The sequence below is a fragment of the Pogoniulus pusillus genome, chromosome 24 (genome assembly GCF_015220805.1).
Source record: "Pogoniulus pusillus isolate bPogPus1 chromosome 24, bPogPus1.pri, whole genome shotgun sequence".
In the NCBI taxonomy this organism is placed as follows: Eukaryota; Metazoa; Chordata; class Aves; order Piciformes; family Lybiidae; genus Pogoniulus; species Pogoniulus pusillus.
This window is the reverse complement of record NC_087287.1, coordinates 15,088,548-15,314,018: the sequence shown is the minus strand read 5'-3', so window position 1 is coordinate 15,314,018 and position 225,471 is coordinate 15,088,548. Positions and strand designations below refer to the sequence as shown.

The 225,471-nt window shown below is 41.4% G+C and overlaps 2 protein-coding genes across 7 annotated transcripts; both read right to left on the bottom strand.

Moving 5' to 3' along the window:
- Positions 1–24,999: 24,999 nt before the first annotated feature.
- On the bottom strand, positions 25,000–88,953 carry PARVA (parvin alpha). The gene is made up of 14 exons (XM_064163768.1): positions 88,818–88,953; positions 50,361–50,450; positions 50,191–50,261; positions 49,026–49,128; positions 46,938–47,078; positions 45,009–45,124; positions 38,290–38,348; positions 37,254–37,273; positions 35,870–35,931; positions 35,129–35,197; positions 33,465–33,566; positions 32,651–32,723; positions 29,168–29,420; positions 25,000–26,054 (listed from the first exon to the last, which is right to left on the bottom strand). Exons 1-13 carry the CDS (start codon positions 88,951–88,953, stop codon positions 29,344–29,346), a joined length of 1,119 nt encoding a protein of 372 aa, XP_064019838.1. The 3' UTR covers positions 25,000–26,054; positions 29,168–29,343.
- Positions 88,954–93,853: 4,900 nt separating this feature from the next.
- MICAL2 (microtubule associated monooxygenase, calponin and LIM domain containing 2) lies at positions 93,854–211,891 on the bottom strand. 6 transcript variants are annotated; one of them, XM_064163761.1, is made up of 35 exons: positions 211,859–211,890; positions 190,272–190,629; positions 172,910–173,117; positions 172,137–172,253; positions 170,738–170,839; positions 168,567–168,722; positions 166,886–166,986; positions 165,077–165,334; positions 164,160–164,275; positions 162,815–162,941; positions 162,555–162,645; positions 162,312–162,459; positions 160,276–160,475; positions 159,682–159,794; positions 155,413–155,484; positions 154,657–154,806; positions 153,429–153,530; positions 151,674–151,892; positions 151,344–151,445; positions 150,506–150,637; positions 146,553–146,660; positions 144,493–144,679; positions 143,030–143,118; positions 142,571–142,670; positions 123,568–123,760; positions 120,290–120,459; positions 118,937–119,011; positions 115,586–115,683; positions 112,375–113,707; positions 107,490–107,584; positions 105,417–105,509; positions 103,606–103,699; positions 99,154–99,253; positions 97,907–97,980; positions 96,918–97,002 (listed from the first exon to the last, which is right to left on the bottom strand). In XM_064163761.1, exons 2-34 carry the CDS (start codon positions 190,533–190,535, stop codon positions 97,920–97,922), a joined length of 5,574 nt encoding a protein of 1,857 aa, XP_064019831.1. In that variant the 5' UTR covers positions 190,536–190,629; positions 211,859–211,890; the 3' UTR covers positions 96,918–97,002; positions 97,907–97,919. The 6 variants fall into 6 exon arrangements, with proteins under 6 accessions (XP_064019830.1, XP_064019831.1, XP_064019832.1 ...); XM_064163760.1 differs by lacking the exons at positions 97,907–97,980; positions 99,154–99,253 and having other exon boundaries at positions 93,854–97,002; positions 211,859–211,891; XM_064163762.1 differs by lacking the exons at positions 96,918–97,002; positions 97,907–97,980; positions 99,154–99,253; ... (3 more) ...; positions 112,375–113,707; positions 115,586–115,683 and adding an exon at positions 115,744–116,116 and having other exon boundaries at positions 211,859–211,885.
- Between the last annotated feature and the right edge of the window lie 13,580 nt (positions 211,892–225,471).

Sequence of the window (225,471 nt, the reverse complement as noted above, 5' to 3'; positions counted from 1 at the left end):
AAAGCAGATTCTATATATGAAACACAATCCAGTCTCCCATTTCTACTGCTTCCTAGTTTTTAATCTCATAAACTGCAGTCTCCCTCTCCCAGCTGTTTTATCTTCACCTGTTCTTTCTGCCTCATCAATTTCTTTTCTTCTTCAGGTTTCCTTTTCTCCATCTTTATCCCCCAGCTTTAACTTTCTTTTCAGTCTTCCTGCCTTCCTTCTATAGTTACAGATACTGTAACTTTCCTTTCTCTCACCTTTTCTAAGTCTTTTTTCCCCGTCTCTCTCCCTGAAGCCTTTTTATTGGTGTTTGTCTCTTGAATCTCATTCTTTGTCTCTCTCAAATATATTTTCCCATATTCCCCATTTGTCTCCTTCCTAGCTGAAATAAGCATTTGTCCCCAGGAAATGCCTGTCTGGGCTTGTCTCAGTGCCCCTTTATTTTTTTCAGCTTTTGCAACTCCCAGCACACCTGTGTGCCTGAAAAAGCTATTCATCAATAAACACAGGGCAGGTGGTTCACTAGAGAAAGTTCTCTGTGTGTGCAAGTGCCTCCAATGTGCTTTCCTCCTTCATCCACTGCACCCTCAAAGAAGCCTATCATCACATGAAGACAGTGGCTGGAATAACAGGCTGCTCGGTACTGATGTTGCCTTTCCTCATCCTCACTTTTGCTCAGAGGTTGACAGTAAAGGGAATTAGGGAGCCTAACAGACAGCCATAGTTCCTGTTCCTCTTTGCTATGCCAAGTACAGAGCACATAAATGTTTTCAGTCCAACCACCCAAAACTATGGTGTTTTTAAGGCTCCAAGAGATGAAAGTGTACTCAAAGGCAGGCACAGGGTTGACAGGATTTCTAGTTTACTCTAGGAATAAGTAAACTCTCATCTGCCTGGAGAATCCTGACACAGGACAAGAAGGTGCACTTGGCAAATTCTAGGTGCAGAGCCCATTTTGGACTTGGAATGAACCTCGAACCTCGCCAATGCTCAGAAACAGCATTTTGGTTACAAACACTGACAGACTTCTAAAACTTTGTGTTTGGATTGCAGCTCAGATTAGGAAAACTGCAAACCTCAGGAAATGCCTAAAAGCAGTACACAGATTAGGGCTACAGTGTGCAGAGAATTAAATACCCAAATCGATGTGTTGTTGAACACACCAACAAAAATACTACAGGGAAACTGTAATGTAATGGAACAGAGCTCTCCATGCTACAAATCTAGCTGTTGAGCTTTATAAAGCAGCAGACAGCATAAAATATGAAAACAACTAACAGCTTAGTAATGAATTACAATAATTGAGTCAAGAGGAAGCCAGGATGTGAACTATGGCCTCAGAGCCTAACTGAGTTAAAATAGCAGAGAGAGTGGAAATATATAATTTCAGACAATTCTGATTGTTTATTTCTATAGCTGAACTGAGAGCTTTTTAAAACTACACAACCAGAGTCCAGGGCTGTGTATTTCTCCCATTGATGCAATCACTAGCATCAAAATGGTGTGGCTCTTGTCCTGCTTTAGAGCAAATAATATAAGCACAGCAGCTATTCCTTCTACCGATAGCAATAATTCTTAGCACCACTGATTGAAATAAATTGCTGTGAAAACCACTTGAGTGGTTGGGCTTTTTTTAAAAAAAAATATTTTGCACTGCAAATTTTGTTTTGCTACCATCATTTTCTGCCATGTTAAAAAGAGAAATAATTTCCCATTCAAATTCCCAAAGAATGTCTTTTTCTTTGCTTTATCAACATTTCAGGTTTCTGAGCATTTCTCAGCCTGCATAATGTGCAGATGCCATATTTTGTTCTTTCCCTCCACTTTGGCCCAGATTTTAAATGGTATTTAGATTCTGGAAATTTGGTGTAGGCATTTTTAATCATCTTCAGTACCTAAGTGCCCCATTTATATCAACATTTTTATGTGGGTAACTATTGTAGGAAATCTCAGTATTTATCTAGACACTGAATAACAATAGCAACAGCAATAGCAGCAAGAATAACATCAGTAATAAAAATAATAGTAATTATAAAAGACACCTTAGTGTTTATTTGATCTACCTAAGTATGATTAGAGCCTTCCTTTGGATCATGCTCAAAATCTACATCCAAGAAATATTTGAAAGCATTTACAAGCAGCATCTGCTGTGAGATGTGTTGCACAAGGCCATTCACAAGCATTCATTCAGCTCACCAAAATGACTCTACAGGTGACTTCTACAGGGAGAAGTGGGGTCCAGACTTTCTTCTTCCCAAAATGAGTAATTTCTGACTAGGCCTTTTCCAGTATCACAGTATCATCAGGGTTGGAAGAGACCTCACAGATCATCAAGTCCAACCCTTCACCACAGAGCCCAAGGCTAGACCATGGCACCAAGTGCCACGTCCAACCCTGCCTTGAAGTGCCCCAGGGACGGCGACTCCACCACCTCCCCGGGCAGCCCATTCCAGTGTCCAATGACTCTCTCAGTGAAGAACTTTCTCCTCACCTCAAGCCAGTCACTGAGGACACACAAAGGCCACTGCTGGGGCCAGTTTGTCCCAGCACAGCTCTGTGCAGCCCATTTGGCTCAACAGCTGTGTTGTATCCTCTCGCAGGCAGGCCTTGCCTCTGTCCCCTGTAACGATGCCACTTCCACACTAGCCTGTGGATACTTTGCCATCACCATAAAGGCAAGGGGTCCCACAGACCCAGCTCCCTGCTAGGCCAGCAGCACACACAGGACTCATGACACCATAACATGTGAAATGGAAGATATATCACTGTAGGAAGTGGCAAGTGATAGCAACTCCTGCAATGAGACAAATTCCACTTTCACAACTAACTTTGCTGACACTGCAAAAAGTGTAAGTCAGTGCAGGATCTGTTTCTAAACAGGGACTATCTGTTTATAAACAGTTTCAGGCATGAGCAGGCACTCATGGGGTGCCATGGAGCTCCTGGCAAAAGCAGAGCTGTGTTTCCTGCTGAGGCTCCTCAGCCTCAGGTCAGAAGTGCAAAGTCCACTTTCCCTGTCATGCCAAGGGCAGCATAAAAAGGCTACCCTGGCTGCTGCTTCACCTAATCCCTGGAAAATCACATGCTAAGGGAGAACTTGCCAGATATTGGGAAAGGCTACCAAAACCAGTGAACCACAAGTGACAGTAGCTAAAGTGAAAACAAACGGTGCCAGACAAGGAAGAATTATTTAACATTCTTTATCCATACAAAGTCCAAAACATCATGGGAAGCTCTGATAAATACGAAACCAAACTTCATCTGAAGTGGAAGGCATACTTGATGTATGCCAAGGCAGGTAGAACACACTGCACACTGAACAAACAGCCAGAATATAGTTACCCTCATTTTACATAGATTTTTCCATTTGTCCATTCATAATGCAAGTAGAATGAGACATTGTAAATAAAATTGGGAGAAAAGCAAAGTAAGAAAGTCTGAGCTCTGCAGAGGTGTTAAGGGTGATGCCACTAAGAAAGGAAAAAATTCAGAAGAGATACACCCTCTTGTTATGCTCTCTTCTATATCATCTGCTCAATGAGACCTGCAAAAAGGAGATTTTTTTTCCAGCCATCTGCAAAGTTCAAGGTTTGCTGAGGACAGAACTGGGGAGCTAAGAGAGCACAGCACTATTTTTGAGGCAAATCAAACCTAGCAGGATTCAGTCTTACTACTTTTGAAGGGAGGAAAGGGGAGAGGAGAGTCAAAGGAAAGGAACTCTTAGAAGAATATTGTTATTTCCTGTTAAACTTGACTGTTTGGATGTTCAAATGAGCACAGAGAAAATATAAAGTGAGTTAGTGCATTCCTTACTGCAACTAATCCTTGAAGGCCAGGTTTACATGGCTTTTCAGTAGGAAAATTATGAACAGTAATTTGCAGTTGGTTGGGTAATGAAAGAAGAAAAAATTACCCAAAGCTGCTGGGAAATCATAATAGTGTATGGGTATGTAGTTAGATGGACTCAGTTCACAGGCATGAGAGCTACTGGATCAGATTTCTGGAATGGCCATTACAGAATTTGTAGTAGTAAAGATCACCATGTAAATCCCGACCTTTCCTCATCTTTCCCAGGGGAAACCACAATTACTTTTCATCTGGCTTGTGTAGACAGTTTTGGAAACAGGAAAAGGAAAAGCCATTTGAAGATGTAGGAGCCTCTGAGGGTAGCTGCTGCTCTAGTCTGTCAGAACAGGATCCACACATTGAATTTTAACATCAGATTGTCTCCTCTCTCACTGCTTTTATTCTGTCATGTTCCAGTAATGACAAGCAGTGACTGAACTGACAGTGTTACTTACTTGAAATTAGAACAGCTGTTTGATGCTCTTAAAATTCAGAGCTTTTCAGCTTTGCAAGCTCCAGTGGATGGACTGGCTACTGTGAAGCTTAATCCCAATTGCAAATGCTCTCTTTGTTCTGTCTTGTCTGCTCATATGCTTATGATGTGTTACATCTCATAGAGAGCCAGGCAGGACACATTGCCAGTGCTTGAAGTGGTCCATGTAAATGGAGGACTGCCTCAAACAGATTTTCTGCAGGAAGAGCAATGGCTTCCAAAGGTAGGGGAATAGCTGTACAGTCTTAATGAGCAAGTTTTGGCAGAAGGAAGACACGGAAGATTCACAAGTCATGAAAGTCAGTAAGTGTTCACAGGTCAGGGCTGTGTGCCACACAGCACACAGGGCAAAGTCTGCCCTGCCCACAGTGGGCATCACAGTTAAGTGGGACACCTAAGGAGCTGTGAGTCACAGGTCTTGCAAATGGTCATTAAATAGTTGGGTAGAAGTGTGTCAAACAATGAAATGATGTAACGGACAAATGCTTATCACAGACATAGAAAATCCTGACCTCATTTCACATATGACTTCATCTCAGGTGACCTCACAAGTGCAGTTGTGCTACCACCTGCACGGCCTTGTATATTTTATGTGCTTCTTTTACCCTCTAGATCCTGAAGAAATCAGTTAATTTATTTTTTCCAATCAGTCCCAGATGGATGATGTCTGTCAGCATTTCCTGATTTACATAACATCTATAATTTTGAAAGTACTTTATAAACACTAAGCAGTTGATCCTCACACCACCTCTGTGTCCTAAGCATTAGTATTTTCTTTCTACCAACTGGAAATTGTTAATGAGAAGTCAAAGCACACAGTAGGTAAAGTAATAGTTGAGTTCAGTACCATCCAATTTTTAACAGCTCTTTACACCTCTAGCACATCACATTTTCCTAATGCAAGCACATCTACCACACTGCCCTATGGTAGTTCTTTTTTATTTCTTATTTACATATAAAAATCCTCTTCCCAGCCCTGTTAGTTCTTGCCAGTTTTGAGTCTCTGGTATAGTTAAAGAGCCAAGCTCACAACTGACACACAAACTGACTTCTAAAATACTCTAAAAACAAATGAGCACAGCTTTTGTGCTTTAAGATACTGCATCCTGTATGTCTGTCAGGTACAATCAATAGTTTCAAAATTTCATCTTTTTAACTTATTCACTTACTATGAGGTCACAGAGTCATCTAAATTCCTTGCGGGTATAGAACTGAAGTTTAGGCCCCAGATGAGCTTCGATGAATTTTTAAAGTATGCAATTAAATGGCTTGTAAAATAGAGGTATTTAATAACTGACATCAGTAACTGTTGGAAAGAACTGAAACTCACAATGGCTGCAGCAGAGGATTCAGCAATATTAAACTCCTTCCAAGCACATACGGAGGGAAGTAGTTTGATTTATTAATAATAATGGCCTTACATAGTTACAGGCAGTCACTTCTAACTGCTGTAGGCAAGTAAAGAAGAGACTAGCAGTCAGACAAAATTAGAAGCCTCTAACCCCTTCTTTGGGCAGTGTTTCCTCATCTAATGTCCATGCTAACAAAGAGTAGAGGTACATGGCACTGAGCTCTGCTCATACACACCTGCCAGCCTCTCAGCAAAGAGATGCTCTATGAGCTCTTCTCTCATTTGAGTTTTCCTACCCTCCCTCTTTCCCTCCCTCCCTTCCTTGTCCCTTTTGCAATAAAATAATTAAAGGTTGCAAGTGGGCCAGAGGGAATGAGAAATCTAAAGCCAGTTGGAAGAGCCAGCTGCTCAGAAGTATTCACTGACTTTACATTTTATATCAGTAGGCTACACATGCATGCTCCTTCTGAACATGCATTACAGCAAAACAATGGGGAAAATAAACTGGAGTGGGATCAAGTTGTTTCAGTAACATACCAGCTATTAACTTCCTACATGTATAAAACATTGTCCATCCCTTCTTTTCCACTTAGTGGCTGCTCATTCCGTATAGCGGAGCCATTACAGTGTGGAAAGGAATGACTGGGTCACATGTGTTTTGCTGCTTCTGGGGCACCACTATTAATGACAAATGGCTTATGTTATTGGTGAGGAGGAGAGTTAAACTATTAAAAAACTAATTTATGTCTCTTCCTCCACTGTGTGACTCAAACCAGTTTTGCAATCTGTTACAGGTTAACTAGCCAGGGTTAGGCAGGGTGGGGCCAGTAGCAGATTGCAAAACTGGTTTATTCAATCTACAGAGCAAGAAAACGTCCTTAAAAATAGGTATTCTAGAAGAAGACCAGATATCTTGCTGTCAATTATGGCACATCATACAACAAAACAGATTTTCAGGCCCCTTAGCTTTTGCTGCTGCATTGAGTGAGCCACTGCACGCAAGTCACGTGCAAGCGGAGGCCACCCAGGATCGTGCTGCAGCTGAAGAACGTGCCTTTCAGCTTGAGGCTACACTCAGAGGCACACCTTCACCTGCAGCCTCTCTCCTCCATAACTGTGTGTGCCAAGTGCAGCTGGTTAATAGATCACAGATCAGACCGACCAGCTGCTCCCAGCATATGGGGTCATGGAGGAGGGGAAGCTGCAGGGCTGCTCTGCAAATGTGTGAGATGCAGGTCTGGAGCTGTCTGGAGATCAACAGGTGATTTCAAGCAGGATTAAAAATGGAAAAGAGCTGTACTGTTTTCATCAAAAGAGAGAGGGAATGCAATCTGTTGCCTCTTGCAAAGTTTTGCTCTTTTTGAGCGGGTAGGCAGAAATGCAGATGATGAGAACTGTAGGCATGCTTTGTGGGGTATCTTGTACAGCCTCCTCTGGGCATGGGATACACCACAGGAGGCAGTCATATAGGTGTATCTGAAAGCTTTCCTTCAGTGTTAAACCGAGGAAGACACAACACACAAAGCATGGGAAAAAAACTATTAAATTACATCAAAAGTCTATTGTATACACATTAAAATGTGGCAGATGGTTTCAGGATCTTGCACTCTCTCTTGTTATCAATGTAGTGCTTTTTATTGCTTCCAGACAATTCGAATTCTGGCATTACATTAACACTATCTGAGAAGATATGAAGTATATGTTCTGCTCTTCTTTAAGCTGCCAGTACCATTGTTATCCTACGGTTGTTTTCCTACTCTACAAGCACAGAGAGATCATCAGAAATGGAGAGCCTTGCCTTCACATACATTAGTAGACCTTTCACATCACTCCAGCAATATGAAAAGGGTCCTAAAGTTTAAGTTAAACTTTATATGAAACTCACTTTAGTAATCCATTACATTGTGATGGCAGTGCAAATTCATCCCTATTATAACTGTAACACAGTCATGTTCTGTATCTCTGCTTTGTTATGTTGCATTGTAATGGTGAGACACCAGAACAGACCCACTGGGAAGCCAGAAGAGCTTCTTTCTTATGTTTTCAAAAGAGACAATTTCTTTGTGCATCAGTTAGTGTGGCCTGGTTCTACCCCCAGAACATTACTCTGTGTTTTTGCAAAGGCTATCAGTTTACCTACTCTAGTAGTGAAAATCAAAAACTACATTCCTGAAATTGGCCCATTTCCTAACAACATAGCAAAGAAAAGCAAACAGAAAAGGTATCACACCTAATTTAGTTAAGATTATTTCTTTTGTATTTGCTACAGTGTAAAAACATACTCCCTTCTTGCTCCCCAAAACTGTCCAGCACAGCTGAATTGTGAAATGTGATTCTAAGGACATACAATGTTTTCAGAATGTAGTTAAAACTTTCTCCTTTCACCTACAAAATCCTCAAGACTGCTTCAAATCTTGCTTTAACTAGATGGAAGACTTTTTTTTTTCTCTAAAGATGTCAATTTTTAACTGAGCTGTTACCCTGTTTTTCTGCAGAGCACCCATAGTTGTTTCACAGCAACAGTTGTTGGGAAGGGACCTTCATGATGCCTCTCAGTGGAACTCGATTTAACAGCTACAACATGAAACTAAATTCAGCCTTCATGTCAAGTGTTAATCCACAGCTCTCCCATTCCTTCTCCATGGAAGTGGCCACTTTCAAACCAGAGGTGTTCAAATTTCCTCATGCTGCCTCACAGGAGAGGCATGAGAATGCTATTACTGCATCCTACAGTGAAGCAGAGAGAGGCAAGCAAGCAATATGGCTGGGTAACAAGAGTCTCACAAACCCACTTGTCAGAGTAACCAGCCCATGTGGTGTCTTGGGTTGCTGTGGCTAGGCTACTAGTGGTACTCAAAGAAAGTCTGTCATGCCTTGCAATATCAGGCACCTCTACACTACCAGTGCAGCCCTGCTTGCATGTTTCAGTGCTGAAGAACAAACTTGAGTTTGCACATGCATTAGAGCCAGCCTTCTGTTGTGCTCATTCGTGCTAGAGACAACAGTCCCAAAGGAATAGGACTAGAGCTAGCATTTCCCTTCCCTGCAGCCACTGAAGCAGCCCTAGGAGAGAGCTGTGGTCTGGATGAGGGGAGTAATGAGGTTCTGCAGTCCATAATTCTGCACTGTGCACTTCCTCCCTAAGGAGTCGCACGGCTGGTTTATTGAAATCACACACAAATAGGTCTCAGTGCATTTAAGTGGTTGATACTAGGAAAAACTCAGCCTCACTCTGAAACATACTGGTGGAACCTGCAGAAACACGGGCTTCACTCCTGGTTTTGTGACCTGTTGGAAGCGCTGACTTCAAACAAATCTTTAACCCTTTTGCATTTCAGTTCCCCTCAGCTGTACAAGAGGGATGCTGAGCCCCTGCTACACCACTGCAATATGCTGCCATGGGCTTAGCACATTCTGGGAGCAAGAGTGGCCAAGCCTGTCCTTCTGCTGACCTCCAAAATCTGTTCCCTATGTAACTGCAGAGCTTCAGCTTCAATGGCAGCCAATGCAAGACCATGGCCAGCACTCTATTCACTAATGTCTTTTTACTGTCGTTTTGTTAATGCTTGAGAGAAATCTCCTAAAATTTGATGTTGTAAAAAACAATACAAACATTTAATACTAGAAGAAAGTTACTTTGATACAAAGGGCCAAGTTGGCACAACTACGAGTGTAGTGTCACAATGCAAAACTACTAACGCTCCTTCCACTCACTGAGAGGCTTAGGCTACTCTGGCCAGGCCTCCCAACACCTGCTCACCACACACCTTCCAGGATAAATCTTCAGTAGACCCTTCTTCCACTCTCCACTGAAGCTACTTCTGTAGCCTTAAAAGTGTCTCTGGGCTGCACAGCTCAACTCCACTTCAGAAACTGATGAAGCAAAAGACATTTTACTCTTTGCCATGGCTTCATGCTCTGGACCACAAGAAAACCTTGCAGTGACATGGCTGTCCCCACCCTATGTCCATGTCATAACCATATGATGTAAGCAATTTTGTAAACTGAGATCCTGAGTTTTAAACTTGCTCTTCAGGCCAGTCATTAGATTTGGTCTGAGATGATCTTTTACAGTTTGCAGCACTAAGAAAGTTAGCTTTTTCTGGAGCAATTCTATTTGCATTTCAGAAACTTCTGAATAAGTATTGAGAAACAAACACAAATATTAGTTACAATTCTTGTGACTCGTCTGGAGGGCAGGACAGCTGTATGGGCTGCATAGCATATAATTTTTAGAGTTAGAAATATATAGCCATCTGTTCAGCTTGTAACATGTGTTAATAGGTATCTCAAATTTCAATTCAAGAAATAACCATCTTAATAAATAACCTAACAACAGGAGACTTGGGTTAACTAATGGAGACCTAGCCACAGTAGTACTCCATCTGTTCCAGTTAGTCATCACAGAAACATGCAGGTACAAAATACTTGGCTTAAACGGCACCTTAAGCTAAAAAGCAATAGCAAACTGCATTGCCTGGAAGTTTAGGAGTGAGAAAAAAAATACCAGACAGCCAAAAGATTCCAGTTTTATGTTGATATTTGGATATAATTTACTATGATGTGAGGCCTTTCATAGAATCATAGAATCAACCAGGTTGGAAGAGACCTCCAAGATCATCCAGTCCAACCTAGCACCCAGCCCTAGCCACTCAACCAGACCATGGCACTAAGTGCCTCATCCAGGCTTTTCTTGAACACCTCCAGGGACAGCAACTCCACCACCTCCCTGGGCAGCCCATTCCAATGCCAATCACTCTCTCTGGGAAGAACTTCTTCCTAACATCCAGCCTATACTTCCCCCAGCACAACTTGAGACTGTGTCCCCTTGGTCTACTGCTGGTTGCCTGGTAGAAGAGGCCACCCCCCACCTGGCTACAATGTCCCTTCAGGTAGTTGTAGACTGTAATAAGATCACCCCTGAGCCTCCTCTTCTCCAGGCTAAACACCCCCAGCTCCCTCAGCCTCTCCTCATAGGGTTTGTGTTGCAGGCCCCTCACCAGCTTTGTTGCCCTTCTCTGGACATGTTCCAGCACCTCAACATCTCTCTTGAATTGAGGTGCCCAGAACTGGACACAGGACTCAAGGTGTGGCCTGACCAGTGCTGAGTACAGGGGAAGAATAACCTCCCTCGTCCTACTGGCCACACTGTTCCTGATGCAGGCCAGGATGCCATTGGCTCTCTTGGCCACCTGGGCACACTGCTGGCTCATCTTTAGCTTACTATCTATCAGTACCCCCAGGTCCCTTTCCTCCTGGCTGCTCTCCAGCCACTCAGTCCCCAGCCTGTAGCGCTGCTTGGGGTTGTTGTGGCCAAAGTGCAGAACCCTGCACTTGGCCTTGTTAAATCTCATCCCATTGGCCTCTGCCCACCCATCCAGCCTGTCCAGGTCCCTCTGCAGGGCTCTCCTACCTTCCAACAGCTCCACAGCTGCTCCTAGCTTGGTGTCATCTGCAAACTTACTGACGCTGGACTCAATCCCCTCGTCCAGGTCATCAGTAAAGATATTGAACAGGACTGGGCCCAGCACTGATCCTTGGGGAACACCACTAGTGACTGGCTGCCAACTGGATGTGGCACAACAGTATACTCAACCGAGCTCCAGAAATTTCTCCTAAGGACTTGGTGTGCTAGATATGGCCTTGTAGAAAACTTCAGACCCACCTGGATTTGAAGTCATGAACACTAACTCCAGAGAAATAAAATAAGACCAACAAACCCCATGGAAAATGTCTGAGTTAAGACCATCATTGAATCAACCTCAGGTCGTGAAGCCCCTGCAGGACAATATCCTGCTGAAGTGGTCTCAGTGCAGTAACAGTCCACTCTGAATTTCATCTGAAAGGTGAGGCAGTACTGGATGATAGTACCCTACACTTGCATAGGTAAAACTTGAAGCAAGACAAATAACAAAATAAAACTAAAGTATGATTTTTTTTCTCCTGTTCCAAAAGGCTCCTTTTGCTGCACAGTTACAGGCAGTGTAAAGGGCTGCAACTCCAGGTCTTTAGTTGCCAAGATGAAGAAAATGTCACTCTCAAGCAGATGGTACTGCTAATATATAATGTCATAGACTTGGAAATTAGTTTAAGCAACCCAAACCAAAAGCAAGGGAATGGCAGGGATAGTCTGCTATTAACTTTGTGTATTGAAAAGAGGTTTGAGGAAGTAAAGCAAAAAAGGAGGGCCAGTTTGTCCTTGGATTAGCTATAGAGAATGCATTTGATTTCCTTAACATGAACTAGAAGGAAAAACAAGCCACCGAAGAAATTATGGTCAGACCCTTGGATATCTATAGATGAGTCTGGAGAACCACAGAGGACACAATGTCACCCTAATTAACAGTCCTTATGCCATTTTCCACTGCAGGAATGCATTCCACTACCTCACCAACCAACTGGATTGCTGGAGGAACCTAAGCACCCTTAGTTGATGCTGCTCATGGTTCAGCCCTTAATTTTAGGACTGACAAGAACAGAGAGCAGTTGACATCTTCCTCTTCCATCTCTAGTCATCTTGCAACTACCACTCACAGACTGGTCAACTCCAATCCTTCATTGTCAGCATGGGGCAGATGTCATACTGGAGAGGTTACAAGAGCATGACTTTATGATTTCATAAAGTACCTTCACAGGAACTAATTAGAGGATAAGTTATTAATGGAGAAACCACCACATTATGATTGAACTGTCAGTTGCTGTGCCAAGTAACTTGCATCAGCAATTACAGACATAAGTGTTCTGGGTAGAAGAACACTTAATAGGGCCCTTTCACAGGCAATGCAGCCTCTGCTGCAGAACAATTTAGTGATTCCTGTGTTTGTGCCAGCTACAGAAGGGCCTGGAAGATTTGTGATCTCTGTTTGACTTCTGTGGTATGAATTTGCACCTATCATTTATTAACCACCTCTCTCCCCTCCCTCAACTTTTTAGCATTTATGGCTGGAAAGAAAATGCAATTCAAACATATTTGGAAACAATCACCTGAGCCTGTGTGAAATCTTACAAGACCTGGGTGAACATGAACTGCCCAACTCCTATTTATCAGTTGTTTCATTGATCTTGCAGCTGCAGAACTGGTATTTGCTCAACAATACGCTCAAATTAACTACTTTCTTCATGTAGGCTTTGCATGGACACAGGACATGTCACTTTGTTTCTATACTCTGCCAGAATCTCTCAACAGCTGTTTTTATCTAAGTATGCTTCCTAGAAGCAGAAAGCCAGTGGGATTTTCTATGTGCTTCACTTCAGTTAGGTAGCTACATAATCCACTTCTGGCTCAGTAGCATAGCCGCACTGAAATGCCACCACTGACCTGGAACCTGGTACCCACCACCATGTTTCTGTATCCTTAGGCTTGCTTACAAACTGGTATTACCACATGACAAATTGCCAAACCATCTATGTGTGAAAGGCAGAATCACCAACCAGTATGTTGGGTTCTTCTCGTGCTCTCCTCATCACTAAGACAACTTGCAAACATCTGAGCAGCTTTAAACAGTCGCACAGTAGAGCATATGAATCTGACAAGCTTTCAAAAATGCACAGCCCCAAACACAGAAACACTTCCCACACAAATAGCCTTACCCAGCTCAGCAGCAGGCAGAAAGTTCAAAAACTCTTGCAAGCAACAAGAGACATGGCATTTGACTGGGAAGAACCACTTTCTGTCTTACATTTAAAACAGAGGGGAAAAAAAGGAGTATCTTCTATTCTTGAGTTTCTTTCCCAGCTTGCATTTTCTATCAGTTAAGAAATCACATCAAAAAAAGAAATATTTACCTTAAAGTTTCTGAAGAGTCTAGCTGCTGGCATAGCATTTCCTACATGTTAGTATTCAAGAACTTCCAGAACATGATTAAAATATTATGAGCTGCTTTTATGAGAGCTGAAGTCATGTAAGGAGATTTATATAGGCCACTGCAACCTTTCTATCAACTGCAACTTTGCTTAAGGCTACTGTTTATGCTTTCAGAAAATACTAGAGATATCTAAGGTCTAAGGCACCAGAAAAAAGAAAAGGAAGACAAGCATCTGCCACGGTACATAGAAAATGAATCCTTCTGGCAAGTCCTGCCCAGCTCTAGATTAATATGGATTTACAATTAACATCATCAGTGAATCAAGCAGCGTTGTAATTGTTTTTGCAGCTATTCCAAAACTTTCTTCTGCACAGACACAACCTAATTCTAACTTAGTGAGACAGAACAGCTTGACACATTTGTTATCTAAAGACCACTTCAGCCAAAGAACATAATAAAAAAGCATGGGAACTTGACTCAGAAGCAAAGGCTCTTCGTTAATATTTGTTCCAAAAATAAAAAAGCCTCTCCCCACTACATCTCTCATTATTTCTTATTCTTGAAGCTCTAATTTTGCCCCAAGGACTGCTTCAAAAATACATTCTCTTTGATAGGATTGCTTAATACTGTTCAGTCAAGTGGGATTAGAGCATTCTGAGGGAAAGAACATATTTCTTATTCATTTTCTTGGCTAATTAGTAAGAATTACTTTGGGAAACCTTAGTTGTAGAAGTATCACTCACCTCTTCTCCACAGTTGGGATTATGAGTAGTGCCCACTAGCTGAGCTTGACTGGGTTGGCCGCACTACAAACAGCCACCTCAGATGTTTGGTTGAGCCATGAGGCCACAAAAAGTCTCCTGACTTCCTTGGAAAGCTATAGCTCTTGAGCATTTCTCTTTGCCTTTCAGGGTTACTGTGGATGTCAGAACACAGATCCTGGAAGAGAGAGATCCGTCTGAGAAAGAAACATATTCTAAAACAACAACCACCTCCCCCACCCCCCCATGCTTTGGGACACATCTTCCACTCTGTAGTTACTGGAGAAGGAAGAATTTCTTCTTTTGCCTAAGTGCCCAGTTATTTGGAACACACTGAAAAATGTGTCAAAGCATTTGCACCGACCTAAGTAATGCCAAGGTAACAAGGTGGGAATTGTCATTCCCTCATGCCCAACCAGCAGCTTTCACTCGCTGTCACAAGTTAACAGATGCGAAAAAATAAACCAAAGCGAGAACAAAAGGAGCCCAACACCACCATTCTTAAAGCAGCATCAGAGCTTCCACTTAGACAAGAGTAGCTGAGCCTACTACAGCGGGTTGTGAAATGCACTAGTTCTACTATGCTGTATTCTGAGTTACAGAGAGGTCTCAAATGGTCTGCACAGATGCCAGCTCATCAGCAGCTTGATTAAAATATCCAGTCTGTTTGGATGGCTGTTGCATTTCTTCATAACTTTGGGTACATTTAAAACATGTTTTTTGCTTCCCTCTAACTCTCCTCCTCCAGTATGACCTTCTTTAGGATGTAACACCCCTAAATGGAACCAGGACACTTTTTAATGAAGGAATTCCATCTCGGGTCCTGACTCAGAACAGCAACAAGAGTCCTCTCCACTCCTCACACAGTAGCGCGTCCTCTTAGTTTTGTAATGTAAAAGCTCTGAACCAAACCTGTCCCTAATGTAACTCAACCAAAGTCAGTGAAATTACTTCAAGAATTGGTTTGTCTCTTGGGTTTAGTGCCAAAAAATTAAAAACTTAATACACATGTCAGTGTGTTAGACAACCTCACCACTACAGCATTGTATGTGCTTTTTGCATAGATTTGGTATCCATATCTGGGTTACTTCTGAATCTGGGTATGGCCTTCATTATGCAGAAAAAGAAAATGAAGTTTTACTACTTGGTACAGGGGCTGCTGAGACAGCTGAGTATCAGCAGATGTTAATAGTCTAACTGTCCTCATTTAAAGAGATATTCAAACCTCTAATGAAATTTTCATTTTTAAAGGTTTCCTGAACTAAAGTACACATAAGTACCATGTACCATTGCCATCTAGTGGAAAGGTAAGTAAGAACATAGGTTTCCTTCACTTCAATAGCTATCCTGTGATGATCATTGAGGACTATTTCAGCTACGTTGGAAAACCTCTAGAAAGAGTACAGTGAAGTCCACGCATCTCTCAATGCCTGCTCTGCTCTGCTTTCAGGGAAATCAATAGCTTCCTGTTTATTTTACTTTTCCAGTGTGGTAAAAAGAAGTGTTTGCTGTTAGCAATCTTAGTGATAAGAGGTTTTCTTCTGAAGCACAGGGAACTTAGCTTGTTGCCTTACCTTTGATTAAATACAACATTCACTAACTTAACTGAAAGACAGCATGTTAGTGGATATGCATGGTCAATAAGGATGTATTTCAGAGACAACTTCTGGGGAAAGGGAGGTGGTAGTACAACAGTAAGAAGAAATCATGCTAGAGTAGGGCAGCAGCTTCTCTTGTCTGAAAGAATTCAATTAGCACAGCTTTTTGCAATTAAAAGCATAGGCAATTTTTGGGCAGGCTGGCAGATTAAGCATTAAATTGAAGAGTTTCTACACAAAATCTCTGGTGAGGCTAAAAGACTTAGTTCTTGTAGCCATTTGTTTAGTGAGTTTACATCTGCTGCAACATTCAAAGAAGTCAGTTAGAGCTCAAGTGTTTGACAGCTGCTCTTAAAAAAACCCAAGAAGGACACACTTTGCTCATCTTCCTCACAGACTTTAGATAAGGATGAGAAATGTTACAGAGATCCACTGAAAAGCCTCAAAGGCAAAATACACAATATCTAGTTTTACTAGATTCTTGATCATTTACAGTTCACCCTAAAACTCCCACACATTTGTTTCTTAATGTCCCTCATGCTCCGTTAAACCTCACTGCAGCAATGTTCCCATAGGAATGTGGCCTCTTGCCAGACTCTCTCATGAACATTTCATTAATCTTCTTGGCTCTCATACAAACTACAAAACATTATTTGTTAGCAATTTAACTGTTTTGCTCCCAAATGTGCCAGAAATGTGATCTTTGCTATGCTTCCATTCAAGAGTACACAAGGATAATTATATAGTAAATGAGTTTTTTCACATCTAGCAGCACAGAGTGCCAAGAAAGGTAAACTGACTACATCTTGTTTCTGGAATTAATTCTCATGCTAAAACCCAAATCATTCCCAAATACATCTAATGTACATTTAGAAAAATACAACTTTAGATATAGCTTTATTTCAGTACATTACACAACAACAATCTCCAACTTCTTTAATAACTCAGGTGACACCATATAATCTACCTACTTCAGAGGATAACTCCACAGGAAATATTATTTCTGTTTTCTACAAGTCTAGCCTGCATCATGTCCAGTGGTGCTGAGAAAAAACTACTACTGCTCTTGCAGTGGCTCTGTTAGCATGCAAACCTTTGAGAGCACATTTGACTTGCTAGAGAAAAATTTATAGGTCTTCCTGTTTCCTCTTCTGACTTCTCCAAGTGCAGACATGAAACCAAAACATTTGGGATGTATCAAAGCTGAAGCACTTGTGTGGATTTCCCAGTGCTTTTCTAGCTTAATACTATTCTGCAATGTAATGGGCAGAGACATGCAGCCACACACTGCATATTGTGCAGCCACTAAATTGCAGTCAGTGTGAACAGGCACATATTTGAGCAGCCAGGACCAGCCACAGGCTGTTTGCTGGGTCAGAATTTGGATTTTTCTTTTTTTCCTTAGAATAGTCCTGAAAGTTGTGTTGCAGAATGTGCTGGACTGTAGCAAAACCTGACTGATACATGTTACTTCAATCTCACCTTATTATTTAACCTCACCTAATTATAGCAGGGGGATGAATAGGGGTGAGTCTGTCCACAGAACATGAGAAGTTGATGATAGAAATAAGCTCTATCAGATGTTACGTGCAGCGAGATAAAGAAACTATTCAAAGCGCTTAATGTTGCTTGGAGAAAAGGAATAGGAATGGCATAGTGATTAAGACCAGCTGGAAAAAATCAGGGGTTTGGCAAGAGTGGCATGATCAGCTGCATGACTTTGTTTGGATGTTGGGTTGATCAACTATCTTAAGCAGAGAAAAAGGACACCTAGAAGATGAGATAGGGCATAAGGTATGAATAGATGAAGGGGAGTTTGGGAGCTGGACATTTTTGAAGGGCTAATGTAGTAGGAAAAATTTGGTAGAAAGGCTCACACAAAATCTTATGAGAGTTAGTCAAGGAGGAAATAACCAATGGAGGGGATAAGGTCCTCAGGGAAATATCTGCTGTTTTTACATGTTGATAGGAAAGCTGATGCAAATATTTTATCTCTAGACCAAAAGTACTCTCCTGCAGTGCTGCAAAGGTTAAAACCAGTCTAGAGACAAGCCATTTGGACTGAGCACTCCCAATTTAGCTTTCAGCCAGTAGCTAAGCCTAGTCATAGTGGGGAGATGCCAAATATTAATTTAGGCAAAGTTACACTGCTATACGCTCTTAAAGCTGTATGATCAGAAGTCAACAGAGTATAACTGACCTAATTTCTTATTCCATAACTAAAAGTAACTCAAGGGAACTCTGAGCACAGAGACCTGCTCAACTCACACCATAATTGGACTGGCTGATTGAACTAGCTGGTTGGCTACAATTGTATTCTCATTATATTGTAAGACCTTTTTTCCAAAAGGCAAAGCTCTACTCCCTGGAATTCCCAAGATCCTCTTACGAGAATTACAGCGTAAAGAGAGGGTGCATAGTGTCAGACAGCCTCTGTTGTTAACTCCATCAAGTTATAAATAAATGTAGGATACTTACAGCACTCTGTACTAGAGAAAGCCAAGATCAAGGCCAAGTGTCACAGTCCTCCCTGAAAATAATTCAGCATGCAATATAATCCTACATACTCCAGCAATATGTAGTCTAAATAGAAACGAACAGGATAGCACTGGGCTGTGGGTGGTGGAATTGTACCAGACCCCGGGAATTTTTTGATTAATAGGGAATGGTTAAGTTTTAATAAGTCAGTAATAAAAGAGAAATTGCATTTAAATAACAGGCATGTCTTGATTCCCTGGAACAAATCTTCGAGTTTTTAATTGGGGGAATTCACCTAGTGGAAAATTTTGCCTGACTTTAGAGAGTAGAAGCGTTCTGGTGGTGTTACTCACTGCAGCTTAACTCCCTATCCCTTGGGGAACCAAGCCATTGGGAAAGAGTTACAGAAGTTACAGTCTTGATAGCAATAAAACTGGGTAAGGCTGTGTCCTTCTAAAGGAGAGCAGAGAGGATCACAAGACTTCTAGGGTTAAAATGTCAAGGTACGTGAAAAACACCCAGTAACACGAGGTAGTTCAGCTTCTCTCCTGAAATTGCTCAGAATGTAAGTTACAGGTCTGCTAGGAAAGAGATTAATAAAGGTGCTGGGATTGCGCTGCCCCAACAAGACCCATTCTCTGTCACACATCAAGGTACCAATGCTTCTTCCTCCTTCAGGTATTACAACTACACATAACTTCTGCAACTACAAAGTGAAGGAGAGCCCTGGATCTTTTCTGTGCCTGTGCACACATGGTAACAGGGACATCCTGAGTTTGATGGAGGCTTCATTGTACATATGTCACAAAAGGATGCAGAGCTGACACAGAGAAACTCGTCCATTAAGTAGCCTGTCTTCATATGATGCTCTGTACCCTGGTGAAGCACACAATATTTTGCAGATTATGTAAGGAGCTATATAATAGAAAGACATTACTGTAAGCATAAAACAGGAATCCTGAGAGTTTTGGTAATCCAGCTTCAAATAATGTGGGCACAGAGAATCTACTGTGGCTAATGAGGTATCAAAAGCAAGGCCTAGGTATCAGCAGTGGAATTTCAGAAACTAACACTCAGAACTCGCAGCTGAGGAATACTCAGGCTGCTGAAAAGCAGTGTGTTTAAAGTATCAGCAGATAAATCTGTGCCCTACATCTGCCTCCTACCAACTTGGTAACTTTCCACAGTGGTTGGGATGTGCATATTGTAGTGAATTTACCACCAGACTATCTTGCATAGGAGGACAATGTTCCTCTGAGACAGAAAAATCTCTGAATCTGAACATGGAGCTCTGGTTAAATGAAGCTGTCTGCTACGTGCCTCTAATTTCTTTGCTTTGATGAAAGTCCTAACATCACCACTTAGGCAACAAGAAGGCAAGTTAGGGCTTTATCAGGACTAACTGGTGGCAGTCAGAGTTGAAGGCAAATCTTGATTAAGTGCTCTAAGCAACTGGAATTGAACTATGGGACTGCAGTCTGGGAAGTAGTGGTCCACATCCAAGTTTTCATTTCAGAGCCCCTCTAACTAAGCCCCTTTTAAAACCTGACCTTTTTCCTCCATCTCTCTTCTTCATGCTACAAGTAAACTCACAGAACCTGCCAAAGCAGAAAACTAACTTATTAGTCACAGGACAGTTGGTGGCACACAAAGTATACTCCTGATTAATTTATCAGTCTAGGTTACTTTACAGCCAGCTGGCCCACCCTCATTGTGTTATATGAGCAAGTTGCAAACTAGAAAGTGTTCACACAAAGATACATTTCTCTCTCTTCCCCTCATCCTCTGCTTTTATTCTGTGATCATTTCTTCAGAGATTGTGATGTGGTGGGAAGGCTCCACCAAGTATCTGTGTGCCTGCTTCTCATTTGCAATGACAGTCCCTAAGGTGCCATGAAGAAAGATCAGTGTTAAGTAAGACTCAGGCCTTGATTTCTGTGAGGGTCAGAGGAGGGTGAGTTTGTTTTCTTGGTTTTAATTCTTTTTAAATTGTGTAAATACAGTTAGTATTCAGTCTTGACAAGCTATACTTAGTAATGGCTCAGATTACCCTCTCCACAATTTATATTTGTGCTGATTTTGGTATTGCTTTATTGAGAGAAGGCACACTGACCCACTTAGAAATACTGGTAAGAATTCTGGCCAAGTCAATCTTTACATTTTATTTTCAAAAAGAAAGCAAGGAAGAGTGAAACTAGAAGTTCTCAGAAGGCAAAATTATGAAAATCAGAATGAGAAGTGCCACCTAGTACCACATTTCTACTGAAAATGTAGCCACCAAAATCTCATTTTCCATTTATCAGAATCAAGACTGGGACTAATCTTCCAAAGTGTTAGAACTGTGCATTTCTTTTTTGTTCTCTTTTAGTTTGCAAGGCAAGCAAATAAACAAGATTAATTACAGTGCCTTAACAATCTGTCAAATAAAACAGTTCTGTTGCTTCCTTCTAAAGCTAGTGGATTCATGGGTGTTTTGGGCTTTTTTTTGGTAGCATTACCTCATAAGAATACACATGTAAGTTTAGCAGAAACCATAAAAATGTATTGGAGACTTCAGCTATAATCTAGTATCGTTCATTTGTAAGGAGGATTTGGGTGGAAGCCAAGGTAATTAAAACCAGAATAGAAATGTGTTCTATTCATATGAGTCATATACCTCTGACTCACAACACGCTGTGTGCAGCTAATGGGTTAATTTGTCCTGGTAACAGCAAAAAAATGAAGCTAGAGGGTACGACTCTGAACTGAGGGCTGGTTTCAGACAGTAGATGTACAAGGGTTTTACGCAATTAAGAATACAGATCTGCTCTAACAATGTCCTTTCTGTCTATCAAGCACCATTACAAACAGTTCAGAAAGATCTGGAGGTACAGAAGCCTCAAAAATCCAGGACTCACACCACCTTCAGTACTCCACTATTGTAACAACATGCACATGAAAGTGTTTAAACTGCAATCACAGAGGAAAGACTAAATCACAAGTGAGTCATTTGCAGCCCTGGAAAGTCCTTCCTAGTTGATGGCCCTGCAGTACTTCAGTGAGAAAAACTTCTCCCCGGGCAACCTAAGACACCCACACTTGCCACAGTGGCCTGATGCTAAGCACCTACATCTTTACCACTGGAAGTGTGGTAATCTCTTATGCTTTGTAACTCCTCGCTTGGGGAACAGCAGTACACACAAACTGCATTGCTAACCTTCCAGATCCTTGCTTCACGCCACAACTTAAAGGCACATGGCACAGACAGAGGATCTTGGTTCCTAGTCTAGACTTATCATGATCTCTGTATAAATTAGAGAGGTTCATTTATGGCTTCCCTCCTCCCACATTCCTGTAAGACTGCAAACCTTTCAAGGCAAGGTCTGTACCATAGCATGCACTCATGGAATTGCTACTGCAACAAACTCTGTAGGCATAGATATAAGGCAAACAGCAATAATAAGCACACCTCAGCTATATCTGCCTAAAACTTAGTGCCAAGGCTGAAAACAGACAGCAACATTCTGCTACTCTGATTTAGTTATCTGATCTCCAAGGGCCTCACAAGAGAAGACATCAATTATCCTGGTTTTTCAACCCCCATGCAGGTGAAAAACTCTTAATGAATGCAAGAGTGGACAACTAGCATATATCCTTTACAAGTTCATTTGCAAAGTGGCTATAGGGGATCACTTGAGGAATGTAGGCCTTAAAAGTAGTATTTTTGTGGGTGTAATTATATAGGATTGTGCTAGGATGCAAAGACAATACAACATAGGCCTCAGTGTCTGAGGCTTCCCACAGTGATGCAAATATTTATCTATGTCTAGGTAAAACAGACTCAAAGAAACCACAAAGACTTTTCTCACATATTAAAGTTAATTCAGCATTTTGCTGAGGCTACAGTCCTCAGCACCTTAAAAGTCTCAAACTGTGTATAGGGACAGAAGTACTGCCCCCTTACTTCAGTATTGCCACCCAACAAAACAAACAAGGAAAAAAAACACAAAAAAAGAAAGGAAAATTATATTAAGAAACAAAGTAAGTTCTAGGCGCAGCTATTTCCCACCTCCCTGCATGTAATTTAATAGCCCTCATCTGTTCATTCAGTGTAGCAGTTCTAAATTTGGCATGTGATCCAATGGACTGATCATTCCGAGACATGACTACAGTCATTGCTGCTCATTCCTCCCAGCATCAGAAGCCCTTAGGAGTGAGTGGTGCTGATCAGTCACAGCTGAAGGCTTTAGAGCCTCAACGTGTCAGGTTAGTGTTAATGTTCACCTAACTGGCAGAGTGTAAACATCCAGGAGAGAAAGGAATAGTTAAAGCACCCTTTCAGGCTTATTCTCAATAAAAATAAATGGAGCCAAATAGGAAACAGTCTGTGCAGTCTGCCATAACACGATCCCTAAAAGGAAGCAGAAGATGCTTTTCCTATTTTCCTTTCCCAGCCCATCTGAGGGGTATGGCCTCAGGCACACTTTCTGCTCTTGACACAGAATACAGGCACCAAGGTTGCAACCCTGGAAAACCTGTTCATGCACCATCTCCTACTGAAGTGTCACCTTTGATTTTCAATTGAAAAAAACCCAGCGTTTCATGCCTGCGCATATTCAAAGCTGAGCCAGGCTCAATGAGATGGAGCAGCTCCAGTTTCAGTTTGGCTGGGATCAAAAAACGAGATGTAACACTCAATCCAGAACTTGTGGTGAGAAGGCCCAAGAAATCTCAACTTGCTGTAAAGGCAAAATGCAGTTCTGTCTGCTGTTTTCCTAAAACACAGCTTGTCACTGACGTGAGGTCACCTTCCCACATGACCTCATCTAATGATAGCAAACAAACAAGAATCATGGGATAAAACTATTACTTGCTTTGCCAGAGGAAATGCAAACCTAAGTCAGGTTGCAGGCTGCGTGGGGTAAGAACACCTCTTGTGACTGTTTTGACAGAAGCAGCCTGGACTCAGAGTATCTTCTACTCCAACCTCCCTGCCATGGGCTGGGATGCCTAACACCTAGACTTGGCAGCTCAAGACTTCATCCTGCCTGGCATTAAACATGCCCAGGAAGGAGGCATCCACAACCTCCTGGGGCAACCTATTCCAGAATCTCACCACCCTTATACTGAAGAACCTCCTGAGATCCAGTCTAAACTTACTCTCCTTCAGCTTAAAACCATTCCCCCTTGTCCTGTTGCTGTATACCCTTATGAAAAGTTGCTCTCTGCCCTTTCTGTAGGATGCCTTCCAGGTACTGGAAGGCAACTATAAGGTCCCCCCCAGAGCCATCTCTTACCCAGGCTGAGCAACTCCAGCTCCCTATCCTCATAGCAGAGGTGTTCCAGCCCTTGAATCTTTTTTGTGGCCCTCATCTGGACTCGCTCCAACAGCTCTGTGTCCTTCTTACAACGGAGACATCAGAACTGGACACAGTATTTGAGGTGGGATCTCCCAAGAGCAGTGTTAAGGGGAAGAATCACCTCTCTTGACCTGCTGGCCACAATCTTCTTGAAGCAGCTCAGGATACGATTTGCTTTCTGGGATACGATTTGCCTTCTGGAAGAGAGGAGAGTGATCAAAACTCAGCAGGAACTTTACACTGTAACAGAGTTGATGTTAGTTTTGGTTCCTCTTCAAAATGTGTTTCGGTATTTTAGCACCCTTTGATTGCTTAAAATACAAAAGCAGGCCCCACAGAAGGCCCAGAAGACCAGTTCTCCCAAATCCTTTTCCACATTTTAACAACCCAATCCCCTTTTCTGCTCTCTTTCTCTCTCCATTAGCTAATGTGAAAGCAATGAAGGAATCGAGACAGACAGACCATGACCTTTTTCTTGTACTGCAAAGTTTGAAGAAGAGAAAGGCTCCTTGCTCTTCAGGACAAGCCCCACAACATTCAGGACAAAAGTGTGAGTGTAGACAGTGGGGCTTTAGGTTGTGGATCCCAAACAGACAGAGATAGTTCTCTCCAGCCTTGAGTAATAGACTGGGGTTGAAGAATGGCATTAAAACTTCCCATCCTTAGTGTTCCCTGTTGATCAGGCAGCTCTGCTTGACAATTTCACCTTTGCAAACAGACCTAAAGATCACACACCTGCTTCTGGATTAATTCCAGTAATTCAGAGTCTAAAAACATTCCTCAGTAGCTGCCTATTATTTCTGACTGGTTCTCAGTTCTTCATTGAAGGTCCTGTATTAAAGGGTCACAACAAAAACAAGTTTACAAAAAAATCAGATCTCAAAGGCTTCCTAAATGCCATTATTTTATGAAAGGGACAACTTAATTTCAGTTATTTCAACATTTCACTAACATTCTGTGTTCACATCACTAACAATTTCACTAAAAACATTGTTAACAATCTTGTCAAATTGCCTCCACTTTGCAATATCACCACTGAAGTGTTCAGCACAGTTAATATTAAAGCAAAGGTATACTTTGCTATTCTGAGTCAAATTTTCCTGCCCTGCTGCTGTTAATCATTTCAAGCATATGTTTACATGGCTGTTTTTGCCAACCCACTTTCAGCTGTCACCAGCCCCCACAGAAAATAATAATAAAAACCTAGTACACCCACAAAGAGGTAGCTGAAAATGGGTTAGATGCACAGAGAGGTCTGGAAGCTCCGAGAACAGACATGACACAGCCTTCTTTTTTTTTGCCATACATCTCATACTTTGACCCAACAACAACATACAGTGTTGATTTTCAGGTGCAAATTTTATTGTGAATCATAACAAAGGTTTCAGAAAAAGCAAAGGAAAATTGTCAGCAATAGCAATGTCTCTGACTTACAGGTACAAAATATATTTGCAAGCTGAAGGCAACGCAGCTTGAGGTAAACAAACCCTTATTTTCAGATACTTAAGAATCACATTTTGCAAATATTCTTTTTTTCTCAATTAGTTTGATATTGAAATGGGAACCAAATAATTCACTAACATTAACATTGTTGCAAAGTTTGTAGTATTAAACCATCAGACAGAAAAAAGTCTCATTGTTGCAGAAGCAAGTAGGCACGCAGACAATATTGTCAAGATACATTAAAACAGTAAATGTTAAATGACTCAAAATCTCTTTGGAAAACCCGTGGATGATGAGGTATGCATAATTTTGGTGCTGCTATCTCCACTTTTCATGCAATACATCAAAACAAAATATCTTACTTTAATTACTCAATTAATTTCTTTAGCCTTTAATTGTACTTTATCTGCAAAGAAAAAAACTATACTAATTAGGTAACTGTGTAGAACATCTTGCAAGAGGTCTTTGTGGCAGCTCTCTCTTTGGTGCTTGGCACACACAGGCCACTCATGAAGGCTGTTTTGACAGGCCAACAAGAATAACAAAGACTAGACCTCGAATTAGTATCTAGTATATTAAATATCTCACTCATATCTTTCTCTAATGAAATAAACCACATTGCTTTTAAAACCAATTCTGCTTTATAGCACTGCAGCTTGCAGTAAGGTGTCTGCTGAATTTATCTGAAACATTAATTTAAAAACATAGTTTAAGAAACTAAGAACAAGAACTAACCAACTAGCATTTACCTCAGTCAGTGCGGTCTGCCTGAATGTAAACCACTCCCAAGCAGCTCTCCATAAACAGAAAGGGCCAAATGTTGATTTAATGCTACAGAGAAATGCCAATCAGGAACTTGGTCCACAGTCAATCGAAGAAGATGAGGACCTTATCCAGCAGTCACTGGTCCACTTGTATTACTGAACTATGTAGCTGCAAGCACTGCTGTCCCCTGTAAGGACAAGATATCTACTGTCGAAAGAATGCAAAGAACTAGATATTCTGCAGTCAGCTCATTTAATAAGAAAATTGGTGCATCTGTACTCCATCAGAAATCTAGAGCAATGCAACTCTGGACTTTATTAATCCTTTGTTCATAAGGCTGTTCTTTACAGCAACTAAATGCTCACCAGCTGGGAAAGAAGTTTGAAAGAAGTGGATTTCAAGATATCAGGGTTTGAGATAATTATTCTGATGACATTTCTTGACATGCTGTTAAGAATCTGTAGCTCCTCTTTGAAAAAAAGTCCGTTTTGTGTGGTTAATAGAGCTTGGATTCATACTACAGGGCTTTAGACGTATAGCCAAAGCACTGAGATAGCAGCCTTGAACCACTGAGTTGCATCTTTTTAATCATTTACTGTAACTACCAATAAACCCAGAATTGACCTAAAACTTTAAAAACTTCTACCTCAATATAAAGAGGAAAACTCCACATTCAGCTGCGCTCCAAATACACTACTGTGTATCAAGGGTGAAAGCATCACAAATGTCAGCAGAATTGGCCCAGCTAACTTTATATCTTGCTTCTCTGAAGGAGAGTGTTGGCCTACACTGATTACTGAAGGGCAAACTGTCTACAATAGTATTCTATATTTCTATAATATTTCATATCAAAGCAATAAATATTAGATATAATCTGTATATTAGAATTTCATCTTTATCTGGTAGCTGTTTAAATCTGCATTGTCAGAAATATAAGCAGTGACCCTGTCCTATATGGCAGCATATGCTATTTGTGTGAACGTGTTCTAACTATCAACATGGCTCTGTATTTACATAGGACACTCTTCTATTTTCAATTACCTAAGACAGGTAATTATGTAAAGATTGGATAGCTTAAATATTTCTATGGTTCTGCATGTTTGCATTACAGCATGAAGATGTCATCATTCTGTCTCAGTTTTATGTTAAGGATGGAAAACAGAGTCTGACAGAATTCAAAATCTCCAGTAATGTTATACCAATATAGTACAGGAATATTTCTTTTCAACTCCAGGTAAAAACCAGTTTCACTGTTCTTAACCTTTTCCCTTTATATATATATATAAATTTCTAAAGAGGGTGGATTCCTAAGAACAAGGGCAATTCAAATGTTTTGGTACTGTGGAGATGTAAGAGTGCTTCAGCTGAGCATGATCTGCAGAAAAACCTTCATGCACTTTTTAATTCATTAACTACTACAATTACTATAATATAGGTGTGCAAATTGAAAACTTCAGTGTTAAACATTAAGACAAGCTGAAATTGCTGCTGGTATATACATGAGAAGTTCTGCCTCAGTTTGCTCAAAAAATGTTTGGTTAATTCCTATTGCTTAGCTTCTCAGATATTCACCAAGGTCAAAATGTCCAGTTACTTCCCTCTGTAAAAGGTAAATTATTGTTATTTTCTGCACTTGTTTTCAGAAATTCAGTTAAAAATATAGAGGTAACAAAACATCCTAATTAGGTAACATCTAGATATTGTCCATTGAGTTAAATATTGAATTGCCTTTAAAAAAGTTGATATCTATTTCTCAGAAGAATTAATTTCTATGGCCTCCTCAGCAGAAGTCATATCATCTCATTATTCAACATCAGCTAGTGTTTGTCTATGACAGAAAGTAATTGCTTGTCTTCCCTTTATGCTGATGTTGCACTAGAATGATAAAAAAAGAGACTGAACAATATGTCAAGCTTTGTAGGTACCTCACATAGAGCTGTGATTGACTGCTCTTGCCAGTACTGCCTTTCTTCAGGTCAACACACTCACAAACTGACTGACTGCTTTCCCTTTAACCTATACCAGTTCTGCCCTAACTGGATAACCACTAACAAGTCTCGCTCCTGCACTAAGCATCCCAAACATTTCTGAACAGTCATCCAGCAATTTCTGCCTTAAGGATTTTTTTCCTTACTGCATAACCCAGGATCTCAAGGATCTGTTGTTGCACTGGAATGCTTCATTCAAAAAGGTATCTAATACTAACATCCAGACTTCTAGCAAATGATTAACTCTTCAACTTATGCTAGTGCAGTTTGAAATGACTCAGGCAGTCTCTATGAGCTTCATTATGGGAACATAAATGGTGCTTGATATCAGCCTAAGGGAAGAATCAACTCCCGTTTCCCTTTTTAGCCTTTGTTAAAGCCAAACAGCCTTATACTTGGTTATGATTAGGTAAACGTATTCTTTGTAGCCATGTAAAATGACCAAAGAACCTTACACTGCAGCAGAATCTTGGCAGATATGAGTAGTTTTGATAAAAAAGCAGTGCTTTTGTATCTGAAGCACTACAGGAATGTTTCTAGAAAATTAATTTTACTTTTTTTGTGCCAGACATTATGCAGCAACATACATTCATCATAAAATCAACCAAAGGACAAATCCCAAATCCTATTTATCAAAGTCTAAACTTGCAACCTGGTAATTCTGTCTTTAAACTACTAAAACAAGCCATTCTTTTCCTTTCTAATACTATGCAGCAATAGAAATAGTATAGGGAAACTGTATTAAGCAGCTGTGTTTTCCTGAAACGTGTACTTTGCAAAAGAGGTCTCATCCTTGAACAAGGCTAAGTGACAAGCTGCAAAGTGTGCTTAATGTGGAATGCTCTATAACACATATGTAAAACAGAGAATCAAATTATAATAAGACTGAAGGAATGAGTAGCCACTTCAGTTTGTACCCATGAAATTCAAGCCTAATAGTACTTGAAAATATAAATTCATCAGATTAAGTGCTTGAGAAAGTCTCCTCTTTTTAGCTGTGATGTGAACAACACTATTGAACTGTTTCTCCCCATGCACATTCCTCATAATCAGAACGCAACCATCTCATCATGGATAGAAAATATTCTTCCCCTCCTCAAATTAGAAAAGATATATGTAGTAAAAAACTTAAAAATAGATACTCAGTACACAATGTTCCTATGACTGGCTTCAAAGACTGAATTCAATTAAAGTTACTTTTTTTTTTTTTTCATTGTTGCTCCACCTACTAGTGTGGAAACATGTATTATCGAGACATTTGTTCTCCCAGAACACACACAGATACCTTTCTACAAACCTTTTTTCTTCATACCTTCTATTAATTTTAACTCTACTATGAAAATAGCAGTACAAGAACAATGAAATAAAAATTCTTCAGAGAAGTGGTTTAACTCCTTTTAGGATAAAGATGCAGAGGAATATTGATGAAAAATATGCTTGTTATGATGCTTTCATTGTTAACACTCTTTTATGACCTAAATCAATTCTTCACTCCACATTCCTGTATTTGGTAAACAAATTGTAGAGTACTCTCAGTGTAGACTTCAAGTCACAGTTTACAATATCTAGAAAAAAGACAAGGAAAAACCAGTTAGTAACTTCATTAGCTCACAACCATTTTCAGAAAAAGCACCAATTCTCTATACTTTTTTTCCTTGCTCAGATGCACATCTAAGAACATTAGAAACACAAGAATATTAACAAAGAGCAGAAATAAAAATAAAGCACAGATTTAAAACTAGAAACTGGAAAATCAGGATTTCAATCACTTTTAGGTAGGGATACAAATGGTTAGTGGTGCTGATGCAGGAATGCAACCAAGATTTCAAAGCCCATGAGACAAATATATTTATATGACTGACTCCTCAGTCAATTGTGGCTGAAAAATAATGATATTGAAAAAATCATCAGGCAGGAGCCAATGGCTGAAACATCCTTTATTAGGACTAGTTTCAGCAACACAGCTAGAGGCAAGTTTAAATGTTCTATAGGATATGAAAACTAGGTACATTTAAGTGCCCCTTGCATACACTTCTCAGAATGCTTTGGGTTAGCCGATGTACATGACTCAATCAGGTTAAAACCCAACATCTAAACTAAGGATTTATAAGAAACAATAAGCTAATGAAAACCTTTGTTTTGAAGAGAAGTTCTTGAAAAATCAATACTATTTCACAAGGAATCTATAAACCAGACAAGAGTACTGCAGCAGTCTACACTAATATTTCAAGGAGTAGTCAATCTCAAACTAGGACTTAGAATTGCCCATCTCTGTTGACTGTATAGAAACTTAGTCTCCTTACTTTAGTTCTTGGAATCAACCATTAAGGCATGGGTACTCACCATTACCTACAAAACCTCCAAGTAAGCTTAGTAAATTGTAAATGTAATCATCAGACAGTTTTGCCATCATGTTTATCTACACTGATTGTGAAGGGTTTACACTTTGAAGAATGATTCCAATAAAACTTCTGCACGGTGTCCCAATGTTTTCAAACTTTTAAGGGCTAAAGGTACTCTCTACAGGGCAAAATGACATCCATAGACAAAAAGTGAAAACACCCAAACCTAAATTTTACAGTGGGCCTATGCAGTGTCATGAAATGCTGGTCACATGGTGCTGTGTTTTTTAATAAATCAGATAAAAAATGCTTGGTATAAAATGAAGATAAAGTGCCAAAAGCTACAGGAAGAACACATTGCTTCCACAACATGTTATACCTTGCAATACTTTTGGCATCTGACTTAGCAAATTTCCTCTTAGAGGCCAGCAGCAAACTGTATAACACCTTCCTCTTCTAACAGAGAACTTCAAATGAACAAAGCAGTAACTTTGACAGGTCTTCACAAAGTTAATAGAAGATTCCACCACCACCACAACAGAATTCCATAGAAAGGTCCAAACTAATAAGAAGCATGCTCTCAGAGAAAGACAAGTTATTTCCATTGCTACATGCCTTTGCCTTAAATGTGTAATGCTTTACTGGTTGCAATTTTCAGAAGAGTTTGTCTTTGATGTACATGTTTCAAGAAGCTAAACTGCGAAAGAATTCATTACTCAGGAGATTGAAGTTCTGGCCAGCTTTAAAATAAAAGGTCACGGAAAGCTTTTTAATACCTTTTCAAGTATATTGCAAATAAGCCAAATAAATTGTTGACCCCATAAAAATCACTGGTTTAACACATCTATTTAACTGCATTCCTTTGTCCATGAAGTATGTTTTTCGTATTCTAAAGCACTTTTCAGCATCTTTTTTCCTCAAGACCCCCAAGTAAAGGGTGTAGGAATTTAAAGAGTATTTAGTATACACATTTTGGGTAAGATCCTTTTCAATACTCTTTTGCTCACTGGAAATTTTAAGTATGGGCATTGTGCCCAATGTAACAACACATAAACCAGATGTGTTTTTCCATTCACATTGGGCAGGAAGTTTCATATTAAGCATTTCAATAATTGCACGAGAAATGTCTTATATATGCTGAAATATCCTTATGGCTTGATTTATACTGGAAAAATTAGCTGTTCCCTAGAGCAATAAATACCTGAAAAATTAAATGCCATACAAATTTTAAACCTCCATGGGGAGTAAGGGATCACAGACACTCTTGTTTTACTTGGATCCCCAGATTCCACTCTTTCCCCGTTCTCTCTTTGACTGTATCAAGCATAACGTTTGTGATACAGTCACTACTGGTTTAGATAAGCATGACTGTGAAGAAGAGTTCAAGCAATCAGAAGAAGTGAAAAAATTAGGCTAGATTCAGATTAAATGTAGCAGCAGCATAGGCTCAATACTGAGACATACTTTTTTGTGTCTGCCTATGTCTGCTGCTGTTATGATCTGGAAATTGAGAGGGATGGAAAATAAGCAAAACAGAGCAGAATTTGATTCACTGATGTGTTCCTGAACCTCCAGAGTGCTGTTACTATTAGCAGTAAAACTCTACAGCTCTTCAGGGAAAGACAATCCAGCATTATGGCAGGAAAAGACTGTGTGCACCATAGAATGTGCATCTGCAACAAGTCTTGAAAACATATATTGCATTGATTCTTGTGGTAGGTAACCAGCAGAAGTTCAACTACCACCCATGTTGGGAAGAAAGAAGCAGAAGCTGCATGCCCAGCTTGTGCATGGTAAGAAGTGTTAGCATCTCATGGGAGGAACCACAAGAGTACTCAATAACATGGGCTCTATATGCAACCCAAAAAGCTGGATTTAAACCCTGTACTTATATGAGCAAAAAGAAGCAGAATCCTGGTCTTGCTAAGGTGAGCAGCAAAATCTTCACCCTCTCTGAAGATAAACTTTTCTTTCAGTCTTCAGCTCTAAATCTGATTTAAATATATGTGATTAAGTCCTGTGTTCAAAGACAGCTACACGAACATTTGAAATTCTTCTTCCACAACATTTACCTCTTGTGTGAAAGTCTTGTATATTTGACATTTAGTAGGAAGATGTGGGATGGGGAAAAATGGAGCAATTCACATATGCCACTAACACCATTCAGAATTGTTTGGTTTTTTTTTCTTTCAGTTGAAGTTTGAGTATTACTGCATAAGTCTGATCATGTACATCTTAGCCTGGCCATTCAAGAAGGGAAGCCTTGCAACATCTGAGAAAGCATAACCATCAGCCACTTAAGGTACAGTTACCTAAACACTTCAAAATGCATCTTGCCTTTCCTTCTTGGATTGAGGTTTTAACCTTCATCCAGTCCTACCATAATGCTATGAGACAAGATCTGGATCCAATGCACATTTTTAAAGAGATACAAAAAACCGCATAACAGCTACCTTCTGGTCTTGGCTTTGGTTTCTCCAATCCACCATCTTGCATTAGCTCAAAGGCAAAGGATACATTGAGGACCTAATAATACAGTAAGGGCAAAAAGTAAAAGTATAGTTTGAACTATAAAGAGTACAGTGTCAATGGTCAAGACAAGATTTATTGAAAGTCAGGCCTCTATATATCAGACAGACAATCCACTGTCTTGTTTTTTCCCCTGTACGGTGATGGAGGTTTCAGAAATAGTACAAGCAATTCAAAGATAACATGTCAACTAATACTGCCCATAGAAAAATTACTTCCAAGTTCAAATAGTCAACCTGCAAGTTTAAAAATTGGGATACGGTGGCCCATGAAGTGCTCTCATCTTGAGCAACCGTTGAACTGTCTGGATAGCAACAGACACTGAAGTAAGTTTGGTCTAAAAATGAGGCTTTGTACATATGTGCCTGTATGCTTCCAAAATCATGAAACCCTTTAAGCACTAAATTCTTGGATTTTGGGCACAAAAACCGAGTTCTGTCATAAATTCATGTGTACAAACTTGATGAACAGTAAGTTTGGTTCAATGACAGTATCAAACAATGGCTGCCAAAATCAGTTAATACTTGCCATGGCATTATTAATATGATTTCCCCTTTTCTTCTGGGTAAGCATTAATAAAGAGATCTTAAAAATGCTTGGAAGTGGTTCCCAGCACAGTCCTCTTCTGATTTCAGCTACTTACACCAAATCTATGCAGATAAGTTTGTGTCATACTTGTACCACTATCTATGATCACATGTTTATTTGCTTTTACAAGAAAAAAACAAATTTATTTACCTTTTGTTCAAAACTATCAGGAGTCAAGAAAAAACTGTGCAGAGGTACGAAATAGCCTTCTAGGAGACCCATTAGCAGCACTAAGTACACACCATCTGCAAACTGTAAAAAAGACACTTCTCAGTACATTTTTTGCAGAATAATTCATTGCTTTGCTTAATAAACAAGATATATATCATCTAATGCAGAGCTGCCAACTGTTAACACAAGTATTTCAGATTGCAGCTCAAAGATCTCATCTCACTTTGATTCCTTTTATTTAGCTAGTACATTCTGCTATGTCTTCTCCAATCCTAAAGTACATACTCAGAAGGAAAGAGAGGTGATAAGTAGCTTTCATCTATACCTTTCTTTCTATTCTACTAGTTGTGGGGAATCTGTACCATTACCTTTCAGACTCTCAAAGGGCATGCATTTCCTTAGCAGACAAAAGCAGAACGAAGGTGCAATCGCATGGTTGCACTGAAATTCACATAGTAGAGGAAACAAAGGAACAAAGAGTCATTGTCTCCCACCTTCTGCAAGTCTGTGCCAATCTAATTTGAAGTGTATGCAATTACAAATGGCAGCTCTCTCATGATTATGATGCACATTCATTTCTATCTACAAACACAGCAACATCCACGAGATTTTGTTAATGGGCACCAGGTCTATCAGTGCACTGAGATACCTTCACAATCAGAGTTATATGAAGTGACCCTTCACCTCCCTGAGGTGGTAGTTTTCTTTCAACTGTTAGGAATACAGTCTCATATCTTATGGAAAACCATTTCAAATAAACACTTGAGGACTTTCTAGGAGCATCTGAATAACATTCTTTATCCAACAGTAAACAATGCAACGAGCAGGCACAGGGAACACCTTTCTGGAAAGCCCTTACACATTGTTTCCACCTAAATCTGAATTTTACCTTTGAAAAGTCTCTTTCAGATTGAGAGCTGTTTAAATAAACCAGAGATTCTTAATAACACAGACAAAGCCTGTGCTGAAGACACTTGGGATTTTTGGTAGTGCAGATACCATCCTTTCTGCTTGTCCTTGTCTTATGATAACTGCTGCAGCTGTTCACATGGAGAGGTATTAATACAGCAGGATGAAGATGTTCTTTTAGCTTCTTTTCAGCCAATTTAGCAGCTGAGAACAAGAAAGACGACCAGGTACCACATGATCTCTGCGGTGCAATCAAGCCTGCAGCTCAACTGTACAGCTGCCTGTACACTTGAGTAGCTTTACTCTTAAGAATGTTTCTCACTGAATAGAGTCATTGTAATCCCATGGCATTGTGTGCCTGTGTAAAGGTAGGCAGGAAACAACTGTTCAGCTGGATGCTGGATAAAACCAAGTGGACAGAGTTCTTTCCTCTCAAAGCAAGCACAGGTTCTGCTTATGGCACTTAGCAGCACCCATGAAGTAGCATCTGTTAATTAATTTTTGTGCTAATGGGAATACAAAACGGAGAAATTTAGCTGCCCTTTTGAGTTTTCACTTAACTGCTAAGGGTCTTCTTCATACAAACATGCTTAAAATTTAAGAAATATAATGGAATAAAATCTTGGGGCTCAACCTAGAATAATTAAATTGAATTTCTGGATAAATCTGGGAGCATAGTGCCTAACGTAGGTCAATGACAGCCTCTCCCTTTAAGAAATGCTGTGAAGTCATACCTGGGTCTCAAGTTCAGTGACCTCCAAATTCAGTTTATTTAGATGCTTGTTCACAAAGGTGATGAGAGTCTGAAGTGCAAAAACAATGTAATGAAAGCCTATTCAGCAAGGGAGCAGTTCAACACATGCACTATGAACGTCACTCTGAAGAGAATCTGTATTAAGTGAAGATGCTGCAACACAATTTTTAAGTTTTAAAACTGAAACGCGACATTAAAGAAAATATATCTCTTATTTTCCAAGAATGAAGAACAGAAATAAAATGAACATGATGTATGTTAATAAAAATACACTGTTAAAGTGTAACAATTGTTTTAAAAAAACAACTTGCAGCAGACTATAGAAAAGTGAGGAATTGGACTCCACTCAAATCCAACAGCATCCAAAACACTCTAGCTCAGATCCCTGGCAGTTGTAAACTGGATACTTCTTTGGCACTAGTACACTTAATCCACCATTTCGGTTCTACTCAATGTACACTTTGTGAGCCCTTCTTTTTGCTAAAGGCTTTGATAACTACATGTTGTTCTGTGTTTCAAAGTGAAGTTCACACCACACTGCTAAATCCTAATAATAAGTAACATTATAATCATGAATTTGTGTATTTGTTTAAGCATAAGGCTCAACTGTATTTCATGCATGCATGTTAATGATGCCAAGGATATATTCTATCCATACACACTCACCACATGCACAAAGAGATAAACACATTAGAGATTTTAAAAATAAAAACCTTCCAACCTTTTTGACTACATTGAGCTTGTCTGGAGCATGATCAAACAAGGTGTCAAATGCATCTCTTTCTGAAAAACAAAAATCCAAAGATGTTAATATATTGAGCAGCAGTTCTTCAAAATGCAGAATAAACACAACAGCGAGTGAAAGGTTTCTACATAGACTGTTTCTATACTAAGTACCATGTGCATATTCCTCTCTTGCCTTTAGCTACTATCCTCTATTATTTACAAAAAGCATCATTTTTAAGTAGGATTTGCATTACCTGTTTCTCAGAAATGACCAAAGAATGGTTGTATTCATGCATAACATCTTGAACAGCCAGATACAGTGACCTAGCTAACCAAATCAGTGTGTACAGAAGAACATGAGTTTACATCAAGACAGTACACCCACAGAAGATCCTCCTGTGGGTCACTGACTGCATTGTGGTGTGCTATATTATTAACCCCCTGAAGTAACCTTATGATTGCACAGCTGCAATACAACCCTTTGCATCCACATATTTGGGCCATTCTGACATAAAATTTAGGAGATTATCATCAGGATAGACAGCCTGGTGTAGCCTTCCTGGAATGCTACTGTAGTAATCTTCTAAAAGGAAATCTAACCAAACAAAAAACGGGGAAAGAAACAGATAAAAAAAGGCACCAGAGCCTTTTCTGAGCAATTTATTTTTCACCAATCATCTGAATAATAGTGAAGGATTTAACAAAATGCTACATTCATATTCCTCAATTAAAGCTAAGGAAGATCCAAAAGCATTTGTAGAAGGCAGACTATATACAAAGTGAGACTGCTCAGGGTTATTATTAGGAAAAGAAGTCATGCACTGAAATACTACAAGAAGCCAATGCCAAATTCTTGGTAGGAACCCACCTAAGCACCTTAGGTCACTGTTCTTCTGCTGACCAGGCATTTGTACAGTCTCAGCACTAGCAGTATGAGGTACTAGGTACAGGAACTTGCATGGTGTTTAGGCCTGCTGAATAATGACTCAAACTCATTAAACTGTAAGTCGGTAATGTACACAAGGGTACCAACAAGTTCACCAGCAGGTTTATGATACGACATCATTTCATATGATGCTGGGAATTTATGACTATTAATACTATTACAGTAATGATCTGTAGGCTAAACCACAAAACACCTGCAAATTAACACATGCTAAAAAGCAATTACATGTGTTTTAAAGACGGGAAAACTGACTTTAATGGTTTTTTTTCCTTATGTTAACTGTTGCACTAGTTTGTGGTGCATAAATTTATGTATTTGCTGGGCAACTTCAAATCCTTTATTTCCTTGCAGTTTGATCAAAGTGACCACCCACTGCAAAACTAATGCATACTTAGCTGCCTCAGGAAAAAAGATAATAATCAAATGAACTTACCATGCCTTCCTGATAGTGCCCTAAGAGAAAAAAAAAAGAAGAACAAAACATAGTTATAGATAATTCATTTGTGGACACTGTGTTACAAAAGAAAACAGCATCTATGGCCAGATTTTTAGTTTGGCAAATACTGGAGTAGATCCAAGGAATTAATAAAATCTCCATCAAGTTACTCCAGCTGAGAATCTGGATTAGTCTGGAGTCCACCAGGATAGCATCTCCTGGCTTCATTAAAATCTCATGGGAGGCCAGATCTCAGATTTCCTACTGAACCAATTCAAGGAACCTTGTCTGAGTTAAGAAGGCTCTTCCATGTCGCTTTTGTGAAAACTTCTCCCACTGCCTTCCCATTGCATTTATCACATCAGCTACAATACAAGCCCAGCCAAAACAGTACTTGGATTGGCTTCTTAAAGACTGCAGCATTTTGCTTCAGTTGATCCCTCACACAACACATAAACAAGTCCATAAACATTAAATCACCCAACTTCTCTCCATTGTATTAGAAATTAGGATAATACACAATTGCTTTCTGTTGGTTTGAAATAACTTCACCTTTAGCAATTGTTTGGTGAGGTACAAGTACAGGGCTTACTACTGTCACATTACATTTCCAAAGTCCAAACACACAAAACTAGCTCTATCACATTCATTTTTAAAATCATCTAGTTCTCTATCAAATAAAAAGCAACATAAAAGAATGAGGCATCTCTCTTAAAAGACTTCTGAATAAGAAATTAGATACAGAAATAAATTCATGGCAGATAAATGTAACATAGATATTTTATATATTTTCATTCTGTCTTCTCTTTTCTCCTTGTTTCCTGCATTTAGTGCCCTATCTCTGTTTCCTTGTCCTTTAATATTTTCAGATGTGTGTTTGCAGCTCTTGAAAAGGCTAAAATGCAGTCACTGGCTGATGCATCATCTTCCCTGGAACCCCAATACCAAAATCTAAATATCAGCAAATGTTTGAATTTCTGAGACACATCTGTGTTCAATTACTGAACTGCTGGCAAAAGTGGTGTTGACATACTCAGTGTTACCAGTTATTTCCTCTTGGATTTGTCGAGACTGAAGGATTCCTTCTCGTTTCTGGAAAAAATAAGAGACGTTTTTCTCAGTAAAGTTTAATACTTAGGGTACAGCAAAAACTTTTTTGTTACCTACAAACACAATTAGATAAAAACCACACCAACTAAGACATTCTTAAACCAAACTCACAGTATTATATTATTTCACCTTGTTAAGTATTTCAGAAACCCTTTTGTACATTAACAAGAAACTTGAAACTCCACCTGTAGAAGGAAGTATTTCTTTTCCTTTCTCCATTGTTCTTAATTCACTTTTCTTTAAAGGCCTCCATTCAGCAAGGCATTTGAAACACCTAAACACATATGTAAGCATTTTAGTAGATGTGTGTCTAGGTGAGTTGAATTAAGTCTTATATTTCAATGAACAAGCTTGGCAGATGGTGCCCATGCTTCTCTTTTGCAAAAATCTTGCTCCCAGGCTACTGCTGTTTCCACCCTGTTCATACACTTTCTTTATTGCCTCAGTATTCCCTTTTCTGAAATCTCCCCATACAAAGAGCTCTATTTGATTGTGCTGGCACATCAAAATGGAGGCTAATCCATTCACAGCCTGCTCCAGACCCTAGTCTTCTTGGTGTTAATACATGCATTGACTCCAATGTTCTTCAGATGCAAGCCTTTCATATCTTGTGGTGAGTGGCCTGTGTCTGTAAGCTGTACACAAAATGACAAGAGCCAGCCCAAATGGTTGCTATTCGAGTCAGTTGTGAAAGAGTTTAAAAATTTGACATTGTTTCCAATATGCTGATCACAGTCATCTGGTGGCAGTGTAAATACCACACATATGTTTTGCCTCTTTGTGTTCTCTGTTAATTCTATTCACTGGAATAGAATACAGAAAGAAAAAGCAAGCAAATGTTAACAACTGCATGTAAAGTCTAGACTTCAGGCAATTATCCATGATTCCTCCCTCCCTGTCATAGAATCATAGAATCATAGAATCAACCAGGTTGGAAGAGACCTCAAAGATCATCCAGTCCAACCTATCACCCAGCCCTAGCCAGTCAACTAGACCATGGCACTGAGTGCCTCATCCAGTCTTTTCTTGAAGACCCCCAGGGACGGTGCCTCCACCACCTCCCTGGGCAGCCCATTCCAATGGGAAATCACTCTCTCTGTGAAAAACTTCTTCCTAACATCCAGCCTATACCTACCCTGGCACAACTTGAGACTGTGTCCCCTTGTTCTATTGCTGGTTACCTGGGAGAAGAGGCCAACCCCCACCTGGCTACAATGCCCCTTCAGGTAGTTGTAGACAGTAATAAGATCACCCCTGAGCCTCCTCTTCTCCAGGCTAAACAGGCCCAGTTCTCTCAACCTCTCCTCATAGGATTTGTGTTCCAGGCCCCTCACCAGCTTCGTTGCCCTTCTCTGGACATGTTCCAGTACCTCAACATCTTTCTTGAATTGAGGGGCCCAGAACTGGACACAGTACTCAAGGTGTGGCCTGACCAGTGCTGAGTACAGGGGAAGAATAACCTCCCTTGTCCTGCTGGCCACACTGTTCCTGATGCAGGCCAGGATGCCATTGGCTCTCTTGGCCACCTGGGCACACTGCTGGCTCATCTTCAGCTTACTATCTATCAGTACCCCCAGGTCCCTTTCCTCCTGGCTGCTCTCCAGCCACTCAGTCCCCAGCCTATAGCGCTGCTTGGGGTTATTGTGGCCAAAGTGCAGAACCCTGCACTTGGCCTTGTTAAATCTCATCTCATTGGCCTCTGCCCACCCATCCAGCCTGTCCAGGTCCCTCTGCAGGGCTCTCCTACCTTCCAACAGATCAACACCTGCTCCTAGCTTGGTGTCATCTGCAAACTTACTGATGCTGGACTCAATGCCCTCGTCCAGATCATCAATAAAGATATTGAACAGGACTGGGCCCAGCACTGATCCTTGGGGAACACCACTTGTGACTGGCTGCCAACTGGACGTGGCACCATTCACCACCACTCTCTGAGCTCTGCCATCCAGCCAGTTCTTGATCCAGCACAGAGTGAATCTGTCCAAACCATGAGCTGCCAGCTTGGCTAGGAGCTTCTTGTGGCAGACAGTGTCAAAGGCTTTGCTGAAGTCCAAGTAGACTACATCCACAGCCTTCCCCACATTCACCAGGTGGGTAACCTGATCATAAAAGGAGATCAGGTTGGTGAGGCAGGACCTGCCCTTCCTAAACCCATGCTGGCTGGGCCTGATCCCTTGGCTATCCTGTAGGTGCTTTGTGATGGCACCCAAGATGACCTGTTCCATGACCTTGCCTGGCACTGAGGTCAGGCTCACAGGTCTGTAGTTTTCTGGCTCCTCCTTACGACCCTTCTTGTGTATGGGAATCACATTGGCCAGCTTCCAGTCTTCAGGGACCTCTCCAGTGAGCCAGGACTGCTGATAAATGATGGAGAGTGGCTTGGCCAGCTCAGCTGCCAGCTCTCTCAGCACCCTAGGGTGGATCCCATCCGGTCCCATGGACTTGTGAGGATCCAAGTGACTTAGCAGATCCCTTACTGCTTCCTCATGGATTAGAGGGGGACTGTACTGGTCCCTGACTCCATCCACCACTTCAGGAGTCCAGCTGTCCTGGAGACAACCTGTCCCACTAGTGAAGATTGAGGCAAAGAAGGTGTTAAGCACCTCTGCCTTTTCCTCATCCTTTGTCACTCTATTCCCCTCTCTATCTAACAAGGACTGGAGGTTGTCCTTGGCCCTTCTCTTGCTATTCATATATTTAAAGAAACACTTTTTATTTTCCTTGGCAGCTGTGGCCAGCCTGAGCTCCAAGTGGGCTTTTGCCTCTCTAATTTTTCCTCTACAAGACCTAGCAACCTCCTTGAACTTCTCCTGGGACACCTCCCCTCTTTTCCAAAGGTGATACACTCTCTTTTTAATCTTTAATTCCTTCAGCAGCTCCCTGCCCATCCAGCCTGGCTGCCTCCCTCGTCGGCTCATCTTCCGGCTCAGTGGCACTGCCTGCTCCTGTGCCTTCAGGAGTTCTTTCTTGAAGCAGGTCCAACCTTCCTGGACCCCTTTGTTTCTAAGGGCTATTTCCCAAGGAACTTTCTGAATTAGTTCCTTAAATAGGCTGAAGTCTGCCCTTCGGAAGTCCAGTGTGGAGGTTCTGTTGATGCCCCTCCTGGTTTCTCCACGTATTGAAAACTCTATAATTTCATGGTCACTGGACCCCAGGCAGCCTCCAACCACCACATCCCCTACCAGCCCCTCTCTATTTGTGTCATACAAGGAAATGAGAAAAAATAATTTATGCTGGTCCTAGACATGTCTTCTACATGGAATAGAGAAGAGGAGAATCACCTTTTGGAAAAGTCCCTCATGGCACGTGAGCTAGGGCTGCCACTCTTCCCTGCCTTGAAGAAGATAGCATATCCCTACCTGAATCAGTCTTTTGTGCGTGATGTGCTGAAGCTGGTGAGGGGCCTGGAACACAAACCCTATGAGGAGAGACTGAGGGAGCTGGGCCTGCTTAGCCTGGAGAAGAGGAGGCTCAGGTGTGACCTCATTGCTGTCTACAACTACCTGAAGGGACATTGTAGCCAGGTGGGGGGTGGCCTCTTCTCCCAGGCAACCAGCAATAGAACGAGGGGACACAGTCTCAAGTTGTGCCGGGGTAGGTATAGGCTGGATGTTAGAGGGAAGTTCTTCACAGAGAGAGTGATTGGCATTGGAATGGGCTGCCCAGGGAAGTGGTGGAGGCACTGTCCCTGGAGGTGTTCAAGAAAAGCCTGGATGAGGCACTTAGTGCCATGATCTAGTTGACTGGCTAGGGCTGGGTGCTAGGTTGGACTGGATGATCTTGGAGGTCTCTTCCAACCTGGTTGATTCTATGATTCTATGATTTGGCCAGTCTATTACTTCTATGCTGCATTACTAAAATGTATGAGGATCAAAATTACTTCCTCCGAGAAAGCCACACATAGCACCTTCTTGGTCTCTAACACTTGGCTGTAATCTGACCTGTCCCTCATCTAGGTGGTAGTTTCAGGGATTTTCCATTGTACTTTTTTTTTAAAGCTCTGTTACTGAAAATGTTACACACCATTAGAAGTGCGTTCAGGGAAGACCTCTGAACACCAAAACTGTAAGAGTGAAGTTTAATGCACTACGTACTGAAAGATGGGGCACAGAACAGCTGCTGAGACATGTTCTGTCACATGCCTTGAAATACTGAAGAAAAACGACATTATTAAGGGCTGTCTTAATTTCCAGCTTTTGCACACAGCAATAAGAACTTGAAGAAACAATATAGCTCATGTGAGAACTCCACTCTGCTCAGGATTTTTGTTTATTTTTTCCTTTGCAGCAAGGTGAAAGGAAACAATCCCTGAACAATCTGTCATTTAAGCATTTGTGGATAGTATAAATAAATAATTTATAAATAAAGAGGCAAACTGATGACAAGATCCAGCTCTCCACAAAAGCAATTCTCTTGTTTCAGGAGAAACAATCAAACAAAGCATGAGCTTTGTTTAAAGTTATTAATCCTATTAGTATGGAAGGAAAAGAAAGAAATACAACAAAATATCTTTAAAGGATCCAATTATCACTTTTTTTCCCCAAAATGATCCTATAACCCAGATTTCATATCATTCTCATTTCTAACAGCTTTTGTACAAACCAGCCAAATGAAACAAGCTTTCATAACAACTGTGCTGACTACCTGTTGGGCAGGAGCTCATTTTGTCTTTCAGAAATATCTTTGTTTCTCTTTCAATAAACTACATTCAGCCAACACAGCAACCCTCACGTTTTATGTGCTTCTAAACTTAACAAAATCATTAAATTAATTAAGATAGCCTTCCTTTAATACTTCAGAAAAGTACTTTAGTTTTTCTCTGTCTCTCTCTTTCTACTATTCCATTTACCAAACTGTGTAGAGTAGTATTTATAACCAGCTATCACATAGTCTGTTAAGCTTCCCTAGGCATGACCTTACTTTACAGAATGCACCAGGGTTTAAGAACATAGAATCATGCAAGTCAGAACACTAAATTAGGCTTTAGGATTTGCTGATTGTTGAGTATAACTTTCACTGAGTTCAAAGGCTATGTGATGAATAATAAAGAACCAATCCCACAGGACACAGAAGACAGATTTTTAAAATAAAAAAACCCACCCACCACAAAATAAAGACCAAAAATGTCTCAAACAATTACTGCAAGAATACTGGCTCCCACCCACCCTTAATAGGAATCAGCACAGTCTGAGAGTTCCACTGATTGGCTTTCAACAAGGACTGCGTCTGCAGGATGAAATCTTCTGCAACGTTACTTGGGTTTTATTCTGGTGCAACTGCTTTCTCTGTCATTCACTGGCGCCTGAGCTGCAGCTGTATAGCTAAGAGGCAAAGCAGTAAGCCAGATTCTCCCACTACTTATTCTTTTTAAATTGGTTTATCTATACTGACTTCAGGGATTTGCTGTTGAAGTACATTAGCCTATTAAACAAGAGGACAATTGCATCCATTGATTTCAAAGGGAATTTTGGCATATGGCATGACAGCACAATGCAGGATCTAGTCCTTTGGACTCTGTTTTCTAGTCTAGTTTCTCATCCCAAATATGCCCTGACTACTGCACTTCTGATTTCCTAAGCTGGCTGTGGTAGAACTTTGAGATAAGTCAGCATAGTTAATATATTTTTAGTAAGCAAAGTGCTTGAAAACGATATTCCTCTGAAGTTTTAGTCAACTAAGTGTAGATTTGATAGAGTTCTCATTTCATTTCCTGTAGAGAAACCCATGAGGCAGAATCTGGGATTCAGTGAGTCATTATCAGGCGTCAGTGATACATCTACCAGAGTCTCCCTTTCAGATTTCTCCCCAGATTAGAAAACCTGTCCGGTATGAATGCTGGAAAAAGGAAGGGTTACTTTCTCAGATCCATCCCACAGACTTTGTCACACAAACCACGAGCAACAGTTCCTTGTACCAGGATACTTCAGGGTAATATCAGATGAAATCCATAAATAGAGACAGTAACAGTGTGAAGCATAAAGGCAGAGTTAATTAGAGAGAAGGAAAAGCAGAGTAAATGAGAAAAGGTGAAAAAAGATAGAGCAAATACAAGTCCAACTGAAAGAAAAATGATGAAGAGTACCATGAAGAGTTTGGATGGGTGACATTACAATAGGGAGACTGACAGACACAAAAGATTTATTCGATGGAGATTTTTGCATTATTATGAGAAAGCCAATACTGTAATCAGACTAAATTAGCATGCACAAGGCAGAAAAAGAATATTTAGTCACCTAACATGAATCTGAATGTAATAAACAATGACAATTCATCATGCAGTGCCAAGAATGATTTGAATCTCTACGCAAGCGAGGAGACCATCAAAAATGGGAAAAATAATAATTTCTAGAGATCACATGGAGTGATAAATACATTCCAACAATAATAATGCTTCATATATTTTTCATGTCAGAGTCTGGCCACTTCACAATCAAAATGAGATATTATGAGCCACAGCTCAATCTGGGAAAGCACTGCTGTTTTTTTCTAGTTGAAGCACTGTCAGCGGGAATGATGCACGTGTGTTTTTTGTTAACCAAAGAGACACAACATATGCCTGCCAAAACAGAAACTCTAGGGCTATTTACCAAGAAAACAGCCAATTTCACAACACTACCAAGAGTTGTTTAACACCTCTCTTACCTGCACAACAACCACTTGAATGGACACATGATCTGGGAGTCTGATTGGAGCTCGAAAATACTGTGATAATGCAACCAGAAGATGAAGTATGGCTACAAGACTTTTAGCATGAACAGCTGAAATAGATATTAAAAGCACAAGTTATGAACTGCAAAGTTACTAGGGCACATATTTTCGCTTTTTAAGATGTAGGGATTATGATACTCTTTTCCCCTTGCCACCCGGAGTCAGGGAGCATGCTCAAGGCATCTCACCTTTACCAGCCTTCTCCTCCTCAAGTCAACAGAGATGCAGCCCAGTCAGTAATATGCATCAGCACTAAACTGCTACTTTTTGCAACATGTCTGGATGCCACAGGATTGCATAGATGGAAATCTAAAGCTAATCTAAAAGCCAGGTTTCATATACAGCAGTTTTAAGTGCTGTCTCTGCATTCTCCTTGCATTTCCTTTATTCTCTTTATTTCAGTGAGGATTTATGGACTATCAGAAAGATATTTTTGTACTCATAACATGCACTTACTCATTTTTAAGTGTCACAATGTCTGCAAGATGATAAATGAGCCTATCTTGGCAGAAGCCTTAAGCAATAAGTTACTAAACTGAATGATTCAAACATTCCTTATGAAGTTGTTATAGTTCTTGTTATTGAAGCCTTTTCACAGCAGATTTCATATGGGTAGTTAACACTAACGTGACTTACAAGATATCAAAAGCCATAATGTAGGAAATCCTTAATCAAGTATTAAGCCATTGGCAAGGATGTGAATAATTTCTGACTCTTACTACAGGCTTTCTTCTTCTTCTATTTTGAGTCTGTATGTATAGTCTTCCCCTTTAGTACTCCTAAACAACATTTGATAGCTACAGTGCAGTGCACTCACTGGGCTTTTTTTGTACTTGAACTAACCAGTAGCTACTGTCTTATTTCACTGGTAAGGCAGGATCAGATTCACTACAATATCTTTCTTTGTGGACTGTGCTGGGGGGACAGTGGTCACAGATGAGGTGCTTTAGCAGAACACTGAAAAGATGCCTATCCACCCACCATCCACGTATGCTACTGCTCTAAAACACATGTAAACCACTAAACTAAAACTACAAGTTGAATTGTCAGGCCACTCCCAATACCCTTTCCCTGTCTCCAACTGCTTAACAGAGAGTGGAAAATACCTGGGAGAGGCTAAAGAGAAATGAGGACATAAAACTCAGTGGGACCACATGAAGTGGAAAGTCAGCAGTATCAAATGTTCACTCTTCCTTGAATTATTTCTCCCCCTTTCACTGAACTGTTGTGAATGAAACAGGATACAAAATGGCTCAGCTCAACACATGCATAGGAGACAGGGAAACTACTTCGTACTAGTCAAGGTATTCAGCAGTGTGAAATGATTCTGATACCAAACTTAACACAGATTAAGAGGCTTAAGTTTCTAAAGCTGATGATAACCTGCTCAAGAAGGTTGCAGTCCTAATAGACAACAGGAGGGGTGCAGTTCTAATTTTGATGAGAGTTCTGTAATCAAAATCAATGATGCAGATTTATCCTTAAACAATCAGAAATGTTATTCATATCTATCTTGCAAATTTTTCACAAAAAAAGAGTCCTAGGACTCTTGTTCTACCTATCTACTACATTTATGCAGGTACATGCCTGCTTCAACAAATCAGTTCAGTAACACAAAACTGAAGCTGTTCTGCATAAGGATTTAAGAGCAGAAATATCAAACACTTTGACAGACTGAAAAGACAGTTTATTTAAACTGGAGGTTGAACATCAGTAAAGAGGGTAGTGCACCACATCTGGAAGTGCTGTGCAGTGCAGCTCCTGACCAGGTTTAAACCTTTCCTTAGCACTTCAGAATTCTATAGGGCATCTATAAACCCGTGTTTGTCAACAAATGGTAACAGCATAAAAAACACAGCTTACAGTCAACGTTCCATTTAATGCTTCTTGGAGGGAGTTTGAGTGTTTCATTGATCTTTTCAAGCACTGTCTGTAGCTTCTGTTTCTGAGCAATCTCAGACTGAGTAACTTCAGCAACATTCAACTTCTCACTTTCAAGTTTCTCTGAAGTGATATTGAATAAAAAAACATGAGAAAAAAAAGTCATCTCCATGAAAAACACAGTCTATGTACTCATATTTACATTCAAGAAATATTAGATTTTCCAGTTTTAAAACAATCCCATTCCAGAGCCATTTCCCCACACACTTCTGAGCTTCTAAAGACAGTTCACATTTGCCCTTTATTTATCCATTGACATTCTGAGCTCCTAAAGACAGTTCACATTTGCCCTTTATTTACCCATTGACAAGGAAAATCCAAGTGTTATCGAAAGCCACACTACGGGGTAACAAATATTTGCTGCAACTTCCTTTAGGCAACACCAGACTTGGAGGTAAGGCCCATTTCCTGTCTTGCTCCTGGATAAAGGATATTCTGCATGCATGTGGCTTGTAAAGCACACCATCAAACCTAAGAAACACATACCAACTCCAAGAAGATTTGTTTCATCAGTTTCAGTCTCCTGCTTTCTCTCTGACTCAGGAGATTCAAAAGCTTGACTTATTGATTTGCAATAAACGTGAAGTGACACCACATTCACAGAGGTGAAGGATGTACCCAAGAAATGCAAAGAAGTATTTCTGAAGGTATGAAATTAACTAAAACATTGGGCAATCTCTTCCTGTGAAACCACAGACCTTTTCTGCACTCAGAATTTGCAGTAGATTTTTAAAATACTCAGTGAACTGGCTTGTTAACAGTTAGTACAGATTACTATGTACATGCACAGACAGCTTAGTGTTTATCATCTAATAGCAAGCGAAGTACCTTTAGCAGTAAAAAAACCTTGATAACCATGCCAGAAACAATCACCTATCAACTTACTTTTATGAAAGAATTAAGATTTCTTATTTAACAAGAGCTGATCTTGTTCTCATCAAAGCTAGCTGAATATTTACTCAAAGAGAAAGAGCCTGAGCTATCAGCCTGTGAATCCTGCATAACAGACTGCTATCTCCATGGGTTTCTCATGCCTCCACAGAGATCAGTTTGTGCTTAGACTCAGAACAAGACCAAAGTCTTTAGATAGCATAAACCTGATTTACAAGGAATTAAGGGCAGTGGAAAAGATTTCACTGAAATTATGAAGTGCTGAATCAGCATACACATAGAGTCAAGCTGTATCTGATGCACATTTTTGGGGGTTTGGGTGAAGTCATCCGAGGCCTGCCCACGAGAATCAAATTGCTAAGTCTAGGACATATTCAGTCTGTCACAATATTGAATAATAGCTTAACCATTCACAAAAGGGAACAGTCTGTGTAGTCTTTATTAGAAGTGCTCATATGATGTTTCAAGATTCATTTAAGATACTGAAAAGAAATTTACTGGGGACTTTATGAGCTGTAGTAACTACGAAAATGGCTTCCAAGCCAACAGTTAGAAAAGCACCTGCCAACTCTGCATTAGCAGTTTCTTTCTCTATCTGTTTCTCAGCTGAAGCTCGGTTTGCAGTCCCCTGACTACTATTACCTCAGTAACATTAAATGCCAGACATCAAATCAGAAAGAAATGCCAACTTTCTAGAGGAACTTCTTGATGTAGTAAACTACAGTATGGAACCAGCAGAGATTAAAAACATCCACCACTGTAGTGAAAACACCCTTGCCTTCAAATTTACTTGCCATTTGTACCACGGTTAGGCTTCTACAGCACATATGCAGACACTAAATTCAATTGGAGTGAATACCATTGCCAAGACAAGAAACCTACCTCTCTAGCACTCCAGGTAGGCTTCATGCTGTTCTCATCAACTCCAGAACAGAACACATTGCACTGTAGCTATAAGGACTGTGTGTACAGCCTATCGCTCAAGGGTCCCATAACACAATGCTATTTTTACATTGCTTAGTAGCATAAATGTAAGATGATAGCAAGGCTCCTAAAGCAGGAACAAGTGATCCACTTACTGAAAAGAGACCCAACAGCATGCACATGTACTTTTCTTACCAAATAATTTCTGCAATACTTGTCCATCATACAGGTCTTCAGCCAAATCTTTCACAATAATCCTCTCCCCCACCAACACATCATTAATCCAGTCAATTAATACCTATATGGGAAACACAAATTTGGCAGTATTATGCACTATTCATTTGCAATTTAAAACACATGTCATTTTGTACAATGGTGAAAATATTTAGTAGAAAGAATGCCAAACCTGCAATGACTCAAAATACAACCAGTCTGAAATACCATCAGAAGAAAATAGAAGAAGCTAAGAAGGACTCTCATAAGATGGCTGTGTCAATGCACCACAAGGTCTAGACAAATACTGCACACAGCAAGTGAAATCTGTCCCTTGTTTTCAATGGTATTTTAATATTCTATTTAAAAGGAAAAGGTGGTTAAGTCAGTTCAAATGAAACTTCTTGCTAAAATTTTAACCCAAGAATAACAAAGATGACTAGGGAAGTCAGAAGGACATTAAAATGGGGGGCAGGATGGCACTAAGATTCCAGACTCAGAATTTTAATACAAATTCTTAAGTCTCTCTGTGCCATCTCTGGAGAAACAACTGACTGTTTGAGAGAGTCCAGTGCAGAGCCACAAAGATGATTAAGGGAATGGAACATCTCTCTACAAGGAAAGACTGAGGGAGCTGGGGCTCTTTGGCTTGGAGGAGGCAGAAGAGTGACCTCACTAGTGTTTATAAATATGTAAAGGGTGAGCGCCAGGAGGATGGAGCCAGGCTCTACTTGGTGATGCCCAATGACAGGACAAGGGGCAATGGGTGGAAGCTGAGACATAGGAAGTTTCATGTAAACATGAGGAGGATTTTTTTCCCTGTGAGGGCAACAGAACACTGGAACAGTCTGCCCAGGGGAGTTGTGGAGTTTCTTCCTCTGGAGATATTCAAAACTCACCTGGACTCATTCCTGTGCGATCTGGTACAGGTGACCCTGCTCTGGCAGGGAGGTTGGACTACATGAGCTTTCGAGGCCCCTTCCAGTCCCAACGTTCTGTGATTCTGTGATTTCACTGGGATGTACAGACCATGTGCTTTCATTTCATTAATATCTAACCAGTGCTTTGAAGTGTTCAAATAGAAGAGGCAGAGATAGCACTAAAAAGTAGTTCACTGTCTTGAAAGTGTTTACAAGTTTTTCATTACCTTCATTAGTTCTTGTAATTTTGGGTCATTTCTTGAATTTGGATCGACCATTGTTCGGACTTCATTTTCCTCTGGCAAGTTTAAAAGGAAGATATTAGAAACTATTACAGGCATGACACTTTATTTTACACCAAGCTTTTATGTTGAGATGTAAAATCATTGTGAATTACCTAGCATAGTGTCCTCAGGGTCTAGTTCAAATGGAATCGGACTGAGAGGTAAGTTAATGGCATTTATTCCTTCTTCCTGTAATTCAGATACTAGGAAACAAAAAAGAAAAGATTGGTCAAATTTCAATCCAATTTTACTTACTATTTCATCCTTGCTAAAAGTACTATTAATTGTCTTAATTTCTTTGTAAGAACATGACTCTATTAGGTAAGCCACTACGTGTAATTACAGCAATGAAACAGAGAGGCCCAGCCAAACCTTTGCTTGTATGGGTAAGTTTTTTGTGGATAATGCTACCAGAATCAATGCAATTTCCTCAAGGCTTTTGCAGAATAAAGCTTATTGTCCTCAAGTTTTAAAAGGCTCACTTGCATTTTAATGATCCTGACATTTTAACACTAATGAGACGTTTTATTTGAGGGAAATTACTATTGCTCTCAGCTCTCTTGCCTTGGAGATACTTCAAGTTTAGTTACTTGAGAAGAACTGAGTCTGGAGCTTCCAGACTGGTAGACTATCAAGGACTGAAGATGCAGCAGTGCAGGGCTGTCTTTGCTGTTTAGGTAAGAGACTAGCTAGAGCAGACTGGGGAATGCTTCCAGCTTGTGTCCTTAGCCTTACTTTAGCAGAAACCACAACATCAGGACAGAGATATAAGGCAATGAAACCTCAAAAGTAGCATATTAGCAAGGATTCCAGACATAGGTTAAGAAAGAACTTGGACACAAGAATTGCTAAGTAATCCAAGGCTCCATAGTTTGGAGATGCCCCCATCTGTCAGGAAACATTGGCAAGTTCTTAATTAGCCAAAGTCCCCTAATGCTGCAAAAATAATTGTAATACATGCTCTGAGGACACTGTAACAGAGAGATCCGGAGACAAAGTATAAAAGCAGTTCTGACTCCAGTTCTGTACTGTTCAGGATCTGTACCTGCCACAGCTCAGAGCAATTTCATTCATTCCTCTGGGTGACACAAACTTTAACAGGCTGCAAAGACAAAACCCTCCTTCACTGCACTGCCCAAACATGCCTCCATAGCAGAACAAGTATAAACAAGCCAATGCACTTATGCTATCCCTATGAAGAACACACAGCACTGTGCAGCGAAGGTATCCACTGTGGTGATCAGGCAAGTTTATATCTTGCTTCACAACCATGAAATCAGTGCAAACCTGATTTACCATTCTAGGATAGAGCCTCACTGCCTTATCAATGGCAAATAAATCATATTGTTTTCACCACTGCTTTTCCAGTGTACAGAACTTTGATAGAACTGCTCGTTAGCACAACTGTTCTAGTCAAGACTTTATCTTAAATAACTTAATTCAACTATCCCACACATGTATATACGATTTGTGTGCAGATGCAAATTCACTAATTAACACTTCAGGTTTACTGCCTGAAACTTTCCTCAGCTTATTTTGAAAATTACAGAAATTATTTAGGTTTGCAGAAGACAGAAAAGTAGAAAGCGGCAGTGGAGATGTTGTGTTTTGTTCCTGGTCTTGTGACAGACTGTGAGCTAGCTTTTGGAAAACAGATTTACCTCTCTGCACTCCTGCATGCAGTAAGTACAGCTAAGTTTCACAACACTGATAATCAGTCAGTTGGTGTGATAACAGTACTTAAAACTCTCAAGTATGCTCCATGCTTTGTGAAATGTTCTGTGCTGTGCCAGATGAAATACCTTAGCATATTTCAAGAGTCTGCACAGCTTTTTTCAGGCATCTATGGAAGATTCATAGCAATAATATCTGTTACAATGCTTCTTACTTTTAATGGTACAAAATAACTTTAAAAAACCCACTATGTTCAATACTAAAATACTAAATTCCCTTCATACACTCAACTCTGCTTGTCTATCTGCAACATATAAATACTGAGCAGCTCCAAAGAGTTGTAAAATAATGTTGACAATAATAGTTCCCTCGATTGTTGTATATCCTCTGAAAATGAGAGCAGAGAGCAATGGACCAAATTAAACCCTCACACAACTCCACTGAGTTCTGAGGAGTTATAGTGAGAATGAATTTGGTCTAGCATGAATAATCTCATGCAATCTCAGGAACTGTTTACACTTCATGGCAATTTTCTGAACTGCTAGTATCCCTTAGAGAAAATCACTGTTGGTTTTATTAACCTCTGCCTTTTTTTAATTTTATTTTAGTTAAAAATTATTAAGGCCATAAAAATGTCAGTGGATACACATGGAGGTCCTTCTCTTCTGAAATGTTTAGTTCATGGAGGACTTGCACACAAAGGTTCACAGGCAGAAAACATTTTATTCATATTAATCCCAAGAGGGAACATAGTAAATAAAACCTGTTCAGGTCAATGTGCTCCACTGAGCTACGCTATCCCAAAGGGCTGGATGCTTTGCTTGGGCAAAACACGATGGAGGAAGCAGTCAGATCATTTTCCTAGTGAGAAAGCTTTTGGCTCCTCCCTCCAGAGAGCAGATCACTGGCAGAAATCACTGACACTTCTCCAGGGAGCCCGAGTAGACCTATCAAGGTTGAAAGTTTTGCAAGGCATTCTTTACAAGGCTCAATGAACCTCTCCACATTTATCCTTCAATGTGCACAACTATTACATCCTACTTTTAATAACACAACCTTCACCACATTATCCGAGTTTCTCAAAGTAAAAGAAAGCAAACAAAGCCTGCCATGTCTTTGCATGGGAAGAGAACATAAAATACAAATAAAAATAACATTAAAAAATAAATACAAACAAAATAACATAAAAATATGAATGAGAAACAAATACATAGATGTGTTCTAGAACACATCACAAGTGTTAATATCTATTGTACAGCAGAGGCTAAGTCTTGCTTAGTTGTATGCAGATATATACAAGATTATAGTGGTGGTCTTGTTCCCCCAGGCAGCTCACTTAGATCCATATATTTCTCACACCTGCCCAAGCCACATGCAAAACCTACACAACATACCTCTGGATGATTCAAACATTCCAGACAAATTCAGTTTGCCAGAGAGGACAGATTGTCCTCAGCCACTGCATTCTGCAGTGCACAACCCATGCCCAAGGTTGCTTTAAGTCCCCTAATAAAGATTACTCCTGCCCTGCTGTTTGCAAGCAGAAAAAGTGATGGAGAAACTCCGAACCTAATGGCATCCTCCTTGCATTCCCAACAGTGAACAGATTTAATTGGATTAATAATACTACAAAAAGGAGGAAGTAAGAACATATGCATGATATCACCTTGGTCATAAAGACAGAGAAAATACATTCCGTAGTACAGCCTCACTTTCTAAGAGCTTCCATCAAAAACATTCTGTGACAAACCACTGCTACACACTTGCTGTTCATAGAGGAACTACAAAAATGTCACTGAGGTCAAGAGTTTGCATATAACATTTTCAGCAGAGGACTCAAGTGTTCATCTGCTTTTAATTAATTTGCTTTAATTAACTTTCTTAAATTTACCTTGGCAGTTTAGTACTTTAAAAACAGCAAAGCACACAGATTTGGGACAACTCTTAGCAGCAGCTAAAACTAGAATAAAATTATCTAGGTTTTGAAATACTTTGAGGAATGACTCGGAGCATCAGGAAGACCTCCACTCTTGAGTGTTGCAGTGTAAAGACCCAAAAAGGGAAGACAGAACATAGCTGCAGGAGTTCCACATGGCAGTTGCCAGATCAGTTCACTGGGACCTGTGATAGTTCCTCTTGAAGGACAGTATCAACAGACTTGTCTGCTTGAAACTGAGCATGCTTGGCCAGTGAACAACCCCAGCAATTAGACCTAAGAGCACCTTTCTGTTCTCATCCACTGCTGCAGCCCAGACACAGCCCAGTGCATCAGCTACCAGGGAGCTTGTTCTCATCATGCTTATAAAGGCATGATCAGAGACTTTATCCTTTTGGATGTGAGAGGAAAATCCTTTGTGGTTATTTTAAAGTCACCATATTAAGGCAAACTGGAGGTTGAATGTACTTTTAGAATAGAATTCTTAAAAGCAATACTTACACACAGCCCAGACAAATCTCTGAGGACTGACAATGTGAAAGTCCCAGTTTTAACTCTGGATAAGCAATGGACAATTCCCAGACTTCTGATTCATCTGCACAAGGCAAATTTGTTATGATGCAATCAAGTAGAACTGCACTCCTATCAGCTGTTAACAGATTTCCTCCTGTCATGCCAGCATCAAATTTGGCTCCAGAGATGGGGAGCCCACAAGCTTGTATCAACAGCAACTATAGCAGCTACTTTAAGCTGGAGAGAGTTCTTACTGATTTAGATGCTCTAGGATTACAAGATCACAAACCTCTGCTATCAAACCCACATGGGTGCTCTGAGACAGACTTTGCCCTTTGATGCACACATCCAACTACCATGGAAGCTGTTGGACACTGAGCACATCTGAAAGTGGAGTACTGCCCATACGGTTTAAATTGGCTTAACTCCTCCAGCGCATGCAGCCTGTTGCTCCACATTCTATTTATTAGACAGTTTCATTTGGGTTTTTTAACTTGTTTATTTTGTGTACTGAAGGCTTTTTGCTGCCCTGCTTAGTATTCCGGGCTTAATGTTATTCTTATTTAAATAAAATACAAGTTATTATTTAACTGAGCTCAGAAATGACATATCACCCAACACAGTCTCTGTGGTTTAGACATATTCTAGCATATCTATCCAAAGGATCATAAAATAAATGCAGCGAGCGAGATGTAGTGTTAAACAGTCCCTCCAAGCACCACAGCCATGTCTTTCCATATAATTGATCCCATACTTATAAAGCTAAAATTACTCAATGGCTGCAACACTAACGGATCGATTCTGAAAATCTGTGATTGACTAGAATCAAACCCTAGTGTTGCAGGAGCACAGTGACACAATGCTTCTAACCTCAGTCTTTCAAAATATATGCACACTCACCTTCTTAAATACATGCACACACATTTCTGCAGTTCTTAAACTGCCTTTCTTTAACATAAAGGTTTTTCATTCAAGGTCTTCTCTGCCATTTTTAAGGTTGAAAATACTTTGATCTGGGTTTTATCTTTGGAATCTGAGATTTGTTGACATTCACATGATTCCACTTAAGCTTTCTCCAGAAACTGAAGGAACAAACTACCTGGTATTTTATATGACTAGGGTAGATAGCAGCTTTGTGTGCCATGTCTCTCTCTTAAGCTACTCTTCCCTGGAACAAGCACAATTTGGTAGGGTAGTTGCTGACATCACATTGCCAGTGCAACACTGGCTTTTTCTATGTGCGGTCACATTCAAACATGCATGCTCATGCTGCGTATATTTATCTATGTAGCCAGAAATTACAGATGATTTTCAGTATAAGACATTGAGCTTCATTCAATAATAGCTGAGCCAAATTTAGATTAATTTGCTTTGGTTTAATATTCTCTTTACTGGGTGCAAATTCCTGCTAAATGCTCATGAGCTGGATGATTCTGATAAATACTAATAGCTTGCTTTTGTATCCACTTGTGCACAAGAACACCTTTACTGCTTCTACTGATAATAACATGCGATACAGACAAGTGTAAATGACTGTGTCCATACAAATTTCAAGAGATTTATGCTGCTTCAGATCACCTCACTGGCTCAGTGTGATTCCTATTCCACTTCAAATACTGCAGTTTTATGCCACAATACAATTCCAGTGAAGTAATTGTGAATTTGTATTGGCAAATGTGAAAAGAGATCCAAAATATCCAAGATGGTCAGAGGATGAGAGAAAAAAAACAGCAAAAGCATTTTCAAAAAGTCTTCCTTTAAGCTTTTACAGAATTATTCTACTCAGTCAAGGAAACTTACACAATTGCTTTCTGGGCCATCCATCCAAAATATTTTCTAATGCTTGTGCATGTGCATCTTATAAGTCCACAATGGGAAAAGAAAATATTAATCTAAAATTGTACTGCCTAATTTTCTTGACTACATAATTCATCCAATATGGATTCTGGCAGCTCAGCTCTAACTCTGAAACAAAAGAAATCCACACAAAAGACAATAAATCTGCATTACACATGGTACTAAAATGATCCAATGGATTTATAGATGTTTACAAGTTTGCAGAGTGTGACACAGCATCCACCAGAAATTTGATATTCACAGCACAAAACATCATAAACATATGTCTGCAACTACAAAGGGGCCTTTTTATGTGGGGATCATTGTTAAAATTGTCTTCAGAACATAAACCTTAAGTTGTAAATGCTACTCCCCATTTATTCTCCAAGACATAACAAATGAGAGAAGAAAAGCAGAGATATGTTTGTAATTGAAAATGTTTCTCAGGAAATGATCTGCACAAGAATATCATTCTCATTCCATTAACTGCTGACTCCAAGCCAACCATTTGTAAAAGTAAATAAATATGCAAACTGGCTGACAACAATATGCCTGCCTTTAATGTTACTACATTAGTACTCAGTCTCCAAAAATGAATCTATTTTCTTTTCTCATTTCTCCATTAACCCAAATATACACACAAAGAGAACAGGAGAAATGCTGTTCACAAACTATATATATATATGTATAAATGAGACAAATGTTACAGTATTCACGTATATGATACAAATTAAATCTTATTTTCTCAAACTTGCTTTAAAGTCCAAAGCTTCCCTGAAGTACCTTATTCCTTTCTTTCTTGCAATCAGCAAGGAAAGAAAACCCAACCCTTCATAGACTTATGTATCTCTGTTTGAATAGGAAAAGAACAAGGCAAAAGAACAAGAGGCAGCATACTCAGTACTTTCAAAGGGTGTGCAGGATTTTTTCTTCACCATGTCAAAAGTAGCTTCCTCAAGCATTGCATGCTCTCACCTTTCATTTGGCATGAAGTTCTTTAAGAGTTTCCCTGTCGTTTCTAAGAGGTAACAAGTGGCGCAATGTGAAGCTAGCTCAGATGCCAGTCATTCCATTCATTCCTTCAACACATCTTTAAAACACATATGCAGTATCTGCAGATGTTTTGAAAAGCCTGTCATCTTGTAGGGGTGTTTAAAATACTGATGAAAAAACAGTCCAAAAGACAGTGTTGGTAACAAAGGAGCTCAGATGATGCTGATATCCCTGCACTGAAGTAAAAATTGTGCATACGAGATACGCTGCGATCATTCCAAGTCCTTATCAAAATGTGCTAAGATTTAGTTTATTGACATAGTTATTGAGAAATCTCAGAATAGATATACTGAAATATCTCAGAACTTTATGGAGTGCATGGGGCTACACAGAGACAGAAGGGAGCATTGGCACTTGGTGCCATGGTCTAGCCTTGAGCTCTGTGGTAACGGGTTGGACTCGATGATCTGTGAGGTCTCTTCCAACCCTGATGATACTATGATACTATACTATACTATGTTTGTATCCTTCTCACTGATACTGCAGTACTTCTCAAGTTATAAAACTCCGCAGGTAGTAACACCCAGAGAAGAGTCAGACAGACCTGCTGGTGTAGTCCTAAGCCAAAGCAAGTGGAGGCAGCTGTTCACCCTACGTGCTCACCAACTTGCTGCAAGCATTTTTTTTTCTCAAATACTCTGGATTGGAGAAGCTGATTTTACAAGACTGACTTGCCTCATTCTCTGAATCACCAACCAGCTAATAGTAGCTATTCCAACATCAACATGCGGCGCTCAAGCAGAAAAGACAAAACCAAAGATCTGTTCCAACAAGTCTTTCCCAGCTCAACAAGTTCTAGTTATTCCTAAGAGAAAACCCAAAAATAGTTCTTAGGAATGCGAGAGTACACTAATGGCAAGCTGAGGATTTCCTGAATTTCTTGCTTTCTTCTTGTGTATACAAGCCTTGCTTTTAAAGTAGGCAAAAAAAGTGCCAGACACACTGCATTTCAGTAATCTAGGTTACTACTTTCTCTCTCTGGAAGAATTAGAAAAACTACTACATTTAACAGAAAGTTCCTTTCAGAGACTGTGAACTGGCATATATATCACACATAGCCAGTACTTTCAAACTATAGTTCCTGGAGCTACCTATGGTGTAATATAAGCATCTGGTCATCTTCAATCACAGTATCACAGTATCATCAGGGTTGGAAGAGACCTCACAGATCATCAAGTCCAACCCTTCACCACAGAGCTCAAGGCTAGACCATGGCACCAAGTGCCACATCCAACCTTGCCTTGAACAGCCCCAGGGATGGCGACTCCACCACCTCCCCGGGCAGCCCATTCCAGTGTCCAATGACTCTCTCAGTGAAGAACTCTCTCCTCACCTCGAGCCTAAATTTCCCCTGGCGCAGCCTGAGGCTGTCCTCTCGTTCTGGTGCTGGCCACCTGAGAGAAGAGAGCAACCTCCTCCTGGCCACAACCACCCCTCAGGTAGTTCAATCAATGACTGTGACAAAAGATCAAAACATTTGTAGTAAGCAAGCAAGTATTTCATATCCCAGAAGAAAAAAACAAACACACAAAATCACCTTCATATCCTCTCAGAGTTCATCATGCTTCAAGTTCTTTCTTTGGTATCAAAGTCAAGCAAGATAGAATTTGAGGGTCACGCCAAGGCTGGACATGTAGCAAGAGCAGGGAAAATAAGGTAATAAGAGTAGCCCCCTGTTGCCCTTGGGGGGTGCGTAGCGACCTGGTTCAGGAACGGCACGGCACCCAGCCCTTGGCCGCATGGACCATCAGCTCACAGACACCGATGCGGTGGAAAGCAAATGGCATTTATTAGTGGGCAAGGCTGGGTTAAATAGTGTGGGTTAATACATCATTTCCATCTGCTTACATCATAAGCTGACTATTATTGGCTATGGCAATATGGAGAGGGGCCCTATCTTTCCGTACAGTGTGATATCTGCCGGCCACTGGGCCCTAGCTGCCCACAGCCCCCAAAGACACCAAAAGAGTAGTGGACACAAATATGCAGATGTATTACTTGTGTAACTGGTAGCTTGCAGTCTATGCACTACTACTTTCTGTATCAATCCTAAGCATCTAACTGTGGTTCTCAGATTCAGGACAACTGAAGACAACTGAGTTGCAATATCTAATTCTTTTGTTCTACTCCATTTTAAACATTTTCAGTTCCTTGCTATGTTTCTGTATTCCTAACACACAGATGGTTTCTAAAAGTCCCTGCAGCGTGTCCTAGGAAATTAAGTTTCTTGTCAAGGACAGAATGAGGATCTAATTTGGGAATTTGGGAATTGGGATCTAAAGACAGGCCCTCAACATGGAAAAACTAGGCTGTGGCTTTGGCTGAATCAACAGGAACAAAGCTACATTCTTAAAGAAAATATGATGGATTTGGTGAAGGACATAAAAACAAAACCTTAAAATGGCAGAGATGTCTTCTAGCATTTTGGGGTCCTCTTGACCCAACGTAGAGGTTAATGTGCCTTTAACAGCAGAAAAACTTCTGGCCTGGAGTGTTACAGAAAGGATTACAGATTTTTTTCCCCCATCCTTATTTCATGAGTGTGCACATCTGATGTGTGGAAACTCACCCAGCCTTACAGCATGAAGAGTCATTTCAGGGAATGAGAGGAATATATGAGGCCTATGGCAAGGCCTGCTGGCAAAAAAAAAAGTTAAAATTAAAACAATGACTGTGTGGTGTGATAACAGTATGGCTGTGGTATTCTGCTACAACACACTTACACAGAAGTGTAAGACAATGATGTACGACAGGACCTTGGTAGCACAAGCTGAAAGCTATGTATGACTTAGGAAAGCAGAGTCCGTTCTCAATTTGCACAGGAAATAAATTAGCTCCTCCCAGTCTAGGCTGTCAAATCCCTTAATCAGAATTAATTCATTTAATATTCCACCAACAGAAGAAAATAGCATTATCCCCATTCTGCCACATAGACAGTGACACACTTTTGGCTTAAGGGATACACTTGCATGTTTCCATTCTGGAGATACAAATTGCACTTGTAAAATGGAAGCTGTGCACTTAAAAATACAGCCTCAGAAACCTGACTATAACGCAGCACTTTGCCAGACATGGGATGCACAGGAATATCTGTACTTTTGTTTCCCAAACCTGTATCACAGCAAAGAAAACACCTTTCTTGTCGTGCAACCAGATGTAACAACTTTCACCCAGCCCTGTGCCATGCCATTCATGGGCACTGCCTGCTATCCTCCTATGCATTCCTGATCTAGGTCATTCCCTTACAAAACTGAAACAGCTGCTCCAACTTCCAAATGTCTCTAAAAAATTACCTTACTGAGTTGTTCATCTGATTGTGGTGTTCACATGTTTCTTATCACGGAACAAGCTGCACGAAATGTAAGCACCAGCACTGCAAGGGTAAACCCACTGCTCTGAACTGCACATGCATTGTAACTGTCTTTTCCAAGAGATCTTGAGATCTCAAATAGGCTGTAAGTTCGGAGGGGCACTTGCTACCACCTGTCAAGTGCTGTCAGACAAAGGAAACGCCTCTGTGTAAAGTCCTGCCTGCTAAATGCATGTCATGGGTTGCTGTCATTACCAACGGATCAATTTCAGCAAGCAAAACATTCATACCAATAGTAGCTGTGGCTGTATGAATAGATGAAAAATTGCAATTCATCCAAGTAAATAACCAGAAATGTGTTTTACTTCATAGCACTAACAACACTCAGAAGTTCCTAGAAATTCTCTGCAGTCTTCAGTTGTTGTCATAAATGAGCTTAGGTTAATATTCCTGCTAGAAAGTGATTAGTACTGCTATATTTTAATAAGCTTGAATATTAACACTTTTTGTACTGCATGATACGTAGCCCATTGAACTGCTATTTCAAGCATGTTTTTGACTACAAATGACAGTTTTCCCTGACTGGAAATCAAGCTGATAAAAATCACAATTATCATACTGGATGCAGCATTACTTAAGGACCAAATTTGTACCGAACTGAAGACATAGAAACATGATTCTATAGGTCTAAGCTGGAGCACATGAGCTTCCACATGAACATAAGGAAAAACTTTCTCACTGTGAGGGTGACAAAACACTGGAACAGGCTGCCTAGAGAGGTTGTGGAGTCACCTCTGAAGACATTCAGAACCTGCCTGGACACATTCCTGTGGCCAGGCAGGTTCCTACACCTACTCTAGGTGATCCTGTTCTGGTAGGGCAGTTGGACTAGATGATCTTGGAAGGTCCCTTCTGAGCCCTAATATTCTGTGATACATATACTCCTATGAAATACCACCAGGATAAAACAGCTAGTTCTATCTCACACACACCACAGAAATATTTTCCCAGAACAGCAATCAAAATTAATAAACTACTGCATTTTCCTCCATTTTTAATCCAAAAAGAAATTGTGACAAGGGCAAGTTAAAAAACAAGCTTCCCATTCTTATCTTCAAAATACTACAGAAGTAGCTACCATTGCAAAAATATAAGGTCAGAAAACAACACACCTAAAGCATCACAGAAACAAAGATGAACAATAACTGAATGAGTCAGTTTAATTTCCTACCTTTAGGGCAAAATGCTCCACAGCCCATCGTAGGGTCTCAGGGCCACCCTCATAGTGCATCACAGGGAAACTGCAGCCTTTAAGGTATTCAAAGCCCCTGCTCCACAGGCCCCTTGATGCAGCTCTCCAGAGAAGCTGTACTAGCTTTAGAGCCTGTTTTCCAACAGAATGGTCCAAGCACACCACAACTCTCGGCTCAGAGCATCGCTTCAGAACAAGTGACTGACTGCCTATATAATTTAATATGATGCCACATGAGACTCATAGACCATCTGCAAAAGAAACTAAATCTGCTTTTTGCAGCTTGGTAAGTTGCATTCTGAATGCTGAGATCAATTTTTGACTCTGTGCTTTTGTTACTAGTCATATAACTGAATAAAATGCTCAAATGGCAAGTATTAAAGTACATTTTTTTACCAATTGCATTCCATTTCTGCTATAAGTAACTTGTACTTTCCCCCCTTACAATTAAATAAAGGTGCAATTCAATTCCTCTCAAAGCATAGGAAAGATTCAGGCACAGACATGGCAATATAGGAAGCTAAATTTACTCAATTTTGGGGTGTTTTTTTTTTTGCGAAACAAAGGCTGGCCAACAAGAGCTACAGAATTCTTGAATCCAGCTGCCAAAATTAAGATGCAGGTGGTATTACCAAAATCAGATCCTGACTGCAGTACTCCTCCTTTCTCTATAAATACTTCCTCACTGAAATAATTAGCAAAAGTCACATGGAAGGAGAATTAAGCCCTAAAACAGGCAAAAGCATAAAAAAAGCTAAAAAGCAGAAGGAAGGAGAAGTATGTGCCATCCAAAAGAATAATAAACTACTGTTAAGAAATGAACTAGTTTTATGGGCTGTGTATCCTTCCAAAAAGGGGCAGTAATAATAATCTAAAGCAATTACTTACTCAAATTACCATGAAGTTTTCTACAGACGAAAACTTTTCAGAAGCTGTAAAATGTTTAAGTGTCTGTTTCAACTTGGAACAGGATGAGGGAAGTGACACATCCCTGGATCATTTCTAAGTGATGGAAAGTGGTTACCTTTTAGTTTCCAATTGAACTTCATTTTAAATACCAATGCCAAAAGGCAAGAATGGAGAACCAAGAAGTATTTACTGTTTGGGGTTATTCAGCTGTTCTATACAACATTCCTCTTTCAGGTTTTGCATAAGATGTGATTCCTTGCAGAAGATGACAGTAGAGCTCTCATCACTCGGCCTGGAGGAGGCTCAGGGGTGACCTCATTGCTGTTTACAACTACCTGAAAGGCGGTTGTAGCCAGGTGGGGGTTGGTCTCTTCTCCCAGGCAACCAGCAACAGAACAAGGGGACACAGTCTCAAGTTGTGCTGGGGGAGGTATAGGCTGGATGTTAGAAGGAAGTTCTTCCCAGAGAGAGTGATTGGCATTGAAATGGGCTGCCCAGGGAGGTGGTAGAGTCACTGTCTCTGGAGGTGTTCAAAAGCAGACCGGATGAGGCACTTGGTGACATGGTCTAGTTGATTGGCTAGGGCTGGGTGATAGGGTGGACTGGATGATCTTGGAGGTCCCTTCCAACCTGGTTGAATTCTATGACTCACTGTTCTGAAACCACATCCTTTGCTAGTTCTAAGGACTCTTTGATACTCATCAGTCTGCCAGCTACTGGGTCACTCCTGAATGCTGTTTTCCCCTGCCAACAGTCCTATTTCATGCTGTATTCACAAGCAGTAATGGGGCTCCCCATTCTGACTCCTGGAGTCCCATTGCTTTCTGGCACCGGGGAAGTGGATTGCTGAACTGCTGAATAACAGCATTCAATTACAGCACAATTCTAAGCTGGAAGTTCTTTAACAGTCTTTCCTTGTCTTGATTACTGAATAGAACTGTAAGTGTCCCAGATACTTTATTATAGCAACCCTATTTGAGGGATAAGTATAGTTAAAGGAAAAATAAGTCCCACTTGAAAAATCAAGAAGGACATGGAAGATGACTATATGTCAAGAAAATGTAATAATTCTGAAGCCACAGCAACCTGCATCTCAATTCACCTTAGAAGTTATTATTTATAAAGCAGCACTTTTTTGACTGGGGAATAAAAACAAAACAAAACAAAACAAAACGAAACCACAAAAAAAGCCATTTCACAAAAATAGTAAAGGGAAGTTATTTGGTTTGGGGTTTTTTTTTGTTGTGGTTTTACTGGGTTTTGGTCACAAGGAGTTTTTGTACCAAAAGATCATGTCGAGGTGAACTGTTCTGATAGATGTAGTTACATGAGAGTAAAAAAGCTGCAAATTATCTGAAGCAGAGCAGCTTTCTCAGAGAGAGTAACAAGGCAAGAAGTTGACAATAGCAGGTCTGAAGTGCATTGCTTGGGGACTGAGTAGAGGAATTCCCAATCATACTCTCTGTAATCTATTTTCACCTGCTGCAAAGATAAATACAAGCAGGTCTTAATTTCTATGTCCTGTAATCTAACAACAACAATCATTCAAAAAGCCTGTCCACTTCCTTCTCCCCACAGCAGAAATCACTGTGGGAAATAAACAGCACATTGGTAAGATGCTTTGGGCCTAGAGTTTCCCAAACTGTTTCTAAGGGTTCATTTTCCACCCCACAATTTTCAGCTTTGTAAAAACAGAAGTACAGCCAGGGAAGACTGAAGTATTTTTTCAAGTGGTTTTGGTCATCAATACAGGAAACAATTCGAAGGCAACATGACATTGATAGCTTAATTTGTGAAAATGGATAAATACCATATCTGCCACATAGCACATTAACCCATGTAACAAATAATACAGAAATAGCACTGCAATACTTGGTTAAAAGGTTTTGGTTCACAGAGGAGGAAATTTAATTAAAGCATGTAATGTCAATTACTGTCATTTGTAATTTTATTTAGCTTCCCTAGAAACAATACAGATGCAGGATTCTAAAGTTACCTGCATGTTTGATGCAAATGGGATAAAATTATCTAGGTTCTGAGAAAGCCCAGATATTAGTGGGGAAAGAAATGCATTTTTACCTAACCTCATTCATGGATCTTCTTCAAAGCATTGATTACATGAGGACTGACAAGCCTCCAATTTAAACATGTAAGCCAACAACCTGGACCTGTAACAAGATGTTTATGTTCAAAAAATGGTGTTAAGTAATCAGAAAGGTTGGGAGGGGACTAACAGGCTAATTCTTACTAAAACAAAAAGAAGAGCATTGATTGGTTTCAGAAGAGAATGTGGCATACTGCTTATATTATTTCTGATCGGACTGATACTGACAGGAAAATTACAGGGCCAGATCCCTACTGCTTCTGTCACTTTACTCTGCTCACTTCTAAAGTAACAGAGATCCAGAAGCCATGTAGAAGACTCCAACCATCTCATCACCACAACAATAAACATTGCCAAAAATCCACTACCATTTGATGGTTGTATCCCTTAAATAAAATCATTTGTATGAGACTGAGTCAATTGTAGATTTTTTTTGCAGATCTCAGTTAATAATCTGTGCTTGCTGACAGTCTCAGGAAAGCAGGCTGGGGAACAGAATGAACATGACTGCAACCTGTTTATGACTGACTTGTGCAGATCAATACCCAATATGGTGAGGAAATCTGTGCTGCTGTTCATTGCAACATTCTTAGAGCATGGATAAACACAAGACTTCAACCCCACCCTCTGTAAGGTGCACGAATTAACTTTAATTGTAGCAGGAAAAGCTCTTCTACTGTATTGGCTAAATTAGAGCACATGTGCATTTGGAATCCCATCAAGTGCTTTGAAAGCTGTGTTCAGATAGATGTATGTTGATGCTTTCATTTATTTTCTCATTTTTAAGGAATTATATGCCAGGGATGGAAGAATATTTTTACTAGTCACCACTTATTAGACCACATTTATCTACAGTTACCGAGTGGTGACGTTGGAGATACCACAGTTATTTTCCATTTTGAGTCTGACATATTTCAGATACCACTTGGTGACAAAATACTTGGAGAGAATGGCAAATTTAAAAACAACTGGAATTTTAGGACTTAACAAGTGGATCACTTTGAACATTTTAACCACTGAGAAACACAGGAGTGGGTAGTGCACATTTGGGAGAAATGGAAGCAAGATGATTTTCTAACTTTCTTTGTCATCTAAAACTCAACTCTGCACATCCAAACTCACCTTTTGCTCTCTGATAAACACCCACTGCCTCACATGGAGAGTATAGTACAGTCCTGGAGGATTTGTTCTCACAAGTACCTTTGAAGCGAATGTTTAGAAACAAGGTCATTCATTTACCTTTGATAAGTCTGTTGGACATCTTTAGGTGGGGATCACATTCAGCTTTGTAAGGGCATGAGTTAAGATTCTACTTTCAGTGAACTGTTACAATACTGTTGGAATTGGAAAAGTTCAGGAGCTGCCCTTTTCATGGAAGTACTACACAGTACAAAACTTGCCAAAAACTAATGGATCGTTTGCAGGAAATTGGAAGTTGAAGTGCATGAGTCAGTCTACTTCAAGGCTGAACAGTTTCCACTGAACTTAAATAATGAATGCCAAGACCTAGGGACAGTACAGTCAGCTACAGCAGTTTTCTTCAGTTGTTTCTTCAAGGCACTTTAAAGGATTCTGTGTTTAGCAGAGTCCTCCTTGTCTTCTGGTTCATCAGACATTAAAGGTGTTAGCATATATTGTTACTACTATCGTAGAAATCTTCACAGAAGTAGCAACCCAAGCATTTTTGTTTCTGCTTCAAAGCAGTTCCTACAGAGTATGGACTAGTAGAGAACAACCAACCACTTTTTAAAGTCAGTCCAGGCCATAGAGGAATCTTACAATTTCAGGATGTGAAAGAAAACCTGAATTACACCAATAGGCACAATTATCTGGCTAAATTTTCAGTTCTTGTGTTGATTTAATATTTCACTTAATAAGCTTTTTTTTTTTTTTATAAATAGCAACTCACTCTCTCATATCTGTTTGATGGTTAACATGAAAATGGGCAAGCAAAGGCTCCACCAGCTCAGCCTTCACTGGCCAGAGAGATGCAGCTGTATATGAGTACGAGATATGTACAATGGCTGTTCAGAATGCTCTGCTAGCCTCCAACACCTTGTCATTGGCAACTGTTTTTATGGGTATTTATTAACACTCTCTCCAAATAGTTTCTTATGTGATTTTTCCATTTGCCCTGTGGCCACGTGCACATTTTGGTACCTTCAGTGTGCTACTTACAGAGTGTCTCAGTTTTCCCATAGCTTTCTGAAGACCCATCCCTTGATTTTGATGGTATTTTCTACAATATTGGGGGTTGAGTGCACCAAAGACCGATTTTTTATATTGACTGGTTTGTTAGTTTTCATCTGAAGCCCCTTCCTTATGCAATTTAGCATAAGGCCCTGTGAATAATGCACAAGAGATGGTCATGCTGGAGTGAGCTTGGGAACAAGGTGCAAACACTCCTTTCAAAAGCAGTAGCCACAGCACAGGTTCCTGTGTTAGAGCTGGATATTTAGCTATTGTGAGCCTCAGTTTCCTGGCATGTGAAATGCAGCAGTGATGAGGATTCAACTTGAAAGGCTGTTTGAGCTTTCTATACGAAAAACGTTAAAGGTTATTAAGTTTGAATGTGGTGAAAGGCCTAGCAGACAGGTGTGGCTTAAAGAAATGGTCTGAAATCCAGTAATTTAGTTCTGGGTTTAACTGAAAATTGTAATCCCAGCAATTGGTGCCAATGTCTTCTAGGATTTAAATCTAACGCACTGAAGCATCTAATTTAAGGCTTTATAGAGGAGTGTTAGCGCATATACACTTATCACTCTGCAAGTGTTAGCATCATTCCTCTGGAATGCTCTTAATTTGAATGCAGTAGTTGCTTACAGTGCATTTGATGCTTCCTATCATGAGTGCTCAGACAAGACTGCAGAAAAACACACTTAAAATAGGAACGATTTTTCTTGGAGGTACAATATAATTGACAGAGGCTTTTGTAACCACCGCTGTCATGAACATCCAGGAGACTTCTTGTTGATCAAATGGTTTCTGCTTTCCAAATCCAGTATTAGCTTTAACACAAGGAACGGGACTTGAAATTAGTACACCATAACAGGTTGCTTTTGCAGCAAAATAACTACTTAGCATGTGTAGCTTACACCCTGTATTCTAACATCTCAAAAGCTAAATTTGTTTTGGAAAAGTTAAGCACATCTTTTCTGGAACCATACAGCTTCTTTCTGAAATTTTATCTTGGCTTATACTGGCTAGCATATAGTTTGGTGGTCAATAAATAGGGTTGTTTTAGCATGAATAACCAAAGTTTTAAACATCAATTCTAACTTTTTGACCCTATTAATTATCAAACTGCCTGACCCATGCTACTATAATGCTGGTTTTTTTTTTTTTCAATTGATGAAACATGAGCATGTATTGCATACAGTTTCCTTTAAAATTGAGAAAAAGCCCTGCTTGCATTTTAAAAAGGTTTTGGAATCTAAGAATTAAGTATATATACATGCCACTACATATTGTAGAGGTTTTATGATACAGTAACTTCACTGAAAGTTAGATCCAAATTAGAACAGACTTTGAAAAAGGGTTGTGGGCACACGTTTCTAGGAGTGGCTGGAAGAACTTACTGTAGGGGAAAGTTCACTTGTGTGCATTCTACCTAGAAACCAGATAAGGTGATGTTTCTGGTTAAAGCAAGACACAGATTTTAAAGCAAGGAACCAATGAATATGGAAATTCATTTTCATGTTTACCCAAAAAGAAAGGCTCCCAACTATGCTCTAATTCATTTTCTTTGCTTTGCCTTCCAAAAATATTTTTAGAAACCAAATAAGAAGCATTGAAGTATTTCAACCAATCAGTTGGTTGGCTTTGTTTGGGGTTTTGTTTTGTTTGATGTATTTTATTTGTTTAATGCCATTAAAACTTCTTTGGAGGAAAAAAAAAAAACAACACCTTACTAAAACCCTGCCCTCTGTTAGAGCCAGCACTCAGCCAGCACTTGGGGCTGCAGAGCTGTTTAACCCACTCTGTGCACAGTAATCACAGAGAGCGGAGAAAAAATGGAACAAAGGCTGATGACAAGCTTTTATTCTGTCTATTGTTTAGTTCAAAAACAAATGTGTTTTGAAGTCCACAGCCTTTTAAATGTATAAGAATATTTAACTCCTATAGGTCTGTGGAGCTATTTTGCTTCAAGGCATGGGACACGCTGATGCGTTCTGCTTCAGAGTGCTTCACAGAACTAAGTGAATCCTGCCTATGCTGCGATTCTCCCCCCGGGCAGGGAGAAACTGGGGGACCGAGCCCTGATCTGACTTCTGACGCAGAGAGTTGAGCCAGCTCCAAAGCCTCTTCTGCAGTTTAGACCCTGGACCACTCTGTTTTCTCCCTGCTGGCTTGCTCTTTTCCAGGCTATTTTGCTCCTATATTAACATTTTTGTCCCAGGGACCAACCAGTTGTTAATTTATCTAACAGATAAATTGTGCATACAATTAACAAAAGCTTGCTTCGATTGAGTTCACTCACATCCCCGCCCTCTTTTTCTTCTAGTCCCTGATGACCCTTCTTTGACTTTTATTACCTTTAAAGAAGTGGCAGGATCATGCCATGAAGCTGAAGTAAATTATGAAATACTTAAACCTCTTGTCTCCCCTCTGAAAGCCCAACCCCACACGTACCAGTTTGGCACAGAGGATTCTGGCAAAAATTTTAGAAGTTTTTGGGGTTTTTTTTGGTAAAAAAATATGACTTCTGAATGCTTGTCTCTAGCTCGAATTGTGACCTAAGATACGAGAGGGCTAAAACATGAAAATTAATTTCCTCAAAACTCTGAACCCCTCGTGTCTCCAGGAGCTCTACTTTTACCATTTCAAAAATTAATTTTGGATTAAAAAAAATACACTGCAGGGTTCCACACTTTATTCAAGGAGTTAAAAGTCTGGAGCTGTGCTTGATGAGCCAGATGGTCTTTAACAGTAACATTGTTCATATTGTTTAGATTATCCTGTTGCAAGTACAGTGCCTCGTTTACCTTTTATGGAAGAAAGTGTGGAAAATTGACCACAGATGTAAGTAACCAAGAATGATGGCTGAGGCAATTCTTACCAGGCCTCCCTCTCTAACACGCCTGATCCCGCAGATAAAAATAAATAGAGAAATGTGAGGCAGCATGAGAAATATCTAGTGTTACCTATTTAAGTGTTTAATTTGAGCTCTGTGAGCTACTAAAATCTTTATTTTCTTAGACTGAGATTTCTTCATATTGAATCGGTTTCAGTCTTTCAGTGTAGGCAGCCTGAATGTAGATTTTTATCCAGGTACTAAATAGCACATCATTATATGTATTTTTCCATCCCTGTTGAAAAAGAAGGGTGGGAAGAAGCCAACTACACTGACCTCAAACACAATTTATGGTCCAAAAAATCTTCATGAGAAGATTGGTACCCATTTCGTGCTGTAATGAGAGCACACAAGCTTCCCATTAATATTGATTTGATTGGTATCAGAAGCAAAGGCTGTGCCAAGTTAATTAGAGGTCGTTCATTGTTACTCCTAATAATAGACTGCTGAGTTTGTGAAGCATCCTGCAAGACAGTTCCAAATTGAAATAAACTTTTTTTGACAGGTATCTCTTCTGTGCAGTATCTGGAATTGGAAGGCTCAGTGCTTAAACAGAACAAAGAGAAAATGCTACAAACGAAAGCAATAAAGCCTCGTTTTATAAAGTCCTTTTGTCTCCTATCACCTTTCTTTCTCTCTCATTTCCTTCCTCTTATTAGAAGCTGCTGTCAAACTGCATTTACTTATGGCAAGTGGTTCCCTTCAGAGCCCCTAAGCTGATATCACTGCATTTGCATGCAGGTGCTACTGTGGTGGAGCACAGCTTCTCCCTGCCCTTGTTCCCCTGCCCTGGCAAAGCAAAGAGATCTGTAATTATAAACCAACAGGTTTACTATGTGAGGGCCCAGAAACTGAAAATCTCCTGTTTGTTCATCAACATGGGTTGGCTGGCTAGTACTCATTAACAAGGTGGTAGATTCCTTTGACTTTAATTAAAGGCAACATCTTCCCTTTATTATGCTAAGCCTTGATTGATCCAGGAAATATTTTCTTTCGCCTGTGCAGTGCTTTTAAATTTAATTCTCACGGCACCAGTTTCCAGAAGCATTCCAATATTTTTAAAGCCTTTTGTAAAAAGTTTCAGGAAAAAGTGCTTTACAGGAATCACAGGAGGCTGGAGATTATGCTGAGATTTCTGCAATCTAGGATGCAATGTAAAAATCAGCAGTTAACTCTGGAAGCAGACTTCTAAGCCCAAGTTCAAGCAGACCTCAAGTCCAAGTTCAAACAGTCAATTTAAGATGCCACGAACCGGTACAAGAGAGTGTTAACAGCCCTTTTCATGTTTTTAATACCTGCATTCAGAATATGATAAATTGGGTTGGCAGCACACAGCAGTATTTTATGGCTTAACTTCTGATTCTGCTCCCTGCAGGATCTAGAAAACAAGAGCTATTTGCCATACCAGCTCTGGCTCTGTGTCTGCAGTTGTGTAGGTGCAGAAGAGAGAAGCCATGAAAGCACAGGTGGGGAGGAGCTGGCAACAAGAGTGCCAGAGGAGGAGAGTGGAAAGGTGACAAGGGCCTTGGAAGGAGAAAGGGACAAGGCGATGGGAGTGTTCTGGAGGTGACCAGCTTCAGTAAGGATGAAGTGGGTGAGAAGAGAATGATGCTGTGGTGAGTCAGTGAAGCTTGGGTGGGGGAGAGGGGCTGCTGCTGAAATGGACTGTGCCTGTGTCTGGGAACCAGCAGCCCTTGAACACTAATCCTAGTTCTGTTCTCAAGCTGCATGCAAATTATCTTTTTTTTTTTTTTTTGTCTATTCTCTTATCCATAAAACAGTGATAATGACTATTATCTGTATCAAAGTGGTATCATGAGGCTTAAAGTGCCACTGCAGTTATTAAACAGCAGAGATATAGTGACCTTCATTTGAGTCCACAGTCAACAGATGCTTACCTCAGTGACTAATCCAGGTTTTGCTTTCTTCCTGTTAACACCACAGAGCAACCTCAGCTATGGAAAAGCTCTTGGACACTATCCTGGCTGCTGCAACAGACTTCTTAAACTAATTGGGGCTGCACAAGTAACAAAGGGCAGGATTCGCCTGAAATACTCTGTGGTACTAATGAAAATGGAGACACTTGAAGAAAACCAGAAACTTCCAGGTCCTCAGTCATATTTGGAGATTGAGCAGAAAAATTAGGATTAACTTGTTCACAGATGTGACATTTTGCAGCAGAGCTCTAAAGCTGATCCAGATCTGTCAGAGAGGTCAGGTTTTGTGCTTGAACTGATCATTCAGCAGAGGAGCCTCACCTGTGCTTCAGTCAGACTATAAATAAATACCAAATCAATGTTTCAGAAAACAGTTTTAAAGCAAGGCTTTCAGTATGAACACAGATATCCATCTAGATTAAGTTGCCAACACATGATTCACAAGACCCCAGAGACTGTCCATGAGATAAAGTAGAAATATTGATCACTTATTACTCTAGAGAAACATGATAGAAAAGTTCTCATTATCTGGGCAGGACGAGTTGAAAAGAGCACACAGAGGAAGAACAACAGTGTTACACAATGCAGTCAAGGCTCTGGTGCATGAAACACTCTGCTTTTGCTGTCATAATATATCCTGCAGGGGCATGTGCTGAAGGTAGAGCCCCACAAAATTTACCTGTGGAGATACTATTTTTACACCTTTATTCAATGAAGGCATCATTTGTCAAATTCTATGAAGGCAAGGCAGAGAGTGTTTAATCACTTGCAGCTAACCAACACAGTAATTCCTGCCTTGGTTCCTAGAAGGAAATATCAATATATCTGTGTCCAGATCTGTGCTGTGGTTGTTACAGGCCAGCATCACAAAGGAAACATGATCTCTTTCAAGTCAACGAGACATTCCTCCTAATCTTTCTAGTGTTGTGACATAGGTCAAAGAGAACATTTTGTAAATGCAAAAATCCAACTAACAATATCCAGTGAAACTGCAAAGCACTCTCTTCAAAGCAGACTATGAATTCAAGTAGAGCCTTGTAAGACACGCAGGAAAAGTGCTAGGGTCACACAGATAATGATTCTTGAACAGACCACAGGCTATAAGCTAGTGGAAATAGGATGTCCAGGTCCCTGAAGCTTTCATGCAATTCTGTAGTAGCCTACAGAAGTCCAGAAATCGTTTGGAGTTGCTTCAGTGGAGTTACTCACTGGTTCTGATTAGCAGAATGGCAGCAAAACAGTGGTGTGTATGCTAATGATTGAATCTGAAGCTAACTGGAAGTTTGCTTACTGACTGTGGAATGGGGAGTAGTCTTCATGCACGTGATGAAATTTGAAATCTCTTTTCCTGGTGCCTATGTGGTGTTTTCACTTGTTGCTCTCCATCTGATTATAAATGGAGCACTCAAGAAGTGGAGCCATGCTGCAGAGGAACTGTGAACAGAGAGAGTGCTTTCACAGCAGGACATGAGCCTTAACCTCTAACAAGCCTTACTTGATTTGTAGAACAGTCTAAGGTCTTCAGATGAACAGCACTATGTAAACACTAGAAACTCTTATTTTTAAAGTGCTTCTTGTTTCTGACATGTATGCAGGGAATTTCCTTTTTCACAAACAATGCCTGTCTTGGTAGAAGCCTGTTTCCATGACTAAAACTATGATGAGAGCATCACACTAGTACGGTTCCAGGAATAACCTACACATCAGTTATACTCTGCCAAGAACACAGAGACTAGTTATTTAGATGAATGGGTTTGGTTAATAAGCACCACAAAGTAGAGGAAAAAAAAGATGCTTATATATTTTAGTTCATAGATAATTATGAGAAAGAAAAAACATGTATGGAGAAAAGTAATGTATGGTTAGGGAATAGAAATACAAGCCTTGAACTTCCTATCCTGAAAATATAAATCACTAAGTTTTAAAGCACTTGCATGACTCATATGCAGAGGTCATAGACCAAATTTGCTGATGGAGGCAGGATGAAACAAATTCAGCTGCATTTTTATGATATTTTTCCTGCTGCTCTTAGCTTTTTTATTTACCCAAAGTAATACAATTTTCCAGAGCAGTATAACAGCTCTGACATATGGAACTGCTATCCAGTTCACTGCTTAGGTGCAAAACTGCATGGGAACAGTAGTGTGTCAATAAATAGCTTTCTGCAGGGCAGGGAAAGTAGTCTTTCAAGAACTGTACTGCCAGCTTGGCAGTACTCTAGAAAAGGAGATCTCAAGATGGAACTGGTGTATTATTGCAGTTTAGTGAATAGGACCCAGGCGTAAAGGAAATCCAACTCAAGTGATGTGAAGACTGAATGGAAGGCAGAGAGAGTAACAAGAAAGTGGGGCTTGTTATTGCAGAGGTATATAAATCAAGGGATTTTTTTCTTCCTTACTCTAGCACAAACTCTTTGCCGGTTTTGGACATCCTTACTAGTCAGTACACTGTAGTCTTTCACTTGGGAAATAATATCATAACACTGAGTAAGCTATTTGGTAACCACTTGTGGTGCCCTTACACTTGCTGAGTAATATTTTTGTGCCACAAGAGGATCAACAGGGGTTATGATTTAGGTCTGGTCTGCATACTAATTTTATGCCATTGAGATTCTGCTGACTCTTGAGGGGTTTTTTTCTGTATTTTCAGTAGCATTGCTGCTGTTTAGATTTTGGTCCAGCACAACTTAGAAAATGAGAAGAGATTAATTCCTGCATTCAGTTTAAAATGTCAGCACAATGTTTAAAATGTCAACAAGCCTGGCTACATGTGAAAATTTTCAATCTGAATGTGTCTTGATCTAATGGCAGGGAATGAGACTTGCTTATTAGGAGAGAAAGGCTGTATACTGTGTTCCACATGACCTGATCCTGTGTGCACGTGAGGCTGTCTTAAAGATTTGAAACAAGGCATAAAAAGCTGTGTGTATTTATAGTTATAGCATTATTCTCTTTCTCCTATATTTAGAGAAAAAAGGTAATGAGCCCACCTGCATTTACTAACATTTGGACTTTGCAAGGTGCACTAAAAATAACAGTAACATACTGGGGGAGCTGTAATCCTTCAGGGTCTCATCAACGTATTTTTAGCCATTTGTCACTGTAGTATAGGTGAATTATGTCATGCCAATGGTGTTTCATTTTTGTCAACAGTCTATAATTTTTTTGCCTAGATCTAGTTGGACTTCCCCCTTTTGAATGACATTTGACAACATTCACATCTGTTACTTGGGAAGAACACAGTTTGATAATTTGCCTGTATAAAAATATAGTGTTGTATCTACCTCCTTGCTTTGCACTACAGTCTGGTATGGTATTCCTCATTTCTGGATTTAAGCCCTGGTGAATGGGGAGGGGAGGCTAAGTGTACCACATACCCCTAAAGCCACCCCTGAAGTCTCAGATGCCAGCCTCATGCCATTGTTATAAGGATCAGAGAAGGCACAAAGGCAGTTTGGAGACACTTCTTCTCTCTTTGCAGTTACACAACAACAGACTTCAGCACTGCCAGAGATGTAATCTGTATTTCCCACTATGGGGAAGTTCACATCCTACAACTTAGGCATATTTCTAAGTGTATTTTTATACATTATCTCAGACTAACAGGAGATCAGATACTGTAGCTATTTAGGTACTGAGGTCCACTATGTATTTGGGTATCCAACATCTATCATGCTCTCCAGGTGCCTGCGTCTCAGCTGGTAAAGTCCACCAAATATCTAATTCCCTATTGCTGGACATGAATGCAGACATAAACCTCATTCAAAAGGCAGGTGCTTATTTCCCAGCCTCTGCTCCCAAGCTAGTCTTTGCACAAGTATTTGCACTGTAAATAATACATGCAAGATGGCAAAGTTATAATTACTATGTGCTGCAGCAGGTTACCTTACTTCCTGCACACAATGTGGCATTGGATGTTTCATGGCAACACTGTCTGCCTTGTTTTCTTAGTATGCAAGTTATTATTCTCCATTTCAGAAAGCACTCTCCCCTACCTTGCTGAACCCTCTCCAGAGTATCCCCAAGAACTGGTTAAATGCTCAATTAGCATAAAGCAATTCCTTTCTTTTTTTTTAATGGACTGCAATTTTCTCATTTTTTAAGATATGCAATTTGTTGCAGTTACACTTAAGGTTCAGTCTGACAGACCCATTTTACTCTTTCTTTGTATTTTCAAGCCTTAATATAGTATGTGTCTAATTTAGACCTTAAGCTCTTTGCACTCTGTCTCGATCCATGCGTGCACCTCTGAGCACGTGAATGGTTTCTTGACTTGCCTACTTGCATGCTTACCGTTAAGAGAGGTATTAAGTGGTTTGTCAGACTGATCCCAAGTGCTTAGCATCTGAACAGCATGAATTTTTACCCAGCTGAGCAAGAAAACCTTTCCTAGAGCTTCACCTCTCTATCCTGCCTACATACAACTTTACTTCCCTGTCAGAAGAATACAATTTTCAGTCCTTTTTCTCCCTCTGGGATTTGTTACTTAAACTGGAGACCACTGGTTTGAACTGGGGAATTAAATTAAGCAGAGTTGGTATAGTAGTCATCTAGGGGTTAAGCTAATTTGCTAGCACCCTTGCTGTTTCTTGCCATCAGCCACTATGCATCCACTCTTTAAATTCTGAAAAGAAGACCGACCTTTAATCTATGGTATTAGTTCCTTCGACAAAATGGAAGATTATGTCTTTTTCCCACAAGCCTTCATGGGAAGCTTAGCCAGCTTCCATCTGGTCTGGCTAATTAAATGTAAGTTAACATTAAGTTAAGAGCCAGCTCCAGCCCACAGACCTCCTATTCTGCAACTGCAGATTTAATAATTGGCTAAACTATTTGAGTATTTAATTCCAATTTTTGATTACTTCTATTTTCTTCACTCTCTCATGAAAACAGGCAAATGTTTCTGAAGACATATTTGTATAATTTCAGCTCAGAAACACAAAACATTAAGACATGTTAATACAATTCTGAGCAGCCATAAAATTGTCAGGTTTTCTTCTTCTGCATTTGACATGTTAATAAAGTACCATCATAACAGCATGAAGGATCTGCCTATTGTGCACCAGATCTGGAATCACTGGAGCTGTACACTTTAAAGCTGGCCATGACCCACAATCTGGCCCTATATGTACTAAAACCAGAGTCAGTTGTTGTATTCCTTATTCAGTCAAAACTTTCTTTGACCCTGATGGGAGTTCCATCTGAATGAAGAACAAAGGGATTACATCTAATATGGGGAGTTACTAATTGCAACCATGCCCACAGTTATTTTTGATAAAATCAATTTGTAAAACTGAAAATACAGAGAATCTAAGTCACAATGGTGCTTTGCACTATCCCATTTTTAATATTGGCTCTACACAGCCTGTACCTAGCCTGTTTTCCTATATTTAGTATTAGATGCTAGGAAAACTGTAAGCTTCAAGACTTCTAAAACAAATAATGTGGCAAACTTAGAGTTATTAATTTAACACCTGACACTACTCTGAGAAAGATCATTAAGTAACACAATCTAAATCCCTTAACCAAACCCTCCTTCTTCAGAATAGAGACAAAGATCACTTTAAGAAATGTTATTTCTTGATATATTTATCTAATAGAATGATTGCTGCAGCAAATTAAGAACTGCAAACTCTAGAAATCTTTTCACTAGTTCACACTACAAAAAAATTAAAACAACAGATAAGCTGCTGTAACAAAAAAAGAAGAAATTGCATTCAAACAAAAAAGGCAACACCCTGATCCCTCAAACCAAAAATACTCCCAGCAGTAAAAGTTCGATTTCATACAAAAATCTAAACCACATCAAGGCACAGGCGAGAGTCGAAAAACCCAGCCAAACCTGTGTGTGGCACAAAGTGCTAACTAATGGAGCAAGACTAAATGCTGAAATTAAGAGATCACTGCTCCTTTCCGCTTCTTACCCTGCAGAAGATTACACAAATAAATCAATTCAATTCACCCTCTTCTGCCTCACCTGCCACAACCAGGCAGTAGGGAATGAACAAGCATTTGTCCTTTTCTCCTTTACTCAGAGCCGAAAACAAAATTCTCAGGTGGTTAGAAATTCTGAGGTGAGGATGTTTGGTATGAGAGCAAACTATTATCAGCTATTATGAAGTTGGCAATAGAAATGGACAAATAATTATCTCCAAAGAGAAACACTGCTGTTAGAGAGTGCAAGACCAATGTACGTGAAACATCTTTTATTTGAGTTTAGTTATAGCATGGGATTTTCTTATCAACTTTTTCTGTTCTCTCCTCTAGCCCTTAAAATTTAATGACCTGCTTGACAAAAAGCCCTTTTCGTGAGTGTTAGAATCTGGTTTATCTTCTGCTTAGTTTGCATGCATTTACATTCTGCTTTAACTATACACACCAACTCTGCTCCACAGCTTACCCTGGGAACGCTTTTCTGCACACAGAGTTGTTACCTTTCACTCAGACAAAAGCAACTTAGCTCAGAATGTCTGACAAAATCCACTAACTCCTTCAAAAATGAAATACAAGACACAAAATGCCATTTAAATTTACTGGCCCTACTGTAAGACTAGAAACAGTCTTCTTCCAAACACACAGTAAGATTCGGTTCATATTCAAAATATTAGACCTGCAGTACAGTAAAACGCTGAGCTCCATTCTAACACATTGAGGCTGATTCCTGTGAACTAATTCCTGGCACTTTGCTCACGCCAGCTTTCCTCGTGAACTGGAGCCACCTTGTGCCCTACACAGCACCTGCACCCTGCTGTCCCATTAGGAGTTTAGGCATCCTAAACTAAACTTTCAGTTAGGCACCCCTGTGCATGAGACAGCTCGAGAGAGGTATTTATGCAGATTCTATGTGAATTGTTTCATTTGTAACTGTATTAAAGGAGTTAAACATGAACAAAAATAATAAGAATGCAAATCAAACGGATGCTGAATAGCCTTTTGTCCATCCCAACCCACCACTGCAATGAGTTTTTAGGAATTACACAAGACACTAAGTCACTTTGAGCATTCATGGTATAATGAGGAACACCATTACTGTTATCCAGTTTATTAACTGTTCTTACCTATAACTACAGATTATAACAAAGCAGAATATGAGGCCATGAACTGCTTAGTTGCATGTTTTGTTTTGCAGTAAACCAGTAAAGTCTATTCCTCTACAGTAATGAATTTGAGTGCACAGCATGAGGCCTTAAAATGTTTACAAGTGCTACAGTTCAGATTTGGCCTCTAGCCATAAAACTCAAATTCAGCCTTGAAACAAGCTTTTTTTTTCTTTTTTTTGTCTCATTATAAAACAGGGATCACATGCATCAAATAGATCTGGACATATTTCCAGGTTAATAGGGCAAATTCTGATTCAGGGTCAAACCTACAAATCTATGTTTTTTTATTCTAACTGGATCAGTATCAAATGTGTTGAGCATATGAGAGTACTGAGCCAATAGATCTTTCTTTTACTTCTCAAAGCAAGGGTGATTTTATTTATTCCATGCAGAGAGGACACATGGGATTGCACCTTCCAGTAAAATTAATACACATCTTCAAAGGGGATGAGACTTGGTATTTTTCTTAAGCCTGAAAGTACACCAAAAAAACCCCAAAACCCACACCAAACCAAAAAACCACCACACACCAAAAGGCAACCACAATCCCCAAACCCATGAACTACATAGTTGCTAGAAAACCTGTTCTAGTCTTTTACCATTCTTCTTCTTCATGCACTCTGACGACAAGTTAGGCATATCATCTTTTGAATCCAGCACTGCAATACATTATACTGCATTTACTCTGAGCACTCTGACATTATCATTATCTTCTTTTGTGCCCAACAGCAACTACAGCTCCTCTAATGCCATTATTGTAATTAAGAACAATCTGAACCATTGACAGCATTGCCTCGTTTGCTCTAGAATCCCTTGTGCATTAGTGTTCTTCTAAACCAATATTTCGCTATTAATAATTTGCTGCTTTAGAACCGCCTACAGTTAAAAGAAAGAAATTGCTAGGCCTCAGCCTAACTTGAAGGCTGAAGAAACTCGTTAAGAGAAAAAAAAAAAGGCTGTGTACTGGCAAACTGTTAGCTTTTCTTTATACACACTGAAAATGGATTCACACCCTGCCAACCTATTCAGGCCGTTACCCAGGTGAGGAAGCTTATTTTGGCTTGCTTCAAAAGGACCACCTGTACAGATACAAAAGAAAACCTCTCTCACTTCTCCCACTAAATGTACCCAAAGTACTTCTCTGTCTAAACTCTCCCTTTCATTAATCCAGCTCACAGTTGGATAAGTAGGGCAGAGCAATTTAGACATTCTTAACTGGGAAATTCTGACCTTAACATCCACCCTTGTCGCGCACGTCCTCTCTAAGCTGCCTGTACCCTTGTCCATTCATTTGTAAAGTATGACACCTGCTTATTATTATCAGTGAGGAAGGAGGTCCACCATAGCCCTATGACTGCTTATCACCTCTGATTGCCTGTAATTCCAGGGAAACAATCAGTCACGAGCTAGAGAAGTGCAGGTACAACTAGCAGGGCAGCACTGACACAAGCTAGGGTCAGAAAGCCCACGGCTGAGACACAACTTACATTTTTCCATGAGAAGCTGGAGTATTAAGTTCTAATGTAAAAGAAACCAGTAGTCATTGCCTGCATGCTATCTGAAGAGGGCTGTATCAATGTTTACCTGTTGAACATCCATGTTAACACAGAGCTTTATATATTTTTAGCAGACAAGAATACACAGGAAAGCACTACATCAAAATGACAAAAAAAAACATAGCTAATGGATAAAGCTGGTATCTCCAAAGGATAATACAGAAAAATGTGTATGAAAAGCCCACTATTTCAATGACTCCCTTTCTACATCTAACATAGTTAACATCCTCTGAATTGTTTGCTTGTGCACTGCTGCAGCTAAGCTATCAAAACCAAGAGGCCAGCTCCAATTAGAGCACTTTAGTTACCTCTACTGCATTGCAAAGACAGGCAAAAGAGATTCAAGTGCTGCATGAGACTTCAATACAGATACCAAAGATGTGGTGATGGATTTTCTTCTCCTGAATATGCATTTTACTAAAAATTATAAACCCTGTACTAAAGAAAGTCAGGAAATTGTAATGTTTAGACTACATTTAAGATTTCTGATGCTTTCAAAGCTTTTGCAGGGTGAGATTTTATTTCTGTCTGGCAAATCTCTGCCACTCAACTGCTCCTCACTTTACCATGTCCTTCAGTCTCAGCTCAGAGCTTTTGAAGGAGAACAATGATTACCACCAACTGTTGCACTCCCTCTCCCTCCATCCAGACTGAAGTCCTTCTTTCCAAGTGGAATTTAATAGGTTTCACTGTGAATAAAGGTTAATCTCATCAACTACTGGGTCAGTGCCATAGACTGCTCTATCGCTTCTCAGGTAGGGAAAAAGAATAGAATTTGGTCTATGGCAAGCAGAAATCAGAGAAGCCATGAGGCCTCAATTACCATTTCAACTACTGAGAATGACACTTTCAGGACTTTTGCTTTGTAAAAATTATCATCTAAGAAAAAGAAGATATGTCAACCACGATACACTATGCAGCGCTGAACACAAATACCAGTAAAAAGTCAGGAAGAGAAGTGCTGAAACACTGTAACAAAACCAGTATTGCTAACTCATGACTAATGTGCTCTCTGTTCTATTAAATGCATGTTTAGAAGAATGATTTATAGCACCATACACAACTGTCTCACAGAGACTACTACAAAAACTAAAAAGAAAGCAAAACAACTGGCAGAAGGTAGAGCCTTGTCACCTAACCCTGCAATTCTTTAATATTTTGAATTGAAGAGTGGCAGAGTCTAGAGTAAAGTGCAGGATTCAGGTGAACAGATGGTGGCTAATCTTCCTCATACTGCTCTGCCAATACAACTCACTCTTGACCAGCATATCCCCATCACTTCTTGTTGTGGTTTGCTGGTTTGTTTTATTTTTTTTAATTCCTGGCCCTTGGTATTCTCTAGCACAAGCACAAATTGTGAACAGTTAGCTGTATGGTAGGCTAAAAATTCACAGAAGGCTGCTGATCTGATTTTGCTTTTAGACTAAGACATCTTTTGACCGTATTTCAGTCTGGTCACCAAAATGAATTAACTCACTGGTGTTCTCAATACATACATGCCCAAAGCTCAGGAGGGACAAGGGTGTTTAAACCAAGTAAAATGATCTATTAATAAATATCAGCACACCAAACAGAAAATGCATAACAATACATATACAGTTACACGCTCAAAGGAAGCGCAGGCACTACTACAAACTGGAGAAGGAACATGGAATACAGAGAGAGCAAGCTAAGCCTTCAGTCCCAACACAGCCCTGCACTTGGAAAAGCTGCACGTGAATATGTGAAGCACTGCAAAATACCCTGCCTTTCAGCTCATCCTCTCACACAAAACGGCATCACACTGCTTCCAGCACAGCACTGAGTTCACCTAGTGCAGTGTTAACTGTCCTTCTAAGAGTCATCTCCTTTTTGTTTTGGTTGCAGTCTAGCTAAGCAAATAGCCTGTCATTTGGGACACAAGTCAACAGCACCATCTATTTCAATGGGAACTGGTGTGGGGACAAAAACGAAGGGAACAGAAGCAGTAGCTGCAAAAACAACAATATTTTAGGTACACCACAACCACTGCTTTTCTGAAGTTTTACTTTGCAAAGAACTGTGCCCTTACAAGTGCTGATTTCATCTTCAGCAACATCAGCATTTTGCTGAAAAAGACTGGAGAAATCTGTGGATTAAGTTAATAAGAAACACTTAATCTCAGATACAGTGAAGTAATAAACGAGCTGGCCTGTCCTGACATTAATCCCAGTAAGAAAGGCAGAGAGCCCCACATTACACTATTTGGTCTGCAGGATAGGTATGGTTTAACGGTTGTGGAGGCAGCAAAGAAAATGCAGGATAGATCCCAAAGAAGATTTATAGAAGCACAGATTTGTACTTACAAAAGCTGCCTTTAAGCTAAGAGATTTCAGAATATGCAGAACCCCTAAAGCTCTAATCAAACCCAGTGAGAACTTTTCTCTTGGTCATAGCCTTGGTTTCTTGGTCTTCTCTCACCTTCAGGGCAGTTTCTTCGAGACACATTCAAGTTCTGAAACTACAGATTCTCTCAACAGCCTGCTCGCTACACTGAGAATAGAAAGAATGACTTCATACTTTGTCTTTTCTACAGCTTCACTTGGTTATATCCACCTTCTCACTGAAGACCAAAAGCATATTTTTATGACATTAGTATCAGGGATAGCATATTTTAAATCTGGAGATGTGAAGAAAAATCAGCATCAGTCTGATACATCAGTTTGAGCTGTCTATCACTGTTTTTCTTCTTTCCATGGCTCTTGTCCTCTATTTTGGAAGCAATGGAGGCTCTTGAACTACTTGTTTAATGCTAGTTTTACTTCACCACTCTAATCTTATTTACTTTGCATCTAGACAATTGCTATACATCTATACAGCAGATACCAAAAAGGTGGTGCCACCATACTTCCAGCACACCTGGCCAGTCTGGAGAACCAGACTAGACTACCTTCTCCCAGTTGGAACCTTGAAGCATCATACACCTGAATCTTCAGATTAGAGGTCACTCTGAACTGTAACTACTCAGTAATTCTGCAACCCAAGGTTGTCAGTCTCTATGACACCACCGACCGGCTGCAAGTTTGTGGCCACCAGTCCTTTCTTCCCCACAGTTGAATAAGAGCTGCTATAACAACAAGCACTGCCAAACCAAGCACCCTCATCTATGTCTGCTCACAGCACCTTAAAGTGCTCAGCAGTCACCACTGCAATCAGGTCAGCAGAATGTGGGGGTAGGGAGAAGCAGCTGCTGCTGAAGAGGAGAGAAAAGAATGGACACAGTTTAAGGGTCAGGCATTCTCCCTCCTCCCAGCCTAACAGCACCTCAGAAAGCAGCTGCTTTCTGCAGTCAGTTCCTTTGCATTTATTTTCTGCTCCCCTTCACCACCCTCCTTCCTTTAACTCATTCTGTGCATGCTTAGTTTTACCCTGCATGAAACACAGGCTCAGACAATGAAACAACCGCTCAAATGGAAAAAAAAGAGGAAATAAAAGGCATACTTCTGCAGCAGCTAACTTGACCTCATAATCTAAGGCTGCTTTTGGAAGATGAATGCAAAGATAAAGTTCAGTGGCTCTATGCCCACATGCCCAGTCAGAGAACACAGAATTAACGGCTGTATTGGACCAGAACAGGAGATCAAAGTCCAGGGTTCTTGCTCTGGCAGAAATGTGTTCTTAACAATATGGCAGGGAAAACAATAGAAATTTAATTACTTTTTTCATCCAGAATCTACTAGAATAGGTTGCAAGTTGGCTCCTCACACCATGGAAGCACAGTGCAGAGCATAACAGTGCCTAGCCCCAGCATAGCAACATCTAAACAATCATAGAATCACAGAATGGTTTAGGTTGGAAGGGACCCCAACCCTCTGCCACAGGCAGACATCTCCCACTAGAACAGGTCACTCAAAGCCTCATCCAACTTGGACTTTAACACCTCTAGGGAGGGAGCATCCACAACCTCCCTGGGCAACCTATTCCACTGTTTCACCACCCTCACTGTAAAGAACTTCTTCCTAACATCTAGTTTAAATCTCCCCTCTGCCAGTTTAAAACCATTATTCCTTGTCTTGTCATGACAAGACGTTGTAAATAGTCCCTCTCCAGCCTTCCTGTAGGTTCCCTTCAGATACTAGAAGGCCACTATAAGGTCTCCCCAAAGCCTCCTCTTCTCCAGTATGAAGAGTCCAAACTCTTGCTATGTCCTCATAGCAGAGCTGCTGCAGCCCTCTGAGCATCTTTGTGGCCCTTCTCTGTACTCGCTCTAACAGTTCCATGTTCTTCTTGTGTTGGGGGCTCCAGAACTGCACAGAGGACTCCAGGCGGGGTCTGATGAGAGCAAAGGGAGAGAATCACCTCCTTTGCCCTGCTGGCCATGCTCCTCTTGATGCAGCCCAGGACAGAGTTGCTGCTGGGCTGCACATGTACACTGCCAGCACGTGTTGAGGTTTTTATCACCCTAGAACCCCAGGTCCTTTTCCTCAGGGCTGCTCTCCAGCCATTTGCCACCCAGCCTGTATCTGTGTTTGGGATTGCACCGACACAGGTGCAGGACCTTACTCTTGGCCTTGTTGAATGTCATGAGCTTGGCCTGGGCCCACCTCTCCAGCCTGTGCAGGTCCCTCTGGATGGCATCCCTGTCCTCTACCAAGTCGACTATGCCACACAGCTTGGTGTCATCTGCAACTTGCTGAAAGCACACTCGATTCCTCTGTTCATATCATTGACAAAGACGTTAAACAGCACTGGTCCCAGCACTGATCTCTGAGGGATGCCACTTGGCACTGGTCTCCAGGTGGACATTGTGCCACTGATCACCACTCTAGGCATGCAATCATCCAGCCAATTTTAATTCCTTATCCAGCAGTGCTCCACCCATCAAGTCTGTATTTTTCCAGTTTGGTGACCAGGATGTCATCTGGGACAGAGTCAATTGCTTTACTCAGGTCCAGGTAGATGATGTCCACTGTTGCTGTGACTTCATCATAAAAAGGCACTAAATTTGTCAGGCATGATTTGCCCTTGGTGAAGCCATGCTGGTTACCACCAATCACCTCTGCTTTGTTTTCCATTTGCCTTAGCAGAGCCTTCAGGAGGATCTGCTCCATGATCTTGCGAGGCACAGAGATGAGGATGACTGGTCTACAGTCATATATATACTGATATACTATAACTGATCCTTAGTACTGTCTTAGGGCTAACCAGTAAGTGATGATGATTTTCTGTTTACTGCAGAAAGCAGCACTCATGCAAAGAGGAGGCAGAGGCAGGAAGGCAAGAAAGGCAGACCCAAAAGCTATCAATGGCTACAACAACTACTCTTTCTCTTGCAGAAGTCCAGCACAACATGGCTTGACAGATGACAAATAGCTTCAAGTGTGACAGAACTGTAATTTACATACATGCCTGAGTTGCATCTGCAGGGCTATTGTAATCACAGCACTCACCCTTAACTGGTAATGTTTGTTTGTTCTTATTAACATTACTCTGCAAAAGGCATGATGGCAACAAAGTACAGAATAAGAAATTTAAGGTTATTATTAAGAAATAGCAGAATATACAATCTGGGCTCCATATTTTGTTATTTTATGAAATATTTTCTAACAAATAATGGCAATATATTCCCCAGATTAACATGTTACTTCACACGTAATATCTTAAGAAACTGTGGTATGAAGGGAATTCATTTCACTTGTCTAGACTATTTTCATCTCTAACATGAAGGGAATATGCAGAATCACAGAATCATTGAGGCTGTAAAAAAACCTCTGAGATCATCAAGTCCAGCCTTTAACCCAAAGCCATGACATCAGCTAACCCATGCCACCAAATGCCACATCCAATTGTTTCTAAAAGGCCTCCAGAGTGCTACATGTAAAACTATGTGATACTTTAACAGCATTTCAGATTCTAATGGATTGCAATGGGGTGGAGCATTCTGGCACTGGCTTCGTTGTTGCAAAACAATAATCTATTACCAAAATGCTTGTTGATGGCATAAATACAAACCCCATATCATCTAATGCAGGGAACTATATCTACACAACACACAGTGCTAAAACGTGTTTAGTGTACTTCCTACAAAGGATAAAGCTTTGTTTTTATTATTATTTAAAAGCACAAATTCTTAGCCCTTGTGGTAAAATACTGAAGTAAATCTGCAAGTTTCTGTTGTTTGTGTAACAGTAGAAGCTAGACCAACTGAAAGATAGGGAAAGACAGCTGCTCCTTATTTATCATAAAAGCACACAATGACCAACACCTGTTTCTAACAGAGATCTGCCACTAGATATGTTAAAACAGAAGGGAAAATAAATCTAAGAGAGTCTAGAAAAACAATCTGACCTCCTACATGAAGTTCCTCACGACACTTGAGATACACCTGGAGCCATACAAATTAGCAACACAAATTAAGACACAACCTCCGCATGTCACAGCCTACAAAAAACAACACAACCCATTGATACCCTGCAAAGCAATATTTATGTCTAGTAGAGGAAAGATTAGGAAGCACGAAGATGACTAGCTTCGTAGAAAGGATTTGCCAGCTTAAGTTAAAAGAAGAAAAGAAGTCTCCAAACCACTGTCATGGTTAAGACTTCAAAAGAATGGGAAACACAAAGGGCAAGAGCACCACTAATGTTGTTCCGAAATTTCAAAAGGGTAAATGCCAACATCATGAGATAGTGAAATGGCAGGTGCAGGTTTCTGTCAGTAAGTTTAACACAGACTTAGAAGTGATGAGAACAAGTACGACTTCACACAATACATTTTTGTAAGATTACAAGACTGAGGATAAAAGAAACCGCTGCCTCTAACAGTCTGCTGAAGAGTTGTAACTTAGTATCTGTCACTGAGGAAAACTACATTGTTCAACAGTTAACAGTAGTCTGAATTTACTACGTCTACTACAAGCAGGCTAAAATAATGATCTCCAAGCATACCTACAACATGGAATCATCACTGAAATTTTGTTGCAGGCTCAATACTACTGATGTGCATGAATACCCTAGGAGACTAATGTACCAAGTACATATAAAGTTTGTTATTATTTAATACTGCATCAACTTCTGGGCCATCTACAAACAGAAAAAGCCAAATAATGTGACCACAATCACACAATGTGCATTTTAATTGAAAAGCAAAGTTCTGCATCTCAGAAAGACAATACAGAATATAGGGCTATACTTTCCAAAGTTTTATCATCCTTGTCCGCAGCACCTGGACTACTCGGAAACACTGTGCATGGTTTCATTGCCCATGTATACATCAGAAGCAAAGGTCTGCTGAGCATAACACTCTCCTTTGCGCTCACAAGAAGTAATTGTTGCTTGAAAAAAAACGTTTTGAAGTGACAGCTACTTTGGCTCAGTTTGCATCATATTGAAATTACATCAGCTGTGAAAACGATGGGTGAGTGAGGTTAAATTCCAATTCCCTGTCTCATAGACTTTTAAATAGGCAAATTCAGTAGTGGGTGGATATTAACCCGCATGTATGGACAAAGTAACAGACTGCTGTACATGCTCTTCAAAGCTCCACTGTCGTAAGGCCAAGGGTGTGTTGTTTTTTTTCTTACAAGACTAATCAAGCAAAGTTTTAATCCTCCAAGGCACAATCGCCATTACAAATATTAAATGCGTGCTGACCATGCTGCACATCTACATAAAGCAATGAATTGCAAGCCAAAGAAGATTTGAGCACCCAGTTTTGAGGCTCTGCAGCACAACTTCAAAGGCAGGTACTCCTGAGGGGCTGCGAGATACGGCTGAGGTGTGCACCGGTCGCCACCTGGCCAAGCTCCCTAGGCGCGCCGAGCTGCCAGCCGCACGGACATGCAGGCCTGCGGGGCCCGCAGGCCGCCGCGGCCCTAGTCCTCCGGACGCTTCGGCTACTGAGGGGAAGCGCTCCCCTTCTTCAATCCGGACACCTCGGCCCGTCCCGCGGTACAAGCCTGGCACTGACCCCCGCACAGGGGGCTCCCAGCCCCAGCTCCGCAGCTCCCCGTACCCGCCGCCCGCCCCTCTCGGCCGCAGCACACAGCCCATCCCGGCGCCGGGCCCTTGTGCGGCGTCTCCCGGCCGGCGATCGCCCGTTCTCCCGCGCTCCCCACCGTGACGCGCTGGCACCGGGCAGCGGCACCACGGCCCCCACCCGGCCTGGCGAAGGCACGGGGACAGGGCAGCGCGCTCCTCCCTCCCTCGCTCGCTGCTCGCCTGCCCACCCCACACGTCCTTCCCCAGTCAGCCCCTTCCTCCCGCTCCCCTGAGCCTTTTCCTCTCCCCCGTCTCCTCCTCCCTCTTCCCCCCGCATTTTAAGTTAACTTCCAGGAAACGCGCAAACCGGTAATTTTTACCTTCTTTGGCTTTTTTCCTCCTCGCCAGCGTGCCGCCGAGTTTGCCGAGAAAGGAGTCATCTTTCTTTCTGGACGGAGGAGATTTAGGGGTGGGGGACTTGGGGGAAGAAGGAGACTTCTGTGGGGACGTTGCCATGATGGCCAGCTGGCTCTAGGGGATGGAGGAGACGCGTCCGAGGCCCCGATGCGTTGGGAGGCTGCTCCTGGCTCTGAACGGAAGCGGAATTATTTCAAGCATTCGAGGCAGCTCCTGCTCCGCTCTCCCGGCTCCGCCGCTCCTTCCCTCCCTCGCTCCCGCCCTCCCGCCTGCTCGGCGCCCGCCGGGGAGAGCCCGCGCCGGGCGCTGCTGCTGCCGCCGGGCCCCTCCTCGGCCCGACGGCCCCTTCCTCAACACAGCGCCCCCCACCTCAGCCCGACGGCCCCTTCCTCAACACAGCGCCCCCCCCACCTGAGCCCAACGGCCCCTTCCTCAGCACAGCGCCCCCCAACCTGAGCCCAACGACCCCTTCCTCAGCACAGCGCCCCCCACCTCAGCCCGACGGCCCCTTCCTCAACACAGCGCCCCCAACCTGAGCCCAACGACCCCTTCCTCAGCACAGCGCCCCTCACCTCAGCCCGACGGCCCCTTCCTCAACACAGCGCCCCTCACCTCAGCCCGACAGCCCCTTCCTCAACACAGCGGCCCCCAACCTGAGCCCAGCGGCCCCTTCCTCAGCACAGCGGCCCCCAACCTGAGCCCAACGGCCCCTTCCTCAGCACAGCGGCCCCCACCTGAGCCCAACGCCCCTTCCTCAGCACAGCGCCCCCCCACCTCAGCCCGACGGCCCCTTCCTCAGCACAGCGCCCCCACCTGAGCCCAACGGCCCCTTCCTCAGCACAGCGCCCCCACCTGAGCCCAACGGCCCCTTCCTCAGCACAGCGGCCCCCACCTGAGCCCAACGGCCCCTTCCTCAGCACAGCGCCCCCACCTGAGCCCAACGGCCCCTTCCTCAGCACAGCGGCCCCCACCTGAGCCCAACGGCCCCTTCCTCAACACAGCGCCCCCCACCTGAGCCCAACGGCCCCTTCCTCAGCACAGCGCCCCCCACCTGAGCCCAACGGCCCCTTCCTCAACACAGCGGCCCCCCACCTGAGCCCAACGGCCCCTTCCTCAACACAGCGGCCCCCACCTGAGCCCAACGGCCCCTTCCTCAGCACAGCGCCCCCCCACCTGAGCCCAACGGCCCCTTCCTCAGCACAGCGGCCCCCACCTGAGCCCAGCGGCCCCTTCCTCAGCACAGCGCCCCCCAACCTGAGCCCAACGGCCCCTTCCTCAGCACAGCGGCCCCCACCTGAGCCCAACGCCCCTTCCTCAACACAGCGCTCCCCACCTCAGCCCGACGGCCCCTTCCTCAACACAGCGGCCCCCCACCTGAGCCCAACGGCCCCTTCCTCAGCACAGCGGCCCCCACCTGAGCCCAACGGCCCCTTCCTCAGCACAGCGCCCCCCCACCTGAGCCCAACGGCCCCTTCCTCAGCACAGCGCCCCCCCACCTGAGCCCAACGGCCCCTTCCTCAGCCCAGCGGCCCCACCTGAGCCCAACGGCCCCTTCCTCAGCACAGCGGCCCCACCTGAGCCCAACGGCCCCTTCCTCAGCACAGCGGCCCCCACCTGAGCCCAACGGCCCCTTCCTCAGCACAGCGGCCCCCACCTCAGCCCAACGGCCCCTTCCTCAGCACAGCGGCCCCCACCTGAGCCCGACGGCCCCTTCCTCAGCACAGCGGCCCCCACCTGAGCCCGACGGCCCCTTCCTCAGCACAGCGGCCCCCACCTGAGCCCGACGGCCCCTTCCTCAGCACAGCGGCCCCCACCTGAGCCCAACGGCCCCTTCCTCAGCCCAGCGGCCCCCACCTCAGCCCAACGGCCCCTTCCTCAGCACAGCGGCCCCCACCTGAGCCCAACGGCCCCTTCCTCAGCACAGCGCCCCCCCACCTGAGCCCGACGGCCCCTTCCTCAACACAGCGGCCCCCGCCTGAGCCCGACGGCCTCTTTCTCCACCCTGCGCTCCAGGGACTTAAGCCGGCAGGCAGGGGTCCTTGTTCTGCTCCCTACCCGCGGGGTAGGAAAAGGTATCTGGGCTTTCACGCAGAGAAAGCCCAGCTGCGGGCTGGGCACTGATGAGGGCTGCAGCCATCAGGTGGTGTGGAGGCCATTATCTAGTGCCAGCTGGGTGCCACAGCTTTTGGGTGGTCAGCTGTAGAGGGCTGCTTCGGGGCACTACGCATCCACCTTTGTGCTGCCATTTCTGCATCTTTGTGGTGGAGCCTGGCACCTGGCGCTAGCTCAGAGTGGTTGGTCAAAGCAGAAGTGTTAGCATGGGTGCCAAAAGTCAAGTGTAGGTACAGACAAGCAGGACCGGGGCTCAGACAGCTCCATTTATACGTAACTATTTCCACATGAAGGCTCTGGAAAGATGTGGGCTCACAGGTGCAGATGGATGTTTCTATACCCTGTGAAAGAGCTAATGAAGTAATATAAAGTGTCACTGCCTAGGTCTGTGAGAGTTAAAGCTCAAGCTTATTACTACCTACATGGCAACTGTGAGCACAGGTTTGCAAAGTGGCTGCATCTGTGGTATCATCATAGGCACTTCTACACGAGAAGCCAACAGTTGTAGTCAGACCGCTTTAAAAGACAGTGGAAAAGAAAGGTGACTTAGCATGACAGCTTGCCTGTGCCACTTCTGCTTTGATTTGCAGATGAGTAGTTTAAGAGAGAAGTATCTTTAAAACAGATAATTTGCTCTGACTGGTGTAGGAGGCACCCAGGCCTGGAACAGCATTAATGTCATCTGGATGCACTACTTCCACTTACCACTTAATCACTTGATTAACAATTCAGGCAAAAAGCCACACACACTTCATGCAAATATCTAGCTATCCATTAGGCATAATAAGGGAAATGCAATTACCATGAGGATATTTCTAAATCAGCTAATAATTGTTGTGTTTTTACAAGCCAGTGACATTGGTTAGCTGATGAGGGGTAAACATCAATGTGTATTTGTTACATGCAGTTAGTACATGCCCTGGAGAAAAACTTTATTCATCCATACTGCCATCAGTTAAAAGCAGGTATGAGTCCAAGCCATTAGCACAATCTCTTTCCTTACATTTGTTCTTTGGCTCATAGCACTGATTGTGTCTTGGGGCTGTTGTCTACAGAACAGTCTGAATTTCACACATTATTCTCCTCTTACAGCAGTGCTGCTCACGTGGTATGGATAAGGAGATAAACAGTTTTGAATAATTTTAAAGATCATAATAAAAGGTTATTACAAAGGAAGAAGAAATAAGTATGACAGGCCCTTTGTGATACACATGTGCATCTGTGGCATTTTCAAACAGAAAATAACCCAACTAAATCTCCATTTGGACCCAAATGACTCTACATAGATGTCAATATAGGATTTTCTGGGCTGGCAGCAGAGACATTTTGTCAAGCACCATTATGCTTCCTTTTACACCACTACTTTTGTTCTAAAGACAGAAAGAACAAGGCAGATACCTCATGAACAGTAACGGGTCATGCAGGAAGGGAAAGTCAGAATTCAGCACACATTTGCCAAATATGCAAAATAACTGGAAAAACTCAGCCTCTTTCTTTCCTATTTCCCTACCCTCAGCATGTGTAAATTAATGACAAATGCAATATTACTTAATAGCCTCATGAGGCGTGGGTGTTTAAAATCACAATGAGAAAATAAATTTTACTTGAAACTCTATTTAAAATCAATTTTATCAGATCTGGAAACAAGACTTTACTGGGTTTTTTTTGGGAGGGTTGTTTGCTTGTTTGTTTGTTTTTCCACAGGTCCCTTTCAGAATTTATTTGCAATTCTTTGGGTATAAGATTATTGCACTTAAAATGCTTCTGCCTGAGGAAGCAAACATATCTGTATCTTAAATTTAGAACTACACAGACTATACTTTTTTATTTTTCTTTTGATCAAGGAATACATATGGATGTATGACCTTAAATTAACATTGCATTTAGCACAAAAGGCCTCCTATATACATCCACGACATGTAGCTTATAGCAGATACAGAAATGTTTAGTTTAATTGCATAGTTTTTATTTCTACAGTATTTTAACCCCAAATAAAAGCTGCAATAATAGAAATTCAATGGAGATTTTTGTTTGGCTAAGTTTTTGCTCTGTTTTATATTTGATAATTGAATACTTCAACAATCTCTGCACACACAGAGTGTAGTCAGTAGGCTGCTGTTCAGGCTGGCTCCACCGCATCTGACATAGAAATCTGAAGCAGACCAAGAGAGCTCTCACCATGCTCCCTGTCAGCACCTTGTTCTTACAGGTGAACCACCAGCAGCTCAAGTTGATTTTATCCTGATCACATATATACTTCTGCCAGGCAATAAAAAAAGACTAAATCCACATATTTCAAATAATTCTTACCTGCATCTCTGTCCATGCACACTTGGTCTCTCTTTCCTTTACAGTGGGACTTATAATGATCACAGAGTCTTACTTTGCAAATGAGGCAGAAGAGGCAGGGTCCATAATACAGGAACGATGAACTAGGCTGGTAAGAAAACATAGAGGCAGCCAAGCTGGTTAAGGCTGTGCAGTAAAATATTCTTTTTACTTAGAGTTTTCTCCTAACAATTTTTCTCCTGGTTATACCTCTGCTCTAGCAGACCTTTCCTGCAAGTCTTCAAGGAACTATTATAATTTGTATGTCATTTCTGAGGAAATTAGATGGTGAATTCCTGTGTAAGAATGCATCAATCTGTATAAGATGTGTTGATCTCATGAATTTTACAACCTGTTGTGTTAAAGGTAGCATTGAATGCCCTGTAATTTCAGGGAGTCATTACTCCTGAACTATGAAATGAATCTGTAGTGTGATTTACTTACCAGTATATGAACTAAGAAACTGACGTAATTTCTTACCTATGGATCTTTCCTAGACACATGTTATTACATTCCAGACATCCATGGAGAGAAATCACTATAGAAATGATTCAAGGACTTCAGAGAGCAAGATAGAATTTTATTTTCTCTGATGGAAAACTGCTGGCACATCTAGGCCACTCAGATATAGTCAATATGTTCCAGCACATCCAGCACTCAACAATGGCAGTGCCAAGGACTTTAAAATGAACAAATCTATTTTAAGTTAGAGAGTCAGTTTACAGAAAAGATTGAGCAGCAAGAAGACACATAACCAAACCAGTGTTTGAATACGTTCCTAATACAAGCTGACCATATTAAATTGACCTGTGAATAGTGCACATAGCTTCTTTGCATTTTTCTTCTTCTCCTCTTTCTCTACAGTATATGAAGACCAGCTTTAAATGACTTGAAGTTATTATTTTCCTGAATCCCTTCAATAGTTAATTTGTTAGTCTAGTCTTGTGGGGTACTTAATATCAAGCAGGGTAACAGCAGCCTAGCAGCCTAACAGTTGTGTGGATTGGGTTTTTCATGAAGTCCATTAAATCCTGATGGTCCTCAGCTTCTTTTGACTGTAATACTCTCAATAACTGGAATCTTTGGGACTAAAAGGAAAGCACCCTGTCATATTTGGTATCACAGCTGAACAGGTTATCTGCTGTAAACTGAACTCTCAGGTCTTAAATACAATTCACAGCAACCCAAACATGACCAATTGCAGTCTGTGCATCTCCTCTGGGCAAGCAGGCTGGACTTTGGTAGAGGATAGCAATCTCCTTCTCAGTACTAGAGACCTCATGTTTCTCTGAGGCTGCCCTTCCTCTTCCTCTTTGTACAGCAGCAACATTAAGGTGAATGGACCTTTTGGATTGTGAATGTGATGTGAAAAACCCAATCTTTGACTGACACAACTGGAGCTTTCTGCCAGATTCTTCTCCAATGTAAGCACTAAGAAGTTTGCTATCAGTTTAAAAAAATCCCTTGAAAGCATTATGACTCTTCATTTTCTACAGAAAACTCTGACAGGTGTTCTAGACAGTCTTGACCTGCGGAAACACTAAAAAAAATCCAGAAATTTTATCCACAAAATGGGAAATACCAATAAAGAAAATTAAAATATTTATTGCTGACCTGCCTGCTCCTCTTCTGTGTCAGTCTTTAGTAATAGAGTTAGTTTAAAAATCAATGGCTGCTGTCCATCTCAGTAAAAATGAGATCTGAAGATCAGGATTGCTTAAGCCTGTCAATGACAGGAAACACAATGTCTGGTGGCAATTCTGGAACACATGCAAGGATTCTGCTACATCTTTCCACTGTGGTGAAGGGCACATGATATTGTTAAAGTCCTACATGCTGTTTTAAAGGTATCCCTTAAAGAACATTGCTTAAAATTCTTAGTTTATATGACTAATTATTTTAAAAATTGATAAAGCTATCTACTGTGCACAGCTTCACTTATACATAACTGTTAGAAATACACAACTTATCAATCAAAGCCAGAGACAACCACCATGTAAAATGTAACCTGACTCTTCTACCCCCTTTAAGTAATAAATAAATATAAATATATAAATATTGCACCAATAGAGGTATATTATTTGTCTGTGGTCAATGGTAAAATCTTGCTTTTATCTTTAGAAAAGGTATTTTAAAATTTGTTACAATACACCAAGAACTTAATACCATTCATAAAATACTGTGACAAAATCCAGTGTGTCTGTTACCCTACAAGTACCTACCAGAAGTTTTTTTAGTTTAAAGCTTTTGGAAGAGGAATGTTTCTAGCTTTGGCTGCACCATAGGCAACTGCTGCATATTAGCACCATTCATGACATGAGAACATCAAATCTTCTCAGAGCATGAGGTAAAAAGATATTCAAGAAGAAACAGTCTTTCCATTTCTTCTTGGTTGGTCATTTTTCAGTGCAAAAATGTAATGCATCATACATACATCTGGGAATACTACCAATTGTAAATTGTGGAATTATCTCAGATTTAAGAAAGTGCCTAAATTACTCTGATCACTAAGGAGAATTTCAGCACATCTAGTTCACCAGGATCTACAAATCCATGTACAAACCCAACAAAGATAGTTCTTTCTGCATATATATTCTTGAACAGCAAGATAAATGTAGTTTAAATATACCCATTTTCTATCAAATGTTGAAGTTACAAATGTGACTTTTTGCAGCCTGTTTGAGGAATTATTCACAGGGCAACCTTTAACTTCTGCACTACTCACCACATCCTGTGATGCTATCTGTGATATATCTTAACAAGTAATTGTGGTGCAGTTAGTCTAGGTGACAATTTTCAAGTTATCACATAGCATATTTTAGAGAAGACCTTCATCTGTGACACACTAAAGCTTTGAGTATTTAACAGTCCTAAGGGTAGCCACCCCGTTGATAATACCTTTCCATTTTATAGAATGTAGGGATTTATTACTGCTTTAACATCCTGTTAAAAATACACAGTGCACTAAGAATTAGAAATACCTAGACAATTAATTTCTGACATTGCATTTACAGTAGTTTTAGTGAGTGCTTATACGTAGTTTAAATGGCCCTTCCTCCACCAGAAATAAAAAATAACCCTATTCTTATATGAGATGCTCATCTTCTGACCTTTAAATCATTCAATGTGGCATGGCTGTGCCAAAATATTAACGAAACCACATACAGATTCAGACAAAGGGAAGCTATGCCATGTCAAAAATACTAAGTGATGTCATCATGTTTCTCAGGAATTCTATTCCCAGCATGAAAATAAAATTCCCAGAAAATAACAGAGCTCTGACTTCCCTTTCATAGACCCTGGTGTCAATCAGGCAGGTAAATTCAGTCCCAGTCTGTATTTCAATGACCCTTTAAGCTGACAGTGAAATGACTTCAGTTTGAGCAGAACCGCTTAAGAGCTTTTGATAACAAAACATTCCCCAAATACATTCATACTACACTTGAATTCCTTCATTTTTCAGAAGACTGTTTCTCCACGATCACAAATACTGCTGAAGTCATGTCTGTTTGCATATGTGTGTTTGAATCCTGCCCAGCTGGTAGGTTCTAGATAATAAAATGTTTTCAAATTGCTGGTCTTCTGCTTTTTCTTTCACCTGCTGCTCCTCTAAGATAGACACCAGTTTGTCTCCCTCTTCAACAACTTTAATCGTCTCAGTAAAAAGTCCATCCTCTTCCTTCAGGTCCATCTTGCCTTTAAGACTGTCTAAAAGATCAAAAAGAAGAAAGTAAAGTCAAATCACACTGTTAATGCTTTGCATTTGAATTGATGGTGAACAGGTCGAATTAATATTACAGTTAATGACAAATGAAGTCAGTAGCAGTTTGTATCTTTCATGTTGCATCTCAGGGAAATAATCTCTTCCTGCATTTGGGTTACAATTGACTATGAAGGCTCCTAATGTCTAGAGTAGAACTTTTAACAAAACATAGGCTGGAAGGAGTAGGAAGAAGACTGGTTGTTTATAAAAACATTCAAACTGCAGTTTGATGTGGCTTATGCAAAATAAAAAGCCCAGCTACGAAAGGCAGTACCCACAACAAAATGGGAAACGTTTTTTCAGAAAAGGCATAGAAAACTGCCACCACTTAAAATGCACACGTTTAGAACACAACAGGATGTTTGGGGGTACTCAGCGCTATGTATCATCCCTTCTCCCTGCCTTCTTCCTTCATGTGCTCTCTTTTCTAATGCCAAGTGAAAGAGAAAGCAAAAATACCTGAAAGCAGTTCCAAAATACCACAGTAAGCAGCATCACTACAGTTAACCTAGAAAAGGTGTTGTGTTTAGGTGGCTGAAGAAATGATTGTCTGCTACTTGCCATCACTGCATGCTAGCTGGATGTTACTGCCTGCACAGCATCATTACTGGAATTACACGTGTGAGTGCTTCCAATCCAGCCCATTGTACAACTGCACAGATTAGCTTAGCTGTCTTCACTAGACTTCAGACAGGAAGATCCAAAACACTGCATTTTGCTGGTTGAGCTGCACTTGCAGAAGAGCACGGGAAGAAGAACCTTGGCCATTCTTGTCCCTATTGAAACAAGCAGGGCATATAGGCATGGTCTATCAGCGCGGGCTGGAACATACTCCCCTCTTTGACTTACTATCAGTGGTCATTTACTCTCTTAGCTTTTGTTCCAGACGGCTTTGGTGGTCCTCTAGTTCTAGCTCTTGAGCTCTAGGTGCAACGAAAAGTAAGTTAAAGAATAAGTGTTTTTCAGTGAAGACATATACATTAGTATTGTTTCAGCCAAGAGAGTTCTGTTTACCCACTATTTTCTCCTCATGGGCAGTCAAGGTTAAGAGCTTTCCCTGCGCCTACATTACCATTGCACTGCCACAAGTACCACTACCAGCTCCCCCATACATTGCAACCCTTATGGCTTTAAACAGCTGTACTTTGTTAGTGGCACCCACAACGTGATTCTGGATAGGACAGAATGTTCCCACACATGAAGAGCCTTGCCAGGCCCTCTGCACAGGAACATATCCTGAGGCAAGGGAATTAACATATGAACGCATCCAGACAGCATTTGTCCTGCGGTGCTAAGAGAAGCCTGCTTTTACTTTTATAACTCTGCGTTGCAGACAGCGTGAGCAGGAAGCATTGCTACCACAACACCCAGTGACAGTCAACGGGCAAAGAAAAGGCTTGGCCCCTGGCAGCATCAGCTGAGAAAAAAAAATGTGGCTGGAGACAGTGGCTGGGCTGCAGCTCTGCATACAATGTGAGGGGCTGAGTAATGTGGAAATGATGAATGGCAATGAGCAGCCTGCCCCGATGTGAAATACAGGGGTGAGTAAGGGCTGCTGCAGCTCTCGTTGCCTTCCCACACTGCCCAGAAACTGCAGGAAATAGCCGAGACAGCTCTAGCTAACTGTTGAGCATGTTTCTGAGGAGGCAGGCTGAGGGAGCCACAGCCAATATTGTTTCCATCAGCCACAAATGGTGAATCCGAGGCAGTCTTTACCTGCTGCTTTTATCGCTGCAGTGAATTTCTAGACCTTTTCCCGTATGTCTAATAAAAACCGAGATGAACTTGGCCAGACTATTTTTCTTCACAAGAGAAAGGGCCCCAGCGCTCATCAGAGCCACATTATGTAACAGCAAAGCGTCTATATGCTAATTTAGATTATCATAACAGATTGAAATAACTGAAGCACTGTGAGAAGAAAGGATGAGGAGGACTCTGCTAAAAATTTGTGTTCAAAACAGTCTGTAGCAACTCTGGGAACATTTATTCCATGACAGACTCGAACTGTAGCACGCAGTAAGGTGTTTGGTGTATCACAAATACACTTTCTGCAGCTCTGCTTCCCATCTCTCCTACTAATGCTTGTCCTTACTTACATAATCAGGAGCTCAGACTCATAACGCATTAATTTATTCTTCTCCAGGACCAGCTCAAACCATTCATGTAGCATCTCAGTTTCATCATTTATGCTTGAATCTGTTTAAAACAGGAACAAAAGTCTGCATCTTGGCTTCCCTTCCAGTGCTCTTACCACTTAAAACGAGGACTAGTGGAAGTGAACCCAAATGCATTCAAATGTAGCTTTTCTTGCTGTACATAACTTATGTCAGTAATGTCTGGGTATAACATCCTCATCTGCATTCAGTTGAATGGTGCAGTTTATTGCAGCTAAAGACACATTAGATTTTAAAACACCTTCTGGAAATAAAGTTTTTTTTTCCCCTTCAAGTAATCACTAAAGCACCTTTTGGTTTTTTTAAATGCAAGCTTTTTCTTTCTTTTGGCTCTGCCATTAACAGCATCTTCTCTGTTGAAAAAGGACTCCAGTAGATGTACTAGATGTATAAATGGATATCCCATTAACACAGTTGGACTTCAGAATATACTTGCTGGCAAGTATCAACTTAGTCCCTGCTTCCAGTGGACATCAGGCACATAACTGAATCCTCTACAATTTTCTATTTGTTTGCCAACTGGCCTCCAAATCACAAGTGTGTCATTGAACTAGGCTGCCAAGTGGAGAGCTAGCCAGAGTCCCAGACAGCTCAGCAGCATTTTGGGTGTCTTTTTGGTATTACTTTGAAATATACTCAGGTCTTAGTTCCAGGAGTTACTCTCTTGCCTTTCCTGATTGAGCACTATAACACTGAAGTCAGGATTTGACTCCACTTGAGAACAGCACTTTTAAATGATCTTTCCCCACGCAGCCCTCTAGCAATCTTCTTGAGCAAGAAAAAAAAATTATTGGGTGTTGGGAATCACCAGCCCACTTGCATGCCAGTGTCAGAGCAATTAACACAGGCCCCCACAGCGAGGACAGGAATCACGCTGGCTTGGGTGCACTTCTGCAATTTCTCTTCAGGATTTGACTCCAACCATGAAACAGGAAAATAAAGCAGCAGTAGAGAGCAGAGCAATCTTGGTCTGATTTCTGTCTGATTCCATTAATACTTGACATTAATGGATGTGTACCTCTGGGATCTTCCAGGTCAGCAAGCGGTGATAAAAAATATCTTCTCAGAGTGACTGCAGGAGCAGTTCTTACTGACCATGGCTGTAACTTCTCCCAGATCCAATGCAGCATTAGTATTCACAGCCTTAGGTCTTTGTATGCCACCATCAGAAGATATCAATATTTGATCTATCTTGCTAACAGGTAAAACACTGCAGTTGCAGGTATGTGTAGGCCCTGGGCATGCACACTGGGCTACTGTTGCCTTGCCTTTTTGCATTTTCTTGACTAGGCAAATTTTTTCTTTTCATGTTTCCTCTTTACATCTTAAGATCTCTGTCTCTCTAATAAAATGCTGTGTGTCGTAGGTTGGCATAAGCAGAGTAACACTGTGCAAGATGCCATTCATAGCAAAATCTTCAGTGCATAAATAGCCCTTGTTTTTCCTCCTTCTCCACCCCACAAAATGCCCCTCAGGGCACTTTTCCCCTGAACTTTTCAAAGGTTTGTTAATAATAATGTTAATAGCTATTTAAGTCTGATGGAGTGCCTTATGCTTTCCAAGGGCAGAGCAAGCCAATAAAGTCTTTTGCGTAACACAGTATGACAGAATCTTTTAAAGGTTAGAGGGAAAACGATCCGTGATTTTGTTTTGTGAGCCATGCTGGCTACTTTCTTACAGCACAGCTAAACCAAAACTTTCCTCCTGAACTACCTAAGTCTCCTTTTAACCTAGCTCCTGTTTGAAGGTCAGATGTCCTCCCAACTTCGTCGTAGCTGTTTCCATTGTCATCATATTTGAGGGAACGACAGGCTGCAGAGGAGCCTTCTGTTCTCCAGTGCTGCATTGTTGTCCTGCTGTACAGCAGACACACAGTAAATGGGGCTCAGACAGTTTGTGCCCTTTTTGGAACAGCTAAACATCATGTTCCTCACTCCTATAGGTTTTCAGCTGATTTCTTTTGACTCTGGTGAAAGTTCTGAGGAACCTTGCATACATGCCTTACAAAATAAAAGCCTACAACATGTGCAGATATTTGTTCACTTTCCAAAACACAAAGAGATTTCATAACATTCCTTTAAAACATATTTTCTTCTTGACCACGATTGTTCACGCTTTCAGTCAGTTATCAGTTATGCTAATTTCAGTGGAAAATGCATTTTGAGATTTTTATTTCTGTATTTTCTTGTAGGCAGAGCTCCATAAGCCTCCACAAATGTCAGGGCAAAACAAAGCAATGGTACATTAGTGACTTATTGTTTGGTATTTCAAACCAGAATAAAGGGAATAATGGCCAGGAAAAAATTATTCACAGGACTGATATTATTTCTTGAAAAAGAAAGAAAAAAAAAAGGTATGAATTGTTTTCACTACAATTAGAAGATCATGAAAGCCTCATTTTGCTCATCGGTCTTCATGGCAGTTGTTTCTCACCCACGCATGTTCTCTTCTAATTCAGTTGAGGAGCTAATGAATAACTCCCCCTAACAAAGGGGCCATTCATCCCAGGCTCACAGAATTATTAGAGGAGAGTTGCGTAAATGTCACCAAAGAGTGGTGTTTGCAGGCCTGTCTCTAAATTCAGTTATTCACAACCTTTGCAGCTCAATATTATTGCTGAACTGTGATCGTTTTCTAATTACCTTAATACCACCTATTAAATCACTTGAATTGCATAAGCTCAGACCTGCTTAAACACAAGTTAACCTAATAAACACTGGTCATTCATTAAACAATAATGCTCATTATTTTAAAAGAAGGTTGAACAGAATATTAAACTCAACAATTCCTGCATCAGTTCACACGTGTTATTAGAAACCACAGAGCACTAACATTTTGTTGGGGGACCATTCAGCTCCATGCTTTTGCACCACAAGAGTTATCCAGAGGCAGTAACAGCCTACATTTCACTATCTGCCCTATTTGTAACTGGCCACCTACACACAAACAATCAACAGGGAGAAAAAAATATAGTACTTTCACCTTAATGAGGGCAATCCAATTACTAAGGATGGGAAGAGAATGAGAAGCATCAATCTATTGGCAGACAGCCTTCCTTAGGAAATGAGATTGTCAAAACAGCAAAAACAAGAGGTGGCTGTAGGCCATTTTTCCTGGTATTCTGTGTCTACCCCAAGAGCTAGAAGCAGCTTGTCCATCCATGCTTCTGAGATTTCAAAAAGAGCAAACACCCTTATACAACTCAGCAGTACAGAAAAAAAGCTAATACTCCACATTGTTAAATTCCTTTTAGTAGACTTTCCACAGGTGGTAGGGTGGGTGCCACTTGCTAAAAAGTTATGTTTTCATTTAAGAAAAAAAGATGCTAGCCTTTTAAAGAACATTTCAAATAGGCCGGCACTGACAGTTATAGGAAATCACTTAATAAATGTAAAAGGTTGAGCAAATGGTCTCTTGCTGAGCTGATTAGTTTAGTGTTAGAATAGGGGCTATAACTGCTAAGATACATGACATTAAAACACCCAGCACAGAGAGATTGTGCTGGGCTGCCTAGCTAAGATGACAACAAGATCAGGTGTCAAAACATTTCTAGGATTTCAGTGGTTTTCACGAAGTCAGGAGGTTCAGCTTTCTCCAACAGAGGTAAAGGCAGACATGTTTGTGATCCGTTGGCTACCCAGCACAGAAACACAGCCCACTCTGAAGTCCCTTACATGCAAGATTCATACTGTCATCCCCATTTTGAGCCTGGCAGGAGGACCTACATGTCCCAGTCCTCTTTTGGAGGTCTCCCCAGTTTCACCCCATGCATGCTGGGGAGCAGGAGCAGGACACTGGGTCCCGGGTGCTTAGGTCTGTCGGTTCAGGCAAGTGAAAACTTTACCTCCACCCAGGGCCAGAACAATGTCCCTGTTATCTTTCATCCACTGGGGGAGAAGCTGTGCACCTTGGGTCTGTGACTGCATGCTGTTGTTGCTGTCGCATGGCCACCAGCTCTAATCATATTAATGGCATTTCACACTCTAGGAGAAGTCATTAAGGACTCTGTTACTAAGCACAGGCTGCTGCTGGCTTAGTAACTGAGATATAGATCCTAGAAGCCTCACTGGCTCCCTGCAGAAGATGAAGTTAAGTTCAGTATGGGATTTTTTTTAAATGGGGGGGAGGAACATAGAATTAGGTTCAGTAGTGAAGCAAATGATTCCAAATCTGTAAAAAGATAGAGCATTCAGTGCAAAGGTGCTTGAGCTTAAAAAAATATGAGGAAATGAGTGAATGACAATCTTTTTGCCCCCAGTTACTGTGTCATTTCAGATTTTGGACTGAACTCTAGGTGTATGACTTCATTAAAACCTCTCTGCTTTGAAACAGGTTAAAACCCCACCATCACCCAGCAAATACTACTTCATTTACCTGATTCTCCTCTTAGTTCTCTCTCCAGTTTGACACCAAAAGTCTCTAGAGCTCTTTGTCTTTCCTCCAGTTCTTCTAGCTGACGCTGGACTGCCTGCAAAATTGTAGTGATATGAAAGCTACAGACATAGCTTTAAAATTCAGAGACAGAACATGGTCTCAGTGGTTAGAGAAGCAGATTGAAAAGGTCTCAGAGGAGTCATGGGATTTGCAAACTCCCTGAACATATTAGGCGCCTAAGCCATTTAATAATTCCACTAGGTATCTATCCACATTTTCATGTGGGTACTATAGGTACTAAAACCAACTCCATTTTCCTCAACTTTATCTCTCCCACTATAAGATAGATACTGTAACATTTCTGTCTTGCATGGTGTGAAAAGTCAGTATTTTACACATCCAGAGGCATGTATTCTGAGATGCTACATAAATAAAGATCATATAAGTATGGAAGGGTTACAGCTAAAAAGCTTTGTTAGCTCTTCAGTTGTTCATCTTGTTTTGTTGTTTGGTTTGCTTTCATATTCACAAGCTTTGGACATGGGAAGGAAAGGCTTTAACAGCTAAAAAGTGATAACTCAGTGGCACTTCAGAGAGGACATTCACTGGTCCATCCTCTTGTAAAGATTTTCAGCGGTACCAAGTGGATAATAGGCATCAAACACCTTAAAAAGTTAAATTGTCAAAGGCAGATGCTCAGCAATTCCCATTTCAGGCTCTGTTAGGGCATACCAAGCCGAGCCCTCAGCAACAGCCTAACAAACACAAAAGATGGTTCAAGAAGTGTGGGCTTTATTATTTCTACAGAGCAGCAAAATAAGAGAAGGCCCTGTTTCAAACACAAATTTTCTTTTCTTTTTGGTGACATGTTTCACAAAATGTCTACAAAAGTGGAGATTTCAGATTCACATCTGAAAAACAACTTAGTTTTCTTTTCCAATTTAATATTGGTACAGAAATAGCAAGTGGAAGCTCCATCCAAAACAACAGTAATACAGCTGAAGACAGACAACTCTGTCTTCAAAAAATCTGCTCTCTCTCCACTACCATATCTTGATTACAATTACAGTCTGAATTAATGAGATTAAATTTAACTTTGCTTTCTCTGCCCTACACAGGCAACACACAAAAAGTGCTAATGGCCGAATAAGCCATAACATGTGTGTATGTGTATATACATATAGATACATTTATGTGGCAGGTGAAACAGATCTGCAAATGTTGACACCTGAGAGAACACAGTCTGAGATGGAGTTGAGCAGAAATGCACTCCAAAAATCTTTAAACTGTAATTGGAAATAATAGGAGAGCAGCAGAGTCCAGAGCTTTTCCAGCATTTTCCAAAGAGGGCCTCTATAAAGTGAAGCGATTTTACATCGTTAAGAAAGAAAACCGTTCACTTTTGTAATGGCAGAGAGAGAACAAAAATGCCACTGTGTTTTTGTACCCTCCTGTCCTGTGGTGACAGCCAGGTTTCTTACACTCTCAAGGGCTGATGGTATTTCCCTTTTCTATCTCTTGTTCTCTTCAGTGTATTGTTTTCTAATTGCCAGTCACTATTCCCTCTTGTTCTTCACAGGCAATTACGAAATCGTGATGATCTCCTGGGACACAGGTGAATTTGTCACATCTAGAGATGTCAGGCCCTGTCATATGCATCTTCCTGCATCTCAGGGCTTGGAAATTTCAACAGAGAAAGCAGCGAGCCACAGTGAGGAGTGAGGGGGGGTACAGAGCTCACATTGGGTACCTCCCATTCCCACTAGTCACTCCTGGGAGATAAATGGAACATTTGCCAGCTATGTTTTCACCTGTGCTTTGTGAAGTCTCTTTAGCTCCTCTTGTTTGATCAGTTGCTTTGTCTCTTTTTCCATCTTCCTTCTCCTTCTGAGAGCTCTTTTTGCCTATACAGGAGAAAAAAGGCAATCAAAGCATAAGTAAGCCATTACAGATTTCCTCTAACTTTCTTCCAAATCACAGAACCATTGAGGTTGGAGCAGACCTCTGGAGATTATCTAACTCAACTGCCCTGCTCAAACTGCTCCTGCCTGGGGTAACCTAATTGAAATGAAAATATTCATGTAGGAATATTTTAATGCATTTGCCTACATTGACCTTGAAACATTACAAGCTCTTATTACAACCCTAAGTGGCTGTGAACTGCGCCTATTAATAAAAAATGTCCAAATCACAATGTTGGCAATATACAACACACTAGATATGGCTTCTACAGACATCACCATGAGCAGAGGAGAAGCACAGACCAGGATAAATACCAGTTTAAGGAATCTCAACCTATTTCTATCTCTGTAGTTGCTAAGTAGTGAAGTTCACTTCAAATCACTTGTAACACAGGAAGGGGAATATAGCTGAAAGAAACAGCCATCACAGGACACTACCTGAAGCCCTACAAAGCCTTTCCCAATGCCATTTCTCTACTGCATTACAGAGGCAGGTTGCTGTGGATGCTTCTACAAAGCAAGGCACAGCAGGACTGGCTTGCACTAGCTCTGTCCTGACCGTGACCCAAGCTATCTGGAAGTGCTTCAAGGCTGTGGTTTTCCCATTTTGGAGGAGACAGAATATATAAGCACTGTAGACAAGATGATTAAAAACCTAAATAAGACAGGAAGCTGATAAATTTTTCCCCACTGGGTTTTGCCAAAGACAAATGGCGGTACTGGCAAAATAGCAGCCAGAACTGGCATGAAAAGAGGTGCTAGGAGGCAGTTGACAGAAACACGTTGAGTGGGGTATGTGCATCAGAACAGAGTTACTGCCCATGCCCATGTGTGGCAGCTGCTCATTCGCCCCATTTCTGGCAGCTGCCTTAGCACTGCTGTCTTCCCCACTGCTGGTCCTGTGGCTGCTCAAACCATTGGGAGCTGCTCCTGTGCAGTTTTCTCCTGTATCTCCCTTCTTTTCTCTGTTGTGTTCAAGCTTTAACTCACTGTAATATTTTCTTACTATAGTTTGTCTTTCCTGAAACAGGAAAAGGAATGATGAATTCTGCCATCTCAGTGGATCCTGACAGAGAGCCACTGGTGGGATTGCTTTGCTTCTGTCTCGTGGCACTTCAGTTCCTACAGAGCTGTGCAACTGAGTTTCCATCCAAAGCTCCAGGTAGCTTTCAGCTCAGCTGCCTGTGTAGTGTACTGGGCTGTCTCTTGCTTTGCTTACCTTCCCACACCCCCTTGACGGCAACAAATCAAAAGGCCACCTTGTACTATTAATGCCATTTACTGATACTCTCCACAGGAAAGAGGTAAACACATTTCTGATGAGCTGTTCAAGCAGTAAACACTCTCTTTTTCTCATCAGAGCTGGGTATCAAGAGTTCACTGGTGCTTTAACTCCACCACTCCTGTTAGCCTCAGAGGCTGACTTAGGGCTCAGGGACACCAGTGTGTAGTCAGCTCTTTCACCTTACAGGGTCTGGGTGCAACATTGCATCTCAGGCAGTGCTGATGATTAGGATTAGCACAGTGTTTTCCAGGGAACCTGTCTATAGCACCTCTCAGATGAGTCTGTATTTCCCCAAGCGAAATCTGCATCTGTTTGGTTTAGTTTTTTCCAATAGTTTTCTTGTCAGGCTGCATACTAAGGCCACTTAAGAGATGCAGCTTTGAAGTGGTTTTAGTGAACCATGCCTGCTTGTCAAATTAAGATCTCTGTCAGTGCTGGTGTAACCTGGGGAAATTAAAGATACAAAGAAGGAAAAGAAATGTTGATGCTCATCTGTCTTAAAGATTTTTCATGTATTTTCTCTCTATGAAACCTGATAGAATGTTCCAATCTTTGCATATTTTAGATCAAAATCAGATGATGAATATTAAATACAGTCCAACTGATGAAATATCTTTCTGTTTCCCAGGCAAGATTACCTTGTGTGTTAGTGAAGGCTTGGATTCAAATTCATCGTCAGAGGAAGAAGTAGAATACTCAGTAGGTTGTTTTCTGGCAGGTAGGTGTTTACATCCTAAAATGCAGAAAAGAAAATGATCAGTGAAGCAAAACCTGCTGTTCTTGAACTTCCACACTTTGCACCTGCCCTGAGCGCTAATCAGCAGCACACAGAACAATTTGGAGAGCATTAATTACATTTTTGATCCCTGTCAAAAACTCTGTCTGGTCATATTTGATTTTTATCACATTTTTATTACCTACAAATAAATGAATTCCTTGCACACGCTGCATGCAGCATACTGCTCCGAATGCACTCAACGTTCATTAAAATGTATATCTGAAGTTAGCCATATTACCCAAATGACTGTATAAGGCTCACTATACAGTGTAATTGAATGCAAAAACTCTGAGCCAGCTCTTAAACAAATTACCCTTATGTGGCTTGTAGCATCTGGCACCCATTTTTACTACATGACATCTGCTCAGTGTAAAATAGTTGGCGTCAGAATGTCTGGTCATATAAAAAAATCACCAATGTAATCAGAAGCAAATGGACTAAGAGAACAAGGCTTTATCACACAGCCTCATGCAACATAAATATTTCATTAATTATGTCTAAACAAACGTCACTTCTTTTTCTGCTTCAGGAATATTATCACATCATTGAGCTGTTGATTAAAATGCCATAGTAAGTCAGGAAAATCCATACATCACAACAATGCACTCTATAAGGGAAACTCAAAGGCTGCCTTTGGAAGAAGCCTCTCGGAATTACAGATTAAATTACATTTAATTGTGGCAATTTTATCATGCCTGTTTTTCCAGCATCTTGTTTCAACTGGGTGTAAATATTTGAATTTCTTCTTAATTTGTCTAATTCGTAGCTTCATTCTTTTTATTTCAGAAAAGAAATCTGCCTTTGGAACATCTGTCTCTATGCTTCAACCTGCTGCAGGGTTAATGATTAACAGCTGGGCAGCATCTTGGAAATGTACATTATTTAAAGCAAACAGTGCCAGCTTTCCTTGTATCTGTGAGGTAACAGTTGCCTTCCCATGTGCAAGTTTTATTCTGATTAAAATCATTTTCCAGTCTCCCAATGTAAATGTTTCATCTTTATCTTGTCCTGGATCCCAGGCCTGAGGTAGGACTTCTGTCTCAAGCCCTCATTTAAAATCAGAACGCATAAAACACATGCATCCCAGGTGGTAAAGCATGAAAAAAATTCAAGTAATCTGAAGCAGAAACTGAGACTTTTGTTAGTAGTCTCAGTTTTAGAAGCACCCAGAGCTTGTGTCAATGAACCTGCAGGCTCAGAAGGTCCAGTGAAGCAGATTTAGGTCTTGCTCTCCTTTTTGCAGGACAGGTCCTTGGGCAGCAGGAGCTGTAGCAACCCTGGCAGAAATGCCAGGTGGGGCACCAGTGTGCTACAGAATTGCCCAGGCTGCCACCTCACACCTCCCTGCCTCACAGCACTTGGACAGAGGCCATTGCTCCTGCTTGCTGGCCTGTTGGGGAGTCTGCACTGGCTTGTGATTGATGGGATCACACTGAGGTTGTGTAGTGCCCCACACTCCGCAGACAAGAGTGCTTATCCACAGACACCCCATCACTGCCCCTGGCAATAAACACCACCCATAAAGCCCTTCCGAGTGCACAAGCTGGAGGAAGGTGTGTAGGTGCCACAGATATTATTGCTTTTGAGGAGTAAACTCTCCTCTCTTGCTTTTCTTTGTGCAACCAAAAGTTTGCAGTAACTCCTCTGTGGTCAGGCCATTGGCAAAATGGATTCTGTACTATGCAAGTGACAAACCCTGCAGCCCCCAGGGCTGGAAACACAAGCAATTACATGCTCCCTTTCTTCTTGCAGCTGTGGGAATAAGCTGCTGCCTCCCTGTGTCCTCCTCTTTGAGTCATATCAATAATTCAAAAAGCATTACAAGTCTAGAGGCAAAGCAGGCTGCTGTGTAACAAGGGCACCTGACTTCTCCTCGGGGGGGTGACTCAGGAGCTGTTCCCCTTTCTGGCACAGAGACAGAGTCAATAACTTCCCTAAGGAGTTCCAAGAGCCATGGCATAAGCACATGAGATACACACAGAAGAGACTCATTACATGCACAATGCCTATCTGCTATGGAAAGCTAGGTATTGAATCTGGGTAGAGAAAGTCTTTTAGATTACTCAAAAAAAGCTCAGCCTTGCAAGAAATGCAGCACCCAAACTCTATGAAACAACGGCCACCTGACTCTGATTGGCAACCTTCTTCATAATCTCCACCTGAGAAGCCTAAGGCACAAAGAACAAGGTGAAACCACTCAGTAATGAAACATCTGATGGATCTACCTGTGCTCACTGACAGTTAGTTAAGGCATATTTATTGCATATACATTTCACAGCACCAATGTTCTCTGTTAATACAACTTGGGTAATTGATGCACACCCATACAATATGGATAATTGATGCACACAGAACAAGTGTATCTGGCCTCCAGTAGGATACAAAAGCTGATGAGGGGCCTGGAGGATAAGCCTTATGAGGAGAGGATGAAGGAGCTGGTATGAGGAGAGGATGAAGGAGCTGGGGTTGTTTAGCCTGGAGAAGAGGAGGCTCAGGGGTGACCTCATTGCTGTCTACAACTACCTGAAGTGAGGCTATAGCCAGGTGGGTGTTGGTCTCTTCTCCCAGGCAACCAGCAATAGAACAAGGGGACACAGTCTCAGGCTGTGCCAGGGAAAGTATAGGCTGGATGTTAGGAGGAAGTTCTTCCCAGAGAGAGTGATTGGCATTGGAATGGGCTGCCCAGGGAGGTGGTGGAGTCATCATCCCTGGAGTTGTTCAAGAAAGACTGGATGAGGCACTTAGTGCCATGGTCTGGTTGACTGGATGGGGCTGGGTGCTAGGGTGGACTGGATGATCTTGGAGGCCTCTTCCAACCTGGTTGATTCTATGATATTGCAACAAACCAAGAGGAATATGAGGAAAAGCCTCATTAAATTGTTTTCTGCAAGGTGCTGAGAGCAGTTTTTTTTTTCTTTAAAGAAAGTTTCTGGTTGGTGGTTTTGTCTTTTTTTTTTTTTTTTTTAGGTTCCTGGTAAATTTCAAGAGAAAGCTAATGACTAGCAGTGTGGGCTAAAGCTCATCATCACTTCATGACTGAAGTTTGCCAAGCCTAGGCTTCAGGCAAGTGCCAATATGAGACAGAAATGCCATTTTAGACAGCCAAGCAGGACTTGGCTCTTTGCCTTTTTTTCCCCTCGAATAGAAGTGTTTGAAAAAGCTCAGGAAGCTGCAATGTTGAAGTGCTGAAGACAACAGATTACTGGGCAAACGACTAGATCAAAGCTGCGTTTTTTCCCTCCAAACACACTTTGCAATGTCTCTACCCAATAATTGTAATAGCTGACTAATTTCTCTTTTGGCTCACATAGCAGAGGAATGTGACACATGAAACCAGCATGTATTGTAACATGTTTAAAACAGAGTGTTATTCAAACCCAGCAAGAACAACTTCTGGGTTCAGGAGCACAATTAATATATCTAAAGGCAAGTCACCTTGGCTTAGCTGATGGGTAATGACTAGGTATAGACTCAGAAAAAGCCTCCTGCTTGAGACCACAGCATGACAAGTGTGAACACTACCAACTCCCTGTGGCTGCAGTCCTGAGCATCCCCTGGCTCAGTAGGGATGCCTGGTTTTGCAGGTTGGTAGATAAAGGTTGCTCCAAGAATCCTATCCAAAAGTTCAGGAATGGGAACAAGAGTTCCAAGAGATCAATGAGCATTTGATCAAGTCTTGTATATTCTGTCTATCTTCCTCACAGGAGGCAGTGCCTCTGAAGCAGAAAGGGTACAAGAAAGATCTGGCAGCTCAATGGGAACACTTCAGTAATTTCACATTTTGCATGCAGATTATTATTTTAATGCCTCAGCACAGCAGCAATGTTTGGGTTGCAGTTTGGGTTGCAATTTAATAAGCTAAGAAACAAACAGAGATGTCAATAAAATTTAATAGGATATTTAGTTAAACAAGTAGGACTTTCTGCAGTGGGCAAGTGGGAAGATGGGGAAAGGTGGGTGCAGCTCTGATACCTCGTATTTCATTTCTGAACGTAACTCTTTCTGAGCCTATGCTCAGATTACTCAGCTTGCTCTCTGATGTCAGCATTTCTCAGACTCATCTGCAGTTTTAATACTAACCTTGTTCTTGCAAATAAACAGGAAAACTGATGCCTTTTAATCACCACCCATATAAACTCACAAAGTAGGTCAGAGTAGGTCAACAAGGTGCTGCCTCCACACAAATAATGGGCAAGGGAATATTGATGACACTGCAAAGCGTCCCAGAGTATGCTTACTTACAGTCACTATGAAAGCAGACAGAGCTGAAGAGACACCCTCTGAGAAGGCACATACAGAAAGCAAAGGTTTTTGCTGATGCAACCATATTGCTTCAGTCTCCAAGCAAATGTACTTTGCACTGTACTGGAATTTTCAGTGCTTGTCCTGCTTGCCAACTATGCTTCCCTTTCTACCACACACTCAGTGTCATAGCAGCAGCTGCTCTGCAGTGTCCTGCTGTGCTTCACCGTGAGCACTTTTTCCTGACCCAAACACAATCTGGACAGCAACAAGCAGCACACCAAACTTGAGCCCAGAAAGTTTGCTCTACTCTTTCAAACCAGAAGCAACTCCTAAACCTCAACCAGAAAATATACTTACTAGGTCTTCTGATGTAGAAAGTAACAACAAACTAAGCATACAACAGGTAAGTATTTGCATGATGACACACTTGCCTTTTATATGTTAAGTGCTACTACATCATCATTTGATAATAACAAAAATGATTCTGCTCAGGTCCTCACCTGTGGAAGGATAGCACAGCCTGTCTTCTGGAGAACGGTCCTTCAAGAAAGGCAGAGATGACACTAAGGAATTCCCTTCTTTGTCACAAACTTTACTTCTCAGTCTATTGAGAAGTGACCCAAGACTACCCTGCTGTGTAGAGTCATCCAGGCTGTCCTTGGAGGTGGTGTTGTGCTCCGGAGATGAAAGAAGGAGGTACTTGTCATTACAGATAAACCTGTCAGTCTCGGGAGCTCCTGGAGGAGTCTCTTGGAATGTAAACTTTTCTAGGAGACCTGGGACATCTTCCATCCTAGTGCAAGATGATTTCTGAGGTATACTGGTTGTCTTGAAAGGCCTGGTGTGAGGACTGTAGACAGGGAAGGATACCTTCTTGCTACAACGCCTTGGAGATCTCTCTTCAGAGCCAACAGAAAAATTAGATGGATTTGAGAAAGGGCTCCCATTTCCTAAATGTCCCCCTGCACACTCCCCTGATTTAAGCTCCTGTGGCTGAGTGTTATTTGTTCTATTCCTGTGAGTGCTCCTTTGATTTAAGGAATAGCCAGGAGCACTGGGGAAGCTGAAGAAAACTTGTTCTGCAGAGGCTTCAATTTCGGTCTCTGAGTCCTGTTTTAGTCCTTGTGGAGATGAGGTTAGAGGTTCCAAAATGGACCTTTTGATGGCACTGGCTATGAGCCTTAGTGGTGATTTTGGACAGCCAGCTACATGCTCCCTGGCAACTGCATCTGGACCCCTCAGAGCATCTTTGGGGTCAACTGACAAAGCTAGTGGAGCACCATCTACAAAGAGAGGCACAGGACAAGAGACTTTGAACCCATCTTTTCTCCCATCAGCACCCTTCTCTGAATTCCGCAGTGCTTCTTTGTTTTGTCCTGAGTCCATCCTGTTTGAATCACACAAGAGTTGCTGCTGAGTACAAAGCACCAGCTTCTCTTCTGTCTCCTTTAATTCTTGCTCAAGCTTTTCTTCTGGGTGCCTTGTATTTTTGCCATCTTTCCCTTTCAAATCTAGAGATGACAACATTTTTTTCTTCCCATTAAAATCTTCTGCTGCAGAGGTATATTTCTGGGTTTTTAACTTCCAGTCCTTTGTTGTGTATGTCCCAATGTCAATATTTGCTTCTTCAGGCTCTGAAAAATCAGCAGCCAGTGTCCCATTCCCAGGAGAAGTCTGTGGAAAACCTCTGGTGCTGCTTTGAAAAGGACAATAGGGCACATAGAGATGGATTTCTTCAGACATCTCTCTGGATTTTTCTTTTCTTTGAAATACTGGGCTGCAGGGTTTGAAAGGATCTCTTGTAACTTCTAGTGGTTTCTTGTGAGAAGCCAACTGTGCATGAAAAAAAGATACTATTTTAGGGGTCAACAGTTTAGTGCTACCTTTTATTTTGGATAATACCTGTCATAACTTTATGGATTTCCATTAATATTTTCTTTAGAAAGAAGCAGTCCTATCTACAGGAAAATAAACAAGAGCAGACCAACTCTCTTCTCCCATGTTATTCCACTTGCATCACCTCAGAGATTCCAACAAACACTGGAGATCATCATCTGTGGTCTCCAGATGCTTTTGTAGTGTTCAACACTCACATAGTACAGGTTATATAATTCATTACTCTAGCCACCAAAATACTCTGCTAGAGATAGTGATAGGAATAAATGCCCACATTATCTAGCCACTAGTCCAGGGATTTTTCCTTCTTGAACAGGAGACATTTTATCCTGAATGCCATGTGATAATGGATGGTGTGAAGACTCTTTTTACTTATGTGCCATATTCCCATGGTTGAAGTCATTTATCTGTCTTCTCCTTTCCCAGAAGCACCAGGAGTAAGGCAATAATGATTATTCCTCGTTTCCCAAATGCATTTGAGGACTAAAATTATTATTGGCTAGGATCTCAGAAAAACTTCAGAAACACCAATAAACAAATTAACACCCTCTTAATCCTCTTTCTTTTAGAGAATTTAAAAGGCTACTAAGCAATGCTTATAGAATAGGATCTGCATGGAGTCACCTCTTCTCAAGTGCAGAGCGGCCAGGCAGCACTGTGCAGCTCTGCTTCCCTGGGACATTCTGGTCCCGGACAATAGGGCAGGGAGGGATTTGAACTACCACTGTGGAGATGGAAGACTTGATTTTTACTTTCTTTTTTTTTTTTTTTTTTTTTTTTGTAACACTAACCATGAGGTCAAGCAAGTTTAAGCATGTTTAGCCCAAAGGGTGAGGACAACATAGTAAGACACAAAGTACATGGACTGCTCCTTGCTCCACCTGGCTCCAGGACCAGAAGACATGCTGCCCTTTGCTTGGAACAGTCCATCGTAACTCCTGCTGCAGCACTGCTCTTGCTGCAGGCCCACTCTTCCTCAGCCTTCACAGATAAAATAAATTTTAGAAGCAGAAAACACAGTGGAAATCTTAGGTTCTGAAGGAAGCTGAAGATGCTGTTGAGCCATGGGAGGCATGGAGCCATGAGCATGATACAAGAAAAGAAGTCTCCTGCCCACCGACTGCAAGGGGTGAACTTTAGGCAAGGGCATACCTATATCTGAGGGCTGCAACAGGAGCCTGAAATCCTCCAGCCTCCTGTGCTGGGTTTCCTACAGCTGGCACTAAGCAAATCCTTACCTCAGTTCCCAGATCTGCTCTGCAAGGCTGGTACCGGCAGTTGCCTTTCGCTAGGGATGTGCAACAATCAAGTGGCATTTAAGCCACTCACATGTGATGCCCTCTCACCTCACCACTGCTGGCATACGGCCATACCTTTTCATACAGATCTACAAGCACACAGGGAAAACAATGGCCAGTTTGGGAGCATCAGAGGACAGAGGTCTGGGTGATTTCCTCTCCTTTAGGCAGAAAACATGGCACAGAGGAACTCTGGGTGGCAGCTAAGCCCCATGCTGGGAGGGAAGGGCAGGGTGGTGGTGCCTACGTGTTGACTATTGCAACAGATTAGTGCCTAACTCTCAGTGCAGTCAGGGTCTGAATCTCAAAGCAAATGTGATTTAACTGCATGGGTTTATCAACTAGAGTATTAAAGTCTTTTCCCTACGCATAGCAAAGGCATAACTCCAACTTTAGCTGGTTACTGCAAGGATGAGAACTGTTTGAAAGATCAGAGGATGCTCAGTCTGCTGAGAGCAGACATGTCCCAACAACAGTAACATTCTTTCTTTTCTCTCTAGACAATTCTCCTCCCTACCTGTGTTTGAGGGTGATCCTCTCCAGGACCGCTTTGACAGCTAGTTGAGCTGTCCTTCCAGAGTAGCCCATGTTTCTTGCTGGACAGTAAGGGGAAACCTGCCAAAGATACTTACTTTACCATCACATTTGTATTGTTTTTATACGAATAAAGCTTGCAATTAAAGAATGAGAAGAATAGAAAACTACAAAGTCATCTGGATACAGTTGTAGCTGAAGAGCTGACCCACAGTAATGAAGTTTATGGCCTCGCTCACATGTGTGCACAAGCTGTGCCAAACACATGTTGACATTTTCGATGGTGGACCTGAGCTGCTTCCAGTTTTTGGCTGGATGTCATGAGGCAGCTTTTGAGTTCCAGGAAACTTTCTGGAAAAACATCTCTCTCTAGAAGGCTTTCAGGTGTTAAAGGCAGAAGCAGTCAAAACAACAGTAGCTTTGGAGGCTTTGGGTAGTTCCAAGAAATGAAGAAATTAGGTGACTTCCACGAGGCTGTTCATCAGAGTGGGGAAGAAATGAGAAATGCAACCACCTGCAAGGAGTAAGGACATAAATAATCCTGTAACCTCCCAGGCCAGTGGCAACAGGCTGGGCATTTCTAACATCAGGCAACTGCTAAAAGCCTTAAAACAAAAATAGCACGGGCAGACTCAGACCTGCTAAAAGAAAAAGTGGGGAGGTAACCTGCACCTGAAGCGGGTCAGAAGAGCTCTCTCATATTTGTGCCTGTGGGAGTTTTAGATAATAAATAATCTTTGTACGGAAGAAAAGTAACTCTGAGCCAAGATATTACCATGTCAAGCTATAACATGACAAGTATATTTATAGCTCAATTATTAACTTTCAGACTCAGTTATTAGTTCTGAAAACCACAAAGGGTCCCAAAACAAACTCAAGTTCTTCTACACAGGAGTTAAATGCTGCGTAAGGACAAAAGCAACACACCAGAGAAACAAGATCCTTCTTGCACGTGGACTTCAGAAAAGGCAAGATAGAGAGAGAAGCCAATTTTCCTCTGTCTCATCTATTTTTTCCCAGTCTTGATGCAATTTGTTACATTCCGTCAAGAACAGAGGGAAATGAAGCACTGGAGTTTGTTAAGGAACTCCTGCAGGGACTAGCAACCAGCGGCTGACCTTTATATTCTGTGCAGTGAATTGAGCCACGTGAAAACATGAGAATCCAGAATTAGGATTAGAAAAATCCCACTGTCACCTGCACAAGTGAGCCAGAGGAGTTTAGTCAGGTCCACTAAAGTTCAAGTTCCTGAGTGTCCTGGCTTGTGCAAATGTCATGGCTCACCAACACCAAGGGGAAAGGCAGCTGCTGGTACAGTGACAGCCATAACACTGAGGGCATAAAGCCAACAGCCCCGGGTAACAACACATGTCTGTGAGAACAGCTGATGTCCACTGCAGCTCTGGTGGGCATGCACTATCTTACAAGGACAAGGCCCGCACATGTCAGGACATGGCTTTGTGCAAAGCCACAGCTTGACACCTTCCACAGAGGTAATGGATTTAATTCCTACCAAAAGGCAGCTTCCCCATTCAAAACAGAATTTAAAACCCCAGTTCCCTAGGGCAATATCATGATTTGCTTGGCCCAAAAGTTACTCCAACTGACCAAGGTAAATTAAGAGTGTGGTGTTCCCCGTGGCTGTGCGACAGGGATTAAAGATTTTGAAAGGTAATATCCTGCTCTGAGCCCTTCAGCCAGTAAAACCCATGACACTGATTTCCTTTCCTTGTCTGTCTACCTCATGCTGCTTATGAAACATATGTGTTTTAGGAAATAAGTCTGAGAAGGAGACAGACTTTTCTTTCATGTGACTGATGATCATATGAATTCTTGTAACCAAACGTTACATGGATTAAATATAGAGTCGTAGATTTACAGTGTTCCCCTGGGGAGTCAAAAATGCCTTTATTCTGTTCCCAGTATATCCTGAACGTGCTTTACACCTCCTTTTAACAGCATACTTGAGCTTCGGGCAAATTAATGCAGTGCATCACTTCCCTCCCCTCTCAAAGGCTTTTAGCTCCCTCTAGAGCCCTTCAGAAGCACGCGGAAGACTTTAATAAAATGGTGGGGAAATTAATTGGCAAACAATTAAGTAATGCACTTGCTGATAACAAGCTGAAAAATGCTCAAAATTTAAGAGTGACGTCGGTCTTCACTCCTTTCCCAGAGGCTTTTTTTTTTCCTCCTCGAACCTGGAGTAAGCATCATTTTTGTTTGACCTTTGACTGAGATCAGTTAAGGCAAGATTTTAAATCCAAACCTTTGGTGAGGCCAAAATCTGATTGTGAGCCAATTCTCCAATGCTATACAGTGCTCAGAGACAGTCCTGAAGCTGACACAGGTGCCATGAGACTTTGAGGGCACCTTCCTCTGCCTCTTCATACTGGGCATGGATGAGCCTCCCACACAGGTACTCCAGAGAGGTGTCTCAAAGCACAGCAAGTTCTCACTTCTCAGTGGTGCATTGAATCCCAGGGAACACAGCCCTCTTGGGGCCTGTCTGCTGAGATGCTGGTAAGCTCACACAGCTCCCATACTGGTAGCATTAGTTCTGGAAGGTACTTGTGAGTCCTTAATGGGCACTGAGCAGGCCAGGGTCCACCTATAGAGGGGCTGGGCCAAGGCAGGGGGGCAACCCTGTTATGAGCAGCAGGGATGTGATCTAAAGTGGCTGACTTGGTTTGGGGACCACAGCACAAGATTCCCTGGCTGCAAAGGGACACCATTTTGGATGTGAACTGAGTGCAGACATAATCACTACAGAAACCATTGCATTCCTGTGCCATTTGGGGCAGCCCAAACCAACTGAAAGCACTGTGCTAGAGGACAAGAACCAGTAACTCCTCTTGGGGTGGCTGTTAGCACTCTCTTCCTTTCAGTGACTCAGAAACATCACCTGTGTTTTTCCAACTAAAAAGAGGTGATAGAGTGCTTGTAGATGGGGGTCAGTAGGCACCTCCAGGAGCATTTCCAACAAGTGATACTCAACATGTTAGATCTGCACCTAAAGAAACGCAGCAGTCAGTGCAGGTAGGGCTGGAGAGAGAACACATGCCTCTGGGATAGGGATACATTTTCTTAGCTGCAGAATTAAAGCAGACACCATTTGCTGGTGGGTGTAATAACATAAGGAAGTGTCACATGGGGAATTTGATCTCCTGAGGACAAGAAAATGGAAAATATTTGTTGCATTTTAGATCTCTGTTTTCTCATTTAACTCAAAATCAGAAAACTTTGAAAGGAAAGTGGAAGAAACAGACATTGAAAAGGAAGGAAAATAGAAGACAGCACAAACAGAAGATGAGATTTCTTCTCAGGCTTTACTCACTTGTTTGGAGTTTTCTCCTCAAATTCTGATACTTAGTGTATGCAGTGGAATGAAAACTGTTTGCCCTCTGTAGTGCTGAACAGAAACAGAAAAGACACACGGTCAGCTAACGCAGGAAAAGCCCGAGAGTGAAAAGAGAGAGGAGAAGAGAGAAAGGGGAGAAAAAACGACTCAGACGCAGTGGGGGATGGTTTTCTGAGCGATGAGAAAACTTGAGGGTCGCAGGTGAGCGGGTGCTGCTGCGCGGCGGGGCCGGGAGAGGGCAGCACTGGGTAGCGAGAGGCGCTCCGAGGACATGAGCCGCGGCAGTCCCCCCGCGGCCGCAGCCCAGCCCCGGCTCTTGCCCCACTGAAGCCCGCCGGAGCAGAACGGTAGGCAGGCAGATGGGCTAGGGGACAGAGTCCTCAGGGTGCTGTAACGCAGCTGCGGGAGGATGCAGAGCGGAGTGGCTGCTCACGTACACCTAGACAAACCTGGCTGGCATGGTGAGGAGGAGGAAGGTGATAGTGGGGAGGAAGGTAACCTTAGCAGCTAGAGGTGGAGTAGGGCATGAAACTGTGAAAGAAAAAGGATAAAATCCTTTAGTGACTGCATAGAGACACACACTGCTGGGCACACACCAGGGTTAGCTGTCCTTCTTTTGCCCTAAACAAGAGCTTAACTATTCAAGAGTATATCTAACTTGCTGTACAAAATCCTATGTCTTCTGTTTGGACTAAAAATGCATGTATGGATTGAGGATGGTGGAAAATGGGAAGAAGATAATGATGATGTCCTTTTACTTTTTGCAAAAGCCTTTCTTTGGCTGTTTTTAGCACATCTTTTAGTACTGACCTTCTCCAGCTCCAGCTACGAGTTTCCATTTGGAGGCAGACTGCTCCTAAATGTTTCCCCATCACCTTGCTAGCTATAGCCACCCCTCCTTGTGCTTTCACTGGACACAAACATTCGAAGCAGCTGCTGACAGAAATACAAATGGAATGATGTGGAGCCCTTTAGTGCCTCTCAGCGTCATCCCTGCTTGGGAGCACTGCAAATAGTGCATCGGCTGCTAAGAATGTACACACTTCACCGGTAGGAAAATACTCATCTCACCCTAGCAAGCAAAATAAGAGGCACAACTGCCCCAGTTTAACTTGCTTCATGGAAATGTTGTTTCAACTACAGCACCCAAAAGGTAGAAATACCCCCACACCACACACCACCCCCCCCCCCCAAAAAAGAAGGCACTTAACAGGTACAGCCTGGTCACATCCCATGTAACAGCCTCTGTTTTGAAAACTCTCCCTCCAGCCCTGATTTCAGCCCTCAGGAGAGGCTGCTAGAGGATACCCAGGTTGGGATGCTGCTTACCATCAGCAACTTTGGATGTTCTAGGGCTTTCCTCTGGCACCGCAGGGCTCCTGGTGAGTGATGCCCACCTCTGGTAAGGGCTCAGGCTGGCAGTGGATTCAGGCAGTGAGGTCCATCCTTCACTCATTTCAGAGTTCGAGTCACCATTAAAATCAGACTCCAGCTCAGAGCTATGGGGGAAGGAGGACAACATGTAAAGAAAGTGGAACATGTCAGAAGATGTGCAGCATGGAGATATTTGCTGCCTTTCCTTGCAGCAAGCACCAGTGTCAGCCCTACAGCCCCGAGGTGGCCAAGAATTAGCTGTTTTGCAGCCAGACCTCAGCAGCATTCTCATGTTCCTTCATTCATTATTGCTATTACAGGACTGTAACTTGCAGTAGGCAGTATACAGCTAAGATAGCCCTGTTCCCAACAGGGCAATCTGCTGCCCAGATTTGCACCCACAACTGCATTCAGTATCTGGAATCAAACTAGCATTGAGAGTCTTGGGGTGAAGCAATGCAGTGCTTGGTTTGCAGAGACAGGTGCTTCTGCCTGCAAGGCTGTACCAGCACAAAGAAAGGGGCATAACAGTGTTTGCAATGCAGCACACTGCCTGGAAGAAAGGCCCAAGGCTCCAAACTCTGTGTTTTTCATTCTTTCTCCCCAGATTTTTGGAAATAAGAGGTGTGCCATAGGGAATTCACAGGAGGCCAAATCCAGGGCAACCTGCACTGGCCATGGGGTGGGCTTCACCCACCAACTCTATACAGTTACCTCACCTCATCTCCCACCTGGGACCTGGAACCAGCATCCCTCTCTGGGTGGCACTGGCTGAGTGTCCATCACTTGGTAAAAGTCAGGGGACATCCAGCCCCCTCCTGCAATGTGGCTGCCTCTGCACTTTCCTTGGCTTTGCCTTCTGCCAGCAGTGTGAGCGCTGAAGGATGAGAATCTCTCCTAGCATTCAGTTTTGGAGAGCCCATATTGGAAATCATGCAGCATTGGCCATTTTGAGCCAGAGGTGACATGATACCACACTGGCATCCGTGGCTTGGATAAGGCCTCTGTAAAACTCAGGTATTTTGTAGATAACTTCAGGAACTGCTGAAAGGCACACACATCATGGCCTTACCTTTGGGCAAGATAACGACAGTTTGAGGTGATTATTAGTCCTTTTTATAATAATCATGGGATTTCAGATTGTAAGGAACAGGCACCTGCAGGCCCTCTGATGTGAGCACATTCCCACTGCCATAAATAAACGTGCCACCATCCCACTCAGTCTATTTTTAAACACAAACAGCACTGCCAAGGTAGTTTATAGATCTCTCAGGGTGATTAATAGCTCTACCTTAAATTAAAAAAAAAAAAAAAAAAAGGAGCTTACTCTGAGTAGTCCTTTTGGCCTGGCAGGAAAAAGCTGCTCTGTGTTTATATAGCACTGACTTACAGAAAGTAAAGATTTACTTTAGCAACCCAAGGTACAGCCCAGGAGCAAGAAGAGCTGAATAAAAGGCTGTAGACACTAGAAAGCCAGGGTAAATGCCATATGGGTATCGCCTGCCAGTCCTGCACCCCCATCACTTTGCCAGCAGTGCTGGAAAGCCAGGGCCAGCAAAGCAGTGAGGACGGGAGCACAGCTCCAGGTGCATTGATCTCTCCATAGGCTAAATCAGAGCAGTCTTAAATTTCACCACTAACACATACTTGTTAGGTATCTTTCAAGCTATGTCAAGCACATATATATAAAATACAAACATATGAAGTCTTTGATAGCTAAGATCCTGTGTGGATGGGGAGAAACCACACTGAGATGGGCAGGATGCCAGACAAAAGAAAAAGACATTGATTGATATATTTCTCTTTCGAAGAGCAAAATGTTTATTTTCTTTGGCTGGCAAGGACATAAATGCTTTAGCACAAAGCTTCTCCTCTGATCTCTGCTTGATAGGTGGCCACTATTCACAAGTACCTAAAGCCTGAACTGCAAAGCTGTGTCACCAAAGCCTCTCGTTTTTCCCATCCCACCAACTGCCTCACAGCGCAGCAGTGCTGTTTGTCACTTTGTTCCTCTCATCCCCTGTTTTCAGAGAGGAGTTTCCTCGCCGGAATGGTGTAAGGCAAAGAGTGCCTAAGCTGCTGCCGCAGTGGAGCACCGACCTCAGAGCCACTTGCACCAGCCATGCTGGTGACAGATGGGGCAGCACCTCTTACACCATGTCCCTTTGGCAGGGAACCAGGGGCCTCTCTGTCCAGCCACAGCAGGGCCTGCTGCAGAGAAGCTGCTGATCCTCTGGATCAGAGAGATTAGTCGACTCCTTGCTGCCTGGGCACCACGAGAACACCAGAAGCTGCAGGGTGTCAGCGAGGGATACACAGACTTCACAGATGGGTCTGGCAAACAGGTAGGAAACCCTTCCCCAAGCTCTCCATCCCTCACAGGAGAGGAATGCTGGAGAGGTTCATTCTCCCCCAGCAGAGCACCCAGACCCATTTGGCAGAGCAAAGATGCTATTTAAAATCACCACAGGGAGCAGAAGAAAGTTGTACTCCACACACAACACCTTGAAGAGGTGTTCAAGGTTGGCAGCATTTGGAGGCTCTTCCTTACAGAGCAAGAGCTGCATTTGCAACAGTTGGGTTTCAGTTTACCCTGTTTTTAAACCCCCACCCCCCTTCTGTATTTTCAGTTCCCAGTAAGGGGAACTGCTTTACCCTAGAGATGGGAATCTAATCTTTAGATGGAATGAACCGCTACAGAATCCTGTCCCAGGAGCTAATATAGCCTAATTTGTATGCAGAAATTTGGCTTCCTCTGGACGCTCCCCCAGGATCATCAGATTTCAGATTTCTTAGGGGTGGACAGGCTCAAATGCCCAGGGAGAGGCCCAACATACAGAACTTCAGGATGATACCCAAGGTGGGTGGAGGCCAGGTCACAGGATGCACCTTTAGCTCCAACACACCCAACTGCCTTAATCCCTGAACCATCATCTTTTGGTACATGAAGAGTTGAAGCCAGGCTAATCATGATGATGTTTTTCTCTGATTCAGCCCCTTGTGTGGGATGTGAATATTTGAAGATTTCCTGCAAAGTGAGTCATGTGTCTGGAGGATTTATGGCTGTGGTGAAGAGCAATTGTTATTCTGAGCGGTTTGCCTGCTGGGTTTTTTTTCTCCACTTGTAAGTACATTCAGGACTTTACTTCATTATATGTTTTTCTTTACTGGTCTAGAGAAAACTAAGTTGCTCTTCTGATTTTTTTAATAGGCTTACTTGTATTTTAAAGTACCTGCTTGCATCACTGGTGACCATGACTCGGACAGCAAGAAGGTTGTGTTCGGTCATCTCCTCCTCAGGAATGATCCTCACAGTGGCCCACTCGGGGGAAGGGGGTGAGAACCAGCTCTCCAGGTCATGGCACTTGGGGACGCTCTTCACCTTCTTTGGGGACGTGGGCTCATCAGCTGTGGGCAGGCGATGGTCTGGGAAAGCACAAAGCTGGGTGTTAGGGGCAAGCTAAAGCAAAGGCATCTTCAGGAGGGACCTCAGTCCCTCGTTTGGGTGGTCCTTGGCCACCAGCAGTGGTTTCTGTGTGGGACCCCGTATGTCCCCACAGGTGCAGGTGAGCTGAATACACTGACAGCCCAGCATGGTGAGAGCATCCCTTCAACCCAGGCATCTGTGGTACAGCCCTGCCTGGGTTCATCCACTCCACAAGGATGCAAAGAGAAAGAAATGTCAGGTAGAGCCTACAGGGCCTCACTGCTCAGTGAGACAGCCATCACACTGGGTGGCTGTAGTAAAAAACACACATGCCAGCCATCCAAGCAGGGATTTATGGTCTTTTTTCAGGCCATGATATACAACTACATGCAGAAGGAAGCAGATGGACCAACCTGGCTTGGGCAGATAAATCTTCATCACTTTAAAGTTTAGGTCTGTTTAGGACAGTGGAAATGAGCAAAACAAACACAGGCTCTTCAGAGGGCTATTTTTGAGTACAGCAAACAGGCACTGATTTGGGAAAAGCAGCAGCAGCATCACAGCATTTAAACAACATAATCCCTGAACTTTGCATTCAGGCAGGAGTAAAAGAATAAACCCAAATTTCTTTCACTCATCAGCCAGAGCCAAAGGCAGAAGATCATCTTGTGAAAGAAGACCATTCTTGTGAAATCCTTAATTTTTGAACAACCTCATTTATCCACAACCTCCTGCACAAACAAGCAGAAACAGATCAGTGGCACAAGCTCCCTTGGGGCTCGATGCAGAAGGGTAGAACGATAAGCTCTGTTAGAGTGGCTTTGCTTGGTCCACCTCCCATGTGTGGTGCTTTTGCCACACTTCATCCAACACTGTTGTTTCTAATTTACACCTGAATAAGTGTGTGTGTAGGGGGGGAAACCACATCAACAACAACAAAAAAAAAATCAGACCTGGGGTGAGGCTTATTTTCTCATCTATTAGAGCAAATTATCTAATAAACATCAATTAAACACCTCTTTAACTTTGCAGCTCCTCCATTTTACTGCACATGAAAAACAAATCACCCAGGAGCAAATCCTAGATGCATCAGCAAGATTATACACACCATGGAGACTGAGTGCTGACCCACAGGACCCTCTGGAGCAGCAATTTCTCACAGCTGTCCCCAACCATCACATGCATCTGTTTGGTCACAGCCAAGAGGCAGCAGAAGCAGGTATGGCAGGTATTGTGGGTGCACATCCCATATAATGCCAAGCCCTAATTCCATCTCTGATAACTTGGTCTATCCATCACAGTCCCCTTCACTGCTGACGTTTCTGTGGAGCTGTGAAGCAAGGTCCTCAAAACAAGCTGTAACAGCAGAACTTCACCTTTATTCTGCATGACTCAGGCAGCTCCTTGTCTCTCCCCGATAAAGAAAACTGGTGTCCTCAGCTTCTGCACCTCTCCCAGTTATTGTTTGTGCTCAGTCCCTTTCTATGTTTGAAAGTAAGCACTACTGAGGAAAGCCTGGCTGCTGGTGGCATAGATGACTGTACTACAGTTACAACTCCTGTGCCAGCTGGGTGAAACTGCCTTACTTGCACTCCCAGACTGAGTAACGAGGCTTTGTGGGCATTTTTTTTCCATAGTGTTACCGATTATACTTTTCTCAAGCAGCACAGAGCATTGTACTTTTCAAAAGGCTGGGATGGCCTCTGGTTTTCCACCCTTCATAAAGGCCAATGTATTTTCTTGGCTTGAGAACTCCTCAAGAATTCATTACTCACAAGAGTTTTGGGAGGGGTTTGTCTGGGATTTTAAAAAATTCTTCTATGTACAAGAAGCCAAAGAGGAAGGACCAGCGGCTGGCTGCTTCTCCAAAGCAAGGTTCTCCCACGTGAAAACACATGCTCAGTCTCCACATCCAGCTCATTTGCACTACAGCAGCCACATGCTTCTTCACCACATAAATTTCATCTCCTTTGGGAGATGGAGGAAATTAATCCCTTTCTGATTTTCACATCTAACTTTTACTTTGGCCAAGCCAGACCACCCACCCCAAACACATTCACAGGCAGTGATCTGCAAGTCCAGCAGTATTCTGGTGACTGCGATTGCATGAGTCAGTGGGGTATGGCTGTCCTTCCTTGCATGGGGGCATGAAATTCTCCCAGGAATGGCCCACTCTCCCCTAGGGCTGGACTGGATCATGATATGCCATTTCTGCTCTGCAGAAGTGGAGTAGAAAGCAGCATTGAATCAATTTATTCTCCCCCAGGGCTGAACTGGACCATGACATGCTATTTCTGCTCTGCAGAAGTGGAGTAGAAAGCAGCATTAAGTCAATTTGTAAAACTTAAGTTCTTCAGCTCAACCTTCTCCCTAAAAGATGCTGCATTTTCTATGAAAATCAGAGCAGGCAAAACCAAGCAGAAGTTTGCCAGCTCTGTCTACAAGCTTGCTGGCAATAAGCATGGGCCAAGGTCATTGCAAGTGGCTGTTAAAGTCAGTTTTGCCATTTGCTCGCATGCTCAGTGCACATTCCCTTCCCATCTCGTGCATTAATGCTTTCCCCACCATGCTAACAGGAAAGAGGAGAAAACTTGTTTATTACTAGCAGACACACAGCTGGAGAGCATCGAAACCCACAGACAGAGAGACTACCTAAAATCATTCCCAGCTTGGCTCCTGCATGTGAACAGATTTCCAGTCAACAAGTTCCTCTGCAAAAACCTGTTACACAGACGGTTTTCAGACATTATAGACATGACAGGCAGACCTGAGGATGTAATTCAGGCTACCAGATGACTGTGATGGATGGCACTGTCGCTTCTCTTGAAAGAGTTACACTTCTGTGCTTGCCTTTTTTTTTCCCTTCTCCCCCTCCTTTTTGATATCATGGTATCTCCCCTACTTGAATTGTCAGGAATCTCTTAGCCAAGTCCTTTTTTGAGCAAGATAAGTTTGCATCCACAGCAATACCTATCAGGCTTAAGCTCAGCATCCTGCATCAGCATCTACCTCTATCTAGTGAAAGGTATCCCTCTCTAAGGCAGGGAGGTTGGTCCAGGTCTTTAAAGGTCCCTTCCAACCTGAGCCACTCTAGGATTAGAAAGCAGACTCATGCTTTCTAATCTTTCAATATTTGTACTGTGACATATAAAGCTGAATAAACCACATCACCCTTGACTCCATAAAAGCAGAAATTGGACCACCTTGGTGTTTCAGTGAGTGGGATGCCCACACGTGCACATGAATCCAAACACTCGCCCCACGTTCCAAAAAGATTACAAGTCAGTGGCACTGTTTCTCCTCACGGGGCTGCACTTTGGGAACAGGCTCTAACAAAAGACAAAGATGTCGCAGGCACTGAACTATCAGGGGCTTTTGTAGGCTCTAGTGATGCTTCACAATTTGAGTTGTCTCTCCTAAACGGCACCAGACCAAACCCTCAGCCCCACGGGCAGGCACTGCATGGTGAAACAGAGCTTAGCAGAGCTCTGCAGGCTCCTCACAACGGAGAGATTTCAACCCTTGAGAACAAGAGGGGCAGGGGCTGCGTGCAAAGGGCAGTGACAAGCTGCTGCTGCTGCTGCCGGATCCGCGTAAACTCCTCAGAGGAAGAGCACAGCTAGTTCCAGCAAGCGCCTGGGGCAGCCTGGCAGTTACCACCTGCCTCTGCAGAGCCAGGCAAACTGATCCCACCGGGCAGCCACCAATGCTGGTTATCGCTGCTGCGAATTTTCAAGGAGTTTCAAACCCGACAAACAATCTGATACAAACGAGAAAGCTGAGACGCCTTTAAACCTCTTAATTTGCATAAAAAGATAAGAAGGGCTGTCTGGACTAATTTCTTCTCAGCTGGTCCAAAGGTCAGGCACTTGCACAAAGGTGAGGCACACTGGTTTGCTCCTGAACAGAGGCTAGGCTAAATAAGCAGCAGCCCTTGCACCGCTCCACACCAGATGGGAAGCTGACATCTCTGACTGCATATTGGGCTGCCACCCATCCTTGGAGCACCAGCACTTAGGTCCTCAGTAAGATATTGTTGCAGTGACATTGAGGAGGAGGCCACCGAGCTTTTGGGAATCTGACTCCAGAGTGGACACGAGGCTCCCAAGCTCGGTTCCCTCATTTTCATCACACTGCAGGTGGAGAGTTAAGCACCTCAGAATAGCACCTCTAGTGATGGTCAAAAATAACTGCTCAGGGACGCTGCTGGCTGATAAACTGGCCCTCAGGGAGGAGGCAGAGAAGCCTTGCTGGAGGCCAAGCTGTGCTCAGGGGATAAGACTGCGTTGTTCAGCACTTATGGGCACATGTGGCAGCCCCAACACCACTCCTGCTCCCTGGGGAAGCTCAAGCTCTTATAGAACAATTAAGGTGGACATCCATCTCCTAAATGTAAGGTGGAGTTACCACAAAAGCGCCGAGATAACTAAGTTTGCTAGTGCCCCAGTCCTTTTCTAAGTCTGTGCCTGGCTCTACTTACCACACTGTCCCACTTCTTAACCAGAAGACACAAAAATAGCCTTACTGCAGTTCTCCAAGGGGAAGGGCATGCAGATAGACCAAGCCATGTGTCTGAGGTTACCTGGGCAGCCTGTGATGCCACAGGAACCTCTCTGACCTGCCAGTGCTCTCACTCTGGATCAAGTTTCCTCCCCAGGACAGGAGGTTTTACTACTAGAAGCTCAGAGACTGAGTCAGAGGAATTGAACTTTGTAAGATAAGCACATACAATGTAAACCAGAAGTATCCGGCATAAGGGACAAAAAAGGGCACAGCCCCATTTCCTGCGAGTGCAAGCTGGGGCTGTGCCACTGACCTCTGTGGGACAGCACCAGCCAGCATCCGAGGAGAACCCAGTCCTCAGGAAATGGTCACTCAAAATAGCATCTACGTAAGAACTTACTTCATTTCCAGCCCGCTCACTTCAGATTTCCTACTATGCCTCAGCATGCTGAAGACCTCCAGCAGCGAGTATGCCTGCCCTCTAGCACACTTTGGACTGCAGTCCCTACTAATCCTTTGCCAAAATGTTAAAATAATTCACCCGAGGAGAGGGGACGTGGACAAGCCGTGCATAGGAAGGCGTTAATCTGAGGTCACTGTCAGCCGACCAGATCTGTCTTGTGAATGTGTCTGCAGGGACAGGCAGCACACACCACAAGAATGTCACAGCACACTGCTGGCCAGTTAAAGTGGAAACGTCCTAACAACAACTGACTTGGGTTTTTTAGGTGCAGAAGTTTGCTAAGCTAGTTGCTCTAGTGAGTCAAGGAGCTAATTCCCAAATCCTCTATGTCCTTTGTTGCTTTCCTGCACTGGGGTGAGGAGAAACCAGCAGGCAGGGCAGCCCTCACAACCCTGCTCACCAAGGAGCCATGGGTTCTTTGCAGCCCAATGTTTATGCTGTTTTATGGACTACACTTACACAGTTGTAACCTGCTGTCTGAAAGTCTGAGAGGATTCATTTAAATTTTCCATTCCTTAAGTTGTAAATCTCCTTACTCTGCTGTCATCCACAGCACAATGATCCTTCTCATTCATAACATTACCCCAATGCTTTGTTTGGCTACTCCATCACCTTTTCATTAAACCTCGCTGATTCCCCTCTCCCCTGCCATACACACTGTGCCTTGCCTGATTCCCTGCCTCCTGATTACCTTTCCCTAGCTACCACCTGCCAGCCAGCAGGTTTCTGGATGCTCCTTACCCTTGTCTTCCATCTCCAAACCTCAATACCCACCCACCCCCTCAGTATTGAGCTGGACAATTTATGGAGTCGTGGACATCTTGCTGGCACCAGAGCAGGTGGACCTAGCCTGAGGCAAGGGCATGGAGTGGCTCTTCTGGTCAAAGCAATGAGAAATCTCTGCAGTACCACAAAAATGCTTCCTCCTCTTAATGTGACAAAATCACAGGTTCCAAATGCAGAGTGGGGCCAGGCAGGGTTGAAGCACAGGACATCAGGCAGTGTCTGTACTTCCCCACCTGGCACTGTGCAGGCAGGAGCAGGTGAGGTTGTATTCCACCTTGCTATCCCAAGAGCACTGGACACATAGATCAAGGGCATGCTGCACCACAGAATGATGTGAGCAGCTGGCCACTGAAGGACGCACTGCTGGCCCAGTCAGAACCTGCAATGAGTTTACTCACTTTAGTCCTGAGCTGGCAGCAGCAGTTCAGCACGCAAGCTCTACTGCCTGTCTCCTCAGTGCAAGCCCTCTCCTCAGTCAGCTCTCCTGATCAAAGTCCTTGACTGACTTGCACTGAGAGCAAATAACATGGCATTTTTTTGTTTTTGAGTTAGGGTTCTTTATGCAAGCAGTGGAGCTTAGCTGCCTTCAGCTATTTAAATAGCAGCAACACCACCAGTGATTTCAACAGCACAATCCTGAATTCATCAGGCCATCCCACTCAAACATGATGAAAATGTTAGATAAACAATGTCTCCTTTGTCTGCATTTCAAAATCCACCTCATCTTCCTCATACAAGATGAAAAAGTACTGTTTTCCTTACAGGGCAAGGATTTAGCTTAACCATGTGGTAAATGTGAAGTATTCCTAAAGCTTCAACTGCAGAGCTGACATCCAGGCTGGCACTCGCCTGAAGGTCAGGGCTGTTTAAAACTCAGTCTAATGTACAGGCTTGGCCAAACATCTCCTGCAGACCTCACAGATGCAGACCACTTTCCAGTGAAGCACATTTCCAAGCGTTAAGCCAAGCTTTCTCAATACTGTGCCAGCTCGGCCTTGCATTTCAGACAGCAATTCTTGCACCAAGTCTCAAATGTGTTAGAGATGCAGCCAGTGAGGGACAAAAACATTGCAAGATCTCTGCAATGCTGGGAAGGTCCACAAAACTTGGAAGTAAGCCTTGTTGCAGCTGCACAGATACTCAGTTAATCTCCAAAGAAACAATAATCCAAACACCACAGGCGTTTACTCACTAAAAGTAAAGTGGTGAGAATGTTTGGATGGCAAGACCATCTTCAGTCTGGTGGTGACTTTCTGGTGTATCTGCAGGAATTCATCCAGCAGAACAGCCTGGACCACTCCAGAAGGTTTGTACCAAAGAGCAGAGAAGGCACCAAAGCGACCCAAGCTCATGGGACAACACAGCAAGGTGGTGAGCTGGCCTGCCAGCCTGCACCCAGAACCCCAGGCTTACCCTACGTAACCTAAACAACTGGGATTTGCTCTTTTTTTTTGGTTTGGTTTTGGGTTGGGGGGTGTGGGGGTGTGTGTTGTCTGTGTGTGTTTAGGGTTTTTTTTAATTACCTTTTTGTGCCAGTATCCTCAGTGATGTGGATGCGTTTCAGCATCTAACAAGGCCTTCAAGCAGCACCACTCCTGCAGAGGCTCTGTGCACAGCAGGAATAGCCAAGGAGACAGCACTACAGTAAGATAATGCATGTAGAGCCAAGGCCCAGCTTCGCAGCAGGGACAGCCTCCCAAGTCATCATGAAGCCCAGAAACAAAGGCAAAGAAATCTCTCAGCATGCAGGACTCGCAAATCTTGAGTGCTTTTTTTACTGCCTCAGTTCACCTTCCTCCCTCAGGTACAAGGGCAAAGCAGAGAGCTAAGCAAAGCAGTGGAGATGTCTTGTGTGCAATATGCTGCATATTACAGACACAAGCTACATGGATATGCTTGAAGTCCTGAAAGTTTGCTATTAGTTTGGTGAGTCATTTTCTCCCTCAGTGATTTAAAAGCAGTTTCTACCCACAGAAATATAGGGTAGGTCTCCCTCAAGCTACCAGGCACCTGTGCTGGTTTTGCTCAAGTTAAATAGGAGCAGCAGGGCTGCATAAGCCTGCCAGCGCCACGCTGGAAGAGTGCAGCCCCATCTCTGTGCAGCACAGCATCATCACCAGTCCTCATAGGAACCAAGGGATGTATTGCATGGAGTACTGAGTCATGCAGACCCAATGCCTCACAGTTTCAGCACCACCATGGTACTGCCTGGTGTGGCTAGCCCAGACCAGTCAAAAAGGTCAAGCTCAGATTTTTGACAGCATAGCTCTCAGAGCTGTTTACTGTTCCTCCACAGCTATCAAATTGCAATCTGCCAGCAAGCAAGCCCCCTCTGCTACCACAAAACAGACAAATGCATCATCGCATCACTTCCTCTGGTCTCAGAGGCTTTGCTACACACCAGCCTGATGTAACGTGGTAAAGGTGCTGAGTTACACGCTGGCATCTCACACACACCAGGCCAAGTCCAGCACTGCACAGAGCAGCACTGAAACCTGTTTCCTTATTACATCATGTATGGTGGTGCAATTGCAAGGGCTTTTGCTTAGGTGATGAAAACACCACAATCCTATGAGGGTTCCTGGTACAGGATCCCCTCAGAAACCCGCCCAGAAGCAGCATGCTGCTGTGTATGTGGCACAGGAGAGGCCCTTTCCAAAGGGGCTTAGCATCCACCCACCCATGGCTTCACAGACAGCTCTCAGCACTTTCTACAATTACCACTTACAAGGTGTTGATCACTCCAGTATCCGAGTGCCTCCACTGATAGTGCCAGGGCCAACAAACAGACGTGAGCAGAAGATGTTATTTACTGGCAAGTCCCTCTTGACAAGGCATCCAGACTTTCTGTATGGCCTGCTGCTGCTCATCTGCCAAACCAGCATCAAGCAAATGACATTCCTGTGACCTGGCAAGCAGATGACAAGGGCTTGGGAAGCAGCCAAATTTGGGCAGAGCCAAGCCCCTGCCTGCTGGGGCAGCTGGACTGAGTCGGCTGTTTCGCCCCAGCCTTGGGCAGAGCACAATAGCAGAAAGCCTGAACTCTGCCAACTAACATACTGCTCCCCATTGGGAGCACTGGGCCAAGTGCCTCTGACACCAGTTGGCTCGGGGCAGCTGTGTTCTATCAGCTTTGCTCAGGAGCGGCTGCTCTGCACGTGCCTCTGCCTGTCCTGGACAAAAATGGTCAAAGAAGCTCCACTTGAAAACCTCCAAACAAGCCAGCTGCAGCAGCCTCCATCAAGTCAGTACCACTATGCCATAAGCAGCCAGAAGTATTAACATTTATCCTCCTTCCACCTCATTAGCTTTTTATGTGGTGAGAAAGGAATTAATTTTTAAGCAAGGTACAGTGAGAGCTCCCATTGGTATTTCTCAGCCAAGACAAGTCAGACCAACCAGGAGTCCTATACAAGCAGAAAGAGAGAGTGAGCCTTGCTGAGCTAACCAAACTATGAAAACATCAACTGAGACACACCCAGAGAACAGCCCTGAAGGCAGATGAAAAATGGAAAAAGAGCTAGGAAGCAACAACTACCAGCCTTCTTGCTTTGGGCCACAACACACCCAGCATGCTGGTGCCCAGCAATAATGTCTCACCAGAAAGGCTGGTCCAGGAAACACCCACAAGAATGATTCCCTTGGGGTGCTCCTCACATCAAACACAAGGTCTGGTGTCTGGCTGGGTGGAGACCCCCCAGTTGGGCCGGCCCCTGAAGATACTAAGAAGCTGTTCATAGTCACTGCTGGCAGTGAGAGGGGACCAAGCTTTGAGGGTGGCAGCTCAGCATTTACCCCACAGCTCAAAAAAAACACAGACAAGAAACATCCAGGTTCATCCATCCCTGTCCCTGTTGCCTGTCTGCATGATGACCTTGTTCAGCCAAGGACAAGAAGAAGGAAGCTTACTGAAATTAGGTGGTGCAGCCTCCGTTTGGGATGTGATCTTTTGTCACCTTAGATACATTATGTTCTTGGACTCCCTGAGGCTGTGATGCAGGAACAATACTTACCCTCAGCTGCCACAGCCATTCAGAACGGGCACAGAGCACTCAGGTCCTCAGATGAAAAGCACCACTGAAATCCCAGGTGCTGCTCTTGGCAGGAGGTGGGTGCCCAAGTACCCACAAGTGGCACACTGCTCACCAGCTGTTCAAGTTGTCCAACACAGCACAGGGCCTCTCCATAAAGACCCCAGCCTAACTTGTGTCCTGATTTTCCAACTGGCAAACCTGAGGCTCTTCACCTGCTATTAAACTGTGTCACCTCATAATACATTCACAGGATGAATGGACTCTGGCCTTGTATAGAGCTGCTGACTAAGGCTATGACTAGAGTGAACAGTTTTGAGGCAGTTGCTCAGATGTAGGCAGCTCTGATGGTGAAACCAAACAAACACCAGTTGGCATCAAACACTGACATTAAGAAATTTAGTCAGCAGACCACAAACTAGATTGTAGCACCACAAGTACACCTAACCCTTTGACTTCTTACCTTATAATAAGAAAAAAAAAAGAATGCTTACAATACAGCAATGCTTTAAGGCGCCTGTGGGGCAGAATCTTCATACCAGTGCTGTGAAAGAACATCTGAAATGCACCCAAGCAAGCTCAGTTACAGCACAGAAAGTGCTCACCAGGGAAGCACAGCCCATGCAGCACTACAACACTGCTGTTTTGGTTAGACCTTGGTTACCAGCCCATACCAGAGTGACATCTGAGGTCAAACCTGTTACAGCTTCAGCTACACCCTGGAGCTGGAGCTTCAAAACGTGTAAGACTGCATGGAAGGATGCCCTGTGTTAAGCGTTTGAAACTGAAGACATTGCATCAAGGTTATTTCACAGACCTGCCTTAAGAGGCTGTAGGGCTTCTAGCAACATTCCCAAACTGCTGCCCTGTCCAAGCTTTGAGGTTTCATCACATCTGAGAAAGTGCCAGGCATATTTCTGTCCTTGAAAAAGGCCTCCTATGATGTTTGACATGTCACAGATTTCAGTTCTTGCCACCTTTCTCCTGCTTTTTCTTCAGCTCTCCATTTCTCTACAGAAGTAATCCCCATGCTATGGTGGCTAACAAGGCAAGGAATAAAGACATCCACGGGGACACTGCCCTTAGATTGCCTGCTTGGCTTCCAGCCACCAATGCCTACAAATGATTTCCTGCTGCCCCTTCTCCAGTCATAGCAAGGTGAAAGGCTCCTCCACAGCCCCATCTACCTGTCCCTGCAATCAGGAGTCTGTATTCTGCCACATCCCTGTGGACCTGTGTGTCAGCACCTACACAAGTTCTTCAGCAGCAAAACACTTTTTCGAAGTACCCATCACTTACTCGAACAGACACTTCTGAACTCAGACACAAGATACAACCAGGGCAAAGCAGGACAGAGCCCCAAAGCCCCTGACTTATGGACACATCCAGGACACTGCACATTAATGTTCTAATACCAACTAAGCAAAAATGAATAGAGAAAGGAAAAAAAAAAAGTCACCTCACTGAAAACTTACAAGGTATGCTAAATGTACATATTTATGGCAAATGCTGCTCAAACAAAACCTGCTATAACACACTACTTCTGTCACTTTAGGGTAGAGATCTATTTCATCAGAGCAATCTGTGTTTAGCTGGTATATTAATGCATGTAATAACTAGGAGTTCAGAGTGCAGCCACAATGGTTTCAGCTTCTAGAGTTGATCAGTGCCTGCTGAAATTTTTTTTTTAACAAGGGAACAAAGCACTAAAAACTTTTTAAAATTACATGAATGAAGACCTGCAGAATAAATGTTGATAAAGCAAATTAAGACCAGCAACATGCAAATTTCTTTGCCATTTCACGCTTTGAAAGAACACATCAGAAATTTCATCTGTTTTAAATGAGTCTGGAGGTGAAATCAAAGATTCCTTTTTATCTTAATGTGGCTCAAGCAGAAAAGGAAGAGACTGGGGGAAACGCATGACTAATATGTACTTGGATCAAGCATTAGTACATTACATCTTCTGATCTTCAGTGACATGATCTCCCATGCAAAAGAACACAATCAAGTCATCTGCAAGCATGTCACACCTTTGAAAACATATATATTGATGCAGAATTCAGTGCATTTCAGAGCTCATTGCTTTGATTGGAATTTGAGGAGTAAGTGAGCCAGAAATTGAAGCAAATTATAGCAACTGATTGCCATAATGTTGTGGGAGAAGGCGGACATAGCCTTAGCTTAAGGTTGGAATACAGGCAGAAGCAACTTTTGTTGACATACTATAGCAGCCTAGAAAAAACAAAGAGGAATAGAATTACTGTTGTTGGTAGAATTAATGAAAGGCTGATGTTTGAACATGAGCAATTTTAAGGTTTGCCTGCCCTCCATTTTTTTCAAACTAAGTCTGCTTAAGAACTGCAGATCTTTTTCATTACCAAGCATTAGCAGAGTTATAAAGGAAGATTCCCTTCACAGAATCCTCATAATCCTGGGTTTCATTAACAGAGTGAAGGTAATGCCACCTTGCTTTGACAATGCAAGGTTAGTCTGGCTTTTCCCAAATGAGGGCACATCTACATATGGACTTCCAATCCAAATGAACCTACTGGCAACAGACAAGTTCAGAAGCTATTTGAATGAGAAGAAAAAGGAGGAAGATAGAGCAACTCCTGAGACTGCCAGACACAGCAAATGTCATCTCTGCACTTCTAGTGCTACAATGGCATCTAGAACATCAAGTGTCTTTCAAGTCTTGGAAAGCATAACTATGTAAGGAGACACAAGTGTCATCTGCTTCAAACCCACGATTTTTGGAAGGCACCCAGGTCAATGTCAGCTTGAGATGAGAGCAGCAGCCTATTTGCCTTTCAAACAAGCACTGCTGCCAACTCCAGCTATAGAAAGGAACAAAGCATTAGTGTTTCGGGGTGCACTTGCTGGAGACAGAACACTGAAGCGTCTGGAAAGAGCTCAACACAAGAGCCGTAGGAAGATTCAAGCCTCCAACTCACAAGGAGGCCTGCTCATGTGGCCAGAGAAAGACAGCAGTTCCAAATTAGGTTTGTTAAACTCACTTGGTACTTAAGTTAATAGAAACTAAACATATTTGGATTTATCATGTAATGATTTTAGTAGAGTGAAAGAACAGACTTGCTGCCCTCATGTAGCTCATTTTGTCTGCTTTCTTTTCCACACAATGTGTCCTGATTTGTCCACTATTGTTCCAAGGCATAGACTGTTTCCTGCTAGGGTACATTGCTCTAGTGATTTTACATTTTGAGCTTTCTGTGCTACCGTGACGCACAATTACTCCAAATCTAGACTCCAACATTACTCCAATTGCATGCTATTGTACTGCCATTTCAGCATGAGTAAGTGAAACTTTGAGAACAGCATGAACATTTGATGCTTTTCAAGGCTTCAGTGTCAAATTATCACCTTATGCAGACACAAACCCTTTTCTTGGCATTTTCATGCCACTGCATCTGCTTAAAATGATCAAGTGAAGATGGCAGAAATAAGCCTGTTCTGAAACCATAAATTGCACAAAGAGTAAATGTCTTTGTCCTCTGCCAAGTATTTTCTTAAATAGTATTCACTGCCTTATGTTTTTATTATGCAAATCATCTCCATCTCAGTAAACTTTCTACTGTGCACAATGGCTTTTTCTTTGGCAGGGAAGATGGAATAGTTCATTGAGAATAACATTTGGTGTTCTTCAGCAATGTCCTTAGCAACGCTTTGAATTACAGAAATTATTTCTTTCAATCAACTCTCATAAGCCTACGTCTCAATTAATTAAAAAAAACAACAACACAGTTTTCCCATTAAAATATTTGGGCTGTTCTTTCTGGGATTTGTTATTTTCTTGAAATACAAAGGAAGATAAAGCTCAAGATATGCAGAGCAAGCAAAAGAAAAAAGATGAAGGGGAAGAAGCCTTGGGAAGGCCCTTTTGAAGAGCCTACTGTTGAAAGAGGACACATCACTAGCTTTAAACACAAAAAAGACAGTTAACAAAATAAGCCATGAGGGAGCAAAAGAAGGCAGAGCAAACAAGAGGAAGGCAAAGGAAACAAATAACACAAGGCTACTATGAACAAATATAAGTCACTATTAGCTGCAGTTTCCAGGGGTCTAGAAGATAGATGGGAGCTTGCAAACAGCACTCCAGAGACAGTAGCAAAGGTTTACACACAGTTATTACCTGCTTTTGATGTACACAACATAAGATCCTAAACAGGTAACTTATGACCTTTATGGCATTTGTAAATATGCAACATTAAAATAAGGAAGAGTAGCAGAAGTCGAAGAGTAGAGGACAAGTGGCATTTGTGTAGGCAATGCAAGCAACCCCCAAGCTCACCAACACCAATTTATTGTTTCCAGGAAGGATAAATCCCAACACCAGGCACCTCCCGACCTGCAGCAGATGGGACAGCTTGCCAAGACCCCACCATACATCCCTGTCAGAAGTGACACAAGTGCAAATACACCACCACACTGAAACTGGCCTTTGGGTCAGGCCAAAACAGATAACAGCAGCATCACCAGAAGAGGAATTTGCAAAATGAGGGTAAAGCCACCATGAAGTCTCTGTCCTGAGGAAATATTTTTGAAAGGAAAAGATGAAACAAGGAGACTTATAAAGAACTACATTTATTTTTGTTTACAGCAGATATCATAAATAAAGCTAAAACAATTTTCACTGTGTGCAAAATACAGAATTTCCATGTGAAAATTTAAATACAGCATTAAAAAATAATAAAAATATTCAGTTAAGATTATAAAGCAAAATGAAGGTTTAGGAGGAGAAGGACAGAATCCTCACTGGCCAGGAAGAGCTAGGAAGACTCTGCAACAGAGGGCAGAAAACACAGCAGTGGAAATGGTTTGAAATGGAAGACCTTTACCTCATGACCTTCATCTGAAAGTGTGCTGAGCTTTGTAACATAACACCACAGCCCTGAAACACACAGGAAGCCATGTCCTAACCACTTGTGCAGGAAGTGATGCTAAAAATACAGAGGGTTCTGCGTGGGCACGGCCTGGGGACTTTCAAAGCTATCAAGACATTCTAGGATACCCACACAAAAATACTATTGCTTTAGTCATGCAAACAAACAGGTCAGCAAGATAAGATGTCAGAGCCCCTGCAGCCAATCTGCATTCCTGGCTGAGGTGTGTGAAATGGGGCAGAGGACGTTTGGACCCTCCGGAAAATTGCTGCTTAGATCAATTCCCAGAGGCCCTTCCCTTTGAAAGAGATACTGATCAGGAAAGGCAAGGCCATAGCCATACCAGCCAAAGCCTTAGCATGCTTGTGTGTCAGATCAAGCCCCCGATTCTTGTTTGGATTCATTTTCCCTTCCAGATTATCAACAGATGAGTACAAATAGTAGCAAAAAAAAACAACAAAAACAACAAACCCAAACATATGAAATAATCACACAAATCTGTCAAGGAGAGCAGTGGCAATGTCTCAAGCAGCCAGACAAACTCATTGAGTGGCAAGTAAGGCCCAGTTAATTAGTTAACAAAACAATTCAAATCAGGTCACGCCCATCACAAACTTGCTGTTTTGGTATTACAGACTGAAAGCAGCATGCAGATGTATTACTGTTAGGCCTGCCTATTACATCACTGGGGTAGAATACTGGAACTTGAATCACTATGGCTACATTTTCAACACAGTCCTTCTAGACTGTACTTTTCCAGTATGAAAGCAGAAGTGCTTCGAAAGCATCACAGCACTCAAACCTCATGCAGAGCTCAATGGAAATCTGCTCAAGGCATAGCTGAGCTGAATGGAAATAGGTGTTCAAGCTAACCAGGCTCATCTTGCCCTGATCTTCCTTTATTTTTTTGCTTCAATGCTTAAAAAAAAATAAGGCTTTAACTAATTGTTTCAAGAAAAGGTACTAGCCTTAAAGACAGAAGGAAGCATACACGATCAGAAATAAGAGAGAAAAGCATCCTCTAAAGTGTGCAGACATTAGCTTCTCTAGAACCACAATCAGTGACAGGTTAAATGATCATGCCAAATCTCACATCCATTAATATACCAGAAACACACAGATTGCTCAAGAAGTCTTTAAAACAGGCGCACTGCAATGCTGCCAAACAACACTGTTAGTCACACAATTTTGGAACTGGTAACCAGGGGAAAGAGAGAAAAATAAAAAGAATCACCTGAGAGCAGAAAGGCTTCAGCCAGTGAGTGGGTGCAGCACCGGAATGATGAACTGGACTAAAAGCAAGGAGGGAGATTGACAGAAGACAGCAGGAAAAAAAGACACAGAACTTGGTTATACAGGAAAGCATCAGAAGGACTTTGTAGGCACATAGAAGAATTTGTCCAAATGAAACTGCCCTTTTTTCACTGCATGATGAATGAGGACAAATAGGTATGAATCTTACTAGCAGAATATCAAGATTAAACTGGTTAGAGAGATACAATACAAAACCCCTCCCCAAGAGAATCACCTGCAAACTCCCAGTGGAATAAGCAGCGTAACCAAGATCCCTCAGGAAAATGTTTCCATTATGCAAGTTCCTGAATTCCATTGTGGTTATGCAGAGATTTTATTTCTCATTGTATAAAGCAAATATAGCATTTAATTTTTTTTAATTTGGACTTTCTACTAGTAAGATTAATTTCCTTTAACTTCATTGGACATTAGAAATGTCCAAGTTCCTTACTATATAACCATTTTCTGTAAGTTTACCTTTATGCTCGCTCTGCTAAAAAGCAGGAAGTTTCCTGTAGCAAGGGAAAAAAAAAAAACAGGAAAAAAAATGCCCCCTAAAGCCTGTGCAGTAGACCAAAAGCAAAACTGATGGCAAGCCAAATGTTAAAATTTTACCACCTAGCAGTTTGCTGTGTCCAAGGAGTAATATGGCAAATTGTGCTGCAGACTTTTTTCCTTTTTCAAGTGGAACAATTCCCATCATTAGCAAATGACTAAAAAAACACAGCCTTCCAAAAAGCACAGCCAGTTTGGTTGGTTGGTTTTCAAAAATGCTATAAAAGGTACAGATACATTTCTTTACAGATATATACAGATGCCCATTATGTTGTTAGAACTGTCACTGTGTCCAGTCAATATTCTAGCAAGGTTTTGCTGAGTACATGTTGGAACATTAATGGCAATTTATTCCAAATAAATGCTGTCTTATACCTAAAGAGTTCTCTTCAAGCACTCTAAAGTGTGAAAAGCTTTATCTTTGTAGTTTAAAGAAAGTTAAACTACCTAGAAGAGAAATCCAGTTTGTCATTTGTTTTAAACAGAAGACATGTTTCCTTTTAATATCCAAGAAACAAAACAAATCATAGAATGATCTGGATTGGAAGGGACTTTTTGCTCACAAATTAGACACCTGCCAGTCCATAAGCAGTGCAGTCATTAAGATCACTGGAAGGTGATCCTCAACTTTGGTACTACCTGGGTGCAACATTTCCTACCACTTAAACCATACACTTTGGGATAGAAATAAATGCTACTGATACTTTAATTTTAGGTTATACATATTACAACATTTATGTATTTACCTATTTCCTGGTTAACTTCTGAATTTAAACATTTAATTGTTTGAGAAGCAGAGAGCATGCTTACCTCACTGACTAACTAGTCTGGAAGTAAATCAGACATTATGATGCTGGTGCCTTCTTGCTGTTAAATAGCTTATTTAGCCTGTCCAGACACTGTCTGATTAAGGTAGAACTTGTTGAGAGACATTTGAAAGAAATTTGCTTAATGGTTGCTCCAGATTATAGACTTTCACCTTTCTGTCATCAGCTTTATACACTGAAATGAACGAAACACCCAGTTAAGAAGTAATCTCCTTAGAGTACATTTGTAGTTTTTTGTTATTTATTCTAAACTAGTATTTTTGAAACATTCCAAAAGATACTAGGGCAGCTCTTATCCAGAGGTCAACACCAGTCATTTCAGTTATAGGTGAGTGTTCCATAAACTGATATTGCTTGATTCAATCAATTAATGGGGAAGCCTTGACTTGAGGAATAAGTCAGGTGTAATTACACTACCTTTGACTTAGCTTCAATCAAGCCTTCACTCAGCTAAGATTTGCTCTTTGAATTTATTCCAACTCTTTCAATAGATCAGTAGTACAATTTGTACCCACCATTAAGAAAGGGTATCTATCACATGTAAGAAATGTAAAAGGCTTGACTAGGAGCAATGTCAATTAAATACATGATTTTTTCTTTTCTTTTAACATAGTCATGCAAGTTACAAACCTCATAATCCAGAGCAATTATGGAAGCAAGAAAAAAAAAAAAAGGTATGTGCCATACTCAGGGTTCAAAACCAGTCATTTGTCATAAATATCCCCCAAGCATCTGAAAGAATACATATTCTTTCTTGGTCTAACAAAAGCCAAAACCAAACCAAATGAACAAGTAGGGAGGGGGGGATGGGGATCAGACAGGTAAACAAATGGCTTTAAAATGTTACAGCCCTCCAATGGTCCTTCACAAAATAAAAATGAGGAGAGGGAGGGAAATAAATCTACAAAATATCCTTCATCCATCTCTGTTCTGGAAATGTGTCTGGACACTGCCCTTCATACTCTAACATACAGTACATCTTATATTGACAATTCTGATTGCACCTTATTTGTATCAGAAGGAATCCACCATTCATTTATGTCACATTATATGGCAGGAAAATCAAAACCAAACCAAAACAAAACCCCCTCCAGAAAAGAGCAAGGCTGTTAATTCTGAAAATCTGAAAGGCACAATTGAGGAAGACACATAGAAGAATTTACACCCTACAGAATTTTTTTCACCCATTCAAGCACATTCTCAAGTGATAGCTCTGCTTCCCGGTACATATGAGCAAGTACCTCTAGAAGAGCATAGAGGAATGGCACACCAAGGCTCAAGAGTTCGTACAAGTAGGTATAGTTATATGCATTGTCCCTGAAATGGAGGTTGGTAGCGTGCAGAAAACCATGCATCCAGTTAGACAGGCGTCTGGGAATGTCAAGCAGATCCCTTGTCACCCGCAGGGGCCAGCTTAGCGTGCCCCTAAAGAAGGAAGTCAGGATACCTGGGGACCTGTCCTCTGGACTGCTAGCTGCAGACAAAGTGTTTTCTGTGATGGTCTCCGTGGGTTTGGGTTCTTCTTTTTTCCATGCTTCTGTTGCCTCCTTTATATAAAGCATTAAAAAAACGTTCAATATACTTTAAAAATGCAATGTCAAATATAGTTTCAGAAAGTGAAAATCCAGTTTCTGTTACTGTTTTCAAGTTTTTAATACATATACACACACACACAGAGTCATTTCTAATTGCTCTTAAGTTCAACTTGGTCTAGAAAAAGCTAAATTCTGTTGAGACCCAGACTGCAAATATGCCAAACTGAAACAGGAGGTTATATTTTTATACTGATTTTACTGGACATCAGGTAGAAAAAAAATATCTTATGCACACACACACAATTATTTTCCCCCACTCCAGACAGAGCTGCCTCAACATCATCTGCACTAATAATGTAACCGATACGCACCTTTCCTTGGATCTGTGTCATTGCCCTTCTCTTTCTGTGTTTAGTACTGATTTTGCAGTGTGTAAAATGAGGTTTACAGTAAAATTTACCTACAAGGGGAAAAAATGAGATAAATGATATTTTAATCTATTTGTTTACGGACTGAAATTTCACTGTTTCATCTATAAAAGATGAAATTGGGATAATTAATGGTTGGGCAGCAATAGGAATGGCAAACTTGACCCCAAGTCTGAACGGCTCACAGCTCTGAATGGGTTTCCATTACAGTATATGGGTTTGAACATTGGTTAAATTAGGCAAGGCCATTTGTCTACCTCACAGGTTTAAGATCAATAATCAGCAGAAAAAATAAGATTCTATAAATACCAAGTCACAAGACATCAAGCAACAAAATAAGTCAAATGATCAGTTCAAAAAGGGTTTTGCAGAAGATTCTTTGGCTTCAAGTCTTGACGCATTTTGCAGAAGGAGATCAGGTTAGTATTTCATTTCACTTGAATCATTTGCAAGTGGTGAGGGAATTTCAGTTCAGTTTAATAATTTCCCTCTAAACTCAAAACCCCCTCCATCTCCAAAGCCCAGACTATAGATGGAATTGAGCACCCAAAATTTGAACCTCCTATTCTACAGCAGACCAGAATAAATTACAGTGCTGCTTGGCCAATGCTATTGCTTTCCACTCCTAAGCCAGGACCATCTTGAAAGGAATAACCTATATTCCCCCAGCTGTGTAAACCTTTCACTACCAGGACCCATATTCACAGATGACATCATGTAACGGGCAGTTATGAGAGCAGAGAATATTGCTGTATTGTCAGAGAGAAAAAAAAAAAAATCACCTTTTCCCCCCCTCAGCTTTCTCCTCTAATTGGACAAACTGCATTTTGGTCACTCAACTTACTTTTCACTGTGGATTATTTCATTTAAAGCTCATGTCTATCATAAGTAGATTCCCTGAAAGATTAGAACTGCAAGCACAAGGACCAAAAACCAGCACAGATACAAACCCCACCCTTGGCAGGTCTCCTGATTGAGCCCCTCAGCGAGGTCTTTTTAGAAATTTTAGAATCAGCCAGGTTGGAAGAGACCTCCAAGATCATCCAGTCCAACCTAGCACCCAGCCCCATCCAGTCAACCAGACCATGGCCTCATCCAGTCTTTTCTTGAACACCTCCAGGGATGTTGACTCCACCACCTCCCTGGGCAGCCCATTCCGATGCCAATCACTCTCTCTGGCAAGAACTTCCTCCTAACATCCAGCCTATGCCTCCCCCGGCACAACTTGAGACTCTGTCCCCTTGTTCTATTGCTGGTTGCCTGGGAGAAGAGGCCATCTCCCACCTGGCTACAGTGTCCCTTCAGGTAGTTGTAGACAGCAATGAGGTCACCCCTGAGCCTCCTAGTTCCATGAAAGCATCACTAGTCAGACATTTGAAAACGTTTTTCTACAGTTGCTGTATTACCTTCTTCAACATCAAAGGCGTAAATCCCTAAGCGGAGCGTTGTGGAGCAGACGTCACACCTGAAGCACTCCCTGTGAAAGAAGTGGCCCTCTGCACTCAGCCGCTCCATCACGTACACCCGTTTTTTGCAGAAGTAGCAAATGTCACTGCCCCCAATAGACTGAGGGAACTCTTTTCGCAGAGATCCCTGTTACAAGATAAAAATAGAAATGCCATAAGAAAAGCCATTGCACTACACCCCCCCCAGATAGAAATGCTGAAGTGGGCAGCTGCTTGGAGATTTTTTTACACAGCATCCTCCATGCACATTTAAAGTAAGCATCAATCAGCTTTTTTATTACTCATTTGCTGCAATTCCACAGGCTGTGCAGCAATTCATAAGTCAGACACTACAAGGACTTTAAGGGGTGAATTTTCAGCTGGACTTGCACCCACTTTTCCTCTGGGAGTTTACCAATACTTTGTGTACAAAAGCAGCATCAGCCCCAAATGCTCACTCATCACTGCACCACATTGGCTTAGGCACTCACAGCTCAGAGCTGCAGGCATGAGTGCTCTCAGAAGAGGCCAAAGGTAGATAGACATCACCAGCCTCAACAATAGACAGACATTTGGAGTCAAGAAAAAAAAAAACCACTATGAAGGCTCAGTTCATACACACTCTGGAGGAAAACGCAGGCTCATGCCTTAAGATCCAGTAAGAAAAAACAGTGAAGACTATGCTGGTGTCTGAACTACAACTTAAACTACTGCAGACACACTTCCTTTCCCAGCCATGCTCCTCCTAAGACTACAGCCCAAGCTGGGGCTCGTTTTGTTTTAATTTTAATTCCTACCACAGACATTCAGAATATGTTTAACTCATTAGACTTTGAAAGTAGTTTCAAGTTGTTAATAAGGATCATATTTTGAAGTTGTTGTTGAATTTGGGCTGGCAATTAACATATTTTAATTGCCACAGATCTCTTTGGATACATGTGCAAAAGGAACCAAAAATCAATTAGATGCTACTGGTCTTCCCTCCTTTTTCTTACTAGAGGCAGATACGAGGACATTACTTTGCATTAGTGCATTATGCTTGATTACAGGTCAGTGTAGATGAATATCCTGTGCCTGTCATAGCCATTTTTGTCTCCCTTTCCTTCTACCATCCCCACTGCCACAGGAGAGGGTTCATACATGGGACAGAAGAGGTGCAAACTTGCCAGAGCCCAGGCACATTTGGGCAGCCACACACAATCCACACCTCATCTTAAGCTTGCAGCAAAAGAGGGCCTTGAACAATTTTTTAATGTAAAGCACAAGTCATAGCTGTCATCATCACATTGTCTTGTGATTGTTCCTATTCCAAGTCTGTCTTTAGTAATCCATGTTGCTGTGATGAATCATTTCAGATTGTGAAACCTTCTAAGCAACAAACCATCCAAATGGGGAAAAACACAAAGACCTTTTTAAAAATCTGATGTTAATACAACAGATTGTTCTAACAAAGTGTTCAGTGCTGGCTAATAAAGTGTCATCACCACAGAACACCTTACTTTGCTTCCCAATACTGGACAGCTCTCAGAAGCGGAGGCAGAAGATGGAGAGTGAGGAATGTGGCAAGAACCTGTAGCTCTGTCCAGAGACTGCTTCTGAATTCAACACAGAACAGTGTCAGAGTTTAAAAACAGCTCCTCTCAACATGAAGTGTGGCAATTCAGGATTTGTGTTAAAAATAACAGCCTAAACATGTACTGGATAAAACTTTCTTCAGAAGCCACCCTGATTAATAATGGTCTTCTGTTAATAGCCCTAGCAGTAATTACACTTAATAAAAGCTTCCTCAAGTTTTTGTTCATACAGAGAAGTAATAAAAATATAAATAGACGACACGGTGAGCAACATTTCCAGCACATCCACACAGCAGCGTGTTTTGCCAATTAGCATTTGATTTGTTAGTAAGTGTTAGACGAAGGCCTTTCATAACACTTAAAGTGCTCCACAACTAGGGTCCTAAGTCAGGATGACATTCTGGAAACACCATTCAAGTTATGGTTTCTGTACGTGTTTAGTCTTACCAGTTCGAGGGGAGGAAGCTGTGGCTTGGGTCTGTGATCATTCACATACAGATTGACAAGAACTTCAGCCACAGCTCCAATTGCATGTGAGACCTTTCCTACAGTCATCTAACCAGAGAAGAGGAGAAGATGAAGAATAGAAGGTAAGGAGTTTTAATTATTCTCAAGGAAGAACTGAATGAGAAAAGTACAGGAATGACTTGAAAACATGCTAGACTAGGAGAAAGAGCACAGGTGAAGTCTAGCAGAGCACAAATATGGTCATGCTTGACCATCCAGGCCCAGCTGGTGGCCACAGAAGGCTTCCATGCAGCCCACACACTTTTCCCTGCAGATGACAAAGAAAGCTGCCACAGCACACAAGGCCTCCTGCTGTGTGCACAGAGGCTCAGCTAGAAGCTACTACCTGACTATCAGGGTTGGATTCTGGTATATTAAAAAAAACCACCACCCTACTGTCCACTTTCACTTCTTAGGACTTGGTTGTTTCACAACAGGGCCTGGGGACTAAACAGAGCACAAACTCTGGCAATTCACAAAACATTCTCTGAAAACACACTACAAGTCCTGCATGGAAATGTTTTGTTGATGGTCATAGAGCAACAATTCACTGTCTCCCCAATGACTCAACACCAGGGAAAATTGGAGAAACTATGCTCATGAGTAGATGACATCTCCATTAATCTGTCTCATCATACTATTGCAGACATGATTATTAGACTGTTTCTAACTAAATGTATCAAATAGACATGCCTGAAGGAGACTGCAACTCCTTAGACTGCAATCAGATCACTGACTGCATGGTCTGGCCTTTCTTGCCAAAATACGTGCCTGGGGACTGGAAAAGAAGAAAGGGGGGTGGGGGTGTGTGCATGTGTACACGTGTGCAAGTGGCAGACAGATCAGTAGGTACTGCAGTTCTCAGTATCTTGAGCAAAGTCTGTAAGTACTTAGTAGATTTACAGCAGTATTTTCTATCCTAAGCCAACTTTTCTGCAGTGATTTTGATTTTAGTTTTACAGACAAAGGCAGCAAGAGCAATCCTGGTATGGCCAGAGATCTAGTGTTCTGCTTCCAAAATCAAGACCTTTTTTTCCCCTGGAGGATCCCTGATCTTTAGCTTACATTTCATCTGTCATCCACAGAGCCCATACTTCTCAGTGAAATGTTTCTATCCTGAGTGGTGTATTATAAATCAATATTAGAAATGAGATTACTTGCTACTATAGCAATCTCCAGACTTGCTGACTGCTCTGGTCTCCTGATCAACCACCACCAACACAAACACTGTTGCTCTTCACCAGTGGAGAAGACAGGAAACAAGTGGATTTAAGGACTGATTAGATTTTGTTTCAGAGTTGTTGTTCAACAAGGACATAATACTGGGGGAAGATCTCTACTACTGCTCCTTACTGAATGGGTATGTGGGTACTCAGAAGATCAGTTTGCTACAGCCTTGGTACTTCATCCTTCAGATGCCTTGCAGAGGTCTCTCAATGGACTGGAGTACTGGGCAGTAACTAAAGGGCTGAAATTTAACAAGTCCAGACACCAGATTCAGCAGCTAGGACAAAGTAACATCAGGCACAAGTATAAACTGGGAGAATAAAGCTAGAAGGCAGATTATTACTTGCATATGGTGCCACATAAAAGTTAATTCTTAGTAAGTTGCAATGACCGTGTGTCTTTAAAAGAAACAATATGCTTCCACAGCCTTCCTTTCATGCCCTCCCTTCAGACAGAGGCTTAATGACAGGGTTCTGTAATCAGAATGATTAATTAGCAATACCTTTCAATAAATCTCCCACCATAAATAGCAATGTTCCAGTGAAAATTCAAGAGATGTGAAAGGATCATCATGTCTGATAACCTCAGTATTCACTTGAAATTAAAATGACAGTACCAATTATTTAAAAGATGGGAGTGGGCTGACATTTATAGGTCATATCTCAAGAAGTCCTGCACAACTCAATATTTCTGTCTTCCTCTGTTCTGCTGGGAAAAAGCAGGAAGAGAGACAGACATGTCACTTGTACTCACTGGCTGCCCAGGAAAAACTCAAACCAGTTTTATGCCCTTTTTTCCCCCAAATCTACTAACTAGCTTTGCCACTGAAATATCTACAGTAATTCATCATCACTTGCGGTTCATCTGGATAAGTTTTCCATTACCACATGCACCTCAAAAAGGAAAGTACAAGTTTGCCTGTTCATTATCAGACCTGCTATTTAAAAATTCTCAAGGACACCATGGCATCATATTTAGACCTATGTAAAACATAGAGCTCCTCAGAGGACCTGAGCCGGAACAACCCTATGGAGCAGCAGACTAAGTACGAAGATATTCATGCACGTAGATCTGCCATGCATGTAGGCCTATCTAACCAGCCAAATATTTACTCTGCTGGTCACAGCATCCATATGATCAAGAGCCTAGACCTCATTCTCAAAGGTTTCTCACACAGTTTGGCTTCGTTTTGGCTTTTATTCTCTTTGCAGTGTCACAACAGCTCTCCAAATCAAATGAGCAACAGGCCTCAGTGTTTGTAAACCATTACTTGGCTTAAAACCCATCACATGCTGTACCTCCTAGGTCATAAAAAGTACAAGGTAAATCCAGGCAAAGGAATTATTTGGAAACTGAAGGGAATTAAGAGATTACCACAGTAAGGCACCTGCTAGGTCTGAAGTATCTGTGAAGGGCTGTACAGCCTTTATTTTCCTGGGGAATAAGACAGAGTCTTCAGCACAGGTCTGTCTCAACTGAGGAGTATACCTTTGCAAACAAAGTCAGCTCAGTATCTACCTGCTCAGTTACTGCTGAAGCTGTGAGCCCCATTTCCAACCTGCATTACCAATAAGGTGCAGAAAACCCCTAAAAAGATCTGGACCAATTCCACTAAACGATCCTGCTCTATGCCCACCAGGCAGTAAATATCTTCAGCCATAGCTTACCTGAGACTGGGCAAAACTGATGAGTACTTTGTGAAGCTACTGCTATTTAAATACAACAAAAGCAGGCAGAATGCTTTGTCCATCCTCACACTAAACAAAGGCAGTACTGACTTTGCCGAACAGCACTTCTGTGCTGCCAGCTCCAGCAGCATTGGTTCACAGGAGTTGGCTTCAATACTTCTAGAAACTTTATGTTTCCACCTTTATTCTCACACAAACCCTATTCATGAATGGAGTGTTCCCAGACTGCTACTCCATAATCTATGGGTGAACAAAAAGAAACTCAGGACTTTACCTGCCCTGAAAAGCTGAAAAGCAAACTTTTGTAAATTAAAAGCCATCTAAAAGCGAGTTGGAAGCAAAGTCATCTTCCACAGACAAAAGCACAAGCCATTGTAACATCAGTAAAAGCAGTAAAAGCTGAGTATCTCTGATTCAAGTGTTATCCAAGTGCTTTCATTCATACCATGCCTGTTTCCACTCTAACATTTGCTGTTACAAGGATCTGTACTCCAGCAACTCATGTGCAGAAGGAACTTAAAACTACAAAAAACAACCAAAATTAAAACAGCAATAAAATATTTCTGTATTGATGAGTGCTCATTCTCAGACATTATTATGCAGGTTCTCTCCTGCAGTCTAGACCAATATTCTTATGAAAAGAAAAAACACATGCCATGTTAACAAATAAACAACTAACTGAACCTATGAAGACCAGCAACAACAGAACATTTACAACAATTAGCAATGCAAAATATTCAGAATTGAAGCAAAAATTTTAACTGTTTCCTTTGTTCTTCAGCTTAATCCATGAGCTATTTTCACCAATTACTGTCCTCCTACACATATGCAGAATTAACAACAGTGAACAATGCTTGACTCTAATGCAATATACAAGCTAGAGAACAGATCTGCTGGCAGCACCTTCCATCCAAGCCATTTTTCAAGCAGCTCTTGCACAAGATTGTATTTTACAGGAAAAGTCTGTTAATAGAGTACCTGTCTAGAAGGAACAGCAGGAGAAGCTGAACTGACAGATGATGGAGAAGAGGCAGCAGCTGAATCATGAGGTATAGTGCAAGAGGGAGCTGGGAGCTGAGAATGAGGTAAGCCTTTAGTAGGTAGCTTATTCTGTGTAAAGCAGAAACAGGAAAGTTATCCAACGGACAGCAACATTAGCACAGGTTAAGAGAATAATTTCAGTCATGCATCAAAAAACCCAGAAAGATAACAACTACACTCCTGGATTTCTTCTCTATTTCTGCACAGCAAGGAGCCATGGAAATCGCTACAGCAAAACTTTCATGGCAAACTGTACTTAGTTTCAGTTTTCTTATTTTAAAAGTATAGTGGGCAATAAGGTGCTGGGAGATACCATAATGAAACATAAGAAACACCACACTGCACTGATTGCTGCTGCTCACCAACTCATTAAAAACTGTGAGTTACTAATGTGTACTCTAAAGCACAAGACATGGTTTACTCTAATGCCCTTTGTTCATCCTTAAGGAATCTGACTAGCTTTATAATTTAGTTTGTTTTACCTCAATTAAATCATGCCATAATATTTAAACAAAATTTTTTACCAGTTTCAGTGAATTCCATCTTACTCTTCAGATTCATAGAATCAACCAGGTTGGAAGAGACCTCCAAGGTTATCCAGCCCAACCGATCACCCAGCCCTATCCAGTCATCCAGACCATGGCACTAAATGCCTCATCCAGTCACCCAAATACAACAGGGAAGTTAAAAGCAAAACCACTGCAGTTTTTCCCCACAAGAATTCTTATACATCTTCTAACTCTGCAAGTCTTTGGGTGCAAAACCTAATATTCACCTTTGGAAACTCCACGTATCCAAACATTGAGGCAAGATGTGCTGCTTTCTCTTTAATGTTTTTTTTATGGAATTCCCTATTTGCCATGGTCTGGGCTCTTTTCTGCAATAAATGCAGGTGAAGAAAAGCCGAGGAAAGAAAGAAGGAAAGAAAGAAAGATTTCAGTTAATGCCACACATATCATCAGAATACAGAAAATTTATAGAAGGATTTTTTGCAGTCTTAATATAACCTAAAGTCAACAGGAAAGGTCAGCACATCCAGGGAAAAATACAGATTAACATATGCAGTTAAGAGACAGAAAAGAAAAGAAAAGAAATTGCTTATCACCTGTTTTATTTTTTCCTCCAGGTGCTGAAGACGCTCAAGCACTCCAGAAAGTACAAAGGCAGCAGAACAGGCAGACGCGAGATTTTCACAGGTTTCTGACAGACTGGCCTGGGTATCTGGGCTTTGTACAGTCCTTGCTCTCCTGGCCATATGATCACAACCATTTAAAGACTGTTTGGGTTCCCTGACCTCGTGTTCACTCCTAGCTACCACCTGAAACTGGGAAACACTTGAAGTGAAAAAAAATCTGCTATCTGCACTACCATGCAGTACATGCAGCTTTCAAGGATGCTTTCGAAAGCACGGAACAATCATGCACAGAACCAGAAATAAAATGTTCCCAGATCACTCCTTGCATACTATCTATTGCATCTCTGATGCCTGTGTCCATGCACTGAAATAAATCAGCCCTGCATAACTTAGGCAGGTCTTCATGTCCCTCTTTAGGTTTGTGCTTTCACAAATAACAACAATGCAGAAGAGTAAGACACTAAATGTGGAGCTTTTAGCTAAGGTTTCAGCTGTTTTCTAGCATCACTTCTGCCTGAAAACAAACTGTAAGAATACCAAGAGTAGATCTTGGCATAATTCTAGACCTATTCTGACCCACATCAATAAATTTCAATATATTAAATGTATTCCAGAATAAAAACATTTTATGAAGAGTTGAGAATAGCTCTCCAAATTTGAATCTTCACATTTTGAAGTAAAGGAAGCATTTACACTGATTCAGCTTTATAAAATTCAATCTTAAAACTGACCTTCCAGTTGGTCTTTTCCTAACAGGTTTCTACTTCATCCTATCTGTCCAACTCAAATACATACAGAAACTTCCCAAATTTCTCAGAATTAAAATTTAAAAACTGAACTCAAATCAATTTGCAGTCTGCTTCTGATGTTTCAAGATAGCATACCTGCTTTTAAACCAACAGTTCTCAACCAGTTTAGGATTTCATGTTTTACATCATGCTGATCTGCACATTTCCACATGCAATGCTGATCTCATTTCACTGCAGACTGCTTCTGAAATGCCACTGCAGGATTTTTACTTCCATTTAAAACTCTACAGTAGTAAATGCCAATACTATTTGATATGAAACTGGTGTCACTGAAAGTGCCAACAGAAAAATTTAGGCAATGTATTAAAAAAGGTTTTACCCATGTCTATGATGCTGCAAAAGAGATTTCAGCAAACATTCCTGTCACAAGTTGTACTTAAAAAAAGCAACTCTAGACATCAACATCAGCTTTTCAGTGCTCAAGTTTTTATCTCGGGTATTTTGACCAGGTTTTTCAGAGCAGAAACTCCCTTATTCAATACAACCCAAAGCATTGATTACATGCACACACAAGTTTTTAGGTTCTGCTGTAGTTTTCTCCCATGTTAAATGTAGCTATGTAATTGTATTATACAATTTGGAGTCTAGATGTGATAACACAGAAATCAGCACCTGTGTTTTTAGGGTTCTCTCCTCACACAGTTACTAAATCTTTCAGATAGTTTTCTCATCTGGTCAAGAAATAGCTTTAAACTTGATGGTGTTTTTCACAACTCTCAGCTAAATACATCTGTTAACTCTGTAGATTACATCCAAACATAATTTTATGTATTCTGTAGTGATACAATAGAATCACAGAATGGTAGGGATTGGAAAGGACCTTCAGAGATAATCCAGTCCAACCCCTGGAACTGCACTGAGTTCCCAGCAGTACAAGAAATGTGTGGTGTCAGGAGTTACCCATATGAGTTCCTACCTGCCTTTTCGGTTGAGGAGGGAGAAGGCTTGGATCCATAGGTTTAGCAAAGCGAGGATTAGCAGAAGAGTCAGAAGAGAGCAGGGCTGGTCTATCTAGCTCCTTGCACAGCATTTTAAAAGTTACAAAGACAGAGTGAGGGGGGCAAAAGAAGGAAGACAGTAAACAGGATTCAAAGATCTTTTGAGGCAGAAAGAAATAAGAGCTACATATAAAGACATTACTATGGACGTTAATGACATATTTTACACATTTTTGTCACCTACCCATTTTCTTAACCTCTCCTACCATCAAACATATACTTAAAATTCAGAGCAGTCAGAATTCTTTAAGAGAAGTTATGATCAAAAGGTAATGCATTGCGGCTTCCTCCAACATGGCCAAACAGACCTCTGTGCATGTATTACATGCAGAAAGCTCAGGACATGGACAAGCAGCCAGGCAAAGTACAAACAATACTGGTTCACTGGCTGAGAAAGTCACTTGACATCTTTAAAGCCTACATTTCCAGAGGACTTGAATATGTAAATAGACAAATGGATACAAGCACAAAGAATTAAGAAAGCCACCATCCATTGACAAAACCTCACCACCTTGTTCACTCTTTTCTCAAGAACTTTAAGGTGACAGTTCAGGACTCAGCTGACTCAAACCATCTTGCTAGCTAAAGGGTGATTTTAGCTTGGTGGCATGGAATTCCTTTTAAAACTTTGCTAGTCACACTAACAACAAGCCATGACAGGTACAAATATATTTCATTATACCTGCTTGAGGAATGGAAATGGCAGCTGGACACAACTCACAGAAGATTAGGTTCCCTTCTTATGCTTACCAACATTTTTACAAAGATGCCACCAGATATTTAAGTATCATTTGTTCACAGAACATTAAGAAAGTCCTGCTGCAGTACTGTATGCAGCCAGCTTAGGCTTACACACACCAACAGAATTCTATACACAAGCTGCAAAAGATTTCTAGGCATTGCAATTCCTGTATACTTAATAACATAGATATTAATCTATTATATTAAACTGAATTAGTTGTGTTTATTTGCCAAGTATTAAGAGGAATATCTTTACTTTGCATAAAGTATATATATTAAAAAAAGAAGACAATCCACTTCAAGACATTACAGATCCATTTTTCCCTTTAGAAGTCTGCAGCATGTTCACAAGGAGGGAGTACAGTTTAATTTCAGAGATTACTTTTCAGTTCATCTATGACCTACCTGCCTTCGCAAAGTTGTATTTGAAGCATTCCCTTCAAACTTTGCCAGCAGCTGTGTTGCCATTGATTTAACTTTATTCTGGTTTGTTCCTTCTCTGCTGTCACTCTGTTCTTTCCCAGCATTTGTCCCTTGGCTTGAAAAGCCTGAAGCCTGCAAGGAAACATCAATGTTTTTTCTTGAGTGTACCCATGACACTCGTGAAAGAGAGAGATAACGTCCTTATCAGCAAAGGGCAAAAAGGAAATACAGTCTACAATATATTAAACATGACTATTTAGCATGCAACAGGCACCAAAAGAAATATTTTCTTTGGTCTCAGTGTGATAAAAAGGGAATATTAATTGGTGCTGGTGATGATAAAGCAGAGGTAACAGAAAGGTAACTTAACGTGGCTAGGAACCAGGCAGAAATAAAAAAAAAATTTGTTTAAATAACTGAGTGTGGAAAAGATAAAAAACACACCAGTAAATAAAACCACCATGAAAACAATAAGCCAAATACCATAAGTGGTTTTTGGGTCAGTAAGAAAACTAATGCAATTTAAATAATTCTATCCTCCCTTCAAATGCTTTAAATATATTTATATCTATCTCCTTTTTAGTGCATACCACAGTAAATTCAATGTTTAAGGGGAGAGCCCTTTTGCTTCTGCCAAGAACAAAAGACCAAACCCTGGCTCCCTGACTCCCACTGCTCCCTCAGCAATGGTGCTCATCAAGTTACTGGATATATATGTGGCCAGCACTGAGCACCAACCTCCTCGAAGACACCAAAAAGACCTTTTCGACGTCTTTTGTTAGTTTCCTTTTCTTCTGTTTTCCCTTCACCCTGAAAGAGTAAAGCCAAAACAAGTTCTGTGGTCATTACCAGAATTATCCAGGATGTCAGCTTTCATCATCTTTTGTCAGTACTGAAGACCTTGTAATTCATAAAGCATTAGCACACCTTCAAGACCGGTATCACAGCCTCAAGTATTCTGTGGATTTCAGTCTGGGCTACACTGGGATCCAGTTAAGTAACAAAGTCTAGAAACCCCTCACGATTTCACTACAGCATCCACACCACTCTTAACCTAGGTATCTGCATGCAGATCATGTATTCATCTTCTCTCCTTTTGTGAAGCAATTATTGCCTGCCTTAGAAGTCTGCCTGTCTTCTAAGGTTCATCTCCCTGACTGAATGCTTTTACACTACAGCACTTATGCCAAACTGCCTAGTTCACATTAAAGCTATGCACGTATTGGCTTTACTGAATTTGAGACTACACAAATTCTAAGTAATAATTCATAAGCCTGTATGAACTTGCAAAATAGTCAATGCTTTTCAATTTCTGTCAGTTCTTATTAAATTCAGCCTCGAAGATTTGGTATAATGGAGATTTTTGGTCTGATAAATGTCATGTTACTGTTCATAAAACGTAACTTAAACTACATTCCACTTACTAACATTTGCCCATGATGTAATTTAGGGATTGCTCAGTGAATTAAAAAAACCAAAACCCACAAACAACCAAAGCCCAAAACCAACAAAGAAAGAATGAAGAGAAAGAGCAAAGAACACAGGCTTCCTTTCTACCAACAGACTATTTGTAATAAATTGTTATGAATAGAAGTAATCCCAAACAACTTCTGGGTGAACACCAAAGGAATCAGATGACAATACTTTGATTACTTTGTATGCTTTGGTCCATTGTCCTTCAAGCACCAGCTCTCCCTAACCTAGCTTTACACTACCTATAGTCATTAGTCTGCCAACATGATGTCAGCACAATATATTCTGCATAATCTGTACCACATAAAAGCAGAATATGTCTTAATGAATGGAGTAAACAAGCTGTTGCCATTCAAATAATCATATAGAAAGGATTTTCATTAACATATTTAGGAAGGAGCGAATGACAAGACAAATTAATTGCCTAGCAGAGCTGCAAGAAAAAGGACTGTGCCCTTTATTGTGTAACCTCCATTCATTTACTCTTCTGGAGCACAGGAAATCTCAGTTCCTCTCCATCCCAGCTGACACTCGTAGGAGAATGGAAAACATGATCCAGTCCAGTGCAGGCTGCCAGAACAGCTGCTATCACACCAGCTCCAGGCCCCCATTTCCTGATCTCTCATAACCTGCACCCAGATAAGGATCCCTCTTCCAGCCAAAATAAAAGAACAAAATTAAACAGCATGGAAAATTTAGTAAGCAGCACTGGTACCCTGGCTGGGCTTTGACTCTGATAAACAAGCACATTCCTACTGTCATACCTGGATAACACTCAGCACCACTTTTTGCAGGGGAAAGAACCACAAAACTGATGCCACGGCCAAACTCTTCACTCAGTCACTTTCCAGGGATCCTCATCTCCCAGTTAGTTTTAGAGGACTACAGCACTCAAATCTTTGTCTTAACCAAGGACTGTGCTTCTTGCTTAGTTTAACACCCCGAATAAGGTCTTAACAATATTCCTCCCCAGGCTGATTTCCACAAACCAACCCCTGTAGTTTGAAATCAAAGGAGCTGTCAAAAAATCACCTCATGCTTTCATGCAGTGCCAAGAACTATACCTCTTATGACAGAAGGCTTATTTCATGACAGGTTAGTCAGAGGGCTGTATGGCTTAGTAATGGAAAGCTTTCTCCACTACTAAAAGTCTACTTACTCACTACTAATGTGAAAACAACACCTTGGTCACAAAAAAGATTTTTCTTCTAAAGAAGTTGTTCACAAGAAAAAGGAATGTTTATTTTGCCTATTTGTAGCTGGGAAACATCTAATTTGCTTTGTGCATATGTGCATGGCAAGGAAAAGTTATTTCCCAACAAGGATATATGAGCTCACTGGGCAGCTGACTGTTCATAAGGTTTGAAAATGTGTTTGTGAATGTATAATATTCAACGTTTAATTCAGCTTGAATCAATTCTTCAGGTTGGAAAAAAAAACCAACCAATAATGAGAATCAATCTGCCAAAACTGACAAGACAGCAACAAAATTTAAGGAGCAATATATTAAGATACTGAAAAATATGGTATGCAAGTGTACAGCTGAACTTTTGTTAAGGAACAATTCCAAAATAAATAGAAAACCTGTACTCTTGCAGGCAAAACTTAGTCTCTGCACAGACATAAATGCAGCAATACAGGTAAGCAGTAAGGAGGTCTGTTTAAAAATAAATACATATCTGGGGGGAAAGAAAAGTAAGCTAGAGTCACTGTAGTTCTGGCTAGCCCAGTGAACTCAAAACCTGGAACAGTTTTGCTTTAAGCTATTTCAGAAAACATAGAAGTTAAATTCTTGCTGGAGGAAGAGCGAATGTTGCTGCTTAAATGGTACCAGTTAATCTGCAAGAGTTATACATGAGACACTGCTGTGTCTCAGCCATGTTGTGCAGACACTCCCTGTTTAAACTGAAGTTTTAATGAAGGTGAAAGCAAAGCCCATCCTCAAGGTCTCCTCTCAGAAAAGAGCCAAGTTAATGAATAGGCAGAGGGTGAAACTGTTTATTACTGAATAATTTCACTGGCTTTTAAATTAAACCATGCAAACCCTTTGAAGTTATAATCCACTTAGAAATGTATAGACAATACTCTCACTGCACACAGTCCTAAGCCAAACAGTATTAACTCAGGTCTCCATAACACTTCAAGGCCCCAGAGTCTTTAAAAGAAACATGTATAGGCATGGATGTGTTTCATACAGGGAAATAAACAGGGCATGTCAATAAGTTGTTATTAGTAAGTGACCAGAGAGAAAAGTATATGGGTATGACTAGGAGATCATTACCACAGAGTCATGCTAGTCAACCTACCCACTCTTTGTCACTGTTGTAGGCTTCATACATCTGTAAGAGTTTGAAAGGTTCCCTCTAGAACCTCAACAGCATTCAAACTGTTCAAACCACCCCTTGTTAAAAAACAGCACTCTCTCCTGATCAATAAGCATTTTAGAATACCAGTGATTATTTAGACTGATGCATAATCTTATGGCTCTATAGTTATACATATATATAGTCATAGATATATAACTGTATAGTTATATATATAAATAACTCCAGAACTGCTGTATTATTTTTCTTAAAGGTGGACAGTAACCTACAAAACTCCAGACTTTCTCATCTTAAAAAAAAAAAAACACAACCATCACCAAACAACACAAAACACAAACTGCCAGACTCAAAGCTCCCCAAAATTTAAGGCTTAGCACCTGGTGAGGCACCTCATAAAAATATCTCCTGAAAATTTTCAAAAAATAGACCATAAAAGGCAATACATGTAATGGAGTCAAGATGTCAGATATTTCACAGTATCACCAAGGTTGGAAGAGACCTCACAGATCAAGTCCAACCCTTTACCACACAGCTCAAGGCTAGACCATGGCACCAAGTGCCACATCCAATCCTGCCTTGAACAGCTCCAGGGACGGCGACTCCACCACCTCCCTGGGCAGCCCATTCCAGTGTCCAATGACTCTCTCAGTGAAGAACTTTCTCCTCACCTCTAGCCTAAATCTCCCCTGGCGCAGCCTGAGGCTGTGTCCTCTCGTTCTGGCACTGGCCACCTGAGAGAAGAGAGCAACCTCCCCCTGGCCACAACCACCCTTCAGGTAGTTGTAGACAGAATAATGCAACTTACAAACATACACACAAAAAAATCCTCCCCTTTTCCTCTCATTTTTACCTACAAAAAAGATTGATACAAAATAGGCACAAAATTATCCCAAAATATCCCCAAATTCTCACTGTCATTCCAAATTTTGAATTTACAAAGAACACTCAACTGGAACTGTCAGTAATGTTTCAGCAATTTGACAGTGACCACACTTCACATCTTTACTTACAAACTTTTCAGTGGCTGACTGTGCAAGTGTGTGGTAGCTTTGTTTACTGTGAAATCTTATTTTACCTTTTTAATATGCTAAAAAATCTCCTTCTATAGGTCTTTTCATAATAAGGTATATATAAAGCCCCCATTTCTAAGCCTGTTTTCATCTTTTAGAAAGAAAAAGATATGTAGGGCAAGGCTTCCTTTGCAACTTACCTTTGGTACTCGTTTTCTTGGGAAAGTTAAATTGATATAATTATTAAAGATGAAGTTTGATGATTTTGCTGAATAAAAATCATTATTTTCTCCGTTTTGCTTGTCATCTGCATCTGTTCAGAAAAAAAGGCCAAAACCACAAACTGCTTAGGATATTTATTCAGATAATTAAAAAAAAAAAGATTTTGACTAAGCAAGCACTTCCCAGTTGAATGCTGGTAGCAATTACATGTAAGTGACCCAGGCAAATAAAAGTAAATGCATACAATGTACAGTGACTTTTGAAAGAAGGATGAGAAACACCCAGGCATGGATATGCCATAAGCCATCATCGTTACCAGAGGACTGTGCAAATCATCCAATACATGTACTTCATGATCTCAAGCAGCAGTTATTCAGCTGCTTCCATTCTCCAAAACCACCAAGGACCCACAAAACCCTGGTCTTCAACCAAGTTTTCTCCTCTTTCATTTTTTAAGTACAAGGTAACTACTGCAGAGCAATGCAGGCACACTCACATGCCTAATCGGCCCTGCTAGGAAAGGGCTCTGCTCTCCAGAAGTACAGGATTAGGAAGGTCTGGGTTCAGCTTACCTACTGCCTGCAGAGGTGTGCCCCTGAACAGTTCATAAAACTTGGAGAGGTACATGACCATGCTGAGCTTGTCAGGCTCCCTGGCCGACCCCACCTCCTTCCCTGTGGTCACAGGGGGGATCCCAAATTCCCGCTCAGCAACATCGAATGCCAGCTGATTGTTTTTGACAACATCCTCTTCATTCAGAGCATCAAAGTCACTGCAAGGACAACACACTGGCATCAGTGGCAGTTTGCCTTCTGTCTCCTCCAGAAACACATAGTGCTCCCTACTTACCAGAGAGGTGCCGAACAGCACCACAAATGGGGGCACAGGCATTTCACTCTGTCAAAGCTTCCAGAGGAGTAAATTCAGGATAGTGTTTTATGGAACAAACATGTAACATGTGTTCACACACAGGCACCATGTTTCTTTTGAAGGGGTCACACGCCCTTTGAATGAGGATCTCCTGTCCGTGCCATAACCGGATTTAGCAGCACCCTAAATCAGTCCATCACACATCTGGGACTGCATTATCCATTTGCTAATCCATTTTCTATGGAACCTATTCTAAGACTCTGATCCCTTGAACAGCTTCCAAAGTTCATGATTAAAATAAACATGTGAATAAATTACAAAGCTCCAGGCAGGGCACTTACTTTCTCCTCTTAAAGAATGTGAGTTTTTGCACCTCTGAATAATTTCTCTCTCCCTCTCATACTCCTGGTCTATAACTAGACCAAGGGACTACCAGCAGCCCTCTGCCGCAGTCCTGTCCACAGCCACTGTCGACTGCCTCTCCTGCTTTTCATCTGGTCAAGTCCTTCAGCAGTCCCATTTAATACAAAAGGGCAAAAAGATCTGAACACAGCATCAATTAAAAAGCAGGTGGTCTGTTAGCTTAGGAAGATAAATCTATCAACTTTCTGGAGAGATCAGTGCTTGAGACCGGCTTTCCACAGACAGTAAAGACTGCTTTGCTATCTACACTCTCTCTCCCCCTCTTATATACACAAAATTATCCATTTCTCATGTTTTTAAGCTAACCCAAGGCAAAAATATCTTAGTGTTAACTTGTCGTCTGGCAAAGCTGTACAAACAAGCACCTTGTGTAGCACTCTTTCCAACTTACTGCACCTCAGAAAAGAACTCAATCACTCCTTCATTTATTCACAGTAAAGGGAGGCTTTTAAAGACAATAATTCATTTGTGACTCCTATGTCTGTGTAGGAAGGCAACAGAAAGCATCCACTGCATTTTAGGGACTGGAGTGAGGGCAGAAGAGTCACCCCAGCACAGACTGCAGCAAGCAAGCTCAGTAACTGGGCGCTAGCAGTTACTATTTGCTGACACCCGTTACATAGTGACCATCTCATACCTAACTGAGGAACCTTATAAAATACTCCTGTACAGAAGTTGTGTCTTGTAGGGGGTTAGGACTCCAGAAATACTGTCAAAAGTGGAACACTGGCTTACATTCAATTTCTAAAGCAGGTAATTTTCAAGGGCCAGCCCAGGGACACTGAGCTCTTCTGGACAAATAGCTGTGCAAAATCACCATCTCCCACACATTTCTACAGCCCAACACTTCCCTACATGACTGTCACAACAACCACAACAACACACTGAGGATGGCTCATTTAAAGCTCATCTAGGTATTTCTGCAACTCATGACAGTGCCATTATGGCTGTGGTTTTAAATATACACTAAAAACCTGCCTCTGGGGGACTGGGAACGCAACTCCCACATGCTCCAAACACTGCAATTTTTGTTTTAAATAGCCATGTGATGCCACAAATCATCCTAAGTCATAAGGTTCAAAGCTTTCTTTGTTCTTTCAAAGCATATATATTCCATATTAAGAGGCATGCAAGAGCATACAGAAAAAACAAAGTATAAACAACCCCACCCTTCCCATCCCCACAAACCTGGCAATGCTGTGCACTTCTTGCAAAAAAAGCAGCAAGTGAAAGAGAGTGCAGAGCATCAGTGTTGTGCTGGTTGGTCTGACACTACACTTCGCTACGTGATTCATAACCAGCAGATGTTACTTACATGAGGTCAGGTCTGAAGCGATGGATAATTGCACACAAAGCAAGGCCACTTTTCCAGGAGGTAGTCAGGTCTGTGACATTAACATTCCGGTACCCTTCTGTCTGTTTCTGACACCAGGTCAAGAGCTTGTTAGGTCGAATATCCGACTCTGCAGTTACAGCAGAGGGCAAACATTTTAATCAGTTTTTGTAGGCTCAGAAGGTCCCAAATACTAAGCTACAGCAAGCATGAGATGTCACATACCCTGTCTTGAGAGATTCACTGATCTTCTAATGGAGCTTACTCTTTCAAGTGGACATTGTTGTAACTCACTGGTAACATATAACTGTCTCACCTACAAGTACAAACATTTGACAGAATAACATAAGAATTCCTTGAAAATTTAACAACAGCTGGATTTAAATTAAGAAGTCTCCCAGAGATTTTCTTCATTACTTGTGGCCCTGTTCCTACTGGACAAAAAATGAACTTTGATCTCACAAGCAAGCCTTTCAAGTACTGACCTGGTGAGGTCGAACGCAGCTTGAATTCAAGTTCGGGTATCTTGTTCCTGGGTCAATGGTATACTGGTCAAAGTTCTTGTTAATATTTTCAGGGGTAGTCTGAGGCAAGAGTCGATAAATGCTCTCCCTTACAGGAAAAAGAAAACAAAAAAAAAACCCAAACCACAAGAGATATTTATTTTAATCAATATTATATAAAGAGTATTTTGGGTCTCCTGCAGCTACCTGCACCTCATTTTGATCCAGCCAGGACACATGTTATGCACCAAATGCATAAGGAAGGCACCCACCCTATTTCTTACTTCCGTTGACCAGCAGCATGCCATATAGAAAAAGGACAAGAAGAAGGCAGGCATTTAGAACTTATGCCCATATTTTCCTGGGGCAGGAAGCAAGCAAGCAAGAGGAGGAAAAAAAAAAAAGAGGAGGCAGTTACATCATTCAATCATCTGGTTTTGCTTTAACCTCCACCCAAGGAGTAACTTCTTTACCACATAACAGCACTAAATCCCATCATTCTGCAATCCCTATAATGTTACCACAGCCTTTTTTATTGTGCTGTTCAATTTTCCATTCAGGACTATGCCACATTTGAGTCATCCCACAGGCTTCTGCCTTAAAACTTCTCAAAGCACTGTACTTAGTAATGCTTCCACTTGTATTACCACAACCCATGACTGTTGTGTATCTGCCCCAAAACAGCCTGAACAGCTGCAGCTGAGCAGACCAGATGTCATCAGGACCAAAAGTCAGCAGCTTCAACTATCAGACCATGGTGACACCACAACTGCTAGTGTACTTAACAGATTTTTTTGCTGTAGTCAAAAAGACATCGCCAAGAGAAGGTTATGATACAGCTCTATAGCAATTCTCCTTTGCCACATGTTTATCAATCTTCATAAAGGAGGCATGAGGGCTACTAAACGAAATGACAGTGTTAAAAACACAGATAGCAACTATGAAAGCTGTTAAAGTACTTACTTATACTTATTTCAGTATTTGGGCAGCTTTTGAGGTTGTCTGTTGCTGAGACAGAGGGTTAGTCTTCAGACAAAGTATATTTAATTTATTTCCTTAAAGATCACACTTAACTCTAGTAGAGTGACTTCAGTTAGTGATTTAAATCCATATTGGGCATGGTGCTGGATCTCTTAGTGTGCAGAAGCTTACAGAGTAACTGCCTACTGCTACTGGTTACAGTCAGTTGTCCTGTAACCTCAATAAATGGGTAATTTCAAGCCAATGCCACTGCAGTAAAGAAGAGTATTTCTCCTGTTGACATTCTAAATTCCATTGTCTTCTACCAATACTGCAAAACGATGGAGAAGACGAAAGCAGCACTCACCGTTCAGCCAGGATTTCTAACGGGGGTTTTCCTTGAGCCCAGCTCCGCACCATCCAAGCAGTATCAAAGGCAGCTAAAAAGCCTCTTGCACAGCCAGTACCCATTGGCCAGAAGGGCTGTCAAGAAGCATTTACAATTTTAATTCCTTCCATTTCTTAAGGTCTTATTACAAAAGTATTTTGCAGTGTGAATTGGCAGTGCAGTGGTTCATATTGTCTTAGTAAAGTTAAAACACAGAATAGTAAACTCTTGAAGGTTTTAGACATTTCTCCCTTCCAAGTCTCAGCTAATAAAAAAGACTACTGTCACTTTTTTTTTTAACTTCTATATTTAAAATCAAAGTTTTTAACCTGAAAAGGAAAAGACTGAGAAAAAAAAAAAGGACTCAATACTCAAGATTTAGTCATGGAAAAACTATGCCTTTTTCTCATCTCCTAATTTTGCTTTGGACTGATCTTTCCTAACTGTTCAGGTTGTCAGTATGATTTCTATTATTTTAAAAGTAATTAGTTGCAACATACACTTTCCACTTCAGAAAAAAAGAGAATATACTAAGGCAAAGAGACTGCAACAAAAAATTTGGACTGAGTTTTTGTCTGTGATGGAAGTTAGGGAAATTATGCCATGCACCCAAGCTGAGGACACACAGCTCATAGTTTTCAGACAGAAATATGACTTGCATAAAGCAAAACAGGATCACAGCCAGAGTCTGCCAGCCAAGTATTAGTTATAACATAAACTATGATATAAAAAAAAAAAAAGAAAGAGGGAAAAAAAGGAAAAAAGCCACCACACCCCTATTCCAAAGAAGGTACCATTGTTTCAGGACTTGTAATAGAAGGCAGTTTATTCTGCAGAGTAGACTGAATGACTGGATTAAAGGGGGAAAAAAAACCCAACTAAAACAAAAGATATACCTCAAGCAAACTATCTCCAACAAGTGCCACCAGGAGCTGATGCCTGTGCCTCTCTCTCACTAGTGCAGCATTTTCAGATGCATACATGGAAGTAAAATCAAACATTGCTACATCTGGTTGCCCGTAGTGATTAATTGCATAATCCAAGGAAGGCAGCTGGTAATTGGTTGCAAAGTCAGCAGCTTCTCTGGCATAGGACAGCAAATTATTCTGGTTCACATTTTCCCCACAGAGGAGAAATTCAGTATCAATATAGTCCTGCAAGGAGAGAAGCATGAAAAGTTAGATACTCCAACTGTCCTCTCTGAATCTTATTGTAATCTTACAGCACCAGGGTGACAGCTACACATCTTACAACATAAAGAACCAGTTGAGATTTGTCACAGTCTCCAAAAAGTTAACACATGACACTGCCCCCAAGTCTCTATACCAACACTGAATAAGCAATCTTATTTGCAACAGATGACAGTGCCTTCCAGTTCCTCTATGTGATATTTTTATATTACTTCCCTCCCATCAAAAGATGTTATCATCATCACTGAAATGCCTTCGTGCATGCACGCACCCCACATCTGAAACCACAGGAGAGCAGAAATACCAATGCACCAATGACATAACGTGTGGTTTCAGTGTCAAGATTTTACTTAGCATCTCAGAAACAACATATTCAAACTTAGATCATGGAAGTTTTTCTGTTCTTCTGCTTAGGGCTGGGGTTTTACATGCCTTTGTGATGAAGGACTCTGCATTTACAGGTTAGCCTAAAACCAATGATTATTAATACAGCGGTTTCTATTTAGAGCTTAATCATGGATGAGACCACTAATCACCAAGAAGATACTGCAGAACTGCTTGTTATAACAGACTAGTTTGTTTTTTTTTTCCTAGTCAGACCTGAGTAGGTCAAGAAAACAGCTCTGATGGGCTACAGATGTTGCTTCTCTTCTTCACACTCCCTAAAGATCTCCTGGGACTGTATCCACCTGCAAACATCAGCCCCTTAAGCACAGGGTCTAGTTCCCACCTCACACTGATGGGGCTACCACCCATACCCTCTCTGACCTCAGCAGCTCTGCCCTGGGAGCCTCTGTTCCCCAAAAGAGCAGAAAATCGTGGCACAGGGCTTAGCAGTTCCATCAGAAAGCCAAGAAGCCTTCTTCCTTCAGGAAATTATATTCAACTCTTTTTGGCTCTGTCTTATATGCAAGGAAAAAAAAGAAGGATGACCTCTCTTGGATTTCCAGGAAAAGAAATTTAAATGGTGCCAAAACACTTTCTAGAAACAAAAAGAAAACAAACTCTCAAATCTAACAGAAAAAGAGAAGGAAAAAGAAGGCCTTAAAGTACCAAGTACTTATGAAAGTTCAGGCCATGCAATTACAGGCTCCTTCCATCATGTTTCACCCACTTGAGAGAAATTGCAATTTGGCCAGGGATAAGTTTTAACAGTTCCTTGTTTGCCTGATGAAACCAGCCACAGTTGTGCTCTGTGCTAAGTTCTCCTTTGAATGAATGAGGTTTTTATTTTCTGGTGTCATGACCACACCACTCATTCCCAAGGTGAGTCAAGATTCTCTCTCAGCCAATTTCAGAATGGACAAATTTAGGAAGTATTGTTTTCAGTTCTCTACAGAAACTCTTTTTGCCTATAGTTAGCACAAACAAGTCAGAGTAAGATCTAAATGATCTGAGCTTTAGTGAACTGATCTATGAACACTCTCTGTAACATGCCACAATGTTTATGCAGATATTCACACTTATTCTGTGCCAAGCACATAAACTGGGACTTTAGCCAGCATTCTTACATACATTAATAATTACTCCTTTGTCCAGAAGACTCTGCTTTTTTGCTGTCATCACAAAATAATGAGTGCTGTCCTTGTAGTAAACAATATTCTCCAGGTCAATGCCTGTAAAGAGATAATACACTTGTTATGCAGTGCAGTGCACTGTCTGTGTCACGTGGGATTCATGCCCACAGGTGAGTTCCTTTCCTGGGGACGCATTCACTCTCCAAGCTGGGATGAGGCATTAGTGGATGAGATCATAGAATCATAGAATCAACCAGGTTGGAAGAGACCTCCAAGATCATCCAGTCCAACCTAGCACCCAGCCCTAACCAATCAACTAGACCATGGCACTAAGTGCCTCATCCAGTCTTTTCTTGAAGACCCCCAGGGACGGTGCCTCCACCACCTCCCTGGGCAGCCCATTCCAATGGGAAATCACTCTCTCTGTGAAGAACTTCTTCCTAATATCCAGCCTATACCTACCCTGGCACAACTTGAGACTGTGTCCCCTTGTTCTATTGCTGGTTGCCTGGGAGAAGAGGCCACCCCCCACCTGGCTACAGTGCCCCTTCAGGTAGTTGTAGACAGTAATAAGATCACCCCTGAGCCTCCTCTTCTCCAGGCTAAACAGGCCCAGCTCCCTCAACCTCTCCTCATAGGATTTGTGCTCCAGGCCCCTCACCAGCTTTGTTGCCCTTCTCTGGACATGTTCCAGCACCTCAACATCTTTCTTGAATTGAGGGGCCCAGAACTGGACACAGTACTCAAGGTGTGGCCTGACCAGTGATGAGTACAGGGGAAGAATAACCTCCCTTGTCCTACTGGCCACACTGTTCCTGATGCAGGCCAGGATGCCATTGGCTCTCTTGGCCACCTGGGCACACTGATGGCTCATCTGCATGCTCTAGAACAAAGTAAAACAAAGGAGAAGATTTGACTTATACCAACAGGAACATCCTTCTAAGTCAGTTCACAGCAGTCTTAAATCTTCTGAGGCAAAGAAGGGGAGCAAAGGAAGTATGAGTGCTTTTCTGGTTGCTAGGGCTCTGGCATTGGGTCCAACCAGTTTTGGTTATTGTAGTAATAATAATTTAAAAGATGAAATCAGCCATAAATCAAGAATGAAACCACTTGTACTGATAGTGGATGCAAGTTCTGAAACCCCTTTCCGTAAAGATGTTTTTCTCAGTTTCTATTTTAAGTATTTATGGCAGATTCCTGTCTATTTCTTTTCACTTTATCAGATGTACACATCAAAAAGCAAAAATAAACTCCTCCCAGAAGGGAAGAGCCTTTTTCATAGGGCTTAAGCTGTTCAGTATGTGAACAGATACAAACAAAACAAACCATGTCTTGAGGGAAATCTCTGGGCACTGAAAATGCTCTTCTAAATTTGTTCAACATAGCAGACATTTTTACAGTTGAGAAAAATTCAAACATTAAAACAAGCTAGGATGTGGCAACGCCCAAGCTAAAAATAAAATCAATAACTATTAAAAAATCATCCCACTGTACCACAGATGGACAACTCCTTCTGCAAGGTTGTGGCATCTACAACATTTGATCACTTTTTAAAGAATATATATGCATAATATATTTAAACTGATGTTAATAGGAACAGGGGGGAAGGTCTGGCAGATAAAGAGCTCCTCTACTGCCTTGTATCTGATTGTGGGGAAAAAAAAAGAGGATACACCCACCCGTTTCCTCTTTTAGGTCCTGGAAGAACTTCTGATTGAAGATGAAAGCAACACCACTAATTTCTTCTACCTTGGCTTCTGCAGTTGTATTTCTGTTTATGAAATTGGCAGTGATAGCTATAGCCAGCTTTCCACGAAACTCCTTCCTCCTGAAACCTGGTAAGCAAAGAAAATATTTTAGAACACTGGAAACTTCACATCCAACTTTCAGGGAGGGTCAGCTCGAGGCAGCTCAGTCTCATTCCTACAGTCCTACATTTCATCAAACAATGGTGTATCAACAAATGCTGTCATTCTCCCAAAACTCCCTTGGATGCAAAAGGTCTTTTCTTCTCACTCCCAGCTGCAAAGCTTGAGTTTTGCTACATTCAAGATAGAGTCTCAAAAAAAAAAAAAATTGTGCAGACAAGTTGAGCATAGAGAAGTTGCACGCAAATGATAGCTAAAGAAAACCAGACTGGAAATACAGAAGATCAAATTATCAAATTTAACAGAGGGCAACTTTTCCAGCACGTTAAATATCAAGTAAGACTTTGGTTATATAGATGCTAAATAGTTCATGAAAAAGATCTGCAAAAAATCAGCAGTCAAAAGCAGCAGAGAGATCTGAAAAACAGAAACATTTCCATCAGAGTATAGGTGCAGAGCCAACCAGTTAATGAGGTTTTTGAAAGACAGTAACTGTTGAAAAGAACACAGTGGCTTAACTGTTAGATTTCTGAGGTGAAACTGAGTCTGAAGTTACTTGCTTCCTCACTCTATCCTATCTTCCTCTTTTCACAAAAGAAGCCTCTTGCAGTCACACATTTAAGCTTTTCCCTGCTGCATTATTTCCCTTATCTATAAGTAAATTCTAAAGTAGGACAGAGGTCCTTAGAGTATTCTCAGCCAATTGCAGATGACTAAGGGAAAAAATAAACAAACTCAAAAAAAAACCCCAACAACCACACAAACCAACCAATCAACCCAGCCATACTGTGTTATCCCTGTGCTTCTTGGTATGATCTCGTTATTTCATTGGGATAAATTTAATGTGACAACAGCAACTCCTGTATGTGAATAATCTTCAGTGCACCAAATATTCCCTTAGATCCTGGTACTATGATAATCATTAACTTCTCAGAGTCTGCAGCTGAAGTAAGAATACTTTCATTTTGCTTATAGCGTTAAAGTCTTCTATGGGAGATAGCTGGACTATAATGTGGGGACATTTCTAATAGAGTATTATATTAACTCTAAGCATACTGTGGCTGGCAGATACAGGAATAAGTAGACAAAAAGAAGCTAATAAAAAAAGGAAAGAGTGTACTTAGGGAACTGAAACTAAACATGGATATAATTGAAGCTATAGGGGAATATTAACAGGTTTGTTCATGTGATACAGGAGAGTAGCAGTTTAGGTAGTGTCTCACTAGGAAAGACAGCTCAAGTGGTCTGAATTCTCAGCAATGGATTAAGTTCATCAAGCATTCCTTTCCCCCCTCTCCCACCATCACCTTAGTGTTATTTACTATCTTTTAGTATCCATAGGAACTTGTTCTGAGCTTTAATCACCTCTATAGAAGAACAACACCTCCGATACCTTCATTAAACACGACAGTCACGTTTTGGCTATTAAACCCATAGTTCAAACTTAGGGCACAATAGCAAAGACTGTGCAATCCCTGACATGTCTTTGTCAGCCTCCTTCAGTTATTATATAATTACTTAACATTGAGGCAAGGCCAATGACATCATAGTGCATTTTGCAGGAAATGCAGTGTGCTAGTTTGAAGCTAGCTAGGATGTTTTGGAGAGAAGAACTAGACCATAGGCTGTGAAAGGAAAACAATGGTGATGTCTATGTGGAATTTGTCTCCTCCTGGGCTGGAATTGCCAGGTGGGCGTCTGTTCCTGATGGCAGGAACACGCCATCTAAAGTGTGGAGGGCGGGGAACACCCAAACCATCACATGCAGATACACAGTACTGAGAATCAGTAATGACATTAATGTCTCTATTTTGAGCTACAACTTAACAGCAAAAGCAGAAGAGGACACCTAAAAAAAAAAGTTTCCACAGACTTCAGTGGATTAAAAGGCAGCCTATTGCTTTGTGTTCTCTACTGACTTTCATGCTTTCCAAAAACACTCTAGAGACCGTTAACAAGGTTAAAAGCACACATTCACCTACCTTCTAAGGTGTTCCTGCGGCCATCTGCACCAATAATAACATCGAATTCATACTCTGACAAAGGGTGATCCATGGGGAGAAATTCAGCTCTCCAACCAATCTCTGAAAACATGAAGAACAGTTTTATTCATTCTTCAGTAATACAATGGAGAAGTGCTGTCAGACTGTGAAGAAAGGGCATTGGGAGAAACAGACCATTGCTCTTTCAGGGAGAGGTGAATTCTGCCTCAGTTAGATGCAGGGATGTTCTGCTGCTGTCAAGACCTTGCTAGTGCAGTTCAGGTTGCACTAGCAAGGTGTCAAGCTCATAAATTGACTACTTAAAAAAACAAAGAAGTCTTCACTTTCATCACCTAAGGCAACAAACTTCCTCTCAGACCCATGCCACAAGAACACGTTTAACCATTTCACTGTCATAGAAATAGGTTTATCAGGACACTACACACAGAGTAAGCACAAGGGCTGTCTTTTAGAATAGCACTCCATTATCAGTACTTTTAATTGTCTTCTAAACAAAAAAAATTAAATGGAAGCACACTCAAAGCTAAATTTAATCTTTTCACTAAGACAAAGCAGATTATGTGAAAATGGTTGTACTGTCCATGTTTAAAAATTATATTTACTTCAACTACTTAGTTATTCTATTACTATATGGCCATTTAAAGAGAGATAGCCCTTTAATTACAGTAACATTTTAAAATATTGTATTGCTACTGCACCTTAAACACTAATCTTTAAAAAAAAAAAAGTAAAAGTGAAATCTTTCTGCATTTTGTAATTTTAAAAGGTGGCTGATAAGACTCTTGTGTGCCAGTGGGAGTTATAGCAAATGTGGATGCAAAACAAGGCCTAAAAAGCTTAATCTATTCTCAATATTTATATTATCAATTAAAAAAAATAATCTGCTTTTACAAGGAGATGCCAGAAAGCCACATCAGACTCCCTACAAAGCTTCAAACACATGCCAGAAGGCATAGTGTAAAACCACAGCTTGAGACTGTGTCCTCCCATTCTATTGCTGGTTGTCTGGGAGAAGAGACCAACCCCCACCTGGCTACAACCTCCCTTCAGGTAGTTCTAGACAGCAATGAGGTCACCCCTGAGCCTTCTCTTCTCCAGGCTAAACAACCCCAGCTCCCTCAGCCTCTCCTCGTAGGGTTTGTGTTCCAGGCCCTTCACCAGCCTTGTTGCCCTTCTCCGGACACATTCCAGCACCTCAACATCTCTCCTGAATTATCAGTTCTCTGTCACAACGATACTTAGCAAGCATAACAGCAAACCTAGCTGAGTAAGATGAAAAAAACCCTCCTTTTTCTTTCAATAGAGTTCAACTACCTCAAATGATTTCACAGAAAAAGAAGCTACAGAACTACAATTGCTACATTCTGATAAACAATACTTTGGTTTTCCTGATCTTCTGGAGGTTCCAGCAGTTTCACAAATTCTAGGTTCACATGGATCTCAACTCCTAGTATAAGTGCAACTTTGAAGAGGATAAGCTGAAGTTGTCGAATACCTGTTGGAAGGAAGTAACAAAGATGTATTTAATAGGCAAGTAATCGCAGCTGCTGCCAGCATGCCCCACAACTGATATTCATCAGTAACACATGAACACAGCATTATTTTCCATTCTATGACAAATGCAAATTGCAGCAACCATTACAGAATGTCGTTCCCTTCCGTCTCATTTTCCTCTCACAGCTCTATCTCACAGGTAATGTAACACATTTCAGTGAGTAGATTTAGTATCTTTTCCAGAGCTTTTTCTGGAAGATACTTAAAACAATCTGCTACTCATTATGTAGAGTATTTTAGGATATAAAGTTTTACCACATATTTCCTTGTAAAACACCCCACTTTTGCATATTTTCTCATTAGATTAAGGGTTGTGTCCACCTTTAACATACTGGAATGAGTATCAGTATTTTTCATACTTTGAAATAAAAGTCTACCATTTAACAAACCCAGACTAACAGCTAAGCTGCTTCACAAGACTGGCATTTGTTCACCTGCCATATTGCTTGAATGAGACCATTTCTTTCTTTTGTGTGTGTGTGTACTCACACATGTTTAAGGCAAATGAACTTTCTGTCAACTCAAGAAAGTTTCCATTAATCTTCTGATCTCAGCACACCTCTTATCTGAATAAAACCCATACCATCAGATACTTACTGATGTGATCAATGGACCCTGCACAGAATTTTCCATAGAATTTCTTTGCTCCCAGTCCCCGGAGGTCATGGATTGTAAATGGCCAGAGATGCAACACATTGTTTCTTGAGAAAGTGTCCCTCTTCTCCACCACGACGACTTTGGCTCCCAGGAATGCAAGCTCTATGGCAGTCCGCAAGCCACATGGGCCACCTCCAATAATTAAACACTAGCAGAGAAAAGGAGAAGTCTTAGACAGGATTTTGTATTGACTTGCATAAGGTTTCTAACTTACTCTCAAGGAATAACTTGATACTCAACCAGACTGATGCTAAGACATATTCAAATCACCTGTTTTGATCAACGAGCATTAACATTTTGTTTGCGTGTGGCAGTCAGTCCATACAAGAGGATGAACTGTGCTTTGTGCAAACAGAAAAGCACCTGATAAAAAGGTGTAACAGAAGAAACAGCCAAAAGCCAAACATGTGAGCATCTGCTTTGTAACTTAGTGTTTTGAAAGCTCTTGAACATGAATGATTACAGCTACAGAAATTTGAGGGGAAAGGGAATAAGTGGTCTTGGTGTAGGCTTTTTTTTGTTTTAAAGAGGAAATTGCTGTGCATTTGCTACACTTGTCTGGCTTATCATAGATTTGCCTGTAGTCTTATAGCATTAGTTCCTCCATTTCAAGCAAGGGCATAATCTGAGCATAGCAGCCGACTGCTCCTGACCTGGTAGTTTTCCTAGTGCTGTAAAGCAGGGTATGTCAAGATAGGTAAGCAGACAACTTCTGCTTCACTCAGCCTGCCCTAATTCTTTCCACCCAGCAGTCAACATTCTCACACCTTCAGGACACTCACATTTGAGGAGCTTAAATCTAGGCTTGTGCATCCATTTCAGTAGTCATTACAGGGAATTCTTGCCCAAATTTTAGCTGACAGCTGTAAATTTCGTAGATTAATAAGCAATGGATTTCCAGAAACCACACTAATTAAACCCCAACAATACCAAATGCTTTACATTTTCCTGACCATTTACTAAAAGCTCAGCAAAAACAGTCTTAGAGCTGGACAGTGTCATAGTTCAACTCCACAAAACCTGTGCTGTATGCTCAAGCACCAGGCTGGGGCAGGGAAGACAGGGCGGGCCTAAACAGACGGCAGAGCTCTAGCTGCATGGCCAAGCTGCACCACACTGCAAACCCAAAGCCATTATCTCATACACCAGACATGCTCCTGTGCACCCCGCACACATAGCCAGACAGTGATTACAGTTTCAAAGCACTGCTTGTATCTGGAGGCTCTTTGGATACAAGTCTGGTTCTCATTACATTTCAATTTCATAAAATAGAGTCATTTATTTATTTTGGTTTGTTCACCATTTGTTTTCAAATTTAACAACTTAAGCAAAGATTATCTGGTGCTGACTTTTGGCCAATCAATCATAAAAGTGCACTTTAAAAAAAATTAATAAATACTTTCTAAAATACCACTGAAAGAAAGGCTCCTGTGAGGCGCTTTTGCTTTAGGCAAATGTTTTATTAACTAGAAATACTAAATAAGTTGAAGTTAGGTTGTTGCATTAGCAGCTTGGCTTTCTTTCTCCTAAAAGAACATATTTAATTCACAACTGCACAAGCACACCCCTCACTGCATGCTAAATATTAAGAAAATATCAACAGATGTAATTATATAAAGGAAGAAAATGGAGTGCAGATGTTATCCTGACTGAAGGGGATTGTTGGTGGAGTCTGGATCAGCTCTTTTCTGTACATGCGTGCTGCGATTTAACATGGGACCTCTGAGCTCTGGCAAGTAGATGAGCACCTACACAGCCTTCCAGCAGTGTTTAACAAGGAGATAGAAACATGTGTCAAATGAAGACCATACATAGTTTGATAAGGTGGGATTGTTATTTTGGCTATCAAAATGTATTATACATAAAATAAATGCAACTAAAAAAAACCCAAAAACCACTAAAACAAAATCCCCCCCACTACACACAACAGTATTTGGAGACTTAGTCATACTGGATCCTGCCAAGTAATAAAACCCACACAGAAAAAACTGTTAGTTCCTCCTGGTGCTCTTCAACACAGTACATTATAGTTTTAAGGAGATTTCTGCCCACTCGCCTCTTCCTATCACCACTGACAAAATATTATCTTAATTGCTTAGAGACACTGAAAAAATGGTTGTATATTTGCTATCATCCATGGTTACCTTCCATAAATGTATTTATCTACATCTCAGCACTATTTGTTCTTTGATTTAGGACACTTCCCAGTGCTATAGAGCTTACTCTTAGCACTGTGTCATCTTTTTTAAACTTCTGGGGCCAAAACCATCACAAAACCCTTGCAAAGATAATTCCTCCTGTGTTTATATTCCTCCCTTTATTAAGTACAGAAAGGGGTTGTACCATTGTCCTGTCCCTGTTCTCCCTTCTCAGGTCTCTGCTCACACAGATACAGTAGAAACTTTCTTGTAGTCAGCCTAGAACATATCTTGAATGGCTCCCTACTTTCACCTCCTGTCTTTGCAATGTAACAGACTCTGAAACTGACATCACAAACAAGTCCTGAATAAGCAATTCTGAAATTTAACAGTGTTGGACAAATGCCAACAGTTTTTTGACACCCACATCACAATTTGCAGTTCAACTGTCAAGTGGTACCAGATCTCCTAAAAAGGAAAAGGGTAACTTGACTTTCCATAGCACCTTCTGCAGATTAGCCTGTTACAGTTACAGACTGTTACAACTGTTACAGTTGCTGAAGAGGACTGACAAGGAGCTTTTGCATATCTTCTCTTCAGGCTGGAAACAAAGGGAGAAAGACTTGTATAGATTACAGGGCAGTTTGTCCAAAAAACACAACTAGACCTCTGTGACCTTCCTGAAGAATCAGTACCACGTTGGATGACATACCCCGTTCCACCACAGAGTATATCATGTCAGTGCAAGACAGCAATGATAGAAAGCTATGAAAGCCTTGTAGTACAAAAAGGGTTGATCTTCTGCCTGCAAACAAATGCAAATACTTCCTGTCTGATGAGAACCTACAGCAAATGTAAAACACTTCAAGAACCTGCGTTACAAGAAGACAGGAGCAGACAAAAGTACAGAAAGAATAAATGAGGAGGGAGAAGACAACACAGTTATGCACTCCTGTCGTAGATGAAACCTGTGATTTTTAAAACACCAAATTTCCTCCTTTATCCTTCATGATAATAATTCATCTTTTCACATATTTCATCTAAAGATCCTTCAAATGCTTAAAATAGTGAGCACACATCTCCTAGAAGAGGCTGTGCACACCATGAGAATAAAAACTGTGACATAAGCACTGATTCCTACAAGCACTGATTACCTCGAGTACTTTTAATGGCGATTTTCTCTAATCTAAGCTCATCTGACCTTCTTGAAACTATCCTGCACATGAATGGCACTAATTACTGACCATGAAAGTGTCACACTTATTCATATCACTTACAAGTAAACAGACATGCTGGTTTGAGCATGAGTCCCCTCTTCAAAATCACAATTACTGGTGTCAGGCATGGAGTTTTGATACCATCTTCTGTATGTAATGTACAAATGTCATACATACTGTATACGACTTAGAAAAGGAGGGAAAGGAGAAAGGGATGTGAACTAGGGGCCTCTTGCAGATCCTCCCATCTCCTCCTACTAAATAAGCAGCCTGGGAATCCAGACACCTACATCCCATTCTGAAGAACCCACACATGGTTTAACAGCTGAGAATCTGCAGAACGCCTTCATTGCTTTTGACACAGATACAACTGAGGTTTGGAGAAGAGACAGAGCAAAAGTACTGCCACTATATCTAGCTAACAAACAAACGAATCCCACCAAATACAGAACAAACTAAATACCACACACACAGAGGCAACAAAACCACACACAAAAAATATTAACACTCCACAATGACCCAATCACAGGAATCTCATCAACTTCAGTCATCTAAATGTAGAATCTACTCCCTAACCGTGAAAAATGTAAACCAGAAACATTAGCTCTTAGCATTTACATGCTCAAGAGTTAAGGAACCTGCTACTTGGTAGCAACCAAAACAGCATCTCTTTGCACAGTTAAGAATAGACAATCTCATTTTAGCTCAGTGCATTACACAGTTACTGTCCTGTTCAAAACCCCTCAGCCATCTCCTGCCCAAGCTACCACATCATTAAGTTAGCCCTGGAAAAGTGTGTTCAACTATGATCCACTCCCCATGTATTCTTGGGACAAGGGAAGAAGTTACAATCACACCAGAAACTCAAGGTTTTCTTCATGTCTGCCATTCCATTGATTTGGAGGTGAAAAAGAGGAGATTAACTGTAGGCTCCAGATCATGAGCAACTGAATAGACACGGAACACTCTCTGTTGTTCTAAGTCACACCAAGTCAGAAACACTGTTTCTGCTCTTCAGTTTAAATGCACACATACACTGTGAAAACCACCTGCCCGAATTTAACTTCTTTTAGGTAATATGTAGTATTTACTCAAATCATCACTGGGAACTCAAAGCCTATAGAGTGGATCTTGTGAGAAATGAGCCCCAAGGAGCAGCTTTCCACACACACCTTGAAGTGATGTCTGGTGCTCCAGGTGCCCACAGCAACTGTGAGCTTTCCCACACAGTGGTGGAGGGCTCTGCCTACACTCAGAGAGCTGCAGGATGCAGAGGAACAGAACACATTGCTTTTCCATAGCAGTACCTCTTTCTTTGTTTGCTCTAGGCTTCAGGTGTGTTCACTTTCATAAGTCACCAGATCTGTCTGGGACTTCATCTGGCCTTGGCCTTCCTGCAACATCCAAAGCGACAAGGATGTACTAAGGATTAACCTGAGTGATGCAACACAAGATAGGCACAAAATGTAATGAAACAACACATTTTCTGGATCAGCAATGACTGTTTCCCTGGAAAGACTCCAAAGAGAAACAGCTGCACAAGCAGCTAAGGCAGACAGCTACCAGAAGCTGCAGCAGGAAGCTCTCTCCACCACAACACTTTTCACTTCATTCCCTTTATTAGACATGAAAATGCTTCTGACAAAAATAGGACTGCTCAGTAGGACATTCTTGACTTACTGACTTAGAGTTCATCTCCCACTTGTAGTCTCATGTTTTATCACAAATTCACTGACAGCTACTGGACACAACAGTGCAGTCATGCATAGCCTTCATCCACTAAAAACCAATATACTTTAAGTTTGAAACACTATACTTGAAGTCACTGAAAAAAAAAAATTCTATCTGCCACTACATGGCAGGCAGTGTTAAGAGTGTTGAGATGAAGTTTTACTGGAAAAAAGTTTAAAAAAAAACGAAATAAAAAGGTTAAGCTCACAGCATTCCTGATGCATCTTGCCAATCTGAGATGCAAGTCTAATCTTGCTACAGCCCTGGGCACCAAAGCACTTCAATGTATGGCTGCCCCTCTAAACTGAACAACCCTTTTGAATTTTTCATTGCTTCTCTAGACAATGACCCCACTACAAAATGCTTGTCATCTCCTTTCTGCAAACCAGCCCAGCCACTGGCACCATGTGATGGTTTGGGTGTTCCCCACCCCCCCACACTTTAGAAATCACCTAGACTCAGCCAGCTCTGGAAATTCAATGAAGCTCATATTTACAGCCTAGCACAATATACAAGCAGATATTCACAATATATACAGAAATATACAAGTTAAAAGGTAATACAGAAACACAACAGCCCTCCCAGTAGACATCACCATTGTTCACAGCCCGTAATCTAGTTCTTCTGACCAAAACATTTTAGCTAGCTTCAAACTAGCACACACCAATGGAGGATGTGTCACTGTAAATAGCTTGGTTGCCAGACACGCTCAACCCATGTCCTTACAGTGCTCTCCTGACAGTAACGTGACCTACACTGCATTAGATGCTTGTAGTCGTTGCCTGACTTGTTGAAGGCTGCCATACCTATACAACTGGTTTTACTGAAAGGCCAACAGAACACAGTCCTGTCAACAACACTGATGATAGCTATAGCTCAATATGACAGCGATGAAACACATACCCAAAAATTTATGCTTAGCTGATCTCTGCTACATGCAAATATTACTTAAAAAAGCGTAAATTGTTATTCCAAAAGGAAGGAGAAGGTACAGGAATTAAACTCATCCTATAAAAATTAATTCATCTTTAAAATAATATTTTTTTCCTCTATCATACTACGTTTTATGAGCTTATAAAATTAATAAGGTTAAAAATACTTCACTGGACAAAATAATATTCAGTGAACTGTATTTTAATGAGGAGTCCTAACTTTCCAAATCATTATGTGGACACTACTGAAATGCACTACAAATAGTCCCAAAATCTGCCTTAAAATATTATTAATATCTGGATCTTGCTGAACACACAGTTTTGGAGAGCAAACACCACATAAAGCCCACTGCTGAGGAAGTTCAAAGGGAGCTGGGAACAGTGAGGCTCATGCACCCCTAATTGTCAACCACAGGAACAAAATCCTGTCCCAGGGCAGGGTGCACAACATGACAAGTCCATTTCTGCTTTCAGTTCCATCAGTATTTAAATGCGTTTATCTCCAGCTGTGCATCTCAGAAATAGGCAGTTCTGTCATCATCTGCCAAGTCACCCAAATCTGCAAGTGGCTAAAATGGAGAAACTGCCATTTTTCTTCTCAGAACATGGATTTATGGCTACCTAATCTAGGCTGATTCTGGACAGAGCTCTTTCTCCAGCACTGCGCCCTGCAGTTGCTGCACTCGCAGCTGGACACAGCGTGATTCAGGGATCAGAGGATCTATCTTTATTGCCCTCCTGTTTCATAGGGTCAGAGTGACAGAAGCGAAACATTAGTACATTTATTTCATTCATCTGGCTTATCTCTACCAGCATTTTTTTCTCTTTTTTGGAAGATAAGCTTCTGCATGGAAAAAAAATGCATGCCTTTGTTTTTCCTGGATGAATTTGGACATGCTTGCCTATCCATCCTCACTGTCTCTTAGATACATGAGCTAATATTAGATTTGCATATAAAAACCTTTCCATAGATTGAAATTAAAACAATGGTATGAAAGACATCTCAAGCTTATAGTCTGCTACGCAACACATTAAAGAAAGGCTGCGTGCGTTCAGTGTGCTAGAAGGTCAAGACATTGGTAGATATAAAACAAAAATGCATCTCCAGAAATTTCAGTTCTCCTGTAGTACAATTACAGTCATCTAAATAAAACCTACACACCAGGGTTTTTTGGCCAGTTGCTTAAACAATCAAAACAAAACAAACCTTGCAGAACGAACGTTGCCCAACTATCCCAGTCATTAATATGGTTGGCAGCATTTAACTACCTTGTCGTTTGTCTTTCTTTCTTGTGTAGACTTATGTCTGTCATACAGAGATCATGGTTTAAGGCTATCCTTACAAGCTTGGCAAAAAATAAACTAAGCAAAACGATGAAACAATTCATCTAGAAACAGAAAAGTGGTGAACGGAGAAACAAAAGGAGTAAGAGCTACAGCTCCCAAAACAACACAGAGTAAGCCTTGAACCTTAGAAGTCTTCAGAGTAGTGACGCTTGTGAGACTGCCACTGTAAGGAAACAATCCTCTATGCGGTTTTAGAGCCAGGGGATGGTCAACAAGGAGAGGACTTGTCTAGAGACCAAGAGGAAGGGATTTTTCACGCTTTATGGCATCCAAAGCATGCAGGCAAGTTGGTCAACAGCCCTGGTTTTGCTACAAGAAGTTTTCATACGCTTAAAAGAAAGAAAAAAAAACAAAACCCACCAACCAACGGAAACCCCAGCACTGTTTTGACAGTCTGATCTGTCTACATAGATTTTAAATACTACACTGAACCTATAATTTTTGGCTAAATAGAAATCACAACAATCTAATAAGCCATCTAAGTTTCCACTTAGAAACTGGCTTATTAGTCAAATTATGTTAAGGTCATTTTGCAGAGTAATTTAAAATATATTCTAAAATACATTTTTAATATTAGGTCAGTTATTAAGCAACACCTAGCTAAGACTTGGCTTTTAGAAACCAGTACTGGGTGCATGAGGTCATACAGAGCTAGCCACCAGGCTTAAAGCAGAAGCCAGATTTTTAAGTTATTAGTTTTTCAGAAGTTGACTCATTTCATCCCAGCATTTCCAACTTTTGCAAGCTGAATGACCGCACAGTAGCGTACAGCAGCTATGGCTGAGCTCAAAATGCAAGGCTGTACAAGGCAATTCCAGGCTCCTGTGATCTATTTTCTTCCAGCTCATCATGCACTTTCCAAAGCCCCTGCATTCATAGCCACTGAACTAGTACAGCCAAATACAGCTGCAAAGATTGATAACCCTATTTCCTCCTCCCCAGTTTAACCGGTCATTTACACATACCAGTTCACTATGTGTAGGCAATGCTTGTATTTTTTGCATTCTTATTTACAATTTGAAAACACTAGGAATTAACCAACCACCACCTCCCATATACATGTCAACAGCAGCAACAAGATGGACTTGCATATCAAACAGACAGAATTAAATAAAAAAATGTATCCCTAATGTAACATTTTTAGGAAGGTTTCTGAGAGCAGGGAAAGTTAAAAGCACTCATACAAAACCAACAAGAGGCTGCTGGCAGCAAATCACATTGAGAAATCACCTCTAGTTCTTATTTCCAAAACCATTTTCTTGGCTGAGAACGAAGGTGGTACATAACAGCCCTTATTAGTGAAGGAAAGAGTCTTGAAAAATAAAAGTAAATTTTAAAAAGGTGACAAAATACAGAAAGCAGCAAGGGCAGCAAGTCAAGTGCATAAAATTTGGCAGCAAATTGCATATCACAAGGTGTAAGAGTCTCTTTTACACCAATAACCAACACAACCAAAGGGAGATAAACATACATAGCAGATCAGTGTTTATTTACATGGCTATGTATTAATGACTCTGTTTTCACATTCCAGCCAGGGTGAAATGCAGATGGAGGCACCTGCCTCAATAACCCTGGCTGTGCTTGTTTTGCCACTATCTGGGCTGTATCTGGGCTGACAAGTAGTGAACTTCCTACCCTAGATGCCTACAGCCAAGCAGGAGCCAAGCAACGGGCCCAGCCCTTGCCACCTCACACACAGCCAGCCAGCAGCCCCAGTAGCTGCCCTACCAGACACAGCCGCCTTCACCTGGCAGGAAAGGCTTCCCACCACATGCAATTATTTCCTACCATGCTAAGAAACAAACAGGAGAGAAAGAAAAGAGAGAAAAACAACACACACAGAAAACAAAAGACAACAAAAAAAAAAAAAATCCAACACAAACCAAGCAAACAAAACCCCACAGCAAACAACAAAAACCCAAATAAAAATCCCTAACAAACAAAATCAACTAAACAACCAACACAAAAATAAAAAACCAACCCTAAGAAAATGCCTTTGCCTTCTACTGAGCATTTGCTGATCAGCATAACTTGTTATTAGCCAGCTGGGTGTGTCATCTTTGGCAGGAAGCTCTCTACCATCTCTTGTCTCTTGCAATGTTTTCTAATCTGAGAAGCAATTCACCCCGGGGCGGTTGTTTTATCTGAATTGTAAATCCAGGTACAAGCAGCATGGAGAGGTGGACACCAATCACAGAGAGAAGTATTTGCCATTGCACAGATTTTTGAACTTGCTCTTGCAATTCAAAGGGCAGCAGAAGCAAGTAACACAGGACTAACTCAAAATGTGGCATAAACACCTGGTTCCTTCTTAAGTTAGTATCTAAGTCAAATGAACAAATCCAGAGGGTGATGCAAGGGAAGTAAGGCAGTACCTCTTGGTTTCTTAAGCAGAAACTGGCACGACCTTGGGAAACAAGCTGTGCTTCAAGGCTGAAAGAGCAGCAGCTTCTGCTCAAGTATTTTGCATTTTCACCTCATGCACAGCATCTCTTAGAACCACAGTACTTCACATTCTATCAAAAGGATATTAAAAGCTATTTGCTTAGAGCTAGATTTATCAGCAGAAAGAGGAAAGAGAGCAACCACATCCCCAAACCCCCAGTTCTCAGGACAGACATGGGAACCTCGGGAAGGACCTGAACCGGAGGAGACAGGAAATTGCCTTATTGTCTGAAATCTCGGTTTTAGCAGCCAAGAGTTTAATCACTTCTTGGTAGAAAACATTATGTATTTCCTTACTTATCAGTACACAAACATTATCGGAGCAAAGCTGGAAACGCAGCTAAGAACCAAACCCTAACCAAACTACATCTGGCATCAGTGTGTCTCTGAAGCCTAGAGAAAGATCTGACCCGAGCAACGCTCGGGCAAGGTTGAGTGCCAGGCCCATGCAGGATGACTCCTTGCCCATGCAGCCCACCCTGCCTGGTGGATGGACACAGTCCTGCCACTTCACACACTCAAACCCAAAAGCACTTCAAAGCCATAGTTCTGGGAACACCCTATCATAACCTTTTGTTTCATTCAAACTTCATTAAGCCACTGGTGGTGACAATAGCAGTGTTTTGTGTGAAAGTAACTGGGTGTCACTCCCTGTGGGAGTCTTTAGAAAATATCTAGGAAATCAGGTCAGGGTGGGACAGTTCCCTTCTGTCGATTACTTGCAAAGCCATTAAGCAAGAAACAGCAAACCAGCACAGTGCTGTAAAGTACAGTTGTAAAGCTACTGTTATCTTGCAAGCCAAAAATTTCAAAATTCCCAAATGTTTGAAAAAGTCTTATTTAGGCTGATTGTGTTACTTTGGCAGAACTTCATTGCCTTTCATGACTGATAAATCTGAAAAACTGTGTTTGGGGAAATGTCTGTAGGATAATAAAAATAAAGTGATTTCATTACCAAATCACATGCCAAACATTTGCTTTTGCTGATGCAATTTGGCCCAATCTCAGTTTAAAGCACTACTCAAAGAGTCTAATAGTTTGCTTCGTTTTCAAAGAAATCTGTCTGCTCTATGTCCTGTCATCACCCAAGCTTCTCTCCATCCCCTCTCTAGAAATTCTTAGAGAAACAAATGCAGAGACAATGTTCAACAACTGTGATTTCACTGCATGTTCTTAGGTGATGTGCTCCTTCCCTTCTAGTCTCAAACTAATCTTCCTTACCACTCACATTACCATTAGTCCTGTAGCTTCTATTTCTTGGAAATAATGCTGTAGGAGCTACTTATTAAAATTCATTAAAATAAATTTACAATGGAAATCCAGAGCAAGGCTTTCAGTGTCCTGTCCTAAAAGGCAAAAGTAAAGCACAGATACCAAAATAATCATCTAGGTGACACTTTAGAAGTCAGTAAAACACATGATCTTTAGTATTCCTAACAGAATCACAGAAACATTCACCTCAATAGATGGATATCCAAGTGCTGCTATTCAAGCACTGTGTTCCTAATAATCTATTTTAAAAAGGCAGCTGAATGTCTTTTTGGTGAAAAGCCACAACCTTTCATTCACAACATGTCTTATAAATACAGCAGTCCACTTCTAGTTTCAAGTTTTATGACCTTCACAGGAATGCATTTTTATTACAATAAGAGAGTTAGCAATGCTATCTAAAACATCTTAGATCAGTCTGATGCATGTTTCTTATAAACCCCAACTATCAAGTCTGGAAATCTTCCCATTTCAATTATTAATTTCAGTGTTCAGCAAAAGGAATATGCCATCTGGACATCTGCTCTTTATAGATTAAACAGGTTAAAGCTTTCATTATAATAAGGATATTGTTGAGTTGGAGCACAACTGATATTCCCTTCTTTCATCTTAAAATTCAATTACTCTCTGGCAAAAAATATTTGTCTCAAGGGACAAGCAATTACGACACTTGAACACAAAAAACACACTGGCTTCTGTACCAGTATATATAGAACAGAAGTAACCTGTCTCAAAAATCTGAGTTCTCTCTGAAGGATCAACAAATGGCAGCACTTCATGTTTATACATGCTGGATCATTTGCTTAATTAAGAGCCAAGTATTTGTTTAGTGCTACAGAGGAAGGTGGAGAGCAGGGAAAGGAAGACATCTAGAAGCCAATCTGACCCATTTATTATGAGACTGCAGATCTGGATGTTTGTAAACAGCTGAGAACTCGTAGGAAGCCAATTCCTACCAAACAATATGGAGAAAGACCTAGTATCCCCTCCTCTTGCAGCTAAGTACCACAGCAGTCCTCAGCATGACCTGGATTATCTCTCCCTTTCTCAGCTCTGTGGAAAGGAGAACACGAGGTGAAACAAGTTTTAATTGACTCCCAAAGCACTTATTTGACAATCTATGGAAACAAAGACAATATGGAAAGGAGCGGAAGAGGTTTGGCAGATAGAGATCGTCCTGTTGTATCACTAGCAGGTACACCACCGTGGTTAGTACTGGCAGAGAAGGCTCAGAGCCAGTGCTGAGTCAGTTACAAAACTTCCAGCCTCCATCTCCATTTCTGACCCAGGGCTCCTTTTCAGCTGTCTCGTACCCTGGTCCCCAATTCCCCTCCATCCCCATTCCCCTTCAAAGCCACAGTCTCTCTGTAATGCTGCCTTGGCTAAAGCATCACCCCATTGGGAGAGCTTGTAGAGATTCCCTACAGCAAAGACACTGATGCCATCAAGGCCAGGTAAGACTGATGGCATATAATACTTCCAAAAGGAGCCACTATGATTTTTACATAATCCCTGGGAAAATGGTCATAAATGACTTTAGAGTCAATCTCTTGCAGTGTTTCCCAAAAGGAGTTTTTGTAAGGGAACCTGATCTATCATACAAAAAGCACTGAAGTGCCAAGCCCAGGAACAAGCACAACTGGAGAGGCCAACAGGGACTGAGATCAAGTTCATCTGCTTTCCAGAAACATACACAATTCTATATATGTACATGTGTACAGTTTTATATATATACAACACTTAAAGCCTCTTAGCTCAATTTTATTTACTTGCTTTATGCCAATGTTATCCAGTTAGGCCTTGAAACTGCAGCTCAGACTGTTCCTCTGCCCAGGAACTGTGCCCTAGATGGTGGTCTACAGCTGAGGCAACACTCAGAAGACCAAAGCTGCACACAGGAATTTGCTTGTGCCCTCCCTCCAATGTACAGCACCATCATTTGAAACAAGGCAGATGTTAACTAAACATCAGCACTTCAAACAAATCTTCCCGAACTCTCCTCAAGCTCAGGGACATGTTTTGAAAAAACAGCACGTACATTTGAGGGGGAAGAGTCCAAGGGGATGGCATTCAATAGCTCGAAGTGCTGGGTGCTGCACTTTGGCCACAACAACCCCATGCAGAGATACAGGCTGGGGTCGGAGTGGCTGGAGAGCAGCCAAACAGAGAGGGATCTGGGGGTGCTGATTGATACCCACCTGAACATGAGCCAGCAGTGTGCCCAAGTGGCCAAGAGAGCCAGTGGCATCCTGGCCTGCATCAGGAATGGTGTGGTCAGCAGGAGCAGGGAGGTCATTCTGCCCCTGTACTCTGCACTGGTTAGACCACACCTTGAGTACTGTGTTCAGTTCTGGGCCCCCCAGTTTAGGAGGGACATCGAAATGCTTGAGCGTGTCCAGAGAAGGGCGACGAGGCTGGGGAGAGGCCTTGAGCACAGCCCTAAGAGGAGAGGCTGAGGGAGCTGGGATTGCTTAGCCTGGAGAAGAGGAGGCTCAGGGGTGACCTTATTGCTGTCTACAGCTACCTGAAGGGTGGTTGTGGCCAGGAGGAGGTTGCTGTCTTCTCTCAGGTGGCCAGCACCAGAACGAGAGGACACAGCCTCAGGCTGCGCCAGGGGAAATTTAGGCTGGAGGTGAGGAGAAAGTTCTTCACTGTGAGAGTCATTGGACACTGGAATGGGCTGCCCGGGGAGGTGGTGGAGTCGCCGTCCCTGGAGCTGTTCAAGGCAGGATTGGACGTGGCACTTGGTGCCATGGTCTGGCCTTGAGCTCTGTGGTAAAGGGTTGGACTTGATGATCTGTGAGGTCTCTTCCAACCCTGATGATACTGTGATACAACACCACATTTGTACAGTTTGAGTATTGACACCTCTCTTCAGAGTAAGCCCAGGATGTTTTCAGGTGCAGCAATCTCTGCTCTCCTCAAGCATGAATCTACAGTCACAGGAAAGCCAGAATTTCAGGTGCACAGCATGAGCCAGGTCCTGCCCTGTCATACGTGCACATCTCAGACATCACAGGGAGCACCATCTGTATCATCTACATGGCTAAACTGCCAGCAAATAAAGTGTAAAGAATTTACTCCATACAGAGACGCTCAAATAAATGTTTACAGAACACTCACATCTTTAAAAGGCTATTGAATACACTCTGTAAGTAGCAGAATTAATTCCTGTCCATCATTGCATCATGTTTATGCTTCATACAGATTTAACATGCATACAGGGGGATTCCTATAGTTTCCAAAAAAGCTCCTGTCTGCCCCATTTTGTGCATGTCTTTCCACAGCACTTGGGATTTATTTTTTAGTATTGTTTTTCTTCTACAAAGAAATAAAGGAAAAATAACATCCACTGTAGGCAACTCTAAAATAGTAATGGGTTTGAATCTCTTGAAATTTTTTTCAAGTGGTTTTTATTCACCCAGCTTAAAATCAAGTAATTGCAGAAACTCTGAAAGCCACATTTGGCAATGTTCTTCAAAAGTAGTTAAGACACAAGATTATTGCTACTTAGGAGTGAAACATGTAAGTATAAAAAAAAAATCTGTGTATTATAATGAGTAACAAGTGTGGCTGAAGAGTTTATAAGCACCAAAAAAAACCAAACCCAACAAGTACAGTATTCAGCTCTTAAAAACTGAAAGAAAAAAAAAACAGAAACACTCAGCCAACCAACCCCCAAAGCTGAAGTACTTCAGATCTCAACAATGTTCTATCTCCTTTATCTCCTCCGAAGACTGTGAGGATTGCAAGAAGCCAGACCGTAAAGCTTAATCTGAGATGAGCTGTGAGCTGCAGACCCAGCAAGAGTTCATGGCCATAACCTCATACAAAGCCTTCAAGTCATATATTTCTTTAAAATGATGCCCACTAACAACCTTAGCTCTGTTTACAGAGCAGCAATTGCAAAAATCCACTCAGCTCATTTTGTGATCCTGCTTTAACAGGTTAAGATTTTTCCTCCAGGCTGATCTAGTCCCATCGGTCCTCACGCAACTCCACAGAGCTGAGTGCTGGGCCCTTCTGTCAGGATTTAGCCTATTCATTCCTCTTTGCCTGCTGCACTACTAAAAATGGTAGCTGGTGTAGCACGTCAGAAAGATAGAAACTCAAACCGACCAGCTGCACCAGAGGAAAATCATGGTGTGTAAATTCTAGCCTAATCTGTCTGAACTGGCACTTAGGTTGGACTGCCAGCTCTTCTGAGAATTCCTTATCTTAAGTGTGGCTGTCAGAGTGCACCACTGAAATGATCTGGGAGTCCACAGGCTTCTCACAACGTGGCTTCTCTCATTCATGTCGCATAGATAGGCTTTCAGAGCAGACTGTGATTCACGTGTGAGGAATGTTGGGCAGATAGCCCCACAGAGCCCACAGACTGCAATTACCACTTTCGTTCACTGGGATTTGAAGGTTCACGTTTCTCCAGTTAAATCACTGATGACACAGCAAAGTGCAGGTCTGGACATGGCTCAGCTTCATAATGAACATCTACAAGTCTTTCACAGATTAGCTATACACACATACAGCCATTCTACCGTCGTTCATAGTTTGATCATATGTACATCATAGATATGTCACTGACACTGACTTTCTGCAAATACTTACACTTAAAATGAGTGTCTTTACTTTCAAGAAGGAATACCATACTTGCAATTAGCCTCTTGCTTGCCAGACTGTATGTCAGGTACCAACCAATTTCCATTATTCTTCTCACTATTTATAAAAATCAATCACTTTGCTTAAGAGCTTTGCTGAACCCGGCCCTGGTTTTCCAATGTCACACTTGAGAGAGAAGGCTTTTTTTTTTTCCCTGTACTCTACACTGGTCTTAAATCTGCCTTTTTGTTGTTAATGCAAAACACCCTCATGGAAACTTGGACCTGGGGCTATAGATATAGGTGAGGTGCACATGAAATATCTCCTCTAATTTGCTAATCATCAGTCACTTTCTCATTTTTTATTCCTTTCCTGTCTGTTTCCATCACAAAGATTCTCAATGACATATGTGCACAGCTTTGTCCAAAGGACAAAAGAGAGGAAGGAAGCACAGGCCAAAAAGGAAAAAGGAGGGGAAAAGGAAAGGAGAAAAGCTGAGGCTGTCAGTGAAACAGTGCAAATAGCTGTAATGATTTTCATTTTCTGAATAAAAGTGTAGTAAGGACATTTATTAACCTAGCAAAAGTTAATAATCATTGGATCTTATTAAAAATTAATAAGAGAGCTCTACATGTATGAAAAGGTAACATGGTGTCCTTCTCCCTGCTGCTGTTGAGAAATTTCAAAGCAATGATGCAAAGAGACTTTCAACACAGAGTGCACAAAACAACACTCCAGTGATAGTTTTAATTAAAAAAAAAAATCATCCACAGTTTGCCACCTGGTTAGCTGCCAGTGCCCCCTTTGTCCTTGTTCTACATGTGAAAAGGAGCTTCTTAAAACTTACCTTTCTTGGGGTAACTTTTAGCTGTCACTTGGCAGTAAATAAGCCAATTACTCTGTGATAAAGCTACTCTTCTATGATAGCTAGATGAAAAAAGTGGCATGAACTAGACTATTTTGTACAGTCTTGCCACCGAGATTCAGTGGCTCCAACAAGATATTGCAGGTTCTCCTGCAAACAAGATAATTTCCTCTTCTTTCCCCAACCACGTCCTTCAGTAACTATCACACATTAATTACACACATTGTGCTTGTGAAAAGAGAGTTAAGTATTTAAATTCACAAATAGTGCAAGATTTTCTTTTGTTGTAGTTCAGATTTAAAGCTAAGTGACAAAGACAGATACCCCAGAACTGCAAGCAGCATTTTTCAGAGAACAGTTTAGGAACTGCCGTTGAAATCTGGCCAGCCCTGGCCTCTTACAGAATGCAACAAGCAGCAACTGTGAATCCTGATGAAGATGCTATGACCCTGTTCAATAAAGCGAGTAGTTCTTGTGAGCCTGGAATGAAGACTACTGCCTCATCAGTTTTGAGCTTATGCCTGACTGATGCTGATGTCTAAAGAGTGGAGAAAACTTTTCTGCCATGTTTGAGGCAGATTGTAAAGCAGGGTGGTCTTAGGATCACTCTTAAATGTTGTCTGCTCCCACAAGAGTTGTAGAACAAAAACAGGAGAGAATGTGTCAAAACCAGTTTATATAAACTATCATTTCAAAAGGTGTATTGAAACAAGTTTTAAAGAGTCTAAGCTATGAAATCCAAAACTTAACTCCTCTTACCTTAGTGTTCATACAAGACTTCCCACGTTTATATTCTTTGTGACTTGCTCTTTTATCAAGCTTGTTCCACAAAGCTTTGGCCTTCCACGTGGTCACTCTTGACTTCAGTTTGGTGTAAAAGTTTCTGTTGTCCAAAGGATCCAATTCAAGGTGGCGAGTGAGGATATTGAAGGCCTGAATGGTACCTTTGCATGTTGATGCTTGTACAAAGTTTTCAAATATCTGGCCAGCTTGATTGCATTTTTCATCATCATTTTCCCCCATGTTCTGAGAGAAGTGTTTGAAAAGGATTAAGCTGGAGTTATTGTGCTGAGGTGCCGGTCATCAACACTACCCAGTACTTCCAAGCATGTAATTCCTAGGAAAGACAAACACAGGTCACGTTGAAAGCAAAATCTGCCTAAGAAAATGAAATCTACAAACTGCATTTCCAATATGAACAAAAAACCACAACATATGAAGACTGAATAACTAGGTACAAGTTACTGGCATCTGACATGAGTGTTACAAACAAGCACAACATACTTGTCCTGACATGACATGTACTTCAGACAGACTTACAAAACCTTACAAACTCTGCTGTTTCAGGAACAACCAGCTTCACTAAGAGCCCGAGGATTTCTTTTTGTTCAGTGCTAGACAATAGATGAAAACAAATGTCCAGATTCTTCTCCCAAGCAGAACTTATGCCACTGCAAGCACATCTCCTGTAATGTTTTAAGTCCTATGCATTCTTTGGAAAAAAGTCAACACTATTTGAGGGAACTTTCTCTTACTGCACAAGCTAGGGCCACGAGCACAGCTGAGCCACAGCACCTCAGAACTGGTAAAATCACTTGCAATAAGCAAATGCACAAACAGGCAAAGCTGAACCATTATCACAAGTTACTCCAGAGCTGAAGATACAGAAAACAAATAACCACAGACCACTCCCCTTTTTCTAACTCCCTTGCCAAAATGAGAAAGATTTCAGTGCTCTAGTGCACAGGAAGGAATTTTATCTCCATGTCTCCAAATGTTAATGCTGAAGTTATGTGTTTGGAGTCTCACCTTGTCATGTGCTGATGATATAAAATAATGATGTTTGGCCCACTAAGTCCCACTGGATTTTCCTAGTAACATGACCAGTGTCGAACTGTGCCTGATACTTCAGATAAATGCCCTCACATTCTGTAAGAGCAATGCTATTCTAAATGAACTTAAGGTTGAAAGAACTAAAACACTTCCACTGTGGCACTCCCCTATCCTTCTTTAACCTTACTCTCAATCTCTACTGGGAAATGTCTTAGAGTCAGCCAAGGTCCACAGAAAATATCCAAGCAGCTCTCACATTTTCCAAGAAAATTGTTATAGATTATGTATAAAGCTGTCCTCAGATGAGAGTCTACCCAGACACAAGCCAAGAGATTTAACTCATGTATTCTTTTTCTTGCTATTAAAGAATTATCTACCAGTCCAAGAAACCAAAACCTAAAATCAATGCTTGCCTAACCTCCCACATAATTAGTTATTTTCCTTGGAACATCATCTGTTGGCTGATAGTTTCAGAATAAATTGTTAGAAAGGCCTTTTGAAGTTATGCTTTTTAATTTAACACTGTTCACAAACTACTCCTTCTCTGCTTTTATTTCCTTCAAAGAAGGAAGAGGAAAGCTTAACCAGTGTATTTAAGCAAAGAGACCTACCATGGCTATCTTACAATCCTCTAATACAGAAAATTATTACGCAACTTCAAGAGATCCCACAGGGAGATATAAGGAAGTATTTGGAATACTCACATTCCCCAGCTGCACTCAAAATAACCTCTGTGTGCACATCATCAGCCTCTTGGTTTGTGGGTAAAATAAACTGGCAATGTTGAGACCTTGTACAGTTTCTTAGACCAAATGTCATGATTAAATATTCAGTGCCAAGAGTAAGTCAGGAAATTTTTGTTTTCCCCTCTGTATACTTCATTTATAGTATGATCCATGCCCTTTTCTGAAGGGGTAAAAGCACAAACATTTTATGTGCCATGACTTCCAGAGGTCTAATTTTTCAAGAAATGGACTTCCATGAACTTCCACTGACTCAAAACTAGTTCAGGACATCCAGCACCTTTCCAGGTTCAAGTCCTTGATGACTAATTGGCAAACCTCTCCAGCAATTGCATGTTGGCAGGAGGCGGCCCAGCCACCTTCATTACCCAAGTGCAGGCACAGACCAGAATTACCCTCACCAGCCCTGGCTTTGGGAAGGCAGTGCTGCACAGTGATTTTGGATCAGTCCAGAACTGGACAATAAATCCAGAAGTTCCTAGGGGAACGGTAAAGGTAGGGGACTGCCACACAGAGAGGCTGATGAACACCTGTGCTTCAGCTTTACACACAAGTGCTATTGCAAAGGGAAGACAATACAGGGCAACTAAAGATAACAGAAGTGCAGTGCAAAGTGCTACAACAGGGTTTAAACAGGCACCCTGAGATTAGACACCCACTGGCAATAAGTTAAAAATCAGTCAAAAGGAAGCATAAACACTTACTTTAACTGAGTTCTATGCCTGGATGAGATTTTTTTCCTTTTTTAATAGAAAAGCCAAAGTATTTCTCTCACAAAAACACCACTAACAGCTTGTTGGGGAATGGGGAAGTGCTAGTGAAACTTTCCTCTTATGACATTTCATCCGAGCAAGTGGCAGATGGATGAGGTTTTCCTCATCACTACACACCCACATCCCTACTGCCTCAGTGCAACCAAAGACTTTGACCGACTCAAGAGCTACAAAACAACACTTCCTCTCCATTGTTTTCATTAGCTCACCACAAGACTGTTATCATGTTCATGCTACACAAATATCTTTAAAAGCTAACTCTGGGATAATCGATAGGTCTGAACACAAGCTCTTTAATTTCTTTTCTGCTCACAGAGGAATTTTGTATAGCCTCAGTTGTTCCTATCCAGGAAGGAAGTGGAGGAAGAGAAAAACTAAAAGGGTAGAGCTGTATCTGAACCAACCTTAGAGGGAAAGCAGCATGTGCTAGGGCTGATAATGGTGAAAAGACAGAGGAGATGCTTGGCTGGAGCCGCTGCAGACAGGATGGAGAGGAAACTGTTTTTAGCATGATGCAAACCAGTGGAAGTTGGTTTTGCACACACACAAACACATGCAGTAGGCCTAGGCTTCCAGTGAGAAAGAAAGCAGCTAGAACACCCAGGATATCTTCCACAGCCTTAAAACTTCACCAACACTGCAAAGCCAAGACTAAGACTATTCCTTCTGGGCACAAAACCTTCTCCTCATCGATTTTCAAAACACTCTCGTCCACTCCAAGAAGCTGTGGAGTAGCATCTCAGCAGAGACATTTGCTCATCAGCAAAGCACTTCTTGTTGAGTCAGGAGTCATGTTCTCCAAAAAAAACCAAGTTTTGTGGTCAGAAAAGCAGGATGAGACAGGAGACTCTGGTTACTGAGGTTTCTGGCTTGCTGGAAACACCACCTTTTTATATCATTTTTTCTGCATGAACACTGTATTGACAGAAAGGAAGATGGTGCTCTGAGTATATGAAGCTCATGGAAAAGCATGCCTTTTTTTCTGAGGAGTCACCAACATGTACAATATTGCTGTGAAATATCTCATTAGAAACAATGCAGTAAAGACACTGCATTGAACAAAGTAATTCCTAACTATAATTAAAGTTTCCTGTTCTGTAACTGTCTCAAAGCAGTGAAAAAACCCAAAACAATCAATCAAATGTTTGGGGAAATACTTAAATTCTTAGAATATTATAATTTACTCTTTTTCTTCTTTCATCATATAGCTCAATCTAGGCATGACACACAGATCCAAAACTCTCATCGTGGTGAAGACTGATGTTGAAACTGCAAACTATGCTTTTCACAGTGACTATTGAACTTCCTCTGAAAGCACAATCCAAAAATACAGTTGAGATTATTTGAAACTTTACTGGACTTCTATAGACACCTGTAAAAATCTGAGCCACAGGATGGAAGAGAATTAGAGAGCAGGCAAATCTGGACAAACGAAATTGAAGCATCCATGGCTTGGATTCATAGTTAACGTGGACTGTCATTTTAGGTCCCACACATAACTCTTTAAGTACACACAAGAATTTCCACTCAAGGGCCTGTGGTACCACAGGAGCCTTTGGAGGGCTCCTGGACAACATGCAGACACGATGCATTTTGATGATCTCTTCTATTTCAAGTTGGGCCACCCTCCTTTCTGCCCTCCACTTGAGACAAATAGGAATAACAGAGAAGCCAAGCTGAGAAGTGCTGTTCATGCCTGATAGCTACCCAAGTAGAAACTAGAGATCTTAGTACACCTTAATGGAGAGCAGTGCAACACAAGCAGAGGGAAAGGGGAAATTAAAGCAACGGTGCATGTACAGGTATGAAAGCAAATGTCTCCAGTCTTAGCTGGTATTTCTTGTCAGTGAGGCAAGTTTTATTACTGCAGATTATTTGGAGAATAATGACAAAATGTCTCCCCATCAGAGTAATTGCACTAATTATCATTAGCTAAACAGATGTATGAAAATGGTTCAGTTCCGCACAAGAAGCCTTTCATCAAAATAGAGCAAGCAATAAAGGTGGCATCATTAGAAGAAAGTAACCTACATCTTTGACATCAGCACCATGTGAATTGCTTGTCAGAAATGTTTTGAGGTAGTATAGTAAGGAATTAAAGGGTACCCCACTGAAGAAAGAACAACTCTAATTTTAATTCAAACTTCAGCACTTAAGTCCTTTCTTAGTCCCTTAAGACCCTGTTTCTAATATTTGACATGTTCTTCAGGGAGACTGGAAAAGAATTAAATTCCTCACATTTCAATACCACTAATCCCAACTCCATTTTCAATACAGCTCTAATACTGTAGTGTTCACCAAGAACAAACTCTTTTATTAAGACTTCAGGATACAATACATTTATTGTTTGCCTAAGGTTAGGAGCAAACCACTGGATTCTGTAGCCTCTGGAGTAATCATTCACCATGTCCCTTCATGATAGTAAAAACTACAGTGTTTCTGCTGTCTCTTTTTAACAAAAAAACCCTCAATCTTAAGTCTAAAATATCAATATCATTAAAACAAGTGAAATTTGCAAGTGACAGGACCTTGCATAATCTTCTAGGTTTTTCAACTTAGTTTCTCCTTGCATTAGGCACTGTTTTCATGGTGATGATTTCAAATATAAACATTTCTACCTGGAGGAAACATAGCTAAAAAGTGGTTTGGTTTCCTTGCATGTTTTCCTAAAATGGACATAAAAGGGGGAGGACAAAATTACATGTGATTCTGGTAACAACTGGAGCTCCCCCTTGCTTTACTTATAAATGTATTTTTGTGGGTTTTTTTCAACTACTTTTGTAAAAAAGTTTTGGTTTTCTATTAGTGACATACAGAAAGTGCATTTCTTAAGATGCAAGATCCTAACAGAAACATGAACGGGATCTGACTCTGAACAAAGCCTCACAAACAGCCTCTCTCTATAAACAGCCAGATGACTTTTCTGTATTTTTATGAAAAGCTGACTACCACAGAACTGCTGCAAAATAACTTTTCAGGCCAAGCATGGAATTCAAAACAGTTCCTACCGAGACACTCTGCGCCTGCGAACTTACAAGGTTACCGTACACGCTATCAGCTTGTTTTGCTGAAGTTATATGAGACATTTCAAACAAGAGTCTTCCAACAAGTGCTGCTGTGCCAATTTAGCCTGCTGCATCTGGAATCATCCCACAATGAAATATAGCTGGAAGCATGTGCACAAGTACCCTTTGCAGTGAATATTTTAGACAGGTTCACAGGAAGCGTAAAGTGACCTATCTGTAGAATTTTATCTGCCACACAGACTAAGTTACATTCCACACATTTTAAAGTTGAGAGCTTTAAAAATAGTCCAGTTTGTTCTTGGTGTTCCTGGACTGAGCTTTCCAGCTTTACTGTGAGAATACTTCAGGACACTGACAAAGAAAACGAGATCATCCCTATAAGACAACAGCTTGCATATGCCTCCATTCATGCAAACAGAGAGTGTTGGCACGAGTAAAGCACGGATGCTGCCCAAGGGTCCACATGTCCAATCCTAGAGATGCAGACTCAAATGTCTGCCCCTGTCACAGCTGCTGGCAAGCCCAAGGCAGACTGCACCAGGACTGCCATACAGCCACTCCTGCAGCCCAGGTTCCAGATAACACAAAGCAGAAAACTGGCCATCATAGGGTTCACACCATATTGCTGCCTGCTGAGGAAGCCCTGTCCCATTACCATCGCTGAGATTCCTGGATGTTCATTTTGTAAAGCACAGGCACAAGCATTCCCAATGAATAGGCAATACATAATCTTCCAGACATCCCTATGTATCATATAGTGACACAGCTCATCAGAAACACTTATGCACTTCTGAGAACTGAACTGTAAAGTAAAGAAACTTTATTTAAAAAGCAATGGTGTTATACCTGCAACACTGGAAACTGTAACTGCATTTTTAAATTCAGTGGTTTTGAGGAAAAGGTCTCTACCCCACTTATTATTCTGAGCAGGCTACAGTGAGTATTTATAATTACTATTTCTAACAAAGGTGCTAAAAGCTCTGTAACAAGGTTCCAAATTTCCATACAGTCTATGTCTTCAAAGCTAACTATAGATGATTAAACCACATTCATTAGGACTTAAAATTATTCATAAATAAGATATTAAAGTCTGTCTCTAGTTCAGATTGTGTGCAAGAAAGAACATTTTTCAGCTCTGTTACAGTAGATTAGAAACACAATATAAACAATAGCGTAAAGCTTATGCAGATGTTTTCCTAGATCATAAGAGCAAGAGGAAAAAAATGTACCATAAGGATAAGATCAGCCTGCAAATAAGTGTACCTCTTCAGAACAGGCACTTGTTATTTAAGTGAGAAAGATGTTATGAAAATACTGTCAGTGCAAACAATTAAAAGGACAAGCTTTGAGCTCTTTGGAAATCCTACCTTTCATTTCAAGCTCACAAACTGGAACAGCAGAGATGTACAAGCTGATCACAGCTTGGTTGTGGTTTTTGATCAGCACAAGATTTTCTGCTTTCAGTAGGATGGTAGGACGTTGGACCAGACTAATTTAGAGAGCAAGCAACATCCTATCTACCATTACTGAAATCACATCCAGCAGAGATGTAGCAGGGCCAGATAACACAAAAGGATAGTGAAGGGGCAGCTCCAGCACCACTCCTGCCCTGTTGGCAGTGGAAGATTCAACATCCCACTCTGTTTCACAGCCCTGTGACCCTCACAGCCTCTCTGCTCCTCACTTCCAGGTCATATGGAAAACTTAACACTATTCACTCTGAGAAGCACACAAAAAAAAGGCATCTCACTATCTGACAGGGCTATGTCAGCAAAATCCCCAGCACACTTGTACAGGTTTCCTTATGTATGCAAGGGGACAGAGTTAGGGAGGTAAATACACCATGAGAAAAAGAACAAATGAATGAAACAGGAGAAAATAAGACTATCTTAGTCTGCAATCATAAAAATACTGCTGGTTGTGTCATTATGAGAGTAGGGATAATCCAGAAAGATGGGTCAGCAAAACAAGCTGTGAACTGACACAGCAACAGGACTGCAAAGGCCTCTAAAAGCATCCAAGGGGGTGCCATCACATTTCAAGGCAGTTGGCAGCTCTCAGCAAAGAGCATGGGGCAAAAGAGGCCAACCTGTTTCAATTCCTTCTTGCTTTCTCCATTTGGGAGCCACCCTATGCTGTGCCCACTCTTGATCCAGAGGGGCTACAAAGCAGAGAAAATGGGACCAGCACTGCTGCTACTCAGAAAACTGCCCAAAGACATCAGCTGATAGCAGTAATTGTCTTACAGTGAAGCACCAGAGAACAGTGTAGAGAAAAATAAGACTGTCATTTGTTTCCCCTAAGGATTTCTGTAAGAAAGGAAATGAATGGGGGTTTTGAGGCTTTTAAAAGTTAAAGTATGGAATTATGACTGTGCTGAAGTAAACTGTCCAGGACATGTCTTGGGAAAAAGAAAATGAACAGCATCAATGTTGGCTTTCACAGAATACAAGCCAAAAGTCCCCCCAAAATGCATTTCAGACTGTCTTTCCACATGAGGATCTCTGGTTATATATCTTTTCTCCAGAATGTTTCTCTCCCCTTACTGGGGCTGCACCACAGCTGCAAGACCCTGAGGGCTAGAGGCCATGATAACTCATTTGGCAGAGCTGCCCTCAGCTGTAGACATCGAACTTCCAGATCAGCAACCGGGATTAATCCACTGCAAACACAGACAGTACTGCATTGCCAATCACCAAAGGCATAAAACATTCTGGGCAGTATTTCATATGCACACGCACACACTTTTAGCAATCAACACATTCCATTCTTACAAGTTTTTTTAATGCAAGTTAGCACACAATAGCTAACAGGGCTACTAATGTGGCTTTATTGGGGCGTTAATGTTATCAGTCACACTGAAATCCATGAGAACCACAAATAAGTTAAAGAAAAAGAACCAAAAAAATCCCCCAAGCACTTTCAAGCTTTGAATATGTACCTTGGGTTAGCATAATGTCAATTCACCACTGAAAACCAGCCATCAGTGAAGCCACACCCAGACAAGTCAGCCAGAGGGTGGTGGAAAACCAGAAAATTTAGGTTAAACACCAAACGCTGCTCCAGGGAACATTTACATGAAAAGACAAAACAAAAAGCAAGCTACTAAGACTTCCTTATATACTGTGTGTTTTTTTTTTCTTTTTGTCCTTGTAAACTGCACCCATAGTTACCAGAAGGGACTAAAAAAGACATAGCTTCTTAAAACAGAAACAGTATTTTTGGAAGAAAACAACATGCAGGACAATTTCTACCCTCTTAGCCTCGTTTAAAAAAAAAAAAAAAAGAAGAAAAACAAGGTATTAAAAACCCAAATAACGATTCCAAGAGTTACAAAAACATCATCCATTTCTGCTGCAGAAAAATCCTCTCAAACAACAAAACACATGTCAAAACATTTCTTTTTTTGGGAAATCCAGCTGATAAAAGCAAAACAAAACAACGACAGTGGGAATTAAATGTTTGGAAGCAGTCCCCTCAAAAAAAACCCTGTGAAGGCAGAACATCATTATCCAAGGAGAGACGGCAAATACATCACTGTTTTTACAAGGCAAGCTGAGATATCATCAGAATTAAATGATTCATCTTCTCCAGCACAGAGACATTTACTAGAAAACATGAAACACCAAAAAAAAGCACTTCTTAAGAGTAATGCTTCATCACACTGCCCGGTTACAAAAGCCTGAGGTTTCAATTCTCTGCTGGTCCTGTCAACAATGTTCAAGGGCAGAGGTGGATGCATCTTCTCCTATTAAAGTTTTCATGCAACACTGGCCATTTGCTTCCAATCACCTACCAAGCAGAATGACCTATGCTTAAATACATAGATGATGTTATCATCAAGCTCATCATTAGTCATTCTTTCATTTGGAAAAAGTGTTTTTCCACTTATGTGTACTTCACTGCACACAGGCAGGCACCGCAGGAATGCAGGCACTTCTCAAGTGCCAAGGCAAAGAACAATGTCAATTTTTATTAAGTTACTTTTCTCACCGTTCCCTAGTCCTCACATTCAAAATTTCCTAACGAAAGAATGCATTTGTAGCAGGCTACAGCAAACATCAGCACACACACACATCTAAAATTCCGCGTTAACAGTGCTTGTGAGAGTTGAGCATGTTTAGGTGAAAAAAAGTTACAGGTATGTTAGACGTATCCAGAAAGTTTGAAGACAATGTTAGCATTTCATGCCCATAGATTAACCTGAAGTCACAATTAGCAGCTATGGCTGTTTGGGGATTCTGAAATGATGCCATGTGGTGACTACATGCTGCTTACTTGAGCAAAATGTTCAGTGTCAGAGTAGATTACAGGCATCACACTTCTTCCTCTTCCTGTAGCCACAGAAAGACAGAGCTAAACCTGCTTTAGTGCCCAAACTCTTGAGTACTCTGTAACTTTCAGAAAGGATTAGCTGGTTCTGGGTTTGCGGAGTGCCTGGTACACAAGGTCCTGATTAGAGCTGGCTTCGTGAGGGAAAACAGTTTAGGTACAAAAGTGGCTTACAAAAAGATCTTGGGTAAGCCTCTGCCAGCGGGAAGCCTGCTGGCCCATGCCTCAGTGCTGCTAGTCCCTAAAGCCACACTAGAGAGGGAGTGGGGCAGCTGCAGCACCTTCACTCAGCTGCTGTAGGCTGTCCACAGCCCCTGTGTGGTCCCCAAGGCCAAGCCCACACAGCCTAAGACCCTAAGCACTGTGCTTCTCTCTCACTCCACCTGTCCTACAAAGAGTAGGAGCTGTCAGAAAACTGACATTTTTCACCCAGTTCATGATCAGAAGAAACACCCCAAATTCCATTCTTCCAATGCAGTTACATAAAGCAAGCCAACTGAGAAAATACAAAAAATGTATTTCATTATTACAGTTCCTTTACATATAGTTTGATTTTAATATGCCCCAACTTCAAGAAGGAAAACAGAATGGACCATCAGAAGAAGGATGGAGGGAAGTATTTCTGGATGTAAGCTACTCAAAGGAACTACTGTTAAGTTGTCCACTGTACAAATACCTATTTTTTAAAAAAAGTTTTGTTACTGAGGCCAAGACCTTATATTGGCTTGGACTACTCTCAAGTTTTAGTTTAGTACAGATTTCTCTCTTTTCAGCATACAGACAAACAATATTGCTTTTCTTCCACTGAAATGCGCAACTAGATCTTTATCTACACTCCACTTATCAAGCTTTAGTTTATTAGCAATAAGGAGTTAGCCAATGCCCCAGTGCAGTGGCTGTATTACTAGTGTGATTAAGTACCAATATAACCAGTGCCCCAAGAGCTCTACACAAAACAGCACAGGTTTTGCTGCAGCAGGAAGCCAGGAAGCCACTGCAAGTCACGAAATCAGTCCATTTCTTTATGGTAGAAGAGGAGAGTTTTGGCCTCCACTCTCCTCCCTGCCTAGTGCAGATAACTACAAAATACATTAAGCTGAAGCACAAAAGAACTTCCCCTGTGTATAGTAGAATTATCATAGCAAAGGCTTTGCACAGCGGCATCTCTTTGGTGGTGCTTCTGGTGCAGCTAGGGAAGATGAGAGCTGTCAGACTTCATGTCTCTATCAAACCTAGACAGAGCACGACTTCTCTGTTGACGCTATCAACTTTCGGGAATTCCTTTCAAACAAGATCCATCAGACACACCACTGTCTGCATCTAGCAAAACCAGGCTCCTTTCTAGCCAGATTAACCTGCTACCTAAAGCTGCCACATTTACAACCACACACATGCACATCCAACAACATAATACAGTGATCTGGCTGGAGCCTTTCATGAAAAAACTTCTGTTGTATTTTATATGGTGCTTTATCTGTGCTCCATGACTCAAGGTCCTCCTCATCCCACCACAGAGCTGGGGCTCCTTCCACCTCTGCCCCCTGGTCTTGCCAGTAAACATGATCAGCACACTGCCTCTGGGAAGCAACATCAACACACCGAGAAAAATTCAAAAGCCTTAGCAACAAAATGTTTGCTTACCAAATGCTTACTTAATGCAGCAAGTCACCAACCTCCAGAACAGTTTCTAATGACTGACATGATAGCATTCCAAGGGTTTTTTTTCCACGGTGGCAAAAGATGCCACACGTTCGTGCAAAAGGAGACTAAACACACCGTGAAGAGGCGTATGTCAGAGGCGCTGAGTTACACGAGTGGCCACCACAATTTGTCTTGCTGTTGTCTGTAAAATGCACATATGAAACACCACTCTGAATACAGAAATTTGGTTTAAGATGTCCAGAAGAAAGTGCAGAAGGCAGCACTTCATTGGATTCCTAAAAACTAGCATCTTGACTAACTATGAATTGACTTTTGTAGAGCATATTTCCCCAGGGCATCACAGCAGGCAGTGTATGGCAATACGTGAGCAATTCACCTTAGCATTCTCAGGTCAGACTACATCCTAAACGGGTCAGTGCAGCACCAGGCAGAAATCACCCTTTCTTTCTAAAATGGGAAGCTGACAGCTTTGGACAGGCCCCTTACGGCCCATCCTCTGGCTGCTGGGGCAGCTGCACTTACGCGATTACTCCTTTTACCTCCCGGCAGACCTTTCTTGGCAGGGCTGCTGCAGAGCAACCATGTCTCATAGTGTTCCAGCCGAGAACTATTAGTCATCAGCGGGTTAAAAGGTCAGATTAGCAAATCTGCTTAAGGCATATGCCTGACAGGCAGAGGCAAGGATCTCAACCAGGGACACTCAATACAGCCACTGCTAATGGGACTTCTCTGGATCTACAATGCCCTGGCAGGCAAAAGAGCTGCACTGTGCTGGCAGGGTGGAGGGCCCATCCCCACTCCAGCAGACTGCTGCACTCTTACAAGGCACAGACAGTTCGGCGGGTAAGAGACACAAGAACTCCAACACGCTTGTAGCTCCCAGGCAGAACCTCCAGATTACTAGCAACAGTTACCAACACAATTAACAAAGGAGCTCTAAAATAGATTTCTCTCCATTCTTGCCTCCATCTCGTTTCTCTGATCCCTTTGAGGTTGCACCCCAGCACATCTCACAGCTTAAAGCTCAAAATTTTACTGCTGGAATTCCAATCAAAAGTGATAAGAACATAATCTGGAATATAGGCTTAGACCAGAGGGGGGAGAAAAAACAAACAACACACAGAAACCAGATAAAGGCAAAAGGAAAATAAAACAAGAAAAAACCCAACCAACTACTAGCAATTTAAATACAGTTTTGGTGAATGAAAAAAAGAGCCTTGGACCCAAGTCTCACTGTCACTTTGACACCTTGCAGAAGTTCATGACAGTTTTGTAAGTGATACTGACCAAAACCTCCAAGTCACAGTATCTTGAGTGAAATTTTAAAACATGCTACACAAGCAAAAAGTTCATCTGTTTCCACCTCTCCTTGGCATTGGCAAGGTTATCATTACACTGTGTCACCGCTGTAAAACAAATCCTGTCATCTACAATTGCACCACAGAGAAGATGGCTCTGCTGAAAACAGAGGAGGGACTACATCTGCTGGGGTGTGCCAAGCGAAACTCAGCAGCATCACAGCACATGACTAAGCATGCATTTGGGTACATCAATACTCAACCATTAACTCGAAAATAAAGGCAATTTCTTCTTATCTGCCCTCTCCCAGGAGGCAGAACCTTGCAAGTGAAGTTAAAGAAGACTCAACAAAAAAATACAATGCAAAACCAACACACCAGAAGATCTGAAGAAACTATTTGCATGGGATTGTTAATATCCCATACAAGATTAAAATGTATCAGGTAAGAAATATCAGAAAGTAATCTCCTATTTCGAAAATCAGAAGTGTGACTGCAGATATACACTTGACATTGACTGTTCATATACTTTCCCTTAAAGGTAAGGAGTTAATGTAAGTGTTGCCTCCTTTGCTTAGTTCTATTTGTGAGAGGTAATGCTTATGTTGTCAATACTAGTTTCCAATGGCTAGGTCCATAACAGTCAATCAGTTTTCATTTTAAATTCTTCAGATCCAGTAGAAAAAAGCTCTTTCTCTTCTGAATATCTTCCCTCAAGAAAGCAGAATAATCATTAAAATAATAGTGAAATCACTAGCCAAAGGAAGAAAACACTGCTTGTCTTCACTTTTTTTTCCCCCTTAATTTTGGAGGAGGAACAAAAAAAACCCAAAACCCACCAACCACACATTAATTTCAGCCCTGTGTCTGGGCATAATATCTCAGGAAATTAAAAAAAAACAGATGAAACCCAAAGGAAAGAAGAAAATTTGGATTCAAGACATGAGCTGCTGCTCAGTATGACAAAGGTGTATTTTTCTCATTAGAGAAACAGTCATTAAAAATAAATGTAATGAAGGCTTCTACAAACTCATCAGAAGCATTGATCACAACTCTACAAAGTCTGCTGATACTTCTTAGGAAAACCAAAGTAATGAAGTAAATCTGCTTTCTGCTTTGTAGAGGTACCAGTAAATCTCTCTTACGCACACATTTCCAATAAACTTTACGGGTGGGTTGGGATTTTGGCTGTGTGATGGTTGATAGGCAGAGAGAGAAGGAAAGCATTGCCATTCTTTGCTTGTCTGTATGTTACTTCGGTAAATAGAGTTGAATATTAGTTGTTGACCATCTCTGAGCACCAGAACAGGTACTAGCTGAAGAAGTATACTTTCCAATGCATGCACAAAGAAGGTCTTGAGATGTTACCAGATTTCTGCCCATGTCATAAAATATTATTAGAAATATTGCTGGAGCCCTCTACATGCATGCATTCAAGAAACACACCCAAGTCATTTCTCAGCAAAAAAAGAAAACAGAGAAAGCAAGCAACCCTGCCCTTTACATTATTGCATAGGCAAGTGTAAGACAAAGACCACGTGGATCTTCTTTCCCATGTAAGTACACAGAGGAAAAAACTTTTCATTGTGGAATTTCATTCCCAAATCAGAAAGAAAGCCAGACAGAAACTCTCCTCTGAGCAACAGGCCTGCGTCCACCTCTGCCACCCACACCCAGGTCTCTGCCAAGCTCCCGATACATGACACAGCTCCTCCCTCGCTTGATGCTTCACACCTCCCAGAACCTTAACCCGGCCTTAAGCACAGAACGTGCTGAACTGCCCAAGGTTGGCATCCTGCTGAGTCCACCTCCATGGGAGAAGTGGTGCTCCCAAAGGAATAAAGCCATGCCTCTCTCTATGTTATTCTATATTTAGCTTGAAAAATGACATGTGAAGTATTCATTAAAATTACTCCACACTGGATACTAAAGGCATTTTTTCCCCACAACATGCACAAAGCAGTGTGCACTAGGCCAACCTATTTTACTATCTGCTTATCTAAGCATGGCAGTTAAAAGTAAAATGCACCTCTGCAGTGCTAGTTGTGTCATGGAGCAGCTCTGTATGGCATGCTGAGGAGTATTACCTTACCCCTCACCCCTCTGCCGCAGTTTCAGCTCAGATACCTATTCCCAAATATATACCAGGTACCCGGGACAAGACTCAGTGCTTCATTAAATATTTGGCACATTGTCTCAAATTACCTTTGACACACAAGGTTATTTATACATCATGGCACACTGCATGCCCCTGTGACAAGATAGCATCACATATTACCCTATGCCAGGAATACAGGCAACAGATTTAAGCCAATCCCTGCCTCAAGAAACAAGCAGGTCACAATCTGAGTAATATCTGCTTTATGCACTGAAAAATGTATGCTATTCATTTCCAGGAAATAAAATCAACCACCCTAATCATTCTTCCCTCTCACATACACTCCTATCAGAACAACAGAAAGATGCTTTCTTTTCTCTTGATAGGTTTGCTGTTGGGATATGTAGAGTTCTTAACATATGTATTATTCTTTCTAACACATTTGCTGGGACACCTAATGTTGACTCGGTGCAAGGGCAGTGTTTCAGAGAGTAATTACAGCAAAAAGGATTTGACTACATTCAATTCACTCAACTCAGTTTTGAATATGCACCAACAGTTCATATTTGTGGAACCTGCTCCCAAGCCTTAAACATGTACATTTCTGATATTCATTCAGCCACGTTAGCATTCTGAATACAGAGGAATGTCAGCTCTTACTTTCAAAAATCCATAGACAGAAATCAGAGGAACCTACACTGCATTCATCTTTATGAAGCAAAACTCTGAAACATGAAAAGTGGCTAGACTTCGCTACTCTTCTGCCTCTACAGCCAAGCAGCGACTTAAACTGTTTCCCGTACTGACAGAAACAGTTGGCTACACAGGTGACAACCATAGGAATTTGTAGGACTCCAAGAAAGGGGAAAATCAAACACTGAGCAGAAAGCTTAGGACTTGAGATCTGAAAGAGAAGACATTCACATGAATTATCCAAACCCAAGTATCACATCCCATCAGCAGTTCCTTCAGTCTAGCTAGGATGGATATGAGACAGGGAGAAGTAAGTTCTCATCTCAGAGGTTGTGAAGAAATGAGCTTCCTATCAGGAGAAAAGCAAGATCAATTCAAGTGTACAAGCATACATTGTGCCAGACCCAAATGGGGTGAAATGCTGACAACAAGAAGATTTTTTTAATAAATAGATCAGCACTGACTTCACACTTACTATCATGAAGTCAAGCACAAGTACCTCCTGCAACACAAACTCTAAATTTTCTCCTACTGAGCTCAGATTGCTACTTAAAATTATTCCCTAGCTCTGCACAAGGTGACATGGCATAAAGAAAAGCCATATGCCCCAGCCTGATAACAAGTATATAAAATAGACAATCCTGTACAGGAGGATGCCGAGCTCATGAGCATGCAGAAACTACACAAGATCCTGTAAAGTTCATTAAGGATAATTGTTAACCAGAGGTTTTCTTCATCTGGAAAGGGATTCAGCAGAAAACGTTGTATTGCATCATGAATTTCTCCCCTTTTATCAACTGCCTTCTGAGATTGTATTTGATTCTTCAAATCTTTCTGTGCTGCTCATTATGTGCACAAGTTCAGATGCCAAGGGTAGTGCATATCCCTAACACCACTAACAGATGGGTCTCGCCTTGGCCAATAACACAGGTCATAGTTATTGTGAAATTCTTACATATGATTACATGCAAAAAAGAGAATTCCACTATCTACCAAACCCAAGTCTTCTCAAAAAGAAGGGAAAAATCATCTTCTGCTCCTGCTCCACCTTCTGTTTTACCTTTTTCTACACTGTCAATATTTTTTGCTAGACTCTAAATATGATTTGCACATGATAGATTGGGAAAAAACATCTTGAAAGTTTTAGAAGCCTAACAATTGGCTATTGAGTTGTCTATTCAGGTAAGAAAATGGCAAAATATGTTCTTAAAACCAAGTCCTTCAATGTAGTTAGACTTGCAAAAGTAACACTATATTTATTAAAATTCATAAAATATGCAAAAGAGTTAAACAACTGAACTACCATAAGACTACTTAAAGTTGATTATAAAACATCTCTGCATACTCCAAACAAAAATTTCACATGGCTTTGGAAATTCTATTTTGATGATTGGCTATGGCTGCCACAGTTTACCCTTCTGTCTAACAATCCCTTGGGCATTACTGCAGTCCACACAGGCAATAAGCTGCAAGCTTAAAAGGTCTGAGAAGGATTTATTGTGGACGAACACATCCAAAGACCCTGCTTTTTAGGAAGCCAAAACTCCGTAACACACACTTTAAATACCAGGCACAACCATTTTAAAAACTGAATTGGTAATATCTGCTTGCCTGAATGCAGCAAGTGAAGAAACTGCTGCCGTTATTTTTCCAGATCAATGCAGATGAGAACAAAAGTTTACATCTAATCCACATATTCCCATCACTCAAATCAATAAACCCTCTATCTGAAGGAGTCAGACTCCAGACAGAAGGTTTAGGAGATCAGTTAACAAAATGAAGCAGTTCCAGAAACTGACAGGCAGGTGATTGCTGAACCTCTGCGTTGTCTAGAAAGAAAAAAGCAAGAAGAAATGAATCCAGGCTTCCTCCTGTTAGCAGGACACTGAAATAAAAACAATCAGAACTTGAACTAAACATAAGCTAGGGCAGTAGTGTCTATTGTAACTGTAGGGACTACTGTTCTCAACATGAAATGGGGTTTCTCTTACCCCTCTTCCTGCACAGAAAAATCTGGAGGAGAAAAGAACAGAAAACCCCCAACTGAATGGAAGGAGAGTGTGTGGTGTGTAAGCTCAGAGCAGAAGAGGGTTTGACAGTACATGCAGCTCAAATTTAAGCACCAGTCTGAATTTTTTTCCTTTCATGGAACTAAGAGTCTAAGTATGACTAAAGATCATTTTGGGGAAGTTTTTACTTGCTTGTAAATGTTAACTATGCAAAGATGAAAGAGTTATTCTTAGTCATCTTCTCCATGTCAAAAATAAACCCAGCAATTTCCAGAATGTGTCACAATACAATATTAACTGTCTATCTGCACAGCCACTGATTCAGTGGACACTTAATAGCCTTAAAGTAGAAAATCTGTATTTGCTGGAGCCAGTCTAATGTACCATGCTGGAATACTCTGAACTACCATCACCGCTTCTGAAGGAGTCAGTTTGTAGTATAAACATCTCTAAAACTGGTCCTAACGACAAGCAAAGCACACAGTGTGCCATTCCCCAGCAGCCAGGCTGCCAGATGCAGCAGAGGCTGCTTCTCAAATTAAGGGACACCTCACACAGAAAGACCTTGAAAAGAAAAGGTGCATCAAAGAAAGAATTTCCTCACATACCAAATGCACAGGATAAATGTATATTATACAGCTACATGTGTATTATACAGATGCATGCAGGCTGCCTGTACAGCCACACAGAGCAACCCCAGCTTTCTGTAGCTTCTTGGCTCCATATATAACACATGAGCAAGCTGAGAAAACAGGAGCAGCATACATACAGGGTGGCAGACTTTAGTTTCAATCGTCTTAAATTGTCTTCAGTGTAAGTGAATCAAAACACACCATGCCCCTAAGCAGCAAAGCCTCTTCCACTAGAAAACAGTTTTTCTGCTGACACCAGGGAATCAAACTGAGAAGAAGGACTCCTGAGGAACAGACACATGTCACCAAGGACTCATAACAAACGTTACAGCCATGTGGAGGAGTCCCAATGGGAAATATATAGCATTTGAAAGTTTTGCTTTGAGTTTTCAAGATACTAATTATAAAATACCAGAGCAGTGAGCAACTGGAACATATATAAGATAGTGCTAAAAGAGATGAAAGACCTAAAGCCTACCCATGGAGAAACTGGGCAGCAATCATCTCTCTTATTTCATGGTTTCTTATACCTATAAAAAATCATCTCCAGCCAAAAAAAAGTCTCTCTCTCATGTCCACAAGAAATGAGACATAGATACCAGGTAAGAAAACTCACAACATAGCAGGGGGGGGGGGGGGGGGGGGGGGCAATTAATACAAAAATCTTTTCAAATCACACTTCCTTCTAGACAAAGCTGAAGAATACCTGAACTCCTCACAAATAGCAGTCCAACCACTACCCTGGTAACAGGAATATTTTACTGTTGTACATCTCTAGGGCAGATTAATGCAACTGAGAACCAAAAAATCAGTTTCAAAGCAGAAACGACTTCCCCTTTTTATACATTTTACTGGTTTGCTATGGATTCACCTAGTTTTACAGATATGGCAGGCATAGTCACTTAATGTTCTGCAGGCCTCACACAAGAATTTGGATGCAGCATCCTTCAAGTTCCCATTGGAACTTCTTTTCTTTGTCACATAGTATTCGCAGCATCTCCCACATTTTTTCCAGAAGTATGAATAGAACAGCACTAACCAGTGTCAAGCAGCATTTATTTGTCCGTTCTCAACTTGATGGGTCTGTTTAATATGGGGGTAACACATGCTTTGTAGCAACAATCTTGAAAAGGAGAACTGAATACAACACAGGAGCCAAACACGCTGGTACCTGACTGATCAACCCAGAAATAAAGCAGCCTCCTGGCACACAACCTTGCAGTACAAAGAAATCAAAATGCAAGAAAAGAACTGAGACTTTCTCAGCCCAAAGTTTTAGCTGAAAAAGGCCTGTGCTGTATATGTAGGTGTGTCCACTTACAGCAGCTGATTCAGTTGCTGGTGACCCTCATCACCCCAGCCCTTCCAAATTGCCACTGCAGACTGCTATCTGCCCGAGGCAGCAACGATAAGGAAGAGGTGGGGTGGGATTCAAGTCAGGGGGGTAAAGTGGCTAATTACTGCTTTGGGCAGCAAGCAAAAACGGCTTAAAAAAGATAAATATAGCACTTGTATTTTAAAAGACAACTTATCTTTCAAGCAGAGAATTATAAAACTGTTGTACATTTTTTCCAGTTTCTAATGAAGCAAAACATGAGAAAAATAGACAGAACATAAGATTCAGTCTGAATTAGACCAAGATCAAGGATGTATTAAGTGACCCAATGCAATTTTAATTCTTAAAACATTTAATGACCTCATAATACACAAAGAGAAAATGCATAATATCTCTAGAGTTAGGAGCAAAAGCTTGCTGGTGCTTCAGTACAGTATTTTAGAAGGACACTTTCATAGGTGTTCTCTAGAAGGGATAAAATCCACTGTGTGTTTGGACATACACTTATTGGGACTACTCTGGAAATGCCAGCAGACATGAACTCGGTTTGGATATTGGATAATCTGTTTCCCACCCATGTAATATAATCAGCAACCAATATAGAGTGGTGAAATGAGGGAGGGAAGGTGGTCTCTTTTCTCCCAGATCAAGGCACTTCATGATCATCAATTAGATGTTGATATCCCTGGGAGGCAAGTGTGACAAGTCTTATTAAGACATTTTAAAGATTAGGACACTGAGTCAGAGAGATTAAGAACTTCCTCAAAACCAACAACAGAGTTGGACAGAGAGCAAGATACACCCAAGCCAGACCTGGCAGCACCACCACGCTGCACTGCTGCGCCTCAGCACAAGATTTAGAGCCTCCAACTGGGGGGGGAGAATGATTTAAAAAAGGGCAACTCTCACGGGAAGTTTCCCAGCCATGCCAACACGCCTCAGTTTTGACCTATAGGGACCATCCTTAGCTACAAGAATGCAGTTCGGTTTCCATGCTCAGATCGCATTTTGGCTAGAAGTACCAGCAAGGTTGCCAATTGTAAACAACTTTTAAAGTCGACAGAGACCTCCAAATCTTTTCCGATAAGCTCGAGTGAGAATTTAAAACTTTTTGATACTGGTTCAAGCCCATGAGCCTAGGGGCAAATAAATCTACAATAATCGGTCTTCGAGCCAACCCACGGCCAACTGTCTGAATTCAAATCACATGCTGAATTTACACATTAAAAACGTAGTGAACATGACAAGACAATTACTATCACAGGTTAACACATACTTCAAAGCACAGAGAAAAACCCAGCAGACGCCATATTCAATTAGTCCAAAAGGTGAACAGAGAAGGATGTTATGTTGATTAACACGCTCATTAAGACGCGTCCGAACTAACAGCCCACTTCAGTGTGGAAACACGCTCAGAAAACATTTCGTTACCCCAACCGCCGGGTACTCACGAAGATACAGACGACAGTTACTTTTGTTGTGTCGCTCTCAGCCACCGCATCGGAGCCCACAGAGCTCCCCGCTGCCGCCGCCGCGTAGGGAGCAGGCACAGCCCCGGGCTGAGAAACCACCGCAAGCGGCAACCACCGGAGCCGGGCAAAAGCACCTAGTCCACCGAGCGCTGCAAGCTGCCGCACGCCTCACTGGGCAGCGAACGGGCAGCGACCGAGCAAAGCTCCCCACGCTCAGCCCCGCGAACCGGCCGCCCGCGCCCTGCGAAGGGACTGGAGGGCGCGTTCCTTAGCGCCGCCACCCGCGGAAGCAAAACCCGACTGTAGGTGCCCTCACACCTGGTGACAAAGCCCGGCTCCAGGTGCTCTCATTCCCGGAGGGACCCTTCTCGGCCGCGGTCGCTACCCGCGCAGTCACCCCGCTCCCACCGCACCTGCTCCACCCGCCCCGCGGACCTACCGGCAGCAACGGCGCTCCGCATGCTGCCCGCGGCTCGGCTCATGTCGGCGCCGGGCGGCTCGGGGCGGGGCCAGCGGAGCGGGGCGGGCCGAGGCGGGGCGGCTGCTCCAGCTGGTGCGAGCCAGCGCTGGGCCTCGGTGCTTCCAGCAAGGTGCATTTTCCTCGCTGCCCCTCATGGTGATTATTTTTGTTCCACACACCCCTTCATGGCTTTTGGGGACCGGCCGTGCCGTCTCGCTCCGCGTCTACCCGAGCCCCGGCTGGAGGTAGGGGCACACCTGCGAGCTCCGTCCCTGCTCTGAGCCGCATCCCCCACGCAGGCACCGCGGGGAGATGCTACCAGTGAACTGGGGAAGCAGGGGGCGGTGGCAGTGCGTCTGGGACAGCATGAAATAGGGAACTCAGAAACCGCTCTTTGAGCCTATGTAGGTGCTGTGTTTGAGGAAGCTTAAAGACTCTAATATGTTCAGTAGAGTTAAGAAGATTTAGCTCATCAGGAAAACAGAAAACTAGTCGAAAGAAAACTGAGGATTTCCAAGTCACGTACCTAGCAGCACTTAGACTACAACTCCTTGACTTTCCTTAACATGACAACATCTTGCTAACGGTACAAGTTTTATGAAAAAAGAACAAGATTCCCTTGATCTGCTGCAACAGCAAGAGTGAAAACGCTCCATGGCTAAAGCTCATATCTAAACCTAAAGGTTTGCTACTAATCCTAGTAGGCCTGCCTTTAGATGACTTAAAACATTCATAAAGATTTTGACATGCACCACACAGACACTGTACCTTAAATGACCTTAAAGGAGGCTGTCATAGACCAAGGCAGCAGGACTCTACTCTGCCATGACATGAGCTACTTCACCTTTTTTGCACTTGCCTGCTCTGAGCCTAATTTAAAGCTACTTTGGATAAGGTTGAAATAAACCAAGTGTTAATGTGGTCCTAAGTATCCCTGCACAGCTCAAGGTAACACAGTCTCTAATGAGCCAAGCATTGCACCATTTTTAAATGAGAATTAAGCAGTTTGTTGTGGAAAATACCTCTTCATTTGGGTAGAAATTTGCCTTCTACGTTCTTTCATTGTGCTTGGCTGAACCCAAGTTTTACTCAGTCATTAACTTTTGAATTTCGGTGTGTGTATCTGCTTATTTAACTTCAGGAGATTAAATTTACTTCTTCCTCAAAGTGATAAAACTGAGAATATAGAAACAATGGTATTTTCTAAAAGACTATCTGCTTTAGCAGCCTTGAGGAAGGCAAGAACAAGGAATGAGAAAATGCTCTTGGCCAATTTCCAGCAGAAGTGATCTGTAGTTAGCAGAGGAGGATGGCTGCATGAAAGAAGTAATACCTATAGGATTTGTACCAAATCTTCCTAGTTTCTATGCAGCACTGAAAGCCATATCAAAGCAGGATTTCTCCACACAAACCCCAGACAATACAAAGTTAAAAAAAAAAAAGAATTTAACCCCTCCTGGGAAATATTCCAGAACTTCCTTCTTTTGGAAAGATGGTCCTTCTTGGTTAGGAAAGATGCTTACATCACTGGCCTCTCATAGATCTCTTCACCAGCTGTCCTCTTCACTACTCTCAGAAAAAGTTATTAAGCCCATAAAAAATAATCCTCTCTTGCCAAGTCCTTACAAAATTCTTATACACTCCCTAAAGAGACATGTCAGGGGCTGCATGAAGACCATCAAGGACCTTGCTATTCCAATAACTACCATTAGTATATTTATTGATTTTCCTTAAATACTACTTAACCAGAATTAAGAAAATCTTTAGTCACACTCACACCTACCTCTCTCCAAAGGGACACATCACTAAGATACTAACCACTTGGGGCTAAGCTGAACACAATTCAGTAAAGATTAAATTTATCAACACTAATCAAGAACCACAAATTTAGCATTACCTGTGTCTCTGTTGGCTGCCCTAGCCCGCTCTCCATTATGTGAAGCATGGGACACACAGCCAGAAAGGGAAATAGCAAGTTCCCTGGGTGCTGTGCAGACTCCCCTTCCAGTCAGACCGAGATACTAACCTATTATTTTTAACAGTGCAGCTGCTTCATTCTTTTTTTTTCAGTCCTAGGCTCTTCTCCCCTGTTGAAATGATAGGAAAAAGAAATAAGAACAATCCCTATGAAAACCAATCCAGCCTTATCAACTAGTATAAAGCCACGCCTGGTAACTGCTGTAGGATGTTCATCCCCTCGCAGCAGATGATTATGTGGAGCACTCCCTTTCCTGACATGTGCAGGCTTGCCAATAAAAATTCTATGCCATCTACATAGCCAATACAACAAAATCTCTTCTTGTGGTATTTAAACAACCTGTCTGACTTCTTCTGATTAATTGTGGATTTCTGCAAAATTAACTGAACTTTTTTATTTGAAAGAGACAGTCCAGTTATGTAACAGCTGAGGTCTCAGTGGACAATACCAAACTCCCTTCTCCACCACTCACCCCCTCATAGCTTTGAGAATTCATGCATCAGTTTGTGATCTACAGGGTGAAGGTAGTAAGACTTCTCTACCTTACAGGGCCTTATAAGGTAAAGATAAAACCTTTACATTCTATTACATCAGATGAAAGGTCATTATGGGTAGCACAGAGTATTTCATCATATTCATCTCTAGTGAGAATCAACAGTTAAATGCAAATTTTCATATTCTCTTCCTTCCAAAATGAACAAGATTTATATAAACATATAAATGAACCATTAAAGTGTTGTGTTGTTTTTTTTTTTAAAGGAATTTTGATTCATAAATTGAGGAAAAGAAAATAGATCTAAGGAAAGGAAGCATGTGGGAGCATATAATCTTCCTGGAGCCTGGAATAGCTGGATTTTCTTAACACATGTGCAGGAAATAGCCCTTCCTACCCAATCTCTAACATGTCAGATAATACCCATAACATATAATGACACTATTCTAATGTCAAATACCTTTTAAGCAACATTTCTGTTCAAGTTTCTAAACATATTAACATGCCTGATGAGGAACAGTTCAAAACCCTTTGGTTTACTGGTGAATAATGAATATTTAAACTATTCCACAGGATCGGATCATTGTTTCTTAATTAAAAACAACAGACAGAAGTATCAACAAAACACTCCTAATTAATTTTCTAGCCCTCTTCCCACAGATGACTAAAATTCTTATTTTTCAGGGAAGTTTGGGGGTGGGTCCTTCACCACCTTCCCTTCCTCATTAGCAATTTCTCATACACTCACAGCTCCTGATGCACTCATACAGCAGGGCTCTACCACATCAGCACTGAACTGCCAGGATTTGTGTTGCCTCTGTCCTTGAAGAACACAAATATCCCACACCCAGCCAGCAACACATCCCTAGGTTGGTAACTTTAGTCATCCACCCATCAATGCAAATATTATGTTGTTTGGGTAGGATTATTTTAGTTGTTTGGGTTTTTTTCCTACACGTGAATATTTTCTCTAATAGATTGACAAAAAAGGAGATAGAGCTCATCTGACAGAAACCTAGGAAATTCTGCTTTTTGGATCATGCTTTTTTTTTGCTGAAACTAAAAAGGATTTTACTGGTGTGAAATTTCTAATACACTAAGTCAGAGCACAGGATGATCTCTTGCTTCCAGCATCAGTCAACATTAACCAATTGGTTTCCTATGACACTTTGATAACTGCCAGCTCATACAATGTACACAGTTAACTAGCACTAGTCCCCTTTGCCTTTTTTGAAGGCAAAATGAATGAGCCTCACACTCTCTAAAATAACTCTCATTCTAGTGAGGCATAAAATTACAATCCTGTATTTATTCCTACAGCAGAGTCACATCTTGGTGTCATTTCACTTCACATAAGAGGTAACACCAGCTTTGGTGATGTTGTAATTACAAATCATGGGAACATTCTTTGAGTTCTGAAAACTAACCAGAACATTAAGAAGTCTGAAACTTCTCTTAGAGCACATATCATTTAGCAAGAAGAATTTTAATTTTTATATTTGACAGATAATCAAATAAGTTGGACATTATGAAAGGCAGGATAAATCATTACAATAAAGAGTTGTATTTTCTGCCTTTTTTTTTTGTCCATGTTGTAGCCATTAATTTAGTCATGCTGTTAGAAGATGAAGTCTTCCATAGGGGATATATTTGGATTTTTTCTCTAAGGAATATTACTAAATATCTTCCTTTTATTAATACTGAGACCTTGGTGCCCTGAAGACTTTATTCCACAGCTATTTCATGTTTACATTTCTGACATTTGGGTTTGTTGCTTAGATACAGTTCTGATTTTGCTTTGATTTGCAGAAATCACTACTTTGAGAAATACACGAGAGAATATAAAAGGCATAGAGCTACCTCTGTTGAAATAATGTCAACATCTCAGTGACTTCAGAGAGAAAGGATCAAGTAATTAAACATTGTTTTGCATGGATTCCAACAGGCTTTGCATCAGGCCTCATATTCCTAGCTAGTACTTGCAGCTTTGTTGCTTTGGATTCTGCTGACAAACGACTCTCTGTAAAAGTAACCAACCAAGCTCAACAAAGCTGATAAGACTTCCTTCCTGCACTGCCGTGCTAACACCTTCCCTGAAAATGTACTCTGAGTTTGGTCATACTTGATTTCAGATTACAACTCTGCAGAGCAAAGAGAAACCTAAATGTCAGCTAAGCTGATAAAGAAATTTAAGTTAATGCATGGTCTTTCAAGCCAAATGATTCCAGGCTGTATACATCTGGTAAATAGATTTTGCCTTGTTTGGGTGTTAAAACATCTGCATGAGCCAGTAACTGTCAGCAGCTCAAAGGATGTCACATTGCAAAACAGCTGGCTAGGTTACTTCAGATAGTATCAGGAGAAAAATGCAGTGATCTGTGATAGAGGTGTTGAGGAAATTTGGAGGAAAAAAATCCTAATTAAATCCAATTACAAAAAGTAATAATAAAAGCAACAGAGAAGACTTGTATATTTAGCATATGCCTGCATGAAAATAGTTCCCAAACTGTCAGTGAATAAAGAGAATCTTCTGTAAATTCATCCTCAATACATATTAACCATTCTATAGGTGTTGTCAACAAGAGCCTGAGATTATTTCTTGTCTGTGGGAAACCTTCTGCCAGAGACAAAGATCACTTTCCAGATGCTTTGATGTTAGCATATTAAATCTTAGCAGAGACTTTATTTAATTAAATGTTATTTATGTTTTGTGGGTGTTACTGAATAAACTCTTCCCTGAATGCCATTAATTGAAGAATGACGGAGAGTTCAAACCAGTGAGGACTGTCATGATATAAGTCTGACTGCAGAGATAGTCTCTGATGATATTTTAGGGAAATTACTGTTTCTCAGACAGCTGAACACTGAGATGTACTGGTCTAGCTCGAGGATGAAAGCACAACACTTCTTATTGCCATGCTTCCAGCTTCACAGATTCTCATTCCTCATTTTTAAGTTAAACACTTTTAGTCAGCCTGTGCTATTCTAATTGTTTCTTTAATAGGAGCAAACCCATGTTAGAAGTTTAATGTTAAATCTTTCCTTCCTTCCTTCCTTCCTTCCTTCCTTCCTTCCTTCCTTCCTTCCTTCCTTCCTTCCTTCCTTCCTTCCTTCCTTCCTTCCTTCCTTCCTTCCTTCCTTCCTTCCTTCCTTCCTTCCTTCCTTCCTTCCTTCCTTCCCCTCTCTCTCTTTCTCTCTTTTCCTCTCCCCTCCCCCCCTTTCTCTCTTCTTGAGAAAGGAAGTACTTTCTTTGGCAATTCCAGAGTTTACTTTAGGAGATTCTGGTGACTGATCATTTATACTGTGCTGTATTTTGCTGTATTAAAAAAGAGGTGACTACACTTCTCATTCATAGCCAGGAAGGAATGGCTAGGAAGAAGCTGTAGTCTTTTTTCAACACTAACACAAATGTTTCTAACTTGCTCTATGGAGATAATAGAAAACAGTCAGCAACTGCTGGGTATTGGGTTGGTCTGTTGTACATTATTGCCTCTCTTGACAGCATAAAAGAAATAAATTACATGTATTTAGCACCTCTTTGTTATAAAAATAAGGTTACTAGGAAACAAGAGTTATACATGTTTAATGCCATTGACAATCAGTCTTTATATAAAAACATGAAATATAGCCATGATGCACTTGGAGACTATTACAGCACATCTGAAATGTAAACTCATGGTCTGGGCAAAGAAGAAGAAATGTGAATTTTACTGCCATGTCATAATTAGAACTCTGGCCAATGTATTTTTACAACTTCCAAAGTTCCTTTCCATATTCTGGATACTATAGGAAATGTCAATTAATGCCATTGATATTTTTACTGTCATATTTACTCTTTCTTGATAAGGGTTTTCAAAAGATATGGGATTCCAGAGGAGTGGAATAACTAAGGACATGTAGGGTCCAGAGAAATTAAGCATGTTATGGTTATCTATAGTTCAGCAAGAAAAGTATTGATGCATAGAAAAAATTTGGTTTGCTTTAATGTAGGCTTAAATTTAATTCAGATTTATATGTGTTACAAATACTTGCATATGTAAATTTTCATCAAAACCACTCAGTTGTTGTTATGGTCCAGGAGGTAAGTGGTTATGCTTGATGAAATAACCATATTGACATTATTCACTACTATGCTTATTGGTAAAGAAGAAAATTTCATGCAGATTCTTTCCTTTTCCTGAAGTCACTGTGATGTTCCTTTTAATCAATAATCAACTTTTCATCTGACCTCACTCAACTTCAAAAAAATACCCAGACTTCTGTAAGAAAGGGATTCCACAGTCCTCACCACAGGAAAATAGCAGCACAGCAACACAACTGCTAGAGTTACTCATGGCATTGATAGGCTATGCACAGTACAGACACAAAAGAGACTTCTTCCTAAACCTGGTGTTGTAAAGTTGTGAGTTATAGGTCTCCAATCACTACCTTAACCTTAGGAAAATTATCCTCAAAAGACTGGACTTCTTTCTGGGTAACAATACAAGAGTGGTCTCAAACTGCTACTGTGGTCTCAAACTGCTACTGAGGAACAGGTTCCTGAAAGTTTATTTGCTTTTTAACTACCCACTGCAGCTTCATTTTTTCAATTACAGCAGCACTGAAAACTTCTCTTTCTTATCTGATCACAGGGAAAAAAAAAACCAGCTTATTGCTGTTTCTACCCTTTCATCCCTGGTTTCTTAAATGAGGCTTAAAGCCGTTTAAGTCGTTAAGCAATAATTACATTGTTCAAGATTAGTCAACTTCAGTTTTCCCAGTTAAATTGCCCCCCTTCCACTGTCAGTTTTCTATAAACCTGCAGGGAAGAGCTCAGCCTTACACCATGCCCCAGCTCCAGAGTTGCTCAGCAATGCTGTATAGTTGCAGGCCATGCACAGACATCAGCACTATTGAAACCCATCTGCCAAATCCAGAGAGTGGCTTGGGAAGACACAACCCCCTTCAACACTGCTTGTGAAAAAGAGACAAGTGCTACAGCCCACTTGGCAAAGCAAAAGAGGTTTTACTTCAAGTATTTGACATGTTGAGACCACACATGGAATAAGGCCATGGTTATTCTTCTCCCTGCCATAAGCTCTGGAGATTTCAAAGGTGTTGCAGGTAATTCAGCCCCTACAACTGTCTCCCTCCTCAATGGCAGGTCCCACACCACCATGATTTCTACAACTACTCCCTGCTGGCTTAGTGCTTGACAGGTTGTTGCCACCTCATGAATTGCAGCATGGTCCCAAGGTAACACTTAGGCTTGTTGAACAGCCTCTTTTCTGTTGCTTGGGTTTTCTTAGGTCATGTGAGCTTACTGGATCGTAACACAATCAATATTGTTCTTGTCAACTTGTAAAGATTTTTTATGACATCCATAATTTAGTATTGAAGCATGCCATGTTAGCAACTTCCAATAAGCAAACATATAGAGAGACCTTTTCTGAGTTGCAGCATCTGCCAATAGCTTTCCAGACCCCATGCCAGAATAACAATAAAAAGTATACTTTAATTAAAAAAAAAGAAAGTCTTGTGCATCTGCAAATTTGTCAAACAGAGCAGTTGGCATCCCTCCACCCTTCCTGCTCCAGAATTTGAGATATCAGATTTCAGCTGGTGAAGGAGGAGCATGAACACCCAGAGAGCAAAACTACTTTGAACTCTCTGGAATGGTAACTGCAGCACTTGGGGAGAAAACAAAGCCTAGGCACAAGTGCTTTTCACAACAGCTGAAATTAAGACATCTAACAACCGCCACATTTCCAGGGGAAATCTTGTAGAGCAGAAACTTAGTCCATCAGCTTGCCTTATGATTGCTCCGTGCTGTTCACAACGCTGGCATTTCTCTCCAGTGCCCTTCATAGGTTAAAATCCATACATTAAATTGACATGTGAAACTCAGCACAGCTGAAAAGTCTTCTGCCATTCAACCTTATGGATTTGAAAGCACTTCATTCTGAGTGTGAAGTGCTTCTTTTAGCTATATTACATCCTTGCTATTTCTTAATGAGATGCAATTATGCTGCTCTTTCAAGATACTCATCTGGCATCACCCATTCACCAAAGCACTAAAGACTAAAATGTATTTTCAGTATTAAAAAAGTAAATTTGAAACAGCTTCATCAGATGCAAATGGCTTATTTACAATGGTGCAGTACTTCCTGGGATCTAGAGATGGCTGCCCAGCCTTTCACTTACACATATTTGTTGTCAGACAGTAACCAAAAGTTTAGCTATAAATGGATAATTCATACTAAAAGTCAATAAAATGCAGTCACTACCTAACAAACTGTTTTGGAGGCTGCTTTACTGTGAAACCTTACAGATGAAGCTTCCTTATATTAAAAAAAAAATAGTTCTACATTTCAAATAGACTTCCCTCTTCAATTAACTGAATTAACTGGCTGGTTGCCTTCATAAGCCCTGCCACTTCTCTTATCATTTACTGCAGGCTGTGAGAGAGTAGGAATTCTTTTGGTGTGTGGTAGTAGGATTTTTAGCCAACATGTATGTTTCACTGCATGCTCAGGAGAGAAAGCTTCTATCTACTATTTTATTCCACAGCATGCTCAGGAGAGAAAGCTTCTATCTACTATTTTATTCCACAAGATACGCAAATTTTGGAAACTTGCCTTCTCTTGCCTTCTGTTTTGCTTAAAACATTAGTCTACAAAGCATCAATAAGCATCTTAAACTACACTACTGTCTGCATGTCATTACTTACAAATGTGTAGGCACTTGCCTGGAGGCAGAGGAACCTGTAAGACTCATACCATTTACTGTTATTTATATTTGGCTTTTTCTGTTTTAGCGAGGGTATTCCTACAGCATTTTTTTTCTTCAAGTTTTAGTTTGGCCTGCCCTTGATGCTGTATGCAGTAGCACCTTCTAGCAGCTCTGAATGCTGGCCAGAGAAGATCAGATGAGAGAAAGAGGTTGGAGCATATCCCAGGGCCTGGCTGGGCTGTATTACCAGCACTTCTGTGGACAAATATGCAAAGTTTATTGAAGTCAGTGGACAGACTTCCATTGGCTTTGTTCATCTTTGGTTCCAGCCATAAATCAAGAAGATTTTATTTTAGTTCTGTTATTTGTCCACAATAATTTTCTCCTGTGTTAACAATACAGCTCCTCTGTAAGCAATGGGAGACCTGCTCTTAGCAGTCTGGTGATGGGTTTGTCAGTAAGTTACACTGTAGTATGACCAGCTAGGGATGCTAAGGTTGCTGCTAACCAATTTCTGATTTTGTGGACAAAGTTATTGTGTTGAAGGGAACTGTACAGCATCCTCTTGTGCTTTGTATTCAGCATGTGGTAAAACACCACCCTAAGTGGAGAAGTAGATATTATCCAACCTTTTCAGAGCAAAGTGAAAACAAATCATAACCCTAGGAAAAAGTAGGGAAATGACAGGAAAACCTGTCTGAGGTGACTCACTAATTTAACAGCAGCAGAAGCAGCATTAATGCAGGAACTCCTAGCTTTTGTGTCCTATTCCTTGCTCCCTCTCTATGTATGATGTATCACCTGAACATACTGTATCAGAAGAAAGGACATAGGCAGTGCACAGTAAATCAAGATTTTGTCAGTTTAACAAGGTTAAAGAAATACATGTTCTTGGAATCAAGAGCATAGGTCTTGAAAGCAAAAGGACAGCTATCAAGGCAGGCAGTCTTGAAGTTTAAAAGTGATTACTATCCCTCCACATTCATTTGAGTAAAATTGTATACAGTAATTAAAGTGTTAGGTTTTTTTTTTTTAGGATATAGAATTTTCCACTAAAAAGTGCTGTTCTTGTACAAGAGACATCTCTACATCCATGTATCAATAGAATTTGCTTCCTGAGTAACAATTTTCTCTCAGAACGCTTTCCATTTATAAATTCCCTTAAGCCTTTTACAGTATGCTTCCTGTTGAGACATACCACTTAATCACCAGAAAATGACTCAACCAATCAGCCCAGGCACTTCCCAAATGCAGGATTCAAAACCAGTGAGAAAATTATGAGCATGCTCATAACTCGACTGATGAGCCTAAGTACTACTCTTTTGTGATTCTTTTTTCCTAGATCATGAATAAGTTAGAAATTTAACTGCTCCACAGAAATAACAGAATTTGCACTACAAAGGGCAGTTTTTTATTTGGTGGTCTCTTGAGTGTCACCCTGTTTTGCAGCTGTGGATGTTGTGGCTTAATGAAATAACTTACAGTGCAAGCCAACTGCCACAGGCTGAGAATGGAATTGACATGTAAGTCCCATCTTCCACCCTCATAGTCTGTCTACCAGACACTTGCCCAAATTATTTTCAATGTAAGGCAGGGAGAAGGAAGCTGTGAAGATTAAACTCAAGTGAACTCCATTTACTCAAAATCTATCTTTTAGATAACAGCGTGCTTTCTGTTAATTGTTTCAGGTACTTCACAAATCTGAAGCAGGATCTTACAGTTTATGAGGCCTTGGTCTATTAAGCAGAAGAATATCCATGATCTACAGAAAGAAAATTACCCTAATTTTGATACTTCCATTTTTCTTTCAGAGAATAACCAGTCCCTCTCTAATCCCAGTGGTGTCTTTCAAGAAAATTTTAAAAACATCTTGGAAGCTACAGAGGAACACATTAAATATCTACACACGAGAGAGGGGGTTTGAAATTAAACCTACTGCATATTAACTAAGCATGGCAATATATGCCCTCAGCCTGAACTGACCTGATACCATGCCAAAAGTGGTTGGAAAAATAAGAACGCTGTATCATCTGACAGACAATGTCATTCTGATAAATGTCTGAGGTCACATTCCAATGCTATCATTGCTGGCCTTTCATCTGCAGAAACTGTTCCCTCACTTTCACAGCCAGCAGCACAGTGAAGTAACTCAAAAGCAGCTGAAAAAAATATGCAGATATGTTTCTATGCCATAGAAATGTAAGGGAAAAAATACTTGAATGTTTTCAGCTCCAAATGTGTTACAATGTATTTCTACTTGAACTTTCGTCCAAAGTCTCTACCTTTGTACGTATCAGAGGCTTACTCTGGGCTCAGTATGGAAAACTGACAGGTGTGAGCAATGAACTAGTGTCCACAAAACATTTATATAACTCATTATCTGCAAAATAGCATGAGTTCTCTCATCTCTGATTGTCATTTCAGTTTCATACTTCCCTGCTATGGTAATAACAAAGCCACTTGTCAACACTGCAAAATCTAGGCTTTGTTAAGTCTTTGCTGTTAATCAAGAGGGAAAAAAAAAACCCTATTGTGCAAGATATACCTACCTCTTGTCTTCTTTCCAAGCCAAAGTTCTTTCCCCTGGACAAGGTAACATCAACTTCTCCTGAAAAACAGTATTTTTATAGCTCTACATTATGCATATATTTACAGGAAAAAGAGAGAGAGATGTGTCTCCAACATCACCACAGTTTTTCCTGCTGACCACAGAGTTAGAAGAAGTTTTGATTTAAAATTTTGTTTTAAAACAACTTTGGACAATAGCCTAAGTCTGAATGCCTGGGGCTGTGTTCTGCAGCAGAGGGAAAAGAAGTAAAAAAGAGGGGGAAACAAACAAAAGTGAATTAATTAAACAGAGAACTTGGCAAACTCCATCTCCTTCAAAGTTATTGGGATTTGAAAATACATGCAAGTCAGCCAAAATATAATCAAATGATTCAACTGTGTACCTTTTGTTTAACAAAAAGTCATTATGCAAATGTATTTTTTAAATTAGATAGAGTGAAATGAGATGTATACAGTACAGACCAAAAAGTAAACTAATGCTAGGCATCAGTATTACTCCTACGGTCTCTGTTTGCATTGTGTTCTTAAACAATTCCTTCACTCTCTCCTCTGGAGGGCAACTTGCTTAGCTTCCCCTTTCCACCTCCCCCCCTGCTGTGATAGGATAAATACAGAAGTGGATGCAAAGAGCAAAACAGCTAGAGTTCAGCTTGGTCATAGTCTCACCTATGGGTAATTCAGTGTACCTTTCCAGGCAGATCACAAAAGCAAGCTCCATCTGACTGAATTATATATTACATCAACATGGGAATGCTTATTAGTCACACTTGCAAAGGCACATTGCATGTTCATTGTCAAGCTCTATCACCCATAAAACTATGCCAACTGGTATTAACTATGTTACCATCAATTATTTGTTTTCTTATTGCAACCCATCTTTGACTTTGTCTGGTTTTGCCCCTAGCAGTCTTATAGTAACTACCCTAAAGTTCATGATTCTTTTCCCAGTTTAAATACTGGTACATATCTGGTTTTAGATCATTGTATCCTACAATTTGGTAAAAATGCTACTTGAACAAAAATTTATTTCACCATCTCAGCTCTATGCTGTGAATTATTGGACTACCATCAAAGATGTAAACATGTATTTGTATATCCCACAAATTATAAGCAGGAATCAAGAGGGACACATGCCATCATACAGTGCAAAGAATCAACAATAAAATAACATGACCCAGAAGCTTTAAAAGATTATAAAGTTCTGCTCTCAATATATTGATTCTAACAAAACCCTTAATAGCAGTGTCGGGGCAGGAAGTCTGGCAAGAATCACACTAATCCAGTCCACAGCAAATAAAGGTGTGGGCAAGTTTTGAAACATCTCGGGTGGTGACAGGGTCAAAGCACTCTTCTACAAATGGTAAAAGGAAAATGTTCAAATACTTGAAATACTGTTCTCAGATGGGAAGATTCAGAAATAACACAACAGCCTGAATTTGAAAGGATACAGTAGCTGAAAAGTAATTCCATATAAAGAGAAAAAATAAGACCAGTAAATTCAGCAAGTGTTTATATTCAGAAGGCCTCAGTACCAATGTTTTGGGGTTTGTTTTTTTTCTTCTAGTAAGTATCCTTGCCAACCATCCTCCTTCTAAAGATAAATAATATCAAACAGGCAGGTTTTTGGTCATGAGAAACAAGCACAGAGACAGACAAGATTTAGCAGAAAGAGATAGTGAAAAACTGCACTGGATAATACATAGTAGCTATGCAAGAAATCAAACCCTGCTATTGTGGATTTCTATGGCAGGCTTAGATCAAGCAGAAGAAACCACTGCATTCACACAAGAGTTGATACCCTTGATTCTATGACAGTCGATCCAGGTTTATACTGGCCCTAAA

Bases quoted from the DNA above. Each gene is read 5' to 3' on its own strand.
- PARVA (XM_064163768.1), bottom strand. From the start codon at position 88,953: ATGGCAACGTCCCCACAGAAGTCTCCTTCTTCCCCCAAGTCCCCCACC. The intron at 37,274-38,289 runs GTATGTCAACAC...TTTTTCTCTTAG, and splicing joins GAAATAACTGGTAACACTGA to GGCACTATCAGGAAGGCATG. The intron at 33,567-35,128 runs GTATGACTTCAC...TCTTTTTTACAG, and splicing joins TCACTGAACTTGAGACCCAG to TTTGCAGATGGTGTGTACTT.
- MICAL2 (XM_064163760.1), bottom strand. From the start codon at position 190,535: ATGGGGGAAAATGATGATGAAAAATGCAATCAAGCTGGCCAGATATTT. The intron at 168,723-170,737 runs GTAGGTGAATGT...TTTGCTTACCAG, and splicing joins CCGCAGGAACACCTTAGAAG to GTTTCAGGAGGAAGGAGTTT. The intron at 144,680-146,552 runs GTAAGACTAAAC...ATCTTGTAACAG, and splicing joins AGCTTCCTCCCCTCGAACTG to GGATCTCTGCGAAAAGAGTT.